Here is a 288,358-nt window from a genome sequence, read left to right as displayed (position 1 = left end):
GTGATTCTCCAGTTGCAGCATCGCTCTCTGTCACCTCATCAACTTTAAACATCTCTGGTAAGCTCCAAATACTTCCACAAACTTACTCAGAGCCAATAGAAATTAATCAGCACCTCACCTGAGAGTGGTTATGATCCCTTTAAATATCCCTTTAAATAAACAGCTGCTGAATGCATGTTAATTTGTGCGAGGTTAACACCGAGCGTTATTTCCAGCATTGAGGACGGAAATGGCAGTGTTGGTGTCAAATCAACATTGCACGCTGATGGCTGTCACAATCTGCCTACTCTACATACTTCTGGCGCACACTCCCAGCCCTGATGCTAACGCCCTCACCAAGTTGGCATCCAGCGTGGCCCGCACGCGGCTTGGACGCCATTTTAGCCCCAAAACAACACCCATTGCGCCCAACAGGTGCTACGCAATCAAATTATAGGCCACTGTCTTTTGGGATTCAGGACAAGGGGCCAACCGAGAGTGTATCGTTATTTATAGGGATCGCAGTGAGTGTGGGAATATTTGTAAGGATCCCTTGGGAGCGTGTCTGTATTTGACAGGGCTTCCCAGGCACATGATAATATTTACAGGGAATCCCCAGGAGTGTGTTAATATTTTCAGGGGGTCCCAGGAGTGTGGGAATATTTTAAAGGAGTTCCTGACAAAGAAAGGTTCAAAAACCACTGCTGCATGATACTGCATTTGTCACCGAAAGTAAAAGTTGCATTCTTGTACTCCACACCTTGACCCCATAATAAGAAAGTAGTAGCCTTTATATAAAACTGTGTCCTCCTCAATACAACAACAACTTGCATTTATATAGCACCTTTAATGTAGTAAAACATCCCAAGGTGATTAAATAATAATAACACAACCTTTACCCCTCTGTCCTCACTAACTATTGCCCCATTTCCAACCTCCCCTCCTCTCCAGTGTCCCTGTGTTGTTACCTCCCAGATCTAGGTCCATCTCTCCTTCAACTAATCAGATGTTTTCCCCTCCCAAAGGACTGGAAGGAACATAAGAAATAAGAGCAGGAGTAGGCCATTCAGCCCCTCGAGCCTGCTCTGTCATTCAATAAGATCATGGCTGATCATCGGCCTCAACTCCACTTTCCTGCCTGATCTCCATATCCCTTGATTTCTCATGACTCCAAAAATCTATCTAACTCAGCCTTGAATATATCCAGAGACTCAGCATCCACAGCCCTCTGGGGCAGAGAATTCTAAAGATTCACAGCCCTCTGGTTGAAGAAATTTGTCTCATTTCTGTCTTAAATGGCCTACCCCTTATCCTGAGACTGTGCCCCCTAGTTCTAGACACTCCAGCCAGGGGAAATAACCTCTCAGCATCTACCCCGTCAATCCCCTTCAGAATCTTGTATGTTTCAATGAGATCACCTCTCATTCTTCTAAATTCCAGAGAGTATAGGCAAGTCTTAAACTCTACAATCTTTCATCATTAGACAGTCCTCTCATCCCAGGAACCAATCTAGTGAACCTCCGTTGTACCGCCTCCAAGGCAAGTATACCCTTCCTTCGATAAGGAGACTAAAACTGTGCACAGTACTCCAGGTATGGTCTCACCAAGGCCCTGTACAATTGTACCAAGACTTCTTTACTCTTATACTCCAACCCCCTTGCAATAAAGGACAACATACCATTTGCCTTCCTTATTGCTCGCTGTACCTGCATGCTCGCTTTCTGTTTCTTGCACAAGGACACCCAAATCTCTCTGAACACCAACATTTAAAAGTTTCTTACCATTTAAAAAATATTCTGTTTTTCTATTCTTCTTACAAAATAACTTTACATTATACTCCATCTGCCACCTTACTGCCCACTCACTTAGTCTATCTGTATCCCTTTGCAGACATTTTGTGTTCTCACAGCTTACTGTCCCACCTAGCTTTGTATTGTCAGCAAACTTGGATACGTTACACTCATTCCTTCATCTAGGTCATTAATATAGATTGTAAATAGCTGAGGCCCCAGCACTGATCCTTTCAGCACCCCACTATTTACAGCCTGCCAACCTGAAAAAGGCCTGTTTATCCCTACTCTCTGTTTTCTGTCTGTCAATCAATCCTCTATCCATGCTATTACATTATCTCCAATCCCATGAGCCCTTATCTTGTGTAATAACTTTTTACGTGGCACCTTATCAAATGCCTTTTGGAAATTCAAGTATACTACATCCACTGATTCCCCTTTACCTACCCTGCTAGTTACATCCTCAAAAAACTCTAATAAATTTGTCAAACATGATTTCCCTTTCATAAAACCACGTTGACTCTGCCTAATCATGCTATGATTATCTAAGTGCCCTGATACCACTTCCTTAACAATGGATTCCAGCATTTTCCTGATGACTAATGTCAAGCTAACAGGCCTGTAGTTCCCTGTTTTCTCTCTCGCTTCTTTCTTGAATAGCAGTGTTACATTTGCTACCTTCCAATCCGCTGGGACCGTTCTAGAATCTAGAGAATTTTCATAGATCAAAACCAATGCACCAGCCACCTCTTTCAGCACCCTAACATGTAGGCCGTCCGGTCCAGGGGATTTATCGGCTTTGAATCCCATTAGTTTCTCTGGTACTTTTACTCTACTTATATTGGTTACATTAAGTTCCTCACCCTCATTAGACCCTTGGTTCCCCATCATTTTAGGTATGCTTTTTGCGTGAAGACAGATACAAAACATTTCCTTAACTCCCCATATTAATTTCTCCTGCCTCTGTCTCTCAGGGACCAATGTTTACTTTTGCTGCTACTCTTCTTTTTTACAGACTTGTAGAAATTCTTACAATCTGTTTTTATATTTCTTGCTAGTTTTCTCTCTCAGTCTATTTTTTCCCTTTTTATCAATTTTTTGGTCACCCTTTGCTGGTTTCTGAAACTCTCCCAATCCCAGGCTTACTACTATTCTTCGCAACATTATAAGCTTCTTCTTTCAATCCTTAACTTTGTTAGTTAGTCGCTTTTCCTGTGGAGTTTTTGTTTCTCAATGGAATGTATTTTTGTTGAGAATTATGAAATATTTATTTAAATGCTAGCCACTGCTTATCTATTGCTGTACCTTTTAATCTATTTTTCCAATCTATCTTAGCCAACTCGCCCTTCATACCTTTGTAGTTGGTTTTATTTAAGTTTAAGACTCTAGTTTCGGACTTAGGCATGTCACTCTCAAACGTAATGTGAAAATCTATCGTAATAAGATCACTCTGCCCCAGAGGATCCTTTACAATGAGATTGCTAATTAACCCTGTCTCATTACACAATACAAGATCTAAAACAGCCTGTTCCCAGGTTGGTTCCATGACATATTGTTCTAGGAATGGCCCAAATCAAAGTCGCAAATGACGTTCTCTGTAACTGTGATTGCTCCTCATCCTCTCTGTAGACTTTGACATAGTTGATCACACTATCCTGCCCCAAAGGCCCCCCCAGCTCAGTGGTATTAACTCCCCTGGTTCAACTCTGACCTATCCAATCATGGCCAGAGCATCTCCAATAATGGCAAGCTTTTGCTCACCCCTCCTAATATCTCTGTTTTTGATTGAGTCTTTGTTTTCCTTTATGCTTCTGTAAAATGCTGAGGGTGATTTTTCTACATTAGAGGCGCTATCTAAATGCAAGTTGTTGTTGTGTGCCCTACTCAGTTTTGTTTAATTTTGAAGAACTTAACTGGGAGGTTAGTTATAGCAGAGAAGCTTATAATTATCCCACTGCTTTGTAACTTAGTAAATCTGTGGAAAAGGGAGGCAGTGTTGTCACTCGGCTTTTAGGTCAATATACTTTAACATCGTACCAAGACACTTTCTGTGCATTACGTTACCTCAGATTTCTTCCACCACTTGTGATCTCTAACTGCCAATGCGTCATACTAGTGTTATACAGCACAAAATATTCCCTCCGAACGCAACTCTAGTTTGGAAGGACAAGAGCCAAGAATTTCTAATGGCACCATTGTGTGCAATGTTGCTAACATTTGACGTGCTGTATTAAAGGGGAATTGCTTTCCTCCGTCCCATCCACAGTACTGTGACATGAAATCCCTCCTCACCCCTACTCTCCTAATCGCATGGGTTGGGAGATCATTAAATCACGACACCGTACTCCTGCTGCACCACTTACTGCGCCAGTAAAACAAATATTACATTTGGCCCAAGCTTTTTTACAGCTTACACTCAGCAGAACAATTAAGAAGCCTAAGCAAAGAGCCAACTAGGGTCCACAGTAAAGGACACCAAGCTTGGCAATCATAGGAGAAAAGATCATTTACACAGTTTGTATTCTAAGCTATTACATACCAAATGGTATTGCAATTTTGTCTTCTTAGTATTGTCACAATGAAAATGTATTTTGAATACATTTAAGTTACAATAAATAAATAGAGATTGAATAGATAAACCCCTCTTGAACACAAGTCAATGAATTATTTGGATTTGAATCAAAATGGATGTTACAATTCTGCACCGGTTTATTTGCTCTTTTCCTGCTTCAAACCTTAAATTGAAGCCCACCTCTGAAAGATATTTTGCACAGAAAATAAGGGCACAATCCAGGATGGGATTATTGAAAAGTCATCTTTTTTTAAATTGATTGATGGGATGTGAGGGGTCGCTGACAGGGCCAGCATTTATTGCCCATCCCTAATTGCCCTTCTTGAACCACTGTAGTCTGTCGTAGACAAAGCTCACTTAATGTCATTCAGTAGTGAAGGACACCACCAAGCTCGCGAAATATAGGAGAAAAGATTGGAGATGCTGGGTCTGTTTTCTTTGGAACAGAGGAGGCTGAGGGGAGACCTGATTGAGGTGTATATAATTATGGGGGGCCTAGATAAACTGGATAGGAAGGACCTGTTTCCCTTGGCAGAGGGGTCAACAACCAGGGGGCATAGATTTTAAGTAATTGGGGGGAGGTTGAGAGAAGTATGAGGGAAATTTCTTCACCCAGAGGATGGTGGGGGTCTGGAACTCACTGCCTGAAAGGGTGGTAGAGGCAGAAAGCCTCACCACATTTAAAAAATACTTGGATGTGCAATTAAAGTGCCGTAACCTACAGGGCTACGGACCAAGAGCTAGAATGGGAGATTAGGCTGGATAGCTCTTGGTCGGCCGGCGCGGACACAAAGGGCCAAAATGTGCGGGAAGTGTATCCGCTTCCAGCTCCTGACGGTCCGCGTTGCGGAATTGGAGCTGAGGATGTATTCACTCTGGAGCATCCACGATGCTGAGAATGACGTGAGTAACACGTGTAGCGAGTTGGTCTTACCGCAGGTGAAGGGCCCACAGCCAGATAGGGAATGGAAGGCCAGCAGGAAGAGCAGTGCAAGGAAGGTAGTGCAGGGGTCCCCTGCGGTCATCCCCCTGCAAAACAGATACACCGCTTTGAGTACTGTTGAGGGGGATGACTCATCATGGGAGGACAGCAGCAGCCAAGTCCATGGCACCGTGGCTGGCTCTGCTGCACAGGAGGGCAGGAAAAAGTGTGGGAGAGCGATAGTGATAGGGGATTCAATTGTAAGGGGAATAGATAGGCGTTTCTGCGGCCGCAACCGAGACTCCAGGATGGTATGTTGCCTCCCTGGTGCAAGGGTCAAGGATGTCTTGGAGCGGGTGCAGGACATTCTGAAAAGGGAGGGTGAACAGCCAGTTGTTGTGGTGCACATTGGTACCAACGATATAGGTAAAAAAAGGGATGAGGTCCTACACGATGAATTTTAGGAGCTAAATTCAAAAGTAGGACCTCAAAAGTAGTAATCTTGGGATTGCTACCAGTGCCACGAGCTAGTCAGAGTAGGAATCGCAGGATAGCTCCGATGAATACGTGGCTTGAGGAGTGGTGCAGAATGGCGGGATTCAAATTCCTGGGACATTGGAACCGGTTCTGGGGGAGGTGGGACCAGTACAAACCGGACGGTCTGCACCTGGGCAGGACCGGAACCATTGTCCTAGGGGGAGTGTTTGCTAGTGCTGCTGAGGAGGAGTTAAACTAATATGGCAGGGGGATGGGAACCAGTGCAGGGAGGCAGAGGGAAACAAAATGGAGACAGAAAGGAGATGAGTAAAAATGAAGGGCAGAGAAACCCAAAGCAAAAAGCAAAAAGGGCCACTGTACAGCAAAATTCTAAAGGGTCAAAGTGTAATAAAAAGGCAAGATGAAAGCTCGGTGCCTCAATGCAAGGAGTATTCGGACCCCAGGAGAGGGCTCTGAGCTAGTTAGAGTGGGTGAGAGCTCAGATGAACAGGACCCCAAGAAAGAATGCAAAAGGCAGGAGGCAACAGAGCAGAGTAGCACTGGGGTAAGTGAAAACCACAAGGTGATAGGAAGGGACAATATGTATGAATATAAAGGGGCTGCAGGAGGGGTCAAAACTAAAAATCATGGTTTAAAAACTAGTATTAAAACACTCTACCTAAACGCACGCAGCATTCGAAATAAAGTAAATGAGTTGACAGCACAAATCATTAAAATGGGTATGATTTGGTGGCCATTACAGAAATGTGGTTGCAGGGTGGCCAAGACTGGGAATTAAACATACAGGGGTATCTTACAATTCGGAAAGATAGACAAGAAGGGAAAGGAGGTGGGGTAGCTCTGTTAATAAAGGATGATATCAGGGCAGTTGTGAGAGATGATATTGGCTCTAATGAACAAAATGTTGAATCATTGTGGGTGGAGATTAATGATAGTAAGGGGAAAAAGTCACGGTGGGGCGGACAATAATCAAGAGAATAATGGAGGCATGTGAAAAAGGAAAGGCAGTAATCATGGGGGATTTTAACCTACATATCGATTGGTCAATTCAAATCGCACGGGGTAGCCTTGAGGAGGAATTCATAGAATGCATACGGGATTGTTTCTTCGAACAATATGTTACAGAACCTACAAGGGAGCAAGCTATCTTAGATCTGGTCCTGTGTAATAAGACAGGAATAATAAACGATCTCCTAGTAAAAAATCCTCTCGGAATGAGCGATCACAGTATGGTTGAATTTATAATACAGATTGAGGGTGAGGAAGTAGTGTCTCAAACGAGCGTACTATGCTTAAACAAAGGGGACTACAGTGGGATGAGGGCAGAGTTGGCTAAAGTAGACTGGAAACACAGACTAAACGGTGGCACAATTGAGGAACAGTGGAAGACTTTTAAGGAGCTCTTTCATAGTGCTCAACAAAAATATATTCCAGTGAAAAAGAAGGGCGGTAAGAGAAGGGATAACCAGCCGTGGATAACCAAGGAAATAAAGGAGAGTATCAAATTAAAAACCAATACGTATAAGGTGGCCAAGGTTAGTGAGAAACTAGAAGATTGGGAAAATTTTAAACGACAGTAAAGAATGACTAAGAAAGCAATAAAGAAAGGAAAGATAGATTACGAAAGTAAACTTACGCAAAACATAAAAACAGATAGTAAAAGCTTTTACCGATATATAAAACGGAAAAGAGTGACTAAAGTAAATGTTGGTCCCTTAGAAGATGAGAAGGGGGATTTAATAATGGGAAATGTGGAATTGGCTGAGACCTTAAACAATTATTTTGCTTCGGTCTTCACAGTGGAAGACACAAAAACCATGCCAAAATTTGCTGGTCACAGGAATATGGGAAGGGAGGACCTTGAGATAATCACTATCACTAGTGGGGTAGTGCTGGACAGGCTAATGGGACTCAAGGTAGACAAGTCCCCTGGTCCTGATGAAATGCATCCCAGGGTATTAAAAGAGATGGCAGAAGTTATAGCAGATGCATTCGTTATAATCTACCAAAATTCTCTGGACTCTGGGAAGGGACCAGCGGATTGGAAAGCAGCTAATGTAATGCCTCTGTTTTAAAAAAAAAAAGGAGTAGACAAAAGGCAGGTAACTATAGGCCGGTTAGTTTAATATCTGCAGTGGGGAAAATGCTTGAAGCTATCATTAAGGAAGAAATAGCGGGACATTTAGATAGGAATAGTGCAATCAAGCAGACGCAACATGGATTCATGAAGGGGAAATCATGTTTAACTAATTTACTGGAATTCTTTGAGCATGGTGGATAGAGGTGTACCAATGGATGTGGTGTATTTAGATTTCCAAAAGGCATTCGATAAGGTGCCACACAAAAGGTTACTACAGAAGATAAAGGTACCCGGAGTCAGAGGAAATGTATTAGCATGGATCGAGAATTGGCTGGCTAACAGAAAGCAGAGAGTCGGGATAAATGGATCCTTTTTGGGTTGGAAATCGGTGGTTAGTGGTGTGCCACAAGGATCGGTGCTAGGACCACAACTGTTTACAATATACATAGATGACCTAGAAGAGGGGATAGAGTGTAGTGTGACAAAATTTGCAGATGACACAAAGATTAGTGGGAAAGCGGGTTGTGTAGAGGACACAGAGCGGCTGCAAAGAGATTTAGATAGGTTAAGCGAATGGGCTAAGGTTTGGCAGATGGAATACAATGTCGGAAAATGTGAGGTCATCCACCTTGGGAAAAAAAACAGTAAAAGGGAATATTATTTGAATGGGGAGAAATTACAACATGCTTTAGTTTATAGGTGCAGGTAATCAGGAAGGCAAATGGAATGTTGGCCTTCATTGCGAGAGGGATGGAGTACAAAAGCAGGGAGGTCCGGCTGCAACTGTACAGGGTATTGGTGAGGTCGCATCTGGAGTACTGCGTGCAGTTTTGGTCACTTAACTTAAGGAAGCATATACTAGCTTTGGATGGGGTACAGAGACGATTCACTAGGCTGATTCCGGAGATGAGGGGGTTACCTTATGATGATAGATTGAGTAGACTGGGTCTTTACTCGTTGGAGTTCAGAAGGATGAGGGGTGATCTTTTTGAAACATTTAAAATAATGAAAGGGATAGACAAGATAGAGGCAGAGAGGTTGTTTCCACAGGTCGGGGAGACTAGAACTGGGGGGCACAGCCTCAAAATACGGGGGAGCCAATTTAAAACCGAGTTGAGAAGGAATTTCTTCTCCCAGAGGGTTGTGAACCTGTGGAATTCTCTGCCCAAGGAAGCAGTTGAGGCGAGCTCATTGAATGTATTCAAGTCACAGATAGATAGATTTTTAACCAATAAGGTAATTAAGGGTTATGGGGAGCGGGCGGGTAAGTGGAGCTGAGTCCACGGCCAGATCAGCCGTGATCTTGTTGAATGGCGGAGCAGGCTCGAGGGGCGAGATGGCCTACTCCTGTTCCTAATTCTTATGTTCTTATGTTCCGTGCTGTAAATTTCTATGATTCTATGAAAAGATGAATCAGGAAGTACTGGTTCGTTGCTGCCAAGCTTGTAGACTATGCAAGGAAGGAAAGTCTGAGGGAGGCTTGTGAACTATAAGAAGAAGAGAAGTTTGAGGAAGTCTCGGAGTTTCAGATCTTTGGAAGAAATTAATTAGTTGGATTATACTAGTGCTTAACCCTTAAGTAACCTGGGACATTCTTTGCATCATACCAGTTGTTTGGAAATTAAAGATTAATTTTACTTTTCTTCATTCATGTAACCTGAAATGGGTCACAAACTTCAGGCTTTCAGGGTGCATGAACAGAGAGACCTGTGGGTATATGTGCACAAATCGTTGAAAGTGGCAGGGCAGGTTGAGAAAGTTGTTAAAAAGCATATGGATTCCTGGGCTTTATAAATAGAGGTATAGAGTACAAAAGCAAGGAACTCATAATGAACCTTTATAAAACACTGGTTCGGCCTCAACTGGAGTATTGTGTCCAATTCTTGGCACCGCACTTTAGGAAGGATGTGAAGGTATTAGCGAGGGTGCTGAAAAGATTTACAAGAATGGTTCCAGGGATGAGGGACTTCAGTTAAATGGATAGACTGGAGAAGCTGGGGTTGTTCTCCTTAGAGCAGAGCAGATTGAGATGAGATTTGATAGAGGTGTTCAAAATCATGAGGGCTCTGGACAGAGTAGATAGAGAGAAACTGTTCCCATTGGCGGAAGAGTCAAGAACCAGATGTCACAGATTTAAGGTGATTGACAGAAGAACCAAAGGCGACGTGAGGAAAAACTTTTTTACGCAGCGAGTGATTAGGATCTGGAATGCACTGCCTGAAAGGCTCGTGGAGGCAGACTCAATCGTGACTTTCAAAAGGAAGCTGGATAGGTACCTGAAGAAAAAAAATTACAGGGCTACGGGGAAAGGGCGGTAGAGTGGGACTAGCTGAAGTGCTCTTGCAGTATCCATTCTATGATTCCTACAATAATCCAGTTGACATGTGTCTACCTGAGAGTGGAAATAATTGTAATATCTTACAATTCAGTGAAATGTTAGATTAATTGAAACAAAAAATCAAGCTTAAGGTTTAGAAACTCCTGAACTTGGAGACTAAAAATGGTCACATTTGGACATACACACACAATGTGCAAATTAACGCAACAACCAATCAGAATAAAAAGCAGGGCTTCATGATATTATTACATAGTAACGGTAATTAAGACATTGCAAATTTAGCGACGGAACTCACTGCTAAATGACACTTAAATCAACTTCCTCTACAACAGATGACTTTTGAATAATCCCACCCTGCAGTGTTTGCTGGATTGTGCCTTCATTCCCTGTGGAAAATATAATTCAGAGGTGGGCTTTAACTCAGTGTTTGAAACAAGAAAACAGCAAAGTAAAACGGTGCAGAATTATAACAACCATTTTGATTGAAATAATTAATTGACATGTGTTAAGAGAGGAGTTTATCCATTCAATCTCTGCTTGGTTACTGCAATTTAAATGTGTCCCAAAAATACATTCTCGTTACGGCAAGACTAAGGAAACAAAGAACCGGTAGCTGATCAAAGGACATGGTAGTGTTTGGCTTTCTAAAAGCTCTCAAACACAGCCTGTGTAATTCGGAGGCGAGGAACGCTGTCTGTTTAATGATATGACCACTAAACCATTCAGGCTGTTACCAAGTTCATTTCCCTACTCATTCCTTGGAGATTGCTTGCTCGGAACCAGTTAATTTAAATTGAACATGGTACTCAGGATAAGAGAGACAGGCTGCCAAGCAGTGGAGGCCCCAGCAGGCCCAGCGGCCTGGGTCAGGGAGATGGACAAAAACGGATGTTCTGCACTTCAGGTTCCCATACCTTCATCTATCAGTGCCAGGAGGGGAGCCGTCAGCTTTCTCATAACCTAATTGTGGTTCCAGATATGCATTTCTCCTTTTTTTTCATAGGAGGGACGCGCTCCATATTCGTTAGGAGAGCACATCATTTCTATTCTCCCAGGTCAGTGTGGGAACAATTAAGTGTGGAGGGTGCAGCCAGTTTTCACTGTGCAGCGGACAGTTGATGAATGGGCGAGCAGGCAGCGAGTGACAATATGCAGACAAGTGATGTAATTTGCAAATGGATACAGCGAGACAAAGTCATGAACAGCAAGGATTTTATTTTTCCTTCAAAATAAACTGTGGAAAAAGGCACCCGCACACCCACAAAAAGAAATAGGATTTGGCTATTTTATAAATATCTGCGTAATTCCTCCAAAGTGCTTTTGGCTATTTGCTGTGCATTGTATTGTAAAGAGGAATTTTCATTAACCCCTCGAGCGCTGAAGCTTCTCCGCACCGTTACTCGCTTCCCAGGTTGGGAAGTTGCAGGTAAGCCACAGTTGACTGATCAATTGAAATGGAGCTGAGTTTGCAGTATGCTCTGCTGGGGCCGGCGCTCCCACTTTCTTTATGTGAGGTACCCTGTCTGGAATATAAAGCCTATGCTTATTTTAGAAATTGCAGAGGAGTTGTCTGCCCAAGAGTACATAATATCTTTATTAAAACTGCCTTTTCCTCTTGATCTCGTTACAGCTCTACGTCAAATTCAGTCAGAGGTGAGCTTGATTTAAATTGACCCAAATCCAAATGAACTATTTCAAAGGGGTGTTGACAACTGAGAATAGCATATTGACGGACACTGTCACTAGCTTGGTAAATACAGAGCTATGAGGTGACACATTGGATGTATGACATCCATCCTATCACTGGTTCTATTTGTCCAGATGCATTTTTGAATGTTTAACTACAGGGTTTCCACTCTTACCTATCCACTCATAGCCAGAGCTTCTCCATCAATGGCTTCTCTTCCAGCCCTTGCATCTTTACCTCAGGAGTCTCCCAAGGATCTATACTTGGCCCCCTCCTCGTCCTCATCTACATGCTGTCCTTTGGCAACATCAGCCCAAGTGGAGTCACTTCAGTTCATTCAAAGCTCTGCTGCCCATCCTATCCCGTACCAAGTCCTGCTCACCCATCACTCCTGTCCTTTGCCGACCTACATTGGCTCCCAACACTTGGGCTCCCAAAAATTCCCCAGCACTTCCAATTTTAAATTCCTATTGTCATGTTTAAATCCCTTCATGGCCTCACCCCTCCATATCCCTGTAACCTCCTCCAGCCCTACAATCCCCCTCATGGTGTCAGCTATGGCTCAGTGGGTAGAACACTCACCTCTGGGTCAGAAGGGTGTGGGTTCAAATCCCAGTCCAAGAGCGTAAGCACATAAATCTAGGCTGACACTCCAGTGCAGTACTGAGGGAGTGCTGCACTGTTGGAGCTGCCGTCTTTCAGATAAGACGGTAAACCGCGGCTCCGTCTGCCCTCTCAGGTGGACGTAAAAGATCCCGTGGCACTATTTTGAAGAAGGGCAGGGAGTTATCCCCCAGTGTCCTGGCCAATATTCATCCCTTAATCAACATAACAAAAAAAACAGATTATCTGGTCATTATCACATTGCTGTTTGTGGGAGCTTGCTGTGCGCAAATTGGCTGCCCCCCTTCCCACATTACAACAGTGACTACACTCCAAAACTACTTCATTGGCTGTAAAGTGCTTTGAGACGTCCAGTGATTGTGAAAGGCGCTATATAAATGCAAGTCATTTTCTTTTTCTTTTTCTTTTCATAACTGTTAAGCAAACCCACTCTCTTCGGCCCACCATTGGCAGCCGTGCCTTCAGCCATCTAAGCCCTAAGCTCTGGAATTCCCACCCAATTTGTTTCTGCCTATCCAACACCCTTCTTAAAACCCATCTGTTTGACCAAACGTTTAGTCACCCCACCTAATATCTGCTTCTTTGGCTTGGCCTCCACTTTTGTCTGATTATACCTCTGTGCCTGGCAGTCACCATTACTCTGCCTGGCAGTCTCCCCATTGCCATGGTCTTGGTTTATATAATAACTGCATTGGTGTATCTAGGGTTGATTCCCTCACATTAAAAACTAAGAACAAGTGAAAATTTGGGATCTGACACCCTTCGGGTAGTAAATCTTCAGGGGTGCTATCTTTGCCCTTTTTTCTCTTTCTTTCATCCTATGGAATTTTCTGTTTAAACACAGGGATCTACTGTATCTCAGAAATATCATGTGGGCAAATGATAAATTTAACTGGACAAACTTCCTAACACAGAAATGTGTCGCACATGTCTGCTTGTATTCTTATGACAGAGAGGTCAAGGTTGCTATGATCATTACAATATTTCATACATTTTCTATAGTGAGTCATTCATATAAATGTGTTTTTAGCAACGGCAATGTTTTTTTCTGATCTGGATTTGGATAATTCAAGATTGATTTTGAATTGTAGAACTAAAATTTGACCTCCAAAAGCACACTGGGGAATCATTGCTGGGCGAAAGGAGAAACCTAAAAATAAAGAAAGAGAGCCCAAGTTAAATTATTTGTGTTATTTTATTTGCTAGAATTAATTATATTCTTTACAGAATTGAATAGATATACAGATAAATACTTGATAAAATAGCTAAATTACAAATAAAATAAGCAGATAGATGCCAGATTAATTAACAGTACACGATAGATAGTATATATAGAATAGATAGATATAAATAACAGATTAATTAGATTGTGCATGATCTAAACATAGAATAGATAGATGATGGATGGATGAATAGAAAGCAAACAGACAATACATCAATGTTTTTATCGAGATGTATTTAGAATTAGAAGTCTCACTGAGAAATTACTTACAGCTTAAACATACCTGCCAAAAGGATTGAGGTATTAGCTTAAAAGGGGAAGTCTAACCTGTTCTGGCAGTGTTTGCTATTAAAAAAACTTTGTCAGATAAAAATGTATCCCTCCCCCTGTTTGAGTTTCTGTAATTATTCCTCCTTCCCCAAGCCCCTGATGTCCTGCTTTATTGCACTCATCTCCTCCGCTGACAGCCCCCTGCTCTTAAATCAATCTAACTACACAAAGGTTGCTGGTTGGTTGATTTGTAACTTTCTGAAACTGACCTGAAATTGACGAGATGATTGTTGGAAAAGGGGGAATTTCCACAGCATTTAAAGACAAACATATTTTCACTTGATTCACCCCATCACATACGATTTTCAATTTTTAGGCTATCAAGTCTGCTAATATTACCGGCTGCATACCTGAGCAATCTCACAGAACCAAGGTGGTTTAGATGCAGACAGTAAAAGCCCTATTACACATTATCTGCAGCCATCATTACTGGGAGCCCATATTGAACAGATTTATGGATAATGAAAAGGTAACTTACAGAAAGTCTTCACTGCAAATGAATCAAATGGACATTTTGTTTTAGCTCCTGTACAAGTATTCATAGGTCTTTCTTTTATCGCCATTTTTTTTTATTTTCATGATTCTTTGTGCTGAGCACAGTGAAGAATGTCAGTGCTGGAGATTGGAACAGTGTTCCACTTTGGGCACTCAGTGATAGCATCAAACAGCCCCAGGTCAGATTTAGCACAGCCAGATGCCAAGTTTAGCTCCCACCACTAATCCCAACAAGGAGTTTTAATCGCAACCTCAAAAGTACACTCTCCAGTGCACCTTTCTGCTCTGACACCGGTCATCCTTATTCCTTCGGTAAGGTTGACAATTTAGTGCCAGCGCATGACAAATTTTGAGTAGTTTCATGGTGTGGACTCGCATTCACTTGAGACTACCCAAACTCAATACCTGTGGGACACTTACAGCCAGCGGAGAGTGCAGACATTCGTCCCATCAGCCCGGTGAAATGCCTGCGTGATTAATCCACTGCACGGCCTAATCGCCATCGTTTCTACAGAAACCTGCCTTTTTCAAGTGACGTTGTTGTCCAATTATGAGTTTTGCCTACAGACTCAGTCCACGGGTTAGGAAGTTAGTTAGCTAGGCAGTTCAGGGGTGATGCCAGGAAGCACATCTTCACACAAAGGGGAGCGGAAATCTGGAACTCCTCCAGAAAGCTGTTGAGGCTGGGGGTCAGTTAACAATTTCAAAACTGAGATTGGTAGATTTTTGTTAGGTCAGGGTATTAAGAGATATGGACCCAAGGTGGGTATGTGGAGTTAAGATATAGATCAAGCCATGATCTAATTGAATGATGGAACAGGCTTGAAGGGCTGAATGGCTATGTGCCTATGTTCCTGGAACTCTGTGGTCCTCAGATTCCACGGAGGTTCTACTGGCTTCCCAATGTGACTTCATAATCCTCAGGTTGTCAACATTTTTGTCAGTTTCTGAATTGACTTGTAAAGGGGTAGGACTTCCTGTCAAGGGCAAACAATGGGCTGGGGCGGGGCCAGGAGTTTTATATTGAGTTCTGAAAATGAGTTAGTTGAATCCGAAACTAGGGTCTTAAATCTAAACTGTTGTGTATCTGTAAAGCATGTACTCCCATGTTCCACCACCAGGGAGCTCATCCCCTGAAGTCCCAAGGGATTCCAGCATCCCTTGGGAGCACTGTATATAAGCCGGCCCCAAAGGCCTGTTCCTCACTCTGGAGTGTCTTAGTAAAGAATGAGGTCACTGTTACTTTAACCTCCCTGTGCAGCCTCATCTGTGTTTGGAACACAATAACTGGCAACGAGAATACGAATCCAACGAAAAGATGCAGCAAACTGTGGGCATCCTGGAGAAGTTCTCGGAGGGTGAGAACTGGGAAGCCTATGACGAGCGGCTGGACCAGTACTTTGTAGCCAACGAGCTGGACGGAGAAGGAAGCGCTGCAAAAAGGAGAGCAGTCCTCCTCACAGTCTGCGGGGCACCGACCTATAGCCTCATGAAGAATCTTCTGGCTCCTGTGAAACCCACAGATAAGTCATATGAGGAGCTGTGTACACTGGTTCAGGAGCATCTTAACTCGAGGGAGAGCGTGCTGATGGCGAGGTATCGGTTCTACATGTGCCAGCAGTCTGAAGGTGAGGAAGTGGTGAGCTACGTTGCCGAGCTAAGGCGACTTGCAGGACAATGTGAGTTTGATGGCTACCTGGAGCAAATGCTCAGAGACTTTTTTGTACTGGGCATTGGCCACGAGACCATCCTACGAAAACTTTTGCCTGTAGAGACACCGACCCTCAGTAAGGCCATTGCAATAGCACAGGCGTTTATGTCCACCAGTGTTAACACCAAACAAATCTCTCAGCACACAAGTGCTAGCAATGTTCATAAATGAACTGGAACTGTGTTTGCGAGCAGAAATGTACAGGGCAGAACCCACGAGTCTGCAACTGCCAGCAGGCTTCAGGTGACCTAGATGGCTCAGAATCCCCAACAAAGGATGAATGCAAGGTCATTCACACCTTGTTGGTGTTGTTGAGGCTTCCATTCAACCTATTCATGCCGCTTCAAAGGGTATGTTTGCAAGAGCTGTGGAACAATAGGGGCACCTCCAACGAGCTTGCAAACGAGCTGCAAGCTCTGCAAAACCTGCTCACCACCACGTGGCAGAGGAAGATCAGTCCATTGTGGATCAAAGCAATTTCAAGCCTCAGAGAGAGGAGACAGATGCTGAAGTACATAGGGTGCACACATTCTCGACAAAATGTCCACCTTTAATGCTAAATGTAAAATTGAATGGCTTATCTGTAGCCATGGAACTGGACACTGGCGCTAGCCAATCCACCATGAGTAAAAAGATATTTGAGAGACTGTGGTGCAACAAGGCATTCAGACCAGCCCTGAGCCCCATCCACACACAACTGAGAACATACACCAAAGAGCTTATCACTGTCCTGGGCAGCACCATAGTTAAGGTCACCTACGAGGGCACGGTGCACAAACTGCCACTCTGGATTGTCCCGGGTGATGGCCCCACACTGCTTGGAAGGAGCTGGCTGGGCAAAATCCGCTGGAACTGGGATGACATCCGAGCGTTATCACATGTCGATGCGGCCCCATGTACCCAGGTTCTTAACAAATTTCCATCCCTTTTTGAGCCAGGCATTGGAAACTTTTCCGGGGCGAAGGTGCAGATCCACTTGGTCCCAGAGGCATGACCCATTCACCACAAGGTGCGAGCCGTACCTCGCATGAAGAGGGAGAGAGTGGAAATCGAGCTTGACAGACTGCAAAGCGAGGGCATCATCTCCCCAGTGGAATTTGATGAGTGGGCCAGCCCGATTGTTCCAAAAGTGATAGCACGGTCAGGAATTCCGGCGATTATAAAGTAACTATTAATCGTTTCTCGCTACAGGACCAATACCCGCTACCTAAGGCAGATGACCTATTTGCGATGCTGGCAAGAGGCACGACGTTCACCAGGCTCGACCTGACTTCGGCCTACATGACGCAGGAGCTGGAGGAGTCTTCGAAGGGCCTCACCTGCATCAACACACACAAGGGACTGTTCATCTACAACAGATGCCCGTATGGAATTTGGTCGGCTGCAGCGATCTTCCAGAGAAACATGGAGAGCCTACTCAAGTCGGTACCACACACAGTGGTCTTTCAGGATGACATATTGGTCACGGGTCGGGACACCGCCGAGCACCTACAAAACCTGGAGGAGGTCTTCCAGCGACTGGATCACGTAGGGCTGCGGCTGAAGAGGTCGAAATGCATCTTCATGGCAACAGAAGTGGAGTTTTTGGGGAGAAAGATCACGGCGGACGGATTCGGCCCATAGACCCCAAGACAGAGGCTATCAGGAATGCGCCCAGGCCACAGAACGTCACGGAGCTGTGGTCGTTCCTGGGACTCCTCAACTATTTTGGTAATTTCCTACCGGGGTTAAGCACTCTTTTAGAGCCCCTACATGTGTTATTGCGCAAAGGTGAGAACTGGGTATGGGGAAAAAACAAGTAATTGCTTTTGAGAAAGCCAGAAACATTTTATGCTCCAACAAGTTGCTTGTATTGTATAACCCATGTAACAGACTTGTGGTAGCATGTGACGCGTAGCAGTACAGAGTCGGGTGTGAATGACAACAAGCTAACATTGCGGGGAAGTTGCAACCTGTCGCCTATGCTTCCAGGAGCTTGTCTAAGGCCGAGAGGGCCGACAGCATGATTGAGAAAGAGGCATTAGCATGTGTGTCCGGGTAAAGAAAATGCATCAGTACCTGTTTGGCCTCAAATTTGAGCTGGAAACCGATTACAAGCCCCTCACATCCCTGTTCGCTGAAAACAAGGGGATAAATACTAGTGCCTCAGCCCGCATACAAAGGTGGGAACACACACCATCAGCGTATAACTATACCATCCGCCACAGGCCAGGCACCGAGAACTGTGCAGATGCTCTCAGTCGGCTACCATTGCCCACCACGGGGGTGGAAATGGCGCAGCCTGCAAACTTGTTGATGGTTGCACAGCCCGCAGACTTGTTGATGGTCATGGAAGCGTTTGAAAATGATAAATCACCTGTCACGGCCCGCCAGATTAGGACTTGGACCAGCCAAGATCCTTTGCTGTCCCTAGTAAAAAACTGTGTACTGCATGGGAGCTGGGCCAGCATCCCTGTTAAAATGCAAGAGCCAATCAAGCCATTCCAGTGGCGAAAGGACGAGCTGTCAAGTCAGGCAGACTGCCTGTTGTGGGGTAACCGTGTAGTGCTACCAAAAAAGGGCAGGGAAACGTTCATCTCGGATCTCTACAGCACACACCCGGGTATAGTAATGATGAAAACAATAGCCAGATCCCACATGGTGGCCCGGTATCAACTCTGACTTAGCGTCCTGTGTACGGCAATGCCGCGTGTGTGCTCAGTTGAGCAACGCGCCCAGAGAGGCATCACTAAGTTTGTGGTCCTGGCCCTCCAGACCATGGTCGAGGATCCATGTTGACTATGCGGGCCCATTTCTCGGTAAAATGTTCCTGGTGGTGGTGGATGCTTTTTCAAAATGGATTGAATGTGAAATAATGTCAGGAAGCACCGCCACCGCCACCATTGAAAGCCTGAGGGCATGTTTGCCACCCACGGCCTGCCTGACATACTGGTCAGTGACAACGAGCCATGTTTCACCAGTGCCAAATTTAAAGAATTCATGACCCGCAATGGGATCAAACATGTCACTCGGCCCCGTTTAAACCAGCCTCCAATGGGCAGGCAGAGCGGGCAGTGCAAACAATCAAACAAAGCCTTAAACGAGTCACAGAAGGCTCACTCCAAACCCGCCTGTCCCGAGTACTGCTCAGCTACCGCATAAGACCCCACTCGCTCACAGGAGTGCCCCCGGCTGAGCTACTCATGAAAAGGACACTTAAAACCAGACTCTCGCTGGTTCACCCCAACCTGCATGATCAGGTAGAGAGGAGGCGGCAGCAACAAAATGTAAATGATGGTCGCGCCACTGTGTCACAGGAAATTGATCTGAATGACCCTGTGTATGTGCTAAACTATGGACATGGTCCCAAGTGGATCGCAGGCACGGTGATAGCTAAAGAAGGGAATAGGGTGTTTGTAGTCAAACTAGACAATGGACAAATTTGCAGAAAGCACCTGGACCAAACGAGGCTGCGGTTCACACTGCCCTGAACAGCCCACAGCAGACACCACCTTTTTCGAGCCTACAACACACACCCAAAGGATCAACGACACCACGTCGGACCAGGAAATCGAACCCATCACGCCCAACAGCCCAGCAAGGCCAGGCTCACCTAGCAGTCCTGCAGGGCCAACAACACACCAGCCCAGCGAGGGCACAGCCAACACACCAGAACAGACATTTGTACCGAGGCGGTCCACCAGGGAAAGAAAGGCTCCCAACCGCCTCACCTTGTAAATAGTTTTCACTTTGACTTTGGGGGGGAAGTGATGTTGTGTATCTGTAAAGCATGAACTCCCATGTTCCACCACCAGAGAGCTCATCCCCTGAAGTCCCAAGGGATCCCAGCATCCCTTGGGAGCACTGTATATAAGCCGGCCCCTTAGGCCTGTTCCTCACTCTCGGGTGTCTTATTAAAGACTGAGGTCACTGTTACTTTAACCTCCCTATGTGCAGCCTCATCTGTGTTAGGAACACAATATAAACAAAGCAAACCACCTAGGTGTGAGGGGTGAGTTGGCTAAGGTGGATTGGGAAACTGCATTAAAAGGTATGACAGTAGATAAGCAATGGATAGCATTTAAAGAATGCATACAAAAACCCCACAGGAATCGTGGTCCAAACGTGGCTAACAAGAGAAGTTAAAAATAGTATTAGATCAAAGGAAGAGGCTTATAATGTTGTCAAAAAGAGTCACCATCATCATAGGTAGTCCCTCGGAATCGAGGAAGACTTGCTTCCACTCCTGAAGTGAATTCTTTGGTGGCTGAACAGTCCAATACGAGAGCCACAGACTCTGTCACATGTGGGACAGACATTCGCTGAGGGGAAGGGTTGGGTGAGACTGGTTTGCCGCACGCTCCTTCTGCTGCCTGCGCTTGACCTCTTCATGCTCTCGGCATTGAGATTCGAAGAGTTCAACGCCCTCCCGGATGCACTTTCTCCACCTAGGGCGGTCTTTGACCAGGGACTCCCAGGTGTCAGTGGTGATGTCACACTTTACCAGGGAGGCTTTGAGGGTGTCTTTGTAATGTTTCCGATGGCCATCTTTGGCTCATTTGCCGTGAAGGAGCCCTGCATAGAGCACTTGCTTAGGGAGTCTCGTGTCTGGCATGCGAACTATGTGGCCTGCCCAGCGAAGCTGATCGAGTGTGGTCAGTGCTTCAATGCTGGGGATGTTAGCCTGGGCGAGGACACTGATGTTGGTGCACCTGTCCTCCCAGGGGATTTGCAGGATCTTGCGGACACATCGTTGGTGATATATCTCCAGCGACTTGAGGTGTCTTCTGTACATCGTCCATGCCTTTGATCCATACAGGAGGGCGGGTATTACTACAGCCCTGTAGACCATGAGCTTGGTGGTAGATCGGAGGGCCTGGTCTTCGAACACCCTTTTCCTCAGACGGCCGAAGGCTGCACTGGCGCACTGGAGGCGGTGTTGAATCTCCACATTTGTCTGCCTTTGTTGATAAGAGGCTCCCGAGGTATGGGAAATGGTCCACGTTGTCGAGGGCCGCGCCATGAATCTCGATGACTGGGGGGGCAGTGCTGTGCGGCGAGGACAGGCTGGTGGAGGACCTTTGTCTACAGATGTTAAGCATGCTTTCATACGCCTCGGTGAATACATCGACTATATCCTGGAGTTCAGCCTCAGAATGTGTGTAGATGCAGGCGTCCACGTACTGCAGCTCAACGACAGAGGTTGGGGTGATCTTGGACCTGGCCTGGAGGCGGCATAGGATAAATAGCTTCCCACTGGTTCTGCAGTTTAGTTCCACTCCAGCGGGGAGCTTGTTGACTGTGAGATGGAGCAAGGAAGATTGAGAAAAAGGTTGGAGCGATGACGCAGCCTTGTTGACCCCGGTCCGGACGTGGATTGAGTCTGTAATGGATCCGTTGGTAAGGATCACAGCCTGCATGTCATCGTGGAGCAGGTGAAGGATGTTGACAAACTTTTGAGGGCATCCGAAACGGAGGAGGACGCTCCATAGACCCTCACAGTTGACAGTGTCAAAGGCCTTTGTAAGATCAAAAGGCTGAGGATTGGGAGGATTTTAGAATTCAGCAAAGGAGGACTAAGAAACTGATAAAGAAAGGAAAAATAGAATGAGAGTAAACTAGCGAGAGACATAAAAAGACCTTTAAAGCTTCTATAGGTATGTAAAAAGGAAAAGATTAGCAAAAGTAAATGTGGGTCCTTTACAGGCTGAGACAGGAGAAATTATAATGGGGAATAAGGAAAGGGCAGAGAAATTAAACAAATACTTTGTGTCTGTCTTCATGGAAGAAAAGACAAAAAACTTGCTGGAAACAGTGGAGAGCCAAGGGTCTGGCAAGAATGAGGAATTGAAAGAAATTAGTATCAGCAAAAAAATAGTACTGGAGAAATTAATGGGACTGAAAGCCAATAAATCCCCTGGACCTAATGGCCTACATCCTAGGGTTTTGAAAGAGGTAGCTATAGAAATAGTGGATGCATTGGTTTCATCTTCCAAAATTCCATAGATTCTAGAATGGTTCGCGCGGATTGGAAGGTAGCTAATGTAACCCCGCTGTTTAAGAAAGGAGGGAGAGAGAAAATAGACCAGTTAGCCTAACTTCAGTAGTAGGGAAAATATAAGAATCTATTATTAAGGACATGGTAACACGACACTTAGAAAATAATAAGATTGGGTAAGGTCAACATGAATTTATGAAAGGGAAATCAAGTTTGAACAATCTGTTCGAGTTTTTTGAGGTTGTAACTAGCAGAATAGATAAGGGGAAAAACAGTGGATGTGGTGTATTTGGATTTTCAGAAGGCATTCAATAAGGTGCCAAACAAGAGGTTATTAAACAAAATTAGGGCTCATGGGATTGGGGGGAATATGCTAGCATGGATTGAGGATTGGTTAACGGACAGAAAACAGAGAGTAGGAATAAATGGGTCATTTGTGGGTTGGCAGGCTGTAACTAGTGGGATACCGCAAGAATCAGTGCTTGGGCCCCAGCTATTCACAATCTATATCAATGATTAGGACGAGGGGACCAAATGTAATATGTCTAACTTTGATGATGATACAAAGCTAGGTGGGAATGTAAGTTGTGAGGAGGATGCAAAAAAGCTTCAAGGAGATATAGACAGGCTAAGTGAGTGGGCAAGAAAATGGCAAATGGAGTTTCTACGGACCCGGGAAGGCATCAGAAAAGCTGTTTTTCAGCATGCAATGCGCATGCGCTGAAAACCAGCTTTTCCAATCTGTCAAGTTTCTGGCTTGACAGATCGCACGCATCTTGGGAGCAAGGACATTCCCACGGCAGAGATTGGACTATTGGCCTCTTGCCCTGCGAATGTCCTTAACACTCTTGCGCCTGGTAAAAGCAGGCGCATAGCCTACTTTTACCAGCGTAAGAGTTTAAAAAATATCAAAAACATATTAAAATAACATTTTTAAATACGTATTTATGTTAAAAACCCTGCTCACTCAGGTAATTTAATTTTAAACCATAATTAAAACTTTTTTTTAAATCGGCAAATTTTTTTTTTCAAAATCATTTCTATCAACTTTAATTTCTATAGTGTATTTATGTGTGGTGTTTTTTTTTAAATATTTTATGTAGTGTTTGGGGGTGTTTCGGATTTACGAAACTCCTATTATTATGAAGAGAAAATACTTTCCCTTGATTGGGTGTCCAGGCCCACTTGACTCCTACGGACATCCCAACGTGAACGCATCCATTGCGCAAGAAGAGGAGGCCTCGAGTCCGGCATCTCTGGTGAGCGTTCGTCCAAAAGATAAATGCGCATCTTTTGTCCTATTTTTAGTCGAGCGCACGCGGGAAGAAGAAACCAGGATTTCTGGGCCATTATGTTTCTTATGTTCTTATGTAACCTAGATACTATCCAGGTGGCAGGTACGATTTGCACCACGTAAGTCCCAGATAATGATAATTTCAAACAAGAGAAATGCCAACCACCTTATCTTGACCTTCAACAGCAATCGCCACAAACACCTTGGGAGTCACCAATGACCTGGACCAGTCATATTAATACTGTGGTTGCTGAGAAGAAAAGTTGATGAAATTTTCCAGTTTGGGGCGAGAGCAGGAAGCGGCATCGACACAGCCATCAACGTACCAGAAACAGAGGTGGGGAAGAGACCTGAGTAGGACTGGAACAAAGAATGTTTTACATATCCCATGAAAAAGCGGGCCATTGTTAGGACCTATATGGGTTCCTATAGCAACACCTTTTATTTGGAGGAAGAGAGTGGAGTCAAAGAAGATGTTCTTCAATGTAAGAACAAGTTCAGCCATGCGGATGAGGGTAATGATGGATGGGCATTAATACCGTAGCTAGGGCACAGTAATCTTCCCAAATAAAACATTTAGGTGATAAGGGATGACATTAAAGGCAGGTTAGGTCTTCATCTCGTAGATGATCGTCACAGGGAAATAAAGTTACAAAGTCATCCTCGTGTTTCATGTTGTTCCAAACGTCCATTTGTTTCCTTTCTGATGCTGTTTTTTTATATAAGGACTCATACACACGGGTTCTTTCGCTCATTGGTACACATCCATTGACGTTTTCTAATGTCGCTGCCTTACTGAACAAGAAAAATTATGCACTTCCTTTTATGAACAATATATTCTATTAAGAAGCTGAAATGTTCAAAATATCAGCACATTTTTAGGAATTGGTTTTGAGGTTACCTTGATGACAAAGCTGTAAAAGCTAAAGGGGCAGACTCTTTCAACAGGTTAAAGAGTCAATTTATATTCAGTGAGCAACATATTGGCCCTGAATTCATGGCCCCTACAAGCACGTACGAGGAGCGCACTCGCCCCTAGGGACCCCGCAAGTTCCAGCTTTTGGCATGCACTGTGCATGCGCCTAAACCCGGAACTTGCGATCTGTCAAGAACGGAAACAAAGGGCATCCGCGGGCTGCCCAGTGAAGGCCCTTCAAATTCTTATGACTGATAAAGCAGGCGTAAGGCCTGCTTTTATTAGCGTAAGACTTTTAAAAGACAGAAAAAAAAAATGTTCAATAATTTAAACATTTAAAAACTTGTTAAATAAGGTATTTTGGACCCTTTAAAATATGTAAATTTATTTTTCAAAAAATTGCAATTTTGTTTTAAATAATTAATTAAATTCTATTTTGATTAATTTTTAATGTGATTTAAAACAATATTTATTTTAATTGTTTGTGTGTTTTTGTGAGTATTCCCATTCATACTTATGGTGATTCCGTACATACCGAACTCACCACAAGTATGAATGGGAATACTCCCATTCTGATTGGTTGGGTCGGCCCACGTGATCCCAGGGACGCGTGTGAAGCGCTTACTTCCCTGGAAAACGTGGGCCTCTATGCAGGCCTTCGCGTGGAGGCCCAGGACCGCAAGTCTTCGAGCCTTGTAAATTCGCAGAAATGTTTCACAAATTTCCGGGCCATAATTATCAATAACATTTTTTCACAATATATCCAGGAGATATTATGGGATATGGTATAATAAATTGAATTTCCCATTGTGGGTACTGTCTACAGTACCAATGCTTAAATAATCTTGTTTAAAATAAGATTGATCGTTTTCTTTTCCAATAAGGTTTATTGGAAGCAAGTGGGACCACTTGAGTTAACTTGGGTTGTATCGCCCATGGCCGTCTCCAGAGGTGGCCAGCTGCCGTGTTAGAGTCCCCATTGGCCGAGGTGAAGCCTTTTTTCATCAGAGTGTGGCAGAGACGAACAGGCCATGTTGGTAAATTCATAGTCAGGTGGCATGTGGACGGAGTGCTCCTGCTGCTTCGCTCACTCACAGGAGGTCAGAGTGGGAACAAAATCACCGCAGAGCATCCCAATAGCACGGTGGCAGTGGGAGAGGTGGAGCCGGCCACCGGACTGTCACACTGGGCGCTGCATATCACCGCACACTCGCGTCTGATGTCCAACGGCATTGATCAAAACTCCCGCTGTGCAAAAGTTAACCCTTTCCTTTTCAACTCATTAAAGAGTCAATCGCTTCATCGGTAATTTTGCTAGCCTGTGCATATCACCAACTGGAACACGGGCCGAGAGATAACACAGAACGTGTGTTAAAATAAGCCTGTAATTGCACATCTCCGATATCATATGTCTGTTGTCTTTAATTACAAACCATCTGCTTACCTGTGTACAGTCTACTTCCAGCAACATGACACCAACCTCCTATTGAGGAGACAAACTAAAACAAATTATGCTATCTGTATTATATAAAATAACAGATGGTTGAGGTGGATTACTAAGGTTTTATACAGTTCTGTGTTGGTCCTGGGCATTAATATAGCTATGCAGCTCTTATATTTATTGACCTATAACCACATCACGACCACATATACCTCGTTTTTAATGTGTCCCTGACCATCCATTATTCTGTGTTGTTCCCGCATCTGATTTTGTTTCTTTTTTTTACAAAATAATAATTCAATTAAAAAAAGAGCCTTGGATCTAATTTGTGATCGCAACCTCAATTTTTCTAGATGAACAAACATATTCTTTAGAATAAAGAGAGAGAGAGAAGGAGGGGGGAAGGGTGGCTAACCCAGCTCCCAGTCTACATGGCAGATAATTTTATTCACCTCCATACATCACTGCTCGGCGTATTAATAAGAGGGTGAGAAGAAGTGTGATGAATGACAGACAGCTACAGTGTCTCCTGTTTTATGAGTTTTACTGTACAGCTCGGAGAGCACTGGAGAGGTCCAAGAGCGAAGCGGCAGCCGAAGGAGATTTCAGCTGCTCAGTCTCAAAGGCAGAGAGCACTGAAAGAGAGAAAAAAAATCAACTTCAAGTAGTTTTTATTTATTGCAGTAAGTCTCCTTGTAAACATTTAAAGAGCGCGTGTGAAGTATGTGATATTGATTATTATACAGATGTCAAGATAAAACGAAAACTGCGTTTGTCAGCTGATTCTGCGTACAGGTATATAACACATAAAATAACATTTTGCAGAGTTGCACAGATGCCTGATATCTATTAGTAGGTATGAAATTGGTGACTCATTAAATGCAGATAATGTCTCTCAGAAAGCGATGTCTTATTTATTTTACATCATATTGCAGGTCACAGTCCCAAAGGCATTGAAAAGAAGACTTTTATTTATATAGCGCCTTTCACTACCACCAGAAGTCCCAAAGAGCTTTACAACAACAACAGCAACCTGTATTTATATAGCGCCTTTAACATAGTGAAACGTCCCAAGGCGCTTCACAGGAGTGAGACAAACAAATTGTCGCCGAGGCGCATAAGGAGAAATTGGGGCAAGTGACCAACAGCTTGGTCAAAGAGGTAGGTTTTAAGAAGGAGCATCTTAAAGGAGGAAAGAGAGACGGAGAGGTTTAGGCAGGGAGTTCCAGAGCTTAGGGCCTCGGCAACATAAGGCACGGCCACCAATGGTTGAGTGATTGTAATCAGGGATGCTCAAGAGGGCAGAATTAGAGGAGCGCTGATATCTCGGGGGATTGTGGGGGGGGGCGGGGTAGGAAGAGGTTTACAGCCAATGAAGTACAAGGAACAATTGAGCTAAATATCCAGTACGGCTATGGACCTGGAAACAGGTGGACTTTCTCAGACATTTTACGGCAGGGCAGCAGTACATTTAGTGGCCAATTATTTTTATTCGTTATTTTGTTTTTTTTGTTTTAATATTTCACTTAAACTTTATGTCCTGCAGCTTGACAATGAATCCCTCGGAGGGCTCTGGGTGCTGCCAGTTTAGAACGGTTTCTGCATTATCTTTCAGTTATGCAACTGAGATTTTTTTTGAATGTTTCCAGTGTAAAGTACGCTGTCGTTTCTTCTTTTCAGAATAAAATGCCGTAGCTTGCGAGCAGTCAGGAGAAGGCAGCTTGAGGTCCCAGATCCACCAGCCATACTCTATGATGATGAGTTTCATCACTCTTCAATGGAGTCACCAGGTAGAATGCCTTAGGGAGCGTCCATGATTGTTGTATTTTACGACAGAGTACAAAGATGACTGGGATTTTTTTCTTGTCATGTCCCCCCTTTTTTTTCCTTTTCCCAAAAGAATAGTGTAAAAACAAATGTAAATTGACGGAGAGACAGAGAGAGAATTAACCCCCTGCCGCCCAGAGTAAGCTTCATAGTCTGGAGAAACTGTTGACAATTATGGATGGCCTGTTACAATGATGAGTTTTGTCACAGCCTGGGGGGGGGGGGGGGACGTGGGAGGGCAATTAAGGGGAAACATACCACCATACCACCATACCCACAAGACATGGTCCAAGTCCAACTTCCGTCTCAAATGTTCAGTTAATTTGGAGTGGATTTGGGTTTGAATTGCATGTAATATGGTAGATTTTGCTGCGCTGCATGCAATCCAGACCTGGACTGACCAAAAATCTTGGCGCTGAGCCAGGGGTGAACACTGTACAAAACGGAACTGAAAATTAGAAGTGGCTATAATTGGTCCATTCCACCATGAAGATCCAAATTTGCCTCGATTTGTGTTCAGATGTGCATCTCTCATTTACAAAATTGTAAACTGAATGCAGGCGCTGAGACTATGTGTCAGTAGTGAAGGCTTGAATTGTGGTGGGGATTGGGATTGGTGTCGAGGACTGGGATGGTTGCTGAGACATATTGAACAGAATGCTGTTGGGCCTGCTGAAAATCGCACCTAACATGAGGAGAGCTTGTCAGCCGTCTACTTTACATAGAATTATGTATTGTAGGGGGACGTGATTGGGGCCCAGGGGAGGCATGAGTTCGGGGCCAGGGGCCCAGGGGTAGCACAGGCCAGCCCACACTGTGATATGTGTGCACACTAGGTCCGTGCAGCAGAGCTGGTCTTCAGTCATTTGGGGTAATCCTTGCCACTGGACCAAGACCTAGCTCTGTCAAGCTCGTGTGGTGGCTGGTGTGCAAAAAAAATCCACGCATAGGCATCTTCCACCCTTGAGGATGTAGTTCGGGTCCTTCATTGAAACACCTGTGAACTCTTCCTTTTTTTGACGTGGAAGCAAGTCATCCTCGTTTCGAGGGACTGCCTAAAACAGGCCACTTGGCCCAACTGGTCTATGCTGGCATACAACAGTTATGCGCAACAGACTGGTAGCACAGAGTGGGGTAGATTTTGACTTTGTATCCCGGGGGAAATAAAAACCGGGGGGGATGTAAAAAGGGCTGCCAAACAGCACAAAGTCAAAATCTACCCCACTCTGTGCTACCAGGCCATCCAATCTGACTGTGCACATGACTATTGTACTTTCAAACTGCACAGAGATCTGCAGATGCTTAAAAATTTGACTTATTTTAGCATGTTTTTAACCACGTGGTGTTTGGAGCAGATATTCATTGTTGTACGACGAGTAGCCGACTGAGCATCTGATGCCTTGAACTCAATAGCCCAACTCTTATTTGGGTAGCCCGAGACTACTGCGAATTTCGGCACCTCTTATTTTTCAGGATAAGTGTCAATTGCAGCTGGTCGGTTATTCCACACTGTTACTGACAACGGTGTCACATCAAAGGAACCAGTTAACAATGTTTGAAGGTGTTGAGAAGATTATTGGACACATCAAACACCTCCAGCTAATTCAGTGTTGTTTTTAACCAGCAAAAACATGTAACTGCAACACTGATACAATCCTCCACTTCAACTAAGTGACTAACTTCATTATTTAATTGAATAGCATCATGCTAATTATAACACTCAAGTGCCCCAATCTTGTTATGGGGTACGGTAGCATAGTGGTTATGTTCCCACCACGGCAGCTGAGGAATTTTAATTCAATTAATTAAATAAATCTGGAATTTTAAAAAGCTAGTATCTGTACCAGTAATGGTAGCCTTAAAACTACCGGATTGTCGTAAAAATCCATCTGATTCACTCATGTCCTTTAGGGAAGGAAATCTGCCGTCCTTATCCGGTCAGGCCTATACGTGACTCCAGACCCACAGCAATGTGGTTGACTCTTAACTGCCCTCTGAAATGCAGGCTCACCATCACCTTCTCAGAGGCACTTAGGGATGGACAATAAATGCTGGCCTGCTCACGATATCCACATCCCATGAATGATTTTTGAAAAACCTCAGGGTAGTGAGTTAAAAGTAAACTCCAATGGAAACATTGGTACACATTTCCCAAATTACATCAGTCTGTCTCTGTCTATTTGTTTCGATATCAATGTTACATTGGAACTGGGGATTGACATTTTGAGGTACTGCAGCACACTGCAATGAGCATGTGCATGCAGGTGTTGAAAACCGGTAGTATGGCATTGCATTCCTTCAGCATGGCTCACCGCATTCCTTTCCATTTACAATTACAGCTAAGTAAATTTATATCCAGCCATCAGCACCCCTTTTCATACACATACAAGGAAGAATTGACATCTCTTTGCATTGTTTCATCTACTTCATGTTGGGTTATGGTTTCCTGGGCACCAATAGCCCTCTGGAACCTAACCCATTCTTCTTGAGTTAGGCTAGACAGTGAGTGTTGGCAGACTATTCAACAATGGGAGTTGGGGGAGAATGCTACAGCCAGATCTGATCCTGTCATTTCCTGATGACCACATAAAATCGTGCAAAAATCATGCCCAATCTGCCATCCTTATCTGGTCTGGACTAAATGTGGCCAACAGACTCTTAACTGCCCTCTGAAATGGCCTAGCAAGCCATTCAGTTGTACAAAACCGCTGGAGAATCAATGATAATAAAACAGGATGGGCCACCCGCCATCGGCTTCGGACACGCCAATAGCACACCCAGCCCAGTCGACCCTACAAAGTCCTCCTCAGAAACATTTGGGAGAGCTGTCCCACAGACTAGTCAAGCTTAGCCAATGTCCCAGATTCCTCCATCACCATCCCTGGGTATGTCCTGTCCCACCTGCAGGACAGACCCACCCAAGGTGGAGGCACAGTGGTATGCGCGAGGGAGGGAGTGGCCCCGGGAATCCTCAACATTGACTCCGGACCCCATGAACTCTCATGGCTTCAGGTCAAGCATGGGCAAGGAAACCTCCTGCTGATTACCACCTACCACCCTCCCTCAGCTGATGAATCAGTAATTTTCCATGTTGAATACCACTTGGAAGAAGCACTGAAGGTAGCAAGTGCACAGAATGTACTCTGGGTGGGGGACTTCCATCATCAAGAGTGGCTCAGAAGCACCACTATTAACCAAGCTACCCAAGTTCTAGAGGACATAGCTGCCAGACTAGGACTGCGGCAGGTGATGAGAGAACCAACACGAGGGAAAACCCTACTTGACCTCGTCCTCACTAATCTACCTATCACAGATATATGTGCCCAGGACAGCATTGGTAGCAGTGACCACCGCACAGTCCTTGTGGAGATGAAATTCTGTCTTCACACTCAGGGCACCCTCCATCGTGTTATGTGGCACTACCACCGTGCTAAATGGGATAGATTCGAAACAATCTAGCAGCTCAAAACTGGGCATCTATGAGACATTGTGGGCCATCAGCAGCAGCAGAATTGTATTCCACCACAATCTGTAACCTCATGGACCGGCCTATCCCTCACTCTACCATTACCATCAAGCCAGGGGACCAACCCTGGTTCAACGAAGAGTGCAGAAGAGCATGCCAGGAGCAGCACCAGGCGTACCTAAAAGTGAGTTGCCAACCTGGGCAAGATGCAACACAGGACTACATGCATGCTAAACCATGGAAGCAGCATGCTATAGACAGAGGTAAGCGATCCCACAATCAACGGATCAGATCAAAGCTCTTCAGTCGTACCATATCCAGTCGTGAATGGTGATGGACAATTAAACAATTAACGGGAGGAGGAGGCTCCATGAATAGCCCCATCCTCAATGGTGGCAGAGCCCAGCATGCAAGTGCAAAAGACAAGGCTGAAGCGTTTACAACCATCTTCAGCCAGTAGTGCCAAATGGATGATCCCTATCGGCCTCCTCCTGAGGTCCCCACCATCACAGAAGCCAATCTCCAGCCAATTCGATTCACTCCATTGATGTCAAGAAAGGCTGAGTGCACTGGATACAGCAAGTGCTATGGGCCCCGACAACCTCCCGGCTGTCGTAATGAAGACTTGTGCTCCAGAACTAGCCGAGCCTCTAGCCAAGCTGTTCCAGTACAGCTACAACACTGGCATCTACCCGACAATGTGGAAAATTGCCCAGGTATGTCCTGTCCACAAAAAGCAGGACAAATCCAATCCGGCCAATTCCACCCCATCAGTCTACTCTCAATCATCAGCAATGTGATGGAAGGTGTCATCAACAGTGCTACCAAGTGGCACTTACTCACCAATAACCTGCTCACCGATGCTCAGTTTTTGTTCTGCCAGGACCACTCGGCTCCAGACCTCATTACAGCCTTGATCCAAACATGGACAAAAGAGCTGAATTCCAGGGTTCAGATGAGAGTGACTGCCCTTGACATCAAGGCAGCCTTTGACCGAGTGTGGTATCAAGGAGCCCGAGTAAAATTGAAGTCAGTGGGAATCAGTGGGAAAACTCTCCACTGGCTGGTGTCATACCAGCACAAAGGAAGATGGTTGTGGTGGTTAGAGGTCAATCATCCCAGCCCTAGCAGGAGTTCCTCGGCAGTGTCTTAAGCCTAACTATCTTCAGCTGCTTCATCAATGACCTTCCCTCCATCATAAAGTTAGAAGTGGGGATGTTCGCTGATGATTGCACAGTTTTGTTCAGTTCCATTTGCAACTCCTCAGATAATGAAGCAGTCCATGCCCGAATGCAGCAAGACCTGGATGACATTCAGGCTTGGGCTGATGTGTGGCGTGAATGTTACTTGCCACTTAAGTGCCAGTCACTGACTATCTCCAACAAGCGAGAGTCTAACCACCACTCCTTGACATTCAACGGCATTACAATCGTCAAATCCCCATCAACATCCTGGGGATTACCATTGACCAGAAACTTAACTGGACCAGCCACATAAATACTGTGGCTACCAGAGCAGGTCAGAGGTCTGTGGCAAGTGACTCGCCTCCTGACCCACCCAAAACCTTTCCACCCTCTACAAAGCACAATTCAGAAGTGTGGTGGAATACTCTCCACTTGTCTGGATGAGTGCAGCTCCAACAATACTCAAGAAACTCAATACCATCCAGCCTGCTTGATCAGCAACCCATCCACCACCTTCAACATTCACTTCCTCCACCACCGGCGCAACGTGGCTACAGTGTGTACCATCTACCAGATGCACTGTAGCAACTCGCTAAAGCTTCTTCGGCAGCACCTCCCAAACCCGCGACCTCTACCATCTAGAAGGACAAGGCTGCAGGCGCATGGGAACACCATCACCTGCAAGTTCCCCTCCAAGTTACACAGCAGCCTGACTTGGAAATATATCGTCATTCCTTCATCGTCACTGGGTTAAAATCCTGGAACTCCTTTCTTAACAATACTTTCACCACAAGGTGTGAGTACCTTCACCACAAGGACTGCAGCGGTTCAAGAAGGCAGTTTACCACCACCTTCTCAAGGGCAATTAGGGATGTGCAATAAATGCTGGCTTTGCCAGCGACGCCCACATCTCTTATGGAACTTATGATTTCCAGCATGGAAGGGATCTGCAATTCCATTAGAGCACTTGTGCATCCAACCATGATGCTTTGTCTGATGTGTCAGCTTCCATTGTAGCACAAGCAGAAGCAAAGTCTGAGTGCTGCCAGGCAAGCTCAGAGTCCTGCCATCGTGGCTGCGTTTATCAGTGTTGAAAGGGGCTTCCAGGGTGTCACAACAGTCCAGCAATCTGTCCTCCAACAGATTACTAGGAATGTTGAGACGCCGCCCCGGGGAGTAGCAGTAACTCCGTGGAACATGAACCTGTGGTCCTCTCTCAGGATGACAGCATTCCTACTCCCACCACTGCTACTGCACTAGTGCTCCACTACTGTCGCCCATGCCAGTGGTGCAGTCCTCAGATGGGCCTTCTAGGTCCAGAGCTGCTTAAAATCATCCTGTAAGGCCATCTGCAGTTTTCGCTGCGGAAAGTGTAGCACCAGCTTTCTGGCCATTTTTATGAACAATAGTTTAAATCCTTAAATCCAAAACCCCAAGAAAGAACTGTACTGTTTGGCAAGCTTGTAGGAGTGGCTTAGAGAATAGGATTGACTGGCAGGAGTTTCGAGCCAGGCTAACCTCACTAAGGTGCATTCATGTACAAACGGATATTTTACACTGACAGGCTGGGTGGAAGGGAACCCAGGCCGATTGACGTAATCACCATCTAACATGATTGCTGGGAACAATACCCCGAGAGATAACTCAGAGACACTATGCCCGCACATTCTGAGGCTGAACTCCAGGATATAATCAATGTATTCACCGAGGCATATGAAAGCATAGGCCTTACGCTTAACATCTGTAAGACAAAGGTCCTCCACCAGCCTGTCCCCACCACACAGCACTGCTCTCCAACCATCAAGATTCACGGCACGGCCCTCGACAACGTGGACCATTTCCCATTTCTCGGGAGCCTCATATCAGCAAAGGCAGACATTGATGCGGTGATTCAACATCGCCTCCAGTGTTCGAGTGCAGCCTTCGGCCTTCTGAGGAAAAGAGTGTTTGAAGGTCTGGCCCTCAAATCTACTGCCAAGCTCATGGTCTACAGGGCTGTAGTAATACCTGCCCTCATGTATGGATCTGAGGCATGGACAATGTATAGAAGACACCTCAAGTCGCTGGAGATATATCACCAACGATGACTCCGCAAGATTCTGCAGATCCCCTGGGAGGACAGGCGCACCATCATCAGTGTCCTCGTCTCGGCTAACATCCCCAGTATTGAAGCACTGACCACACTCGATCAGCTTCGCTGGGCAGGCCACATAGTTCGCATGCCAGATGCGAGACTCCCTAAGCAAATGCTTTATGCGGAGTTCCGTCGTAGTAAACGAGCCAAAGGTGGGCAGCGGAAGCGTTACAAAGACACTCTCAAAGCCTCCCTGGTAAAGTGCGACATTACCACTACACCTTGGAGACCCTGGCCGAAGACTGTCCAAGGTGGAGAAAGTGCATCCCCAGGAGGGCATCGAGTTCTTCGAGTCTCAACGCAAAGAGCGTGAAGAGGTCAAGCGCATACAACGGAAGGGGCGCACGGCAAACCAGTTCCACCCATCCCTTCCCTCGTCGAATGTCTGTCCCATCTGTGACAGGGTCTGTGGCTCTTGTATTGGACTGTTCAGCCACCAGAGAACTCACTTTGGGAGTGGAAGCAAGTCTTCCTCGATTCCAAGGGACTGCCTATGATGATGATGACATTATTAAAGCACAGTCACTACTCAGTCCCAACTGAAACTGGTGAAAGACGAGAGATGGCCATTGTCTTGCAGGAGATAAGTCAGTTAAGCAAGATCAGTTTGAGATCGAAACCCATTACCTGCTAATGGGGGGCTATCAACTCAGGAACCGACAGGCATCCAGTAATCAGCACCCATTGTCTTTCCAGGTGCAAGGCCTGGGAGGGGGAAAACAAAGTATCATTTTTCACAAAGATTTCAATGGTTACGAGCCACTCCAGGCCACAAAAGACAGCAACCTCCCACCAGCCATGCAGCAACAAGTGGGGTAGCACTTCGTAGGAGCACTAGGACAGGCAATGGTGCAGTGAAGATAGGCACTAATGTAATGCATAAGGGTGATTCGTTGACTTTGTTGTGCAATATTGGATGGATTTATGTATAAGGTTGGATTGGAATGTTTCTTTTGTGGTGGATTTTATTTCAGCATTGTGATCATATGGATGCTGTGATGGTCAGTAACAGAGGGAAGATAAGGTGTGGGACCAACATTGGCCGTAAGCTGCACAGCCACGCGGTCACACAGCGCTCCAGGGGTCCCACACAGCTGGCTCGCTGGTATTTCAATAGAAAAATCACGTATGCGTGGTATTTTAAATGGCCCGAAAAAACAATGACAGGCAACATTGTGTAGGACTATTGTTGAATGGGGAATTGGGTTTGCATTCACTAGTACTGCAGTTGGATGAGTCGATCATGGACAGCCCGGTCAAAAAAGAATTGTCTGGGTTGCCTCCCTTCCACTTCCACCTGATCATTAGATTGATTCCTGGAGTGAGACGATTGTCCTATGAGGAGAGATGAAGTATGCTAGGCTGATCCTCTCTGGACTTTAGAAGAATTAGAGGTGATCTCATTGAAATGGTTAAAATTCTTAAGGGGCTTGACAGGGTAGATGCTGGGAGGGTGTTTCCCCTGGCAGGGGAGTCCAGAACCAGGGGGTCACAGTCTCAGAATAAGGGGATATTTAGGACTGAGGTGAGGAGAAATCCCTGTCAACTCACCAACCTTTAACAACTCGAGAAAACTCCTAACACTTCCACAAACGTATAGAGAGACAGTAGAAATCAATCAGCAACTAACCTGTAAGTATCCCTTTAAATAGCATTGGTGGGGGTCCTTGCTGCTGCTGAATGCATGTTCAGCTATGTGAGGTTAAGAGAGCAAATTAGCTCCATTGTTGAGGATGAAAATAGCAGCGCTGATGACTATTGTATATGTAGGCACTCTGTTAATGACTCCACGAGGCAGGGGTATGGCATTTGAACTGTACAGACTGTAATCCTTTATTGCAGCTCCTAGAGTGAGGACACCAAGAGGTGAGCTCCCTTTTATACTGGGTTACCTGCAGTGTACAAGTGACTCTTATGTCTCCAGCAGCAGCACCCTCTGGTGTACAGGTAAGGTATATACAGGGTGAAGGTACATTCAGGACTGTTACAGTACATCAGTACATCATTGGCATGCATACATAACAACACGCCCCCCTAAGCCTTTTCCGAGTCCTTATTGCTATGACCTGGGGAGGTGATCAGTAGTGGGCTATGGGAGGTTGTGATGAGGGTTGTGTGGGTGCCAGGTGTGATCCCTGTGCTTGAGGCTGCCCTCATTCATTTCCCCCCCCTCACACACAGACCATGTGGGTGTCACTTTTGAAGGATTCCTCAGTGGTGGAGCAAGTGCAATGGTAGGGTACATACACTGTAGAGTGGTGGTGTTGGTGTTTGGTGGTGGGCAGGGCCACAGGACTGTGTGGGCTCCTTGTCCTCCATTGGTGGTGGGAGTCTGGTCATCCCAGGGTCCACCAGGAAAGCTGGAGGGTACTGGCCTCTCGCTCCTGGTGCTGGCCCTGGTGGCCAGGGGGTGTAGGGCCGATCTGGGGCAGGTTGCCAGTGGTGGTGGCTGTGCTGCCCATTGATCGCTGTCCCTGCAGACCCACTGGGTGTGTGTGAGCCCTTCCTGGGGCATCACATTTGTCCCAGAAGTCCAGGCCACATGGTCAGGTAGCCCGCTGGACCTGGGGGTCTCCCAGGGGGAGATACCTCCTGCATTGACATTGTACCTGTAGAACCCGGTGTCCTTGACCAGTCTACTTTTTACATGCATGACACATTGGCTCCGATCACAAATAGTCGATTCTACACTGTTATCTCTCTTCACATTATCACATTTAGCGCTTACAACACTTTCTTGTGTATTGGTATCTCCATACAGTGTTACATTTATCATATTAAAATTTCTAGCATCATCATTTAACGATACAAACTTGCTGTTAACATCACTTTCACAAGCATTCATTACATTTTTTTCATCAGTTAATCCGGCATCACAATTTAACGTTACATTTGCATACCTGCATTCGCTTATTGCACTTTTAACTTTAATGTCCTTGGCATCGCTGTCCTTGGATGATGTGGAATCTGTATGGGTGGAGCTACGGAATACTAAAGGGCAGAAAACGCTAGTGGGAGTTGTGTACAGACCATCAAACAGTAGTAATGAGGATGGGGACAGCATCAACCAAGAAATTAGGGATGCGTGCAATAAAGTTACAGCAGTTATCATGGGCGACTTTAATCTACATATTGACTGGGCTAACCAAACTGGTAGCAATGCGGTGGAGGAGGATTTCCTGGAGTGTATTAGGGATGGTTTTCTAGACCAATATGTCGAGGAACCAACTAGAGGGCTGGCCATCCTAGACTGGGTGATGTGTAATGAGAAAGGACTAATTAACAATCTTGTGCAAGGTCCCTTGGGGAAGAGTGACCATAATATGGTAGAATTCTTTATTAAGATGGAGAGTGACACAGTTAATTCAGAGACTAGGGTCCTGAACTTGGGGAAAGGTAACTTCGATGGTAAGAGACGTGAATTGGCTAGAATAGACTGGCGAGTGATACCTAAAGGGTTGACGGTGGATAGGCAATAGCAAACATTTAAAGATCACATGGATGAACTTCAACAATTGTACATCCCTGTCTGGAGTAAAAAATAAAACGGGGAAGGTGGCTCAACCATGGCTAACAAGTGAAATTAAGGATAGTGTTAAATCCAAGGAAGAGGCATATAAATTGGCCATCAAAAGCAGCAAACCTGAGGACTGGGAGAATTTTTAAGACAGCAGAGGAGGACAAAGGGTTTAATTAGGAGGGGGAAAATAGAGTATGAGAGGAAGCTTGCTGGGAACATAAAAACTGACTGCAAAAGCTTCTATAGATATGTGAAGAGAAAAAGATTAGTGAAAACAAACATAGGTCCTTTGCAGTCAGATTCAGGTGAATTTATAATATGGAACAAAGAAATAGTGGACCAGTTAAACAAATACTTTGGTTCTGCTTTCACGAAGGAAGACAGAAGTAACCTTTCGGAAATACTAGGGGACCAAGGGTCTAGTGAGAAGGAGGAACTGAAGGATATCCTTATAAAGTGGGAAATTGTTTTAGGGAAATTGATGGGATTGAAGGCCGATAAATCCCCGGGGCCTGATAGTCTGCATCCCGGAGTACTTAAGGAAGTGGCCCTAGAAATAGTGGATGCATTGGTGATCATTTTCCAACAGTTTATTGACTCTGGATCAGTTCCTATGGATGAGAGGGTAGCTAATGTAAAACCACTGTTTAAAAAAGGAGGGAGAGAGAAAACGGGTAATTATAGACCAGTTAGCCTGACGTCAGTAGTGGGGAAAATGTTGAAATCAATTATTAAAGATGAAATAGCAGCACATTTGGAAAGCAGTGACGGGGATCAGTCCAAGTCAGCATGGATTTATGATGTAAAATCATGCTTGACAAATCTTCTGGAATTTTTTGAGGATGTAACTAGTAGAGTGGACAAGAGAGAACCAGTGGATGTGGTGTATTTGGACTTTCAAAAGGCTTTTGACAAGGTCCCACATAAGAGATTGGTGTGCAAAATCAAAGCACATGGTATTGGGGGTAATGTACTGATGTGGATAGAGAACTGGTTGGCAGACAGGAAGCAGAGAGTCATGATATGGCAGGCAGTGACTAGTGGCGTGCCGCAGGGCTCAGTGCTGGGACCCCAGCTATTTACGATATACATGAATGATTTAGATGAAGGAATTGAGTGTAATATCTCCAAGTTTGCAGATGACACTAAACTGCGTGGCGGTGTGAGCTGCGAGGAGGACGCTAAAAGGCTGCAGCGTGACTTGGACAGGTTAGGTGAGTGGGCAAATGCCATGGCAGATGCAGTATAATGTGGATAAATGTGAGGTTATCCACTTTGGTGGCAAAAACACGAAGGCAGAATATTATCTGAATGGCAGCAAATTAGGAAAGAGGGAGGTGCAACAAGACCTGGGTGTCATGGTTCATCAGTCATTGAAAGTTGGCATGCAGGTACAGCAGGTCCCTTTAATTGCCTTGGGTTGCTGGTCGCCTTTAAGAAGACCTTCCAATCCGGTTTGCCGCTCGGGTGCCACATGTTGCTCCTCCAACGCTGCCCCTCGTGGTCTGGTCACAGCCATTTTGATTCTAGGTTCTTTGCCTCGTGGTGCGGCCGCCATCTTCTCGCTCTCCTCGAGGTCGGCTGTGGTGGTCTTTTTCTCCCCAGGTTCGGCCACGGATGTCGGGAATCCACTTTTTTCACTGATCTTCTTCTCTTGGAGTCCTGCCACGGCCCAGAAGGTGAGGTCTGGACATTCGGGTTGGGTGATCTCGCCACGGTGTTGTGCAATTGTCACCGCGCAGTCGAGCTGGACGCTAGGATTTCTAGGTGCTGCGATGGATCCAAGTTCGGGGCCGCATAGGATGTCCATCGCTGGGGCCCGGATCCCGTCATCGCTCCGACCGATTTGGACCTGCTTCATACAACTTCTTCCCAGCAGTATTGGACCATCGGCGGCAACAATCCACAAGCGGAGCTTGTTCATCGCATCATCCTGGGAGATCTGGACGTCCATGCTGCCAACGACTGGGATGGTGCCTTTTGTATAGGTGAGCAGCTTTGCCTGGATTGGAGACAGTTTTGTTCATTCGGCGGGATTGTTCCAAAGTGTTTCGAAGGTCATCTGGCTCATCAAAGACTGACTCGCCCCTGTGTCGATCTCCATCGAAGCTGGAACCCCGTTGATGTTCACTTCCATCTTCTACGGGGAACTCTCGGTGGAGCAGGTATAAACTCCATACTCTTCTTCCAGGGGTTGAGAGCTTCGTCTTTATCAGTGTCGGAGCCCGGGTGATCGGCCAACTCTTCAGTGACGCGGTGAGTAATGCTTTTTCTGCACATTCTCTGAAGGTGACCTTGCGTGTTGCAGCCTTTGCAGGTATAGTCTTTGTAGCTGCACTGGTGGGCCCTGTGGTTTCCTCCACAACGCCAGCACGGGACTAGCCGGTTGGCCCCATGTGGCGGACTCAAGGTTGCGGGACTCGGGGCAGCGTTTCTGCCTTTGAAAATCGCCATTCTGTTCACTGCGCTCGTCAGTTTGGAGTCCTGGGTGTGGGTCATCATTCGTTTGGAGTCGCAGACTGAAATCATGTAGGCCTGGCTCACTTTGATTGCCTTCTGCAGGGTGACTGTAATGTCCGCAGAGAGCAGTTTGTGGAGAAGGCCCTCGTGGCTGATTCCAATAACTAAAATGTCACTTAGTGTTTCGGTGAGGTGGTTACCAAAATCACACCGTGCAGCCAACCTTCTTAAATCTGCAGCATACTTAGCAATTTCTTGGCCATCGTGCTGCCGGTGAGTGTAAAACCGGTGCCTGACTGTGAGGATGCTCTCGTATTAAAGTTACGAGCTCCTCATAGCTCTTGGTTGTTGTCTTCGCTGGGGCTAGCTGGTCCCTGACGAGGTCGTGGATAGTGGGCCCACAACTGCTGAGCAGGATGGCCCTGCGCTTGTTCGTCAGTGTGGCCGGTGAGTCCTCATCCAGGTCGATGGCGGTGGAGAAGTGTTCTAACCTTTTCACAAAGGCGTCCCAATCTTCCCCATCGGTGAATTGTTGGAAGTTGCTGAGATTAGACATGTTGTGCGTGGAATTCGTAATCTCGTCACCGATTATTGTATATGTAGGCACTCTGTTAATGACTCCATGAGGCAGGGGTATGGCACTTAAACTGTGAAGACTGTAGTCCTTTATTGCAGCTCCTAGAGTGAGGACACCAAGAGGTGAGCTCCCTTTTATACTGGGTTACCTGCAGTGTACAGGTGATCCTTATGTCTCCAGCAGCAGCACTCTCTGGTGTACAGGTAAGGTATATACAGGGTGAAGGTACATTCAGGTCTAGTGTTGCAGTACATCAGTACATCATTGGCATGCATACATAACAGCGACAAATCAGCGTTGCACGCTGACTGACGTTACAGTTTGCCGACTCTACATACTCCCGGCGCACGCTCCTAACGCCTGCCCTACCGCACTCACCAAGATGGCATCTGACACGGCACGCCATAGAAGTGTGCGCCATGGTGGAGGTGCCATTTTTGTCACAAAATGGCACCTGTAGCGCCTAAAGATTGGGCATGACTTTCTAGCTTACTGTCTAGGATAAGGGGCCAACCAAAAGAAAAACTTTCATTTATTTAGTGCCTTTGATGATCTCAGGACATACCCAAACCACTTTACAGCCAATGAAGTGCTTTTTGAAGCGTAGTCACTGTTGTAATGTAGGAAATGAGGCAGCCAATTGCACACAGCAAGCTCCCACAAACAAAACAGCTCTGTGATAATGACCAGATAATCTGTTTTCTTTTAGTGATGTTGGTTGAGGGATAAATATTGGCCCGGTATTTACAGCGTGTCCCAGCAAGAGTGGTAATATTTGTAAGGAACCCTTGGGAGCATGTAAATATTTGCCAGGCCTTCCCAGGCATGTTTTAATATTTGCAGAGAATCCCCAATTCGCTGTGCAAAATAATTTATCCTCACCTGTGGTTCCTTTGCACCGTTGTGTGCGTTTTGCGGCATTGTTCACCTGACACCGATCAGGGTCGGAAACGCAGGATGATTTATCCACCCTCCCTGGGCCAGGACATGGAGGCCAATTGTAGCTCCACCAGACCTGTCCCAGTGGAGATCTGCGGGCTCAAAACCTGGAGCAGAATTCGGGCAGGCGGGGGAATAGATGAGCGGTTAACCTGCCCCAACCTCGGCAGCTAGAGATCCCAGCGATTTTAACTCCCGGGCTTCATCCAGAAGAGGCGGGAAGTGGCAGCTGACCGACCAGCAGGAGGGGACGTTTGGACGGCAGGTGACAGGAGGCCGGCAGTCTCGCCGGCACACGGGTAAATTGTGGAGATGCGCTTTCGGGACGGTCTCGCGGGAGGGTTCCCTGGGAAGGGCAGACCTCAACTTTCTTTATGGGGTCTGGAGAAACAATCCCGCTATTCCTGGCCCCACAAGGAAAACAAAACAACTCAACTTAAATGGACTCGTCTGGTCCTGGATCCTCGTTCCACTGCCGTCATCTGATGAGAAAGTCACAATGGCTTCGGCCCTCAGGCCAAGTGTCAGCTGTAGCTCAGTGAGCAGCACTCGCTAAGTGGGAGGGACAACGAGTGAGAAGGTGCGCTGGATGTTTGATTAATGTTGAGAGTTGGAGTGAGTTTGTAAAAAGTTTGTGGTGGTTTTTTGGATTGCTTTTTCCAGGTTTTAGGGCCTTTTTGGCCCATAAACAGGCCCTGCTTCTCAGAGGACAATGTTCCCTGGATGAATTTAATCAGGGGAGAAAATGTAGGGGGAAGGGAAAATAAAGGCCCTAGGATTTGGGCCGGGACCCCAGGAGGTTTGGAAAAGAAAACACAGTGGTGGTTCATTGTGAGGATAAGGAGGTACGGGCTTGGGATATTAAACAAGCGATACATGAGGACTGCGGCGAGGGAAGTTGCTTTGCCTGCCGACTGTAATGTAGCACCTGTGAGTATGCTCCCAGGTTTGTGGAGCTGTTGGAGCTCCCTGCTGTAGCTTCTGCCTGAAAGCCTGTGTACCCTGAGACCAGCCCAGGAAGAGGAGGAAGGGGCTTACTACATTTCACCATCCAGAGGGAGAGGAGGAGAGCAGAACATACAACAGCTTTAATACTTCTACAGAGAGTTGGAGAGAGGGGGAAATAACAACATCAACCTGTGTGGAAGGAGGGAGAGCCACGAACATTCTACAGGTGGGTGTACTGGTGCATTCCCCTAAAGACTTTGTTTTATCGGTGGGGGGAGGAAAGAAGAATAATTCGAGGGCCGGAACATCGCGGGGTGTGTGTGTGTGTGTGTGTGTGGAAGTGTGTGTGGGGGTCTTGCCAACAACTAGGCCCCACACACCACTGAAGCACCCCTCCCCCATTGCCTAGCCTGGGTCAGCTGGAGCTGCCTGGGTGAAGACTCGTTAAATAAACCAATCAACATCGTTGGGAGTGTGTGCCTGGGTGGCTCCAGCTGCCCCAGGTGAAGACACCTTCTCCCCCCACCCGAAGACCATCCATAAGACTTTGCCTTTTTCCATCTGGGGAGTACACCCCAGCAACACCCACCCATCACTGTGAGGGGAGACCTGCCCTCACAGCTTCCCTCTTTCCCACCCCCCGCTCTCTTTCTCTGTCACTCTCTCTGTCTCTCCCCTCTCTCTCTGAGAGCCCCTTTCCTCCTAATTAATAATTAAATTAAGACAACTGAGCAGAGGGAGCAAGGCCCCTCCCCAATCGTTAACTAGGGGAGAGGTGTGCCTCATTAAGAGCTCCCTCTGCTCAAACACCAACGAGGCCTATTTAATACCTTTCAGGCCTGTGACTTTGGGGTGGGTGTAGCACTTAAAGGGACCCCGTGATGGCGACCCCATCAACGCCGGTGGCAGGGCCAGCGAAGACGTACGCGCAGGCGGCGTCTGCATCCACGGCGCCTCCTGCTGCCCTGCCATCGTTCAGATTAATTACGAAAAAACACGGGGTCAAGAGCTACACTCACCCCACAATGAGCATTGAGGAGTGCATGCGGGCGATGGCTGGGGTAGTCGGCCCCTCGGCCATTGTCGCAGCCTCCAAAATGTCTGGGAAGGCTGTGTTCTTCCTGGGGTCGGAGCGGGCGGTGTCCCTGGCCCTTGAAAAGGGGCTCACGGTGGGCGGGACGTTCCTGCCAGTGGACCCCCTCGAGGCCACCGCGCAGAGGGTCATCCTTTCAAACGTCCCGCCCTTTGTTCCCGCTGAGCTCCTCCTCCCTCACCTACACCAACTGGGGGAGGTAATGTCAGGGATTAACCCCATACCGCTCGGCCTCAGGGAGAACAGCCTGCGCCACGTGTTCTCCTTCCACCACCAGCCCTTTGTCCGGCTGGCGCGGGAGGAGACGACAGAGGGCACTTTTAATGTGGTGCACGAGGGGACTGCCTACCGCGTCTTTTGGACGTCGGACGGCGTGCGGTGCCATGCCTGTAGGGAGGTGGGGCACGTTCGTAAGAACTGTCCCGCCTCCAAGGCTGCCAAACCATCAAAGGCGGCCAAGGCTGGTGCCGCCACCACCGCTCCCCCTAATTGCGTCCGCGTGCCGGGAGCCGTAGGTGCGCGGGCATCGTCAGAGGCCTTTGTTTTCATGGCCTCCGGCGGGGGGGAGGGAGAGCGTCCGGGCGGAGAGAAGGCGCGGAGGAAGACCAAACACCTCGAGGCGGGTCCCCTCAGTGCGCCAGACAGTCCAATCACGGCGCTCAGCCCAACCCTGTCACCGGCGAGCGCTGGGTGCCCTGAGCCCGTGCCCGAGCCCTCGACCAATAACGCAGAGGGGCTCGGGCGCGGGCAAGAAAAGAAAAAGGGGGGAGCGGAGCAGGAGGCCTCGGCAGACATGGAGGTCTCCCTGCCTCCGAGCCCCCCCAGGAAGAAAAGGAGGTGCCGCTCCAATGAGGCGGAGGGGGAATAATATCCCTCTGGGGAGGAGTCGGTGCCCGCCGCGTGTCCCGCATCCCCCACCAGCACCCCAAACTGCGCCGTAGGACTGAGGCGGGCGGGGCCGAAAAGGCCGAACCTGAACCCGACCAACCATTATCCAAGTTCCCCCAGGAGTTGCTCGATCCGGCAGAAAATGAAAATTTCAAAGATTTTAATGTACATCCACACGCTGGGCCGGGGGGTGGCAGCGGGGAGGGGGAAGAACACCAACCCTCGCCCCCTACTTTGGAGCTGAGGGAATTGGAGGACCTGGAACATTTCTTTGACCAGGTCTCTCCGTGTTCCCCGGTTCCTGGGGCGGAGGAGGAACCCCTTCCGCTGTCGCTTCCCGACCCAGCACCACAAATAAAAGAGCCCAGTGGGGACTCCTCTACCGGGATCGGGGCAGAGCCAGGGCCGGATGGAGCGGCCGGGCCATTTGCCGTACCTCGTGTGGTCGACGTGCCGCTGCTGGCGGCGACCTCCCGGAGGGGGACGGGGACTCAGTGGAGGACGCGGAAGAAGATCTGGAGTCCATCGCCAGTGAGGCGGTGGACCTCCTCGCGCCCGCCGCTGAGTCCCCCCTCATTCCTGTAAAGGAACTCCGGGACTTTTTGGTCCAGAGCCAGGGTCACCTCAACCGAGCCCATCTGGCCCTGGAAAAATGGTCCGAGCCGGTGCTGCTCATCGCGTCCGTCCGCGCTGCCGCTAAAACCATGGCCGCGGGCGGGCCCTTGTCAATGGCGCAAAGCCTTGAGCTGCGCCGGCTCAAAATGTTCCTCACTGGGTTGCTGAGGGAGTGGAGGTCAACAAACGACTCCACTTCCCCCCACAATAGGTTAAGTAGAGGTTGCACTTTTGTCATGAAGATAACCATAGCCAGCCTCAACATCAACGGCGGCAGAGAGGCACGCCGTAGATTTAACAATTTTTCGCTCCTGCGGGAGGGGAAATATGCGGTGTGCTTCCTGCAAGAAACCCACACCATTCCAGGAGACAAAGCCACGTGGCTCCTGGAATGGCAAGGAGAGGTCCGCATGAGCCACCTCACTACCACTTCTTGTGGGGTGGCCATCTTGCTGGCCCCGCATTTTCAGCAGGAGATCTTGGGGGTCGAGGAGCCCGTGCCAGGCCACTTGCTGCACGTCACGGTTCACCTGGGGGACGTGCCGCTCCATCTCGTGAACGTGTACGCCCCTCAGCCCGACCCGCAGCAAACGCGCTTCTTCGAAGAAGTGTCCGCTCTTCTTGGCTCCGTCGACGTCGGCGACTGCATTGTCCTCGGGGGGGATTTTAACTGCACCCTCGAGGCGAGGGACCGCTCCGGTGCCCCGCAGAGCATGACAGCGATGGGGAAGTTGAGGGACCTGGTCGGGTCCTTCGACTTGGTGGACGTCTTGCGAAATCTCCACCCCGACTCCAGCGCCTTTACTTGGGTGAGGCCTGGAGTAGGATGGTCCAGAGTCGACCGCCTTTACGTGTCTCGGGCGTACATTTCCTGCGTCCCGGTGGCCTCCATGCGGCCGGTGCCGTGTTCGGACCACCACCTGGTGTGGGCGGAGCTCGCTTCGCTCCGTGCGAGGACGGGGTCCGCGTACTGGCATTTTAACAACCAGCTGCTGGAGGACGTGCGGTTCCAGGACTCGTTCCGTCGATTCTGGTCCGACTGGAGAAGGAAGCAGGGGGGCTTCCCCTCCTTGAGGCTATGGTGGGACGTGGGCAAGGCTCACGTCCGCGTCTTCTGTCAAGAGTACGCGAGGGGGTCGACCAAGAGGCGGGCGGCAGGGTCGGGCGCCTAGATAAAGAGGTGCTCGACCTGGAGTCCCGTCTCGGTCAAGTCGTCCAGGACCCGGCCCTGCGGACGGTGTACGAAGCGAAGAAGGCCGCGCTGAAGGACCTGCAGTTTGTCGGGTCCCGAGGCGCGTTTGTGAGGTCGCGGATCCGGTTCCTGCAGGATCTGGACCGCGGCTCCCCCTTCTACTCGCTGGAAAAAAGACAGGGTGTCCGTAAGCAGCTCTTGACGCTGCTGGCCGACGACGGCTCTCTCGTCTCGGATCCGGAGGGCGTCATCAACAGGGCCCGAGACTATTACGGAGCTCTGATCTCTCCGGAGCCGTCCAGCGAGGAAGCGCGTAGAGTTTTGTGGGAGGATCTGCCGAAGGTCAGCCCGGAGGGCGCCGAAAATCTGGAAGCTCCGCTAAGCCTGGCGGAGCTGACCGGCGCCCTCGACCGGCTCTCGAGGGGAAAATCCCCGGGGCTGGATGGACTGACCGTGAAGTTCCACAGGGTGTTCTGGGACGTCCTGGGGGGCGACTACGCGCGGGTCCTGGGGGAAAGTCTGGCGACCGGGGAGATGCCCCTCTCTTGGCGCAGGGCAGTCATCATCCTGCTGCCAAAGAAGGGCGATCTCCGTCTCCTTAAGAACTGGCGCCCGGTCTCCCTCCTCAGCACGGACTACAAAATCTTTGCCAGGGTGATGTCTGCTCGCCTTGGCACCGTGCTGGACCACATGATCCACCCCGACCAGTCCTACACGGTCCCGGGCCGGACAATCCACGATAACATCCATCTGGTCCGGGACCTCATCCATCATTCCCAGGAGGCTGGTCTGTCGGTCGCCTTCCTATCTCTCGACCAAGAGAAGGCGTTCAACAGGGTGGATCGCGACTATCTGTTCGGAACTCTGCGCGCTTTCGGGTTCGGGACCCATTTCGTCGCCCGGATCCGACTTTTGTACGCCGCCGCAGAGTGTCTGATTAAGGTTAACAGGTCCTTGACGGCGCCCCTTCGCTTTGGGAGAGGGGTGCGCCAGGGATGCCCCATGTCTGGCCAGTTATATGCCATTTGCATGGAGCCTTTCCTGCGCCTCCTGCGGACGAGGTTGATGGGACTGGCTCTGCAAGGGCCGGGCGTGAAGGTCGTCCTCTCGGCTTACGCTGATGAAGTGCTCCTCACAGTAGAGGATCCCGCTGACCTGCAGAGGATGCGTGAGTGCCAGGAGATTTACTCGGCCGCATCCCCCACCAGGATTAACTGGGAGAAATGTTCCGGACTCCTGGTGGGTCAGTGGCAGGTGGACTCCCTGCCGGAGGAGCTCAGGCCTTTTGCCTGGAGCACGACTCATCTCCTCTATCTGGGAGTCTACCTTAGCCCCGACGAGGAAGCCTGGCCGGCGAACTGGCAAAATCTGGAGGCCAAGGTCGCCGCTCGCCTAGGGCGCTGGACAGGACTGCTCCGAGTGCTGTCCTACGTGGGGAGATCCCGTCCGAACTGACCCCCGTCCGGACGGAATTCCTCATCGGCGCCAAATTCGGAACCTCCCTCGGGAGCCGGCACCTCACAACTTGAGCCGCCTCGGGGAAATCCCCTCCGTGCCTTTCAGTTCTGCGCAGAGGGGTTTCCTGTACGGGCTGCTCCTGCACACTCTCAACTTTGCCATCCTCGCCTGCCGTCCGGACACGCCATGGCGTACCATCTTGCCGTCCGGAGGAGGCGGGGGTCCCTGATGGAGGGCACTCTACGCGGGAGTCCTCCCACTATTTATCGGGGACTTGGCCTGGAGGGTGGTGCACGGAGCAGTCCCGTGCAACAATTTTTTAAGCCGATTCACGGGCTCCCAGGCCGCCTGCAATTTCTGCGGTCTGGAAGAGTCCGTGTTCCATGTTTTTATTGAATGCATGAGGTTGCAGCCCCTGTTTTATTATTTAAAGGGGCTGCTCCTCAATTTCTGGCTGCACTTCAGTCCCACACTCCTGATCTTTGGGCACCCTGTGCAGAGGGGAGCGGGTAGGTCCGCGGGCCTCCTCGTAGGACTGCTCCTGGGCACGGCCAAGGGTGCGATCAGCCGGTCCAGGCAGCGGGCGTTCGAGGGGGTCGTTCAGCCTGACTGCCTGCCTCTCTTCCGCGCGTACATCCGGGCCAGGGTGTCCCTAGAGATGGAGCACACGGTGTCCACCGGTACGCTCACGGCCTTCCGCGAGAGGTGGGCACCGGAGGGACTGGAGTGCATCATCACCCCCGGCAACCAAATTTTAATTTGATTTTATGTTTTAAAAGTTAATTTGTTTTAATTGCCGTTGTTTTTAGTGTCCCCCTCCCCTTTTATAGGGGGCACTTGGAAAAAAATTTGATTTTAGTGCCCAAAAAACACCCCCAAAAAATACAAAAAAACCCACAAAAAAAGGGACCTTGAAAATGTTTGGTGTGTCCCACAGATCGGGGGGGCACGATTTAATGTTAGTTGTTTTTCTCCTAAAAGAGTTGTAGAGCTGTTTAATCGTGAGTGATTTAGCCAGTCACATGATGTTCACAAGACTCAATAAAACCCCAGCCAGTTGGGTTCAAGGTGTCCATGATGAGGCAGGTGGTTATGAGGTGGATGAACTGGTAATGTGTATTGTGATTGTTAAACCTTTGCTAATAAACCAACCAGTTCTTAATAGCAATGTGTTGCCTTGAATTCCTGAGCAAAGAACCCATGGAACAAATACATTACACTGACCAAAGCCCAATGTTGGGTTCGAGGTGATGGTCAGTAGCTGAGAGGGGGTGGAAAGACTTTTACTGAGTTTGAAGGTTGGTGATACGTTCTTGAATGTACCTCTGCTGTACTCTGAAGAGGTGATAGTCTCATTCTGAAACCTGTCAGTTTATATTGAAGACTTTGTGCTCATAAAAGAGTTAGAGTCGTGGGACATTAAAATTTCCTTGGCAATAAAGAAGAAATACTATCCAGGAACGCGGGTAGCAGATGCAACCTGTTATGTAAAGGTGCAGTTCCCAGAGGGGGTGATATCATTATCCTACAGCATGAAATTTGAGACAATGGAAGGAGTGCCATACTTCCAGATACTGCATGAGAACCAAGTGAAGGTTTGCTATTATTGTCTTGGACAATATAAGAATATAAGAACTAGGAGCAAGAGTAGGCCATTTGGCTCCTTGAGCCTGCTCCGCCATTCAGTAATATCATGGCTGATCTGATCATAGACTCAGCCCCACTTCCCTGCCCGCTCCCCATAACCCTTTATTCCCTTATCACTCAACAATCTGTCTATTTCCGCCTTAAATATATTCAATGACCCAGCCTCCACAACTCTCTGGGGCAGAGAATTCCATAGATTTACAACCCTCTGAGAGAAGAAATTCTCCTCATCTCAGTTTTAAATGGACGGACCCTTATTCTGAGACTATGTCCCCTAATTTTAGTTTCCCCTATGAGTGGAAATATCCTCTCTGCATCCACCTTGTTGAGTCCCCTCATTATCTTATATGTTTCCATAAGATCACCTCTCATTCTTCTGAACTCCAATGAGTATAGGCCCAACCTACTTAACCTATCTTCATAAATCAACCCCCTCATCTCCAGAATCAACCTAGTGAACCTTCTCTGAACAGCCTCCAATGCAAGTATATCCTTCCTTAAATACAGAGACCAAAACTGTACACAGTACTCTAGGTGTGGCCTCACTAATACCCTGTACAGTTGTAGCAGGACCTCTCTGCTTTTATACTCTATCCCCCTTGCAATAAAGGCCAACATTCCATGTGTCTTCCTGATTACTTGCTGTACCTGCATACTTTTTGTGTTTCATGCACAAGGACCCCCAGGTCCCTCTGTACTGCAGCACTTTGCAGATTTTTTCCATTTAAATTATAATTTGCTTGACTATTTTTTCTGCCAAAGTGGATAACCTCACATTTTCCCACATTATACTCCATCTGACAAATTTTTGTCCACTCGCTTAGCCTGTCTATAATCCCTTTGCAGATTTTTTGTGTCCTCCTCACAATTTGCTTTCCCACCCATCTTTGTACCATCAGCAAACTTGACTACATTACACTTGGTCCCTTCATCCAAATCATTAATATAGATTGTAATTAATTGAGACCCCAGCACTAATTCCTGCGGCACCCCACTAGTTACTGTTTGCCAACCAGAAAATGACCCATTTATCCCGATCTCTGTTTCTGTTAGTTAGCCAATCCTCTATCCATGTTAATATATTACCCCCAACCCTGTGAATTTTTATCTTGTGCTATAACCTTTAATGTGGCACCTTATCGAATGCCTTCTGGAAATCCAAATACACCACATCCACTGGTTCCCCCTTATCCACCCTGCTCGTTACATCCTCAAAGAACTCCAGCAAATTTGTCAAACATGATTTCCCTTTCATAAAACCATGCTGGCTCTGCTTGATTGAATTATGCTTTTCTAAATATCCTGCTACTGCTTCCTTAATAATGGACTCCAGCATTTTCCCAACGACAGATGTTAGGCTAACTGGTCTGTAGTTTCCTGCTTTTTGTCTGCCTCCTTTTTTAAACAGGGGCGTTATATTTGAGGTTTTCCAATCCGCTGGGACCTCCCCAGAATCCAGGGAATTTCGGTAGATTACAACCAATGCATTCACTGTCTCTGCAGCCAGTTCCCTTAAGACCCTAGGATGCAAGCCATCAGGTCCAGGGGACTTGTTCGCCATTGGTCCCATTATTTTACCGAGTACTACTTCTTTAGTTATAGTGATTGTATTACGTTCCTCCCTCCATATAGCCCCTTGATTATCCCCTATTGGGATGTTTTTAGTGTCTTCTACCGTGAAGACCAATGCAAAATATTTGTTCAACGTCTCTGCCATTTCCCTGCTCCCCATTATTAATTCCCCAGTCATATCCTCTAGGGATCCAACATTTATTTTAGCCACTCTTTTACTTATTATGTACCTGTAGAAACTCTTACTATCTGTTTTTATATTTCGTGTTAGTTTACTTTCATAATCTATCTTCCTTCTCTTTATTAATTTTTAGTCGTTCTTTGCTGGCTTTTAAAATTTTCCCAATCCTCTGGCCTCCCACTGGTCTTGGCTACATTGTATGCCCTTGTTTTCAATTTGATACCATCCCTTATTTCCTTAGGTAGGCACGGATGGTTATCCCTTCTCTTAGTCTTTCATTCTCATTGGGATATAATTTTGTTGAGAGTTATGAAATATCTCCTTAAATGTCTGCCACTGATCATCAACCGTACCATACTTTAATCTATTTTCCCAGTCCACTTTAACCAACTCTGTCTTCATACCTTTGTAGTCTCCTTTATTTAAGCTTAGGACACTGGTTTGAGATCCAATTTTCTCACCCTCCAGCTGAATTTGAAATTCAACCATGTTATGGTCACTCATTCCGAGAGGATCCTTTACTAGAAGATCGTTTATTAATCCTGTCTCATTACACAGTACCAGACCTGGTTGGTTCCGCAACATACTGTTCAAGGAAACTATCCTGGATACACTCTCTGAACTCTTCCTCAAGGCTACCCTGGCCAATTTACTTTGTCCAATAAATATCAAGGTCAAAATCGCCCAATTGTTGTTCCTTTTTTACAAGCCTCCTTTATTTCTTGATTTATAGTCCGTCCAACAGTGTAGCTAATGTTAGGGGGCCTAGAGACTATGCCCACCAGCGACTTTTTCACCTTATTATTCCTTATCTCCACCCAAACTGATTCAACATTTTGATCTTCTGAGCCAATATCGTTTCTCACTAACGCACTGATCTCATCCTTTATTAACAGTGCTACCCACCTCCTTTTTCTTTCTGTCTGTCCTTCTGAATTACCAAATACCGGAGCAGAGAACAAGATGGAGATGGTGGAAAACATACCAAGTACAGTGGAAAAGGACAAAGTCAGCGGGGGGTGGGGGAGGGGAGGGGAGGGCAGGGCAGCACGGCTCAATATGGCTCGCCTCTCCCTAAAGAATCGGGTGTCCATGGGGAAGCGGGAGCGGGGTGCAGGGTAAGTGTAAGTACTCCAAAAAAGATGGGGAGTTAGAAATATTGGGGAGCAGGAGGGGGCAAGACCACGAGAGGCAGTAGCCTTATAGAGGCAGCAGGACCGGAGCGGGGAGACAAAGACGCCAAAAGGGAGCAAGATGGGTGGAGTCAGGCCATTGTCCCAGAGAGAGAAGAAACGGGGGAGCAAGGGTCAGCGGTGGAGGTTAGGCCGAAGGGGTGGCATTGTTGGAGAAACCATGTTAGCAGGAAGACTCTCTAAGGGAGATTCTGTATCTGACGGGGAACAGGGACAGAAGAGCTCGAGAGTGAGGAGTCAGAGGGGTGAAGGATTGCAAAATTCATGGGAAACCCCCCCCCCCACCCCCAGTGTTTGGACTCATTGGAAAGGAAATGTAATTTGGAACTATCTACCAGAAAGTTTAAGATCCTAAAATGCACAAGGAAGAAACTACGAACTTTAATCGAATTTGGGATTTTACAAGGCAGGTTGAGTTTGTGTAGGCAAGGCTAAGAACTAAAGGAACTATCCTTCAAAGAAGCCAGTTTGAGTATTGAAGCTGTCTAGGGTATTGAAACTAAAGCAAGTTGTCTGGAGAATTGTGGATGCTCGAAAACCCTTCTCCCCAGGAGACATTAACATAGCAACAATTGATCCAGAGATAGCTAACCATCATCCTGATCTGGAAAACCATTCCAGCCCATACATAATAACAATGGCACATCCAGCCTGCATGAAAACCCCAAGCACAGGCAGACACTGCAAATATCAAAGCTAATATTTCCATCAAGAAACAGATTTAAAAGATCGACACATCCGAGATAGGTTAACATTTAATGAGCCCGCCAAACTATGACAAAGAAATATCAAGCCCGCCAAAATTAAACAAAGATTCCGGGCTGATTTGGCGTGAAGATTAGAACAGCTCCAAAGGTATAACTGGGCCCTGCTTTAACAAAGGACATGCAATGCAATGCTTATGTTTTTGCTTCTCTAGGGACGCTTAGCAGAAGGTATACACACATCAACATAGCATCATAAAGCATCAAGAAGGGAAAAAGACCACCACAGCTGCTCCAGTCTTGACGTCCTGCAATCAGAAAAGGAAGGAAGAACATCACCATCATGGCAGCAACCAACCACAGCTAACGTGGTACCACCAAAAGCACCGCGATCACCCAACTTCGAAACAAAACTCCGCAAGGAAGAAACCGAAGAATCGAAAGTTTCCACTCTACAATCTAGGCCTACCAACAGGTGAAAACATTATCTAAAAAGACTTTGAAACCTATTTCTAACGAAAGAAAACGGGTACTTACCCCATCAGTCCAAAACGCTCACTACCGCATCAGCGGACACCACCCAACTGAAGATTGCGCAGTAAGAAGTCTTCTACGACGTTTGGGGTATGCCAAGCAGAACCTACATAATCCAGTGAACCCCCGAAATTGCGAACCACTGCCAATTACCAGTAAAGGATCGGTGAGCATAGTCCCTATTTGCCCTGGAGTTTAACCTAGTCAGTGTTAGGTCGTAGGTGTATTATTCACTGTAAACCCTTTGAATGTGTGAAGAACTGTTCTTTTACTTGAGTGATTATAAGTTTGACATTGTATTTTCTTGCCTTTAATAAAATCGAAGTTCTTTTGCACCAAACCAGTGGTCTCTTGCACTTTATTACATCCCCCAAATAAATCCAGAGTCTAGAATCCAGGGAGTGGGAGGGATTCGAACCGCTCAGAAGGTCAGAGGTGAACCTGACCCCACACACCATCCCCTACAGGGGAATGGCGACATGGAATTGGGGGATGGGGGGACATCATGTGGAAAGGGAAAGGTTAGTGAGGGGTAGAAGGAGGGAGATGGGGCAGCTCCTGGGCCTAAACCTAATGTAAGAAAGAGGCTGAAATGGCAGGGAAGGTTCAATCAGGGTGAAAAAGAACCAGAAGCTGCAGGAGAAAGCAATAGCTGCCCAAAAGGTTGGGAAGGAGCATGAGAAGAGGGAAGGGTCAGAGATTAAATGATGGGGGGATTATCAGGCACACTTCCTTTATTAGGAGCCATAATTACATTAGTCTTGATTAATGTGAACAGACTGAGGGGGAGAAGAAATTGCAGCAGTTGTTGCAGTGTTTTAAAGGCACTGATCTGTTGTGTCTGCAAGAAACCTTTTGGGATGAAGATATCCTAGAAAGAGTTCAGAAGATTTGGTTATGATCAATTTTTAAAGTACAATAGATTAATATATGTTACAGGAGAAAAATTAAACTTCAGGTTTTGATGTTAATATGTGTTGGAGGAACGGCTGTGCAGAGTAGCGGGAAGAATTTGTATGATACAATAGAATGATCACGATGTAAATGCTTTTTATTATGGATGTAAACACTATAACTGTGTAAGACTTGCCACCAGGGGGCGCACCTGTTGGAGGCTCAAGGGTCACTTGCATACCTCGTGTAAGCGAGTATAAAAGGTTGTCTGCCATGCTGCTTTGGCACTCTGGAGTTTTATTAAAGAGACTAAAGTCACATCAGTTTAAGCTTACAGTACTTAGTCTTGATGAGTTATTCTAAACATAACAATTGGCGACGAATAACAGATCACAAACTTTCATGTGGTTATGGCTGCCGTTGGTATTCTTGAGCGATTTGTAGAGGATGATGATTGGGAAACCTTCGTTGAACATTTCGACCAGTACTTCGTGGCCAACGAGCTGGAGGCGGACGATAAAGCGATCAAACGCAAGGTGATTCTCCTCACCATTTGTGGGTCTACAACATACGGCTTCATCAAGCATCTGCTAGCACCGACGAAACCAATGGAAAAGACATATGCAGAGTTGTGTACGCTGGTTCAGAAACACCTCAAGCCGAAGGAGAGCATCTTAATGGCCAAGTATCGCTTCTTTACGCACCATCGCTCTGAGGACCAGGAGGTGGCGAGTTATGTCGCTGACCTAAGACGCCTTGCGAGACCTTTCGATTTTGCTGGATATTTGGGGGAAATGCTGCGGGACTTTTTCGTGCTTAGAATCGGCCACGAGTTCATTCTTCGCAAGCTGTTGTCTGCCGAATCCCCAGACCTGAACAAGGCCATCACGACGGCCCGGGCTTTCATGTCCACGAACGATAATACTAAACTGATATCTTCTCAGCATCGAAGCTCACCGGCAAGTACTGTCCATAAAATAACGCCGTTAGCAGGCAGAATTGTACATGGCAGGGCTTACACATCTGCAGCTGCAAGACCTAGGATGACTCAGAGTCCGCTGTGGGGCGTGAATGTGAATCCATTAACACCATGTTGCCGTTGCGAGGGGGTAATCATAGAAGCCATCAATGTCGATTCAAGCACCACGTGTGCAAAGGCTGCAAAACAATGGGGCACCCCCAGCGAATGAGCAAACGTGCTGCGACTCACCACGTGGCAGAGTCGGCAGAAGATGGTCGATCCGAAGTGGATCACGCACAACGATTAAGAGAGGCAACTCAACCCGAGGCCAAGGAACAAATGTATGGGGTACACACATTCACCACCAAGAGCCCTCCTATCATGCTGAAAGTCAAATTAAATGGCATTCCAGTTTCTATGGAATTGGACACGGGCGCGAGTCAGTCAATTACGAGCCAGAAGGCTTTTGAGAAACTGTGGAGCAACAAGGCACAAAGGCCCAAACTGAGACCGATTAATACAAAGCTGCGCACTTACACCAAAGAGCTCATACCAGTCATTGGCAGTGCGGCAGTGAAGGTATCGTACGATGGAGCTGTGCATGACTTATCCCTGTGGATTGTACCAGGTGATGGCTGTTCGGCAGAAGCTGGCTAAGAAAGCTTCAAAGGAACTGGGATGACTCCAAAGCACTATCTTTGATGGATGATGCCTCGTGCGCTCAAGTGCTGAGCAAATTTCCGTCGCTATTTGAACCAGGCAACAGCAACTTCACAGGCTCCAAGGTGCTGATCCATCTAGTCCCTGATGTATGGCCTGTTCATCATAAGGCTCAAGCGGTTCCATATATGATGAGGGAGAAAGTCAAGATCGAACTGGACAGACTTCAACAAGAGGGAATCATATCGGCAGTTCAGTTCAACGAGTGGGCTAGCCCAATTGTTCTGGTGTTGAAAAGCGCTGGCATGGTCAGAATCTGCAGAGACTACAAGGTAATGATCAACCGAGACTCGTTACAAGTCCAGTATCCACTACCCAAAGTGGATGACCTGTTCGCAACATTAGCAGGGGGGGGAAGTTGTTCACCAAATTAGATCTAACCTCTGCTTACAAGACACAGGAGCAGGTTGAATCTTCGAAAAGATTGACATGCATCAACACGCACAAAGGACTGTTTATATACCACAGATGCTCTTTTGGGATTCGCTCAGCTGCTGTCATTTTACGGAGGAACATGGAGAGTCTGCTGAAATCGGTTCCTCCTACTGTTGTGTTTGAAGACAACATCCTGATCACCGGTCATGACACCATCGAACACCATCACAACCTGGAAGAGGTTCTAAGCCGACTAGACAGAGTGGCTGAAACGCTCCAAGTTTGTTTTCCTGGCGCCAGAGGTCACATTTTTGGGGAGAAAGATTGCGACAGACGGCATCAGACCCACTGACTCAAAGACGGAGGCCATCAAGAATGCACCCAGACCACAGAATGTAATGGAGCTGCGTTCGTTCCTGGGACTCCTCAACTATTTTGGTAACTTTCTACCCGGGTTGAGAACTTTGCTGGAACCATTGCACATGTTGCTATGTAAGGTTGATGACTGGGTTTGGGGTAACTCTCAAGAGACAGCCTTTGAGAAGGCCAGAAACCTGCTATGTTCTAACAAGTTACTTGTATTGTATGACCTGTATAAACATTTAGTGCGGGGTCGGGTGTGTGTTACAGCAAATGGATCAGGCAAACTGCAACCGGTTGCATATGCATCTAAAAGTCTATCCAAGGCTGAAAGAGCCTACAGTATGGTCGAGAAAGAGACATTAGCATGCGTATAAGGGGTTAAGAAAATGCACCAATACCTATTTGGACTTCGGTTTGAGCTTGAAACCGACCACAAACCACTCATTTCGTTGTTTTCAGAAAGCAAAGGTATAAACATCAATGCTTCGTCCCACATCCAAAGATGGGCACTAACATTGTCCGCCTATGACTATATAATCCGCCACAGACCAGGCACGGAGAACTGTGCTGATGCCCTCAGTCGGCTACCATTGCCCACCACCGGGGTGGAAATGGCGCAACCCGCAGACTTGCTTCTGGTCATGGGTATTTTTGAGAGCGAGGGGTCACCCATCATGGCTCGCCAGATCAGGACCTGGACCAGCCAGGACCCTGTGCTATCACTAGTAAAAAGTTGGGTCCTCAATGGGAGCTGGTCGGCTGTTCCCGGGGAAATGCAAGATGAAATGAAGCCATTTCACCGACGTAAAGATGAAATGTCCATCCAGTCGGATTGTCTCTTATGGGGTAATCACGTGGTTTTGCCAAAAAAAGGCAGGGAAACATTTATACGTGACCTACACAGTTAGCACCCAGGCATAGTCATGATGAAGGCTATCACCAGGTCGCACGTTTGGTGGCCCGGCATTGACTCGGATTTGGAGCAATGCACCAAGGAAGACTCCACTGAATCTGTGGTCATGGCCCTCCAAACCGTGTCCAGGATCCACATAAATTTCGCTGGCCCTCTTCTAGGAAAGATGTTCTTAGTAGTAGTGGACGCTTACTCTAAATGGATTGAATGTGTAATCATGTCATCCTGCACGTCCATTGCCACCATTGAAAGCCTCCGGGCCATGTTCGCCACCCATGGCTTGCCCAACGTCTTTGTCAGTGACAATGGACCGTGTTTCACCAGCTCAGAATTCAACGAGTTTATGATCTGCAATGGCATCAAGCATGTCAGGTTTCCCCATTTAAGCCCACATCCAATGGTCAAGCAGAACGGGCAGTCCAAACTATCAAGCAGAGCTTGAAACACGTGACGGACGGCTCCCTGCAGACTCATTTATCTTGGGTTCTGCTCAGCTACCGGACGTGACCCTACTCGCTTACCAGCGTTCCCCAGGCAGATTGTTAATGAATAGAGCACTCAAAACCAGGCTCTCCTTAATCCACCCAGACCAGATCTTAATTATCATGTGGAAAACCGGCGTCACCGGCAAAACATGTATCACAATTGCATGGCTGTATCGCGTGACATTGATGTAAACGACCCTGTGTTTGTCCTTAATTAGGTCATGGTCCCAAATGGGTTGCTGGCACTGTTTTGGCCAAGGAGGGGATTAGAGTGTTTATTGTTAAACTATGGAATGGACAAACGTGCAGAAAGCATTTGGATCAGACCAAACTGCGATTCACTGACAACCAGGACCAACTTGAAGAGGACATCACCATCATCGATCCACTAACACACACCCAACCAGCAATCGACCTCACCGTCAATCAAGAGGATGAACCCACCATGCCCAACAGTCCAGTCAGACCAGCCGCACTGCAGTGCAGCAATGGCCCGACCAACTCACCCATGCCAGGGTTCGAACTCAGACAATCAACCAGGGAGCAAAGGGCCCCGGACCGCCTCAACTTGTAAATAACTTGTATCAAAGACTTTTGGGGGGAGTGATGTTATGTATGTAAACATTATAAGTGTGTAAGACTTGCCACCAGAGGGCGCACCTGTTGGAGGCCCAAGGGTCACCTGCACACCTCATGCAAGGAGTACTAAAGGTTGTCTACCATGCTGCTTTGGCACTCTGGAGTTTTATTAAAGAGACTAAGGTCACATCAGTTTAAGCTTACAGTACTCAGTCTTGTGGAGATATTCTAAACATAACACTTTTAATGTTGAATAAATTATATATTTTTTAAAGAGGGTAGCTCTCTCACCTCTGATTTGGGAGGTAGTGCGTTCAAGTCCCACTCCAGAGACTTGAGCACAAAAAAATCTAGGCTGACACTCCAGTGCAGTACTGAGGGAGTGCTGCACTGTCAGAGGTGCCATCATTCGGATGAGACGTTAAACCGAGGCCCCGTCTGCTCTCTCAGGTGGACATAAAAGATCCCATGGCACTATTTCGTAGAAGAGCAGGGGAGTTACCACGGTGTCCTGGCAAATATTTATCCCTCAATCAACAACAAAAAAACAGATTATCTGGTCATTATCACTTTGCTGTTTGTGGGAGCTTGCTGTGTGCAAATTGGCTGCTGCGTTTCCTACATTACAATAGTGACTACACTCAAAAACGTATTTCATTGGCTGTGAAGTGCTGTGGGATGTCCGGTGGTCATGATGGGAGCTATATAAATGCAAGTAGTGCAGTGGTTACTGGACTTGTAACCCAGAAGCCTAGACTAATAATCTAGCACAGTATGAGTTCAAAGCCCACCGTGGCAGATTGGTGATTTTAATTCAGTTTAAAAAAGAATCAATGCTGGTCATTTGTGTGGGTGGGGGAATGATTGTGGAAGGTGAAGCAAAGGTGGCAAGAAAGCTGATTCAGGTAGGGGTGGGTGAGTGAAGATGTAGGTCAAAATCACTGAAGATGAGAACTTGCTCGGTGCAGAGAGTGAGGGTGGACCTGAGAAAGAAAATTGCAGTGAGGAAAATCCCCAGGGGGCTTAGCCAGATGATAGCTGGAAGAGGATTTTGAAGCCGAGGTGATCAGGGGGGTAAGAAGAATAGGGGATAGGTGGGCTTGAATCAATGTTGTATCATCCCAAAGTCTATGCATTAATCTCAAGTGGCAAAAATTCAGTTCCCTCATAATCTTGTTAATGGGGAGAAATTCAGAGGGTTGCGCCTCCGGCTAACGGGTCGCAAACTACTTTCCCCTGGGCGCGGCACCGCTACCGCCTACTGCAAAATTCTGCAGGAGTTTAGCGGCTGCAGTAACCGTTAGCGCCCCGCTCCACTGCACCGCCGATGACAATATTCAACCCCTTGCGCAGCGATCCGTTTTTACCCCGGAGAGAAAAATTCGGGAGCGCCCCTGAAACTGCTGCGGGCAATGGGGCGATAATTAAGGGGGGAAGGTGGGGAATGTAAAAACGATTTGCTGGTCGCGGGCCTCCTTGCTCCTCTATCGTGGGGTCCGTGCCGTGATCTTGCAGCCCGGCTCTCCGCTTGTGTGCCGGGCCGTTGCCACGGCACCCCGCTCACTGGTTGTCCACAGATGGCCCGTTTCCCGCCCGCAGAGTTGGCAGCTTGGCCCTCCCCTTTAATGAAGGGGAGGGCCCTGTCTACGCGGCAACGCTAGGGGTCCCACCGCGTAGCGCTGCAAACTTCGCGGAGGCTTTGCGCCCCACTCCCGCCCCTCTGAGCAAGTGGAGCGCAATATTTTGCACACCACGTCCTCTCAGGGGCGGTAAGCCGAATACAGGTCGCGGGACGGGATTTCCGCGCCTGGCACAGGAACTCCCGCCTCGCGGCTGGTATGCAATTTCACGGCCAATGTCTCTGTCGATGTCTAAAGCACCCAGTCCTTAAAACATGGTGTGGCACAATTAGGCCGCGGGAAGTGGTTCAACTGGTGGTAATCCTGTCCCAAATTCCGGGGACAGGATTATTTAAAGAATCGCCTGCTCGGCACAACAGGGTTACCCATTCTGCAGAGGCCCATTGATGCTCTGGTGGGGCGAGCCAAAGGCCACTGGGCGGCAAGAACCTGAAGAGCCCAAAGAGCACACTATGGCTCCCATCCTGGCATGTTAGAGGTGATCCCTTCATGATGGGGCCTATTTTAGGCCCACAATTCCATCTATGCCTATGTCTGCAGCTGTAGGTTCTGCTGGGCCTACTATGCCACCAAACCGTGTGTTCAACATGACCAGGGATGGGCACAAGAAGAACCTGGCCTCGTCGTTTCCCCCCCCCACACCCCCAGATGAGGACCAAATGGGATGGGTTCAGTGCCAATCCCTGATCCCAGCAGGTCAGTGTTCCTGCCCAAATTCTAATCCCTTCCCCAGGGGACAGAATTTCTACCCTTGTATCTTAAAAATCAATGTAAATGGATGGAACAAAATTATCTCCCCTGAATGTACTAATTGGTGCCTCCTGCGGTCTCTTGCTCCAGAGGGTTGCTTATATATATAAAGTTTCCCCATGATTTTTGGAGGTCCAGGCCCTAACTCTGGGCTGGACATCTGTACTCCCAGGTGGGGCCCACTTGCACTCTTTAAGAGGCCGTCACACCTTCAACCACATGCTGGGTCCCATTAAGGAAGCAGAAACGTCTAGCATGAGGAAGTCCCCCCACCTTCGGACATGTCCCTTCCGCACCTGTGTCCTTGTGTCGATTTCTCTGCCTTCCCGCTGCAGTGCCATCAACCCAAGGCAAGACCCGAAGAGGAGTGGAGGTACATACTGGAGCATTGGCAGGAGCGGAACTGAAGGCAGAAAATGAATGAAAGGATCTGCTCCTGGCCACTTCTTTCTCTTCTATGTCCTGCTCCTGGTGGGTCTGTCTGTGATGGCTCTTTCCGAACCACTGTGAAGTACTTGTATATTTAATCTTCAGGGACCTTCTGCCCTTTTGATGTTAGCTCCTCATCCTTACGCTATATTATCACTGGACTTCCCTTTCAGGCAGCGGCAGAATTCTTTCGCAGAGCGGAATTACTGCCAAGAGCCTACTACCCTGCACGTGAAAAAATCTCCGACCCAAAGGGAAATGGGTCGGGGTCACGACGGGGTTGGAGCGGTGGGAAGAAGTTCCGGCCTGACACACTTCTGCCAATGAAGCCACCCTGGAGAAAAAAAAAACTGTTCTCAATGTCTCGGCTCACACTTGAAGCAGGGGCCCTTGGGGCAGGTACTCTTCTTTCGTGTGGTGGTAGCAAAGCAAATCAAAAGTCAATATGTAAGTTGGGTATCCAGGTCAAAACTTCTCTTGTAACAGTGTGGATATCTTGTAGGCTGCCTGTGAATTTCCTCTAAGGGCAGTGCTCAATGATCTGCTGATTCGGAGCTCCACAGTTGTATGATGGGGCTGCTTTAATCTTCCACCTATGGAGAAGGTGGCAATATCTACCATGACCAGTTCTGAGGCGGTTGATGGTTGTCCACTGTTTGCGGGGAAGGTTTGATCCTACAGGTTGTACTGTGGGGTCCTCTATAAGGAATCCATTCCGTGTGTTGCAGTTTTTCCAAGCATTTCGCCATCGATCATCAAGGCTGAGGGGAGATCGCTGAAGGGATTCGGCAACGGTCCAAAATTGCATACTAGATTTGCGACGGTTTGGTGGTTCAGGCATGTCTTTGCTGGTGTAGCGGTTGTATTCTCTGGAGACTGCACATTCGCGGCATAGGTGTGGTGGTGTGATGTTTGCAAACACAGGCAGCCAAGGTGTAGATGTCGTTAAAAACGTACCGGTGATAATTCTCATAGTAGACATCAGCGGATTTGACATGCAGACTTGATAGCCATGCCGGAGAGCAGTACTCTGCTGTAGAGTACACCAGGGCGAGTGCTGTCGTACGGAGGGTTTGAGTGCCTGCTCACCATGTGGATCCAGCAAGATTCTGGATCAAATTGACCCTACTCTTTCATTTCTTCCCAAGGTCCTGGAGATGTTGTCTATATGACAGGATGCGATCAAGCGTGATTCCTAAATAGGAGCGGTTTTTGGCATGGTACTAGAGGGTGCTAAGTGCCTGTGGAACTGGACCGAGAAACATAAGAACAAGAGTAGGCCATTCAGCCCCTTGAGCCTATTCTGCCATTCAATGAATTTTGGCTGATCTGTATCTTATCTTCATTTAAGAACATAAGAACATAAGAAATAGAATCAAGAATAGACCTTACGGCCCCTAGAGCCTGCTCTGCCATTCAATATCATGGCTGATCATCGAACCCAACTCCACTTTCCCGCCCGATCTCCATATCCCTTGATTCCCCTGTTTACCAGCCTTACTAGCATTGTTTCTATAACCCTTCTTACCCTTGCCCAACAAAAACCTTTCAAACCCAGTTTTGACATTTTCCATTGACCACCCAGCCTCAACAGCTTTTTGAGAGAGTTCCAGATTTGCACTTTGTGTGAAGAAGTGCTTCCTGACATCGCCCTTAAAAGGCCGAGCTCTAATTTTCAGGTTATGCACCCTTGATCTGAACTCTTCGCACCAGATGAAATAGTTTCTCTCTATCTACCCTCTCACACCTTTAAACACCTCGATTAGATCGCCCTTTACTCTTCTACATTCAAGGGGGTACCAGCCTAGTCGAGGCAATCTGCCTTCATAATGAAACCCTTTTAATCTTGGGAGAAGAAAAGCAGAAGGGAAAGTAGTTTGGAAAAAACAATGATGTGGCTGAGGATCGCTGGCAGAAATCCAATCGCAGACTTCAGCTGAAAAATTCCTGATTCTTGCTGTGACGGTGCCTACAGAACCTCTCGAGTGGATTACTGTCTTGTGACCCATGGCAGGCCGTACAGCATCCCTCTATGTCTAAGTGGCTGGTAGGTGATGAAATCAGGTAGAAAAGTGCCAGAGAGACTCTGTGCTCACTGCAACCCTGGAGCAAGTCCGAGTGCACTAGTTAGATGTGCCGTCATTAATTATACATTATTAGGCAACGGGCTGAGTCAAACGGAAGGTTCACAGTAGCTGGCCAGCGGTTTTAATTTATTTCTCCAGTTCTGTCACTGCTGAGAAATATTCCCAGAATGTTCTTAGCAAATTGAAAGATGTTTACCCCCAATTAAAAGTAAAATTCTTCACCCTGGCAATAGCTTGTGGGGGGAAAAAAAGCTCTGGAATAGGAGACTGGTTTTTGCCTTGTGCTCAAATGTATTTTTATTCATTCTTAGAATATGGGCATCCCTGGCAAGACCACCATTCATTGCCCATCCCTAGTTGCCCTAGAGAAGGTGGCGGTGAGCCTTATTCTTGAACCATTGCAGTCTATGTGGTGAAGGTGGTCCCACAGTGTTGTTAGGAAGGAGTTTCCAGAATTTTGACCCAGCAACGATGAAGGTATGCCCAAGTTGGGATGGTGTGCGACTTGGAAGAGAACTTGGTATTCCCGTGCATCTGCTGCCCATGTCCTTCTAGGCGGCAGAGGTTGTGGATTTGGGAGGTGCTGGCGAAGAAGCCTTGGGGACTTGCTGCAGTGCATCTTGTAGATGGTACACACTGCAGCTACGGTGCGCGTTGGCGGAGGGGCTTGATGTTTGGGATAGTATTTGAAGTGACGATTAAATTGGCTGCTTTATCCTAGAATGTGCCGAGTCTCTTGACTGTTATTGGAGCTGCACCCATCATGGTAAGTGGATAATATTCCATCACACTCTTGACTTGTGCCTTGTAGATGGTGGAAAGGCTTTGGGGAGTCAGGAGGTGAGACACTCGCCGTAGAATACCCAGCTTCTGACCTGCTCTTGTTGCCACGGTATTTATGTAGCTGGTCCAGTTAAGTTTCTAGTCAATGGTGACCCCCAGGATGTTGATGGTGGGGAATTTGGCAATGGTAATGCCATTGAATGTCAAGGGGAGGTGATTAGGTTCTCTCTTCTTGGAGATGGTCACTGCCTGGCACTTGTGTGACGCAAATGTTAATTGCCATTTATCAGCCCAAGTTTGGATGTTGTCCAGGTCTTGCTGCATGCGGGCACGGGCTGCTTCATTATCTGAAGAATTGCGAATGAAGCTGAACACTGTGCAATCATCAGCAAACATCCCTACTTATGACCCTGTGATGGAGAGAAGGTCATTGAGAAGTAGCAGAAGATAGTTGGGCCTAATCAGCTCACTCACCAGACACTGGAATCTCACTGAAACAAATCTTTTTTTCTCTGTAACCAGATGTACACTGGATGTCCACATATGCAAATTGTTTAAGGTGGGTGGTAATGCTTTCAAAGCAAAGTTCAAAATTAACCAGCCTGTTTCAATCAGCAAAACTACTACACTTTTGCCAGTAGATGGCAGCAGTTCCTTGCTTTCCCATGATGACATCGACCTATCTCCCAATTTTCTACAAATGAATTCCTCATTCAGTGCCAGGACTTACGATGTTTGGATACTTCTATAAAATTATTGGTACAATAAGATGTGAATCAAGTATGTTTAGAAGCGCTAAACTCACAACATCTACCCAATCCACAACCACAATATAATAGCTTCCTTACTCTTCGGGTTAAATTCTGCTTCTACCTTAGAAGGACTGAAACTGTTAAGAGGATCACTATCCTGGGTGAATGAATCTTTTATAGTTAACTTTCCTACACTCAGGGTCAGCCCACCAAATGGCCCTTGTTTGTTTTGCCTACTTCAAAAAAGTTGTAAGTCGGGTTTGGATGAAGGAGGCCCTTCGGCCTCCAGACCACCAGCTCCACTGTGCTCCACCATCATTCATTTCATGTGGAGCTTTTCAGGAAAGACTGTTCTTCAAAAAGTGCCGGCTACAGAAGATGTACTGAGTGGTTTCTACAGCAGCGAAGAAATTCTGTCGTATTGAATGCAGATAAATGAGGCAATCGTGACTTGTTCATAGGATCATAGAATGGTTCGGCACAGGAGGAGGCCATTTGGCCCATTGTGCCAGCTCTTTGAAAGAACGATCCAATTAGCCCCACTCCCCTGTCCTTTTCCCATAGCCCTACAGATTTTCCCCCTTCAAGTATTAATCCAATTCCCTTTTGAAAGGTACTATTGAATCTGCTTCCATCACCCTTGCAGGCAGAGCACAAAAACTGGCTGCATTAAAAAAATGTCTCCTCGTCTCCCCTCTGTTTCTTTTGCCAATCACCTTACTTGTTTCTCTATTATTTCAAGGTTTTGTTTATTTCGCAGGATGTTGACACCTGACGGGATAGCTCCGGCTGAGTCTCAGTCCTGAGGTCGGAAGAAATCATTTCCCTGGATAGCGGACAAGGAACTCAACTCGCTGCTCCGTGGATTGCAAACGTATACATGGGGCCTTACTGCTGGCGGATCCAGTAAGAACGGAAGAAACGTCGAAATCGCACCAGCAAGTGGATTTTGAAGAACAACGAGAGTTAGGATTTGAATCAGCAGCCACAGAGCTAGGAGACTGATTCTGTCCAATAACTTTCAAGTGACCCACCCGCCTTGGGGTGTTTTCACAGCGTTAAAAGGCATTCTATCAATGCAAGCCATTGAGGCAGTTGGTTCATGCAGCACTGCTACAGCAATAGTTCTAGACCAAAGACTTTTGGTGTACTTTGAACCCCGGTAGAGCTCCCATGTAGGTTTGCTTCCTTTTGCTGTTCCTTGGTGGCTAACCAGCTTCACTCAGCTTTCCCTTGTTTACAGCTAATAAACATACTTGGTTCTTGGGACTCTTGACCTCTTGGCACTCAAGTCTATTGCTGCTAAAATATGCCAGTGATTGTACAGGCGGCGATACAAGGACGGGCAGTATATGGGTGGGTGAGATACCAGGGTAATTATAGGTCAAACTGCCGTGATAAGCAGCAGCGACTGCTCGGTCCCAGCAACGCATAATACCTGCAAAGTGAAGACCTCATTATTCTGTGATTGCAATGGGAACCATTAACAATCTGACGTCTACTCTAATGAGAAAGAAAGACTTGCTTTTATATCGCACCATCCATGGCCTCAGGGCATCCCAAAGTGCTTTACAGCCAAAGAAGTCATTCTTTTGTAATGTAGGAAACGCAGCAGCCAATTTGCGCACAGCAAGCTCCCACAAACAGCAATGAGATACTGACCTCATAATCTGTTTTTAGTGATGTGGGTTGAGGGATAAATTGACCAGGACAGCGGGGTGAATTCCCTTTCAAAATAGTACCATGGGAGCTTTTACATCCACCTGAGAGGGCAGATGGGGTCTCAGTTTAACATCCCATCCGAAAGACGGCACCTCCGACAGTGCAGCACTCCCTCAGCGCTGCACTGGAGTGTCAGCCTGGATTACGTGCTCAAGTCTCCGGCGTGGGACTTGAACCCACGAACTTGTGACTCAGAGACGAGAGCGCTATCCACTGAGCCATGGCTAATGAGATAACAGGTGCACTTCAAATAGTAAGTGTTCGATGATGGATGGCTACGAGTGAGTTACAGGGAAATGACATAACTGAGAGGGTGCCCATGCTCATACCTGCTCTACTTGCCTTTGATGAAAGCTGTTCTGCTATGCGGTGAGTCAGTGGGAGCTGCCATGTGACGTACTCGGAAACGATGAGGGTAGTTGACCAACAAGTGGCTGGTGCAGAGAGAAAACAATAGGGGCGGCTGGGAGGGAATCACAAGGCAGCCACACAGCGGAAGAATGCATTGGCATCATAAACCCAAAGAGCAAAGCACTCTCTAAATTTTATTAGTGACCTCCAAGATTATTTTACACTCTACAGTTCTCTCCCAGTTTAAGCTTTACAATTCGTTCTACGATAGTGATAAGAGAATTGGCAGAACTGGGCTGGTCCAAGGTCATGATCCCATGGTATTAACAAGTGAGTTGTGATGCAAGAAATGCTTGATACATGGTCATGTAAAGAAAGACTTACATTTAAATAGCGCCTTTCACGACCACCGGACGTCTCAAAGCGCTTTACACCCAATGAAGTACTTTTGAAGTGTAGCCACTGTTGTTATGTGGGAAGCACGGCAGCTAACTTGTGCACAGCAAGCTCCCACAAACAGCAATGTGGTAATGACCAGATAATCTGTTTTTGTTATGTTGATTGAGGGATAAATATTGGCCCCAGGACACCGGGGATAACACCCCTGCTCTTCTTCAAAATAGTGCCATGGGATCTTTTATATCCACCTGAGGGGACAGACAGGGCCTCGGTTTAACATCTCATCCGAAAGACGGCACCTCTGACAGTGCAGCACTCCCTCAGCACTGCACTGGAGTGTCAGCCTAGATTTTATGTGCTCAAGTCCCTGGAGTGGGAATGCTGCCCATGTGCTACAAGGTTATTTTCTTCAGTAAGGAATTGCTAATCTGCATCGATTAGGTGCAATCTGTAGAGAATGTTTCGGGGGTAGGGGTTGAAATGAAGGTTACCGACTTTTATTGTGCAGAGCATCAGACAGGGCTCAATTTTGTTTCTTTTCTTTTCTTGATGACTTTGTGCTCATCAAGGTGAGACGTGCTGGGAAATGGAGCACCTTCCTATTTCAGATAGCCAGTGTGAGGTCAGGGTAGGTGCAGAGTGAAGGTCCCTCTGCTTTGCTCAGCCCAGCTTTGGAGACTACGCCACGCCTCACCTCCGCTGCTCCAGTGTGACCTTATTCCATCTCTCCCACCAGTCAACCTATTGCTCTCTCTGAGCAGCATTGCTCCTTTAGGTCCATTTTGACCCAAACTGAGGGTCATGCCGTACTGTGAGACCCCGTCTAGTGGGATCCTTCCAGAGGAGACTTTCACTCCATCAGTCTTGGTTGTATTTAAAGCCAGGGTACTAGAGTTGTACTCACCCACTGTCACCACCCAATCCTCCAGTGACCAACTTCATAAGGAAAATGAAACCATGCGAGTGAATGCAACATTATTAATTCAACAGAATGATCTCCAGTTTATATGTTGTATTTGAAAAAGAAACTTGAAAAGAAAGATTTTGCAGAGCCTACTAGACGGGGTCTCACAGTATGGCATGACCCCCAGTTTGGTTTAAAAATGGACCTAAAGGAGCAATGCTGCTCAGAGAGAGCAATAGGTTGACTGGTGGGAGAGATGGAATAAGGTCACACTGGAGCAGCGGAGGTGGGGAGAGGCGTAGACTCCAAAGCTGGGCTGAGCAAAGCAGAGGGACCTTCACTCTGCACCTACTCTGACCTCACACTGGCTATCTGAAATAGGAAGGTGCTCCATTTGGGAAAGAGCCATGGGGAATGGGATTAATGGGCCAGCTCTTTCAAAGAGCCGTCACAGGCACGATGGGCCGAATGGCCTCCTACTGTGCTGTAAGATGAGGCCACTCTGATTCTATGTACTTCAATAGGTTCGCTGGACTCCTGTCTAAACATTACTTTTAGAAATCGAGGAGAATTTCTCTAATTCTGTCGGTTGTTGCTCGGTGGGTAGCAGTTTTGTTTGTGAGTCAGGAGGTCATGGGTTCACATCCCATCCAGAGACTTGAGGACTAATTCTAGGCTGACATTCCAGTGCAGTATTGAGGGAGGGGCTGCACTGGAATGTCAGCCTAGAATTAGTCCTTTGGATGAGATGTTAAACTGAGGCCCCATCTGCCCTCTCAGATGGAGGTAAAAGATCCCACGGCACAATTTTGAAAAAGAGCAGGGGAGCTCTCCCTGGTGTCCAGGCCAATATTTAACCTTTAACCAACAGCACTAAAAACAGGTTATCTAGTCATTATCACCATGTTGATTGCTGTACACACATCGGCCACTGTAATTTCCTACGTTACAAGAGTGGCTACATTTCAAAAGTGGCTGTAAAGCGCATCGGGACATCCTGAGACTGTGAAAGGCGCTATACAAATGCAAGTCCTTTCTTTTAAGTATCAACACCACAGAGGGTGCCTGAGCTGTGCAGCATATTGGGCTGGAAGGTTGGTACCATTGTCGCTGAGAACCCCCAGATGATGAGCTTGTGATCTCAATCGCCCCATCGGGGCAACGTGTGCGTGGGTGATGAGCTGTTTGTTTTTAGTGAGGGGAGGGGAGAAATCGCCGGGGGCATCAAGTAGAGCTGCAGGCACTTATTTAATAGCGACCAAGTCAGGGGAAACACAAGCCTTGGCTCTCCTCTCATCTGGGGAATGTCATGCAGCGTTCCGCGAAAGGTTCAGGGAGATACAAATCAAATAAATATATTCAAAACGTAAGGAAATTCTCTCTGACTTTGAATATCTCAGTCTCCATATGCTGTGGTTCTGAGCAAATTCTAATTGATCATCCAATTGCCCTTTCGCCATGACCTGCTGTTAAATACAGCCTTTAATTGGTGGATTAGATCCTAATGGATTATACTTAATTCCAGGAGATATATACATATATATATATATATATATATATTTATGAAATTATTAAGTGTCAGCACGAAGCACAAATGAGCCCGTCATCACTCTACTTCCCCCCACATGGACTTCTCAGAACGTGTTGCTGAATAGTGATCAGGGCAGTAACCCCAGGTCATTTATCCTCTCCTATTAGCGTTCAACAAAGAGCCACATTAATAGGCTTGCCAGCAATGTTGAAGCCCATGGAATAAAATGGACAGTGGCAGCATGGATACGAAATTAGCTAAGTGGCAGGAAACAGAGAGTAGTGGTGAACAGCTGTTTTTCGGACTGGAGGATGATGCACAGTGAGGTTCCCCAAGGGTCGCTTCTAGGACCACTGCTTTTCTTGATATATATTAATAACTTGGACTTGGGTGTATTTCAAAATCTGCTGATGACACAAAACTTGGAAGTATCGCGAACAGTGAGGAGGATAGTGATAGACTTCAAGAGGGCAGAGAGGCTGGTGGAATGGGCGGACACGTGGCAGATGAAATTTAACGCAGGAAAGTGTGAAGTGACACATTTTGGTAGAAAGAATGAGGAGAGGAAATATAAACTGAAAGGGTACAGTCCTAAAGGGGTTGCATGAACAGAGAGACCTGGGGTTATATGTGCACAAATCGTTGAAGGTGGCAGGGCAGGTTGAGAAAGTAACTAAAAAGGCTTATGGGATCCTGGGCTTCATAAATAGAAGTATAGAGTACAAAAGCGTGGAAATGATGATGAACCTGTGTAAAACCCCCACAAAAATAATTAAAAATGACCTTTCTGAGGTTCTCTCCGGCAGTGCCGGCAGTGTGCGGTGCATGCTCTGACCAGTCATAGGACCTCCCCTCGTTGCGTATTAAAAGGTACCTACCACCTGAAGCAGGCTGCCACTTTGGGCCCTCGGCAGTAGGCCCCTGACAAAATGACGGCCGCACCAAGTTAAAATTCACCCCCCCCATCCACCCCCGAAGCTTTCACTATCTGCTTTTAATCCAGGTTCCATTGATGGAAGCACAGTGCGTGACAAGCCCACTGATTTGCAATTATCACAGGAACTGGACGGATTTGCGATCAGCGAAACCCAAATCATTGGACAAAATCCTGGAATAATAGCTACACTTCACTTATTCAGCTACCATAAACCAGAGGCTCCAGTTATAACAATTCTGGCCTCTTGTACATCCCCGATTTCCTTCGCTCCACCCTTGAGCTCTGGAATTCCCCCTCTAAACCTTTCCGTCTCTCTACCTCTCTCTCCTCCTTAAAGGTGCTCCATAAGACGTGCCTCTTCCTATCCTAAGATCTCCTTGTGTGACTCGGTGTCAAATTTTGTTTGATAACGCTCCTGTGAAATGCCTTGGGATGTTTTACTACGTCAAAGGTGCTATTTAAATGCAAGTTGTTGTATCGGAACTGCAGAATGCAATCTCCACAGTGCAGGTATAAATCCTGGAATTTGGCAGTAAAAGCAGAATTTACGTATTTGGTCACTAAACCAATAGCCCAGGGGTAAGTGTCATCACACAAACCAAAGAGAAACAACCTCCTCCAATCCTAGCTGAAGAAGGTTAGTGCAAGGGTATCAAACCTTTTGTCATAGTGCGTCAGTCCGTGGGGTCCTGTGTGCCCCATATAAACATTATCGATACTGCAGCGTTTTTGGCTGTGGGGAGCTATTGCTATTAATAGACCACCTTTACTGCTTAAAAGTTAATTTTGTGCGATTAAATACAAGTGAGACAGTCCCTCCGCCAAGCTAATGCATCAGCTAACTATTTTAATTTTCTGCTCAATTTCTCGATCTTTTTTTTTGCTTAGGCTGCTGGGTGTGTCTGTTTGAGTTCTGCAGGCTGAGGCTTTTGAAAGATCCCAGTACTGCTCCCTCATTGGCATATTTGAGATTTCGGGGGTTGGGGTGGGTAGTGAGGGCAATCAGACAAAATATTCTTCACTGGATGAGTGTCAAAAATATCGACCGACCTTTACCTGTCAGACGCTGACTGACCTGCTGTCCATGCCTGGATATTTCTGCTTGATTTCCCGCATACCTGTGTTTCCACCACCTCGGCCCCATCCACCCACCCGCCTCCTTGCACCTCCCTCCTCCCTCCCCCGCCTCCCTGCACCTCCCTCCTCCCTCCCCCGCCTCCCTGCACCTCCCTCCTCCCTCCCCCACCTCGCTGCACCTCCCTCACCCCCCGCCTCCCTGCACCTCCCTCACCCCCCCGCCTCCCTGCACCTCCCTCCTCCCTCCTCTGCCTCCCTGCACCTCCCTCACCCCCCCGCCTCCCTGCACCTCCCTCACCCCCCGCCTCCCTGCACCTCCCTCACCCCCCCGCCTCCCTGCACCTCCCTCCTCCCTCCTCTGCCTCCCTGCACCTCCCTCACCCCCCCGCCTCCCTGCACCTCCCTCACCCCCCCGCCTCCCTGCACCTCCCTCACCCCCCCGCCTCCCTGCACCTCCCTCATCCCCCCCGCCTCCCTGCACCTCCCTCACCCCCCGCCTCCCTGCACCTTCCTCCCCGCTCCCCAGCCTCCCCGCACCTCCCTCCCCCCACCTCCCCACACCTCCCTCCCCGCTCCCCTGCCTCCCCGCACCTCCTTCCTCCCCCACCCCCCACCCCACCCACACCTCTCCCTTTAATCCTTTTCCATTCCCGCTGGAATTTTATCGCCGTTCCAATTGAGAGGAGGATCTGCAGTTAATGTATTTGTTATTATGAATCGGGAGCTGCCCTACACAGCTTGTACTCTGTTAGTGATCACAATTCCTCATACAATACCAAAAGTGAATAAATAAATAAAAACCCACAATCAAATGACTGCAAAAACCACCAACCTCTGGTCCTTTAAACTCAATTTATTTTTCATTTTGGGGGAGAAAGATTTACACAGTGGATTAGTTTATATTTTCATTGAGAGAATTCGCTGACAAATAAAAGAATGACTGTCAACTGGAGAAATCCAGTCCTATTATTTATTACACACAGTGTCTCCAAAGGTTCACCGTGCTATTATTGCCTCAGCCCTGTTATGTCTTTTCATAACTAAGTTATTATATGTACAACTTACTTAAAATTACATAAAACGATTGAAAATTATGGGGTTGCTATTCCCTAGAACCCCTGGATACATGCTGCAGCAATATGAGCTACAATCAAGTCACCTTATAGGGTACATCCGCGGCTGCTGGGGGAGATGGCCTTTATATACATAAGAACATAACATAAGAAATAGGAGCAGGAGTAGGCTATATGGCCCCCTCAAGCCTGCTCCGCCATTTAATAAGATCATGGCTGATCCGATCATGGACTCAGGCCCACTTCCCTGCCCGCTCCCCATCCCCATTCTTGCTATTGAAGGAGTGCAGCGAAGGTTCACCAGACTGATCCCTGGAATGGCAGGACTGACATATGAAGAAAGACTGGATCGACTAGGCTTATATTCACTGGAATTTAGAAGAATGAGAGGGGATCTCATAGAAACATTTAAAATTCTGATGGGACTGGACAGGTTAGAAGCAGGAAGAATGTTCTCGATATTGTGGAAGTCCAGAACCAGGGGTCACAGTCTAAGGTTAAGGGGTAAGCCATTTAGGACCGAGATGAGGAGAAACTTCTTCACTCAGAGGATTGTGAACCTGTGGAATTCTCTACTGCAGAAAGTTGTTGAGGCCAGTTCATTAGATATATTCAAAAGGGAGTTAGATGTAGCCATTATGGCTAAAGGGATCAAGGGGTATGGAGAGAAAGCAGGACTGGGGTACTGAAGTTGCATGATCAGCCATGATCATATTGAATGGTGGTGCAGGCTCGAAGGGCCAAATGGCCTACTCCTGCACCTATTTTCTATCTTTCTATGTTTCTATGTAACCCCTTATTACCCTGTACAGTTTGTGAATTCACCACACAGCTGTGTACTGGGCCTCTGCTTCGGAACAGTAACACACAGAGAAAGACATGTAGAATTACATAGAATGTTACAGCAGACGAACAGGCTGTTCGGCTTAACTGGTCCATGCCGATGTTCATGCTCCCCACGAGCCTCCTCTCATCCTACTTCAACTCAATCGATCAACATACCTTTCTATTCCTTTCTCCCTCATGTGTTTGTCTACTTATCCCTTAAAGGCTATTCCCCTCAACTATTCCATGTGGTAGCGAGTTCCACATTCTAACCACGGGCACAATTTTTAAATGAATTGTAGCCTGATCTGATATCTCCACCAATCGATCTCCAGCCCCATTCTAATACCGTACCTGGGCGTGGGACCACCAGTCCAATTTTCCTCCAATCTTTGCCCCTTCTTCTCCTGCCGTCAGATGGTTATCTGAGGTTGGGGGGGGGGGGTTTGCCTCCCGTATACTTCCCGATTGTCGTTCCAATGGGATGTCAATCGGGATAGTTCTACAACAGTTTCACAGATTGTCACCCACTTGGTGACGTTGAAAATTAGCCCTCCCCATCTCCTGCTGGGTTACAGTTCCATACCTGCCGGCTGCTCTCTCCTGCCTTGCCCAAGGGGGCCATTTCTCATGCATGAATGTAGATGATGAGCAGTGACAGGCTACTTAAATATTGGGCAGCATCAAAGCCAGGCCCCATCCTGTCCTCATTCCAACAGGGAGCCACTCAACAGCGATCAGGAGTGGACTGATTCCCCCCCCCCCCACTCCCCGCACCTTTATCCTAGTGGTGCTGAGGCCAATTGTAGCATCACTTTCACACCCCTCCCCCCCGGACTGAGATCAGCTAACCCAATGCGGACTGGGGGGCTCAAACCATGGAATTAATTGCTCTGGCTTGCGAGGGCCACTGGGGGAGCTTGGATGTCTCACCGATGCCCTAATGGGCTCTGACAGACCAAATTAACCCAGTTGATTGGCACCCCATCTCAACCTTCAACATCCACTCTCTCCACCACCGGCGCACCGTGGCTGCAGTGTGTACCATCTAAAAGATGCACTGCAGCAACTCGCCTTAGGCATCTTCGGCAACTCCTCCCAAACCCACAACCTCTACCACCTAGAAGGACAAGGGGGCCTAGCAGGCGTGTGGGAACACCATCACCTCCAAGTTCCCCTCCAAATCACATACAAAACCGACTTGGAAATATATTGGCGGTTCCTTCAACGTCGCTGGGTCAAAATCCTGGAATTCCCTCCCTAACAGCATTGTGGGAGTACCTACACCACAGAGACTGCAGCGGCTCTAGAAGACGGCTCACCACCACCTTCTCAAGGGCAATTAGAGCCAGGCCATAAATGCTGGTCCCGCCAGCAACGCCCACATCCCAGGAGCGAATAAAACAAAGACTTAATCTCATTATATAAATATCTTGCGTTAACTTATGGGCAGTTCGGATCACTTAGTGTACGCTGCCGCAGTATAAAAGTCCATAAAATGCATCGTCAATGTAATATATAAGCTGCCACTTTCAGTGTTATATGCAAGGACCACAATTTGTTACAATGAGGTCTAGAATTTTATATATATTATATAAACAGATAAATGCTGGAAATACGCAGCAGGCCATGCATGATTTTTTTTATTGTTAACAATTATTTTTTCCCTTTCTGTTTATCATTCTCTAGCCTCTCCCCATTACGATCAGCTGGCTCCAAGTATCTCACTTCAGTACAGAAAGGAGGGAAGGTGGCAGTCTCTGAGCAACGTGATTCGGTGGCAGCGAGCAGGTAAATCAGTTGTCCCGCGGGGCGAGGTCCCTGCTGGTGTTCAGGACTGGACAACATGGCAAGAGAGCTGGCAGGTGCCTGAGACCCCCTGAGACCTGCCGGGAAAGAAAAAATAGTTGCTGTTGTTGTTCTTCATGTTCTTCTGCATGTCGTTAAAAATAAAACTAGGTGGGGACTCTGTTGAACTCATTTGAAAGGGTGCCCAGTTTAGAGTTGCAACCTGCTCATGCAACAATGCTTCTGCACAGTACTGACTGAAAAATGTTATCACAAACTTAATTTAAAAAAAAAATCTATATATATATGTACATATACATTTATAGATAGATATAACGAGAGAGCATTCAAAGCAATGGAAGGAAGCAACATAATTGGTGTATATCGAACAGTGCCGGTGGTGAGATCTGCTAATGGTGGCTTCCTCAGATTAAAGTTCTACACAGCATTAACAGGTGGCTACAAAGGAAGGGGGTCATTTTAACCTAAAATGGTGTTAAAACTTTAACTACAGTGGTCTTTGTAATGTAAAGTAAAATGGGCGGCCGTTCCGATCGCCTCAGTTTTGCGCCGGACCCGTTAGGTTAAAATTGCCCCATGAAGACTCTAGGCTGCATTTTATTTACGCCATATATCCATCTGCAATAGACTTGACTACTCCAACGCACTCCTGGCCGGCCTCCCACGTTCTACCCTCCGTAAACTTGAGATCATCCAAAGCTCGACTGCCCATGTCCTAACTCGCACCAAGTCCCGCTCACCCATCACCCCTGTGCTCCCTGACCCACATTGGCTCCCGGTTAAGCAACGCCACGACTTCAAAGTTCTTATCCTTATTGTCAAATCCCTCCATGGCCTCGCCCCTCCCTATCCCTGTAATCTCCTCTAGCCTTACAACCCTTCAAAATATCTGCGCTCCTCTAATTATGACCTCTTGAGCATCCCTGATTTTAGTCACTCCACCATTGGCTGTGCCTTCAGCTGCCAAGGCCCTAAGCTCTGGAATTCCCTCCCTAAATCTCTCCGCCTCTCTACCTCTCTCTCCTCCTTTAAGAGGTTTCTTGCAACCTACCTCAGTTTTGGTCATCTGCCCTAATTTGTCCTTTTGTAGCTAAGTGTCGAATTTTGTTTTATAACAGTCCTGTGAAACACCTTGGGATGCTTTACCAGGTTAAAGGTGCTATATAAGTTGTTGTTGATGCAGATCCTAGTGGTGATTCCTAGCACCACGCTACCAGAGACCAGTTCCTCTCAGTGTGAGATTATTTATCATGGAGGCAAGGGCCCAGGGGTAGCACAGGCCAGCCCACACTGCGATACGTGTGCGCACTAGGTCCGTGCAGCAGAGCAGGTCTCCAGTCATCTTGGATAATCCTTGCCACTGGACCAAGACCTAGCTCTGTCAAGCCTGTGTGGTGGCTAGTGTGCAATGGCCACCACACATTAAAAAAATCCATGCACAGATATCTTCCACCCTTCAATATATAGTTCGGGACCTGGAATATCAGGTCCTTCATTGAAACATCCTTGTTGGTGTGGAAACAAGTCATCATCGGTACAAGGGACCGCCTAAGAAGAAGGATTCATCTCCGGAACAAATCAATTTTTCCAATTTTCTCCCCTCTTGCCCGGAAGAGGCTGAACTCTCTGGCATGGTGTTCCTTGGACACTGGCAGCGCCCTGGCACCTCAGTGATATCCATAACCCTGAGGTCTGACCCCCGAGTCTGCACCGAGTTAGCCACTGGTCGTGCCGCTACAATTAGCCTTACCATCACTGGGCTACCAGCTGTCTCCTGGTCACTGTCCATTGACCCACCATCTCCCCTCCTGCTGAAAAGTAGACATCAAGTGATTTTTATGCATCCACATATCGAAATAACCCATTCCTGTGAATCATAGAATCATAGAATGGTTACAGCACAGGAGGAGGCCATTCGGCCTGTCGAGCCAGACCAGCTTTTTACCAGTGCACTTCAGCTCATCCCACTACCCAGCCCTTTCCCCGTAGCCCTGAAACTCCCTTTTGAAAGCCACAATTGAGTCTGCCTCCATCACCCTTTCAGGCAGTGCATTCCAGATTCCAACCACTCACTGCATAAAAAAGATTTTCCTCATGTCGCCTTTGGTTCTTTTGTCAATCACCTTAAATCTGTGCACTCTCGTTCTTGACCCTCCCGCCAATGGGAACAGTCTCCCTCTATTTACTCTGCCCTGACCCCTCATGATTTTGAGCACTTCCATCAAATCTCCTCTCAACCTTCTCTGCTCTAAGGAGAACAACCCCAGCTTCTCCATCCTATCTTTCCTTCCTAAAGTGAGCATCAGCTTGGAGGTGGGGTGATCGCAGTTGTCACTCTCGGCTGATATTCACACTCGCACACTTTCCAGCTGTTGGTGACTGAATGACGAGATCCTGAGCTATTTTCTCCCGACCAACCCCGAAAGCCTTTTATTTCTCTCCTAATTTCGGGTTTAACCTTGGTGTGGTCTCGGAACATATTAAAAAAAGCGAATTCCTACCTGCCGGCTGAATATTTTAGGTCTGGATTTTGTTCACTGAATGGATTATTTTCCAGATTACTCATTTCCCTCTGTTTACAGTCCATTCTCTGCATCATTTCCTGCATGCCTGGCTGTCAGAACTATTTCTGGACTTTCAATCAATTGCAGAAAAGTGAACTCAAATTCGGAATGTAAGGAGTACACTGGGCGCTCTCTCCATAAGGCTGTATTTGAGGGCAGAAAGTGCAGTGCAGCTTATGTTGGTCACCCAGTTTTTCCCCAATTGTTTTCTGAATGGCACAGGTTTACACTGGGCTCAGCATCACTGACCTAGCCGGAGTGGTCAGGGTCAAGTGTGAGCCGAGAAAGTGAATGTTGATGGTCTGATCTAATTTGGGAATGACACCATAATCAAACCCAACCCTATCATCACCCAGCCTTCCTGTGTATGCACTTAGAGGGTTTTTTAAAAGGAGTGGTGAGGGAGGTGGGAGAACAGTCGCAAATCATTCCAGGACTTTGGAAATTAATGAAAAGTTGGAGGTTGGATAGAATGGAGCAGATGAGTGTTTTTCTTTTGAAGAAGATTCTGCTCGTGGTGTTTTTGAGGTAGATAAGGACATTGCCCAAGGATAGAGACAGGCCAATGATTCTGGGAAAAAACAGGGTGCCTAAAGCCCTTGCCCATACTTTTATTAAGTCAGCAGCTGGGACAGAAGGTTTTGAGGAAGCAAAGGGTGAGATTAACGGGCAAGAGATGAGTGTACTGAGGAGAAATGTGGGGAAATGGACTGTAGAACACAGGAAAGGTGTGATCTCATTTGGGAGGAAAGCAGGAGGGAGGACTGGGGGTTGAGAGGATTGTATGAAGAGGAGATTGGATGTGGCATCTGTCAGTGATTTGGACACAAACAGTTTATTATTTCTTGTAACATAGAAACATAGAAACATTGAAAATAGGTGTAGGAGTAGGCCATTCGGCCCTTCGAGCCTGCACCGCCATTCAATGAGTTCATAGCTGAACATGCAACTTCAGTACCCCATTCCTGCTTTCTCGCCATACCCCTTGATTCCCCTAGTAGTAAGGACTACATCTAACTCCTTTTTGAATATATTTAGTGAATTGGCCTCAAAATCTTTCTGCAGTAGAGAATTCCACAGGTTCATCACTCTTTGGGTGAAGAAGTTTCTCCTCATCTCGGTCCTAAATGGCTTACCCCTTATCCTTAGACTGTACAAAAGCAAAATACTGGAAATCTAAAATAAAAACACAAAATGCTGGAAATACTCAGCATCTGTGGAGAGAGAAACAGAGTTAATGTTTCAGGTTGATGACCCTTCGTCAAAAGTGGAAAAAGTTAGAGATGTAACAGATTTTAAGCAAGTGTAGGGGCAGGGAAAGTGGGGGAGGAAAGAACAAAAAGGGAAGGTCTGTGATAGGATGGAAGGCAGGCGAGATCAAGAGACAAAAGGGATAATGGTGCGAGGCAAAAGGAGATGGCAATGGGACAAGTTAAGAAACAAAAGATGAGTCCAGATTGGGTGTAAATGGGAATGGCAGGATCATCAACAGCTGCCGTGGGAAAGAGAAAAACACAGAAAAAAAGATTTCTTGTACTATGCATCTAAGGTCAGGTTGAGCAGTGCAGAGAAGAGAGGTCAGGAGATATTTCGTTATGGAGAGAGATTTGGAGTATTATCAGGGAACATTCCACGACAACAACAATAAATCTTGCATTTTTATAGTGCCTTTAACATAGTAAAAAAGCATTTCTCAGGAGCGTTATCAAACAAAATTTGACACCGAGCCATATAAGGAGATATTAGGACAGGTAGCCAAAAGCTTGGTCAAAGAGGTAGGCTTTAAGGAGCATCTTAAAGAAGAGAGAGATAGAGAATCGCAGAATTTTAGGGAGGGAATTCCAGAGCTTCAAGCCTAGGCAGCTGAAGGCAAGGCCACCAATGGCAGGGCGATGAAAATCGGGGATGCACAAGAGGCCAGAATTGTAGGAGCGCAGAGATCTCGGAGGGTTGTAGAGCTGGAGAGGTTACGGAGATAGAGAGGGGCGAGGCCATGGAGGGATTTGAACACAAGACTTCAATAAAATATGTTAACTATAAACCCCAATGGGCTAAGAAAGTAACTCTTATTATGAGTTAATCAGGCTCTGAGCTCTATTGTGGGCTTCAAGTAGGATCAGGGAAAAAAATTGTTCATACAGGAGCATTGTAATTTCAGAGTTTATTATAACGAGAATCAATTGTATAAATTTCAAATAAATCTTCACATTGCATTTAAACATTTACTGCAATATTGCTATAGAAACTGACTATCTAATAAGAGTTTCTGCCAACTGAATACCTGCACAGTAGATGAGTAAATTACATTTTTGTGGCCTGGTAATTTATTTTTTTAACTTAACCAAAATTAACCCTTTGAGCTTTTAAACTATTCTCTCATTTAAGACTGCGAAACACATTCATTTCCCACACATTTCTAAAATCTAAGCATTTTAAAGTAGAAAGAAAGAAACATTTGCAGGTCAGCAAGTTTATCCAATGGGCAGCTGAGCCACACAGACCAGGCAGGTTCCAGGATCGATCCCCACCCTGGGCTGAGTTCACTGGTATCAGAAGGGGAGTCTAGAACTAGAAGTCACAGTCTCAGGACAAGGGGTTGGCCATTTAGAACTGAGATGAGGAGAAATTTCATCACTCAGAGGGTTGTGAATCTTTGTAATTCTCTACCCCAGAGGGCTGTGGAGGCTCAGTCATTGAGTATGTTCAAGACAGAGATCGATAAATTTGTGTATACTTCTTCTTTCGTATGGTAGTAACAAAGCAAATCAAATGCCAATATCTAAGTCAGATATCCAGGCCAAAGCTGCCAGTGCAACAGCGTGGGTATCTTGTAGGCGGCCTGCAAATTTCTTCCGAGGGCAGTGTTCAATGATGTGCTCCACAGTCGCATGATGGGGCTGCTTTAATCTTCTATCTCATCAGCATCATAGGCAGTCCCTCGAACGAGGATGACTTGCTTTCGCATGAGTTCACAGATGTTTCAATGAAGGACCCGATGTTCCAGTCCTGAACTCCAGTTGAGGGAGTGGAAAAAGCCTGTGCGTGGATTTTTTAATGTGTGGTGACCGTTGCACATCAACCACCACACGGGCTTGACAGAGCTAGGTCTTTATCCAGTGGCAGGATGACTAGAGACCTGATCTGCTGCACGGACCTAGTGCGCAGTGTGGGCTGGCCCGTGCTGCCCCTGTGCCCTCGGCTCTTCTGGGTCCCGTACCCTCAATCTTCTATCTATGGAGAAGGTGGCGGCATCTACCATGACCGGATCGGAGGCGCTTGATGGTTGTCCACTGTTTGCGAGGAAAGTTTGATCCTTTTGGATATTAAGGGAATCAAGGGATATGGGGATAGTGTGGGAAAGTGGAGTTGAGGTCGAAGATCAGCCATGATCTTATTGAATGATCGACGGGCCGAATGGTCTACTGCTGCTCCTATTTCTTATGTTCTTATGGTTGGGGGACTACAATTAGTCTCAGAGGCCCCGGGTTCGATGCCACTCCGATCTGTTTGCCCCTGCGCCATATTCTCTGAGTACATTATTTCAATAGTACTTTGAGCAATCGTGTTCTTGAAACAAAGCAGCACTTTGCCGTTTTCACAAGGGTTATGTGTACTGGTAATGCTCGATGCGCACGCATTAAGCCATTTAATTCCATGCGCAGTGACACTTTCACGTGAAAAGAATCGCAAATTTGTGGGTTATGTGAGGTTAGGATATACTCCTTGGTCGAAGTGATCTGTCGGTGCAGGGACCTGACTATTGCTGCACGGAGACCTTGAAACGCGGTTCTACAATGATTTCACAGCCTGCCTGACTTTAACTTAGCTGTCTGGGCCCACTGAGGGAAGGCAGCTCAAAGACTTCCTACACCTCACAGCTCACCTGGCTGTGTGTTGGCAAAAGCCCGAGAGCAGCTTGCTTATATCCACCCATTTCATTGAACGGTGTAAAGGTGGGAGAGGAAAGTTCAACAACTAAACTGAAAGTAAAAAAATATATATATTTAAAAATTCTCGGAATCTTTGCTTCCCTTTCATCTAGAGTTCAGACTTTTACAGCAAAAAATGTTTGATCGCAGGAATAATCTGCATATTTTGAAAACTTCAACAAGTAATGCCGCATCTTAAAGAGTTATAACCGCGCCCCCCACCCCAGTCTTTAAAGGATCACTGGAGTTTATCTCTGTCCTCGCAAACCAACACTCCAATCGCATTGGCCCTGAAATTCCAGTTGGAGGCTTCTGTCGAACGAGAATTTTTACGAAATGGCCTGCTGGTCCCGGAGGCACCTGGGATTCCGGTGGGGAGGCTTTCTCTTCCCGCGCTGCAAAGTGCGCTCCTGTCCTCCAGGTTCCCACGCCGACTGCACAACCAATCAGGTAAAGTATTCCACAGCATTCTCATTAATAGCAATGAGAACTCCGTATCTACGAGTTCTCATTGCTATTAATAAGAAAGAAAAAATGAACTTACTAAACACCATAAAAATAAATAAAAAGCACACCTCACATTGTTAAAGTTAATTGAAATTAAAGTTAATAAATGTCTTCGAAAAAAATATATTTTTCCGATTTTTAAAAAAGTTATATAATTAGGGTTAAAAATAAACTTACCTTGGTGGGCAGGGTTTTTAACATTAACATGTGTTTTTTAAGTTTTATTTTTATATGTTTTTTTTATGTTTTTAAACTCTTACGCTGGTAACAGTAGGCTATGTGCCTGCTTTTATCAGGGACAAGAGTTTTCAGGACATTCGCTGGGCAAGAGATGGGTAAATACCGCAATCTTGCCCATGAGAATGTCCTGGCTGTGGGGATACGGAAGATCTGTCAAGCCAGAGCTTGACGGATTGGAAAACCATCTTTTGCCATGCCTTCCCGGGTCCGTACACACTCCGTACGGACCAGGGGAGGCCGGGATTTCTGTCCCATTGTCATGGAGGCTCCTTCTTAACAAACTGTTTGCAGGTTACCTGACAAGGCGTTCGGGCGACCCCAGTCACTCCTCCCTGCGTCTGTCTCCAGCAGCTGAGACTATTCGTCAGCTGAGGAGAGCACACCAGTTTGGGTTGACGGAAGGGTTGATAGGGGAAGGGGCACGAGGAGCAGGGCATCTTCGGTGGCTGTTACTGATCTGGAGCTGAGAGCTAAAAGTGTGTTGGCGCTACCAAGAGGAACCAAAAGGGGGCGCTGTGAGCCAACAATTCGGCATCATTAGCACTAATCTGCCAGAGATGCAGATGCAGAGGCTTGACTGTATGTGTATGCATGTGTGGGAATGAACCAAAGGGAAAGATAGAGAGAGAATTCAAAAACTATACAGAGCGGTGTTTGTTAACGAGGCCAGTTCTCTCCTGCTCCCTTGAAGGGGCACAGTCTTACTGGTCCATTGATGCGACCCAACCTTCTGCTACCTAGCCCCCGTGGCCATTCTTCATGCCTGAGCCTAGATATGTGGTGAATATTGGCAGGTCATTCGTACCGTGGGGTGGGGGTAAATTCTATTGAAACCCGATCCTGCCCTCACCGACTGTCCAAATACGCACACTTGCAGCAGATGCCACCGGAAAGCAATCAGGATCAGATCGCCAGTTCACTTTTGTCCTCCTTGGCCCACTGAACTCAATGATAACCCCCGCGTCCCTGCTGCCCCACCTGAGGTCAGCTGCGATCATTCTTAACCTAAAGGGCTTCATATAATACATCAGGCCTTTCAAGCACCCTAATTATCCACCACAAATGTTTGCCCCAGTGACATTTTATGGCCCCGATATGTGACATTTTGAAGAGTTCAGGCAGTTTTCAGGAGTGATTATATTTAAATGATATCCCCTCCTTGTGCAGTCCCTTATCACGCATCCCAAGAAAGTGGCTGAGCGCGCGAAGGGGCTGACTTAACGAGTTCGATACTCAGCGATGATTTCATTATACGCCGCCTATTAACAGGCATCCATTTTATACAGGCCAGAGTGCAAATTGACAACGGAGAGGCTTCAACACAGCTTTTGAAAGGCACCTGCCAAAACGTAGATGGGTTTATATATATATTGGGAGTGACACATTGTGTGGAATTACAGGATACGCAAATCTCCTGTTCAGCCATTCAGATGTTGTTGCACTGGCCATTTTTATAGTCAGTGTGTAAACATCGTGGGACACAGGGATATAACTTCACAATATTTCACTTTCCCCATGCGAAGAAAGGATCTTTTGCAACAGATGTCAAGTATAGAGTTTTGATTTAAAAAATAGCACCCGTGATTTAAAACAAAAAGTACAGTCTGAGAAAGAACCAGGACTTGTGTTATAGATGGGGGCAAGGGGAGGAGAGGTGAATGTCAAACTGTTTACTGGTCCCTTAAATCAATGTGGATAGTGTTTCTTATCATTTGCCACTTCGATATTGGTTTGCAACCTCGGTACCCTGTTTGATGCTGAGCTGAGCCATATCCTATCTATCATCAAGACCCACCCTCAAAGCCTCCCTGGTAAAGTGCAACATCATCACTGACACCTGGGAGACCCTGGCCGAAGACCGCCCGAGGTGGAGAAAGTGCATCCGGGAGGGCGTTGAGCTCTTCGAGTCTCAACGCAAAGAGCGCGAAGAGGTCAAACGCAGGCAGCGGAAGGAGCCTGCGGCAAACCAGCCCCACCCACTCCTTCCCTCGACGAATGTCTGTCCCACCTGTAACAGGGTCTGTGGCTCTCATATCGGACTGTTCAGCCATCACTTTGGGAGTGGAAGCAAGTCCTCCTCGATTCCGAGGGACTGCCAATGACAATGATGATTACTCCCACTGTTGCCAAAACTCTTATCTGCACGCTGGTCGCCTGAAGTTTTTGCTTCTCCAGCGCCCTCCTTACCAACCGTCCGACACAAATAACAACTTGCCCGAACTCTGCTGTCCACGTTCCTGTCCCGCACCATGTCCCGCTCACCCATCATCCAAATCCTCGTCCTCATCCTTGAGCCTCGTCGTGAGCTCATGCCTTACCCCCGAAAGCTCCTCTGGTCCCAGTTCACATCCTTTGGTCCTCTTTTCCCCGCTCCTCTCCATCACTGGAGGCTCAGCCTTTCAGCCATCCCATTCTGGCACTTCTGAACAGCCTCCATAAATCCCCTCTGCCTTGCTCCCCCTTCCCCCTCGTCTCTCTGCCTTTAGAAGTCTCCGGGAAACCTACCTTTTTGACCACGTTTTCAGTCTTTTCCCTGCTGCATTGCGCCGTTTTCTCCTTTGGAAAGCACCTTGCGACCTTTACAAAGGCACTGTATAAATAACGAGAATTTGCATTTGTATAATAACCTTTAATATAATAAAACATTCCAAGGTGCTTCACATATGAGAAAATAGATTGAGCAGTAGTAGGAAATTAGAAGAGGTGGATAAAAGCACAGTCAAAAAGGCTTTGAGGATGCTTTAACATAAGGATGCTCGAGACTGTCACAATGTAGCATAGCACAAAGTTAGGAAAGATGGGAGAATTTCAGATATGCTTACTGTTTTCTATGTACAATCTCTCCCTCTCCACTCCTGAAGTTAGCTATTTTTTCCAGGTTAGATTGACTAGACTATCCATACTTCAAAGTGACCAGTCTTCATGTGTTGATCCTGGAGAGTCAGTACTGGTTGGCTATTTAATCATGGGGGTATCACCATTGAGTTTGACCTTATCTAACATCCACACTTTCCTGCAGGGGTGACTGGATAATGGACAGAAGCAGAGTCCTTCCTTGCCTGATGTTTCCCCTCCTTGTCCTGGGAATATTGAGACCTATTATAGTGCCCAAAATGCATGATCTGGCTCAGTAGTGGAACAGACGAGGGATTAAAGTGAGAACTTTCCTGCTGTGTGTCACTTACCTTGTAGGCATCAGGACACCCCAGTCTATATAAATTTGATCTGTTAGTCCTGTATCTTTTTTGAATGCGTGACAATGTGGTAGTTTGGTTACTGAGTCACCAGCACTATCTAGAAGCTGCGCAGCTGTGCCTATACAGTACAGATGTGCATGTCTGAAGAGTAAACGCTCTCACATTTATTGGATGGCTCACCTTGTTGCAGGTATATCACTGGGGAGGAACTGGTCCTGTTTACGTATCTAAACAGCCGAACATCTATCCGCACTGGGTTTTTTTTGTTGCAAACAGTCCACGTGAAGATCAGACAAAACGAGCAGGGAGGACCATTAAGCCCATCAAGTTCATGCACCGTTTACCATAGCTTGTGCTGCAGTTGGTGGGGATTTTAATTGCCGCATCTTGCACAACCTGCCATGGTACGACTCCGCCATGAGTTAGTGTCCATCGGAGCCCTCTAAGGAGGAGTCCGGCACTGTGCCATAATCACTTCACTCTCGAGCAAAGCTCTTTGGTTGCTAAAATCAAGTGTCGCCTTTAGATTTGTGCAAATTCTCACCTCATTAATTTGGTTCCAGAAACAGCGTGGGCCTTTTATTTTTGTGCATCGGATTATGCGGCGCAGAATCAGGTTTCGAAAGGCTCCTCCGATTGCTCACCCGGGTTGTTCCAGTGAGGGGGCTCTGAACCCGACAGGTGGGAAAGGTTGGCTGCATTTGCCGACCACGGCCTTTTGCCTAGTGTCACGCAGGGAGGTGGGAGGTGAGATTGGATAGCACCCACCCGGCGCTCTGCCTGTGGGTATTAGGCCAGGAGTCGATGGCTCCAGGAGACCAGGGGAAATAACTGCTGGAGAAGAATTTAAATAACAAAGAAATAGAGGAACAAGATTCTGCACCGATGTCGCATAAGGGAATTTTACATTTCCGCGTATGCTTCAGCAGCTTCACCTCCAAGACTGTATCGGACCTGCTGCTGCTGTAAAGTGCAAAGTAACTTCTGAGTATGATGCAATGGTTTTACTGCGCGGGGTCCTATTAATTGTACGAGGACAGAGGCAGAGAACGGCACCAAAACATATTGTGATTATGCAGAGAATAATAGGTACCTGGGGGTGAGTTACCAGCCTGTAACCCAATTAACAGGGTTGGATGACATCATAAATCATTGCAATGAAATCTGAGCAATTGATGAACACGATCGGAACCCTGAGATCAGGTTACAGCCTTTTAAAGATTTTTCTTTTAATTTATTTAGAAAATATATACATTATAGGTATGCTGTCAACAGTGGCTAAGTGGCTATGGGCTGATAGTGTTCTTCAGCATGCGCTGTTGGACGTTAATGAGCTCATGTGACTCCTAGAATGATATTAACAACTCTTTATGATGTAATTACACCATCATGTGACTGACAGAAGGGTATTACAAGGTTGCCTATTTAAAGTAGGTTGTAATTTTATTTGTTGCAGCGGCTGTATCATAATTGCTTCATTCGTTTACTGCATTGAAATAATATAGCAAATTGAAAAAAACGTGTGGTTCTATTCATCTCTTTAATGCCATATTTGTTGTTGAGCTTTGCTAGGTCAAGTGGGGACACTCTTCCAAGGGGGATGGCTGGTGAGTGACTATTCTTTGCATGTAAGCAAGCAAACGAGTGTCGGCTATTCACACCCAGGAGGCATCACTGCTGAGCCCCATCCTACCTTCACCTGATGCCCGCGCACGGGCTCTTTCCAATCGGGAACTGCCTGATTTTTTTCCCCCCTTTCCCTCCTTGGCCCAGAGTATCAGAGAGATTTCCTTTAGTTGCTTTTGAAATGTTGATGCTAAACTCGGCAGTGTATAAATGTTTCGCAAAAAAGTGTCCAAACACAGAGTAAAATCACAGGTAACATCCCAATCATGTGACTGAGCCGAGCTTTCACTGAGGAAGGCAATCCGGTCAATCCCTCTAAGGAATGAGAATTTTCCAATGGAAAACATTGCTCTTAAAGTAGAATTGTTCTCAAGAGGAATTTTGTATTCAGTGGGGATTACCATCAGCTACACCCACACACAAACCTGGGGTAACTTAACTCTTAATAGGAAGGTGCTTTCATATGGAGGAACCTGCCCTGCAACATTTTAAGAAGTCAGAATGGAAGAGCAATAGGTTAGAGAGGAGAGAGCTAGTTCCTAAGTAAACAGTTTATAGTGGAATTTCCAGCCTGAAAGGTGTTTGATTCATGTGCCGTCCAAGAGCTGCTCTGAGACTAGTGATAGACCCCAGGACCAGAGTGTGTTCTGTAAACAAACACTCTATTCCATTCTGATGTCACAGATCTAAGCTCTCATCCCTCCCGCTGTGAGAGTGATTGATTTCATGAGTTCACTCCTGTTGGCTTCCAGTATTCTGATAGGACGGTGTCAGTTTAACAACTCCTCCCACCCATCTCTCTCCTTCTCTCTCTCTCCTTTCTCACTCCTTGTGTTTTGTTCTCTCCTTCCATGCATTTTTTCTTTCTCCTTGACTTTTCCAAGTTGTGTGTGTGTGCGGTGTGTGTGTGTGTGTGTGTGTGTGTGTGTTTTTAAAAATATATAGATTCTTCTCTTTGTGAAGAAGGAGGGAAACGGACAGTCAAGTGAGTGAGAACAATTGTCATGGTGTGTTGGTCAGAATGTTTTTTTTAAAGCGTAATACATGACAGTGCTCAAACATTGCTGGCAATTGGGGCTGTAATTAACTGGCGCTGTAAATTCTAAGCTCTACAGGGCAGTCTACACGCGCGCACTGTACCTGACTCACATGAATGTGGGCTCTTGCCAGCAGTAGCCCCACTCCACTTGATTTATTTTGCCAGTAGCCAAACTCAGTTACAGAAACGGAGGCTTAGGCGCCTGCCAAAACATCAACAAACGATGACGGGAAAAAAAACGGAGATGATTTTTGTTAGTTAACTGCAGCTTTGAAACCCTGCTGGCAAAATCCGATGCAAATGGTTTAGTGGCTGTCCTGAACCGTGCAGACTAGCCTGAGTGTAAATAGTATTTAGTGACTGAATGTGCGTGGTGGGAATCGGTGCCAATATAAACCCTGAAATTGCAACAAAAATAAAAAGGAGGAAAGCAATGGAGAAAATTCCAATGCATTGTGCCAATATCTTCCGAAACTAATATTTCTACAATGTATTTACAGCTTTAAAACATTACCCAGAAAATTCACAATTTAGCTCTCAGTGCCAGTTCCACACTGCCACAAATTAGCCTATGTATATGCGTGTACAATGTGTTGTGATTGACTGGGTGACTATGTGCGATGTGAGCTGCTTGCCAGCGTTCACCTTCTTTGTTGCTGAAATTGAATTGAAGCACAGAAAAAAGAGCATCACACGGACCAAAAAACTTTTGAGATTATCAATAGCCACTGGCTTTATGTAGAACATGTGGCCAGTAGCTTGTGTGTTTATTATACTGGAAGGGAGAATATTTAATCAAGGCGGCGCTGCCAATGCAGCCCATTCCCATTTAAAATGAGAGGTGTCTCTTTATTTCTTAAAGCAAAAGGAAATGCACTGTATTAAACGGAGAATGGTTTCTGTAATAAACTGCAGCTTCACCATACTACAGTAAAGGACCAGTGTGTAACTGCCATCACCTCCAGGATGACAGCATAGAAAAAGAAAGCTGTTTGTAAGGTTTGCAAAGGTTTTCTGTGATTCTGTTTTAATTCATATATTGAGAACCAGTCAAATCCTGAAGTATTTTTTTTACGCTAATCATTAAGGGCGTGTTTTTATTTTGAATCGCCCTCTTTATTAGCAGTAATCGAACCGTCTGATGATAAGATGAAACTCTCAGATTTAAACCCATGACCATCTGGTAAGCAAGCATGCTAGCACTTGTGACACTAGCCACCACCTCACTGTCTTCCCTTCGCCCTTAAATAAATGCACACACAAACGCGTTGAAAATTAGAAACAAACATTTACTTAGAAAGATAATTTCTTCAATAAACTACTGCAAATGGTTGTAACTTTACAGCTGGTCCTGATTCTGAAACGGCAATGTTTAGACTGATGGTGTGTATTCTGACTGAGCGAATCATTGCACAATGTCATCGCTTTGCTCAGTAAAATCTGGGTGGTTTCATTGTTGATACGCAATGTTTGGGAACTTAAAAAAAATGGATTTCTGCAATAAAGTTTTAAAATATCGCCCCCCCCCAAAAAAAAAATTGCAGTAAGCAACTTCTCGACTGAATGAGTTACACATTGTGAGCTGATGCTAATGGTAGCCACTACACGAAAGGAAAATTAAAAAATGATTTCAGTAGTCCTCTTTTTAAAAGATCATTCTTTTATAATAAACTAACAAATATGTGATGGGTTAGCTGGTGCTGGTTTTGAACTGTGAAGATTGCACTGTATTGTGATTAAGTGAATGAGCATACAATGTAAGCCCTTGCCGGTAAAAGCTCCTATTTAGTATTTCTTTTAAAAGCTCATTGCATTTACTTAGAGTGATGATTGCCAATGTTGTTACAAGTAGCTATTTTCACTGCGTAGGTTAGTCTATGTGTCTATTGTCTCTGAATCTCACAATGTGAGCTCTGGATTTCTGGATGTCTGTGTGTGTGTGTGTGTGTGTGTGTGTGCACCCGCTTACAATTACATAATATCCAAATCGATCATTCTATGGGATAGGATGGCAGAGAATATAATTTTAACAAGTTGAGACAGACAATTTCTGCTTCCCTCCCCCTTCCCATTAAATGCCTTCCTTCCATGAGCATCTCATTGAGCAACATAGCAAAAGTCTAGAGAAAAATCAAATTACTTGAGTCAATTTTGCCAAATGAGTTTGGATGATGGACATTCAGAATTTGGACTTTGGATTTTCTGATTGTGACCAAGCGTTGGTCCAGCTGGAGCAAGTAAGCCTGCTCCTTGGTCCATATGTGCAAGCTCCTTCAAGTAACAACCCCTAATAAAATCAGGAGAATCGAGGCAGAATTGGAGAAGTAGTTATCTAACAAATAAATCAGAAAGACCGATTTTTGAACAGTTTGTGCCCATAATCTTTTGAAAGCTCCTCCCATCCCTAGAGCCATGAAATCATGAAGATGAGCCATTGGAAGATATTCATTTCTCTGGACCATGTCACGACCTTGTGACCCAGCCATTGAATCGCGGGGCTTTCCGTAGTGTGGGCCATTTGAAGGGTCACCTGGTTGTCGCTGCTATTGCTGTTGATGAAATGCTGATGCTGTGGTCAGCGCTGTATCCCAAAGTTGTCCACAGGATGCCGTGATATCAAATCCCACTCTGGCCTGTCTCCCAACAGGCATCCCCGAGCAGTACTTCTAATTGGTACTGGATGTGCATTCCAGCAAAAGTTTCATTTTTCAACTGTGAGGTTAGAAAGCATAAGTCTTGTAGCAGTTGTGGCAAGGAATATTAAAACCTGCAGGGATATAATGATAAAAATGAACATCAGTAAAAGATTTCAAGTTTTTTTTGTAGCATATATGTATTTTTTTTCTCCTTTTCTGCTGATGGCCAATCTTCAAGTGTGAGCTGCAGGACAGTGGGGGAAATCATAGGCCAAACCTGATCTTGAACGGTTTGTTTTAAATATGTATACATTATGACGTATATATATACACATTATGACAATATGCAAAGACCTTAACCCTTTGTGGGTTCCTATGATTGAGCTGATGGCGAAAAGTACTATAGTCTGTCATTGACAGACGGATAATTCAAAGCATTCCTCACACTGCTACTCACGGAAAATTGACCAGCGGTTGATTACAGGGAAAGCCAAAGATCCAGTGTGCGTTATACAAAGAATGCAGGTGAAATCCTGCAATAAACAGCAAGGAAAATTTGGCTGCAAGTAGCTGGCGCCAATCTCGTGCTGCACATGTCAATCTATGTGTACGTACTTTTATTCGAACTGAATGCCTGACAATGCGTTTTGTTGCCAGAAGTAACCTCCTTTAATTGGAGAAAAGATACAAACATTCAAGTCACAGCATATGTTAAAAACTGCTGCTTTACAACAGGACGAGCAAATGCGAATGTAAGCAGCTGTTGCCAGTCCTGCAGGGCACAGGTTAGATGCATGGCATCTTGCAATGTGTTTCCTTGCCAGTTTTTTTGTAGTCTATTTAATTGTAAAAGGAAAAGATGGGAAGGGGGAAAAAAAATCTTTAGTATTCAGTAAACCAAAAACAACCAAAAATACAGATGAAAGTAGCTGTTTCCAGTGTGTCAATATGCAGATTTGCTGTACTCCACTAGGATATGTGCATGTGGAACACCATCTCACATCGAACTATCTGTTTTGTTAATTGTATGTGGGGAGAGAAACATATATACCATGCACTTAATTTATTTTACAACTCCAGCTCTTAAACATCCAGCTGTATGTAGGCTAGCTGCTGTCGGTTAGGTAGTTTAGATTTGTGCTGCTTTGAATTCAATGCATAATAGAATTTATTGCAAATAAAATTCTCTGTCATGGTAAAGACCAATAATGATCCACAGCACATTTAAAAAAACACACACACACATATGAAAATATTATTGCAAGTGAGGTGCTTGATAGCAGTAATTGAAAAATCCTAGACACCCATCTAGAGGGCCTGATTACAGCTTTTATTATTTACTTCCCTCTTTACTTCCCTCACTCCCCTCATCCCTAGGGTTGCCAATCCTCCAGGGCTGTCCTGGAGTCTCCAGGAATTAAAGAGTAAATACCTGGACACTGCTGCGAGCAAAATCATGAAATAAAATTGTGTGTTTCTCTCATTTCCTTTGAACATTTTCATTTATTCGTTATAAAAATATTGGTGAGAGGGGGTGGGGGAGGCAGTTGGGGGAAAGTGATACGATAAAACCTCCAAGAATACGTCCCACCAGAGTTGGCAACCTCACTCATCCCGTGCCTGAGACCACAGCGAGTGGTCTCTACTCCCCGGTCCTCTGGCCGATGGAGCCATTGTAAGCAGGTGGCAGGTCCGCGGAGACACCTGGGGAATCACCCTCGCTCCACTTGAAGCCTCTCCCTGACCTAGCCGGCCAAGATTGGGAACTTGCCAGATGGCAACCCCCCACCCCCCCATCCCTTTTCTCTGTTGGTAAACCAGCTTGCAGGACCCCTGGGGTGGGTAGGAGGGGGGGCATCTACCAGCATTGATTTCTGGTTCAATCCCAGATCTTGGACTAGCTAATAACATGAAGTGCTACCAGACAGTCCAACACCCCGAGAGACAAGCAACGCTTTTTTAAAATCTTTCCCCAGCCACCCTTATGGTCAGCAAAAGCATCTTCTGCGGGCTTGTGATAAATTGGTATTGACGAGAAGCGGTGAGAGAGAGGGACTGTGCAAAAAAAAAACCTGTCCATTGCCTGGAGGAGCAAGAGAGTTAACAGGCACAGACCTTTGGGTGCTATTCAAATACTTTTCAAATAAATTGTCTTTCTTTTATATATATATAAATTCGCTGCAAGCAGCCACAACACAGAAAGCAGCAAAGTTAAATGATATCAGTACAAATGTCTGCTCGCAGTGCGAGCTTGGCGAGCGGAAGCCCCCTATTTAAAATCAACCCAATTCATTTAGTCAGAAAGATGATTGCAGAATGTTGTTATGAGTGGCTATTAGCAGTTTAGCACTGCTCAATTTAGCCTGCGTCTGTTAGTTTTTGATTTGTGAGAGGGAGATTATACTTATGCAATAAACTAACAAATATGCTCTGGTGTTAATCATTCTCACCTCTACTAACGAACTGCACGTCCCCAGTAAGACTGCATATATATATATATATATATATATGTGTGTGTCTGTGTGTCTCTCTTACTGCTGTTAATAATTTCTGCTATTGAGAATCAAACTCCTTCCGCAAATAATTCTGAAGTTTCCTTTGCTCTCCACCATAAATATTATTTTTTTACAAAAAGGTTCGCGTTATTTTTTAAAGAAGACTGTTTTACACAATGCCAGTGGGATTGTAGCTAAAGATATCCCTAATCAATAATGGGGTGTGGCTTTGTACATACAAAGTATTTTTGTGTCTAACTAGCAGTCGGCGGGCTCCCCCACCCTGCTGATCACAAACATAGACCAGCGGTGAAGACACGATCATATCTTACATATTCTGCCAAAACATCCTTCTCTTTCCCCCTCTCTCCCCATCATAATGAATAGCATGTGTGGTGTTTTACTGAATGCACGCCTGCATATATAGTCCAGTTAATCCGGAGGTGCGCCCCGCACCAGAGGCAGCTCAGTCTTGCTCCCATTCTTTCGATTGAAAATAAAACTCTTTATATATATATCATTGCAGAATCTGCTCCCAGTTCCCGCGCCCCTTTGGATTGATTTGTGCGCGTCTCTGGACTGCGGTTACACCAACCCTTGCACAGTTTGCGCGCTTTGCCGCTTGTTTAAGAATGTTTAAAAAAAATTCCCATTAAAAGCACTTTTTAAAAAAGTGGCCGACGTTCTATGTGTGCATATTTCGTCTGAATGAATGCTGGTACAATAGCAGTTGGGATGGACGGGGGGGGGGGGGGGGGGGAGGAGGAAGAAAAGCGAATCCAATACACGTTTGTGTGTTTTTAAAATAATAATATATCAAACATTGGAATAAGCGCTTGTTGCCAACTGTATAATTCTCAGATTAGCCCGTGTGTGTGCATTGTGCGTGAGTCAGTATCAGTACAATGCGCCCTCTTGCCAGTAGTAATGCAATGCAATGTATTTCCTTAGAAAAAGAAGCACTGCAAACATCGCAATGAGTAGCTGTTAGCAGCACTGTGCTTCTCAGGTTAACCGATGTGTGCGTGTGTGCATAATTGCAGATGAATGAATACCTTCGAGTACTCCTCAGCCGCCCCCCCCCCCTCCCTCCACCTCACTCTTTAAGTAGTTAAAACTTTATTTAAAATACAGGATTCCTTTAAACAAAAAGAATGCATTTCATTTGGCGAAAACGATTACTTTCATTTTTGTTTAAAAACTCGGAGCACCTTTTTCCTGCCAGCTTTTGCTGCCAGTTAAGTTCGGGACTCCAGCTCAACTTTCAAATTGCAATGCGGTGCATTGAAAGAAAGTTTGGAATCAATCAAATGCATTCTTTAAAAAAAATAATAATCGTGGGAAAAGGGGGGTGGGGGGTGAGGAGCAGTTAGCACCCTTCTTTATCAGGTCCGCTTGTGGGGGGGGGAGGGGGGGGGAAACCCACCTTTTCTCTCTCAAATATGCATACAACTCCCATTGCAAAAAAAAAGACACACACACACATTGCAAAGAAAGTTTGAGAAATAAAATGGTTGTAAAAAGATAAAATGCATTGGTTGTGTGAAAGGGTGAGGGTTGGGTGTGCAAAAAAAAGACACACACACACACACATTGCAAAGAAAGTTTGAGAAATAAAAATGGTTGTAAAAAGATAAAATGCATTTGTTGTGTTGAAAGGGGTTGAGGGTTGTGTTTGTGTGGAGAGGGGGGGGGGGGGTGTTGTAGCTGCAAATATCCTTGATCAGGTCTGCCAGTGTGTATGTATGTGTGTGTGTGTGTGTGTGTGAGTGAGTGGCTGTGAATGGAAGCTCTGCTCTAACAATGTGATGCCTTTGCCAGTAGTAGCCCCCATTGAGCTGGCGGCCAATTCACCGCCTTGACGTTCAAGTTCGTGGGCGCGTCACGTCCGCACTTGAACTTGAATGTGTGTGTGTGTGTGTGTGTTTGCTGCTGTAATGTGTGTGTGTGTGTGTAATGTGTGTGTGTGGTAGCAGCTCTCTCTCTCTCTCTCTCTCTGACGGCTATCCCACAATCCATCTCCATCCGCCATCTTTGCATTATTTCCAATTTATTTTCTGTCAGGGGCTCTGATGAAGATATTTTTCTCTGGAGTCTCCGGCTTTGCGCTCCAGATGTGACCGACTATGTCTCGCCGCAAGCAAGGCAACCCTCAGCATTTAAGTAAAAGGGAATTTTCGCGTAAGTAACAAACCCTGCAAAAATTCTACATTTGCAAAATAAAAAATATTAAATATAGATTATATATATATAAAAAATTAATATTTAAGCCTGATGTTAAATGTTAATTTTTTTTGGGGGGGAGCTGCTTTTATTTAAATAACAAATGCAAAAGACAAAAAAAAAATTTTTTTGAGGTGAATTGCACACTTTACCTCCAATGGTCAGCATGACAACAAAACATTCAGACTTTTAATTCTGCAGAGTTAGTTTTTAGATTATTTTACAAAATCGATTTGGCTTGAAATTGCACGCGTTTTCTCTGTTAAAATAAAAATAATTGCTCTTTTATTTGCAAATGCAATGTTTTAAACCCCTCGGAACAGTGCACGTGTATCTTTTTGTGTGTGTGTGTGTGTGTGTGTAACAACAGGACGCCGCTTTGCAAATTTATTTTAATTTTAGTTACATTTATTTTCTTTCTCTCTTTGCATTTTACTGAATAACCTCTTCCCCCCTCCACACCCCCCCCCCCAAAAACCCCATCACCCCATCATCTCCTCTCTAACACCCCCCCCTCCCTTAAAAAAAAAGTTTGTGCAATAGAGAGCTGGAGTTATTTCTTTGCATCGGTCATTGCACGAGGAGTCTTGGCTGTTTTTTAGTGTTTATTTTGTAGTTTTATGCTCTGGAGAAAAATATTTGAAAACTTGCAAGTGGCGCGTGGAGCGGTGCTGCCCGGGCGCGAGGCAGTGGATGGAACGCGGCGGGTCGCAACGTTACAAACGTGGCCAAATAAGGAGAAAGTCGGAATATTTATGTTTCTTATTCTGCTAAAATTTAAATAAATATATTCTTTCCCCCTCCCTGCAAATGCAAAAAAAAACAACCCCTGCATAAGCCCACTTGCACTGCGGAGACAGCCTTGCGAGGTAACCCCCTTCCAAACAAGCCAGCTTTCTCTTTCTTGTGTTGTGTGAGATTCAGATTTTATTTTTCCATCCTCCCTCCTCAAAAGAAATTATTATTTTTTTTGCAATTGAATTCTTCCTTGCAAACAACAAAAAAAAACTACGTTTGTTTGTATTTTTTTTTGCTTGTTGTTGTCCGTGCAAAGGTTGGAATATCATTTTTTGTTGTTGTTGGACATCAATTGCATTTTTTTGGGTGCAAACTGCAGAAATAAAAGGTAAATTGCGTTTAATACGATTGGGATTGTTGGAGAGGGTGGAATGCATCTTTGCTTGCAGATATTGGCTACTTTAAAAAAAATTAAAACGACAAAAAAAATGCTTGAATGCCAGGAATTTCTAAATGGGGTGGCTGGGGAGGGATAAATGCAAGGCATTTTTTTAATAAAAATCTATTTATTATTAAAATATATATAAAACAGACGCGCTTCTTGCTGCATGCTTCCGTCTTTATGGCGGAATAAAGCGCTTACTTTCTAATTTGAGATCTCTGTAACTCGCTGTAAAAGGTGAATTGCGATTCTTGGAATTTTTTTGACAACGTGATATTGTTTTCGGGGGCGACTAAAGGTGGAAGGATTTTTGTTTTGCAAACCATTCCGGTCTTGACCCAAATGAATGCTTTTTGTTCCAAAAAAAAATACAAAAATGATGCTAAATCGGATCGAACTTTCCCCCGCCCCCTCTGTAAGTTCCATTTATTTAAATGCACAATTGTTAGTTATGTTTTTAAATTCCCACCTCCCTTCCCCACAAGCTCGCTCTTCCTTGCCTCGCTGTCTCATCCCCAGGCTCGGGAATACCACCAGGAAACTCTCTCCCCCCCCCCACCCCCCCATCGCATACCTTTCTTCAGTGACACAGAAAGCCACACACCGGTGCAATTTACACCCCCCTTTTTTGTTTATTTTTTTTTGTTCAGCCTGCGGACACTGTCCGATTTTTAATGCCACTTCCGACTTGCAAAACTTGCCCCCTGAACACACACACACACACAGAAAGCCCCGCGCAGGGCTGGCCGAAGCTTGCGATGCACACACACACACACACACACACAGAGTGCAATGGGGTTGCTTTCTGTTTTACCCATTCAATCAATCTGTCTCCCCTTCCACAACCCCGCCGGGCCAGGCGATGTATGGAGTGTTGCGATTTAAAACATACAGCTTTTTCAATCTGCAATGTGTTTTTTTTGGGGGGGGGGGTAGTTGCACGAGTTTCCACTTTTTTTTTGCTGCTGCTGAAATTCGGCGATGTTGAAGTCCTGTGTGTGTTGTGTGTGTATGTGTGCACAGCTCGGGGCTCTGGCTGCAGGTTAATGAACGGCTGGCAGAGGCTTTAGACATTGAACTTGGGATTGCACCAGGTCTGAGTTAGACTCCTGCCTGCCTTTGTTTTGGAATAAAGGGTTGTGTGTGCTGTGGGGGTGGGGGTTGGGGGCAGAGAGAGAGAGAGAGAGAGAGAGTGTGTGTGTGTGCATGTGTGTGTGTCTGCAAGCTTGAAGTTCCCATCCAGCCGGATGGAGGATTTGCATGCAATGAGAAATGTTTTGTATTTTGCTTCCTAAATCCGCCTTTGCAACCAAACCTCCCCCAAAAAATCGCACCAAAGTAAAAAAATTGCATAAATAAAGGCGCCGCCGGTAGCGAGTCAGATTTAGAGGGAGAGTTGTAATTCTGGTAAACTTTGTCCAGGGCTTTTTGCAACTTACAGCGCGTGTGTCCCGCGCTGGCTAGCGGCAGTGGCGCGCGGCTGCCGCAAGGGGGCGCTCTAAGTCAACTCATCAATTCGCTACAGCACCAACAAAAATAAACCTGCTACAGTGACCAGAAGCAAAGCGGTACCATTACCTGTATTGCTATCAGGCAGACACAGGGCACACTTTGCATATATAAAGCATTTAGTGCACCGTTGCATGTTTTCCCAATGCAATATGCTATTTTATTTAAGAAAAAGGATATACCTTTTGCAATTTATATTTTATATACAGGATAAACACCAACTCCTGCTGCAACAACCATCAGTTTATTTTTTGCCCAAACTAAAATACTGTATTGATCTTCAGAGCAACTTGAATCATTGCAGACAGGGAAGATTGTAATTAAAATAATGGACTGAAACTTCCCCCTAAAACAATTTTTGATATTGTTTTTATTTGAATTAATTTAAAAGGTATACAGCGCCACATAATGAAAATGTAAACTGCACAGTCCTGTCTTTTAGAAAAGGATCTTTGGTGTAAGTGTGTGTGTGTGTGGTGGGGGGGGGGGAGAAAAATATGTCACATCTTCAAAAATATTCAGAACGCTGCAATGATGAGCTTTATTTCTAACCAAAGGTAGATAATCTGAGAGAGAGAAATGTGTTTGAAAGCAATAAATATATTACATTTTAAAACATCCGTTCAACTTTGACGGCAAGTGTTTACGACAAAAAAATAGATTGTTTATTTTGGTTCCTTTAAACTAGCAAAGCCCTGGCCAACGATAAGAAGAGAGCACTTCTACTCTTATAGGAGTGGAATGCTTCTCAGCTCCTATCCTTTCTTCATTGTTTTCGTGCTCGTAAAACCCAGAATAAAACAAAAAGTGCCTTAAGCAAGTTATTTAGAAATAAATTAAAGCAGAGGGGATACACTTCAGCAGTTGTACACACGTCAATGAGTAGGTTAGATGAATATCATCATTTTCTTGCTAAAGTGACAGCAGACGTGGGAATTGATTAATGATGGAACGATCACCGAGAGTATATTTGCCTTTTCTGAGTCTTCTGATATTAAATATTGCACATTTTATTACATGTATCGAATGCAGATTTTTCTTTGCTGTTGTGTTGGAGGAGCTGGTGTTATCTCCTCGCCGCACTGCTGGCTGTTTATGAAAAATATCTGCCGCTCATCCAGACTTGTATAGGCTTTTGTTTGCCCCTCATATTATTTAGTAAAAAATAAATACGACAGGTCTGTTTGCACAAATCTATTTGTGCTCTCCGCTTTGTTGGGACAGTTTTGCTGCTGATTAATATTCCTTGAGAACCCCGTTATGGTTTTTTTCAAATAATGCAACAAAAAGAAAAAAATTGTAGCACTGAAATAATGAGGCTTCTTGTAATCCTGTGACAGAGCAAGTTGTTAAACTTTGAGCGACTGTCTGTGCAGAGCACCAAAATGTTACGCGATTGTCGGTACAATAGCCAAGGAGCTGAAAGGAGGCAGATGAATCAGAACATTCCTATTCACGCTTTGTCTTCCCAATCTCTCCCTCTCCCCCTCTCCGTCTTTGTTGTTCCCCGCTTGTTAATTGTACCTATTAATGTAGAGACCTGTATCCAAAATTTCAACATGACGTCCTTACTTAGCGGTACAGACTTGACGAAACGACTTTGCCGGTTTATTTACAGGGACAAAAAAATAAATAAATAAAATTGGTGATCATTTTAAAATGGAAATGCAGCACTGTGTTCTCCAACTCAAAGGGCCCCAGAAACCAGTAGTTGTGACACTCTTATGTTAAAAATGTACTTCTTTGTATTAAGCTGTTTTTTTTTGGGAGGGGGGTGGGGAAAGGAAGGTTAAAATTGTACTCGATAACCCATCTCGCTCTGGGTACAATTGCACGTTGGCTGTCAGTAAATCCACACAGGTTCGTAATGCAGATTTGGGTGGGGGTGGGGGCGAGAACGCCACTCCTGCTCCCCATAACATCCCCCCCCACCACCCCCCCCCCCCAAATAAAGCCAACCATGGCTCTCCAGTGAATGACTGCCACATTTAACACAACAAGAATAAACCCCAAACCAGTATATCAATAAACATGACATGGATCTGAATTAGGCAGGGGCTGTCGCAGTAACATATATCCAGATTTATGATATTTCCTGGTGTTTGTATTAGAGAAGGCCCCATTCTGTTTACAGTTTTATTTCTGCAGAGTTGTGCCTGAGTATCTTCCATCCGAAACCCTGCATCTTGTTTCACTGACTGCTGAGCACAAGGTGCGAACAAACACAACAAAATAAAGAAAATGCCTTTGAGTGGTTGGCTGTTTTGGGCTTTTTCTTTCTCGTATCTTTATTTCACAATTGCAAAAAAAAATGTTTTGTTTGATTGAGCGTGTTTTGGTGGGGGGTGGGGGGGGGGCTGGTGTTATTGGCTCGTTAGAAGAGTTGGGACCTTGTGTCTGTTTTACTGTGCAATGTTAGAATTGCACGCAAACCCCAGGAATATATCTATATATGTATAGCCGAGAGACGTCCGGTTGTCGTGAAGGGCGCTATATAAATCCAATTTCTTTCTATATCGGGACGGTGTGGTAACATGAATTTTTTTGGCTAAACAGAGGCTCTCCTTTCTTCCTCTCCCTCTCTCTCCCTCTCTCCCTCCGTTCCCGCGCCGAGCAGAGACTGACCATGTGGAGACGGCGAGCACGGACGAAGAGGACGCGGCCATGGCCGGGCCGGGCAGCGGTGGCGGAGACCACGGGGACCGCGACCTGCTGACCTGCGGGAAATGCCAGGCGCACTTCCCCCTGGCCGACATCCTGGTCTTTATCGAGCACAAGAGGAAGCGGTGCAACGGCACGGGCATCTGCTTCGAGAAGGCCGTGGATAAACGCAGCCCCTCGCCCCCTCACCAGGAGCCCAAGAGAGTGTCTGAGCCCGTCGAAATCGGCATCCAAGTCACGCCCGAGGAGGACGACCGTCTGCTAACACCTACGAAAGGAATTTGCCCGAAGCTGGAGAGTCTTGCAGGAGGTAATGCGTCTAATACCACTCAATGAACTGATAATTGCTCTGTTTTTTTTGTTCCTCATTGCAGTTTAATGTGTGGGTATAGTCACCCAGTGATAGAATCCGCCCCCACCTCCCCACCCCATCTCTTTTGTCGAGAGATATAGTCAGTGTTTGCTTGAAACCTTCATGGGCTTTTCAGAACTTTCTACCATCAAAATGATCCTGAATCTGAGCAGAGTTTGATTACACGCCGTGACACAAACAAAGTGCGTCTCTTATTTGCGAGATGCCTTGATATACTCCCACCTCCAGTGTATGTAGCATACATCCAGAGAATTGTCACAAACACACACACACATACTCTATAAATAGCTAGGAGGAGGTACACTTGGCCCTTTGTGTGTTTTTATTTTAAGCATTTTCAGAGCTTGCTGGTTTTTGTCCATAATCTCATTGCTGTCACCACAGAGAGGGCTCCTGGGAGGCGTACACACTTTTGATTGTAACTCTTGGTGGAGAGATCACTTTAACCGAGCTTATATTAAAAAAAAGTGCCCTCAAACAATTGGTGCGACACGTGATGCCTGTGCTTTAAGGGTTAATAGGATGGCAATTGTGTGTTTTTTCAAAACGTGCCAATACTGATTCTTGCGTGTTGTAGAGTTGGGACTGGTTCTACAAAAGGAGAAAATTCATGTGTTGCAGCCAGAATCTAAAAGGGAAGATTGCCATTATGTTGATTAAAATATAAACTGGGTTTTCAGCTGCACCTTTCCTACCTCCCCCTCTGTTTCCCCCCCCCCCCCCCAAAAAAAAAAGCTTTGCCCAACTCCTGGGAGGAGAGCTTAACTTTTTTCAACAAAAAACAATATATATATATAGTCAAAATGAAAGTTAGACCTGAAGCTGAATGGTTGCTTTTCCGTGTTGACCCTGTTTTCATGTCCTGAATGGAAGCTGTGAGTCTCCCAGGTCGGGCCCTGTGGTACGGGGGCAGAGAACCGCGCGCAATCTAGACCGCGAGTCTAAATCCTACCTTCATGGACTCAATCAAAACCTGGTAATTTGTCAAGGGGTGGGGAATAAAGAAAATAAAAGGACTTCCCTCCCAGAGTGGCAGTGTGGATTGGCCAATGGAGGGAGACATGGCACTGCTGATCTGTGCTGATGCCATCTTAGATACCCATTACCCATTATTGAAAACCAGTGAGCTGCCCCGCTGTAGTGCCACCAGCGGAAGTCAAGTTTGGGAGGGGCCGAGTTGGTGACTTACCTGAGGTTATCGGGTCATGTGATCAGGAACGCTATGATTTCTTGCACTGCACGTGTGTGTGTGTGTATGTGTGCGTGTGCAAGAAATCTGTGCTGGCTTATCTTTCAGAATGCTACTTAACAGTAAAGCACAGAAGATTAAACACTCTACGTTGCTGTGGATTTGTCTACTTTTCATCCAGAGACTCCTCTGCCAGAATGCCATTTAAAACAAAATGTCGAATACTTTTGAAGTAGTTTTTTTTGTAAAGCCTCTATAGGAATAATAAGCAGCATTGCGAGTGTAGACATTTCTTCAGACTATTAGAGGCTTTTAAAAAAAAATTAAAAGGTTTAACGTAAATAGGAATGTTATGGATTTATTTTTTAAAGTTTACAGGATATGGTATGAATCAGAATGAACGATGGTGTGACATCATGTTTATTTGGGTGATTGTTACGGGGTGGGGAAAGATTTGAATGAATATTTTTATGTTCAGAGTTACAAATTTCTAAGTAATATTGGGAGGGGTGGGGTACCTGTGTTGTTCTCTTCATTTACCGCAATCAGCAAAGCGCCGTTGGTGTTTATTGGGGTCCGAAAACTAAAAATTGGTGAAATATGTGGTGTGAGGCTGTGCCTCAGACAAAGTGAAATGTTTGACACTTTCAGTATACCAATGCACCCCCTCCTGCCACACCTCTCACACACACACACAGTCTTTCACACACATCCTCATCTTCCCCCCCCCCCCACACACACAAATATCTTCGCCCCCCCCCACACATACATACACACACACACACACACACACACATCCTTGCCTCCCCCCCCACACACACATCCTTGCCTTCCCCCCCCACACACAAATATCCTCGCCACCCCCCCCCCCCACACACACAAATATCCTCGCCCCCTCCCCCCACACACAAATATCCTTGTTCCCCCCCCCCACACACACACACACACACACAAATATCCATGTCTCTCCCCCCCCACACACACACCCTCGCCTCCCCGGCCCCCCCCTCACTCACACACACACACACACACACAAATATCCTTGTCTCCCCCCCCCCCCCCCCACACACACACACACACACACACACACCCTCGCCTCCCCGCCCCCCCCCCACACACACACACACCCTCGCCTCCCCGCCCCCCCCCACACACACACACACCCTCGCCTCCCCGCCCCCCCCCCACACACACGCACACACACACACACCCTCGCCTCCCCGCCCCCCCCCCCCCCCCCACACACACACACACACACACACACACACACACACACACATACCCTGCCCTCCCCACCCCGCCACCTCCATCCCTAAGAAGCTGCTGGTGGGCCATTTTGCTCAGTTTAAGAGTGGGTGGGGTACCAAGCGGATTTAGTGTCTACGGGTGAGGGGCTTATCCAGAAATCCGAAAGTCATAATGAGAACAGAATGGCCTTCTTTGCTTCCCTTTGATGCGCTTGGCAGCCAGAGTACTCACAAGCCCCAGTGTTTTGTTTCTGATAGTTTGCCTCAGACTCACAGGGTGTCCTTTTTTTTAAAAAAAAAGCAACGCAGATTAGAAAGCAACAGTTTTTAAAAAAAAAATTGGTTTCAAGTTTTCCACTAATTAACATCATGCAAACATTTCTTAGCTTAAAAAAGAAACAAATCCGGGTGTTCGTATTTGAGACAGAAACAATCTGATAACCGCCAACAGCAATCCCAGGCTTTCACACGGGATGCGACTGTCTGGTTGTTAGTTTTTTTTAATGAAATAAATGATTTTGTGCCACACGATGAAGTGTTACATAACACGCTAATTATTGTGATGCTGCAGCTAATTCTGCCACTCCTCCCTCGCCCCTCTCCAAAGTGAAAGGGTCCCTTTTCTCTTTCACCGTTTCTCCACAATTTTCCATTGCCACGGATTATCGCCCCAGGGAAATAAACAGACGGACTTTGATTATCACGAGCTTGTCATATCAGAGCATCCCGGCATATCCGAATATCTAGACATCCACCTTTGAGAACAGTGACCGGCTTAGCAATTAGTCATTCAGCAGTAAATGAGGGACATCAACACAGCAAGGATACACTTTGCCCAAGGAAAGGCATTTTATATATTTTAAAATGTCGGCCATTGTTGGATGTCGGGTACCATTTGGCACTGAGTGCTTTACTGCGTCTATTTGTTTATAGCGAGGTAGAGGAAAATATTTTTGCAGAACTTTGGAAATATCGCTATGGAAATGTGCCAGCGTCTGCTGTGTGATGCAGTCTCTTATTGTTTGACTTGACTTGCAGTGCTCATGTTGTGCTTGCTTACACCGCGCTCTCACTGATGGAGCTACCTTCTTTGCGCTACTGCTGCACTTTCATAAACAGAATAAAATTGTTATTTGTAGAAATCTGCTGTGTTCCTGTGTGTGCCTTTTTCTGCATGCACACACAGACGCTCACACACACACAGACGCTGACACACAGGCACAGATGCTGACACACACATGCTCTCACACAGGCACAAATGCTCACACACAGACACACACACACACATGCTCTCACACAGGCATAGATGCTCACACACACACACACACATGCTCTCACACAGGCATAGATGCTCACACACACACACACACAGATGCTCTCATACAGGCACAGATGCTCACACACAGACACACACACACACATGCTCTCACACAGGCACAGATGCTCACACACAGACATGCTCTCACACAGGCATAGATGCTCACACACAGACACACACACACATGCTCTCACACAGGCATAGATGCTCACACACACACACACACACACACACAGATGCTCTCATACAGGCACAGATGCTCACACACACACACACAAACACACACACGCGCACAAACACACACACACGCAGACTGACGCGCAGACACAGACTCATGCATGCACACACACACGCAGACACAGGCATGCGTAGACTCACACTCACACACGTGCTCACAGGCACACACGCGTACTCGCGCACAGATGCACATGTACTCCCGCTTGCACTCGCGCACAGGCACACTCACGTGCAGACACACACACACTCACACAAACACACACACCAAGGCTCCAGTGCAGCTTCATGGTTTAGGAGCTGGCCTTGCCTGGTCACAGTTGGGAGCCTGTGCCTGTCACACCCCTGGTGTATACCAGAAGCAACTGATTCGTGCTATTTGTCTTCACAATTCACATTTCAGAACTGAATGTAAAACTTGGCCAAGTCAGGGCCCAGATGTGTATAAACAGCCAGAGCTCCACTCTCACAGTTACTGCTGTTATCCGAAGCCCCTTGGTTGCGTTACAGCTCTGCAGCTCAATTCCACCAGCCAGTGCAGTGGAACGTAGCCAGTCTTGAGTAAGCTTTGCTTGAATTCCCGGCCTCAACATCAAAGTTTATTTATACATGGTGGCCCTGATATATACACGCTGAGACAAAAAGGTGATAAAAGAGACCTATTTAAAGGGGACGTGTTTAGACACAGGGAAAAAACCATCTCTCTGTCTCTCTCTCTCTGTCCCTCCTTTTCTCTGTCTGTGCGTGTCTCTCTGTCTCTGTTGCTATCTCTGCCAATTTCTGTTTCTCTGTGTCTCTGTCACTATGAGTTTCCCTCTGTGTCTCTGTTGCTGTCTCCGTGCCAGTCTGCGTCTTTCTGTGTGTCTCTGTCTGCCTGTGTTTATCTCTCTGATGCTGTCTCCGTGCCAGTCTGCGTCTTTCTGTGTGTCTCTGTCTGTCTATCTCTCTTTCCTTCCCCCCTCTTATTCTGTCTCTTTGTCTCTGTGTCTGTCTCTCTGGTTCTCTTACTCTTTCTCTCTGTCTTGCTGTTTCACAGAGGTTGTTGCCTTCTTGTTCAAAGGGTTGTTTTTCATAAGCGTATTCCTGTGTCTGTTGCACAGGACGGAGTGGAGAGAACAAAATGTGGGGGGCTGCATGAAACATAAAGTGCTTTATAACTTGTTTGCCTGAAGAGACTGTTAATGATGAAGTTTACTTGAATTTGTTGTTACTTGTTGGATCGGGCAGCATGTTGCTGTTCGGTTTCAGTCACATGGCTTTCGGAGCACAGCTGGAGAAATGGCGCTATGTGTCCTCGTTTTCCTTTCCCCTTGGAAATGGAATGCATTTTCCCTCTCGGGATTCCCCCCCTTTCGTAAGCTCACTGGCTCAACTGCAGGGAATCGAATACGGCCAGAGTGATCTCCTGGACTAGTTTCGATTGCCTGGATGGATCGGAGAGGAATTTTCCCAGATTTATTTCCCCCCATTGGCCTGGGTTTTAAAAATCTTTTTTTGCCTCTCCCAGGAGATCTCATGGTTCCGGTTGGGGGTGGAGTGTAGAATGTTGCAGTGCAGGGGGTGTCACAGTTGTGTGAGGCGGACTGGTTGGGTCAGATGCTCTTTACCTGTCTGCCATTGTTCGTAGTAACCTTCAGGGCTGCTGACCGAGGGCCGTGCGGCTCTTTGTCGGCTGGTGTGGACGCGATGGGCCAAAGTGGCCTCCTTCTGCGCTGTAAATGTCTATGTTTCTATGTTTTTACTTTCCCAAGGGCACGGTTCCACTGATATATTTTGCTCAGGTGGTTTTCTTTATGCGTGAAGCTAGCCAAGTGAGGATTGGTAGGATATTCAACTGTGGAAGGCAGTGTGGGGCAGTGAGCCTCATCCTGATCCGACCTGATTCTGAAGTCAGTAGGCATACACTTAACAGCGGGGGTGGGAGGGTGTGTGGGGGGTGGGGGCGGTGTCGCTGGAAAGCGATGAGGAACGGAAATCCTGGCTGATTTCCTCCCCATCCTGGGACTCAGACTAATTTTTGTACCCTCCCCTCCCCCAGCACTGTTGCACCAGTTGTATTGTACCCAAGATGCGTTTTCCATGCCCCTTCATCCCCTTGCCGCTCCTGTGACTTCCTAATTTGTCGCCAGCGCCGTAGCTATTTCACAAATCGTAGCAAGCGTAGCGCACGCACGCACACACACACACACACACGCGCACACACACACACACACACACACACACAGAAAAAGATCTTTACCTCAAACTCATCTGAAAATGTCTGGGGTGATTAGGAACCCCAGGAATAGAATGATTAAACCAGGGGCCTGTGCTGGGACAGGGGACCTGGGACTAACGAAAAAGCACTTTGATCTCGCCTTGTGCTTTCATTAGCTTGAGGTACCAGTCCTGTATAAAACCTGCTGAATCGTTCACTGTTCTGTACAGCATGGGCTGACTGCGATGGATAAGTGCACAGATATGCTAATGTCAACCAGATTCCACGCAGCATCCATTTAATTACAATCCCTGCCCTCTGCTGTTAAATTCTCCAATTTCAAAATAATTTTTTCTTTGTCTTTGTTTTGAGGCCTGGAATGTAATACTAAGATCACATATTCATTTACTCTTCTGGTGGCCTTTTTGTTTAAGGCAGTTGGGACTAATTGCCTGGGAATTAAGACCGTTTTATTTATCATATATATGGGCTGGATTATAAGATATTTTATAAGATGTCGGACAGTTAAACCTTGGCATTGGTGAACTTCTGCAAAGCCTGTGGTACTCTACTTTCAAAAGCAGAGTCCCCTTTTGTGGTTCTCGTACAATAGGTGAATTTGAGCCGATCTGGCCTGGAGGGGTAAGTTCTGATTTTTTCCATTTTGCAGGAAACCTAATTCAGTATGTCTTTGCAGCAATGCAGTTTGTGTGAATTTTTGCCTTTGAAAGATTTTTTAAATAAAAGGCAACTTCCTTGAGTTTTGTCTTCCTCGCTCAAACCCCCCCCGCCAACCCGGGATCTCCTCATGGAGTGGGGATGGGCCGGGGCGGGGGGGGGGGTGGTCTCAGTAGGGTTCGGAGTTGGGTGGGGAGGGAAACGATCTGGATTACAGGGAAGGCACATGCTGCCTCAGCTCTCCCAGGGATGCAGAGGTTTGGCCTGTGGGCGGGTTTGATGGCAGCGGTGAACCAGAGAGTCGGGACCACCGAATGCCAGGGTAACAGATTCCTTTTACCAGTCTGACATTGGCCCTGGTGGAGTGAGCGACAGGAAGTGTGGGCCCCACTCTTTTGCACTGCTTTCTGCAGCACCTGTCGGGGAGTTTGGGATCAGGTTTGGCCTTCTCTGTAACCCAGTGAGTGTCAGGGAACACCACGGATGGTAAAGTGCTGACAAAAATAAAAGCTGCTTTTCTTTTCACTTACTCTTGGGACCAAGTCTGGCCACCCGAAACCCTTCCCCTACCTTAGCCTGCCCGAGATTGTGAACTCTCTGATTGTGAGGAAGCAAACCTAAATTTGTAAAGGGTGCAAGTATGCAGTGTATAGTCTTGATAAAGTGTAACATCCCCCCCCACCTTACCTGGGAGCCCCTGGCCAAAGACCGCCCAAAGTAGAGGAAGTGCAACCGGAAGGGCGCTGAGCACCTCGAGTCTCGTCGCCGAGAGCATGCAGAAACCAAGTGCAGGCAGCGGAAGGAGTGTGCGGCAAACCAGACTCCCCACCCACCCTTTCCTTCAACCACTGTCTGCCCCACCTGTTACAGAGACTGTAATTCCTGTATTGACTGTTCAGTCACCTGAGAACTCATTTTTAGAGTGGAAGCAAGTCTTCCTGACTTGATGAGGAGAAATTTCTTCTCAGAGGGCTGTAAATCTATGGAATTCTCTGCCCCAGAGAGCTGTGGAGGCTGAGTCATTGAATATATTTAAGGTGGAGTAAAGGGAGCGGGCAGGGAAGTGGAGTTGAGTCCAGGATCAGATGATCTTACTGAATGGCGGAGCAGGCTCGAGGGACCAAATGGCCTACTCCTGCTCCTTGTTCTTATGTTCCTCGATTTCGAGAGACTACCTATGATGATGGACAGTCTGTCCATATTTCTCCCTTCAAACCCTCTGACCCTTTTACCCGCCTGGTCTTATTGAATCCGTTCCTTACTACATTGCAGGGCAGTCTCTACTTTGGCGGAACAATAGCCGAGACTGATCGCTCATTGTTGGGAGGCTGGGGAAGATCTGTGGAGGCGAGGGATGACAAGTGCACAGCCGACAAGTGTATGCGCGCAGAGAATTTGGTCCGAAGGAGGCAGTCCGCTGCAAGAGGCAACATTTATATTGAGGGGCGGGCAGCACGGGTGCCTCTGGAGTTGCTGGCAGGAGCCACCTCTTCAAGTGTCAGTTTGTCTCCGTGGGTAGCGCTCGCATCACTGAGGCAGCTGGGCATGGCTTCAAGTCCCATTCCAGAGATCCGAGCACATAATCCAGGCTGACTCTTCGGTGCAGTGTTGAGGGAGTGCAACACTGTCGGAGGTGCCGTCTTTCGGACGAGCTGGCAGATCCAGGCCCCGTCTCTCTGGCTGGGTGGCTGCATAAGATCCCTTGCACTGTTGGAAGAAGAGTGGGGGCTTTCTCCCGGTATGCTGCCCAGTATTTATCCCTCAACCAACAGTAGATTATCTGGTCATTTATCTCATTGCTCTCTGTGGGACCTTGCTTAGTGTATGTTGGCTGTTGTGTTTGCCTGTGGAAACAGGATGGCTATACCTGTACTTAGAAAGTGATTAATTGGCTGCAAAACACTTTAGCACATCTTGTAGATGTGAAAGGCGCTCTATAAATGAACGTTTGTTCTCGGTAGCGCTGACCCATTCACTTGACCACGCAGCCACTGAAAGGGGCTGTCATTGACCGCGGTGTGGTAATACAAAGGGGCACCAGTAGCCTTTAGATTTCCCACTTAAACTGCTTTCTCTATTCCCCTCCATCCCCTGCCCCCCCCCACCCTCCTCCATAAAATACAACTGTGCATTAATGACCCACGGACTCTGGAAAGAGGGAAGGAGGTGCAGTCTGGCGCTTCCCGATATTTCCAGTGTTGGGGTATAAGATGTTGGCAATTTGGGATTAAACACCTCCACACATCACCACCTGACTGAACCCCAGAACAAAGCAAGTGCTTTGTTACAGGTCCGATGGTTCAACTTCCGACAGGCTCATTTGTTTAATCAGCAACTTTGATTCCCGAAATGAACTGAACCACAGCCGGCCTTGTCCATAGTTTGGTGAAGTTAAGATCTGATTTTTTATAATCACTTTTCCTTTTTCGTAACCCCCCCCTTCCTTCTCTTATGAATCGGAACTGTAATTTGGTGGAAGCCTCACACTATAGGGATTGTGAGCAGGTCAGTGTTTCAGGCTGGTGAAGACTAATTAGCCTTTTTGTGCTGTATGTCTGCCTGGGCTCAATACCAAAAGTGTTGGCGTGGGCTTATGTGTAAAACTGAGGCCGCTGCAGCCCAGGTAACTGCTCTTGGATTAATGAGACTCAAAGAAGCTTTGGATCAGGTCTCGTTACTTCGCCCACTGGTGGCTCGGTGGTAAAAGGCACTCGGTGGAATGGAATCCCGCGAAGGTTTCTGGGTTTGATCCCCGGGACTCAGTGGGAATTGGAGTGCTTCATTGTCCTCAGAGCTATAATTGCTTTTGGGGGAGTTGGGAGGCAAGGGGGTTAGGTGGGTGGGTGGGTGGAAGAATAAACCATAATTCCCGCTCCTGATGGCTACCTCTTATGTGAGCGTCAGAATGAGGATTGGTTTTAACTGTGTCACCTACCCCCCACCCGCACCCCCCTCCCCTCCCCGTGCCATGCGAACACTCGTTGTTTACAATCACCAGTTAAGTAAAGTGCTGACAGGCATGTGGTTGTAGGGAGGGCCCAGGTCAGTGTTGACTTCAAATGTATTTGTAGATCTGCGTGTGTGTGTGTTGAGATGTGTGTGTGTTGAGATGTGTGTGTGTTGAGATGTGTGTGTGTTGAGATGTGTGTGTGCTGAGATGTGTGTGTGGTATGTGTGTGTGTTATATGTGTGTGTGTGTTATATGTGTGTGTGTGTGTGTGTGTTTTGTGTGTGTGTGTGTGTTTTGTGTGTGTGTGTGTGTGCGCGAGTATTGCGTATTTTACTGGCCCTGGTAATGGGGAAGAGGATGCTCTTTGGAAACCTTGACCTGGAAGAAGCCCGTGTTTGATAGTTCTCGTTATGTTTGATGGTTCTTGTTGTGTTTGGGTTTGGTGCCCCCCACTTTGATCAGCGGTGTCCTGTCTTCCTGACGGGGAAACTAAGGACTTCATTTTGTTTTGACTTTTCAGTAGAATGGCGTTGGAAATCTAAAAAAATATATAGATTACGCATGCATTCTGCAGCTGGGAAAGAGATTTTCAAGAGGTCTTTAAGGATCAACTAGAAAATAAAAGGTATAGGGGGTGGGGGCGAGGGATGTGAAGCATGATTGAATAACAAATTGTGGGATTTATTTGACTGATCGCTACAATCAGACAGGATGTCCACATTGCCAGAAGACACTCTGATAATATACTGCGCCTGTTATCGCGTGCATTTGTAGCCCGCTGCTCCAGTCGAGGAAGCTCACTTGATTTGCCGAGTCTCCAGTTGACAGCCGGGTTGCTGGAGGGTCTCCGCCTGCTCTAGCGGTACGAGAGCAGCTCAGTCGCCATGAGACACGTGCGGCCCTTTGAGCTCCGTGGCGTAAATGCCGCCGCCTCCAGCGGACCGACAGCGTCGTGCACCCGTGGGCCTGCCGGTCTAGAGTTGCCTGTTGGGTTAAAATGGACGCCCACGGGGACCAGCTCCTAGCTGTTGAGTCTAAAAGTGGTGCGTGGAGCTTGCTCGCTCTCCCAGTATTCACCTGCGGAAATAATAGCCCCTTAAGGGTTTTTTCCCTTCTGTGTTGAAGGCAGGCTGCAGTCAGCTCTAAGACTACACTGGAGGAGCATCTCATTGGTGTTGCCTTACTTTTGTTGAGTGGTTGTGTTTGTTCCTTCAGAGCCTGGTAGACAGTGATAATGGACATCTTTATTTTAATTACATGGTTGCTGGCATTGCTTCCATTCCATTGCAACTTGTTAACTCCTCCCCCCGCCCCCACTGGTTGCCATTGCATGACTGGCAATACTGTGCATCCATGCCGGGTGCTGATTCAAATATATATACTTTTTATATATATTTTTTTTAAATATGCACCGTAAACTGTGATACGTCGATTTAATTGCAAGACTCGGGGGGGAGGGGGGGGGGGGTGGGGGGGGAGAGGGGTGGGGGGGAGGGGTGGGGGGGGGAGGGGGGGGGGGGGTGGGGGGGAGAGGGGTGGGGGGGGGAGGGGGGGGGGGTGGGGGGGGAGAGGGGTGGGGGGGGTGGAGGGGGAGAGTGGGGGGGGAGGGGTGGGGGGGTGCGGGTGGGGGGCGGCGGGGGGGAGTGGTGGGGGGCGGCGTGGGGGGGGGGAGGGGTGTGGGGGGGGGGCACTGCACCACAAACCCAAACCGCGCCATGGGAATGCAGCATCAGTGATGGTGACTCAGTGCTCTCTGTTCACGGTGTGAACAACCTAGCGGACACTCGTGCATGCTTCCAATCCACGCTCCATGAGACTGCAGCTGAGGGGGGGTCTAACCAGTGATCTATAAAGGTTTAGCATGACCTCCTTGCCTTCATCTGGGAATATTATACTTTCTGGACCAAAGACCTTTTTGTGAAGCCACCGTCAGTGTTTCCGTGGTTAGAACCCCAGCTGGAGTATTGTGCCCATTTCTGGGCACCCCAAAGTGGAGAGACTGGAGAAACTGGGGTTGTTCTCCTTAGAGCAGAGACGGTTAAGGGGAGATTTAATAGAGGTGATAAGGAGAAACTATTTCCTGCGGCAGAAGGGTCGGTAACCAGAGGGCACTGATTTAAGGTGATTGGCCAAAGAACCAGAGGCGAGTAACATGAGGAAACGTGTTTTTTATGCAGCGACTTGTTGTGCTCTGGATCGCGCTGCCTGGAAGAGCGATGGAAGCAGATTCAATAACGACATTCAAAAGGGAATTGGATAAATACTTGAAAGGGAAAATGTTATAGAGCTATGGGGAAAGAGCAGGGGTGTGGGACTATTTGGACAGCTCTTTCAAAGAGCCGGCACAGGCACGATGGGCCGAAATGGCCTTCTGTTCTGTGTGATTCTATGAAGAAGCGCTCCACCAAGTTGGCATGGCTAGTAAAAAGAAGACCGGAACACACTGTGTGAGAATGTATCCCTCACAGGGGTTCACGGGCTCCCAGGCCGCCTGTCATTTCTGCGGTCTGGAAGAGTCCGTGTTCCATGTTTTTATTGAATGTATGAGGTTGCAGCCCCTCTTCCAATATTTGAAGGGGCTGCTCCTCAAATTCTGGTTGCACTGCAGTCCCACACTCCTGATCTTTGGGCACCCTGTGCGGAGGGGAGCGGGCAGGTCGGAAGGCCTTCTCGTAGGACTGCTCCTGGGCACGGCCAAGGGGGCTATCAGCCGGTCCAGGCAACGGGCGGCCGAGGGGGTCGTTCAGCCCGACTGCCTGCGTTTCTTCTGCGGTTACATCCGAACCAGGGTGTCCCTGGAGTTGAAGCACGCGGTGTCCGCCGGTATGCTTGCGGCCTTCCGTGAGAGGTGGATGCCTGGGGGACTGGGGTGCATCATCACAAACGGGAACCAAATTTTAATTTGAACCACATCAAAAGTTTAATTTGTTTAAGTTTGTCGGTTTTAGTGCCCCCCGCCCCCTTTTACCCAGGAGGCACTGGTATAATTTATGTTTTGTGCCCTCAAAATAACCCAAACCCCCCCCCGCAAAAAAAAAACAGGGGGCACCTGAAAAGGTTTTGGAGTGTGACCACCCCCCCTTTAATCAGCGTTCACTTGATTGTTTTCTACAAAATAATTGTTTCCCTCACCGTATGCTCCAGAAATCTGTGTTAGTCTGGAACCATTGTCCCTACATTATATCACCAACAAAAAGGCTTGTTTGGTTTTCACACTACCGGTAAAAGTTTCAACCGTAATAAAGTCCTCAGTATCATCAAGGGCCTGGTTTTAAGAGGTGATGTAAAAGAACATTTTAAACTAAATTTCTTAAGCAGACTTGAGATTTTTTTTAAAGGGCCCATGTTGCAGGACAGCAGGGTTGAAAACCTGACCGCTAAACCCAAGAGACCTTTCTTCTTAAACTTCTGACTGTGCACTGTCACATCTCAGCCAGGAGCTGCGTTTAATCTTTAATATGGAAAGTTAGTTCCTTTCTTCCTTCCTTTACAAACCCCCTGGTCCCTAGCACCTGCCAGGTTGGTGCTTGTAATCTCTCGCTCGCGCTCCTGTAATAACTCTTTCCTGTCTGCTGCCACATGACTGGTGTAGCCGCTCTTTCGTCCCCTGGTTCTTGTGTTTCATCTACGGCTGTAATTAATATTGTCACTTCACTCATCAGAGTTAACATCTGAAACGTTTTGTAACTTGGCAAATTTACAATGTTCAACAGACTGTCCTTGTTCAGAAGGTTTGGAGTAAAAGTAGCATTTGTTTTTTAGTTTAACCACACCAGGCTTTCACCTTGTGCTTGATTCGGTAGCTGCCCCATCACTCACGGGCTGCTGTTTTATTTTTAACGGTACGGCGATGCTATTTTTGTTGTGGTGTCTGAATGATGACTTGACAACAAATTGCTCAGCGGCAGATTACGCGGTTATTGTTGCTGCATTGCGGGAGGATCCCCGATCGCTAATATTGTCCAAGAGCCCCCCCCCTGCCCCCCCCCCACACACACAGTATTGTCAGGCAAACCCTCCAACCACTTCAGTCAGGGTGCTGCGAAAACGAAGTTTTCCCTGCGGGCCGGCCAGTGCCAGCATGGATTGTCCCAATTAGATCGGGAGACAGGGACACGGGACAAGCGAGGCGAGGCTCATGGGTGGTGGCCAGGGCTTGAGCTGCAATGTTTTGTTTTGCTGATGTTGAAAATTCATGGAAAGCCTGAGGAACGTCATGGGACGCAAACGTAAGTGGAAACAACACCCTTTCTGCTACACACGGTCAAGCTTTGCTATTTCTATTTTTTTTTACATTTCTCAGACACACCATTCAAAACCTGGGCTGTCGAGTGCAAAACTAGATTGGCAAGTTCCACCTCTGTAAAAAAAAAACAGCACATAGGTCCTAATTTTCCCCAAGAAAAAATAAAGGCATACACTGACCTGTACAAACGTTTCATTTTGGTCCGTCAGTGCTAAAAAAAAATCTCAAGTTTTCTGCACACATACCCGATACCCCAGACGATCTCGGGGGTGGGATTAGCGTGTACACCTAAAACGCACAGCTCATGTGTTAAAAACATTTTAAAAACCGGCTGACTCATTGTGCATGCGCAGAAGAAAAAAAATGAAAAAAGCACCGCGCATGCGCACATCAAAAAAACTGCACATGCGCAGTAAAATAATATTTTTAAAAGTAAAAAAAAAATGCGTGCAGTTCTAACATCGAAGGAGTACCCTGTAATAGTAATCATAAGATTTATTTTATTTGTTTTATTTTTAAAGTTACATGAAGTTATAAAGTTACATAATGTTCCTTAAAGTTTATCTAAAATAGCGAGGGAGTCCATTGGGCCGGGGATAGGAGCGGGCCAGCGTGGATTTCTTTAACTGCAGGTAAAGGTTTTTCCCACGGTGTTTTTAGTGTGTGCGCCGATTTAAAAAATATCGCTAATCGGGAAACTTGGCCTTTGATGTCCCGAAATGGCGCGTATTGTAGTTTTCAACATCCACCAGCGGCAGAATGTATGGCACCAAACATTCTGCCGCTGGTAGTCGACCGGCAGCCCAACACTGGGGCATCTTTAAACTAAAAATGGCTGGGCGCCGTGCGAGGCAAAATTGGGGCCATTGTCTCTCAGTAGAACTCTCAGGCTGACTCAATTGGAATCCTGCTTGGGTAGCGTCTTGTTTGGTAATTTAGGTCCCACTTTTGACGCAAGAAGGCCAGAAAAATTTGCTGGCTGCGATAGCGATGGTAAAGAAAATCTGTCTGCGGTAATGGAAGATGTTTTTTGTGTAAAAAAAAAATAAGGAAAGGACTTGCATTTATATAGCACCTTTCACGATCTCCGGATGTCCCAAGAGCGCTTTACAGCCAATGAAGTACTTTGGAAGTGTGGTCACTGTTGCAATGTGGCAGCCAATTTGCGCACAGCAAGCTCCCACAAACAGCAATGTGATAATAACCAGCCACGGTTCCCGCCCCTGATCGCCATCCAGAAACCCCTCCTGGCAGTGTATACGTACGTGAACGTTGGGCAAGGAGGGAATCAATCTCACGTGTGACGTTCCCCACCCACCCACATGTCCCATGCACACCTAGCATGCCACCCGAACTGAAATCGGGTCATTCAGCAGATTAAGGGATCAAACCTGGGACTTTCCTGTTGGTGTGGCTCATCTGAATCAGCTTACGGGACCCATCGGGGCAGTGTGACAATCGGCCTTCAGTCGTCACTGTTGTAACGAGGCAGATACCTGCGCTGATCAATGGTGATGCGCAAAAGTTGAAATCTTAATTTAAAAAAATTTTACTTTCGTCCTTTAGTCAATGGAGTCGCCTTTTTACAACGGTTACAATTGTCTCGCAAGCAGTGTTGACACTTATTAAAGTAGGAGCCACTGTGTAGTTTAGTTGAACATTATGTTGAAATAGCCTCCAGCAAAAAAAAGTATTATAGGCCAATTAAATGTGCGCAGCCATCTTTGGAAAACAAACCCATACTGCTCAGCAATGAGACACGATGGGTTAAAACCCGCTTTGTGTGCTTGTAGGAAGGAAGGATTAATCTTTGATATGCTGATGTCAGGTATCAGAGAAGCGGCTCACTTTCTGTCGGTCGTTTTTCTTTCTTTTTTTTAAAAGGTGTCTTGGGGTGGGTTTTACGAGCTTGTAAAGATCTGTACAGTGGTCGCAAAGCTTCCTGTGCAGGAAGTTTTTTTTTCCCTCTTTGTACAGAGTTCGCTGAGATTTGGCTGAGAGCCAGATCACCTTCACTAAACCCAGGAGCCAGTCCGTGCCCTGATTTAGAACGGGGGAGGGGGAGGGGGGTGGCGGGAGGAGCGCACAAGTCCAAGGGCAGACGCGCTCCTTGCTAACCCTTTATCTGTTTGTTACTGATTAATTCTGCTGCTCGCTCAACACGTGCTTTGTCCTCAGCCTTCAGGTTCGGCCAAGCAAGGCTTTCTTTGTCGTGTACGGTTGCGTTCAGCAGAGTCGGGACAAGAACATTCCTTTGCCTTAGAGTTAAAGACTCTGCCGGAGTAGCAAATGCTGAGGCGAAGGAGTCATTGCAACAGGCTTGGAAGTCAGTCAGACCTGTTCCACACAATGGCAGGCGACCACTTCTACAGCTCCTGAGTCAGTGAAAAGTCTGATAACTAAAGGAAGAAAGGCAGCAAGCAGTCAGATCAGAACTCTTAAAACCTGTGCAGAAAGCAGTTCCTATTTTTTTTAAATAGGGTTTTGTATTTTGTCAGGAAACCCATACTGCCTGGGATGGCTACATAGGAGGAAATTGCAGCGGTTCATTTTACATTTTAAGTCTAATTTTAGTTCAAGGGAATTGGATAAAGGCTTATAAGGGGAAATAAATATGCAGGGCTGTGGGGAAAGAGCAGGGTAGTGGGACTAATTAGAAAGCTCTTTCACACTGCCGGCACAGGCACGATAGGCCGAATGGCCTCATTCTGTGCTTCTTCATTCAATGATTAAATTGTGTAGCGGTGTACATGGATTACATGACGTGCACGTCTGGCTTTGGCCGTGTTGTTAGAGAAGGACACTCTCTGCGCCTCCCTCCAGGAACAATCAGCAGGCGGGTTGCCCCCAGGCTACCTGAACACCACCCAGCGGCTGGGTAAAGGGCAACGTGGGCTGGAGACATTTGGCCAGGGCAGTCCGCTCCATCTCTCTCTCGGGTGGGGAATTAGACCCAAGGTGGAATTAGGGCCGATACTTAAAGAAAGGCTTGGATTTATATAGTGCCTTTCACGACCACTGGACGTCTCAATGCGCTTTACAGCCAATGAAGTAATTTTGGAGTGTCGTCACTGTTGTAATGTAGGAAACGTGGCAGCCAATTTGTGCACAGCAAGGTTCCACACACAGCAATGTGATAATGACCAGATCATCTGTTTTTGTTATATTGATTGAGGAATAAATATTGGCTAGGACACCAGGGATAACTTCCCTGCTCTTTGACATGGGATCTTTTACATCCACTTGAGAGAGCAGACAGGGCCTCAGTTTAATGTCTCATCCGAAAGACAGCACCTCTGACAATGCAGCATTCCCTCAGCACTGCACTGGAGTATCAGCCTAGATTTTTATGCTCAAGTTCCTCAAGTTCCAAGGGGCGTGAACCCACAACTTTCTGACTCAGAATCAAGAGTGATACCCACTGAGCCATAGCTGACACTTTGCGCGAACACGCTATAAACAAGCTTTGGGCTGTTAATTTGGGCAGCAGCCGTTTCTGAGTTGAGTACCGAACAGTGCCTCGGGAAGAGGGGAGGGTCGTGATTTGATGTCTTTGTTCTAAGTAACAAAGAATGGAACCTGGTGAAACTGGTTAGCTGTGCACTGGCTCCTGATGCAGCATGTTTCCACGTACAGGTACAACGTCCGAAATCCGGAATCCTCGGGACCGAGTCTGTTCTGGATTTAGTTTTTTTTCCGGATTTCAGACAAGAAAATCAATAGTCTGAAATCCTGAATCCTCAACCGAATCCGTGTCGGGTTTTGAGAGACGAGGTCCGAAATATGGCAAAACCCGAAATACGGCACGGATTTAGTTGAGGATTCCGGATTTCAGACTTTATTTTCTTGTCTGAATTCCGGAATCCTCGACCGAATCGGTGCCGGATTCCGGGTTTTGCCTCAAAAATGTCCAGTTTTCGGACAATAATTCCCGATTCCGGACGAATCCCGTCGGCTATGTGCAAAATGTCAGTTTTTTGGATTCGGAGTTCCGGATTTGGAACGTTGCACCTGTATCAGGCTGACCACATTGCCTCTTGTTCACCTGCCATTGCAACCTGGAGGCGCGTTAAAGAAAGGCCTTTGAGACGATTAACTCCATCACTTGAGGCTGGGGGATTAATTGAAAATGTCAAAACTGGGATTGATAGATTTTTGTTAGGCCATGGTATTTAGGGATATGGAACCAAGGCGGCTAGATGGAGTTGAGATACAGATCAGCCGTAAAGAAAGAAAGACTTGCATTTATATAGCGCCTTTCACAACCACCGGACGTCTCAAAGTGCTTTACAGCCAATGGAGTACTTTTGGAGTGCAGTCACTGTTGTAATGTGGGAAATGCGGCAGCCAACCTGCGCACAGCAAGCTCCCACAAACAGCAATGTGATAATGACCAGATAATCTGTTTTTGTTATGTTGATTGAGGGATAAATATTGGCCCCAGGACACCGGGATAACTCCCCTGCTCTTCTTCGAAATAGTGCCATGGGATTTTTTACGTCCACCTGAGAGGGCTGACAGGGCCTCGGTTCAACATCTCATCTAAAAGACGGAAAACCATGATATAACTGAATGGAGGGATAGGCCAGAGGGCCTGACTGGCCTCCCTGTGTTCCTAGTATTTGAAGCTGGCATCACCATTTCACCATCGGATTCAGCACAGTGTGGACATTTCTATTTAGTCTCTTCCCTCATTCGTCCGCTCATAAGAACATAAGAATTAGGAGCGGGAATAGGCCATTCGGCCCTTCGAGCCTGCTCTGCTATTCAATAAGATCATGGCTGATCTTCTACTTCAACTCCACTTTCCTGCACTGTCCCCATATCCCTTAATTCCCTTAATATTCAAAAATCTATCGATCTCAGTGTCAGCTGTGGCTCAGAGGGTAGCGCACATGCCTTCTGAGTCAGTAGGTTGTGGGTTTAAGTCCCACTCCAGGGACGTGAGCACAGAAAAACCTAGGCTTACACTGCCGTGCAGTGCTGAGGGAGTGCTGCACTGTCTTTCAGATGTGATATTAAATTGAGGCCCTGTCTGCTCTCTCAGGTGGATGTAAATGATCTTTTCTATTTCAAATGTACTCAACGATTGAGCCTCTGGGGTAGGGAATTCCAGAGATTCACCACCCTCTGAGTGAAGATATTTCTCCTCATCTCAGTCCTAAATGGCTGACCCCTTATTCTGAGACTGTGACCCCTGGTTCTAGACTCTCCAGCCCGGGGAAACATCCTCCCTGCATCCACGCTGTCAAGCCCTGTACGAATCTTGTATGTTTCAATGAGGTCACCTCTCATACTTCTAAACTTCCCCTCCCAGTCTGCTAAACCCGCACCCTGTTACAGTGCCGCAAGTCCCAGCAACCCCAAATGCCACTCCTCAGGGTAGATTTTCCCTCAGCGGACTTGGTGGGGAATATCGACTGGCCATTACACACCCTGCCCCATTGTTCTTTCTATTGAAGTTAAGGTGCATAACGGGAGGCCGATTTGTTACCGGCAATTTTCTCTCTCCGCCGCGAGGAGAAAATCTATCCCTTTCACCTGTGAGCCTAGAGAGGGACCACTGGCAAACTGTTTGATCATTGATTCTGTCCTCGCACAATGTCCAGGCATGGATGTGTTTTCCATCAGCGTGTATTGAATAGCGAGCAGCAGTTGGAACACTCGCTGATGCACCCCCCCCCCAGTCCTCCAGCTGGCCACGTGTGATTTTGGCAATTAGGCTCTTTCTGATCTTTACAGCTCAGCACCAAACAGTGGCCAACATGCAGCCACATTTACACTGAAGTGGAGCTGTATGCGGTAGACATTACGAGACACCGCTGCCTTGCTAGACCTGAGTGTTGGTCAGAGACATGGTTACAATACCATAGCCCGCTTCTGCACCCGCGCTTCTGTCTCATGAGGCCCCTCATCAGCGGCGTTGCCTCACAACCTCCGCTAATACATTCCAGCTTTCTTCCTTTTTACAACCAGTCCGTTAAGCACCGCTGCATTATCTGGTATTGAATGAAATGACAATTCACTCATCTTCATTTCCACTTAATCTTCAGAAAGGCTGAGCGATCACGCAGTAGGTTAAACTCCAAGAAAGAGGGTGTTATGCCCCTGTATGGCTGTACACAAGCAAGATAGTTAATAGTGCAGAAGTATCGACGGGTTGCTTTAACGTAACCTGGAGATAGGCTGGGAGAGCTGTTACAATAGGCCTCTACAATTGGACTAAGTCAAGAGTCATCGGCAGTCCCTCGAAATCGAGGAAGACTTGCTTCCACTCTAAAAGTGAGTTCTCAGGTGACTGTACAGTCAATACAGGATTTACAGTCTCTGTCGCAGGTGGGACAGATAGTGGTTGAAGGAAAGGGTGGGTGGGGAGTCTGGTTTGCCGCACGCTCCTTCCGCTGCCTGCGCTTGTTTTCTGCACGCTCTCGGCGACGAGACTTGAGATGCTCAGCGCCCTCCCAGATGCTCTTCCTCCACTTAGGGCGGTCTTTCGCCAGGGACTCCCAGGTGCCGGTGGGGATATTGTGCTTTATCAAGGAGGCTTTGAGGGTGGACTAAGAAGGGAAGTCTTTGCAGGTTCAGTCATCTTGGGGGTCCTTCTTTAACAAATCTCCAATTTACACTGGCAGGGAGTCCTGGTTGGAACGTGGGCCTGCGTGTGTAGACTAGGTCAGGCCAGGTTAGGGTAAGGTAAGGTACCCCAAACTCACGCTCTAGGTGGGCAAGGTGTCCGAGGGCAACTAGTGCCTGTGGAAACGTACCCTAGCAGGAGTCACTGCCAGTGCTGCCCTACGCTTGTCTCGCAGATGCAGAGCTGAGCACTAACTACCGATTTTCATTTTACATTCACTCATCAGCGAGGGGCATTTCCTCCACTTCTCGCTGTACCCAACTAGTTGTGTTGGCTCAGCAAGTCCGTCTGCAGCTGTCAGTCTGGCTGAGGTTCAAACCTCTGCCGATTGAACAGGGCCCTAATGCACTGTGCTGTGTGCTCTTACTCCTGCACTGTGAAAGGCTGCTGGATTAAGTGTATGGTTTTAAAATCTATGCACACGAGGCATATTTAAACAGCAGATTGATGTTCCTGCTTCTTGCCTCTGCAAATGCTAATCTGTGAATTGGTGATGAAAATGGGGTCAGTTTAACACCTCATTAATCAGTATCTACTCATGGATGGCCAGTGTTAATACAGGTCGAGGACTTCGAGCATTCCTAAACTCTCTGCTGTTGCAGAAAGTACAGGACGGTTTTCGGAATGAGTTAGCTTCCGCTTTGTGTTGTGTCCTCTGACGACCCGTGTTTCGGGGATCACCTTCCGATTTCCAAACCGTGCAGTGCAGCTGTCAATGCAGACTGGAACACCCAGCCAACCTCGCAGGGCTGGGGGTGGGTGTGTTCAGAGGAACAAGAACCAGTTTAACTGTCTTCGGACGGAGTCATTCTCAGTTTGTCTGGGCTGCCACTGGTGCAGAGTCCTCTTCACTTGTATCGTGGAGAAGATGCACAGTGCTGACAACGATGGCATTGACTTGAATTCATCATCATCATAGGCAGTCCCTCGGAATCGAGGAAGACTTGCTTCCATTCCTGAATTGAGTTCTTTGGTGGCTGAACAGTCCAATACGAAAGCCACAGACTCTGTCACAGGTGGGACAGATAGTCGTTGAGGGAAGGGGTGGGTGGGACTGGTTTGCTGCACTGCGCTTGATTTACATAAGAGCATAAGAATTAGGAACAGGAGTAGGCCATCTAGCCCCTCGAGCCTGCTCCGCTATTCAATAAGATCATGGCTGATCTGGCCCTGGGCTCAGCTCCACTTACCCGCCCGCTCCCCGTAACCCTTAATTCCCTTATTGGTTAAAAATTTCTGCATGCTCTCGGCGATGCTCTTCCTCCACTTAGGGCGGTCTTTAGCCAGGGACTCCCAGGTGTCGGTGGGGATGTTGCACTTTATCAGGGTTCCATGGCTGTCACCTGACTTGAATTATTTACCCAATGGCCACAGGTAGGATGGACCAATGGTGGACCATGTGGCAGCCATTAGGTTCTTCTACTTTGACACAGAAAGAAAGACTTGCATTTCTATAGTGCCTTTCACAGCCTCAGGGCATCCCCAAATGCTTTACAGCCAATGAAGTACTTTTGAAGTGTAGTCACTGTTGTAATGTGGGAAACGCGGCAGCCAGTTTGCACACAGCAAGCTCTCGCAAACAGCAATGTGATAATGACCAGGTAATCTGTTACACCTCTGGGCAAATGCAGCACCAGCATTTTTTTTGTGGGAAGGGAGGAGGGGGGGTGTCTGGTTTTATTACTTTTACATATTGTAGCAAAGGAGCTGCCGGAAGTTCAAAGTAACTGCAACATCAGGATTCCCCTGTATTACCGTCCACTGTTGTTGTCTGAATGTGTTTACATGCCCCAAGTATCTTTTATAAAAAGCTGTTGTTACAAATTTGGCAGTGGAAGACTTCTGCTGTGTGTTCTGTAACAATGTAAATCAGTAGATGGACTGAAAGTTGATCAGAGATTGACAAATCTCAGCAATAACTGAGGAGTTAACCACTGACACGTGGCAGGATGGGGGTGGTGGGGAGGGGAGGGGGGGGCACAGCTGGACTGCTCTTCTGTTTTTTTTGATACTTTTATTGAACTAGTTGATGTCCTGTGCAATTGTTCACATACATTGTGTATCTCTCTTCCTAAAAGGGTCTCCGCATTCTATCTTCCAAACCTCTTGCTATCTTTAGAGATTATCCTGTCTCTCTCTCGCTGGGAACATGGGGTTGTATGAGATCTTGTTTACTTTGCATGAGGGAATTGGTGGGTCCTGACCTAGGATGGGAAGGAATGGGAGCAGAGCCTGAGCTGGGATTGGCCAAGGGCTTGGGCAAAATGAGGAGTCGGGCGAGGGAAGGGTTTGGCTACTGGGAGATAGTCGGGGTTTGGAGTGGGGGGGATGGGCTCCTAGTAACCATCAATGGTTGTGTAATACATAGAGTAACCAGGTCTTCCCTGTGCTCGCTGACTTACATTGGTTCCCAGTTAAGCAAGGCCTCGATTTCAAAATTCTCATCGTTGTTTTCAAATCCCTCCATGGTCTCGCCCCTCCCTATCTCTGTAATCTCCTCCAGCCCCGCAACCCCCCCGAGATATGTGTTCCTCAAATTCTGCCCTCCCGAGCATCCCTGATTATAATCGCTCCACCATTGGTGGCCGTGCCTTCTGTTGCCTGGGACTCTAAGCTCGGGAATTCCCACCCTAAACCTCTCTTCCTCACTACCTCTCTCTCCTCCTTTAAGATGCTCGTTAAAACCTACCTCTTTGACCCAGTTTTTGGTCACCTGCCCTAATTTCTCCTCATGTGGCTCGGTGTCAAATTTTTTTGTCTCATAACACTCCTGTGAAGCACTTTGGGACATTTCACTACGTTAAAGGCGCTATATAAATACAAATTGTTGTTCAGGACACCAACTGAACTATTTACCAAATGAACTACTTATCTCAATATTACAAATTGCCTTACAAATACCAAACAGATGAATAAATAGAAAAATATTATAATGCAAATATGTAGTAAATGCACAGATAGATAAGTATGAGCAATATCAAATGGGTGAATGATTCCAACATTGTAAGTGTAAATAGACCAGGAGTAAACCGGGAGAGAGTGAATCAGAGGCATCTGGGAAATGAGTCCGGGAGAATGGGGAGTCCGGGCAGACAAGTTGGACGCACTCGGAGTGGACAAGAAGCTGGGGAATAGAGTGAGGCCAGTGGGTTATGCAAAGTGCAGTTTCATGTGGCTGAATAAGCAGGCGTGAACTGATTATGAGATATTTTGGGCATCTGTTATAAAATACTGATCCATATTGAATTAAAGCTAAATTGAAACGAGTGGCTATTTACTGACGTTTTGGAAGTGGTGTTGTGAGGGGCTAAATGTTCAGGTCCTGAGATGAGACGTATGGGCCAGAGCAGCTCAGTGTGCTACTGTTGCAGTACATCCACTGTGCCACTAGGGGTTGTGGGACTTCCCAACCTCACACTCACACACACACGTTGGTATGTCTCCTACTGGAAATCGTCTCTTCATTCATATATTCAGCTGAGTTTAAACTAAGTGGGAATTTCAGCTGCAGTTTTAACTTAAAATTGATGCTGCGTTCATGCCGTGGGAGGACGCATGGCTGTGCCTCATTTTTGTCCCGATGCCTTCATACATGAGGGTCACAGTGATGTCTGCGTGACGCAAGGCCACCTTTTTGCTCGTTGAAGGCAGGCTGTTTTATCAAAAAGACTAACCTTTAAAGGCTTGTAAAGCCCCCCGACCCCAAGTGTGTAAAGCCCCCCGACCCCAAGTGTGTAAAGCTCCCGACCCCAAGTGTGTAAAGCCCCCCCCCCGACACCAAGTGTGTAAAGCTCCCTGATCCCAAGTGTGTAAAGCCCCCCGACCCCAAGTGTGTAAAGCCCCCTGACCCCAAGTGTGTAAAGCCCCCTGACCCCAAGTGTGTAAAGCTCCCCGACCCCAAATGTGTAAAACATCTATGAGACAGGTGCCTGCCGATAGACTCATCTTATCAACTTTTAAAGAAACATCTTTAAAACAATGTACATAAAACTGTTGTACCATATAGGAAAAGGCTGTGGGGTGCAGCAGAGGCTAGAGCGATTTGAGTTGTTGAAGGTAACTCTATCTTGGTGAATATAATTGTGCTACAATTCACAGTATCCCTTTGTCTGGCTCCTGTTCTGTTGATTTTTGTTTTGAATGAAGAAATCTGGTGATGAGTGCTGGGCCAACTTGTCGGAATTTGATCGAAAGCCAGCGCTCATAACAGATACATTTTAAACAAACTATTTGTGTAAATAAATACAAATAAAATTCACAATTGTGGTTCTGTCGGGTAAACAACTTTCGGAAGTGGGACAAGTGCAGAACTTGACAAGCCAAGCATTTTAAGATCATGTTGTATCATATCGCTTTAAATGTCTGTGTGGTGATGTGCGTGTTGTTGTGACGGCTGTCCTGTTCTCAATCTGATTCATGCTGTCTACATCCAGCTCTGTAAACTGTTGGAGCCACCGCTCTCGTTTCAACTTCAACACAAGCCTCTTAATGGGCATCCCAGCGTGCCGACCAGGCCGCCCCCTTTATCCAGCCGTTTTCATACTGCGGATGCCTGGCAGGACTAACGAGGCGTTAATTGAGGCTTGAGCAAGTGCTTCCTTTAAGCCAGCACTCTGGTAGGCGGGAACATGCTGCATTGTCTCGTCAGAGGGCAGCTAATGTTTTCATGTCCTATCAGGCCAGCAGAGGAGAAACATTTACAAAGATAGAGAAGCGTTTATAGAGGGACTACGATTTTTGGGGTCAGGCCCGTCTGGCTCGTCTGATCTGACGATCAGCAAAGCCTGTGTTAGTGGACTGGATTGGATGTGGTGCTGGTGGAAGCGGTGGGGTGTTATAATCATAGGCGGTCCCTCGTATCGAGGATGACTTGCTTCCACGCCAGAAAGGGATGAATCCGTAGGTGTTTCAATGGAGGACCTAATATTCCAGGTCCTGAACTACATGTTGAAGGGTGGAAGATGCCTCTGCGTGGATTTTTTTAACGTGTGTTGCACACCAGCCACCACACGGGCTCGACAGAGCTAGGTCTTGGTCCAGTGGCAAGGATTAACCAAGACGACTGGAGACCTGCTCTGCTGCACCGACCTAACATACACACATACCGCAGTCTGTGCTGCCCCAGGGCCCTCGCCTCTTCTCGGCCCCGAACTCACGCCTCTCCTGGGCCCGATCACATCGCTCCACGATCTCTCGCTGCTCCTGCGCCCCCAACCTTGCCGCTCCTGCTGCACCTGCCCATGCTCCAATCAGCGACCTGGACCTTGGTGATGCCCAGTCCAGTCGCCCTTTTCACAGCCGCCGCTCTCCAGCACGCGCTGTACCTTGAAGTGGTATGCTCCTTTGAAAGCCGCGACCTGCTGATGGTCCTCGGAAGTCGGGGCCGGATGCCGAGTCGGGCCGCACGTATGTGCACCGTACGAGGGCACAGTGAATGAAGGGGATGTCAGCACTGGTGCGGCCAGTTGCCCAGGGGGAAGAAGGAGAGCACCGTTGGTCGATGTCAGTGGGTGCCGGGGCGAAATGGCAAAGTCAGGCCATTGCAGAAATGTACTCAATGGGTTTGATCTTGCGTGCTGAGATGTCCCAGCGCTGCTATTGTAGAAAACTGCAACAGCAGAAACAAATGACCCAGGCCGAGACTTACTGCCGGGCATTTCTTGCCGAAGTGGCTGCTCTCTGGGCAGCAGTGTTCTCACTGGCAGGTCTCAGTAAAAACGTCTGGCTTTTCCCTCGCTTCCTTCAGAGCAAATGGCTCTTTGTGCAAATGTATAAAATGCTGACTGACAGACAATAGTGCTCTGTGTGATTCCCAGTAATAGCAGTCAGTTCTACTGTGTGTTTACTGGTCCTGTTTCCCCAGTAAGCGTGTTGATCCTGCACCCATTCTGCAATACCCACGGAAACTGTACTTCCTTTTTTGTTTGTCTGTGGCTGCTTTGTAATAATAACTTGCAGAGATGGCAGAACACCAAGCCAGAGTTCGTAGGGCCTTGACCTGCAGCCCGCTCTCTTCAAAGAACCGACCTACCCGATGCCTGTAAAAGTTGTGCGCTAGAAAGCCCACTGGCTAAAAGCACAGCCTCAAAGTACAGGGTACCACTTAATGGAATAGGTAAAATACTGCCTCAGTGTACAAGGTAGCACTCATACTATGGTGTAGGTATAATGCTGTCTTACATTACAAGCTCTCAGGGAACTGAATAGGCAAAATGCTGACTTAGAGTACAGGATAACCTAAATGCTATGGGATAGGGAAATCACCATCAGTGTTCAGGATATTCCTGAATAAAACCAGGTAAAACCCTGTCTTAATATACATGGCAGGTCTGAATAGAATGGGTAAAATATTGTGTTAATGTACAGGGCATGACTGAATAGATTAGGTAAAACACTGTGAATATGTACAGGTCTGAATAGAATAGGAAAATACTGTGTTAATGTACAGGGCATGACTGAATAGAATGGGAAAATACTGTGTTAATGTAAAGGGCATGACTGAATAGAATGGGTAAAAAAACACTGTCTTAATGTTCAGGGCAGCACTGCATAGAATGGGTAAAACACTGTCTTAATGTACAGGGCAGGTCTGAATAGATTAGGTAAAACATTGTGTTAATGTACAGGGCAGGACTTAATAGAATGGGTAAAACACTGTGTTAATGTACAGGACAGCACTGCATAGAATGGGTAAAACACTGTCTTAATGTACAGGGCAGAACTTAATAGAATGGGTAAAACGCTGTCTTAATGTACAGGGCAGGTCTGAATAGATTAAGTAAAACACTGTGTTGATGTACAGGGCAAGAGTGAATAGAATGGGAACGCACTGCCTTAGTGTACGGGGCTGCTTGATGATAACAGTTCTAGCAGTGCCTGTCTGCCTCTCGTGAAACCATCCACCTCTTCATTTCCTTTTGTTTCTGTCAGAAATTGTAATGATGATTTCCTCTCCATGTTTGTGGCAAAATCGCTGCCGATTCACAAACTGCAGTTATAGGGAATTAGGAGCCGAAGGTATTGATTTCAAGCCTGTCATATCTGGGTATCGGCCGTGTTACATGCAGGTTTTTTTGTGTTATATATTGCACAGGCTGCAGGGGAAAGTGAAGAGAATCACTGCAGACTTCAGCAAGCTCGGTTTAAAGTGTTACACACGATTACTGCAGAAACATTGTCGATATTTCTTGGGCAATTCCTTAGAAAGCACGATCAGAAGATAACATCACTAACATTGGAAATAACATTAAAATAACATTTTAAATTGTAATTATACAGTTTGGGTATAGTCGTAGGACAGAGAATTACTTTGAAGAAAGAAATAGCAGGTAGTGTTGATTTTCATGTAACTGAAGGCATTTATAGAATATGTGCCGTTAAAAAGAAAAAGGGATTGCGGTTCATATGAGTGATCAAAATTAGCATTACTCAATAAAGCAAAATGCAAAAGTGGTTGTAACCTTGATGGGATTGTCTGAATAGCCTGCAAAATGCTCTTTCTGTGACTTGTGGCAATGCAGCTGGGGACTGCATAGGGTTAAATAAACTGACAGCCTGCTTTCTGCAGTACAAGATGATTTGTCGTGATTAGTTCAATTGCAGTAGGAGAAAGCGACGGCTAAAAGTACTTTGTAGCATCCTTAATTACGACATTTTTTTTGAAGACATGCATCTGAATGAGGAAGGAGCTATTGTTTGGTGTTTGCCGTGCACTGACTTCAGAGTATTCTCCTGGGCCCCATTTATTACAATCTAACAAGATACTATCTACTTTTGAAAATCTGTAAATATACTTCGGGATAAGACAGCTGTATTCATAATTCATAGATACTAAAGAGGAAAAACGCTGGGTTTGATTTTGTGCAGATAGTACAGGGAGATGAAGGGATAGAGGAGGATGAGGAGGATGTTTAACAAAGTGCTTTTTTTTAATGCATGAGCCTTCAAAAGGCTTCTATCTAAAAGTGTAGAACGTAAGTGAAGATTTCCTCCGTGCGCTAGTGGGATTGTAAGCCTGCTCCTTTAGAAATGCGTGCGCGACATCGCTACACCTGGCACACACACAGGAAATCTTCCCGTGTTATATACAGATAAATATAGCTCAGCTGTTTCTGTAACTTTCCTGTGTCAAATTTACATTTTTGCGTACGTATAATAACAAATTGTTTTCAATTTGTCCAGCCCCTATTTTCTTTGGCTGGTCATGGCTTTATTGTGTTTAAAAAAAAAATTAATATATATATATATATATATTTCTTTGCCTTGGGACTTCTTGCCAGCTATACAGCTGACAACCGCAAAACAGCCAAATCGATAACCGTTTGGAGAATTGCTACTTAGAATCTGTCGGCAGTGTGAGAAGGACCATTTATTATTAGTGCTTTTTAAACTCTTAGCAGCTGTGAAGATACGACAGGTTTAAAAGGGTTAAGAGAAGCACCCAAGAATGGGATCCGAACGCATTTAATCGCACGTCTAAATTTCTAATTGGGTACATCTCCCTTTCAAGATGAATAAATCTTCCCCCCCCCCCCCCCCTTCAAAAGCAAAAACCTAAAGCATCCGTTTTCTTGAGTGAGAAGTCTGAGATTTTAACCCTTGGATGCACAAACAAAATTTATCCAGGAGGAACAAAATCTCCTTTTGGATGTTGTTGGGCTGCAGTACGTTCTGAATTAGTTGTGTGAGGTAACTGCAAATGAGATGAAGGTGACTTGCCATAATTTTCCTCTACTTGAGAAGTGGAAATTGCCTCCTGATATCTGAGCTGAGAATTTAGCTTCGATGACAGAGCCTGCTTTGCAAGGCTGAAGTGTGTTAAAAGGCATGGCGGGGAATTGTTTTTTGTTGTTGATGATAGTTGCGAAATACAATCTCGGTAGGTTAACATAAAGGGTTTCTGTGCGCTGTATAAAATCGCTGGGCAGTTGCGGAGTTCTGCTAGAATAATACCAATTGAATCTTATTTGTATTAGTGTCAGTGGAAGAGTGATTTTGTTTCTTTGTGTTCTCCGGGAAGCTTTTGTCAGGGGGGTGGAAAATTGCTTAGCCTTCTGCGAGGACCAGCTGACCGTATCTTTTTAATAGTGCTGCTTGTCTCTCCATCTCTGGCGGAGGAGCCGGAGTTCAGGATTAAATGCAACGCTATTTTGAGAAATTAACAAACTGGTCAGCAGGTTCACGCAAAGTGTGATGACCTAATTTAATCTGACGGCGTGTGTTTTTTTTAAACAAAACAAGTTTAGACTGTAACCCCCGTGAGCACACGTGAACACCCATTGTTTTATCTCTGATCCCTGTTACCAGAGAAATAAAATTCTGTTGCCTGATGGTGCGTTGTTTCTTGATGTACCTTTGTGCCCGCGTGAGCGTTACATGGTCTTTCTGCTCAGGGCAGGAATCTAACATCGTGCACATTTCCGAACGCTATACTGCCTTTTATTTCACTTGTGAAAAAACTGCGACACTTGACATAACCAGGCTTGCACAGAAGTGAAATGATTATACTGAGCATGTATACTGTGCATGTGTGCAGATCTTCATTCCTCAACATGTTTTAACACGCCATATGCTACAATTCTTTTGTAAATGTATCCTCGCGCAGGGGAGATGTAGGTGAGAGCTTGGAAGGCCAGTGACATGTAAAATGTCCGAAGTCTAACACTGACTGCATTACACCTTTTGATGGCAAAAGACTTTTCTCTGCTTTGAAGACAGGGAACAAAGTTATAAATCTTCCAGGTTTCAGTTGTTGCCGTGAGGATTAAAATTTTTATCACGCATTATTGTGAGGCTGATCCACCGGTGTTAAGATAGTCCAGTGGATCAGTATATTTGACAGTGGGATACTGACACTAGAACTCCCAGTCACTGTATGAATATCTTGATGCTCGCTGTTTGCTCGTGGTGAATCCTACTATAAGACCTTTTATACTGAAGCCTGCTTGAATGCAAGTCCAGTTTGCCTGGCAAAAAATTCCATAGGTGTGGGAGACCCTCAGTTGCATTCCGCAGCTCTTTCTACCTCCCACTCCCTGGGCTGCCTAGCTACAGGTACAAGGATTCATCATTGCTCCTCGTCCCACAGAAAGGGGAAGACCAGGGAATGCTACATGAAGGCAGGGCAACCCCATCATCTATGGTGTACGGGGGGGGTGGGGACAGAGGGTGGGGAATGGGGTACAGGGACAGAGGGTGGGGACAGGGGGGTGGGGAATGGGGTATTGGACAGAGGGTGGGGAATGGGGTACAGGGAGAGAGGGTGGGGGCAGGGAGGTGGGGAATGGGGTACAGGGACAGAGGGTGGGAATGGAGTACAGGGACAGGGTGGGGTATGGGGTACAGGGGCAGAGGGTGGGGAATGGGGTACAGGGAGAGAGGGTGGGGAATGGGGTACAGGGAGAGAGGGTGGGGAATGGGGTACAGAGAGAGAGGGTGGGGAATGGGGTACAGGGAGAGAGGGTGGGAATGGGGTACAGGGACAGAGGGTGGGAATGGGGTACAGGGACAGAGGGTGGGGAATGGGGTACAGGGACAGAGGGTGGGAATGGGGTACAGGGACAGAGGGTGGGGAATGGGGTACAGGGACAGAGGGTGGGGAATGGGGTACAGGGACAGAGGGTGGGGAATAGGGTACAGGGACAGAGGGTGGGGAATGGGGTACAGGGACAGAGGGTGGGAATGGGGTACAGGGACAGAGGGTGGGAATGGGGTACAGGGACAGAGGGTGGGAATGGGGTACAGGGACAGAGGGTGGGAATGGGGTACAGGGACAGAGGGTGGGAATGGGGTACAGGGACAGAGGGTGGGAATGGGGTACAGGGACAGAGGGTGGGAATGGGGTACAGGGACAGGGTGGAGAATGGGGTACAGGGACACAGGGTGGGGACAGAGGGTGGGAATGGGGTACAGGGATAGAGGGTGGGGACAGAGCACAGGTACGGGGGTGGAGGGATGTGCCGAAATGGTGTGTGCAATAATGAGAGGCATTGTATTGCTGGTGATCTGATTGTTTTGGAAATTTAGAAAAGTTACAAGTCCCATACAACTCAGCATTGCTGTATTTTTCTTGTTTATTTTATTTCACTCTTTTGGCCTCTGATTTTTTGCTTGGGAACCGGCCAGGGCCATTCTGTAATCATGTAAGCAGCACAAGGAAATGTCCAGCAGTGTGCTGTGACTCACACATATCTACCTGGATAATACATTGTACATCTGAGCTCTTTCATTGGGTCAATGGAGGCTGGCATCTCAGCTTTCCCAGACACTGTGGCAAAAAATTCCGCTCCCCTTTCTTATTGGTTATGGGTGTTAGGATCTCGTTGGACGGATGACCTGTGACCACTCTGACCTCTCTGACCTCTCCTCCTTCCACGAAGTGGACCACTGACCATCCCAGTGCCTGCCCTCAGCCAGGCCTTGGTTTTGTCACCACCGCACTGAAGGGCGCTGTTCAGCACCGAGCTTAAACCTCGCACCCCGTCGTAAGCCACTAGGCCCATACAGCAGTGCCTGGTCTCCAGTCGTCTCGTAACCCCTTGCCACTGGACCAAGACCTTGCTCAGCTAAGCCCGTGTGGTAGCCGGTGTGCAATGGCCACCCCACGTTAAAATAATTCAGGCACAGGCATATTGAGGGAGTGCAGCGAAGGTTCACCAGACTGATTCCCGGGATGGCGGGACTGACATATCAATAAAAACTGGATCCAACTGGGCTTGTATTCACTGGAGTTCAGAAGAATGAGAGGGGATCTCATAGAAACGTTTAAAATTCTGATGGGTTTAGACAGGTTAGATGCAGGAAGAATGTTCCCAATGTTGGGGAAGTCCAGAACCAGGGGCCGCAGTCTAAGGATAAGGGGTAAGCCATTTAGGACCAAGATGAGGAGAAACTTCTTCACCCAGAGAGTGGTGAACCTGTGGAATTCTCTACCACAGAAAGTTGTTGAGACCAATTCACTAAATATATTCAAAAAGGAGTTAGATGCAGTCCTTACTACTAGGGGGATCAAGGGGTATTGCGAGAAAGCAGGAATGGGGTACTGAAGTTGCATGTTCAGCCATGAACTCATTGAATGGCGGTGCAGGCTCGAAGGGCCGAATGGCCTACTCCTGCACCTATTTTCTATGTTTCTATGTTTCCACCCTTCAAAGTGAAGGTCGGGTCCTGGACTGTCAGGATCCTCATGGATGATGATGGTGATGATGGACGGATGAAGCAAACGGCCTTCCTCATCCATAATTACCATGTGATCTTACATAGAATGTACGGCACAGAAACAGCCTATTCGGCCCAACTGATCCATGCCGCTGTTTAAGTTCCACACGAGCCCCCTCCCACTCCTCTTCATCTAACTCTATCAGCTTAACCTTTGGGGGAGCCCTCTATATTTATTTAAAAAAAATATATTTGAATTACATATCAGTGTAAATTGTTCTACATACACTAGTATGCATAAACTAACTTTAAATCGGATACGAGATGGGCTTACCATATACATATTGGTGCTCAACTAAGCTAGGCTAGGTGTTTAACTAAACTAGAGTTAGTGAGCTTTAACCATCAATCAAATGTCAGGGCGAACATTGTATGAATGACCAAGGACTGAACAGGCTGGGAGTGGGGTGGTAGGGGGGTTAACAAGAGAGCAAAGGTCATGGTTACAAGTGCAGTGTAAAATTATGCAGTCCAATCAATCTGAATACTACAGACGTAAATGTACTCATGTACGAATCCAGGTTGTGTGATCCATCACACCATCTACTGCTCCAACCCAACTGTGGTATGCCTTAGCTCCCTCAGTGTTACTTGGGACTGCATTAAAGGCTGCAATTAAATTGATTTGAATTTCCAGCCCTGTAACTCGCACTCAGTTACCTCTCTTGTTCTGTGTGTAGCTGGGACCGATAGCAGCTGTGGTGCCTTATCGAGGTGGATTAGGTGTTTGATCAATTGAAAGGGAAAATCGAGTTTGAATTTGAGAGAGAGAGAGTTCTGGTTCTGGTCAGAATCTCGATTTAAGAAAAAGAATATTGCAGATGCCGGGAAACCTGATAATTAAAAACACAAAGTGCTTCTGATTGGCAGCAGGTCGGTTAGGCTTTTGAAAGGGAAAAGGCAGCTTATTGCTTTGGGGTAGAATGGCTTGGAGTCCGAATGCTCTTCATATTTCAGACTCTCCACCATGTAGCCAATAAACCAATTCAGAAATGGAACTCTGTTAACATCAGTACCGTGGCAATGGTTAAAGAATCGATTCTGAACTCGTTAATATCAAGCTTCTCCACAAGACTGAGTGTCGATTAACTCGCTTTGGGGATGATGCTGAGCTGTAGGACTGATCCGGGGAGGGGGGGGGGCAGGATGGGGTGGGGGTCCACTCCATGCTCCAAACTGAATCTTTAGATCGCTAAAGGTATCTGAGCTTTCAACTGCAGTCTGGGATGTTGCATGGCCTCGCCCCTCCCTATCCCTGTAACCTCCTCCAGCCCTGCAACCCTCTGAGATCTCTGCACTCCTCCACTTCTGGCCTCTTGCGCATCCTCGATTTTAATCGCTTCACCATTGTTGGCCGTGCCATCAGCTGCCAAGGCCCTAAGTTCTGGAATTCCCTCCCTAAACCTCTCCGCCTCTCTCTCCTTTTAAGACGCTCCTTAAAACCTACTACCTCTTTGACCAAGCTTTTGGTCACCTGTCTCAATATCTCCTTTTGTGGCTCATTGTCGAATTACACTCCTGTGAAGCGCCGTAGGGACGTTTTACTATGTTAAGGACACTATATAAATGCAATTTGTTGTTGCTATGCTGCGAAAAAACACTTGTTTCATTCAAAACAGCAAATGGACAAACCTCTGCACGTCATTTCTCTGCTCCGACATTTTATAAATGATTGCTTTGTATCATCTTTGAATTTGTCATCTTAGATACTGAAACATAAATGTTGCATCTTCTGTTCACTGGTACATTCCTTTTATTAATGATTGCAAATTTTGCAGAAGGTACATCCAAAATTAAATGAATACTAGGCATGTGTTTACATCTTTGGGTCTGCAAACTGCAATGCACCTTCGGCCCTCTAAAGGGGCGGGTTGGATAACCATCCTGAAAAGGACGTGTCTATTGTTCCCAAGATGTGAGTTCCTGATTTATACCATACGCTTGACCAGGAAGCAGGCACGAGGTAGAATAGGGCGGGGAATTAAGAATTGGGAGTGGGGTATGGATAGAAATACATGGACTAATGCATTGCTCTGGTTATCCAAAGCAGATTGTGAGATGCAGCAATTGGGGAGATTTTTTTCTTCTCTTATCGCACAGTCGAGAGCTTGTCAGCCACATTGTTTCGTTATTCGATTATCGAGTTGCGAGCGGAATGCTTGGCTACATGAGATGGCCCTAAACCTTCCAGTGTTAATGGTACCTCCAAGCTCCTGCTCAATAGCACGGCAGTGTTGTATTGAATGGATACCAGCTCTTCCACGCAATGGCTTGCAGTTGGTGCCATTATTTGCAGCGACCCGCACGTACACCTGAAGGCCAAAGCTTCACGCTGCCATTTGTGCTCAGTTGCGAGTGGTGCAAGCAATAGAAGTGGAGCGTGGACCGAGGATTGTACCATGCCTGTAGCTGCTGTCCCACAGAGGGAATTCGCTGATTTAAAAAGAAAACATTTCTTTGATTTATGATATTCTGTATTCGGATGAAACATTAAACCGAGGCCCCGTTTGCCCTCTTGGGTGGACGTAAAAGATCCCATGCCACTATTTCGAAGAAGAGCAGCGGGAGTTCTCCCCTGTGTCCTGGCCAATGTTTATCCCTCAACCAACACCCGAAGATAGATGGTCTCTTTGCTGTTTGCGGGATCTTGCTGTGTGAAAATTGGCTGTCACATTTCCCACAATACAGCAGTAATTGCACTTCAAATTACCGAATTAACTTTGGGACATCCTGAGATCATGAAGGGCGCTATATAAATGCAAATCTATGATCTAATGCCCCCACATCCCTTTTTCAGTTGCGTTCCTGTATTTTTTAAGAGTTGTGAGGTTACCTGCTTCTGGTCTTTTCTATAAAATGTTGCGGGGGGGGGGGGGGTGCATGACAGCAGTGTCCTGTGGACTTTCCCCACCTCCCAAAAAAGAGAAAAGAGGGAAAGAGTGGTTAATGTTTGGGCTGTAGACCATTTGCCAGCACACACTTCTGATAAAGAGTCTTGTTCTCTCCATATACCTACCTTGTATCTCCAGCACTTTCTGTTCTAATTCGTGATTCCCAGCTTTTCCAGCCTTCTCGCTCTCTTGTTCTCGTAACTCCCGCTCTGATTCTCACACCTTCCTACCTGAGAAAAGTCCTGCTTACTTCACAAGACAGCACAGAAAAGAGCGGGCCTATTTTCAGGTAAAAATCAAAAGTACGAACACAGGTATTGCCTTTCTGTCAATGTACTTTGCTACAATTTTGATTTGGAAACCAATAGAAATAAGCCCAGCATAGTGCGAAGGGTCGTGCTCTGACCGAAACAGAAAGCGCTTCAAGTGCTTATTTATTTATCTTCTCACTTTTTTCACCCTTTAAAAATTAATCTCAAATCAAATGTTTAGCTTATGAAATCCGCTCATTTTCAATGCTGATCATTCCTTAAAGAAAGAAAGACTTGAATTTTTTTTTAGCACCTTTCATGACCTCAGGATGACCCAAAGCTCTTCGCAGACATTGAAGTACACTCGAAGTGTCTTCACTGTTGTAATGTAGGAAACGCGACAGCCAAGTTGCACACAGCAAATTCTGTCAGCCAGCCAGTCTCCAGCGCTGCTTTGTGAGGTATGCACTGTCTAGTACCATTCAGAGTTAGAAAGGTTTAATGTTGAAAGTAGTGGGCTTGGTTTCGGTCCCTTCCCCTCCCTTCCTTTCAGTGTTAATCCCGCCAGGATTTAGTCTGGAAGCATTTATTTGAGTTGCTTTGTCTGGCTTAGTTTCTCATGTTATACTTGTGGCAAAATATATCAACAATATTGTGCACAACAGGCTGGGTATGAAGTTCCAGCCTTGGAAGTGTGTCAGGTTTTACTATTGCAAGTGATGCACAGATCGTCTGCCAGATTTATAGTGACCGAGTGTTGGCTTTTTCTTCAAAATGATTCCATTTTGCTTTCTTTTAAAGTGTGCTGCTATCAAAGCTCCTCTTATATAAAAGGCAGAAAACGTCCTAACTTCTTGTTACAAAATCAGTCAAGGGGATTGGTGCCTATAACTACCGCAAGTGATCGTTTTTAAATACTGTCTCTCATTCCCCACCCCAGCACCACTCTGACAGGCATAGCTGTGCACTGTAGGTACCGAGTGAGAGAGAGAGAGAGTGAGAGAGTTGTCTACCATCACCTCTGTCTCCGATACTGTTTTGATCAGATTTGCACGGGGGGAAAAAAGCTGTGCGACTCTTCAACAAAATATAATGCAGTTTTTAAAACACACATGATTTGGAATGCTTAAGAGAAAAGAAGCAATTGCAAGAAATGTTGAATTAATAAAGAATGGATGATTTGCTATTGTGTTGAAGTGTGGCATTTAGAGAGGTGGATTGCTGCGCTGGGTGAGCAGAGTGAATCTGCACCAGAGTTCTTACTGAGGCCATTTTAAAGTTGGCTCCCGCTCACCTTTATACAGTGCTCTGGCTCTTAAACAAATCGTAACGGCATTGATATACGTTTGTATAAAATTCAATCCTTTCTTGCATTATAATTATCCAGGGAACAGAAACCGTTTTGGGAAAAATACCCCCCACCACCATCACCCCCTCCCCCCACCATCACCCCCGCCCCCCCCTAACCACCACCATCTCCCCGGGACACTTACTAGTACGTGATCACCTGTTCCGGTTAAAATCCTGCCTCTCTCTGCAGATGCAACTGTAAGATTGTCAAGGCGCACAGTGCTTGACAAAAGGCCGCATTGTTCTTTTCTAACACCAAACCCGAGCTGATGTCTACCACAAAAGACTTCATTCTCTCTCTCTCTCTCCCTCTCTGTTTTTTTTGTTGTTTTTTTTTCTTTGGTGCGTCCTGAAATGGAACGATGCCCAACTTGACGTACTTTTCCCGGGCACAGGTGAGAAATCTTTGCTGGTCCCAATATACTTTTCCCTTCGTAAACAAGGCTGTTTTTCCGTCTGCCTCTTTTGGCATCCCACTTCGACAGCATCGCGAGCCAAAAACTGCCTTGAGCCCTCCTCCCAAGTCCGTGTCATAGCGGCCTGCAAGGTGGACCTCTACCTGTCAACATGACTCGAGTCCGCTACTGCGATGTGTCTGTGATCAGCCCGGGAATCCCTTTTTTTCTGTTTACCCGCCTCACCCACATAGCAGAGCATTTCTAGGCAGTTTTTGGCATCATCCCGTCTTAACTATATAGTCAAGGAACTCTTGCTGGTGGGGACAGTTACAAGGGCAACCTTCGCACGCTCAAACTTACTGGCACAGTCTGCTGGCACAGAGCTGCAGTAATCCAGCAGCATACAGCTGATCCTGCTTTGAACTCCAGGCCTTCCTGCATTTCTTGTAGTTCAGAGATTTGACACCCATGCACTGTCTGCTGGCCTTTACGTTGCTAAATCCAGCTCCTTACCTCCACGGCAGAATTGCGGACCCACCAACACTGCTCTCTCCAGTGCTCCTCCCGACAGAAGTGCTTACTGCTGTGATTATAAGGCCCGGGCTCCGCCGTGGATAGTTCTGTTGAACATTGTACTTCCACTCTGCAAACACCGAAACACATCGGAGGGTAAAACTGGATGGGATTTTGCTCCTGGATTTTGCTGCATCCGCACGGAATTGCAGGTCGGAAATTCGCATGGAGTGGCCAGCATGACCTACAGGAATTTCCGTCCCATTAAAATTAGCGGGACTAAAATTCCTGCGGGCCTCCGCACTCGAATTTTTGATTGGTGCTCCCAGGGAAGCAAGCTCCGTGCTAGAGGAGCAGATGGCTCCCTCTCTAATGTAACTTTTTCACGGAGCGGGAAAAGGATTAATTCAGAGCATTGCTGGTCGTGTTTATATGAAGCTAAATTAGCGCAAACGTGGAGTGGTAACTGATAACATATTGATAACACATTTGTACTTCATTGGCTGTAAAATACTGTGGGACGTCCTGAGGTTGTCAAAGATGCTATACAAATGCAGGTCCTTTCTTTCTTACTACAGAATGTAATCTAATCAAAACCAGTTTGCTTTCCCTGGAACTGAAATCCAGAAAAATAGCCGTCAAAACTTCAAGTAGTTAAAGCTGAATTCTTACAGTTCAGAAATTGTGTGGTTGTGTTGTTTGTGTTTGTATATGTGTCTGTATGCGTGATATGTTATCGCATGGTCGTTCACAAAGATTACAAAATCAGTCCAGATGAAGGTGGCCCTTTTGGCCCAGTCTTTCAGAACACAGTGCTACCATCTTCTAGTTAAGGGATAGTGCAGCTGTACACCGTAAGCTGGTACCTGTATCAGACTGTATGATATTGGGGAAGGGGCACAAATCAATGTGAGGGGTTATTCAGAATTTTGTTCTCCATGTTTTTTTCCTGCCTGGGGATTTACTGACTTTTGTCGAATCAGGGCTGAGTCCTTATATTGGGCAGACTAGAAGTCAGACTACCTGGAGTTTTTGATACATTGGTTATCAGCTCTGAAAATGCACAGTGAATCAAGGTTTAATTTCTCTGCTCCCTCCATAGTTTATCGGTGTTTTATTTGTTTTATTTCTGGAGATGGAAGATAAAATCCTGAACCATCCCCCGCCCATCCCCCGCACTATTGGAATCAATTGCGGAGTTCATGCAAATTTCAACTGTTTCTGGCTCCACGCTCGAAACCGATTCTTTGGGGAAAATGGAGGTCGGGGGTGCACTTTCTCCGTATGAACGAGTCCAGGCTGAAAAGGGAATTGCAGCCACGTTTTAAAATAAAAATGATGTTCACCCAGCCCCGTGACGGCCCAGTGGGCTAATGCACTGCTTGGTGTGGTACTGAACCGTGCATGGCCTGGAAGCTCGTGGGTATAACCGCGGCTACCATCCTGAGTTAGGCCACCTCAGCAGCGATGGTCTTCGAGTTGGTCGCTGTGTCACTTGGGTGGGGGGGAGGGGAATCAACTTGGATCCCTGCTTCTGATTGGTGTATCCAGTTGGAAAGTGCCTGCCTCTCCAAGCTCGTGTGTGAATGTCGGATGGAAGGCTGCACCACGATACTCCCCATGGTTAAATGGCCGACACCTGCACACATGAGGGAGATACTACTTGGGGAAGGTGGGGGGGGGCGGGGGGTGGTGTGGAAGGGGAAGCTGCCGGGATCTGTTGTCACTGTAGCCCAGCACGAGTCAGGAATAGAGGGGAGAGGAAGGGACCAAAAAAATAACCATTTGAAGACTAGACTCAGTGATCCCTACAAAAACCTGAAAGTCTCTTCATTAGTACACGGCAGAATCAAACCTTTTTAAAAATTTGCTATCTTCTTTTCATTGTGTGTGTATGTGTGTGTGTTTTTTTTCTTTAAAAAGGCATTTAAACCCCCTCACAAATGCCAAGCTTTGGTTGTGCACTGCAGTTCCTCCCCCTTCCCAAATCTACCTCTTTCCATTTCCATTTTCTGCACACTTGCTCTTTGTTAATAATTCGGCAGTGCTCATTTGAATATTAAAAATTTCTTTAATCATCAAAGGCAGGAGCAGCTTCATGAATATTCATATTTTGACTGGATTCTAGTTCATTACCCTGCAGTAAAGCCAAACACTCATCAATCGCCTTCATTACGCCTGCTGCCGTTTTGATTGGCCGCCTGGTGTTGATCGATTCTTGATGAGTCGCTGTGTTTCTGTCAAAACTTACAACAACACAAGAGATTTTTTTTGTATATATGCCGCCTCCCCTCCAGTAAGAACATGGCCCTGTAAACTTGTCAAGTTTCTCCCTGCTGCTTGCCGCTGCTCTCTTTCCCCCCCCCCCACCCACCTTGCCACCCCGCAACCCAACCCAACGCACCCCCCTCCCCTTAAAAAGCAAATTCTCCCAGAAATTGATTCTGATGCTGAATATTTGTCAAGAGAGTTGACGTAGGTTTAATTTGCATAATGACTTTGTACTTCTGCATTAATAAAATTTGCATATGAAGCTCTGTTAATTACTTTTGATCATGCTTTTTGCATTCATGCATGGTAATTTTCATGACTTTTGAGAATTAATGTCTTGGCGTGGGGGAGGGAGAGAGATGAGGGTGATGCTACTGTCATGTCGCAGTTGAGGCTCGCTGCTTCCCCTGTCCGCCCATGGCTCCCAGTCACCAACCATTCCCAAAAACTCTCCGGACTACCCAGTTTATTTTAACTCTTGCGTGACCTGTCACACTCCTGATTTCTCGGGGGTTTTTTCAACAACAAAAAATACATTTTATTTTAGCTTGCTGCTAAAAGCAGGCGACATGTGCTGTTTAACTGGAGCTTTACATATCAGCATTTTCACCATGGCTACAGCTCCTGTTGATTGAATAATCTGCTGTCATTTTTTTTTAAAAATCCTGACTTTTTTTTTCTCATTTCGATGCTGTTTTGGTCCGTTTATACCTAACTGTGTGCACATTTGATTTATGCGCAAGCAAGAGGTGTGTGTGTGTGTGTGTGTGGGGGGAGGGGGGGGGCGGGGAGGGCGGGGGGGGGGGGGGGGAGAGAATTAAAAAAAACAAATCTCGCGAGTAGCTGTTAATCCTTCTCTGCCCTCGGTTGAAATGCAAGTGAAAGCTTATGCAAGCAGGCGCCTTTATTGTGCTGTAGGAGTCAGGTATGAATAGCCGGCCTGGTGAGCTACCCATTGTGTGCGGTAGACTGAGGTGCGAATCTCTGCTACCTCTAGTTTTGTTGTTTTAGTAAAGGAAGGGACGCCAGAAAGCTCGCAAAGTGTTCCACTTTGAACAGAAATCTTTCCTGCAGTGTGGAGATTGTCCCCAAAACCCTCCATGTCGCCGTCTCTCAATTCACTGTCGCTGTTACAGCTTTGAGCTGGTTCAGAAATGGCGACGGAGCTTGGCTGTGATTTTCCTGTCACCGCCCCCCCCCCCCCCCACCTGCCCCCTCCACAATCTCTGTCCCAGCACGCTTACTGCCTACTGCCACACGTGAAGAATGAGGTATCAGAAAGTACCCGGGAGACTGTGGAATCCTACTCCAACATGAGCAGGGATCAACCGGTGAGGGGGCAAAATAAGAGGGGTGCAACGCCGATCATCCTCTTGCATTTATATAGCACCTTTAGTGTGGTAAAAATGTCCCCAGGCGCAACACAGGAGCGTTATCAAACAAAATTTGACATAAAGAGATATTAGGACAGATGGCCAAAAGCTCGGTCGAAGAGGTAAGTTTTAAGGAACGTCTCAAAGGAGGAGGGAGAGGCAGAGAGAGACAAAGGTTTAGGCAGGGAATTCCATCGCTTAGTGCCCAAGCAGCTGAAGGCACGGCTACCAGTGGTGGGGCGATGGAAATTGGGGAATGCGCAAGAGGCCAGAATTGAAAGAGTGTAGAGATGTCGGAGAGTTGTAGGGCTGGAGGAGGTTGCGCATAGGGGTATGGAGGGGGCGGGGGGGGGGGGGGGTTGGGCTGGCGGGCGAGGCCATGGAGGGATTTGCAAAACAAGGATGAGGATTTTAAAATTGCTGCGTGTCATTTTAAACCGCAGGGTGAGGTGTGTTGACAGCACCTTTCAGGCCCAGGAAGGAGTCCGGATCAGCGTTTTAGGAAAATGTCTGAGTGCCAGGGTCTGAAGGCCAACCCTCCTCCACTGCATACAACAGTGCACCTGATCTGCCAAAAATAAAAGTACCGATGGCTTTTTTATTGTTAACCACAGAACAGAAATTCCTATTGAAATGCTGAAAGTTCGAACGTGCCGGATTCTTTTGAAACCATAGAAAGAACGAAAGAAAGCAAGCAAGAAAGGCGGGCAGAAAGAAAGACTTGGATTTATATAGCGCCTTTCAAGACCACAGGGACGTCTCAAAGCCAGTGAAGTACTTTTTGGAGTGTAGTCCCTGTTGTAATTTAAGTTTTAAGAATAAAATTTACTGTGTTGCCATTTTTAATGTGGGCGGGAAAAAAAAATCAAAGGAATCCTAAGTGAAGCAGATGTTTGGGGCCTGATGAGGAATGTGGGGGCATGGTTTGAGCTGTTTACTGTGATGGCATGTGACATGAGGATGTATACCCCACTGTATACACGCAGAGAGCTGCTCAATTGTTCCAATATGCACCATACAGGAACAGGAGTAGGCCATTCAGCCCCTCGAAACTGTTCCCCCGTTCAATGAGATCATGGCTGATCTGTGACCTAACTCCATATACCCGCCTTTGGCCCATATCCTTAATACCTTTGGTTAACAAAAATCTCCGATTTAAAATTAACAATTGACCGAGCATCAACTGCCGTTTGTGGAAGACAGTTTGAAAGTTCTACCACCCTTTGTGTGGAAGTGTTTCCTAACTTCGCTGCTGAAAGGTCTGGCTCTAATTTTTAGACTATGCCCCCTAGTCCCAGAGTCCCCAACCAGCGGGAAAATGTCTCTCTATTTACCCTATCTGTTCCCCTTAATATCTTGATCATTTCAATCAAATCACCCCCGAACCTAGTTTGTGTAATCTCTCATCGTAATTTAAACCCTTGGAGCCCAGGTATCATTCTGGTAAATCTAAGCTGCACTCACTTCAAGGCCAATATATCCTTAAGGTGTGGTGCCCGGAGCTGAACATAGCACTCCAGGTGTGGTCTAAACAGGGCTTTGTATAGCTGTAGCATAACTTCTACCCCCTTGTGAGATCCTTGTTGCATGTTGGATGCAGTGAGTATGCGCACTGCTTTTACTAGTTCACTAGATTGATTCCTGGGATGAGAGGGCTGTCTTATGATGAGAGATTGTGTAGAATGGGCCTGTACTCTCTGGAGTTTAGAATAATAAGAGATGATCTCATTGAAACATACAAGATTCTGAAGGGGATTGACAAGGTAGATGCTGAGAGGTTGTTTCCCCTGGCTGGAGAGTCTAGAACCCGGGGCACAGCCTCGGGATAAGAGGTAGGCCATTTAAGACAGAGGTGAGGAGGAATTTCTTCACTCAGAGGGTTGTGAATCTTTGGAATTCTCAAGAGGGATGTGGCTGCTGAGTCTCTGAATATATTCAAGGCTGAGATAGATAAATTTTTGGAGTCTAGGGGAATCAAGGGATATGGGGATCGAGTGGGAAAATGGAGTCGCGGTCAATGATCAGCCATGATCTTATTGAATGGCGGAGCAGGCTCGAAGGGCCGTATGGCCTACTCCTGCTCCTATTTCTTATGCTCTTAGTTACACTAGTGTATGCACCCTTTGAGTGCTCATACCTAACCCTGGTTGATTTTAATCCTCGCTAGCCCAGGGCCAGTCAGACCAATTGTAACATCCAGTTGCTGCCCACCTGAGATCAGTTAACTCAGCACAGACCGGGAAATTGAATCCGGAACCTTCTGAGTGCACGATGCTGGCTGGTGTCTTTCTCCACTCGGCTGTTCAGGGAGCTTGGCCTCACATTCTGCTAACGTTTTACCGCACATACAATACCTGTGGTTTGAATAGTCAGTTTGTAAAACCAAACCTATCGCGGTTGGTATTGATGAGTTTTTTTTGTTTTTTTGGCTAAAAGTATTTTGGCAAGCAGGTCTTAAAGGGTCGCGCAAAACTCCGTGAGGTGAGCTCGCCTCCGTCGGGCGGACCGCCTGCACTCTTCCTGATCCCATCTGCCGTGAACATTACTGTTTGTAAATTTATAGTTTTCCTTGTGTCATCAGCTGCTTCGATACTACATTCGTGCCGTGTTAGCGCCGCTGGTTCCCGGCCTCTGGGTTTCGCCACGCTGGTTGGCAACCCCATTGTCACCTTGCTGGATTGACTGAGGCTGGCTGCTGGGAAGACTCTTTATGTTCCTTTCTTCCTTTTTGCTGGCCGTGTGGCACCCACGTGCACAAGATCAACGTGCGCGCCGCTTCGGAGTTTGGGTGGAAGTTTGCGCGTTGATCCGCTGGTCATCGCCTTCCTTCCGTCCCTCCCAGGTATCTGCCAGACCAGTCAGCAGGCCACAACCTGTGGGCTTTCTGCCGTCTTTGAATAGCGTCGTGTTTGACCATCTCTGCCCATGGCCTGATTTCCCCAGGGTCACGCCCAGAGGAGGCTGTGCAGGTTCAGAAGTATCAAACAAACAAAAACAAGGAAGCAAAATTAGCAGCTGACCTGATTTTCCGCCCCCCCCCCCCCCCCCCCCCCCCCCACTTTTGAAGGTATCCACTCTCCTTTTATTTCTCCTTGCTTATTTATCCCCCTTTCCTCTGCCAGCCCAGTGCTCGCAACTACCTGCAAGAGGCTGGGCACGAGAGATGAGTGAAGGCTGCCCCATCCATTCTGTTTCTTCTTGCGCCCTCTCCAGCTTGCATTTACATAGCGCCTGTCACGTAGTAAAGCGTCCCAAGGCGTTATCAGGCAAAAAAAATTGACAGCGAGCCAAAGAAAGAGACATTGGGACAAGTGACCATAGCTTGGTCGAAGAGGTAGGTTTTAAGGCGAGACTTAAAGGAGGAGAGAGAGAGGTGGAGAGGTTTCGGAGGGGATTCAGAGTTTAGGGCCGAGGCAGCTGAAGACATGGCCGCCAATGGTAGCACGAAGAAAGTGGGGCTGCACAAGATCATGCTAGCACTGGCCTCCACTTAGAACCCCCTCCCCTCCCCTCCCCTCCCCTCCCAGCAATGCGACTGAGATTGGGCCTTGGTGAAGTGATGAATCGGATCTGAGTCCCATTGCAACAGCCCACAATCAAATTTTATTGCCTCAGCCTCGTTTTTTACATTTCAAATACAACATAAGAGAAGTTTGGTTTTGAAACCCAATCAGGGGAAACAACTAGATGAAGGAATTGCGAAATATATCACATGATGTAAGATTTCAATTATTTTGATTTTTTTTTAAATCACAAAATTTAAAATCCAGACAAATTTATTTTTTTCTTCGGCTGATTTTACGCTATTTACCATCGGCGCTATAGAGTGAAATTAAGCTTCAACAAAATGTAAATCCTGTGAAAATAAAGCATTATACAGAATGTAGCAATTCATCAGGAGAATTGATTGGTAAAGTATTTTTGCATGGCAAATTGTTCCTTACCACAGGGTGAAAATAGTTATCAAAGCTTTAATGGAATTAACAAATATAAATAAAGCTTAGAGAAATCATTTATATTAACACGCAGAATTTGTACTTTGAAGAAAATTAAATTTTTCATGCCCTGTTGGTTTTCTCCGGCTTACTCCGGCTCCGGGTCTTTCACAAAGAAGCCTAAGATTTGAACCTGCCGCAGAGGTGTTGATGTAGGTAATTTAGTCCCGGGAGTTGGGGCTTTTTGATAAATGCAGCAAATGAGAAGTGACGATTTGCACCAGGCCCCCGAGTTGCTGAGGGGTATTGATTAAAGCTCCACTAATCAATTATTACGGCAATTAAATAATCTGTCAATTATTGAAAGAAATAGTTGACTGTTCCGGTTAGGCGTGTAATCACCGTTTCTGCAGAGTAACAAACTGACATCGCGGTGAATGAGCCCCTGCTTTTCAGGCTTGCGTTTAATTCAGTTAGCCAGCTAAACAAAAATAAAATCGTAAATGTGTTTCTTGCGGCCTCGTCAACAGGCTCTCCGAGACCAGGATTCCGAATGACCAGATTAAATCAGTACCTAGACATAATCTCGTGCCTCCATAGTATCATTCTGCGTTCTTCCCTGGCTTTACGGCTGACCCGATTGAATGGATGTATCATCCCATTCCCTGCTTCTGCAGCCCCGTTCCCTAACTACACTGACTTGGAATTATAGAATCCTGCAGTACAGAGGGAAGCAATCTGCCTGGCCGTACCTGCCTTGGGTTCTCTGAAGGAGCTATCCACTTAGTTCCATTTCCCTGCTCCCTTTTGAATTTTTCTTCTTCAAATATTTATCCACTTCCTTTTTAAAAGCTCTTACAGATTCTGCTGCCACCGCAGTTTCTGGACGATCAGATCGAATGGGTCTGCAGCCTGAGTCCACAGACCAGTGATGTTAATATTAAAAGAACCCATTATGTGGAGGGAAATGGTGCATGGGTAGAGTTACCGGAAACAGTGATCTAACCGAGGGGTGCAAATCACTTCGCACACCAGGGTTTTTGAAGGTCAAGTGCTTTCAAATAATCGTCTGAATCCCCGGGATTGGATTATAGCCTTGAAGTGATTCTTGGTCTCTGTTTATTATATCTTGTTTTTTAATGTTGTGTGGAAGCCTTACTGGGCTTTTGGAGCATTGTTGTGGCACCGGGATCTGTGAATGTGAAAGTCTGCTGTTGGTGAGCTTCGTGCGATGACATTCACACCAGAGAATTAATGGCTGCACTGTCACTGCATATAATATATAATATATTAGCCTGCTCATCTCAGGGCTGTTCTGAGCCTTTGAGAGGTCTTAGACTGCTAACTATTTGCTGCACTGCCTTTTACTGACCATTTTGAACTGATTCTCAAAGTCCGCACAACAGCATTTTCATCAAATTCTGGCTGTCTCTTTAGCAAACTCCATATTATTGTGGCTCTGCCTGAAAGGGTGGTGGAAGTAGATTCAGTAGTAACTTTCAAAAAGGCATATACTTGAAAAGGAAATAATTTCAGAGCTATGAAAGAAAGAAACACTTGCATTTATATAGCGCCTTTCACGACCACCGGACGTCTTAAAGTGTTTTAAAGCCAATGAAGTACTTTTTGATGTGTAGTCACTGTTGTAATGTGGGAAACGCAGCAGCCAACTTGCGCACAGCAAGCTCCCACAAACAGCAATGTGATAATGACAGATGATCAGATTTTTTTGTTATGTTGATGGAAGGATACCGGGGAGAACTCGAAATAGTGCCACAGGATCTTTTGCGTCCACCTGAGAGGGCAGATAGGGCTTCGGTTTAACATCTCATCCGAAAGATGGCACCTCCAACAGTGCAGCACTCCCTCAGCACTGCAATGCAGTGTCAGCCTAGATTTATATGCTCAAGTCCCTGGAGTGGGACTTGAACCAACAACCTTCTGACTCAGAGGCGAGTGTGCTACCCACTGAGTCACGGCTGGCACTATGGGGAAAAGAGCGGGGGAGCAGGACTAACTGGTTAGCTCTTACAAAAAGCTGGCATAGGCACGATGGGTTGACTGGCCACCCTTCTGTGCTGTAAGATTCTGTGATTCCAAAGTGCCGGATTATAGCACTGGCGTGGCCTTTACTCCACAATAGTATGGGGAGGTGGGTGGAGTGGGGGCTCTCCTACCCCCTCGCTGGCCGAATGTTCAAGTGAGGCGTTAGTCTTCGGACAGCAAACTTTCTATAGGAGATTTGAGATGGCGATGGGCCAAGTCGTGGGGAAGCGGTGTAGTGAAGGGGGGCGGGCTGAGTTCTCCCTGAAATCTTAATGAACATTGACTGCTGAGCAACTGTCTACATGAGGGTGAAATAGATGGGGACAATCTGCTCTGGTCTTGCCTCTACTGAAACTCTTTTGCTGGAAAGATAATGCTGTATTTTCACCCTATAAATTATGCAATTGCCCTGATCACATTAGGAATCATTTGCCTGCTTCTTTATTACATACCGTGACTAAAACCATATCCTTTGCTGTTTCTATTTAGCTGATCTGCTTCTTGCAAAAATAAAATTCTCGTAAACAAAGGTGGTTTGAGTTGCTCTCGTCATGAGGGTGTGGTGGACGTATGTCCGGATGTGAGAATATCCGTGACAGAATCTTCTTTGCTGTCACACTTACTGTAAAACACCTCTGAGTGTCCGGGTGCCCAAGCAGTAGGCCGGGTGCAGGTTCAGTTCCCACTCCAGAGGCCTGAGCCCATAATCCAGGCTGGCACTCTCACTGAATGGGGGGGGGTGCCATCTTTTGGATGAGCCCAGACCCCCGTCTGCCCTCTGCGGTGGATGCAAAAAGATCCCGCGGCGCTATTTCGAAGACGAGCAGGTGGGGAGTTACCCCTCAGTGTCCTGGGCCAGTATTTATCCCTCAACCAACACGGCTAAAGCTGACTAATCTGTCGTTATCACACTGCTGTTTGTGGGGCTTGTTGTGTGCAAAGATGATGGTTGATGGTAAAACACCTAAATCTCGGTAGCCGGCACCGCTCTGATTAAAGTCGCCGGCAATCCTGATTTTAAAAAAGGACAACAAAAACAGGCCTGGAATAAACCAGCAGGCTTGATGGAATCCCTGTCGTTTCGCCGCGACTATTGATCTCTTATGATTTATCGTGTTGTCAGTTTCTATTGTCTCGTAAGTCTTATTGCAATCTTGCAAAGCAACTTTTACTGTATGTGCAAGAGTTGTTCTGTCTGTAGGTGTCTTTTGTTTTACTCCCCTCACCAAAGGATTTGAAATGAATAATCTGAACTAATAGCAGACTGGACCGGGGATTTGAAAGCGTGCGGTAATTAATTTAATTTTAACTGGCTTCGACCCCCGAGAGGTTCCTGTGGAAGAAGGAAAGTGCTGCTGATTGCAGAGTGTGCAGCTCTAGCCAGCACTGTCTCAGTTCCCACATAGGGGAGGCTGCAGGACAGCTTTTGCAGGGAAGTTCCCGAGATTTATTAGTGCACTACCGTATTAGTCAGGGAACAAAGAACACTTCTTTTTACTTAAGATCGACTTGAAAAATCACAGTATGTATTTCATTAAACAAAAAAAAAACCCCAACTGGCTTTGCGTACATTTCACTGTCTCCTTCCTCAAAAATAGTTTTTTGTTTTGTAGTTTTTTGTTTTAAGTTGTCGGCCCTTTCCAGTCGCTTGATCTTTCCTAAGGGGGAGCTGTCTAACAACGGGCAACTTCTGGATGCTTGCACGGAATGCAAGACCACCTCTGTGGGAGGGGGTTTGGGGGAGGGGGTGGGGGAGGGAGGCGTGGGTGAACCTTTTCACGAGGCGAAGGAGCCTGTTCATTGTGGCTGCAGTAAAGCCCCTCTGACAGCTCACCTGTGCAGCGAGGCAGGACCTCACCCGCTTCCGTCTGTTGAGGCAGTGCAGTGTCACAAGCTGCTGGCCTGCTCCTGACCAATTGTGCTTTGCCAAGGCTCCGTTGTTTTCAAGCTGCAATTTTGTGACGTTGTTTTCTGACTGACGTGTCTTCCTTAATGGGCTGGGGGTGCCCCCCCCCCCCCTCCCTCTCTCAGATTGACCACTGAGAATTTTGGCTATGAGGAAAAATTGGATAGGCTGGGTCTGTTTTCTTTGGAACAGAGGAGGCTGAGGGGAGACCTGATTGAGGTGTATAAAATTATGAGGGGCCTGAATAGAGTGGATAGGAAGGATCTGTTTCCCTTGGCAGAGGAGTTAACAACTAGGGGGCATAGATTTAAAGTAATTGGGGGAAGGTTTAGTGAGGGGAAATTTCTTCACCCAGAGGGTGGTGGGGATCTTGACCTCATTGCCTGAAAGGGTGGTAGAGGCAGAAACCCTCACCACATTTAAAATATACTTGGATGTGCACTTAAAGAGCCATGACCTACAGGGCTACGGACCAAGAGCTGGAAAGTGGGATTAGGCTGGATAGTTCTTAGTCGGCCGGCGCGGACATGATGGGTAGAAATGGCCTCCTTCCGTGCTGTAAATTTCTATCATTCTAACTCGTGAGAAGAGGATACAAAAAAAGAAGCATCGTTGTTCCCTGTACAGGCCGGCTGAGCGGCCACAGCCTTCCGACGGTCTGCAGCATGGCCGTCTCTCCCACTGGTGCTGTGTGTTTATGATTTACTGTACAGCTGCCCCAGATTGGACTGCTGGGAGCTACATGCAACGCAGCATTAGCCACTGGCTAACCATGACACCAATGGAATGCTCTTCCAATGACCGGTGTGAGGTAATTCTACTCTGCACTTGTAACTGTGACCTTTGCTCTCTTGTTAACCCTCTTCCATCCCACTCCCAGCCTGTTCAGTCATGTCCTTGGTCATTCATACAGTACACATCTCTGATTGATGGTTAAAGCTCACTAACCCTAGTTTAGTTGAGCACCAATATGTATATGATAAGCCCACCTCGGGCATGGTTTAAATTTAGTTGACACATATCAGTATATATAAAACAGTTTACACTGCTATGCAATTCCAAGTTAAGAAGATTTATAAGCAGATATGTTTTGTTTAAAGAAATATGGAGGGCTCCCCCAAAGGTTACACTGATAGGAATAGATGAAGTAGGGTGTGAGGAGGCTTGTTTGGTGCAAAACTCCGGCATACACCAGTTGGGCCGAATGGCCTGTTTCTGTGCTGTACATTCTAGATAATTGTATGTCTGTTCACAAGATAATTATGGATGAGGAAAGCCTGTACACTCTATGTAATTCTATTCAAGTTTATCCAATTAGTAGTAAAGCAGTACAGAGCAGGAAAGTCCTAGGCCTCAGGCTTTGCTGAGTGCTGAGGTAACTTAATCTTCATCATAGGCAGTCCCTCGGAATCGAGGAAGACTTGCTTCCACTCTTAAAATGAGTCCTTAGGTGGCTGAACAGTCCAGTACGAGAGCCACAGTCCCTGTCACAGGTGGAATAGATAGTCGTTGAGGGTAAGGAGGATGGAACAGGTTTGCCGCACACTCTTTCTGCTGCCTGCGCTTGATTTCTGCATGCTCTCGGCGATGAGACTCGAGGTGCTCAGCGCCCTCCCGGATGCTCTTCCTCCACTTAGGGCGGCCTTTGGCCAGGGACTCCCAGGTGTCAGTGGGGATGTTGAACTGAGGCACTGGTAAGTACAAGTGCAATTGGGGTCCGTGCTCTGAGCTATGATGAAGAGAGACTGAGGTCCAGCTCGCTCACCATCTACCATCTTGGGAGTCGCAGGATACTGCGGAAGGGAGGGGGAAAACTGGCCAGGGTTCCGGCTGCCAGCCACCATCCCTCCAGTGCCCCCTGCTGGAGACGCAGACGCAGGGGCCCAGTTGAAGGTGGATGGGACCGGATATGGCCACGATGCACGACGCAGTTGAATAGGTGGTGATACTGTCGGAGAAGGAGAAAATGGTGGGATGGGGGGACTCTCATTGGAAAATACAACAAAGAAGGAACCGATCTAAAAAGGATTTGGAGAACTGAAACATTGATATATTTATTTGATTACTTTCTTTATGTCTCTTCTTGAACTCTGAAAAGATTTGCAGATGCTGAACAGAATTTGCATCTGCAATAAAACCCTAAGTACAGGCTTGTTGGGAATAAGGTAATTGAAGTAAAATCTAGAAGAGGAAAATAAGTTATTTTCCCCCCCTTTTTAAAGAACTTGCCTTTGTTTTACGCCTTTCATGTCCTCAGGGCGTCCCAAAGTAATTCACAGCGAAGTAAGTAAAAGATTATTATTATTATTATTAATAAACCATTCTTCCTTTTCTCTAAACAGAACTTTGTTCTCAGTGTCGCAGGACTGAGGGTATGAATGTGCTGATGTATTTGTAACGCATCTGTGGGTCATGTTGTGTGCATTGGGGTAAATTATGGCTCGTCGCAAAGCTTTCCAGCTACTGAGAAGTTTTAAGATATTGCACCAGGGAACATGTGTTTACGGGCGTTCTGTCACGATAGCCCAATAAGTCACAAGCGTGAGTGACTCACTTACGATGGTGTCTCACCTAAGTGAAGAAACCCTTGTAATGCACGGCCAGTAGTGCGATATTGTGTTCCACCTGTGGGTGAGCTTTGAGCTGTATGCGGAGCGTGCCGCACGGTGCATTTCGCACCAGGGTTGGGTTCGTTAAACTTTGATTGTTTTCCCTGCGGTTAATCCGTTATATCCTGCTTCGCCCAGCGTGGATTCGCCGAGCCATGGGGACCAGGAAAGGTCCCAGCGCCAATCTCCAGCCCATGCTAAGCTCGCTGATCTTAGCTCTCTGAGCCAGCACAGCATTGAGCCTCAGTGCAATTGGCTTAAGGGGTGGAGTGGGGGAGCGGGTGAGGGGGGGGGAGGAATAGTGACAGGTTCCCATTCCTGGTGCTGGAATTAGGCATGCGCGCAAATTTGGGGGGTGAGGGGGTGAATTGGCAGGATTGGTTATGTCTGTGATGCCCCTTGGTTGAATAGCTTGTCGAGCCTACTCTGTGAAGCCTCATGTGTGGCCACTCGGATGAGGCCTTGTAAGATGAGTGATGGCTGTGAGCCTGTGCCTAACATGGTACAGCCGATGCCTTCGGGAGGGGAAGGGAGCAGAGGACAGAAAGAAAAAATGTTTCAAGGAATTGGCACGTGAAAGAAATTCCTTTATATTCCTAGTCTGTGGAATCAGCAACCCATTGAAAAGATCGGAAAATTAACCAGGGAGCAGAGATGTGGAATTAATCACAAATGCTGCGCGCCATATGGAGTAAATATAAATTGGATCAAGTGTGTAAAGTTATTTTGACTTGTCATTTTTCGGCAAATAACCTGTTGAGGAAATATTTAGAATAATGAGAATAGGATTATGTTTTTGAAGAAAAATTATTTGGATTAGTCTCGCTTTTTTCACAAGGAAAATGTTTTTTTTTAACCTTCCCGTTCAGTCGCTCATTAAAGAAAAACTTTAATCGACTGATTTTTATTTTTAACACCCTTTACCCCCCCCCGTGTATATGTTGGTTGTTTACTAGGACTCTGAACACACAACACGGAGCCCTCCAGGGACCAGCAATAAGCTGCTTTAAATGCAGATTAACAAAACCGTGTGGCTCCCTGCTACCAAAGCGGCGGAACAGAACACGTGCCGCGCTTCAAAAACCCGTCTAAATTTAGTATTAAATCAAAGTTCTCTGTTTTAAATCCGTGCAAGATGTTGCCATTTTAACTATGAAAGGGAAAGAGAAAGAGAGAGAGAGAGAGAGAGAGAGCGAGAGAGTGGGAAGCCTCTCTCTTTTTATTGCTGTCTTTAAATTGAGTTTGGTTGCCTCGCACAGCTGGTGCTCATTAAGATATGCACTATCAATAAAATAGCATGTGTAATTAATTTTTAATGCAGTATTGTAAGTAGCACTTTAAAGCAGTTCCAGTACATGGGGAATTTTTGATGACCAGTGAAGGAAGATGAAAGTGATTAGATCAGTTGTTAAAAATAGGAGATCTGACAGGAGTCGGGGATAAAGTTGGGACGCACGCAGGCGTGAATCTACTGCAGTTGGTGCCAAAAAAAAAAACCCTAAACTCAAAACGGGATTGGAGTGCAGTATCTGTTACTTCAGATCAAAACTCGCTGCCGTCTTGACTTTGGGGGAGCGTTGACCACCGGTATTGCATATTCCAAGGCTGTGTTGGCCTTGGAGGGACTACGGTGCACATTCACCAGAATGTTACTAGTTCTCCAAGGGTTAGGTTACGAGATTACATAAACTGGGCTTGCATTCTCATGAATATAGAAGGTTAAAGGGTGATTTGATTGAAGGTTTGTAGGATTTTGAAAGGCATTGATAGGGGAGATAGAGAGAAACTTTTTCTGCTGGTGGTGGGAGTCTAGGGCAATGGGACATGACCTTAAAATTCAGAGCCAGGACATTCAGGAGAGAAGTTAGGAAATGCTTCTTCACGCAAAGGAAGTTTGGAACTCTCTCCCACAAAAAGCAGTCCGGGGTAGCTCAATTAATAGTTTTAAACCTGAGATCAATAGATTTTTGCTAGCCGAGGGCAGAAAGGAATGTGGAGCCAAGGCAGGTGGATGGAGTTAGGATACAGATCGGCCATGTTCTCATTGAATGGCAGAACAGGCTCGAGGGACTAAATGGCCTTACTCCTGTTCCTGTGTATGAAATGAATTGGTGATAATCGTACCAATTGGTAGAAAGAACTTCAAAAAAAATGTCATAAATTATTCCATTAGGTGCATGGGTGAACTGTTTCTCAGTGCTGTAAACTGGGTGGGTGAGGCATCGAATGGTCTCGTTCTTCTCCATCCTCCGCCCCGAAAAAAATTAAACGTAGAGAAACAAACGAGCGCAGGAAGATTGGAAAGCAATCACTCAACATGCTGCAATCGAACACCCAGCTACGGGTTAGAGAATGGGATTGGGATAGCCCTGGGAGCTGATCACTGTCCCAGGCAGTCAGATGGTCATGTTGGAGATCTGGGTGAGGAGGGCATTAAAATGCAGCGTATGCTTAAAAACCACAAAAGCTGTGTGAGCTGTTGCCTGACGTTAATCTGTACGAGGTTTGTACAGCTGTTAGATTGGGTTTTAGTTTGTCTGATTGCTTTACTTCTGCAGCTAATCAATACCAAGCTGTGTGGCTTTCAGAAGTGTGCAAAACCAGCACATTTCAACAAAGACTTCAAAAATGTGTTTTAAAAGCACAACAAAATAATAAACAAAACAAAATATAACTTTGATCTCCATCCAAAGATTTTGATGGTGCACCTTTTTTGGGGAGGGGATGGGGTTTCATCAATAAAATTGTCAAAATAACAGGGCACCTCCACACAAGAAGGCTTCAAACTGTGTTTACACGGACTCGTACTGAGGACCGTCATTGGTCCATTGAAGGCTGGTCATTCCGGCACAGGGAACAAAGGATGGCAGGTGAGTGAGGCGCCCGATAAAGCGAGAGAAGACCAAACGCTTGCCCAGACCTATGGTGGTGGTTAGCGATACGCTTGTCACGGCTTCTAAAGTTCGAGAAGGAGGATGTCTTCTCTTGGGTTCATGACCTGTAGTGGATACGGCACCAAATGGCTTCTTTAAAAATGAATGAGCTCTAGAAACTAGGCCAAAGTACTTTAACTGTGGATTTTACATGCTAGGGTGGGAGTGGGTAGTGACCCCTCATTGCACCTTCTTAAAAATTCCACAGAGTTGAACTTATCCTGCAGCTGATGGATCTTTTAGACATTAAGAATTACACATTGGTCCATAATGCTGTATCTTTATTTTCTTTGAAGAATCTTTGAGGATCTGAACTGTACTATCTTATTTAGAATTTGCAGCACAGAAACCGTCCAATCAGCCCAACGGCTATGTGCTGGTGTTCATGCTCCACACGCGCGTCCTCCTCTACCCCTCTTCATCTCGCCCTATCAGCATGACCTTCTATCCCTTTCTCCCTCATGTACTTACCCAGCATCTGTGCTATTCGCCTCAACTACTCCCTGTGGTGGCGAGTTCCATATTCTAACCACTCTCTGGGTAAAGAAGTTTCTCCTGAATTCCCCACTGGATTTATTCATGACTATCTTGTATTTGTGGCTCTTGGACCACAAGTAGTGAATAGCTGGCTTCCAGGCGGGCTGTGAGTTTGATTCGGGGAGATGCCAAGCCCTGCCATCTCGCAGTTCACGTGGGGGCCAACATACAGCAGCTGCTGCCCGAAGCGCACAGCCCCATGAGGAGGAGCTTGACAAGAGACCGCCTTGGCCCTTTATTGGCCAGAAGGTGACCGAAAGTGTGGGAAAGATGGGGGGGCGGGGGCGGTTACGGGACAAAATCATGGCCTCGCCCCTCACACCATTGTGTTAGTGGGAGTGGGCTGAAGTATGCAGCAGACAGTGGCTCGATACAGGAGAACAAATTAATAAATAAATGAGAGGCTCTTATTAGGATCCTTAAATAGAATATCCTGCAAGATATTTTCACAAGCCCCTGCAGCAATAAACTCTGCATCTCCATATCCTTTTTTTTGGCGTGGAATTGGTTGAGACAGAATGACATTTTGTCGATAGATTATGGTATTGCACCCGTGTATGAATCCATTAGATTTTGGGGGTGGGGGGGGGGGTGTTGCAATTGCTGGAATATGTTGGGTAACCTGACCTTTTTATTCATGTCAAGTGTCACAGAATTCTGTGGCACAAAAATGAAAATGGGTCAGGATGAGAAATTTGATGTTTTTGCCCGCTTCCCCGTGCCGTTTCTAATTCAATATTGATAATCAACAGGGAGCAGGGATATGCGGAGAAATGGCGGCCCACAGCACACAAGCAGCTCGGGCCGGCTCTTAACCCTTTAAGAGCTGCATCGACACACTGCGTATAAAAGTAAGCCATCCCGCCTGATTATATACGCTTTGTCCTAAATTGCCTTTTTTGTTTAGGGGGTGGAAAGAGATTTTCTCTGTCCATTGTTTGCAGTGAGATTGTGAACACGTTCGTTCTACTGCTGTTTTCAATTTTGCTATAAATAGTCTTCTCCCATTAGAATTCAGTACTTTTACAGAATTCTAATAATAATGATCAGGACTGAAACACAAACCGATTAAAAAAAAAAATGGCTGGCAAGTTACTGCTTGTTGTTTGGTCTGTCTCGGAGAAAATAAAATAATAGTTTCTGGAACTTGATGACCATTCTGATTTTATCCCGCATCACCCAAGTTTGAGGTTTGTGGTGTCTTGCCCAGAATCTAGACTTGCTGCAGTATTTTAAGAATGTTTGAAAGATATTCCGCCTCCCCCCCCCCCCCGCCCCCCACTCCACAACTCCACACCCCAAAGGGAATTTTTTCAAAAAATTGTCCTGGCACAAATTATAATGTTTTGTTGTGCAATAAATTACCGGAGAGATGTTTTGGGCCTTTTGCATTATTCTGGTGGGGTTTTTTTTAACTTTAGGATAATTCAGTGTAAAAAGAGGAATTCCCTATCATGTGAGGTTTTCCTAACCCCATTACAGACTCATATATATCATCATCATCATAGGCAGTCCCTCGGAATCGAGGAAGACCTGCTTCCACTCTTAAAATGAGTCCTTAGGTGGCTGAACAGTCCAATACGAGAGCCACAGTCCCTGTCACAGGTGGGACAGATAGTCGTTGAGGGAAGCGGTGGGTGGGACAGATTTGCTGCACGCTCTTTCCGCTGCCTGCGCTTGCTCTCGGAGAATAGACTCGATGTGCTCAGCGCCCTCCCAGATGCACTTCCTCCACTTAGGGCGGTCTTTGGCCAGGGACTCCCAGGTGTCGGTAGGGACTTTATCAGGGAGACTTTGAGGGTGTCCTTGTAACATTTCCTCTGCCCTCCTTTGGCTCGTTTGCCATGAAGGAGTTCCGAGTAGAGCGCTTGCTTTGGGACTCTCGTGTCTGGCAAGTGGACAATGTGGCCTGCCCAAGTCATTCACTGATAACTGTACTCTCACATACATACGCTCACATTGATACGGTGGTTAAGAAGGCATACGGAATGCTTGCCTTTATTAGCCGAGGCATAGAATACAAGAGCAGTGGGGGTTATGCTTGAACTGTATAAAATACTGGTTAGGCCACAGCTGGAGTACTACGTGCAGTTCTGGTCACCGCATTACAGGAAGGATGTGATTGCACTGGAGAGGGTACAGAGGAGATTTTACGAGGATGTTGCCGGGAGTGGAGAATCTCACAGATTAGATGGGCTGGATTTGTTTTCATTAGAACAGAGGAGGCTGAGGGGAGACCTCATTGAGGTGCATAAAATTATGAGAGGCCTATAGAAAGGGCCTATTTCCCTTAGCAGAGGGGTCAACAACCAGGGGGCATAAATTTAAGTAATTTGTAGAAAGTTTAGAGGGGATTTGAGGGTAAATTTCTTCACGCCAAGTGCTGAGGGGGTCTGGAACTCACTGCCTGAAAGGGTGGTAGAGGCAGAAACCCTCACCACATTTAAAAAGTACTTGGATGTGCACCTGAATTGCCATAACCTACAGGGCTACGGACCAAGAGCTGGAAAGTGGTATTAGCCTCTTGATGGTTGGCATGGACATGATGGTACAATTCTATATGATACACGCATGGTGTCATTCCACTCAAATATCAACTGTGTACAAATGCTGGAATCAGAAGACCCTGTCAAGCCAGACGGAAGAAAGAGGGTAACTGGAGGTTCTGGGCTTCTCGCTAGCCGCTGCGGAGATTGCAGTGTTGAGGAAGCAAACCTCCAGAGCTGCCCATCCCCACCGCTTTTCCTCGTCTCCTATCCCAAGGCCTGAAACAGAACGAAAAAGATGCGGACATTTTGTTACCTGAGGACTCGTGTATATTTGGCAAAAGTACAGCCGACTGTGCGATGAAGGAACAGACTGCCGCATTTTGCACACATGACTCGTTTTTGAAACTGGGAAAGGGAGGGGGGGGGTGGGGGTTGGTGGGGGAGACAGACTTGTGGGCCTAACGGTATCTTTCCCTGTCTAAAAGAAGCAGTTTCAGGAATTCCCTGGACCTTCTGAGGTCTCTGAATCCCAGGTACACTGGGGACGAGACACACAGTGGCTTCGCTGAGTTGTATAATGGTGCGACAGGCAGTTTGAGAAACTCCCATCGAAAGACATGAGGTGGGGTGGGGGGGGGGGGGTGGGTGGTCACAGGCGGAGGAAATGAGACCCAGTTTTACAGATCTCCCCTCAGTAAAAGAAATGAATCAATCCCATTTTTCGCCTTTGTGCTGCTCTATCTAACGAACGCGAGGAAACAGCACAAGGTGCTGATAGTCGGGAGCAATTCAGCTCTCTATTGATTTTATGTCTGTGTCTCTATCTCCTGAAAGGGTGCACTGGCCCATTGTGTCAGATCAATGGGCACTTTGACTACCGCTGGTTAGAAGCTGGAAATCAAATGGTAAAATATGCAAATCATCAGGTAGAAATTAATCAGAATGCCCAGAAATGCAATCAAGTGCATGTAAGTGCATTCAATCGAGTAGGTTATGTTAACGTAGGGAGACAAAAAAAAGGACAACTTTAGCCTCTTCCATAAATAAGTGGAGGATGCAGTTAAGTGGGCGGTAGTCTTGTAACTTCAGCATTATTTTTTACCTACTGTCGAAGCCGCTCCTCACAGGAAATGAGGAGAGCTGTAATGCTGAGTGAAGGAGCAGAGGAGGAGGCTGCGAGGGTACTTGAGGAAAACCAAAGAAAGCGTTCCCCAACGGCTCTCGCTGTTTTATCTGTCGCCTTGCCGATTCCCCGCAGATCAGGAAGGTTGGGGATTGATGCCCCAGTCTGTGCCAAGTTACTTTGAGAGCACCACGGCTGGCCTTGTGTCCCCCCCCCCCGGGGGTCAGGAAGTGGGAAAATTGACCAGGGAGGCCCTGTGCAGCTGATCAATGTCCATCGACTCCTGCTGGAAATGCATGTGCCTAATGCTCGCTGTCTGGGTTCACACATCGCTACTTGGCCATGGTGTCGGACAGTGTGTGCCAGCCATGGCTCAGTGCGTAGCACTCTCGCATTGGAAGGAACTTGAGCACAAAATCTAGTGCTGAGGGAGTTGCTGCACTGTCGGAGGTGCAGTGTTTCGGATGAGACATTAAACCGAGGCCCCGTCTGCCCTCTCAGGTGGGCATAAAAGATCCCACAGCACTGTTTCGAAGAAGAGCAGTGGAGTTCTCCCCGGTGTCCTGGCCAATATTCATTCCTCAACCAAGATCACCAAAAACAGATTATCTGGTCATTATCACATTGCTGTGTGTGGGAGCTTGCTGTGTGCGCAAATTGGTGGCCGCATTTCCCACATTGCAACAGTGACCACACTTCAGAAATTGGCTGTAATTGAGATTTGGGACGTCGTGAAAGGCGCTATATAAATGCAAGTCCTTTTATGTGGAGCTGGACCAAGGAGGAGAACGTTGGTGAGAGGGTGAGAAGGAGAACTCAGTGCCTAGGCATACAAAACTCACCCCGGCCCAGGTCAGGTCACCAGGCCTTCCCCTCCTGCACCATAGTTTGTCAATGGGGACTTGCACCCGGGCGTTTCACAAAGTTTTCATTGAAGTTGTGCTGAACCTTGGTTGTTTTCATTTTTTGTTGTTGTTGAAAATTTTGACAGGAACCAGGCTCAGCTCCCAAGATTTCTTCGCTAGGAGGTGCTGGCAGGGAGCTGAAATCTGGAGTAAGCACTAGAGAGTTTGGCAAGGAAGCGGTGCGTTACAATATCTACAAGGTGTGATTTAAGCAGGAGCTAAATTTAACTGGAAAAGATGTGGCTTCTGCAACATACAGCACTCGAGCTCCCTTTATCATTCCAGGCCAAAGGCTGTGGCTCCGGGTCAGCTGCATTACTGGCCTGCCCAGTCTCTGAGATTTCACCGTGGCTAACATAATCGGTTGCCTTCAGCTGTCTAGGCCCAAAACTCTGGAATTCCTTCCCTAAACCTCTCCGGCTCCCTTTCTTCCTTTAAGATGCTCCTTAAAACTTAGCTATTTGGCCAATCTATTGGTCACCTGCCCTAATATGTAGCTCGGTGTCCAATTTTGTCTGATAACGCTCCTGTGAAGTGCCTTGGGACATTTTACTACATAAAAGGCGCTCTAAATGCAAATTGCTGCTGGTGTTGAAATTGTAAACCGGTTCTTTATAACTGGGTTTATAATTCCCTTACACACAGTGCTTGGAGGAAATTCCCCCTCACACAGACGTTTACGAGCTTGTGATGAAGATTGCCACCCCTGCTATGTGTTTTTAAACTTGCAATTACTGCTTCGTCCAGACTTTTGGACGGCAAGACAAGTTATTCTGTATTACGTCTGTGCTCTCTGAGTTAATGCTGTGAGTCACCAGAGCCAAGAGATCCATTGGATGGCCTGTGGGCTGTTTAATGTTCTGATCTCGGGATGGTCGGACTGTTCTACGAGTTGTCTTCACTCTGACTGCTGCATGCAGTTATCAAACCTCGCTCACAAGGTTAACACTCACAACACGCACTCTCCTGGGGGGGGGGGTGGGGGGGCGCGGATTTTGACTTTGGGTGATAGTGTAAAACAGAGATCGGATCGGATCGGCCGCTGTACCCCTCTCCCCGATTTTCATTTCAATCGGGGGAGAGAAGCATCACGGGTAGTGTTCCCGTTAAGCTGCGCGGCCGTGCAGCGGTCTGGAGGTCCCGCGCAAGCCACTTGGTGACTTTACAGTGGAGAAACCGTACACGCGCGGAAATCTGAACGGGCCGCACACCCCCTCCCCCCCCCCCCCCAAAAAATGAGAGTGAAGATTGATCACGGGCAGATGATCCGATTACGACCCATCTTACGCCATCAGCCAGGGCCAGAATTACCCTCCCGTCTCTTATCTGTTCAGTTTTGACCAGCCTTTTTATTCCGTTCCTTTCCGAAGAACCTAAAGCAGATTGAAGGATTTGAGACCCTCGGAGTCCTTCCCCCGCCCCTTCTTCAGTGGCCCGCTAATGTTTTGCAGCAGACCTCCAGCTGACTAGAAAGAATGACTTCTCTTTTTCTTTTTGTGTGTGTGTGTGTGTGTGTGTGTGTGTGATCCGGCCGATGTAATAGGAAAGAGTCGTGGGGGTGGGTGGAGGGGGGGTGGGTGGGGGGGGGGGAACGAGGTATCCATTTAAACCACCTCTGAGGCACAGATCAGCTGGAACCTTTCATGTTGTTTCTGCCACACCGGCTCGCTGTAGCCACGGGTGCCGAAGGAGACAGTAATCCTTTTGTCGGACAGCTCCGGTTAGAACCCGAGTACACGTCACTTCTCGTTATGCAATAAAGATCAAAGGAAGAAGAAAAAAGACACATTGGCAGCGATACTGCCCAAAAAAAGTCACTCTTAATAATAATAAAACAAGGTGACCAGGTAGAAAAAAAGCAAACTCCTTTGTAGTCATTGCGAGGCGGGATTTATTTTATAAACAGTACAATTATAACACTGTTTTTCATGTGTCAGAACCAGGAAGGTAAGATTATAATCAAACCCGATTCAAATAACTTGTCTTTCTGGTTCGCTGTATTTTCCAGTTGCAGCAGAAAGTGGGGTTTATTTATTTTTTTGCTTATCTCATAAAGTTTTCTTTAGCCCTGTTGACAAATATTAAAAACCCTGCCTGGATCACCGAAGCCATGAAGTGGCACTACGGGACGGTAGTGCATGAATAGTCAAAGGATGCGTTTGAAATTCCTTCCTCTGATACATGAAAGGAGGCAGGCCTGGTTGTGGATAACTGTGTTAATGGCTCGGTTAAATGAGCGGAATAAGGAACATGTTGTGCACTTGCACGCCAGCAGCCCAGATTTTCACAGCCCCCCGACATTCATTTTGCTCAGCAGACTACGACAGACTGCAGGATGGATTTGAAACTGCTGGAGCAGCGAAGCTTATACTATACGCTTATCTAAATATATAGAGTAACATGGCAACGGCTCAATATTCTTCCCATCTTACCATGCACAAGAATTGTTAGCCATGATGTCATTACAATATTTATAATCATCATCATCATAGGCGGTCCCTCGAACGAGGATGATTTGCTTCCACAAGAGTTCACAGATGTTTCAATGAAGGACCCGATGTTCCAGTCATGAACTCCAATTGAGGTGGTGGAAGATGCCTGTGCGTGGATTTTTTTAGCGTGTGGTGACCGTTGCACATCAGCCACCACACGGGCTTACAGCGTGGGCAGATACAGCAGGAGCGGCGAGGTTGGGGCGAAGGAGCAGCGAGAGATTGTAGAGCGATGTGATTGGGGCCCAGGAGAGGTGCGAGTTCGGGGCCCAGGGAAGGCGAGGGCCCAGGGGCAGCACGGGCCAACCCACAAACTGGGACCACAACTGTTTACAATATACATAGATGACCTGGAAGAGGGGACAGAGTGTAGTGTAACAAAATTTGCAGATGACACAAAGGTTAGTGGGAAAGCGGGTTGTGTAGAGGACACAGAGAGGCTGCAAAGAGATTTAGATAGGTTAAGCGAATGGGCTAAGGTTTGGCAGATGGAATACAATGTCGGAAAATGTGAGGTCATCCACCTTGGGGGGAAAAAAAACAGTAAAAGGGAATATTATTTGAATGCGGAGAAATTACAACATGCTGCGGTGCAGAGGGACCTTGGGGGTCCTTGTGCATGAATCCTAAAAAGTTAGTTTGCAGGTGCAGCAGGGAGGTCCTTCTGCAACTGTATAGGGTATTGGTGAGGCCGGACCTGGAGTACTGCGTGCAGGTTTGGTCACCTTACTTAAGGAAGGATATATTAGCTTTGGAGGGGTTACAAAGACGATTCACTAGGCTGATTCTGGAGATGAGGGGGTTACCTTATGATGATAGATTGAGTAGACTGGGTCTTTACTCGTTGGAGTTCAGAAGGATGAGGGGTGATCTTATAGAGACATTTAAAATAATGAAAGGGATAGACAAGATAGAGGCAGAGAGGTTGTTTCCACTGGCAGCCTCAAAATACGGGGGAGCCAATTTAAAACCGGGTTGAGAAGGAATTTCTTCTCCCAGAGTGTTGTGAATCTGTGGAATTCTCTGCCCAAGGAAGCAGTTGAGGCTAGCTCATTGAATGTATTCAAATCACAGATAGATAGATTTTTAACCAATAAGGGAATTAAGGGTTATGGGGAGCGGGCGGGTAAGTGGAGCTGAGTCCATGGCCAGATCAGCCATGATCTTTTTGAATGGCGGAGCAGGCTCGAGGGTCTAGATGGCCTACTCCTGTTCCTAATTCTTATGTTCTTATGTTCACACTGCGATATGTATGCGCACTAGGTCCATGCAGCAGAGCTGGTCTCCAGTTGTCTTGGTTAATCCTTGCTACTGGACCAAGACCTAGCTCTGTCAAGCCCGTGTGGTGGCTGGGATGCAACGGCCACCACACGTTAAAAAGATCCACGCACAGGCATCTTCCACGCTTCAAGATTGAGTTCAAAACCTGGAATTTTAGGTCCTTCATTGAAACACCTGTGAATTTTTTGACGTCATCCTTGATTCGAGGGACTGCCGATGATGATGACACGGGCTTGACAGAGCTAGACCTTTATCCAATGGCAAGGGTTGAACCACCAGGTCGACTGGAGACCTGCTCTGCTGCACGGATCCAGTGCACACACATATCGCAGTGTGGGCTGGCCCGTGATACCCCTGGGCCCTCGGCTCTTCTTGGCTCCGTACCCTCATTTGCCGCACCGTTGCCATTTATAATAGGTAACAACTAGATAAATAAAGCATAAAAAGAAAATCCCTTTTTTTCCTGAAGAAAAAGAAGTTTAAATGTTTTTCGACAAAGTATGTGATATTTGCAGGAGTGAGGGGACGGTCCACAGCTTTGAGCATGATTAGTTTCACTGATGAAATCTCAGAGTCTTGAAGCTTTAGTTCCTTAGGGTGGGAGGCCCATAAGTGAAGCTCCCTTTCTGCATTCATGCCTGGATCCCGAGCTTTCTTCTTTCCTGTACTCCTCCGACACTCCTCCCTGGTCACTCGTTTTCGAGCCAGAATGGTGTCCGCGGCTTCAAATCTTCGCCAAAGGTCTTCTGGCTCTCCAAATTTAGAGGTCTTCAAGATTATGACCAGGCGAGTAGTGACACACTTTTTCTCCTTGTCAGTCAGTCAGACGGTGAGGGCAAAACAAAAATTTCAAATACACGACAACAAAAAGAAATCGGGTGGTTGGTGGGGGGGGAATCTTTCCGGAGAGGGTGGTCAGAATCTGGAACTCTGCATTGCAAACTGTTGAAGCAGGAGTCCCATCAATGCTTTTAAAAGGGGAATTATTTGTTTGATAAAGGGGGGATATTAAGATGAGCAGGAGATTGGGATTAGACTGGTGGCTTGTGATGGACAACACTGGCGCAGGCTGAATCGCGTCTTTCTGAATGGGAGAACATTCTACGATTTGAATTTCAGGCTTTTTGTTTTAAAACAACGTCCTAAGGATAGAAGTGCGTCCTCTAAATAAATGAACACGCTGCACTAAAAGTACCTGAATTGTGCCATCGTGGTGAGTTCAGGTGAAGGGGTTTGTCCACCAGTGGAGATGCAGGTTTGGGGATCCTTTAATATCTTGTCTTCTGAGATTTTCATTCGGTCGTATGGTGTTTGAATTTTTTTTGTCATAACTTTGTATTTCCATTTAAAACTAAAAATGAAAGAATGGGATTGAGATTGTGAGAATGTGACAGAAAGAAAATTCCAAAAATAGAACAAGATTACATTATTTAAAAAAAAGACCAATGTTTTACAAATACAGAGCAAGAACTACAGCAAAATAACAGCACAATTAAGTGTAGTAGGAATAGATACGCAGATTAATAAACATCGACCTCAACAAGGCTGGAGAGGGAGAGGTAGGCCCCATCAGCACTGCTCCATCACTTGGCCTCAAGATGACCAGTTAAAATAGGCCATAAGAGAAAGAATTGCCGATTCTCAAATTTAATATGGCAGGGTGATGGTGGTTTTGGCAAACGTCCGGGGTATTAGGGAAGTGAAAAATTCTTTCAATTCTCCAAAATAAATGCCGTTGTTATTTTATGAGTGAAACTTTGGCCAGTGTTCTTCCCTTGTAAGCGGATAGTTGATTGGTATGGTTATGTGCTGTAATACTAGTACTAGTGTGCGAGAGAGAGAAAGAGGCTAATGAGCACTCACTGTCACTGGTCACTGCTGTGCAGAATGACTCATTAAATTTTTGCTACAAAAGGAAGGTGTTTGGCCTGTTGTACTGGTTCTGGTGTGAACTCCCTTGTTGGGGCAGACTACCCTAATTGCACTTTCCTGCTCTTTTAACATCTTCCTTTGAGTTTATTTAATTTAGTCCCGCCTCGCTTTTAGAATTCTCATCCTTGTATTCAAATCCGTCCATGGCCTCGCCCTATTCTAAACTCCGTGACCTCCTCCAGCCCTACAACTCTGAGATCTCTGCGCTCCTCCAATTCTGGCCTCTTGCGCATCCCTGATTTCCTTCGCCCCACCATTGGCGGCTGTGCCTTCAGCTGCATAGACCCTAAGCACCGGAATTCCTTCCCTAAACCTGAACGCCTCTTGAGCTCTCGCTCCTGCTTTAAACTCCTTAAAACCTGTATCTTTGACCAAACCCTTGGTCACCTGTTCCAATATCTCCCTATGTGGCTCGGTGTCAAATTGTGTCTGGTAACGCCTCTGTGAAGAATCTTGGGTCATTTTGCTACGCTAAAGGGCTATATAAATGCATGTTATTGTTCTTGACTCGGGTTGTATGCGGCAAAGCATTATGACGGAAACTCAGCTTTTTATTGGTTTGCCATAGCTCTCAATACATTATTACATTACAGCCTGCGCGTAACATGTAGCACCCTGTGACTGAAGCCCACTGATCTTTTAATCTTCAGAGTTTTATTCAGTCGTTGATTTGTTTTTGTTGTTAGTTTTCTGTGATAACATGCTTGTATTTCCATTTTTATTAATATAAAATAAAAGGAAATTTTCCCCTTGTTGCGAGAAGTTATGTCCTGTATGAAATTAAAGTAGCAATAGTTGATGTGACCTTATTTAAAAATGCACCGCTCTGGGAGATGGCAGTGAGTATGCACAGATTGTATGAAGGCGTCTCCTGGGTTTATGAGCATTCAAATTCTAGCTATCGCCTGCGTTCCCACCCCCCCACCCCAAATCATTTCAACTGTCCGGGAGGCTAAAATGCATGAAAAACAAAACGTGGAATGCAATTGTGATTGGGTTGGAGGATGTCCCTCTAGAGAGATGGCGAATACCAAAAATATTCATTGAGTTTGTTCAGAAATTGTTTTGCATTCTGCGGTTACTCAGGGGGATGTTCTATTTATAAAACACGTTTGGTTTCCTTCATTTGTTTTTTTTTAACGTATTAGCTCCGATTGTTGGCAGACCGTTCACCCAATCCCAAATTCTCTCCTCCTCAACGGAGACTAAAACATGTGCTTGGGTTGCCAACCCTCCAGGATTGCCCTGGAGTTTCCAGGAATGAATCTCCAGTACATTGCAGCGAGCAGCCCGGGGAGAAAAATCAGAGGGCTGTTTCGAAACAAAAAAATTGTGTTTGTTCCATCGTTTTCTTTGTTTATTGGTGACGGGGAAACGAGGCTGTTTGACTGACAGCCAAGAGTCATCCAGTCGAATAACGGAGAGTCCTATCATTTTCCAGTTGGTCTGGAAAGACGGGGCACCGCGAGGATGGGCGTGTCAAGCGACCAATGGCGGTTGGAGGAGGGAGGTCATGTGATGAAACCTCCAGGAATATGGCCAACTAGAGTTGGCAACCCCAGCACGCTCACAAAGAGGAGATTTGGGTTGGGGTGGGGGGAGGCGGAGGTTGGTGACTGGATAGTGACTTGGAGCTCTGGCACCAATGGCACCCTCACATGCTGCCCTCAGTCAGCAGAGTCAGTACAATCAGGGAATCAAACCTGGGGCCCTCTGACCTGCTTGTCCTAGTACCACACCGTACGGGGCAACATTCCCGCTGTGCTATCGAGGGAGCTGCACAAAGATGTCTTTGTTTTGAGGTTCAAATGGGAACGAATGTACTGTTCGTGCTGGGGGAGGGAAAGCGGGAAGGGCTTTGTATTTTGGATGCTGAATGAGATTGGGTTTTGGGTACAGTGTTGTACATTCAGCGGGCGCACTGTGTGATACGCCTTATGGGAGTGTTGTGGCAGAGGGTTGTATTTGACAAGTAGAAGTCAACTGATCACCAGTCACTTGCATGTTGAATCGGTGATCGAAGTCCTTAGATCCAGCAGTCTGTCAGCAGAATATCTTTGGTTCTTAGCTCCTTTTTGGTACAAGCTTCTTTGGCGACTGAGAGTCTTGTACAGTTTTGAGGCATGTCGGCAAAGAAAAGGATTAATATGAATAGAGCTGGGAATGACCATTACTTGTGGTGTTGATTGCCGGTGGGGCAGCATTTCTTTCAGAGCTGTGTTTGCTAACGGGACCTTTGAAAATTATATTTATTACAACCAGACACAGCTTCAGAAATGATGCACACCATGGAGTTGGCACACTTCCATTGTGATGGGGAAATGTACAGTCATTCCTTATTCCTGGTATCCATCCATGCTTTAGTAGCCAAAGCTAAATGGGCAGTACCTCAATTTTTTTAAACCTTTTTACTTTTTTATGTTTCTTTTCTCTCCATTCAATCCTAACATGACCTAGAATGTCCCCGTGTCTGTGACACAGAATTAGATAGAATGTACAGCACAGAAACGGGCCATTCGACCCAACTGGTCCATGCTCCGTAGCAACCTCCTCCCACCCCTCTTCATCTAACCCTGTCAGCATATCCATCTATTCCTATCTCCCTCATACGCTTATCGAGCTTCCTTTTAGATGCATCTCGGCGATTCGCCTCAACTACTCCATGTGGAAGCTTCTAACCTCTCTGGGTGATGGATTTTCTCCTGAATTCCCTATTTTAAAACCTTTCTACCTTTTTTTAATGTTTCTGTACTCACCATTTAACATTAAAATGACACAGAACCCCCCCCCCCCCCCGCCCTCTGTGTGTATGGCTGTGTGTGGATGCACACGCGGGGGGAGGGGAGAGGCGGGGGAAGGGGAGAGGTGGGGTGGGGGGATGGGGAGAGGAGGCGGGGTGGGAGAGGTGGGGTGGGGAGAAGGGGAGAGGCAGGGGGGGGGAAGGGGAGAGGCAGGGGGCAGGGGTGGGGGGAAGGGGATAGATGGGGGGGGGTGGGGGGGGCGCAAGGATAACACGTAGCTAAGAGTGTGTTATGAGGCACTAAACATTTCCGAGTTCAGATGGCATTAGAAACATAGAAAATAGGTGCAGGAGTAGGCCATCCGGCCCTTCGAGCCTGCACCACCATTCAATAAGATCATGGCTGATCATTCCCTCAGTACCCCTTTCCTGCTTTCTCTCCATACCCCTTGATCCCTTTAGCCGTAAGGGCCATATCTAACTCCCTCTTGAATATATCCAATGAACTGGAATCAACAACTCTCTGCGGCAGGGAATTCCACAGGTTAACAACTCTTGAGTGAAGAAGTTTCTCCTCATCTCGGTCCTAAATGGCTTACCCCTTATCCTTAGACTGTGACCCCTGGTTCTGGACTTCCCCAATATCGAGAACATTCTTCCTGCATCTAACCTGTCCAGTCCCGTCAGAATTTTATATGTTTCTATGAAATCCTCTCTCATTCTTCTAAACTCCAGTGAATACAGGCCCAGTCGATCCAGTCTCTCCTCATATGTCAGTCCTGCCATCCCGGGAATCAGTCTGGTGAACTTTCACTGCACTCCCTCAATAGCAAGAACGTCCTTCCTCAGATTAGGAGACCAAACCTGAACAGAATATTCCAGGTGAGGCCTCATCAAGGCCCTGTACAACTGCAGTAAGACTTCCCTGCTCCTCTACTCAAATCCCATAGTTATGAAGGCCAACATACCATTTGCCGCCTTCACCGCCTGCTGTACCTGTATGCCAGCTTTCAATGACTGATGTACCATGACACCCAGGTCTCGTTGCACCTCCCCTTTTCCTAATCTGCCGCCATTCAGATAATATTCTGCCTTCGTGTTATTGCCCCCAAAGTGGATAACCTCACATTTATCCACATTATACTGCATCTGCCATGCATTTGCCCACTCACCTAACCTGTCCAAGTCATCCTGCAGCCTCTTAGAGTCCTCCTCACAGCTCACATCGTCACCCAGCTTAGTGTCATCTGCAAACTTGGAGATATTACACTCAATTCCTTCATCTAAATCATTAATATGTATTGTAAAGAACTGGGGTCCCAGCACTGAACTCTGCGGCATCCTACTAGTCACTGCCTGCCATTCGGAAAAGGACCCGTTTATCCCGACTCTCTGCATTCTATCTGCCAACCAGTTCTCTATCCATGTCAATACATAACTCCCAATAACATGTGCTTTAATTTTGCACATCAATCTCTTGTGTGGGACCTTGTCAAAAGCCTTTTGAAAGTCCAAATACACCACATCCACTGGTTCTCCCTTGTCCACTCTACTAGTTACATCCTCAAAAAATTCCAGAAGATTTGTCAAGCATGATTTCCCCATCATAAATCCACGCTGACTTGGACCGATCCTGTCACTGCTTTTCAAATGCGCTGCTATTTCATCTTTAATAATTGATTCCAACATTTTCCCCACTACTGATGTCAGGCTAATCGGTCTATAATTACCCGTTTTCTCTCCCTCCTTTTTTAAAAAGTGATGTTATATTAGCTATCCTCTAGGAACTGATCCAGAGTCAATAGACTGTTCGAAAATGATCACCAATGCATCCACTATTTCTATGGCCACTTCCTTAAGTACTCTGGGATGCAGACTATCAGGCCTCGGGGATTTATCGGCCTTCAATCCCATCACTTCCCCTAACACAATTTCCCACCTAATAAGGATTTCCTTCAGTTCCTCCTTCTCACTAGACCCTCGGTCCCTTAGTATTTCCGGAAGGTTATTTGTGTCTTCCTTGGTGAAGACAGAAACAAAGTATTTGTTCAACTGGTCTGCCATTTCTTTGTTCCCCATTATAAATTCACCTGAATCTGACTGCAAGGGACCTACGTTTGTCTTCACTAATCTTTTTCTCTTCACATATCTACAGAAGCTTTTGCAGCAATGAGTCAGAACCCAGTTTAGTTGGCCTCTGGCCTTCGAGCTACGTCACTCCTGTGCGTGTTGTGCTTCTAAGCCACACTGAGGTGTGCTCACTCACACCTTGGTGAAAACCGTGGCCCAGTTGAGCAGGAAGGAGCCCACGACTGTGACATGCGGCTGCAAACGGCAACGCTGCTGTGTCACGTGACGCATGACTGATATAGGCTTGCATTCTGCCTTGCCGCGTTGTGTAATACCCTGCATTGAAACTTGCCTTGTAGATCCGTTCTAATTATCTGTTAACTGTTTTCTAACTCGCGCTTTTTGCACATTGCGTCCCAAATATAGACATTTTCAGCACAGGACTGACTGTGTGGCTGTTAACAGCAATCTTCTTGACACCCCCGGAATGTCTTGCTTTAACAAGCAGTGACAAAGCAGCACTTCACAATGATGCAAAGATGACATTGCTGCATAATTGGTTTAAAAATGAGAACGCAAATACAAGGTGACCTGCTGGAAGCCCTGTATCGTACTTTGGGGAATTTTCAGCTGCTTTAAATGGGGGTTAATTTATGTTCATAACCATGGTGTCTCCTGGTGGGCCCCACTGGTTAATGTAATTATTATTTGAGATATGATTTATAGGCCAGACCATGGGATTAAAACAATAGGGTCAATGTTTTTTTTTTAAATGCTGATGTAGCACAATCGCTGCAGCAACAGCATAAAGATACTGCCACTGTGAATTCGGTTTCTTAAAGATTCCTATTTTCATTTATTCTCCCGTTTATTTTTTCCCTCCTTTCCTGAAGGTGCTAACTGTTACTGGACTATAGTTCCACAGGTGCTGGCTGCCCCCTCAGTACCTCATCTTTGTCGCCAATCTTCATGTGTGAGCCTAGTCAACACCAACAACAACTTGCATCCAACGTAGTAAAACGTCCCAAGGCGTGTCACAGGCGCGTTGTCAAACAAGAAGATAGTAGGACAGGTGACTGAAAGCTTGGTCAAAGAGGTAGGTTTTAAGGAGCGCCTTAAAGGAGGAGAGAGAGAGAGAGGCGGAGAAGTTTAGGGAGGGAATGCCAGAGCTTAGGGCCCAGGCAGCTGAAGGCACGGCCGCCAGTGGTGGAGTGAAGGCGGTCTGGGATGCGCAAGACAGTGAGTGTCATCGACGTGGAGGGCCTTGATCCTCAAATCGACATCCAAACACACATGCGGTATCCGGCTGCGGCCGGATCAGCAACGATTGCGAGCCGAAGCCCTGACTCCGCTCAGCTAACTCGGCCACAAACTGTGGGATTGAAGCTGGTACCGGTATGAGTGAGTACCACACTGGGCGGGACGTGCACCCGCAGTCCCAGCTATCGGGGAGAGCGCTGTAACTAAGGCGAATGTGCCCGCGCGCCTCGTGTAAGCTGGATGCAGAAGCGGGCACTGCGAAGGCACCCAGGGAGCGATGATCCCGTCTCTGTGCTAATAATTGCACTTCCAGTTACTGAATGTTGCATTTACCTTTTTTCGTAACGTTGAGCTGTGCTGTGCTGGAGTGTGTGGGCCAATCACGGTATATTGTACTGTGTGACTGGTGCGTTAATGTCACAGATTCGTTGGTGATTTTTGGCAGTGGGTTCCCAGCAAGTGATCTGCTCTCCGAGCACCTTTGCAAAGCTGTCGCCTCATGTTTTTTTTATTTCCTTGCGGAAATATTCCTGGTGTATCTTGGAAAGCTAACACCAGATTAGCTGCATGTTACAGATGTGGAAAAAAATAAACATTGGTGACATTTGGTACAGATTAGAGATGCGATTTAATTTAAACATTTAGTTTTTCTATATATTATATATATACTGGGCGTTCCAGTTCAGTGCTGTGTACAAAATTTCAATCACTTTACTGGGGCAAAAAGAATCTGTCACAATCTGGGCAGCTGCATGGGATCTGATTAATTACTGTGCAAATCTTTTCTGAACTTGCTCTTATCTGGTAATTTATTGAGCGAGCAGTACGTTGGCTCTTCCCAGTGCAGTGCAGTCTGACTCTCACGAGTGAAAACATCTAAAAGTGGTGCAGACGTCACGTGAGTGCTCTTATCAGTCAGTAGCTGGTGGCCGTCCAGTTTGCATTGTGTTTTTTTTCCCCCCTAAAGAGATCCTTCACCCCGAAAGAATAAACCAAAACATTTTAGTGGCATTAAGCGTGGGTGTAGTCGTGCAAGAAGCACTGTGCAGTAACATTGCCGTGCCTGGGAGAGCCAGGCTCCTTTGTACTGGTTTCTTTTTTCACAGTGCTCACTTACTGTCACCATTGAAATACTCTCCCTGTGTTTGAGGTGATGCAGAATTGGGATTTGTCGCTTCCGCCTCGGTGGAATTATTTTGGTTGTTAGAATGAAGTCTAGTCTCTGAAGTGTAGTCGGGCTGTTCTTTTCTCATCCATACCTGAGAAGTGGTCGTCACCAGCAAGCTGAGTATTTATTGCCCATCCTTAATTTCCCTTGAGAAGGTGGCGCTTTAATACGTGGCATTTCAGAGGGCAGTTAAGAGTCAACCACATGGCTGTGGGTCTGGAGTCACATATCGGCCAGACCGGGTAAGGACGGCAGATTTCCTTCCCTGAAGGACATTGGTGAACCAGATGGGTTTTTATGACAATCTGGTAGTTTCACGGTCACCATTACTGACACTATTCCCGATTTTATTTAATTCACTGAATTTAAATTACCCCAGCTGCTGTGTTGGGATTTTAACTCACTTCTCCGGATCATTAGTCCAAGCCTCTGAATTACTCATCCACAAGTACCATAGCCACTATGCTACCGTACCCATAAATTTCTTGTAGGCTCTGCGATAATGCACAGTAAGTATTATAATTCCTTTGCAAATGTAGTCCTTTAGATGAACAATCGCAGTTGAGTGAATGCGCCACCTGGTTGTAATCCGCAGGCCAGGACTAATAATCGGGGAGAATGAGCGTTCAATCCATCCCACCCTGGCAATTTGAGAATTTGAATTCCGATTTTTTTTTAAATCTGGAAATAAAATGGGTAAAAGTGACCATGAAGCAGTCGGATTGTCGTTTTAAAAAAAAACCCCAACTGGCTCACTCATGTCCTCTTGCGCGAGAATAGCAGCAGTGATACATTAAAAAGATAAAAGTTGAAAATCCAATATAAAATTAGTAAGCAGGTGCTGTAGTATTGATTGAAAAGTTGTTCAAAGCACACTCTTCCATTTTATTTCCCCCCTGCCCCCCCCCCCCACCCCTGTACTTTATTGCTGTATATTTTGCTTGCACATTCCAGTGGAAACAGAATCCTAATTCTCCAAAGGAAAAAAAAATCCAGTATTTTCAAAGTGATTTATTCCCCCCCTCCCCCCACCACGACCCGTCGACATTGCTTTATACTATACTTAGTAAGATGAGTGTGACACACGGTCGAAGAATTGGTGTGGAGCAATGCCCATCTGGTTTTGATTTCATTTCAATCTGACAGAAACAGTTGCAGCCATTTTACTTTAGGCTGTGTCACTGCTGAAACTCTGGAGTACAGTCACTTTCCTTTTAACTGATTTTCTTTGTCTTCCACACATTGAAACGTATCGGCAGAGCTGCTATTATTTTTGTGTGTGTGTGTGTGTGTGTGTGTGTGTGAGAATAAAAAACAGATGCTCATTCCTTAAGCGCCTGCAGGTGATGAAGGGACTACCCAAAGATACCAGAGGGATTGTACATGATGTCGCCAGAGGTCAGCCGCGTCCCATTTCCACCACCAAAACGAGCCGCACTTCCCCAGGGGGAGGGGTGAGGGGGGCGGGGGGGGGGGCACTTCACGCTTAAAACGTTCCTTATTTTCCCGGCAAGGTTCCAGATGACCGTGAGGCGCAGGCATGCCAACCTCTTAAGATTTAGGAATGCACTGCCCGAGAGGGTGGAGGAAGCCGATTCAAGAGTAACTGTCAAAAGAGAATTGGATATAAAAGGGGAGAGAAAAAATTTAGAAAGGCTATGTTGGGGAAAGAGCTGGTGCGGGGGGTGGACTGGGACTTATTGGATAGCTGCTTCAAAGAGGCACGATGGACCAAATGTGTATTCTGTGATTAGCAAAATCTCATCCACAGCTTCACCAGAACTGAGGCAGCCCCCGCCGCCCCCCCACCCCCCCCCCCCAATCCCCTAAAAAAAAAAGGCCAGCAGCTCAATAATGGGACCTGCTCTGAAACATATTTCATGACCTCCAAGTTCCCCTTCAAGTCGCACACCATCCTGACTTGGAAATATATCGGCGTTCCCTCATCGTCGCTGGGTCAAAATCCTGGAACACCCTCCCTCCCTGACGGCACTGTGGGCGCACCTTCACCACATGGACTGCAGCAGTTCAAGAAGGCGGCTCACCACCACCTTCTCGAGGGCAATTAGGGATGGGTAATAAATGCTGGCCTCGCCAGCGACACCCACGTCCCATGAACAAATAATTAAAAAAAAAAACAAGCAGCCACATGGGCTTTTGTGATACCGTGCCGTCGCTACGCCTGGCATTTATTGGAGAGGGGTGGAGGAAAAAATCTTAAACGCCTGATAGCCTGAAGAGGAATGTTGACGGCACAAAGGAGTTTTCCGTCTGGGTTTGCAGATCTGGGCCACTGGGCGGCGAGAGTCCGGCATAGCGGAAGAGCGAACAAAGAAAAACAAAAAAAAGATGCATTTATATAGTGCCGTTGATGACCTCGGGGACCGCCTGAGGCACCTGGAGGAAGGAGTATCAATGGGCTTTTCAGCTGTGAACCTGACGATGGGTGACACCCACAACGCAGACTTGGATTTTTCCTTTCAGGTTCTGACCGGCCTGCTGTGCATTCGTTGCATGTGTTTTTAATATTTTTTGTTCCTCCCCGACCGTGACTGTGGAAATGTATTGAGTCGGAAATTCGTGTCGGCACACTTTCCACATCTTCCATTGTTTTGTAGACTGGATAACCAGTCCCCCCCCCCCCACCCCGGAGCCGGAGCTTCCATCCATCGTTAATACCTTGCCTCACAATTCGAAAGAGAGAGGTTTTGTGAAGCTTCAGAAGTACCAGGACTGGATTTTTAAATAAATCACTGAGAAACTTGGGCCTCAAGACGTGTTTGAATGTTGGCGTACACATGTATTCGTATGCTCTTCCTTTGCCTGCCCATTTTGGCAGAGGTGTGTTGACCCGTTGCTATTACAATCCTGCTCAAGCATCACCGTCTTATTGTTCCTTCTGAAAAAAATAGGGCCTCCTCCAGCCCTACAACCCTACGGGATTTCTACTCTCCTATCGTTCTGACCTCTTGCACATCCCTGATTTTCATCGCTCCACCATTGGTGGCCGTGTCTTCAGCCACTTAGGCCCTAAGCTCTGGACTTCCTTCACTCTCCGCCTCTATCTCTCTCTCTCTTCCTTTAAGACACTCTTTAAAACCTGCCTCCTTGGCCAACCTGTCCTACTGACTCCTCCTTGGGCCTGGTGTCAATTAATGTCTGATAATGCTCCTGTGAAGCACCTTGGGAGGTTTTATGGCGTTAAAGGCGCATATAAATGCAAGTTGTTGTCGTTAAAAAGGGAGGGAAGTTGTGTTGCAGTAATGCAGAGCCACGCAGGCAAAATTCATAGTGGTTGATAGATGGAAGGAGGAATTGTTGGTGTCAATCGAAGCAATGAACTCCAGTGGCAAATTGAAAATGGAAAAGCTCAGTAATGTGAGAGAGAGGGAAAAAAAACCTGGAGACTGCATATTCCGCAGAATTTATAAAAAGGCGTGAGAGTGTACTTGAAGGGTGTAGCAGTCTCTGGGTTCACATGACATCAATTCACTGCTTCAGCATTGCTCTGTGGTTTATGAGGTCATCTGAAGCTGTCTTGCAGCCTGGTAAACATGCTTGCAACCATTTTGTAGTTCTCTGGCTAATGCACCGGCTGCAAAAGAATCTCGGAGTTTTGCAGGTGACGCAGAATGCAGCTGGGGGCAAAAGGTGGTGGCTTCTCACGCTGGCAAACCACCCCCCCCACAGATACTGGGCGAAATAATGAGTCGCCCGAGCCCCACTTGGTGTTTGAGCGAGAAGCTGATGGTGGCAGTGTCGTGGGCTGTGGGGCCTGTTGATTTTGAAGCCTCACTTGGTGTTCTGGTGATGTGCTGGGCACCAGGTGCAGACAGAGTGTAGCAATATTTACACGTAGGGCTTTAAAAATAGCCGCAATGTCAAAAAGAGTTGCGATTTGGGGGGAGGGGGGGGGGGAGCGTCAGTGGTGGTCATAGGATCGTACAGCACAGAAGGAAGCCATTCGGCCCGTTGTGCGCAGTGGAGGATTCGTGGCCATTGAATCTGCGTTGTGCCATCGCTCTGGGCTCAGTCACCTTTCACTGTGTTAAAGCTGTTTTCACACAGTCAGTCATGCAGTACCTCCCCTCAGGTTTTTTTTACATTTCCTCTCCGGCTTGGGACCATTTTATCTTCAGTGGAGATTTTTTTTTTAAACTGCAAGGAAATCTGAATTAAGAACAGCAAATGCTGGAAATACACAGCAGAAAAGGGAAAAGCCAGCTTAATGTTGCCAGGATTTCTAATGAAGGATCTACATTGGAGACGGTAACCTGTCTCTTCTCCTTATAGCTGTTGATTGAATTGCTGTGTATTCCGAGCACTTTCTGTTATTTTGCTTTCTCTTCAGTTCTCAATTAACAGCCGTGGCTTTTCTAGAGTTGCCGTTGAATATAAAAAGATCAAAAATGCTGATCGATTACCAGCTTTGGAAACCTCCTCAGACATGAAACATGATTGTGGTTGCCGTGATTTAAAAAAAAATCATCAATGGTAAATGGCCGATTTAAAAGATTGAGTAATGAATGTTACTGTTCTGAGCTGCACCAGCTCCAACTGTGCGCACAACCTCGCAGCTCCCCACTTTCCCCGATGTGGGGGACTCCGGCCCAGAAATCTGGCCTTGCCAAGTGCGGGTTCCTCCTGGTTTGCGAAAGGTTAAATAACTGCAAACATTAATTGCTGTATGTGTGATTTTTTTTTTTAATAAGTTAAACAAATCCCACCTCGGTGGCTCCTGGAGTACTGCTGGACCACGGGTGGCTCCCAGACCTGATCCCTAGTCTGTGCTGAGTTAGCTGGTCTCCGCTGTTGCAACAGGACGATCAGACAGGTTCTCCCCTCATGGCCAGCCATCGACCCGGTTTGGAAGGTCTGTTGTGGGGTCATTTTACCGATAGTGTAAAACGGGCGATATTAGAAACATAGAAACATAGAAAATAGGTGCAGGAGTAGGCCATTCGGCCCTTCTAGCCTGCACCGCCATTCAATGAGTTCATGGCAATGAGTTGCACACTGCTCCCCATCTTTCTTTTGCGCTGACTTCAATGGAAAGGAGAAAAAAAAACAAATGGGAGCGGTGTATAACGTGCGGCCGATCGGCTCCGATACGGCCCGTTTTTACACCGTCGACAGAAGTTAAAATGACCCAGGCCTCGCTGTGTGTCACATGTTGGGGGCGGTACAGAATCAGGCTTGCCTGTGATTTCCCCTGTGTGCGAATAGCTCAGACAAAACGCTTGCCAAGTGGTCACCACGCCGAGGCACCGGAGGATAACCATGAAATCGTGCCCCAGCGTGAGACGGTGCCTACAGGAGAGGCGGGGAGGAAACAGCGTGGGGGCAGGAACGTGTTTCCCGCACCAGCTTTGGGAACTCCTCTGCTGGTCATTCCGAGAAAGAGAGGGAAAGAGAGAGAGAGAGTGTGGGAAAGAGAAACGACTCGAGAAGGCCTCCTTGTGTCTTGTCAGATATGGACATGTCCCAGTGACAGAGTTCGGTGCGGAGCTGTGTTGACTGTTTTAAAATCATTGTTAGACTGGAAGTGTAAACGCGTTTCTGTTTGACAGTTTCTTTTTTTAGCCGGGAATTTAAGCTGCCTGCTCGGAGATACACTATTGCACCCAGCTGAGCAAATAAGCAATCTCGCATCCCAGTTGGCAGGGCTTGTATACATGATAGACTGTGGCGAAAAGTATAATTTTTTTTCTCTCTCCTTCTTGAAAAATATTTTAAACTGTAACAGATGTGCGAGTAGGCATATGCATACCAGCTTCCCCCCTCGGAAAGGAGATAAGTTGCAGTGTTTTACAGGGCACCAGTCTGGAAAGGCACCTTTTTATTTAAAGGCCATTAATTGTAAGTGGGGCGACATACAAACAGGTACATTCATAGCTAGCTGCTCCTTCCAGGCACATTGGGGCTAATTTTGACTTTGGGCGATAGTCGCAAACGCTCGTTGAACACCTCTCCCGATTTTTCAAAACGAAAATCAGGAGAGGTGTTTGACTCGTGGACAACCTGATATCGCAGGTTTTACTCCCCTTCCCCCCCCCTCCCATGCGTAGAGTTTGCACACGCACGACTTGTTGAAGACAAGTGTTTATCTCTCTTTGCACTCCATCCTCTCCTTAAGGCATTGACTCCTTGTTGGGGAACATAGGAACAGGAGCAGGCCGCTGAGTCCCTCGAGCCTGTTCCGCCATTTAAGAACATAAGAAATAGGAGCAAGAGTAGGCCATTTGGCCCCTCCGCCATTTAATAAGATCATGGCTGATCTAATCTTGGGTTCAGTTCCACTAACCCTTGACTCCCTTACCGCTCAAAAATCTGTCTTCGCTCCACCTTAAATATATTCAATGACCCAGCCTCCACAGCTCTCTGGCGACAGTGAATTGGTTTGTGTGTGAGGGAGTTAGGTGGGGAAGAGGTGGTGGAAAAAGATTGAGTAAATTGGACAAGAATTGTTACGTCATATTTGTGGGTGAGCATGCTCAATGTTAGTTGGGCTGTACATGAATATATAATAGGATTATTGGGGTTATCGTTGGATGTTGTCATCTGATGAATGTTTATACTTTGACTGCAGGTGTGAATGTCTGCTTGTGTCCGTGTGTGTGTACATGGGCGATATACATGAGCAGCCTATCATTTCCCTAAATCCCCTGATTACACTAACCAACGTGGGCATTTTGCGACAAAATAAAATGTTTCAGTAAGCATTGTAATTAAGAAAGGCTGACGGAAGGATGACCTATTCTAATTATCGCGCCTCCTGCACTCTGTCGTGTAGGGACAGGTGCTGAAACGCAAAGTCACCAACTTATAAAATGGCCACCAGCTGATCGGACTAAGCAGTCGGGCAAAGCACGGGGTTACAAGGATAAAGGTTGTTTTTTAAAAGAAATCTCATTAACCAGGTGACTCCACTAAGCCAATGTGACTTTTTTTAATCAGCTGCCTTCTGATTTTGTACCTGTCTCCGCCACACTAACATTAACGGGCTTGTAGCCCACGTTCGGATAAGGCCCGTGAGGAAGCTTTGGCGTTCTGGTGTGACGGCAAGGATTTGGCAAGGTGCCGGAGATAATGGGCGTTAGGGTTAATTGGTTTCTTCAGCCAGAGTGGAGAGACCACCAGTTGATTCGGCCTCCAGACAACACAGAAACATCTCAGTCACTACCAGACATGAGGTCCCAGACCTGGGAGTTACCTGAGGCTGACCTTCTGTCCCTCTGTGTGCATGGGTGCCACCTGGGAAAAGAATAGGCAATAATGAGCGGGGAGCGGAGGGGTAAATGGGATGGGTGACAGCGAGTCCAGTTTGGACTCACCCCTATGGAACGCTAATGTGCCCCTTTGGTAGTTTGTAAGGGGAACTAAATCTTGTAGACCAGGCAGATCTCAGGTTCCCCTCCCCTCCTCCCCCCACACTCTGTCGCCTTAATGAGCTACTGACCTTATTTGGGAGGATAGTGCCCCGAGAAGGGAGAGGAAAGTGAGTTAGTGTTTCTGCTCCTGCTATCCTGTGACCATGCTCCCACCCCCCCAATCCCCCAGTGTATGGGCATCAGGTGAGGAAGGGATCAAGTTTGGTTGTGATGGTCACTGCAGTCAAATAGCCCGCTGACACTCAGTGCCGAGACACGCACATGGAGAAATAGCGCGTGGTCACCTGTGGAACTGGGACCTAAGCAGGGAACATGGGGAAATCTCCTTTTTCAAGCTTCAGTACATTATCTCTTTTTCTCTCTTTCTCTAGTTTCAATGTCTCATTTGAAGATTGCCTTTTTGAATAACTCCCTCCTCTCTCATTTCTTTACCAAGTCTTCACCTTGCTCCCCCAGCTACAGTCAGAGGGCAAAACTGTGGTATAGAATTTTGGCTTCAGCTGAATTATTCTTCGACTCCCAAAGACTTGGGAAAATTTGACCCCAACTTTATGGAGGAAAAGGCAGAGCCCCCTCCCCATCCCCTCTGTCTGAAGCAGGAGTTGACTCTGTCGAGCTGACTAGTCTGTTGGCTCCTGGCTCACGACTCCCAAACAGGCATGTTGAGGGAGCGATGGCAAGAATAACTGGTGCTGTGAGATGTCGAGACGTCAGTCACCATTAGCCTCGCTCTGCTCCAGTAAACGGTGACGGCCCCCATAAGAAATTGGGTGGCGTCCGGACAGGAGAGGAAAAAAAAACGGCGATTGGCTCCGGCTAGTTATTGGAGCCTGAGCTTGGTACCTGGCTGAGTCCGGGCCAGGTTCTGCTTGCCCTCTGCAGAACTAATACCAGATGAACCCTCAGATCTTTTGATTTAAAGAAGGCCCCGTGGCTTCAGGAAGATTACAATGCTGGTGGGGGGGATGGGGGGTGGTGGGGAGAGAACAAAATAGAAAAATCCAGGGAAATGGGGCCGACCAATTTTTCCCGAAATTTGATCAGTCACAAATCACCATTTTAATGCCTGTAGTTAAAACCTATCGAAAAGTCTAATACTGTATAAATTAAGAAATTCCACTACACTCCCAGATTCAGCTCCTTGGGGGACAAAAAGGTATTTTACATTCTCTTTAAATATATATGATGTAAAAACATAAAGTAGAACCTTAAATTTAGAAGCTTAGCCAGAAGCTCAACACTTAGCTGTGGCAGAACGCCACTGGTCATAAAAAAGAATGCACTGATTCTGTAACCCGAGACTCCTTTGCTTTAGCACAGTACAGAGCTCTGATTGAATAGTGAACTTAAATTGCACCTTACTGTACAGAGACAGGGGGAGAGCAGAGTGGTGGGGTGGGGTGGGGGAGAGTCTTCCCTCTCCAATCTGTCAGAATAAATAAACATTTCGGCAAGCATCTGATTAACCCTTTCACAGCCGAGGCTTACGGCCTGCCTTGTGTCAGGCGTGGCTCAGTGGGTAGAACACTCGCCTCTCCGAGTCAGAAGGTTGTGTGTCCGAGTCCTATGCCAGAGACTTGAGCGCAAAAATATAGGCTGACGCTGCCATGCCAGTGCATTGTTGAGGGGGTGCTGCACTGTTGTGGGTGCTGTCTTTAAGATGAGACATTAAAACCGAGCCCCTCTCAAGCTCACTGGTGAAGAATGACCCTGCGGGGTCAGGTGCTGGCAAGGCTGCCGAGCATCTCCGGAACTGTTCCCCGAGCATGTCATCATAGAAGCAGAGAGCGAGGAAAAAGAAAAATAGGGCATCACGGGCTGGATTTTCGGTTCTGCTCATTTCGGGGCGGTAATGGCGGCCTGGAGGTAAAGTTTGTGCCTCAGTCAGCAATATTCACCAGCTGTGTGTGGGATGGAGCACTAAGGGAGGCGTTACACACCTCCCTTAGGGCGCTAAGGCGGCTGAGCAAGCGAAAATCCCGAGCTAAACAGCCGGCCTCAGAACACTGTAAGAGAGGTTTGGGGGCAGGGGAAATCCTGGGAAAAAAAGCCCAACAAAAACATTACCAATAAATAACTCATGCCACCACAACATAAATTGCAACAAAAAAAAAATCAATCACACTTACCTGAGGACGACATTACTTACCTCACTGGGGCCGTTACATCTCGACTGCCCGCTTGCACAGGCGTTCCCAGCAGGGCGCTCGACGGAGCACTACAGATTGGACGGCGGCCAAAAATCCAGCCGCTATCGCAACCAGGGGCGTTGCACACCGGCTTGCCTCTTCCAGGCGATAATGCTCCTCGAAACCAGCACCAAAAGTCCTGGCGGAGCGCCGGAAGATGGCCGCCCGCCCGGAAGTGCTTCCCGCTGCCATTGCCTGCCCCTCCGGGGCGCTAACAGGGGCCAGTAATCCAGCCCAAGATGTTCAACAGAGAGGGTGCATCACCCTTTGTGACCAAACAGGGAGCCTTTCTAACCAGGCGCGGCTCTGTCTTCTGTTTTAGTCAGATTGACTCCCTCGAATCCCACAGTAACGTATTACACAGTGCACTGCCTTCAGTGTCAGAGGTCAGTTCTGCCAGGCGCCATTTCACCGTTCCGTTTCTACCCTGTGCTTTCAACCAAATCCGAACAGCAACAACTTGAATTCATATAGCGCCGTTTAACGTGATAAAACATCACAATGAGTGTTATCAAACAAAATTTGACAGAACGCAGCTACAACAATGCCTTTGGAGAGTAGTTGGCAGTCAGATACTGTGGCAACTGGCGTCCAGGTTGGGAAGTCCGCTTACTCTCCACTTAAACCACAGGTTTTTTTTTCTTTAATTCCACAGCACATACTCAATATTTGGCTGAGACAGTGAGCCACACATTTTTTTTTAATATTTAAAGGAAACAAAACAAAAAATGTTCTGAAGAGAGAGAGAGAGGAAAAAAAAATACCACTACAAGGGAGGGGAAAAAAAAGTTTGTCCAACTGAATGGTTTTCAGATGTGTGTTGGTCTTCTCGTTGCCACCACAGCAGCGTTTGTTTACTGACAGCCAACTCAGGGGTTGGGGCGATGGAAGTAATTTCCGCCCCCTTATAATGAAGCACCGGCTGGGACGCACAGCCAAATCCTCTGGTTTTCCGGGTGGCATATCCTGGCCCGTCGTTTAAGCTGCCGAGCGCAGTCGCCAAAAGTCCAGGGAAGATAAGCCATTTGTGCTCAACCTACCCCGGAAGAAAAGAAAAATCGCTGACTCCCTTCTCCTTTTGGATGTGTTTTGCAAATTGGCTGAACCCTCTCGGCCTCCACACCACATTTTACACAAACGTACACATGAGGATTTAGCCAAATTCTAATTTTCCAGGTTAACAGCCTCAGACATGATTCCTAGATTAGCTGAGCTAGCAGTTTGGCTAAAAACGCAAAGCAAAAAGAAATAAATGTTGGCCAAAGAGAAGAGGTGACGACATCGCACTTGGCTCCCAGTTGGCTGATGGCAGTTCGAGAAAGCCATGTGTGTGCGCCTTGGCCGTATTCCCTGTTTTTTTTTCCTGAAAGTGCAGACAGTAAAAGGCGACCAAGGGAGTTGCCACAACCTTACCACAAGAAAAACTTCAAGATTTCCCCAAGGAAACATAAAAGGGAGTGATTCTGCCTCAGTGAGAAGATAAAGGCAGCACTGTTCAAGCAGCCATTCCATTACTAAGACAGCAATTACACGGGTGCCTGGATTGTCTTGTCTGATGCTCAGAGTCGCCACAGAGCAGGTAGCAGTGGACAAAAGGAGCTGCATTGATGGCAAAAGAAAAGAAAATCGCCAAGAACTCCAGAAACAAGCTGCTTGATGCCCTTCAGGGGTTGCAAGCAGAATTCCGTGCTGCACTTTTTAAGGTGGCTCATTCAGATGAGGAGTGTCAGCTCTGAGGAATTGGGGCAGTCTTCTGCTTTTACCATCCAGTGTTAGCTTGAATTTCGGGCCCCATTTTCAGCTTTCGGGGTTTTTCGGCGAAAACGGTAGCGATATGTGAAAATTAACGTTTACATTGCGCTACCGTTTTTAGGCCGAACTTTCAGCCTTTGGGGTCTGCGGTAAAGGAGACGTTGCACAATTATTCGCGGCGCAAAACGTGAGTTTCGGCAACTTTAGTCCGTGGTCGTTTATGCTGCGATAGAGGCTGATGGCGCGGATACATGACCTCATCTCTCTCATTTGGAGGGAGGAGAGCATGCCGGGAGATCTCAGAGATGCACTGATCGTGACCATCTTTAAAAAAGGGGACAAGTCCGACTACGGCAACGACAGGGGAATCTCCCTGCTATCAGCCACTGGGAAGGTTGTCGCAGAGTTCTCCTCAACCGTCTTCTCCCTGTGGCGAGGAGTTCCTCCCGGAATCATGGCCCAGATTCCATCCCCTACGGGGCACAACGGACATGATGTTTGCAGCACGACAGCTAGAGGAAAAATGCAGGAACAGTGCCAGCCCTTATACATGGCCTTTTTCGATCTTACAAAGGCCTTTGACACTGTCAACCGTGAGGGTCTATGGAGCGTCCTCCTCCATTTTGGATGCCCCCAAAAGTTTGTCAACATCCTTCCCCTGCTCCATGACGACATGCAGGCTGTGATCCTTACTAACGGATCCATTACAGACCCAATCCATGTCCGGACCGGGGTCAAACAGGGCTGCGTCATCGCTCCAACCCTCTTCTCAATTTTCCTCGCTGCCATGCTCCGCCTCACAGTCAACAAGCTCCCTGCTGGAGTGGAACTAAACTACAGAACCAGTGGGAAGCTGTTTAACCTACGCCGCCTCCAGGCCAGGTCCAAGATCACCCCAACCTCTGTCATTGAACTGCAGTATGCGAACGATGCCTGCATCTGCGCACATTCTGAGGCTGAACTCCAGGATATAGTCGATGTATTCACCGAGGCATATGAAAGCATGGGCCTTACGTTTAACATCTGTAAGACAAAGGTCCTCCACCAACCTGTCCTCGCCGCACAGCACTGCCCCACAGTCATCAAGATTCACGACAACGTGGGCCACTTCCCATACCTCGGGAGCCTTTTATCAACAAAGTTGCCTCCAGTGCGCCAGTACAGCCTTTGGCCGCCTGAGGAAAAGAGTGTTCGAAGACCAAGCCCTCAAATCTACCACCAAGCTCATGGTCTATAGGGCTGTGTAGTAATACCCGCCCTCCTGTATGGCTCAGAGGCATGGACGATGTACAGAAGACACCTCAAGTCGCTGGAGATTTATCACCAACGATGTCTCCGCAAGATCCTGCAAATCCCCTGGGAGGACAGGCGCACCAACATCAGTGTCCTCGTCCAGGCTAACATCCCCAGTATTGAAGCACTGACCACACTTGATCAGCTTTGCTGGGCAGGACACTTAGTTCGCATGCCAGACACGAGATTCCCTCAGCATTTGCTCCATGCGGAGCTCCTTCATATCAAACGAGCCAAAGGTGGGCAGCGGAAACGTGACAAGGACACCCTCAAAGCCTCCCTGGTAAAGTGCGACATCACCACTGACACCTGGGAGTCCCTGGCCAAAGACCGCCCTAGGTGGAGAAAGTGCATCAGGGAGGGCTTTGAGCTCTTCGAATCTCAACGCCGCGTGCTTGAAAAGATCAGGTGCGGGCAGCGGAGGGAGCATGCGGCAAATCAGTCCCATCCCCCCCCCCCCGTTCCTTCAACGACTATCTGTCCCACCTGTGACAGGGTCTGTGGCTCTCGTATTGGACTGTTCAGCCACCAAAGGACTCACTTTAGGAGTGGAAGCAAGTCTTCCTCGATTCCGAGGGACTGCCTATGATGATGATGGTGGTGGGGGAGGCGGAATTGCAAACAACATTCACAAAACCCTTAGCTAGCAAATCGCTGGAAAATAATTAAAAAATAAAAACTTTAACTTGCCTTTTTTGCAGGTTTTCTAACTTACCGCTGCTGGCAGGGCTGCAGCGACAGGTTTGGACCTGTTGGTATTGTGGTGCAGTATACGGGTCGGGAGAGAGCCGAAAGTACGACTGTAACGCAATCCGCGTCGTTATACATCGGCGCGCCTCTCCCCGGCGGTACATCCGATCGCCGCCGCAAACAGGTACCCGAGGATCCCGCCCCGGGCTTTGCGACTGGGTTTTTGCCGCGGAGGGTCGAATCGCGGCCAAAACCCGGTCGCAAACCTGCCGAAAATCCAGCCCATGTGTGTCCCTAAGGTCAGTCAGCTTCAGAGCTGTCTCCATGCAGGGAAAAGCTCATTTTTCCTGCCAAAACAATTGGCTTCAGCCCCAACCTCAGAAGAGTGCGCACCGTTATTTTTTTTGACGACCTTCACCCAGCCACCCTCGTAGCTTTTCTAAATGAGATGGACAATTTAGTTCCAGTTAAGTGTTTTTTTTAAAGAAGCTGAAACAAGTGGTTGAAAATGTACTCATTAACTCAGAATACGCTGGAACCCATATTCTGTATACCTTTTGAGTCAGGAAAAGGGTGACATCAGGGAAATTTAAGGACGCTGTATTAACAAGAGTTTCAAAAACAGTGATTTCTGAAACGTTTATTTACTGGATTAAGGAGCGAGAAAGTGTTCCCTTCATCTTGGTGTAAAATGGTTTGCACAACAATTCGCTGGGAGCTGACCTTTTAAAACCAATTTTAAAAACATTGGGAAGATTGAAACCATCGTTGTGGCTAGCACATTTAGTGAGTTGGTCACACCGCAGGTAAGGGTTAGGACAGATAGTGAATGGGTGACCAAGAGACAAGGCAAGAGCAGGAAGGTAGTGCAGGAGTCCCCTGCAGTCATCTCCCTCCAAAACAGATATACCGTTTTGGATACTGTTAGAGGAGATGACTTACCAGGGGAAGGCACCAGCAGCCAGGTTCATGGCACTGTGGGTGGCTCTGCTGCACAGAAGGGTGCGGAAAAGAGTGGGAGAGCTCCATTGGGGGGTACTCTATTGTAAGGGGAATAGATAGGAGTTTCTGCGGCCGCAACCGAGACTCCAGGATGGTATGTTGCCTCCCTGGTGCAAGGGTCAAGGATGTCTCAGAGCCCCTGCAGAGCATTCTGGAGAGAGAGGGTGAACAGCCAGTTGTCGTGGTACATGTAGGTACCAACGATATAGGTAAGAAGAGGTCCTACAAACTGAATTTAGGGAGCTAGGAGTTAAATTAAAAAATAGGACCTCAAAGGTAGTAATCTCTGGATTGCTACCAGTGCCACATGCTAATCAGAGTAGAGGGAGCAGGATAGTTAGAATAAATACGTGGCTTGAGCAGTGGTGCAAGAGGGAGGGATTCAAATTTCTGGACATTGGAACCAGTTCTGGGGGAAGTGGGACCTGTACAAAAGGGACGGTCTGCACTTGGGCAGGACTGGAACTGATGTCCTGGGGGTAACATTTGCTCATGCAGTTCGGGAGTGTTTAAACTAATATGACAGGGGGATGGGAACCTATGCAGCGAGATAGGGCGAAGTAATATGGAGTCAGAAACAGATGGTAGAAAGGTAAAAAGCAATAGTGGAAGGCCGAGTAAACAAAGGCAAGAAACAAAAAGGGCCACACTACATCATAATTCTAAAAGGACAAAGGGTGTTAAAAAAACAAGCCTGAAGGCTTTGTGTCTTAATGCAAGGAGTATCCATAATAAGGTGGATGAATTAACTGTGCAAATAGATGTTAACAGATATGATGTGATTGGGATTACAGAGACGTGGCTCCAGGATGATCAGGGCTGGGAACTCAACATCCATGGGTATTCAACATTCAGGAAGGATAGAATAAAAGGAAAAGGAGGTGGGGTAGCATTGCTGGTTAAAGAGGAGATTAATGCAATAGTAAGGAAGGACATTAGCTGAGATGATGTGGAATCTATATGGGTAGAGCTGCAGAACACCAAAGGGCAAAAAACGTAAGTGGGAGTTGTGTACAGACCTCCAAACAGTAGTAGTGATGTTGGGGAGGGCATCAAACAGGAAATTAGGGGTGCATGCAATAAAGGTGCAGCAGTTATCATGGGTGATTTTAATATGCATATAGATTGGGCTAACCAAACTGGAAGCAATATGGTGGAGGAGGATTTCCTGGAGTGCATAAGGGATGGTTTTCTAGACTAATATGTCGAGGAACCAACTAGGGGGGAGGCCATCTTAGACTGGGTGTTGTGTAATGAAAGAGGATTAATTAGCAATCTTGTTGTGCGAGGCCCCTTGAGGAAGAGTGACCATAATACGGTGGAATTCTGCATTAGGATGGAGAATGAAACAGTTAATTCAGAGACCATGGTCCAGAACTTAAAGAAGGGTAACTTTGAAGGTATGAGGCGTGAATTGGCTAGGATAGATTGGCGAATGATACTTAAGGGGTTGACTGTGGATGGGCAATGGCAGACATTTAGAGACCGCATGGATGAACTACAACAATTGTACATCCCTGTCTGGCGTAAAAATAAAAAAGGGAAGGTGGCTCAACCGTGGCTATCAAGGGAAATCAGGGATAGTATTAAAGCCAAGGAAGTGGCATACAAATTGGCCAGAAATAGCAGTGAACCCGGGGACTGGGAGAAATTTAGAACTCAGCAGAGGAGGACAAAGGGTTTGATTAGGGCAGGGAAAATAGAGTACGAGAGGAAGCTTGCAGGGAACATTAAGACGGACTGCAAAAGTTTCTATAGATATGTAAAGAGAAAAAGGTTAGTAAAGACTAATGTAGGTCCCCTGCAGTCAGAATCGGGGAAGTCATAACGGGGAACAAAGAAATGGCAGACCAATTGAACAAGTACTTTGGTTCGGTATTCACTAAGGAGGACACAAACAACTTTCTGGATATAAAAGGGGTCAGAGGGTCTAGTAAGAAGAAGGAACTGAGGGAAATCCTTATTAGTCGGGAGATTGTGTTGGGGAAATTGATGGAATTGAAGGCCGATAAATCCCCAGGGCCTGATGGACTGCATCCCAGAGTACTTAAGGAGGTGGCCTTGGAAATAGCGGATGCATCGACAGTCATTTTCCAACATTCCATTGACTCTGGATCAGTTCCTATCGAGTGGAGGGTAGCCAATGTAACCCCACTTTTTAAAAAAGGAGGGAGAGAGAAAACAGGGAATTATAGACCGGTCAGCCTGACATCAGTAGTGGGTAAAATGATGGAATCAATTATTAAGGATGTCATAGCAGCGCATTTGGAAAGAGCTGACATGATAGGTCCAAGTCAGCATGGATTTGTGAAAGGGAAATCATGCTTGACAAATCTTCTGGAATTTTTTGACTATGTTTCCAGTAGAGTGGACAAGGGAGAACCAGTTGATGTGGTGTATTTGGACCTTCAGAAGGCTTTCGACAAGGTCCCACACAAGAGATTAATGTGCAAAGTTAAAGCACATGGGATTGGGGGTAGTGTGCTGTTGTGGATTGAGAACTAGTTGGCAGACAGGAAGCAAAGAGTAGGAGTAAATGGGTACTTTTCAGAATGGCAGGCAGTGACTAGTGGGATACCGCAAGATTCTGTGCTGGGGCCCCAGCTGTTTACATTGTACATTAATGATTTAGACGAGGGGATTAAATGTAATATCTCCAAATTTGCGGATGACAATAAGTTGGGTGGCAGTGTGAGCTGTGAGGAGGATGCTATGAGGCTGCAGAGTGACTTGGATAGGTTAGGTGAGTGGGCAAATGCATGGCAGATGAAGTATAATGTGGATAAATGTGAGGTTATCCACTTTGGTGGTAAAAACAGAGAGACAGACTATTATCTGAATAGTGATAGATTAGGAAAAGGGGAGGTGCAACGAGACCTGTGTGTCATGGTACATCAGTCATTGAAGGTTGGCATGCAGGTACAGCAGGCGGTTAAGAAAGCAAATGGCATGTTGGCCTTCATAGCGAGGGGATTTGAGTACAGGGGCAGGAAGGTGTTGCTACAGTTGTACAGGGCCTTGGTGCGGCCACACCTGGAGTATTGTGTACAGTTTTGGTCTCCTAACTTGAGGAAGGACATTCTTGCTATTGAGGGAGTGCAGCGAAGGTTCATCAGACTGATTCCCGGTTGGCGGGACTGACATATCAAGAAAGACTGGATCAACTGGGCTTGTATTCACTGGAGTTCAGAAGAATGAGAGGGGATCTCATAGAAATGTTTAAAATTCTGATGGGTTTAGACAGGTTAGATGCAGGAAGAATGTTCCCAATGTTGGGGAAGTCCAGAACCAGGGGTCACAGTCTAAGGATAAGGGGTAAGCCGTTTAGGACCGAGATGAGGAGAAACTTCTTCACCCAGAGAGTGGTGAACCTGTGGAATTCTCTACCACAGAAAGTTGTTGAGGCCAATTCACTAAATATATTCAAAAAGGAGTTAGATGTAGTCCTTACTACTAGGGGGATCAAGGGGTATGGCGAGATAGCAGGAATGGGGTACTGAAGTTGCATGTTCAGCCACGAACTCATTGAATGACGGTGCAGGCTCGAAGGGCCGAATGGCCTAATCCTGCACCTATTTTCTATGTTTCTATGTTTTCTGTGTCTTCAGCCACCGTCACAGACTCTGCCCCCATGCCACCGATTCCATTCCCCCCTTCCCCGGCCACTGCCTCACACTGAGCCAGACTGTTCGCGAACTCTGACCTCAAGCTGAACTTCCAGCCCCATCTTCTCTCCATCACAAGGACGGCTGACTTCCAGTTCAGTAACATCGCCCACCTCAGCCCATCAGTGGCTGAAACTCTCATCCTTGCCTTTGTCACATCCAGGCTCGAATATACCAAAGCTCTTCTGGCCAGCTTCCTGACTCCCACACTTCAGCTCACCCAGAAATCTCCTGCCTGCATCCCATCCCGCACTGAGTCCCGTTCACCCATTAGCCCTGTCCTCGCTCACCTGCAATGGCTCCCGGTCCCGCAATGTCTCCAATTTAAAATTCTCATCCTTGTGTTTAAATCCCTTCATGGCTTCGCCCTCCCCTCTATCTCTGTCGACCCCTCCAACCCTAACCCCATCCCCACCCCTCAAGCACTCCGCTTCTCTGACTCTGGCCTCGTGTACATCCCTCCCCTCCCTTCAGCCCACCATTGGCGGCCGTGCCTATAGCTGGCCAGTCACCGCGCCCTGGAGTCCTCATCCTAAACCTTTCCCGCCCTCGCCACCTCGCTCCTCCTTTCAGACCCTCCCGAAGACCCTCGCCATTCCCAGTGTGGGGCCTAGGTGGCTAAAGGCACGGACACCAAAGACGGGGCAAAGACTGACGGGAACATCCATAAGAGGCCGGAGTCGGAGAAACGGATAGTTTTGGGGGGGGTGCGAGGGATTGTGGTGCGAGAGTAGGTTAGAGAGCACGGGAGAGGTGAGGCTACTCCATGATATATAATAGATACACATTCCATTCACACTGGTACTTTTGCAGACAAGAACCATTGTTGTGCAGCGTCTATTGATTGGCTGAATGAGCATTTGGTCACTGTATATTAAGTTTTGTTTGTTTTTATCCACCATGGTAATTTCATGGTGAGCAACTGTAACCATGAGTGGCAGAGGAAGTAATCTGGATGTAATACCGCATGCTCGCAGGTCATGAAATTATCTCAGTAACAACTTCTGCGTGCTCATAAGTGGCTGGTTTAAAAAAAAGTGAGGCAGGAAGCTGTGGCTACTGCATATTGGTTCAGCTCAGGGTTATACAGAACTGTCTGGAGTTAATTAACTACCTGTCCTGCTTCACCAGAATTTTTTTTAAAGAAGAAAAAACAAGGCGAGTGGAAGAGACAAAATCACATTTGTCCCTGAGACAGGAATTAGAGAATTATTCCAATATTCCAATTAAACTCAGCACTGCCCTGAATACCAAGGGATATCAGATCAGTAGTGCAGCATCTCAGAACTGAATTAATGATTGCCTCGCTGATTGAGTTGACCTCTGCTGCGATATTCTTGCTAATTTCTTTGCTTTTGTTTTAGTGACGTTCCCTTAAATATGCCTACCAAGTAACTGTTGATGCAGATCGGGCCAGACTATAGCATTGTTGCTCCATGCTCAGGCACATAGGTTAGTTAGTGTAGGCTTTAAAAAAAAACTATCCCTTCACTTTCGAGTATCGCCACTTTTCCCTCCCCGCTCCGTCCTCCGTCCCTCCCTATTTCCGTAACCTCCTAAAACCCTCCAAGATCTCTGTGCTCCTCCAATGCTGGTCCACTGCGCATCCTCGATTTTATTCGCTCCACCATTGGCAGCCGTGCCTTCAGCTGCCTGGGCCCAAAGCTCTAGAATTCCCTCCATAAACCTCTCTACCTCTCTCCTCTCCTCCTTTAAGATGCTCCTTAAAACCTACCTCTTTGACCAAGCTTTTGGCCACCTGTCCTAGTATCTCCTTGTGTGGCTCGATGTCCAATTTTGTTTGATAACGTTCCTGTGAAGCGCCTCGGGACGTTTTACGACATTAAAGGCGCTACATAAATGCGGGTTGTTGTTGTTCCAGCAATCGGACAGCCTGACAAGCCACACGGACCGGCAGGGACCAGCTTCGATGGCCGGTGTGTGCTGAGTTAGCTGATGTTGGTGCGGTGGCTGGAGTGGGTGTCAGGGAATTGAAAATTGGTCACTGTTCCTGCTTCCTGATCACCTTTGAGCTTTGTTCTGTCCTCACCCATGCCCTTCCAGGCAGGGTCAGTGATTAGGAAGCAACTATTCAGCTGAATTTCTTTTATGCCTACCTAATCCAAAATATCTCCAATGATCAGAACTTTGCTGTAATAGTGTCAGCCGTGGCTCAGTGGGTAGCACTCTCGCCTTTGGGTCAGAAGACTGTGGGTTCAAGTCCCACTCCAGAAACTTGAGCACAAAAAAAATCTAGGTGGACACTCCAGTGTGGCGCTGAGGGTGCGCTGCACTGTCGGAGGTGACGTCTTTCGGATGAGATGTTAAACCGAGGCCCCGTCTACTCTCTCAAGTGGATGTAAAAGATCCCATGGCACATTTCGAAGAAGAGCAGGAGAGTTATCTCCGGTCAATATTTAGCCCTCAATCAACATAACAAAAAACACATTATCTGGTCGTTATGATTGGAGATGCTGGGTCTGTTTTCTTTGGAACAGAGGAGGTTGAGGGGAGACTTGATTGAGGTGTATAAAATTATGAGGGGCCTGGATAGAGTGTGTAGGAAGGACCTGTTTCCCTTGGCAGAGGGGTCAACAGCCAGAGGGTCAACAACCGGCCTAGAAATCGGCACGGTCCCGACCTGCAAGACCATCAGCAGGCCGGGGTCACTGCAGGGAGCAGTGCGTGCTGCTGCAGGAGGGTGACGGCTTCAAAGTCAGGTCACTCATTGCAGTGCGGGCAGGCACAGCAAGAGGGGCGAAGGAGTGGCAAGAGTCCGTAGAGGGAAGTGACCGGGGCCCAAGAGAGGCATGAATCTGGAGCCCTGAAGAGGCGAGGGCCCAGGGGCAGCACGGGCCACCCCACACTGCGATATGTGTGCATGCTCGGTCCGTGCAGCAGAGCTGGTCTCCAATTAGTCTTGGGTAATCCTTGCCACTGGACCAAGACCTAGCTCTGTCAAACCCGTGTGGTGGCTGGTGTGCAACGGCCACCCCACGTTAAAAAAATCCAAGCACAAGCATCTTACACCCTTCACGATGTAGTTCGGGATCTGGAATATTAGGTCCTTCATTGAAACCCCTGTGTACTCATCCCTTTTTGGCGTGGAAGCAAGTCTTCCTCGCTTTGAGGGACTGCCTGTGATGATGATGATAGATTTAAAGTAATTGGGGGGAGATAGACAGGAGATATGAGGGGAAATTTCTTTAGCCAGTGGTGGTGGGGATCTGGAACTCACTACCTGAAAGGGTGGTAGAGGCAGATTTAAAAAACACTTGGATGTGCACTTAAAGTGCTGTAACCTACAGGGCTATGAACCAAGAGCTGGATAGTTAGATTAGGCTGACAAGTTCTTAGTCGGCCGGCGTGAACACGATGGGCCGAAATGGCCTCCTTCCATGCTGTAAATTTCTATGATTCTATGATTATCACATTGCAGTTCGTGGGAGCTTGCTGTGCAGAAGATGGCTGCCGCGTTTCCCTCATTACAACAGTGACTCCAAAAATACTTCATTGGCTGTAAATCGCTTTGAGACGACCGGTGATCGTGAAAGGCGCTATATAACTCCAAATCTTTCTTTCTGTTTTCTTTATAATCCACCTTATTTGCCAAAAAAAAATGGCAAAATTGAGAGATGCACTCAGACTGCAAATGGCAGGGTATGTGGGGCAGAAGGAGCTGTGATTCCATCGCACCAGCTTCTCTGCTTGTTTGCCCTGTTGTAAAGTCCCCAACAGGATGGCTGGTTAATGTCGGCATTGCTGCCCTGCTTCAGTGAACTGGCACACCCTCCTACTCTTGGGTCTGTTTGAGAATAGGCCATTGACACGGAGCGAGGCACTTGTTATGTGCTTACGGCTCATTAAATCAGTGATTAACGGACCATTTTACAGGGAAAGGTCACTTTAGATCACCGGAGTGTTCCGAAGTAGGAACAAGTAAATAGTGAAAGTGAAATGGAGGCGGGAAAGAAGTGAGCCTATTAAACAGGAAACCTGGCCGAGGACCCACTCAGAAATGGAGGCCACACCTGCTGGTGCCAACTGATTTCCAGAGTTATGTCGGAGTTTTTATTTTGGGAGACGAGGAGTAATCGCTCTCTCTTACTGTTTGAGAAATAATTAAAGAGCTCAGCACATTTGAGTGGGTTCACAACCAAATAAACAGGCGCATAACCCGGATTAGAACCCAGAGGGGTCGGACCTCCCCCCCTCGCGCTACCTCCGCCTTTTGTAGAAAGCCGGAGCGGACTGGCTAGAATCGGTAGCGAGTCCCCCAACGGTGGTCAACGCTGCCCGGAGCGTTACGGTTCTGCAAAGTCGTCATGAACCGGAGCACCGTTCGGAGTCTTTCGGCCCATTGCCTCGTCGTCAGTTAAAGTGCCGCCACGATGGCTGGCAGTGAGCGGATTGGATCAGACCACACCTGGCAGGTGATGAGTCTTCCCCCACACTGCTGCAGGCAGTGGCTGCCGCGGTGTCACCAAGTTGCTTGCCGCTGGTGAAACACGCTGTGGTCGCGGTGCCGCCACCTTGTGCCTTGCGCCACGGACGCTTGAGAAAACTGAGGACGTTACCGGAGCCAGAACGGTCTGGATCACTGCATCCCAATCCCAGGCCTCGTATCTGCTTTTCTTCAAAAGGAAGACTTGGGTCTGTTTGAGAATAGGCCATTGACACGGAGCGAGGCACTTGTTATGTGCTGACGTGGATTGAGAACTGGTTGTCAGACAGGAAGCAAAGAGTAGGAGTAAATGGGTACTTTTCAGAATGGCAGGCAGTGACTAGTGGGGTACTGCAAGGTTCTGTGCTGGGGCCCCAGCTGTTTACACTGTACATTAATGATTTAGACGAGAGGATTAAATGTAGTATCTCCAAATTTGTGGATGACACTAAGTTGGGTAGCAGTGTGAGCTGCGAGGAGGATGCTATGAGGCTGCAGGGTGACTTGGATAGGTTAGGTGAGTGGGCAAATGCATGGCAGATGAAGTATAATGTGGATAAATGTGAGGTTATCCACTTTGGTGGTAAAAACAGAGAGACAGACTATTATCTGAATGGTGACAGATTAGGAAAAGGAGAGGTGCAACGAGACCTGTGTGTCATGGTACATCAGTCATTGAAGGTTGGCATGCAGGTACAGCAGGCGGTTAAGAAAGCAAATGGCATGTTGGCCTTCATAGCGAGGGGATTTGAGTACAGGGGCAGGGAGGTGTTGCTACAGTTGTACAGGGCCTTGGTGAGGCCACACCTGGAGTATTGTGTGCAGTTTTGGTCTCCTAACTTGAGGAAGGACATCCTTGCTATTGAGGGAGTGCAGCGAAGGTTCACCAGACTGATTCCCGGGATGGCGGGACTGACATATCAAGAAAGACTGGATCAACTGGGCTTGTATTCACTGGAGTTCAGAAGAATGAGAGGGGACCTCATAGAAACGTTTAAAATTCTGATGGGTTTAGACAGGTTAGATGCAGGAAGAATGTTCCCAATGCTAGGGAAGTCCAGAACCAGGGGTCACAGTCTAAGGATAAGTGGTAAGCCATTTAGGACCGAGATGAGGAGAAACTTCTTCACCCAGAGAGTGGTGAACCTGTGGAATTCTCGACCACAGAAAGTTGTTGAGGCCAATTCACTAAATATATTCAAAAGGGAGTTAGATGAAGTCCTTACTACTAGGGGGATCAAGGGGTATGGTGAGAAAGCAGGAAGGGGGTACTGAAGTTGCATGTTCAGCCATGAACTCATTGAATGGCGGTGCAGGCTAGAAGGGCCGAATGGCCTACTCCTGCACCTATTTTTCTATGTTTCTATGTCTAAGACTTACTCTTTCCTGCTTTGTGCAGTGCACAGCATAGCCTGCATTTAATCGTGTGGGACATCTCTAAAACTGGTGGTTTTCTTTACCCTCCTCAAGCATAGACGTTGCCTTTCATAATGTTTCAACATTTTTGGCGTAAGACTTCAGATACCTGGTTCTGTAACAGATCATTTAGGCATGGTTACTAGATTTAATCTACAAGTATACAATGTAAACTTAGTATAGTATTAAAGAAAATCCAATTGATTCTGACTTTGTACAGAAGGGGATTGCGAATAATAATTTTGTGTACCTTAATTTGACTTGCACATATTGCGTGTATAAGCCTAGAAATTAGTGATATAAGCATAAAATAAATGGATTAAAGTCTCCTTAAAAAACAGACATGTAAATGTCATACAAATGCGTTAAACTTTCGTACCCTAGAAAGAAAGAAAGACTCGCATTTATATAGCGCCTTTCATAGAAACATAGAAATTAGGTGCAGGAGCACGCCATTCAATAAGATCATGGCTGATCATTCAACCTCAGTGCCCCTTTCCTGCATTCTCTCCATACCCCTTGATCCCTTTGGCCGTAAGGGCCATATCTAACTCCCTTTTGAATATATCTAACGAACTAGCCTGAACAACTTTCTGCGGTGGAGAATTCCACAGGTTCACCACTCTCTGAGTGAAGAAGTTTCTCCTCATCTCGGTCCTAAATGGCCTACCCCTTATTCTTAGACTGTGACCCCTGGTTCTGGAACTCCCCAGCAACGGGAACATTCTTCCTGCCTCTAACCTGTCCAATCCCGTCAGAATTTTATATGTTTCAATCAGATACCCTCTCATTTTTCTAAACTCCAGTGGATACAAGCCCAGTTGATCCAATCTCTCCTCATATCTCAGTCCTGCCATCCCGGGAATCAGTCTGGTGAACCTTCACAACCTCAGGTCATCCCAAAGCGCTTCACAGCCAATGAAGAACTTTTTGAAGTATAGTCACTGTTGTAATGTAGGAAATGTGCCAGTCAATTTGCGCACAGCAAGGTTCCACCAACAACAATGTGATAATGACCAGATAACTGTTTTAGTGATGTTGGTTGAGGGATAAATATTGACCCCGTGCTCTTCTTCGAAAGAGTGCATTGGGTATCTTTTACATTCACCTGAGAGAGCAGACGAGGCCTCGGTTTTAATGTCTCATCCGAAAGAGTCACCCTCCGACAGTACAGTGCTTCCTCAGCACTGCACTGGGGTGCCAGCCTTAGATTTTGTGTTCAAGTCTATCGTAATCTCACAAACCCTAATTTCTGGGTTATATCATTGGCATTCCCTCAACATCGAGGAAGACTTGCTTCCTCTCTAAAAGAGAGCTCTCAGGTGATTGGAAAGTCAAATACGGGAATTACAGTCTCCGTCACAGGTGGGACACACAGTCGTTGAAGGAAAGGGTGGGCGGGGAGTCTGGTTTGCCGCACGCTCCTTCCGCTGCCTGCGCTTGGTTTCTGCATGCTCTCAGCTACGAGACTCGAGGTGCTCAGCGCCCTCCCGGATGCTCTTCCTCCACTTTGGGCAGTCTTTGGCCAGGGATTCCCAGGTGTCGGTGGGGATGTTGCACTTTATCAAGGAGGCTTTGAGGGTATCCTTGAAACGTTTCCTCTGCCCACCTGGGGATCGCTTGCCGTATAGGAGTTCCGAGTAGAGCGCTAGCTTTGGGAGTCTTGTGTCAGGTATGCGAACAATGTAGTCCACACAACGGAGCTGGTTGAGTGTGATCAGTGCATCAATGCTGGGGATGTTGGCCTGATCGAGAACACTGACATTGGTGCGTCTGTCCTCCCAGGGGATTTGCAGGATCTTGCGGAGACATCGTTGGTGGTATTTCTCCAGCGATTTGAGGTGTCTACTGTATATGGTCCACGTCTCTGAGCCATACAGGAGGGCGGGTATCACTACAGCCCTGTAGACCATAAGCTTGGTGCCAGATTTGAGGTCCTGGTCTTTGAACACTCTCTTCCTCAGGCGACTGAAGGCTGCACTGGCGCACTGGAGGCGGTATTGGACCTTGTCGTCGATGTCTGCCCTTGCTAATAGTAGGCTCCCGAGGTATGGAAAATGGTCCTCGTTGTCCAAGGCCACGCCGTGGCTTTTGATGACCGGGGGGCAGTGCTGTGTGGCGGGGTCAGGTTGGTGGAGGACCTTTGTCTTATGGATGTTTAGTGTAAGGCCCATGCTTTTATACCTCGGTGAAGATGTTGACGGTGGCTTGGAGTTCAGCCTCTGAACATGCGCAGACGCAAGCGTCGTCCGCGTACTGTAGTTCAATGACAGGATGGGACGGTCTTGGATCCAGCCTGGAGGTGACAAAGGTTGAACAGGATCCCACTGTTTCTATAGTTTAGTTCCACTCCAGCAGGGAACTTGTTGAGAGTGAGATGGAGCATTGCAGCGAGGAAGATCAAGAAGAGGATTGGCGCGATGACGCAGCCCTGCTTGACCCCGGTCCGGACGTGGATTGGGTCTGTGGTGGATCCATTGGTCAGGATCACAGCTTGCATGTCGTCGTGGGGCAGGCAGAGGATGGTGACAAACTTTTGGGGGCAGCCAAAATGGAGGAGGACGTTCCATAGTCCCTTGCGGTTAACAGTGTCAAAGGCTTACGACTTCTGGGTTATAATAACTAACTTGATTGCCTACAAGTGCACTACATAACCGCTTGTGTTCTTAATAATTTTCAGTGTTTAATAACTCTTTTCTGATAATGTCCAGATTCAGACTGAAGGCAGAAGAATTGTGCAGTTTAACAGTTTAAGCTAAGCTAATATGTGTGTGTGTGTGTGTGTGTGTGTGTTAGACAGGGCTAGTGCTGTGGAATGTTATTAGATTAGAGCCTTTCGAATGTTTTTAAACCACAGATTTTGACAGTGGAGCAGAGAGCTTGCCCAGTTAATCAAAACCGCCGTGTAAATAATTTAAAGGAATAATGGACACATATGTGTGCTGTCTTGCTGCATTTGAGGTTAGCTTGAATGATGGAGAGGTGAGACGCAAGGTTGAGTCTGTCAATCCTTTGCTGTGTCCTCATTTGCCAAGACACTGCACATCAAGTCCATTATGGCTATTTAAGCAGACCAAAATATGTTGAATTCCTAGATTTTGTTTTGCCCTTGGTTTCTTTCTTATTCAAATTATTTTTAAATTCCTTTCTCAGATAGCGGCCTCTGCACTTGATTTAATTATTTCAAATCACGGGATACTTATTTGCATGTAGTTTTGTTGAGATCAGAATGGGAGGTGAAAAAAACGGAAAGGCGCAGAAGGGAAATGTTGTTTTGACCAGAGAAACACGTCTGGTTTCTCTGCGGAACTGAGCGGACACGTAGCCGACAACAAGGATGAATCGTTTGGGGTTTTTTGAGTCCTGCAGATGAAGGAATTTGATGGACTTCTCTGAGCCGAGTCCTCCTCCTGACTAGGAGTCACGCTACCATTGCGTTAGAATAAAGCCCGCAGAAAAGAAACATGTCTCTCTCTCTTTCTCTCTCTTTCTCTCTTTCTCTTTTTCTCTATGTTTTTCTCTATTTTTCTTTCTCTTTCTCTATCTATCTTTCTCTCTCTCTCTGTCTTTCTCTCATCCTTAAAATTTGACTTCAGTAGATTAGGTTGCTGGAATGAAGGACCCCTGCTGTTTTACAGTACTGAGTGTGTACAGATTGTTTTATATTGCGAGCCGTGGATGGCTTGATTTCCTATTTTAAGGGGAACCAGATCATCGGAACAGGAATAGCCCATGCAACCCCTCGCGCCTGCTCCGCCATTGGCTAATATCATGGCTGATCGGTTCCTCAACTCCATTTATCTGCCTTTGTTCCACATCCGTCTGCTCTCTCAGGTGGACGCAAAAAGATCCCATGGCACTATTTCGACAGAGCAGGGGAGTTCTCAACAGTGACCTGACCAATATTTATCCCTTAACCAACATCACTGAAAACAGATTATCTGGTCATTATCACGTTGCTGTTTGTGGGAGCTTGCTGTGTGCACATTGGCTGCTGCATTTCCCTACATTATAACAGTGACTACACTTTAAAAAGTACTTCACTGTAAAGCGCTTTGGAATGTCCTGAGGTTGTGAAAGGCGCTCTAGAAATGCACATTTTTTTTATTTTATTCCTCTGATACACTCTTACACAATGAAAATCTATCGATCCCAGTCTTGAAGATCAAGCGTTGGCATAATAAATGAAATGTTTTAGAATTGGTTACTATTAGTTATTGTGAGCCATTAGTTGCCTTGGAGAACTTACGATAGAATTTTTGCAAAGATGTTTTATAGTTGGACCCCACGAAGAACGTTTCATAGAAACATACAAAATAGGTGCAGGAGTAGGCTATTCGGCCCTTTGAGCCTGCACCACCATTCAATATAATCATGACTGATCATGCACTTCAGTACCCCATTCCTGCTTTCTCTCCATACTCCTTGATCCCTTTCGCCGTAAGGGGCACATCTTAACTCCCTTTTGAATATATCTAACGAACTGGCCTCAACAACTTTCTGTGGTGGAGAATTCCACATGCCCACTCTCTGAGTGAAGAAGTTTCTCCTCATCTCGGTCCTAAATGGCTTATCCCTTATCCTGGTTCTGGATTTCGCCAACATCAGGAACATTCTTCTTGCATCTAACCTGTCCAATCCCGTCAGAATTTTATATGTTTCTATAAGATACCCTCTCATTCTTCTAAATTCCATTGACTGACGCTGGGTTGTGGCGGGAGTGCGTACAGTGGAGGGTTAAGTGCTTCCCACAAGTAGGCAAGAGAATTGGAGCGTATTACCTGCACACCTTGTGGCGTCTGGTCACAGTGCCGTTGGCAGGAGGATGTGGCTGGAGGGAGTGATGTAAAAGTTAAGAAAGATTAGATAAGGATTTGTAAGTTTGGCCTTTTCAGGAATGCTCGCACTACTCGGTTCCGTGTGCGCCCAGAGGAAACTTTGCCGAATTTTCCAACACTGGCTGCCGGGAAAACCCATTTTTTTAAAAATGGAGCCCTTACAGTACCTTGGCAATCGGGCAGGTTTACATTGGGGTTTCTATCAGGTGTGCAAGGCCTGCACATTGGAAACTGGCAGCACACTTGCCTCCCCTAAGGCTAATAAAGACTAAGGAAGGACTGGTATTTCCTTCAGTCATCACACCCCTGGGACACTGTCCTTAAACCCCTCTGTCCAGCCACAACTCTCCTCACTTTTTTAAAAGCCTCAAAAACCTACCTGTTCAATTAGGCCTTCAGTCATCTCTCCTGAACCTCCCCGCACATTTGTTATTCAATACCTCCTACTAATGCACCGTGGACCTTTTTGCAACATTAAAGGTATTTATTGTTTTGGAGCAGCTTATCTTGTCTCTCAGGAACTTCACCCGCAGTGAATTACTCTTGAAGTTCACCGACTGTCTTTATGTAGTCAAGTGTGGCAGCCATTTTGTGCACAGCAAGGTCTCAAACAACAATGAGATGAATGACCAGTTGATCTACTTTTGCCACTTGTCAATTGAGGGAGGGTTGCTGGGCATATACACTGGGAGAATTCACTGCTCTTTCTCACATGGAGGGATCTTTAACATCGCAATGAACCGCTGGACAGTTTCTTAAACGATAAGGAGATAAGGGGTTAGGGGGAGCGGGCAGGAAGTGGAGCTGAGTCCATGATCAGATCAGCCATGATCTTATTGAATGGCGGAGCAGGCTCGAGGGGCCGTATGACCTACTCCTGTTCCTATTATGTTCTTATGTAACAGATGTTTGTCTTCACCTGAGCCACTTAGTCTAATCTGACTCTCATGCTCGCTCTTAAATATTGCTCTTTTCAAGCAACAATCTCAATCTAACAAGTAGTTCTTACTACTAGGGGGATCAAGGGGTATGGCGAGAAGGCAGGAATGGGGTACTGAAGTTGCATGGCCTACTCCTGCACCTATTTTCTATGTTTCTATAAGAAATTATGGACTGTACTTAACAGTGATGCTATGTGGAGGAGAATTCCACATTCCAACCATTCTATGTCTAAATATCTTTCTTCTACCTTCCCTTTAATATTTGTTATTATTATATAAAATGTTTGCCCTTTGTTACCTCTCGCTGACCAGTGGAAACAGCCTACTACTATTTACCTTACCGTAATCCTTCATTATCCGGATCACTTCTATCGATTGACTCTCATTAACTTTCTCCTCCAGTGAAAGCAGCAGTGATTACTCAGCTCTCGCTTGATAACTGTAACCTCTGGCGACACCCCCAATGAACCTCCGAAACACGCACCCTCCACCACCTACAGCCAGCTGGAGAGAGATAGTCCCAGGGTGGTGTGTGTTACAAACACAGATTATTGGGCTGAACAGTCCTCTCACTCCAGTTGCGTTGCAGTTTCGTGTTTACACTGAAAGGTTTTTGCTTCACATCAGTGCAGAGTATGTGGTGTCATTCCGACGTGAAGTTGTGTGAGTTTCACCAGGTGAAGTGAGAGAAGCTGAAGGAGGTAGGCTTGGACAACCTGTACAACTTGTACGCCCACAACTAACGCAAAGCGACATATGAAGAGTTCCCGGGAGATCCAGTAGAACTCTGGTCTGCCAGTCCTTTATCGCTCTAAGCAACAACAACTTGCATTTATATAGCGCCTTCAGTGTAGTTAAATGTCCCAAGGCGCTTCACAGGAGTGATTATCATACAAAATTTGACACCGAGCCACAAAGGGAAATATTAGGGCAGGTCAAAGAGGTAGTTTTTACGGAGCATCTTAAAGGGGGAGAGAGAGGTTGAGGGAGGGAATCCCAGAGCTTAGGGCCTATGCACTGAAGGCACTGCCGTCAGTGGTGCAGCGATGAATATTGGGGATGCGCAAGAGGCCAGAATTGGAGGAGCGCAGAGATCTCTGAGGGTTGGAGGGCTGGAGGACGCACCATTCTCAAGCCGGCCGGTAAACTGCAGAATAATGAATTCCTGTAGATCACGCAAGATGGATGTAGTTTGTTTCTGTCTGAATCCTTCTATTTATCTTGCTCATTCACCATTGTTATTACTGTAGCCGTTTTTCTGTGTGTGTTTTTGCATTGTTGGTTACTGCACGGTTGGACAGCAGAGTGAGACCCCATTGAATAATGTCTCACGCCCTTCCTGGTGTTCCAAACAAAAACTCTGATTGGATTGTTGACAGTATACGGTGTGCTCCTTGTTATGTATAACCGATTTTTACCACAAGTCTGTACGGACTCAGTTGGGCTGTGCATTTAACAGGTCTATATGGCAAGAGTTGGCACTTTACTGCCCATAAATTCAGACCGCTTAACCCCACTGTCGAGTTTTCAATCTAATTTAAGGAACCTAAGGGTGAGGTGCAGTATATGACATTTACACTGGTTAGACTCCAGTGTTTAGTGAACTGTCGAGGCGTTAAACAGAGGCATTTAAGTTGAACAATGAATGGATTAGCATTTGTAAAGGTGAGAATGGGGTCATTAATCTGCTGCTTAAGGGTCCATTGTGTGCGCGGACAGCAAAACTCTATATATTTTAAAATGAAAATTCCCCCTCATGTGCTCACCTCTTTTAACCAAACAGGCCTCCTTAGAATTGAATGGAGACAAAGTGTGGTAGGCATTTTTTTAAAGTGCACTTAAAAGGGAGTGTGACTTTTAACACGGGGGTGTGTACACTTACTTTACTGGGGGTGAGGGGGGGTGGATGAAAATCATTGATTCAGATGTAGTCCTTACTACTAGGGGGATCAAGGAGTATGGCGAGAAAGCAGGAATGGGGTACTGAAGTTGCATGTTCAGCCATGAACTCATTGAATGGCGGTGCATGTTTCTATGTTTCTATTTTATTGTCAAGATATTGGTGGATTTCCTCTTTATCTGTTGAGGGTTTAAGCTACAAAGCTGCATTTCTGCTAGAGGTGAAGATTAATGCGGAAATAACAACATGTCTGTAAATGAAAATGAGGAACAGCTGCTTGTTGATTAGGAATGTGCTTTTGATAACAGGACTGCGCTGGTACGGTGAGCACACCGATAGAAAGCAGCTGTTTCCCAATTCCTCCCTCTGATAACTATATAAATCATTCAGTAAATATTGGAGATGAACTGATACCAAGTACCATTTATCTGGGATCTGACACACTCAGAACTGTTGTCTGTTTTGTTGGCTGGTATCGGTTGCAGTGGAGCATTGAGGATTATCTCCTCTTAAGATCAGTTTCCACTTGGACAGATTCCCCCTTTGCCATGGAGCCACAGAACTCACTTTCGCTTGTGACATTGCCAGGCTGAGGAAACGACACCGAGACTTGAGACAAAACGTAATTAGTAACGCGCAGTGTTTACGCCAGCTCTCTCGTAACGTGTGCTTGGCAGGATTTTAATAATAGGCACACTGCAGCCTCAGAGATAATACGTTTCTTTCATGCTGCATATCGTCAAACCACAAAGCTAAAAGTGCTCAGAAACGCTTCTTCCCAGAGTTATGAATAAACTAACTGTTTAAAATAAAGTTACATTTTTTTTCCGTCCATATATTTGATTGAATGCCAAATGTTTTTTTAAGGCTTAAAAGAAATAAAATCTCTTTACATTGTGAAGTGCCTGTCTCCTTGAAGGTTTAATGGCAATTTTCAGAGGTATGTAATATTTTTTCTGCTCTCTAGGCTGGTTGTCAACAAACAGTGACTTGTTCGATGAGATTGTCTCTGAATTCAAGTGCACAGGAATGCTATTCAGCTGAATCCCTCTGAGTTTGAGGGTGTTACACATGCCGTTCCCTTGTTGTACTGTTGGTGCAAACAATTAGACGAATTAGGGTGAAAATTGATGGGACTGGACCATCAGGTTATGTTAAAATCTAAAGCTGGCAACAGCCAACTGGTTATGCTAGACAGAGATGCCAACCCTTCAGGAATTGTACCGGAGTCTCCAGGAATGAAAGATTAATCTGGACTCTGTTACAAGCCACTCCGGAGGGAAAAAAAGCACCGGGACCTAGAATAGTCCAGCACAAGAAAGCGGTCATTAAAAAAAATCTATTTTTTTCCATTTTCTTCAAACACTTCTGTTTTATTCATTATAAAAATATTGACGATGGGAGGAAAATTGAAGCTGTTGACTGGGCAGGGAGGGAATCTCCAGGAATGCGTCCAATCAGTGTCGGCAACCCGAATGGAATAACACGCAGAAATTATTTCTGATGCCATGAAAGAAAGAAAGAAAGATTTGCATTTATATAGCGCCGTTCATGACCACTGGGCGTCTCAAAGTGCTTTACAGCCAATGAAGTACTTTTGGAGTGTGGTCACTGTTATAATGTGGGAAATGCGGCAGCCAATTTGCACACAGCAAGCTCCCACAAACAGCAATGTGATAATGACCAGATAATCTGTTTTAGTGATGTTGATTGAGGGATAAATATTGGCCATGACACCGGGGGTAACTCCTCTGCTCTTCTTCGAAACAGTTTAATGGGATCTTTTACGTCCACCTGAGAAAGCACCTGAGGGCCTCGGTTTAACGTCTCATCCGAAAGACTGAGTTTATGTTTCGAAAGAACTGGGTGAAATATTGGAAATTAAATTTGATATTTTGGATATCATAAAACTAGGCTCTTCAACAAAGGGCTGCCGCTCCGCCCGCATCTGTAGGCCCAATAGTTGTATTTTTATTTAATGGGTGATTTTCCAGGGAGCAACCTTTTCCCTATTTATATAAATACAGTTTGCTAAATGGTTTCTTGTTGTAAATCCATTCGTAAGGAATGATTCATCTTTAAAAGCTCAGAGCATCATGTAGTGAAGGAATCTCTTCTTGCCTCGAAAGTCCAGTAGATTTCGGAGCCAGATGTACGTATGAGCTGTTCTATGAACATTTAACCAACTATTCGATAACTTTAAATGACCGGTAATAACAATGAATAAAATGGTCACCCCCCCAAAAAAAATAAATACAGTGAGCGTCTTGATTGGCGTTGATGTTTAAGTGTCCATTCTCTTCCCCGCCCCCACCGCCATCATTATTACCAAACTCTTTCCATGAGGAAGAGAAGAGGGAGATGGAAATTGTTCGATTATTACCGCAATGAATGCAACGTCAGTAAGACGAGGTGTGAAATTAGAGCCTGCCAACAGCAAGTGGCAGATTTAAACTAATGAACTGCGGGCTAAATAACAGAGCTATCTTGCAGAATTGTCAGGTCAATTTAACACAGCTTGAGTCCCCAACCTCACTCACACAGAACATGTTAACTCAGACCCAGCCGCTGTCAAGCGACACAATAAAATGGATATCATTTAAAGATAATTCAATCTGCAATTTTTTTTTTCCGGATGCAGGCAGCATAGAATGTTTCTGTTGTGATGGGGTTGAGGGGGTGGGGGGCAGGGGATGGAGGGTGTAATTGCTAATGTTTTTTCAAGCAGTCAATACAAGCAGCATAAAGGGTAATACTGACCCAATGTCGGGCAGATTTGTACCCCTGCCGTGTCCATCTGAGACACCGACCGCAGGTGTAAACATGTCAGCTACTTTCTGCCCTCCAGTATACAGTGAGTAACCGGTCCTCGGTTTGCAGGCGTATGTCTTGTCAGCTGTGGCTCAGTGGGTAGCACTCTCGCCTCTGAGTCAGAAGGTAGTGGGTTCGAGCCCCACTCCAGGGACTTAAGCACAAAATCTCGGCTGATACTCCAGCACAGTACGGAGGGAGCGCTGCATTGTCGGAGGTGCCGTCTTTCGGATGAGACGTGGAACCCAGGACCTGTCTGCCCCTCACAGGTGGGTGTGAAAGATCCCACGGCACTATTTCGAAGCAGAGTAGGGGAGCTTCAACTGGAGCATTTGTTCCTTTCTCTATATCATTCAGACTGCCTCTTAAGAAGGGAGGGGATGAGGAAAGACATCAGCAAGGTTAGCCTCCTTCCCATGGTGGGCACAGTGTGCTCATCAGGAAAGTGAGTAAATAAATACATTTGAACCATGCACTAGAAAAGTGTTGAAAATACTACATTAGGAAATCCAGGAGAGAGACCAATAATTATCCACTGTGGGAAGGAGTAAGCAGCAAGTCACAAACGCATGTCCAGTTTGGTGGTGTGTATAATCCTGATGTACAAGCCTTAACTGCCTCCACCTTGCTCTGTGCCTTCAAATGCCTCCTCCAAAAAATATTCCTTCATCCGTGCCCCGGAACATCTTTTTGTTCCATTTCACCTTGGTGTTCCTCTAGTCATCTTGCACAGTGCCATTGGACATGAGGTTGTGTGAAGAGTGCTTTTGTCTATAGATCCACGACTTTATGTGCATGATATAAAAGAAAAAACTTGCATTGATAGTGCACCTTTCACGATCTCAGGACATCTGAAAGCACAATTACAGCCAATGAAGTACTTTTGAAGTGTAGTCACTGTTATAATGTAGGAAACGCGGCAGCCAATTTGCGCTCAGCAAGGTCCCACAAACAGTAATGTGATAATGACCAAGTAATCTGTTTTAGTGATGTAGATTGAGGGATAAATATTGTATAGGAGAACACCCATGCTCTTCTTCTAAATAGTGCCACGGGATCTTTTACATCCACCTGAGAGCTTAGCATCGCCAAAATTCGGCGCCCCCTTCAGTGCAGTGCTTCCTCAATATTGCACCAGAGTGTCAGCCGAGATTTTTGTGCTCACTTCTCTGGAGTGGGGACTTCAACCCACAACCTTCTGACTCAGAGGCGAGAGTGCTGCGCACTGAGCCAGGGCTGGCACCTCTGCGCAGAACAGCGGTCAAACCTTGGGGCCTTCCCTGGTCTGAATGGCTGCATTGGTTGGTTGCAGTCGCCTTCCGAGCCCATTGGAGGACGCCTGACCACTGTCTCGCCAGCCACCCCTTTATTAAATGGCAGACAGCAGCCCAGTTGCGAGCGTCCATTTGTGGGAGGGTGTGTGCAAACACAAAGCAGAACATGCGAACCATGCCAAATCATTTTTTTTTTTTTGCGATGAAATGGTGAGAGTGTTGACTTTGGAGCTGCTCAAGATATAAATCTGGCACGGGGTCGAGGCACACTTGGCCACGTAGTACTCTCCATGTCCTGCGTAGGAGCGAGCTGGCGTCAAATCAAGGTTGGGAGCAGCCGAATGGGAAAGCTAACTTTGCAATAAAACCTGAGTGAATTTACTTGAAGCTGGTGGAAGACTTGGATGCCGTAACGAGCATTTTATTATGGCCTTGCTAGCATTGATTTTGTTGGGTTATTAAGATCGCGGACAAGCGAGCGGAGGTTAACCAGCGGTGGCTGTAGCTTTGCCAGCTCCCCAGAAGCCAACTCGACTGATTAAAATTGCTTATAAACGCCGGTAAAATGAGATAGCAGAAGTCTTGCAGAAGGAGGCGAAAAAATTAACCTTGACTTCCTTAGAATATATATATATATATATATCTTTTTATTGTGTATCAATAACTCTTCATTTGACGTGTGCCGTGACTGGCTCACGACTTAATAAAAAAAAATTCTGTTGTTGTTTAATATTTTTTGACTTTAACTTAACCGAGAGGAAATGAAGTCTGAGAAGCAGTAAAACACACCTTCATTTACAGACTGAACCGGTCAGCGGAGTAGGAGTAGGGAAGAAGCTGCAACGGTGCACAAAAAAAATCCTGGGCAGCCAAAAAGGCAAAAGGAGGGTTGAAGGAAAAAAAAAAGTTCAAAAGCACATCATAGTGCCAGGAGTAGCTGATCTGGAGCAGCCTTCTACCGAAACGTTCCTGTGTGGCTTTAAGCCTCTTCCCGTGTACGCTGGCCTGTCAAAAAGCTGAGGACAGCCCCTCAGGAAAGGGGTGGGGGTGTTGGAAGAAACTGCAGCTGTAGTCTGTCTGTCAAGAAGGTTAAAGGTGAGCTAGACTACTCGCAAAATTTAATGCAAAGTGAGGCTCCCTCCAGAAGGACGAAGGCTATAGGAAAGCTACGTTGACAACAAAAAAAAACACACACATAAACACGCACACGCAGTGCTCTTCACCCACTTTACTGCTGGTGTTCAGACAGCCTGTCTGAATCCCCCGTCTGTCCTGGTGCTCGCTCCATGATCTTCTCCAGCTGGCTGGCCATTTTTTTCCTTTGCTCGCGAAAGCGGAGATTGCATCCGGGAGCCCTGTTGCTTTGTTAACCTAGTAAATCCCAACTTGCAGCTGCTTTCTCCCCCCATGCTAGCAAACTAGCTCTGGGCTAGTTGGGGAGTGGATCGCTTTGCAGTCCACACCGTTGGCCTGGTCAGCCTGCACCTTTTTCGTGTGGATGTGACTTTTTCACCGAGTTCATGTGGATGTGACTTTCAAAATAACCCGTGGTTTCTGGTGGGGCTCACCCTTCCAGGGTCACTTTGGGCTGTTGACTTGTACGTGAAGAGACGCACCGTAAGTTTTGCAATTTTGACAAAAGCCTTTAAAATTAGGTGAACATGCACCTCCTGTCAACTCTTTGCCATATCAAGGAGCCTTTGCTTAGTCTTCTGAGGGTTACTCGTGCTAAGCAGTTTGAGTCCTTGCGTGGAATATAATGAGTTTGAAGTATTGGTGAGGAGCAGTTATTAATTTGGAGCATTGAGTTGCCATAAGAACGTAAGAAATAGGAGCAGGAGTAGGCCATTCAGTCCCTCGAGCCTGCTCCGCCATTCAATAAGATCATGGCTGATCTGATCTTGGGCTCAGCTCCACTTCCCTGCCCACTCCCCATAACCCTTGACTCCTTTATCATTCAAAAATCTGTCTTTCTCCACCTTAAATATATTCAATGACCCAGCTTCCAGAGCTCTCTATGGTAGAGAATTCCACAGATTTATGACCCTCTGAAAGAAGAAATTCCTCCTCATCCCAGTTCTAATTGGGCGAACCCTTATTCTCAAGCTATGCCTCCTAGTTCTAGATTTCCCCCAAGAGGGGAAACATCCTCTCTGTATCTACCTTGTCGGGCCCCCTCAGTATCTTACATGTTTCAATGTACCAAGAGTAGTCTGACTTGCTGCATTGTGTGCGTGTTTTGGTTTTTGAAGTGTCATGCCTGGATTATGTGCTGGAACAGGACTTGAACCCACAACCTTCTGATTAGAAAGTGAGAGCGATACCAACTGAGCCAAACCGTTGTCTCAACTCTGTCCAGCAACAGGACACAACCTCCTTTATAAGCTCTGTTGTAACCCGTAGCAAATGAAAATCAAATCAGGAATGTGTAGTTCTGATAACTTTAGTTGGAATTCTGATGTGTTTACTTGGAAAATGCGCTCGCATTTTGCTAAAATTAAATCAGTGCTTGACTATCACTGGCCCTCAAAGTGTTGAGTGAGTTTCTAGTCAGCAGAAGATAAGTATGATTACTGGTGGCACATGGAGACTGGGCACCGACCGAGTGGTCACGATGCTGAGAATGATGTGAGTAGCACGTGTAGCGAGTTGATCTTACCGCAGGTGAATGGTCCACAGCCAACCAGGGAATGGAAGACCAGCAGGAAGAGCAGTGCAAGGAAGGTAGTGCAGGGGTCCCCTGTGGTCATCCCACTGCAAAACAGATACAGTGCTTTGGGTAATGTGGAGGGGGATGACTTATCAGGGGAGGGCAGCAGCAGCCAAGTTCATGGCACCGTGGCTGGCTCTGCTGCACAGGAGGGCAGGAAAAAGAGTGGGAGAGCGATAGTAATAGGGGATTCAATGGTAAGGGGAATAGAAAGGCGTTTCTGCGGCCGCAACCGAGACTCCAGGATGGTATGTTGCCTCCCTGGTGCAAGGGTCAAGGATGTCTCGGAGCGGGTGCAGAACATTCTGAAAAGGGAGGGTGAACAGCCAATTGTCGTGATGCACATTGGTACCAACTATATAGGTAAAACAATGGATGAGGTCCTACGAGACGAATTTAAGGAGCTAGGAGCTAAATTAAAACGTAGGACCTCAAAAGTAGTAATCTCAGGATTGCTACCAGTGCCACGTGCTAGTCAGAGTAGGAATTGCAGGATAGCTTAGATGAATACGTGGCTTGAGCAGTGGTGCAGCAGGGAGGGATTCAAATTCCTGGGGCATTGGAACCGGTTCTGGGGGAGGTGGGACCAGTACAAACCGGACGGTCTGCACCTGGGCAGGACAGGAACCAATGTCCTTGGGGGAGTTTGCTAGTGCTGTTGGGGAGGAGTTAAACTAATATGGCAGGGGGTTGGGAACCAATGCAGGGAGACAGAGGGAAACAAAATGGAGACAAAAGCAAAAGACAGAAAGGAGATGAGTAAAATTGAAGGGCAGAGAAACCCAAGGCGAAAAACAAAAAGGGCCACTGTACAGCAAAATTCTAAATGGTCAAAGTGTAATAAAAAGGCAAGCATGAAAGCTCGGTGCCTCAATGCAAGGAGTATTCGGAACCCAGGAGAGGGCTCTGAGCTAGTTAGAGTGGGTGAGAGCTCAGATGAACAGGACCCCAAGAAAGAATGCAAAAGGCAGGAGGCAACAGAGCAGAGTAGCACTGGGGTAAGTGTAAACCACAAGGTGATAGGAAGGGACAATATGTATGAATATAAAGGGGCTGCAGGAGGGGTCAAAACTAAAAATCATGGTTTAAAAACTAGTATTAAAACACTCTACCTAAACGCACGCAGCATTCGAAATAAAGTAAATGAGTTGACGGCACAAATCATTACAAATGGGTATGATTTGGTGCCCATTACAGAAACGTGGTTGTAGGGGGGCCAAGATTGGGAATTAAACTTACAGGGGTATCTGACAATTCGGAAAGATAGACAAGAAGGGAAAGGAGGTGGAGTAGCTCTGTTAATAAAGGATGATATCAGGGCAGTTGTGAGAGACGATATTGGCTCGAATGAACAAAATGTTGAATCATTGTGGGTGGAGATTAGAGATAGTAAGTAGAAAAAGTCACTGGTGGGCGTAGTTTATAGGCCCCCAAATAATAACTTCACGGTGGGGCGGACAATAATCAAGGGAATAATGGAGGCATGTGAAAAAAGAACGGCAGTAATCATGGGGGATTTTATCGATTGGTCAAATCAAATCGCACGGGGTAGCCTTGAGGAGGAATTCATAGAATGCATACGGGATTGTTTCTTAGAACAGTATGCTACAAGGGAGCAAGCTATCTTAGATCTGGTCTTGTGTAATGAGACAGGAATAATAAACGATCTCCAAGTAAAAGATCCTCTTGGAATGAATGATCACAGTATGGTTGAATTTGTAATACAGATTGAGGGTGAGGAAGTAGTGTCTCAAACGAGCGTACTGTGCTTAAACAAAGGGGACTACAGTGGGATGAGGGCAGAGTTGGCTAAAATAGACTGGAAACACAGACTAAACGGTGGCATAATTGAGGAACAGTGGAGGACTTTTAAGGAGCTCTTTCATAGTGCTCAACAAAAATATATTCCAGTGAAAAAGAAGGGCGGTAAGAGAAGGGATAACCAGCCGCGGATAACCAAGGAAATAAAGGAGAGTATCAAATTAAAAATCAATGCGTATAAGGTGGCCAAGGTTAGTGGGAAACTAGAAGATTGGGAAAATTTTAAACGACAGCAAAGAATGACTAAGAAAGCAATAAAGAAAGGAAAGATAGATTACGAAAGTAAACTTGCGCAAAACATAAAAACAGATAGTAAAAGTTTATACCGTTATATAAAACGGAAAAGAGTGACTAAAGTAAATGTTGGTCCCTTAGAAGATGAGAAGGGGGATTTAATAATGGGAAATGTGGAAATAGCTGAGACTTTAAACAATTATTTTGCTTCGGTCTTCACAGTGGAAGACACAAAAATCATGCCAAAAATTGCTGGTCACAGGAATGTGGGATGGGAGGACCTTGAGATAATTACTATCATTGGGGGTTAGTGCTGGATAGGCTAATGGGACTCAAGGTAGACAAGTCCCCTGGTCTGGATGAAATGCATCCCAGGGTATTAAGAGATGCGGAAGTTATAGCAGATGCCTTCGTTATAATCTACCAAAATTCTCCGGACTCTGGGGAGGTACCAGCGGATTGGAAAGCAGCTAATGTAACGCCTCTGTTTAAAAAAGGGGGCAGACAAAAGGCAGGTAACTATAGGCCAGTTAGTTTAACATCTGTCGTGGGGAAAATGCTTGAAGCTATCATGAAGGAAGAAATAGCGGGACATCTAGATAGGAATAGTGCAATCAAGCAGACGCAACATGGATTCATGAAGGGGAAATCATGTTTAACTAACTTACTGGAATTCTTTGAGGATATAACGAGCATGGTGGATAGAGGTGCACTGATGGATGTGGTGTATTTAGATTTCCAAAAGGCATTCGATAAGGTGCCACACAAAAGGTTACTGCAGAAGATAAAGGTACGCGGAGTCAGAGGAAATGTATTAGCATGGATAGAGAATTGGCTGGCTAACAGAAAGCAGAGAGTCGGGATAAATGGGTCCTTTTCGGGTTGGAAATCGGTGGTTAGTGGTGTGCCACAGGGATCGGTGCTGGGACCACAACTGTTTACAATATACATAGATGACCTGGAAGAGGGGATAGAGTGTAGTGTAACAAAATTTACAAAGATTAGTGGGAAAGCGGGTTGTGTCGAGGACACAAAGAGGCTGCAAAGAGATTTAGATAGGTTAAGCAAATGGGCGAAGGTTTGGCAGATGGAATACAATGTCGGAAAATGTGAGGTCATCCACCTTGGGAAAAAAAAAACAGTAAAAGGGAATATTATTTGAATGGGGAGAAATTACAACATGCTGCGGTGCAGAGGGACCTGGGGGTCCTTGTGCATGAATCCCAAAAAGTTAGTTTGCAGGTGCAGCAGGTAATCGGGAAGGCGAATGGAATGTTGGCCTTCATTACGAGAGGGATGGAGTACAAAAGCAGGGAGGTCCTGCTGCAACTGTATAGGGTATTGGTGAGGCCGCACCTGGAGTACTGCGTGCAGTTTTGGCCACCTTACTTAAGGAAGGATATACTAGCTTTGGAGCGGGTACAGAGACGATTCACCAGGCTCTTTCCGGAGATGAGAGGGTTACTTTATGATGATAGCTTGAGTAGACTGGGTCTTTACTCGTTGGAGTTCAGAAGGATGAGGGGTGATCTTATAGAAACATTTAAAATAATGAAAGGGATAGACAAGATAGAGGCAGAGAGGTTGTTTCCACTGGTAGGGGAGACTAGAACTAGGGGGCACAGCTTCAAAATACGGGAGAGCCAATTTAAAACAGAGTTGAGAAGGAATTTCTTCTCCCAGAGGGTTGTGAATCTGTGAAATTCTCTGCCCAAGGAAGCAGTTGAGGCTAGCTCATTGAATGTATTCAAATCACAGATAGATAGATTTTTAACCAATAAGGGAATTAAGGGTTACGGGGAGCGGGCAGGTAAGTGGAGCTGAGTCCACGGCCAGATCGGCCATGATCTTGTTGAATGGCGGAGCAGGCTCGAGGGGCTAGATGGCCTACTCCTGTTCCTAATTCTTATGTTCTTATGTTCTATTGCCTGAGGCAAAACAACAACAACTTGCATTTATATAGCATATTTAACATTGTAAAAAACGTCCCAAGACGCTTTACAGGAGCGTTAACAGACAAAATTTGACACCGACCGACATAAAGAGATGCAAAAGGACATAGGCAGGCTAAGTGAGCGGGCAAAAATTTGGCAGATGGAGTATAATGTTGGAAAGTGTGAGGTCATGCACTTTAGGAGAAAAAAAATCAAAGAGCAAGTTATTATTTAAATGGGGAAAGATTGCAAAGTGCTGCAGTACAGCGGGACCTGGGGGTACTTGTGCATGAAACACAGAAGGCTAGTATGCAGGTACAGCAAGTGATCATGAAGGCAAAAATGGTATCTTGGCTTTTATTGCAAAGGGGATGGAGTATAAAAGCAAGGAAGTCTTGCTGCAGCTATACAGGGTATTGGTGAGGCCACACCTAGAATACCGCATGCAGTTTTAGTTTCCATATTTACGAAAGGATATACTTGCTTTGGAGGCAGTTCAGAGAAGATTCACTCGGAGGATTCTGGGGATGAGGGGTTGACTTATGAGGAAAGATTGAGTAGGTTGGGCCGCTACTCATTGGAATTCAGAAGAATGAGAGGTAATCTTATCGAAATGTATAAGATTATGAGGGGGCTTGACAAGGTGGATGCAGAGAGGATGTTTCCATTGATAGGAAAGACTAGAACTAGAGGACATGATCTTAGAATAAGAGGCCGCCCATTTAAAACGGAGATGAGGAGAAATTTCTTCTGTCAGAGGATTGTGAATCTGTGGAATTCGCTGCCTCAGAGAGCTGTGGAAGCTGGAACATTGAATAAATTTAAGACATGAAATAGACAGTTTCTTAAACGATAAGGGGTTATGGGGAGCGGGCAGGGAAGTGGAGCTGAGTCCATGATCAGATCAGCCATGATATTGAATGGCGTAGCAGGCTCGAGGGGCCTTATGGCCTACTCGTGTTCCTATTTCTTATGTTCTTATGTGACAAAAAGCTTGGTCAAAGAGGTAGGTTTGAAGGAGCGACTTCCAAGAGGGATGATTTGTGATCGAAAATTTGCTTTACCAGTACGAAAATTCATGAAAACCTTCAAGTACTCAACGGACAATGTTTCCACAGAAAACGATACAGTGGGTGTTTACCAATTTTGAAAAATATAAGACTGGACTTGTGTTCGAATTTTCCAGAGAACTTGATCGAAAATCATAACAGTGTGCTCCAGAACCAAACAAATAGGAATTCTCGGCACACGTGATGACCATCTATTCAAACACAACAGGACACTGAGTAGCCAAGTCGACTGAGTCACATCTAATTGGTGCTATAAAACTACAAGCCATGCAGCGCTTAAAACCAGAGCTGCAGCTAAGATCACAAAGATAAGAACAGATAAGGGCGATCACTCAGCCCATCTAGCTCACCCATCCGCAGAAACCTACAATTTCACTAGCACGCCATCCACCTTCCCCTTGAACAACTCTGAAGAAATTTTGCCTTTACTGCCCTACCCAGAAGAACGTTTGAGATATTAATCACTTTGTGAAGCAATGCTCCTGAACTTGCCTTTTCATTAGTTTATTTCTGTGCCCCTTGTCCCACAGCCAAGGTTTTTTAAAACAAATTAGTGCAGTTTTACGTATTACTTTGTGTATATCTCTGTAAGGTCTCCCCTTTCAAGGCGAAAGGGCCCAGGTTTCACTAACGTTTTCTCATTGCTCATTCCTCTGACGCGAGGGATGAGCCATGTGGCCCTCCCCTGCACCACTTCCAGACCTTTTGTGCTTTGATGATAAGAACTGAGAGCAGCGATCAAGGTACAGCCTGACCAGAGCAATACACAGCTTCTGCAAAACGACCTTCGACTTGTGCTCTCCTGATTGGCAGCATGGCTCGGCATCCTGTTTGCTTTAATTACTACTTTGCAGTGACTGGGCATGGTCATAATTGAGTCTGCTGTCACTCCCAGATCTCTTTCGGTCTCTTCCCCTAGACAGCTCGCACCATTCATTGAGTAAGCGTGTTTGGCATTTTCTTTAAAAATCTGGATCACCTCCTACTTAATCTGTCTTGAATTTTATTTGCCAAAATGCCGTCTCATAGAAACATAGAAATTTACTGCGCAGAAGGAAGTCATTTCGGCCCATCGTGTCCACGCCCTTCGTCATCAGCCCTGAAAGTTACATATAAACCTATATAGTTCTTCCGACGACCCTTCCAATTTAGTGTCTGCTATACTGACCATCGTACATTGTGCTTCATTTATGTAGATCAGAAACAGGGGGCATAGCCTTAAAATTAGAACTAGGCTGTTCAGGGTTGTTGCCAAGAAGCACCCCTTCACACAGGGGATAGTGGAAAATTGAAACACTTTCACCCAAAACACTACTGAGGCTGGGCGTCAATTGAAAATTTCAAAATTGAAATTGATAGGCTTTTGCGAGGTAAGGGTGTTAAGGATTACGGAACCAAGCTGGGTAGATGGTGTTAAGATACAGATCAGCCATGATCTACCTGAATGGTGGAACAGGCTGAAAGGGCTGAATAGCCTATTCCTGGTCCCTATGTTCCTAGTAAGAGCCCCTGCTCTGATTCCTGGGCTACCACTCAATACATCTCCCCAGCCTAATAGTCGCTGCCTCCTCTCCGTGTTTTGGCCAATTCATGATTAACCCCCCACAACCCAAGTTTTATCTCGGATGCTCACTACCTTCAAACTGCCTTAAGCTGGTGTAACATTTACTCGAAGTCCAGGTACAGGGTATAATAGAGCTTTAGAACGTCTGCTGTAGGATATGATTTCTTCAGGAAAATTGTGAATGTTGGTTTGGCAGAATCTCCGCCCCCCCCCCCCCCCCTCTTCTAAAACTGTGGCTGCTGTTCACTAGGTTATTTACGTACTGTTTGTTTCCAATTGATTCCATTAACTTACCAGTTAACAAAGTAAAGTGAACAGGTCTGTCGTTGCCTGGATTTGTTTGGTCACTTTGATCTTGAAAATAGGAATCACCGCGGTGCTTGTTTGCAATCCAGTGGGACCTGCTCTGTATTCACTGAGTCCCTCTGGAGATTTATGCCGTGAGCTATTGAAATCACATGGCATTCATTTTAACAACACTTGGTCCACGCGATCTCCTGGACTGGTTTTGCTCGCCTGAGAGGATCGGGGAGGAATTTTCTGAACATTTTTTCCCTTATTGATCCTGGGTTTGTTAGCCTGTCCCAGAAGATTATATGGTTAGTGGGGGGGCGAGGGGGGTGGGGGGAGGGGGGTAGAGGCGAGGAGGTAGGAAGGAAGGAAATGTTTAGTCATGGTGTGGGGCAAGCTTAATGAACCAGCTGGTCTTTTTCTGCCCATCAATTTTGGATGTTCGTAAAAATGTTTCGTACTGTTGTACTTACGGTTCTCCAAAGTAGCCTCATGGCATCAAGTACTGCCTGTCTGTGATACTGCACAGACATTTCTATAATAAATAAAACAGCTCAAGCTGTCCACTGGAATCAAACAGGCTTGTTTGCTTCTGGACAAGGATTTATTTTTGGATCACGCTCACATCCCTGAACTGGGGATGACCTGGTGGAACCTTCGGGTCAAACCTTTATATCATAAGAACATAAGAAATAGGAACAGGAGTAGGCCATAAGGCCCCTCGAGCCTGCTCCGCCATTCAATAAGATCATGGCTGATCTGATCATGGACTCAGCTCCACGTCCCCGCCCGCTCCCCATAACCCCTCATCCCCCCATCGCTCAAGAAAATGTCTATTTCAGTCTTAAATTTATTTAATGTCCCAGCTTCCACAGCTTTCCACAGATTTACAACCCTCAGAAGAAATTTCTCCTCATCTCCATCTTAAATGGGCGGCCCCTTATTCTAAGATCATGCCCTCTAGTTCTAGTCTCCCCCATCAGTGGAAACATCCTCTCTGCTTCCACCTTGTCAAGCCCCCTCATAATCTTATACGTTTCTATAAGATCACCTCTCATTCTTCTGAATTCCAATGAGTAGAGGCCCAACCTACTCAACCTTTCCTCATAAGTCAACCCCCTCATCCCCGGGATCAACCTAGTGAACCGTCTCTGAACTGCTTCCAAAGCAAGTATATCCTTTCGTAAATATGGAAACCAAAAATGCACGCAGTATTCCAGGTGTGGCCTCACCAATACCCTGTATAGCTGTAGCAAGACTTCCCTGCTTTTATACTCCATCCCCTTTGTAATAAAGGCCACGATTCCATTGGCCTTCCTGATCACTTGCTGTACCTGCATACTATCCTTTTGTGTTTCATGCACAAGTACCCCCAGGTCCCGCTGTACTGCGGCACTTTGCAATCTTTCGCCATTTAAATAATAACTTGCTCTTTGATTTTTTTTCTGCCAAAGTGCATGACCTCACACTTTCCAACATTATACTCCATCTGCCAAATTCTTGCCCACTCACTTAGCCTGTCTATGTCCTCCTGCAGCCTCTTTATGTCCTCCTCACGCATTGCCCTTCCTCCCATCTTTGTATCGTCAGCAAACTTGGCTACGTTACACTCAGTCCCCTTCCAAGTTAGATTGTAAATAGTTGGAGTCCCAGCACTGATCCCTACGGCACCCCACTGGTTACTGGTTGCCAACCAGAGAATGAACCATTTATCCAGACTCTCTGTTTTCTGTTTGTCAGCCAATCCTCTATCCATGCTAATACATTACCCCCAACTTTTATCATCAACAACTTGCATTTAGATAGCGCCTTTAACGTAGTAAAACGTCCCAAAGCTCATCACGGAACGCTATCAAGTATTAGGACAGCTTGGTCAAAGAGGTAGGTTTTAAGGAGCGTCTTCAAGGAGGAGAGAGCAGTAGCGAGGCGGAGGGAATTCCAGAGCTTAAGGCCCAGGCATAGAAACATCGAAAATAGGTGCAGGAGTTAGCCATTCGGCCCTTCGAGTCTGCACCGCCATTCAATAAGATCATGGCTGATCATTCACATTAGTACCCCTTTCCTGCTTTCTCTCCATACCCCTTGATCCCTTTAGCCATAAGGGTCATATCTAACTCCCTCTTGAATATATCTAATGAGAGCGGGGGCGGCAAAGAGAGGCAGCTGAAGGCACGGCCACCAATCGTAGAGAAATTAAATTGGGGATAGAGGCCAGAATTGGAGGAGCGCAGACAAGAGTTATGGGGAACGGGCAAGAAAGTGGAGTTGAGGCCAAGATCAGATCGGCCATGATCTTATTGAATGGCGGAGCAGGCTCGAGGGGCCAAATGGCCAACTCCTGCTCCTATTTCTTACGTTCTTATTTTGGAGGGTTGTAAAACTGGAGGAGGTTACACAGATAGGGAGGGGCGAGGTCATGGAGGGATTTGAAAGAAAGGAGGAACTTGCATTTATATAGCGCCTTTCACGACCTGAAGACGTCCCAAATCGCTCGACAGCCAGTGGTGTTGAGTTGCATGCCGGTGTTTGGAACCAGCTTCTGGAGAGGGGAGCGATACCACTCCTGCTCACCTCACCGCTTCCCCCGAGCGAGCGGGTTAGCTATCGCCGGACCCAGTGCGCGTACTGCTGCTGGCAATACGGGAAGCACAGTATCCTCCATACGGCACCTCCCCCTTAATTGCAGAGTGTCAGGACCACAGGCAGCTGTGCAATTAAATGGTCTCCACGAACATGAATGGGGAAGTCTCGGTCTCCTACTGCAAATGCTTGATTTTCTGTCATAAAGACAGAAAATGCTGGAGCGTATTTTGCTCTTGATTTTCTGTTGTTTGGTTTGCTACTTTCACAAGGATGTAAAGGAAACAGTTGGTACTACTGAAACAATGAAACACTTCAAAAGGGGGAGGCGTGATTGTCCCAGGGGGGCGTTTCCTGGGACAAGCCTGCTCTGACAGTTCACCACTGAGCTGCTGTACTTAGCCACTAGGGAAACTTTGGTGCTGCAGCATTGGGAAACTTCCGTCATCGTAGTGTTGTATTTTTAGCATTGTTTCACTAGCCAGTGTTATTAGCCTCGACTTTGACACATTATGCTGTCAATGTCTAGGCTAATAACAATGGGCATTCAAATGCTAAATGTGTTCACGTCCTCCGCTGGATCCCTCATCCATGCTTTTATTACCTCCATTCGTGATTATTCCGATACGCTCCTGGCCGGCCTCCTCTCTTCCACCCTCCGTCAGCACATCCAAAACTCTCTGCTGCCCGTCTCCTAACTTTGCACCAAGCCCCGTTCTCTCATCACCCCTGTGCTCGTTGACCTGCATTGGCTCCCGGTCCAGCAACGTCTCAATTTAAAAAATTCTCATTCTCGTGTTCAAATCCCTCCATGGCCTCTCCCTCCTCCTCCCTATCTCTGTCACCTCTTCCAGCCCTACAAATCTCCCGAGATCTCTGTGTTCATCCAACTCTGGCCTCTTGTGCAACTCCGACTTCATTAGCCCCACCATTGGCGTCCGTGCTTTCAGCCGCATGGGCCCTTGGCTCTGGAATTCCTTCCCTAAACAAACCCCTCAGCTGGTCTACCTCTCAATCCTCTTGAGCTGCTCCTTAAAACCTACCTCTTTGACCAAGCTTTTGGTCACCTGTCCTAATATGTGGGCCGGTGTCAATTGTATTGTCTGATTACCCTCCTGTGAAGCGCCTTGGGACGTATTACTATGTTAAAGGCGCTATATAAATGAAAGCTGTGGTGAATTAAAAAAAATGTTTTAACAAAAGGCTAGCACCTTAAGTAATAGACAAAGGAACTGCTAACTTAGGACGTGTTAAGCGTTAGTGCATGCTGGGTAATTTTAAGGGCCTGGTTGGTACTGAGTGACTTTATCCCGTTTGCATTGAGCTCAGCTGCAATGTTTCTCCACCTTATGATCAGAAAGCCTGATATCCGTTCTCCAGGTTCAGGTGTAAAGAACGTCCGCCCACGGAAAGCGCCACTCGGCCGTGAGCACCCTTGCCCGCGGAACTGTACCCGACCGCGAAACACTGCCTTCAGAAAGAAGGGAAGAAAACTGGAGAAGAGAGAGAGAGAGAGAGAGGGATAAAAAGAAAAATTGCCAATGCACAGTAGGTTAGTCAGCACCTGATGGAGAAAGATTGATGTTTCGGATGAGGTACCCTCGTTAGATCTTTAGTTCTCAGTTTAATTTGTGCGTTTCTGGTGGCGTGTTTGTGAGAACTCTCCGCAATATCAGTGATGCCTCTAACTGCCGTTGGTTAGATCAGGAGACCAAGGTGCGAATAAGCAGGTGGAACTCAATCCCCGAAGGCAGAATTTTGTATGAAACACGCATTTTCTGCATGCAAATCTATTTGATTAGTAACGTTACTGTTGCAAGGGAAATGGGAGAAAAATTAGAGATTTCAGACTCTTATGCAATTAAGCGGGTATACAATTGACTGCTGTAGAATTAAGTGGGAGGTACTGACCTGGAATAGCAATTTCATTACCATTGTGCCTATACCGCGCGTGAGGCTGCAGTTACTAAAGGATCGTATAATGGAAATAAAGGGTGCTAAATTGATGCAGTGGATTATGGAGAGAGGGAAACGCTGACTGTAATATTACATTTGAATTGTGTTAATTGAATAATACCTGAGTATCAAGGAACTTTCTGCTGGACTGAATTGCACTTTGCGCTTTTTCATGGCAGAGATTAGCACGTGACAAAAAAAATCGGCAAAAATTAATGTGAAAATAAGTGATTAGGACTGTGAACATCGAAAGAAAAATATTAATTTAATCCTGTCCTTTTTCATTGATTTTTGATGGATAAGGGTATTAAGGGATATGGAACCCATAAATGGAGTTAAGATACAGATCAGCCGTGATCTCATTGAATGGTGGAACAGTTTTGAGTTGCTGAACGGCCTATGTTCTATTGACAGGGAGAGACTGAACCTCAGCATTGTGCTTTGTTGTGTAAAGGCCCTTTCCTCCTTGATCCAAGGCAGCCACAATGATTCTACTTATCTTAGTGATAAGGAGCCACCCATTTAAAACTCTGCCCCAGAGAGCTGTGGAGGCTGGGTCATTGAATATATTTAAGGTGGAGATGGACAGATTTTTGAGCGCTAAGAGAATAAAGGGTTATGGGGAGCGGGCAGGGAAGTGGAGCTGAGCCCATGATCAGATCAGCCATGATCTTACTAAATGGCGGAGTAGGCTTAAGGGAACAAATGGCCCACTCCTGCTCCTATTTCTTACGTTCTTAAATGAGATTCATAAGGGCATCAAAAATAGTGGGTTTGTGATCTTAACTCTAATATGGAGCCCCAACAATGGCTTCTCAGGTACATATAAGTTGTCCATTTTACTTCAGAATATACATATACTTATTATTAAAGGTGTATCACCAGTAATCCTTTGCTGCTTGGCATATTGGCCAGCATGATTTGACACTGGAGACCTTCACAGCCAACCCGATCCTATCTCCTCCTGATCTGCGTACACATACATACACACACTAAATATCACTAGATGACAATTAGGAGTGGGAGCCCGAGCCCATTCTCCCCTCCCTACCCACCCAGGGTCGCGACAGGCCAATCACAGCACCCCCTATGCTAGCTAAAATAGAATAAAATTGTCCCAATTAATACTGTCTCCTTCCCAGCATTTGCTGAAGTAGAGTGAGAGGAGGCTCGTGTGGAGCATAAACCCTGGCACAGACCAGTTGGGCCGAATGGCCTGTTTCTGTGCTGCAAATGCTATGATGCACCACCCTGGGATGGCAAATGGTGGGCGCAGGAGGAGATTTTCCATGGAGTTCATCTGTGTTGCGGCAGTATGAGTTTCATCCTGTTTTTCCACGGTGGCAGAAAAGAGGAGGTGGTTTGTATTTAAAGAGGACAATATGTATGAAGTCAGAGACTGCATCCCAAGTGTACTCTTGTGCCTTTTCTAACAGCGTGTGTAACGTAGAGGTTAGATGGGGTCTGCCGCGGAACACACATTTGGTCAGCTGCACGATATCCACTTGCAGATTTTCTAAGAACTTCGAGTCACAGCTGGTGCTACAGTACAGATCACGTAAAACTAATCAGAAATCTCTGTCGATTTAAATTCCCTCCCTCCCCTCCCCCTTAAATAGAGGAAGGTAAACCACATTCAATTGCTGTGTGTTGTAATTGCAATAATTTAATTTAGCTATTTAACCTGTAATTCAGCAATATTTATTAAAGCGCTGTTCGCAGAATGAGGCCATTAAGAGCAAATGATGAATACATTTAAATTAAAATTAACAGTTCTAAGAGCTAGTTGACCTCCATTTTGTAATGGTTTTATTAGACTGGTCACACTAATTATAGCCAATGATTCACTCTAAAACGAAAACATTTTTGCAGTGCAATTCTCTCTGTTTATTTGAGAGCATTTTCCACTGAAAAAGACGGTCTTTATTATTTTTGAAACAAAATGAAATTTTGCTTCTGTTCGCTAGTTACATAAATTGTCCTTATTTGTGTGTGCACACATTCCCGGGATGTAAGTGTCACTGAACAGCGTTCGGTGTTATAAATGAGACCGCATATTTTTTGTTGGGGGCGGGGGAATTGTTAAGGGTTTGCATTGGATTGTTAATCAAAACCCAAAGACACAGGTCTGGCCCCCGTCGTCAAGGGGAAAATAGGGGGTGAGTTGGAAAAGTCCATCAGACAACATCCCTCTACTGACCATCCCAAGAGGAGCGCTCCCTGAGGCATGTCCACCTTCTTTGCTGGAATGTTCTGTCGGGAGAAGCGGTGTCCTGAACAGTTATCCCTCAACCAGCATCACTGAAAAAACACATTGTCTGCACATTATCACATTGCTGTTTGTGGGAGCTAGCTGTGCCCAAATTGTCCGCCATGTCTACCACATTGCAACAGTGACTACACTCCAAAAGTACTTTCATATAATCTCGCAGCACAGAAGAAGGCCATGCGGCCCTTTGTGCCAGTGCCGGCTGTTTGAATGAATCAAAGAATCAAATATTTACAGCACGGAAGGAGGCCATTTTGGCCCATTGTGTCCGCCCTGGCCAACAAAGAGCTATCCAGCCTGATCCTACTTTCCAGCTCTTGATCCGTAGACCTGTAAATTACGACACTTTAAGTGCACATCCAAGTACTTTTCAAATGTGGTGAGGCTTTATGCCTCTACCAGCCTTTCAGGCAGTGAGTTCCAGACCCCCACCACCCTCTGGGTGAAGGAATTTGCCCTCGTATCTCCTCCATACCTCCCCGCAATTACTTTAAATCTATGTCCCCTGGTTGTTGACCCCTCTGCCAAGGGAAACGGGTCCTTCCCATCCACTCTACCCAGGCCCCTGATAATTTTATACACCTCAATCAGGTCTCCCTGAACGAGCTTTGCAATTAGTCTCACTCCCCTGTTCTTTCCCCATAGCCCTACAAATTTTATCCCCTTCAAATATTTATCCAATTCCCTTTTGAAATTTACTATTGAATCTGCTTCCACCACCCTTTCAGGCAGTGCATTCCAGATCATATTTTATCCCGTGTAGCAGGCTATCTTTTGCACCTTGTCAACTACAGTTGATGGGTAGACGTGCGGCTTCGTGCTCGTCCAGTCGAAGCTGTGGTGAATTGGAAGGTGCCGGTTTTCTTCCTCCTACATTACGAAGTGTTTTCGATCCGCCTGACAGTCAGCTGAGCAATGAGAAGCTGGCCCCGCTCAAGGCTGGCAGGTTTCAATCCCAGCCAACCTTTTGGGTGTTTTCCCACCCACAGTGTCATACTCCGCTCTGCGTACCACTCCAAGTACACAATACTCTCTGGCTGCGGCTGTATATCATTATTGTAAAGAAGAAAAAAAACGCTGTTGGAATGAATTCCATTTTGTAGGAGATTTAGGTGTTACACGGAGTGAAGCCACTGCCTCTCCCTCGCTGATCCAGTTGGTAACTGAGCCACGCAGACCAGAAGCTCCGAGGCCTGTTTCCCATTTCGTGCTGAGCTAGCTGAGTAGAGGTGTTACATTTGGCTTCAACACCGCCCCCTCTGAACTGGGAAGGGGAAAATCAGCCATTGTTTCCACTCCTGACTGACTATCAATCACACCTGCTGAGAAGATGCTGGTTGAGGGCAGGATTGGGCTCAGCTATAAACCCTGCCTGTGCCCTCCCCCCTCCCAACCCCACCCGCACTTTGCTGCCATTCAATTTCTGGAAGAATATGAAGAACTGCTGCTATGGGTGGGGGGGGGGGGGGGGAGAGGGGGGCGTTAATCAGAGGGCTGCTGACACCCCTGGAATCTGACCCCAACAAGAGTCAGTCCCTCCAACAGAAGAGGGAAGAAAAATGTTAGTTTTCAGCAGCAATAAAAACCACCCTTCACCTTTGTGATGTGGGTACAAGACTCCTGGAAGTTTGCTTCTGAGAGCCCAATATGAAAGAAATACGTGCATTGATGCATCACCTTTCATGGCCTCAGGATGCCCCAAAGCGCTTTACAACCAATTTTTGAAGCACTGTTGTAATGTAGGAATGACGTTTTGGGCAATCTGGAGCAGGCTGCTAGTGAATAACTAAACTGCCCATATAATTCAGCGTTAGTTGGACTTTCTCCAAGAGGCCATAAAGGTGGCTGGTGTGAGCAATCAAAATGTCACACTGGTGCAGTATGAGTGCTTTTCTGAGTGTGCGGTTAATACTGAATGGTAATTCCAGGGGGTGAGCTTGTGAAATGTCAGCTAATTTTGAAGTCCTGTTACATTATCCAGAGCAACGAGCTGCTGGCTATTGACTCCCAGTAACCTGTGGTATGGCAGTGGCTCCAAGATCCCAGACAATATTATTAGTGGTGAGGGTTCTACTGAATGGCTTAAAGCATTTCGTATGGACTGAAGCTTAAACTTGGGAGGAGTGCGAGCCAAATGGAATCCTAAGCCGGACCAGATTTGAGAAATCCTGAAGTTGGGCTAAGGCTGAGTAATTCACCTGCTATACGCAGTAAGTGCTGGTCTGCAGCACGTTGTGTGATAGCTGTTGTACTGCTCACTGGTAGTTTTGGTGGTTAGTGGTAGTTTGGCTGGAACCCCCATTCCCCCATCTCTCTCTCTCCTACACAGTCTGCTCTCAGGTAATCTGGCCGGACACTGCCCTGGCCGAGCTTGCGCAAAGACCTTTGGAACTTGGAACGTGGAGCCTTGTGGTCGAGAACAAGCTGCCGTATAGCTTTTACGTCGAATCATTTTATTTTTAAAAAGAATTACATAACTGAGGAAAATTAAATTAACATTGCACCTTCGCAAGGTGTACTTGATGAGGAATCATTTTTTTTTAAATCTTAAATGATTAAGTTTAAAAAGTGTGTGGAAAGAAGCGATAGAAGGACGTGGTCCTTGAGAGGACATTCAAGTCAACCAGTGTTGTCCAGTAGAAGATGCTGACTCGCCACGTGCTCTCGTTTTAGTAGAAAAACCTTAATACACTCACACAATACTAGTAAATCTAACGAAAGAAACACTTGCATTTACATAGCGCCTTTCGTGACCTCAGGACATCCCAAAGCGCTTTGCAGCCAATTAAGTACTTTTGGAGTGTAGTCACAGTTGTAATGTGGGAAATGCAAGCCAATTTGCGCACAGCAAGCTCCCACAAACAGCAATGTGATCATGACCAGATAATCTGTTTTTTTTCGTGATGCTGATTGAGGGATAAATATTGGCCCAGACTAGCAATCCAAAGGTTCTGAAACGAGGAAGATGCTGCAGTTCTGTGTCCTTGCTCGATAGAGTTACGTAGCTCTCCTGCCCAGCTGAGCTGCTCATTTTTTTTTTTCTGTTGCAGTCTCTTAAGTAAATGAGTACAGCTCTCCTGGATAATGTGCTTATTAATCCATATTCAACTCACAATTGTGGTGTCACGTTCAAAGCCATTAATGATTTAATAAGCAACTCACTGGATCAAAAAAAAATACTAAAACAAACTGACACTGAAAGCGTTGTAAGATCTGCCCTTTTTGCAGTTGATCTCTGTTTCTTCTTCGTCGTTGCTGGTTTTATTTGTGTCGTTTGTAATGTCGACAGTACAGTACTATAATAGCAAAGTGCATGTCCACAGCAGTTTTCCTCACTCACTGCTCATTAAAGCAGATGCATTGACAGAAATTGTGTGATAATGCCATCTACTTGACCCATCGTTTTTATTTGGATTTGCTTATTACTTGCCCGGCCATATCTACGCTGTCTGCAGAGCCTAGAGTGAGGGGAGGATTAAGGTGACGGCTCAGCCCACAGGCCATGTCCATGGTCCCTGCAAGTGCTACTCATGAGTTGATTTACTGTGGTGTTGTCCAATACATTAGACACTAGCCACATGTGGCTAATTGAGAATCCAGATGTGGCTAATTGCATTTCTGATTAGTAAGTTAAAAAAAAAATGTGTAATAGACTGTTGTTGGGCATGTGAGCGCAATACTCACACTCGCACGGTGTATGCATGTGTACTTTAACCTTTTTGTCCGTTTGTTGGTAAAACGAAAAGCAGAGTGTGCGATTCTTACTTGATTGCTGTGCTTGCTTTACTTCCTAGGGCACTGAATGGTGGCAGATAGTTGTTCAGTAAATATACACGTGACGTACATGTACATCATGTCATGTACATGACTTAATTTTTTTTTAAATTCGTTGCCAATCTTTCCAATTCTTTGTCAGATCACAAACGCCAGAGGTCACCTTGCACACATCAAGGATCACCCTGCGCCAATGCTCTTAGCCAAAAGGCCTAGAGCCACTGCACCGTTCCTGGAAGTACTGCAATACCAGGTTCGTGCCATGGAGGTGGATGGGTCAAGCCCCCCACACACCTCCGTGGAGGTGGATGGGTCAAGCCACCCCACCCACACGCTTAATGTCTCGGGATGTGGGCGTCACTGGCAAACTGACATGTATTGCCCACCTCGAGTTGTCCCTGAAGAGGTGGTGGTGGGCCATCTTTTAAGTAACGGTTTGCTACAACTGAGAGGCTTGCTAGGCCACTTAAGAGGACAGTTAAGAGTGAACCACTTTGGTGTGGGACTGGAATCACGTAGGCCAGATCAGGTAAGGACGGCAGCTTCATGGTCACTTTTACTGATACAGGTTGAACCTCTCTTATCCAGGACTCCCTTATCCGGCACCACCCCTCGTCTGGCACCATTGGACTAGTGATCCAGAGGCCTGGACTAACAATCCAGAAAACACAAGTTCAAATCCCACCTTGGTAGTTTGAGAATTTGAATTTTTTTTTTAAAATCTGGAAATAAAAAGCGGCTTCAGGTTGCACCTTCCTTATCGGGCACCCTTGGGACCGGGACTGTGCCGAATGAGGGATTTTACCGGATGAGGGGAGGTCATCTGCTGCGGGGGGCGGGGGGGGGGAGCTCGGCCAGTCAAAATCCTTCCTTCTCCAGTCTCAGACGCACCGACTCTTCGGGGCCTGCTTGGGCTGCAATCCTCCTCTGACCTCGGGCCACGACACCCCTCCAGCTGAACATATCATTTATACACACATTAAACCCATGGGCATGTTCAGCGTTCTTCAGACCGAGGAGGAGTCGGCAATGCTGCGCTTAAATGAAGCCTAGGGTTAGATGCCAGGGCCACAGCTTTGTCGTCCCATCTCCAACCCAAGCTTCCCCACGAGCACAGCTTCCTTATTGGGAGCACGAGACCCCGAGAATCATTTCTTTAGGATTTCAGTGAAATGCAGTGGTGGACCTGTGAACTTAAAAAAAATTATGTCCATTTGAACTGTGAAAAACACACAAGTTAGGAAGGAACTAGATAAAGACTTGAAGATGATGAAAAGGTACCGGGGAATTGCAGAGAAGTGGAATTACAGTTAGTGCATCTGACTTGGAGCTAGCAAAGGGCACCTACTTCTGTGCTGAAGTTTTTTTCCGAATTCTGTGATTTTTGCCCTGCCAAAGTTGTTTATGCCTAGAGAGAGAATTGGAGTATAAACTACGGGGCTGGGTACAGGGTACAGGGCACGGGGTTGGGTACAGAACCACGGGGCTAAGTACACGTCACGGGACTGAGTACACATCACGGTGCTAGGTACAGAGCACTGGGATTGGGTACAGGGCACTGGGATTGGGTACAGGGCACTGGGATTGGGTACAGGGCACTGGGATTGGGTACAGGGCACTGGGATTGGGTACAGGGCACTGGGATTGGGTACAGGGCACTGGGATTGGGTACAGGGCACGGGGCTGGGTACAGGGCACGGGGCTGGGTACAGGGCACGGGGCTGGGTACAGGGCACAGAGCTGGGTGCAGGGTTGGGTACAGGGCACGGGATTGGGTACAGGGCACTGGGATTGGGTACAGGGCACTGGGCTGGGTACAGGGCACTGGGCTGGGTACAGGGCACAGGGCTGGGTACAGGGCACGGGGCTGGGTACAGGGCACAGAGCTGGGTACAGGGCACGGGGCTGGGTACAGGGCACTGGACTGGGTATCGCCCACTCGCAATGGTTGCGGTAGGAGCAGTTTGAGATTCAGAAGCGAGTGTCGCCCATGAAGCATATATGGCACAACATGATGGCGCTATAGGCTTGCGTGAGATCCCCCCTCCCCGTTGCATCTTGGTACGAATGCCGGTGCCAACATTGTGTGTAATGCAGCATCATAGAAGTTTACAGCCTAGCAGGAGGATGTTCATCCCATCGTGTCTGTGCAGGAACAATCCAGAACTAATCCCACTGCGCCGTACTCTCCCGACAGCCCTTTCTCTACTTTGAATATTTATCTAGTGTCCCCGTCAAAGATGGGATGGTCTCTGCCTCTTGCACCCCCATTGGCCAAGCCATCATCATCATAGGCAGTCCCTCGAATCGAGGATGACAGGCTTCCATGTCAAAAAGTTCACAGGTGTTTCAATGAAGGACCTAAAATTCCAGGTCCGAACTAAATCTTGAAGGGTGGAAGATGCCTGTGCTTGGATTTTTTTTAACGTGTGGTGACTGTTGCACACCAGCCACCACCCGGGCTTGACAGAGCTAGGTCTTGGCCCAGTAGCAAGGATTAACCAAGACGACTGGAGACCAGCTCTGCTGCACAGACCTAGTGTGCACACATATCGCAGTATGGGCAGCCCCTGGGCCCTCGCATCTTCTGGGCCCCGAACTCACGCCTCTCCTGGGCCCCAATCTCTCTTTACAATCTCTCGCCGCTCCTTCGCCCCGACCTCGCCGTTCCTTTGCTCCGACCTCGCTGCTCCTGCTTTTCCTGCCCACGCTCCCAATCACCGACCTGGACCTTCATGACATCCCTTTTCACTGCCGTTGCTCTCCTGCTTCAGCACTTGCTGCTCCCTGGAGTGGTACACCGCCACACTGCTCCTTCCGCTCCCCAGCTTGCTCCGATGGTGCTCCCCGGCCTGCTCCGATGGTGCTCCCCAGCCGAGGGCCGCGCAGACTGCTGGGCCAAGCATTCCATGCTTCAAGAACTCTCTGCGTAGAGAAATTTCTCCTACCCATTCTCCTCACTTTTACAGTGACCATTTAAAACTGATGACTCCTTGTAACTGAGGAACAATGTACATTGCCAGCTTTGATATCACACCAGTGACTTTATGTACAAATTTATATGGAACTACTTGATGGTCTGGAAAACTTTAGAAAACACAACACAGATAAAGTCGTTGAGAAAGACCACAGAAGGAGCCACCTCACAGGAACACGGCTGTGACACTATACTTCGGTTGGGTTGAGTCGGTTTGGTTGTTCATATCTGGCTTCACACCCGCATTGTTTTATGGTGACTGTACATCAACTGAGCTGTTTAATGGAAGGTGAAATAAATCATATTAAAAAATCCCAAAATGTTAATAACCTGTTGCTAGTCTGATGGACTCTTTCATTGTAGGCTGGTGAAAGAAAGCTAATCACTCAGTAGCTAGCCCGTGCCTTTTAATTATTGCGGCACTGACATTTTTATAGACTGTGGCACATATCCCGTGCAGCTGATAGCCCTAATGTGCACGATCATAGCGCCTGCTCAGCCCAGAACTGAGTGCTGACGTTTGTTTTTTCAATTCATTTCCAGCTTACGCTGGAGTTAAGTAATGTAACTTCTCCGCTCGTTCCCCCTGCTGTCAAAGGTAGGAGCCTACTCCTGGATTCCCCGACCGTGCGGATCTCTCCCTCCCTCTCTCTCGCTCTCTCTCTCTCTCTCTCTCTCTCTCTCTCTCTCTCTCGCTCTCGGTTGTCCTGTCTCAGTCAGGATGGCCCCGACATTGGCAGCGCGTTTCGAAGTCAGTATAAATCGGCCGCTCCCAACGGATCTACAGAATAACTCTGGCTCCCGCCTCAAGTGCAGCTCGGGCTGAGAGGCACGAGGAATTCCTGGAGCAGAGTTAAGAATGCAAGATAAGCCAGGGTGGGCCAACCTGGCGATGGAAGCTCTAGTACATTAATTCTCCAACTGTGGATCTGACATGGGCGGGGAAAAGGTGGTGTGGGGGGGATTTAAGAATGGGTCCGGGGAACCACTTCCTTTCATCAAGTTTCCCCTACATCCTAGACAGTCAGTTTCTAAATCATGACGTAATTGTCTTCCAATCAGAAGGGTTTCCTTTCAATGGCGGGCGCACCTTATAATTCACTGGACAGTAATCCACCTTCGACAGCTTTGAACAGAGACCTCTTGTGATGTCAGTGGGGAATGTGCTGCCGGAGATGGCCAATTCTTTCCTTAAATAATACATTAAACATGTTGAAAATTGAGATTTATATATAAAATTAAATCTAATAAATTGCTCTTAATACAGATGTTTTAACTTCAGAAAAACAAAATTAAAGATTTAATGAGCTGCTTATAAAGTGCTTAGCTGCTTTGCCCCTTCAATGTAGAAGAGAGTCACTGGGTGTAGCTTCCTCTGCTCATTGTGCCACGTTCAACACCTTCCCATTGCCGTCGCGTCCTGAGGAGAATACCGAGAGTGGGCACTCTTCAAAGGTGACGCGAGCTGTTGTCTAGCGACTGATTAGTCAATCTAACCAATACAAAGTAGAGTATATATTTTTTTAAATCCATACCTCAGTCACCAGAACACCCTGTGGATTGGCAGTTCCCTTTTTATTGTTATGTGTGATTTATACTGTCACGGTTGTGATGAAGTCCCTTGTGTGTACGTGTAAAGAAAAAAAAATTGGCCCCTTTCTTCGGGAACAAAAGATTGAGTCCTTTTTAAACAAGGTGTTCTTATTAACGAGGTTTCGATTGACTGTAATGAAGTAATATTTATACTGTAACTGTTTAAAAAAAATAAGGTTCAGACGAGAGTACACACATAAGGAATTTAATGGGACGGCACGACACAGAACCATAAATTATACAGGGAAAAATAAATGGCCGTTGGCCCAGATATCCTGTGTAGATTGAACTGTGATTAACCCTAACTTTACTGAATGAATGGGAACTTGTCCCATTGGCACGTTGAACATTATGTCTATTGATTTGGAGAGCTGAAGTGCACATGGTGTGTTATAGTTTTAGCTGCCGTTATATTAACCCACTGTTGATGCAGTCTCCGCGGAAACAGACGCTTATTGCATGGGATTTATCAAGACCAACATAAACCGGTTAGGATAAAGTGTTGCTATCTGTCTGTAACCAACTCCCCCCACACCCCCACAATCTTCAGCCGTGCACCTTGGATAGTGATCAGTAGTGGCTGACCCTTCACCTCCCTAGCCCAGGGGGGTAAAGGTCAATTGCACCGTCCCTCCCATCGCAGATCTGTTTTTTTTAACAGCTTCGCGGGTTGATTTCCCAAACACATGCTCCTGGAGCGAAGCCCTTCCTTGCTGGGAATCGTAGGCACAAGGGTTCGTACTGGGGGAAAAAAATCATCTCTTTAGTGTAACTGGAAATGCGTTGGACATAATAAAGCATGCCTCTGTACAGCATAGACTGATCGTATTTGTGTGTATGAAATACAGGCTGATGGATTGGCACAGGTGGATCAATGCATGATACAGGTTTCCAAGTCAGATTACTGGAAAAACTACTGCTTTACTTTCAGTGGCAGGTGTAGAACAGATTACAGACAATACTGACTTTAACCTTTTATTAAATCACCAACCTTTTAAATGATTTATTCCCTGCCCTCCCACATAAAATTGTGACTATTTATTTTGTACCACTCTATCGGAAAAAAAAGGATGTCTTGCAATTTCTTTTCTTTCCCAGCAGTCATTCAGTTTCACATGTCCACCAATGTGACACCTCCCATAGTCTATCCGAATGGGCTGCCTCTAATATAACTCGTAGTCATTCAATGTCGCTGTGAAATGCAGTGTGACATCTCCCCGGGGAGCTCAACAGATCATTTCAATAATTGAAAGGGCACATGGAGCTGCCATATGACAGCTTTCCTGTTGAGTTCAATTAACCCTATCTTTACTTTTCAAGACTGGGGTATTGTTTGAAGCATTTCTTTAATTTAATCCCAGCCCAGTGCATCGTATGCAATTCTATAATTGACATGTGCTTCTGCAAAACACAAGAAACTGTCTGACTTACAAAGGCCAGACCCAGTAGATCATTCCAGGAACTTGAGCGCAAAAAATCTAGTCTGACACTCCAGTGCAGTGCTGAGGGAGTGCTGCACTGTCGGAAGTGCCGTCTTTCAGATGAGATGTTAAACCGAGACTTTGTCTGCTCTCTCAGGTGGATATAAAAGATCCCAGGGCATTATTTTGAAAAAGAGCAGGGGAGTTATCCCCGATGACCTGGCCAATATTTATCCCTCAATCAATACCACTAAAACAGATTATCTGGTCATTATCACATTGCTGTTTGTGGGAGCTTGATGTGCGCAAATTAGCTGCTGTGTTTCCCACATTACAACAACAACAAGTGTATTTATATTGTGCCCTTAACCTGGTGAACCGTCTCAAGACACTTCACGGGAGTATTATGAGCTAAAAAAAAAAATTGACACCGAGCCGCATAAGTAGAAATTAGGGCAGGTGACCAAAAGCTTGGTCAAAGAGGTATGTTTTAAGGAGCGTCTTGAAGGAGGAAATAGAGGCGGAGAGGTTTAGGCAGGTAATTACAGGGCTTGGGGCCCAGGCAACAGAAAGCACGGTCACCAATGGTTGAGCGATTATAATCAGGGATGCTCAAGAGGGCAGAATTAGAGGAGTGCAGACATCTCGGGGGATTGTGGGGCTGGAGGAGATTACAGAGATAGGGAGGGGCGAGGCCATGGAGGGATTTCAAAATACGAATTTTGAAATCGAGGCGTTGCTTAACCGGAAGCCAATGTATGTCGGCGAGCACAGGGATGATGGGTGAGCGGAACTTGATGCAAGTTAGGATACGGGCAACTGAATTTTGGATCACCTCTAGTTTATGTAGTGTAGAATGTTGCAGGCCAGCCAGGAGTGCGTTGGAATAATCAAGTCTAGAGGTAACAAAGGCATGGTGACTACACTTCAAATAGTACTTCACTGGCTGTAAAGCGTTTTGAGATGTCCGGTGGTCGTGCTATACAAATGCAAGTCTTTCTTTCTATCATCATCATCATAGGCAGTCCCTCGGAATCGAGGAAGACTTGTTTCCACTCTTAGAATGAGTCCTTAAGTGGCTGAACAGTCCAATACGAGAGCCACAGTCCCTGCCACAGGTGGGACAGACAGTTGTTGAGGGTAAGGGAGGTTGGGACAGGTTTGCCGTGCGTTCTTTCTGCTATATACGCACACACCCCCCCTCCTTCCCTCTCTCAAGTTCTATAAGGCAGAGCCCTCATACTGCACTTGAATGCAATGATCCACCAGAGCACAGCACAAAGAGGGATATTAGGCAGTAAGGATCACGCACTGTGCGGCACCCACAAATATTCCCCCATGTGCTCTGCCCTGACAGTCCTTTACCTCAAAATGCAGTAAAAAGAAAATCTGTCCACTGCCTCTCACTCACCGTCACACATGCACTCAAACATTCTTCAGTTCCATATGTTCTGTCCTTTTTAGACTCTCAGTGCAAACTCTGTCTCACACTGCAATGCTCCTGTACTCCCTGTCCCAACCCCCACCCTCACTCTCTCATGCACGCTACCGCTCACAGATAGAGCCGCATGTTTACTCTCGTTCTCCTTCTGGCTTTCGATGGGATTTCCTCCGGCAACGACTTCTAGCCCTTTTTCCAGCTGCCGTCGGGGACAGAGAGGGGATTTCCAGCACAGGCACGATGGACCAAATGGCCTTCTGCGCTGCATCATTCGATGTTTGGTGGGACGATACCACCCACCGGAATTGCGGCCTCTATTGCCGAGGTTTTGTGCTCGAGACTCTGGAATGGGACTTGAACCCACGACCGTCTGGCTCAGAGGCAACTGTGCTACTCACTGAACCACGGCTCGTTGGCATTGTGATTAGTGGAACGTTCAGAGATGTAGCAGGGTTTGAGCGAGCTCGGGTCTTTTTTTTTATTCATTCATCGGATGTGGGCATTGCCCGCAAGGCCATCCCTTAGTGTCCTTGAGAAGGTGGTGGTGAGCTGCCTTGTTGAACTACGGCAGCCCGTGAGGCGAAGGTGCTCCCACAATGCTGTTAGGGAGGGAGTTCCAGGATTTTGACCCAGCGACGATGAAGGAACGGCGGTATATTTCCAAGTCAGGATGGTGTGCGACTTGGAGGGGAACTTGGAGGTGGTGGTGTTCCCATGAATAAGTCTGGATAAGTAAAACGGCACATGCGGGTTTTAGAGGTTGCCAGGAAGGACACCTTCAGCCACAGACGGCATCTTTAATCTGTTGTAAAGATGCAAAAGTTTGCTACGGATTTGATTACATGATGGACAGAAGGGAGCCTTGCCCAGTGCACATAAATCTCCTGGAGCTTTCCAGCACTGCACAAGTGAACTGCAACCAATAAAAATGATAAAGCACCTAGCACTTCAAAACCTTTTCCAGAGTTGAAGGAAAATATGTTCACTTTCACATGCTTCAGATAATTCTTGATTAACCATTTCACCAACCCATGGTGTTCCCCACCCAACAGCGGGCACACAGTTTTGGCAGTTGCAAAGTTCAGCTTTCCGTAGGGTTGGGGAATCTTTCCAAAATTTTGATGAATTAAAAAGGCAGTTTGCAGAATTTTTTTCTTCAGAGCTTCAACTTTATTTGAAGTGTTTGTGCAAATTGTTGTTTGTTTACAATAGCATGAATTGCCTTGACATGCATCACCGCCTCACCCGTGATGAACATTATTGGGGCAACACTTGCACGCAGCATTTCCAGCCAGCCCCCCCGTCCCATTAAGAAAAAAGTTTGCAAAACATTTTTTTCCCTGGTTAAAAAGTCAGCATGGCTCAGCACTGCTAATTTCAGTTATTCCAAATATGTCAGAATTAATCACAGTTGTTAACCTGCCTCTTGCATTCTGTGCAGATTTCCTTTCCCTTTCCAAAATACAAAGTTCCTGTTTGGCTCTTCATCTCTTTTGGCAGGAGAGGGCATATTATTAGGTTGAATACCAATTTTGAGGTTTTGCTTTGCAATACAGACTCGCTGGCTTAGATTCTGTCCCAGGTGTAAGAACCGCATTTATACAGCACCTTTCATAATCACCGGACGTCCCAAAGCGCTCGACAGCCAATGACGTACTTTTGAAGTGTAGCCACTGTTGTAATGTAGGAAACGCGGCAACCAATTTGCGCACAGCAAGCTCCCACAAACAGCAATGTGATGATAACCAGATAATCTTCTTTTCACTGATCTTGGTTGAGGGGTAAATGTTGGTCCGGACACCGGGGAGAACTTCCTGCTCTTTTTCGAAGTAGTGCCCTGGGATCTTTTACGTCCAGCCAACCAGCCAAGAGAGCAGAAGGGTAAAACGTCAAGTGCTGGAAATGGAACATAACACCAAAAAATGCTCTGGATGGGACACCAGAACTATGAGCTTGTCTTGTCTGAAATCTCTGCGTGCTTCCAGCATTTCCTGGGTTTTTACTACGGAATAAATAAAGAAATCCCCGCAAACTGTTCACCGAACTGCAACTCTCTGAGAAACATAGCAACAGGAGTAGACCATTCAGCCCCTCAAGCCTGTCCCACCATTCAATTAATCTGTATCTTAATTCCATCTACACCCCTTCCCCCACGGGTCCGTTACCCTCAATGCACTTACCTAACGAGGGTATTCTAGCATTCATTCGCAGAATACGATGCAGAACGTTTTGCATTGATTGAAATTTTTTTTTAAATGTTGAAGGTGGAAAAGGTTATATGCAGATTTGCCACTTGCCGTTTTCTCAATGCAGTTCCTAAGTTGAAGCACACAAACGAATTAACTGCTCGCGTGCTCATTGATTATTCAATACAATCAGTGCATCATTCTTACAGTGAAGAGCTCCTCAGTTTAAATATAGCTCCAGAGTAATGTAAACACTGCAGCTTCCAAACATTGTAGTATTTACACCATTTGCCGGTTTCTCAATTTATTTCACATAGTTACTGCGGTGAGCTAGTTCTGTGAGTTTTGTCCATTGCCCGCTAAACTATAGATAATAAAAAAGCACATTTCAATCTTCTGGGGGGAAAAAATTATTTTGTAATCATTTCCCTTTGATCAAGTTGCCTTGTTTTAAGTAGGTTGCTCTCTGGGAAACCTTAGAGCGACCACGACTGTTGGACCCAAAGGAGCTACAATTTTGGAGAACACTGACTACTCCAGGGGCGACCTAGTAAATCTCAAACACTTGCATGGGAATCTTCCAGAAGAATCAAAGACAACAAGGAGACTTAACTTTTCATTCTGAGGGCGCAGGCAGTGTGACCCCAGGATGCTTACGAAGAATTAAATCATTTCATATTACACAGAAAAAAATGAGAATTATTAGATTTTCCAGTCAGGAGTGGGAGGGTGGAGAATAATGCTGATGAGGAAGAAGGGAAAGATAAGGAGTGCCATTGTATTAGCGATGAGGAGATTTTAACCCAATGCCTCAGCTAGGTTGAAGATTTGGGTGAGTACTGAGGAAAAATATCAAAAGGTTCAGTAAAGGTAATTAGTGAAAAGCTCGCTTTGGGTGTATCGAGCACAATTTAGAGACGACATAATCTGCAGGGCTTGTTTTTAGTTGTGTCTTTATACTAAATGATTGAAATTTAGATCAATTTTACTTCGATGCCTTATTTTACTGAAACCTTTTAGCCTTGTTGCCAAATTAAGTTTATCAAGTGATTAAGTCATGGTAGGACAGCTCGGACACGTATTATGCTCCTCCTGTACTATGTGAGAAGTCAGGGACGCTTCTGGTGTCCCTGACGACTACGTGAGCGGGAAGTGTATCGGGCTGCAGTTCCTGACAGACCGCATTGCGATGCTGGAGCTGCGGGTGGATTCACTCTGGAGCATGCACGATGCTGAGAATGACGTGAATAGCACATTTAGTGAGTTGGTCTTACCGCAGGAAAAGGTTACACAGCCAGATAGGGGATGGGAGACCAACAGGAAGAGCAGTGCAAGGAAGGTAGTGCAGGGGTCCCCTGTGGTCATCCCCCTGCAAAACAGATACACCGCTTTGGGTATTGTTGAGGGGGATGACTCACCAGGGGAGGGCAGCAGCAGCCAAGTTCATGGCACCGTGGGAGGCTCTGCTGCACAGGAGGGCAGGAAAAAGAGTGGGAGAGCGATAGTGATAGGGGATTCAATTGTAAGGGGACTAGAGAGACGTTTCTGCGGCAGCAGCCGAGACTCCAGGATGGTATATTGCCTCCCTGATGTAAGGGTCAAGGATGTCTTGGAGCGGGTGCAGGGCACTCTGAAAAGGGAGGGTGACAGCCAGTTGTCGTGGTGCATATAGGTACCAACGATATAGGTAAAAAATGGGATGAGGTCCAACAAGATGAATTAGGGAGCTAGGAGCTAAATTAAAAAGTAGGACCTCAAAAGTAGTAATCTCAGGATTGCTACCAGTGCCACGTGCTAGTCAGAGTAGGAATCACAGAATAGCTCGGATGAATACGTGGCTTGAGGAATGGTGCAGCAGGGAGGGATTCAAATTCCTGGGGCATTGGAACCGGTTCTCGGGGAGGTGGGACCAGTACAAACCGGACGGTCTGCACCTGGGCAGGACCGGAACCAATGTCCTAGGGTGAGTGTTTGCTTGTGCTGTTGGGGAGGAGTTAAACTAATATGGCAGGGGGATGGGAACCTATGCAGGGAGACAGAGGGAAGTAGAATAGGGGCAGAAGCAAAAGATAGAAAGAAGAAAAGTAAAAGTGTAGGGCAGAGAAACCTAAGGCAAAAAGCAAAAAGGGCCACATTACAGCAAAATTTTAAAGGAGCAAAGTGTGTTAGAAAGACAAGCCTGAAGGCTCTGTGCCTCAGTGCGAGGAGTATTCTGAATAAGGTGGACAAATTAACTGCGCAGATAGCAGTTAACGGATATGATGTAATTGGCATCACGGAGACATGGTTCCAGGGTGACCAAGGCTGGGATTCATTTAGGAAGGATAGACAGAAAGGAAAAGGAGGCGGGGTGGCATTGCTGGTTAAAGAGGAAATTAATGCAACAGTAAGAAAGGACATTAGCTTGGATGATGTGGAATCGGTATGGGTGGAGCTGCGGAATACCAAGGGGCAGAAAACGCAAGTGGGAGTTGTGTACAGACCACCAAACAGTAGTAGTAAGGTTGGGGACAGCATCAAACAAGAAATTAGGGATGCATGCAGTAAAGGTACAGCAGTTATCATGGGTGACTTTAATCTACATATTGATTGGGCTAACCAAACTGGTAGCAATGCGGTGGAGGAGGATTTCCTGGAGTGTATTAGGGATGGTTTTCTCGACCAGTATGTCGAGGAGCCAACCAGGGAACTGGCCATCCTAGACTGGGTGATGTGTAATGAGAAAGGACTAATTAGCAATCTTGTTGTGCGAGATCCCTTGGGGAAGAGTGACCATAACATGGTAGAATTCTTTATTAGGATGGAGAGTGACACAGTTAATTCGGAAACTAGGGTCCTGAACTTAAGGAAAGGTAACTTCGATGGTTTGAGGTGTGAATTGGCTAGAGTAGACTGGCAAATGATTCTTAAAGGGTTGACGGTGGATAGGCAATGGCAAACATTCAAAGATCACATGGATGAACTTCAGCAATTGTACATCCCTATCTGGAGTAAAAATAAAACGGGGAAGCTGGCTCAACCGTGGCTAATAAGGGAAATTAAGGATAATGTTAAATCCAAGGAAGAGGCATATAAATTGGCCAAAAAAAGCAGCAAACCTGAGGTCTGGGAGAAATTTAGAATTCAGCAGAGGAGGACAAAGGGTTTAATTAAGAGGTGGGGAATAGAGTACGAGAAGAAGCTTGCCGGGAACATAAAAACTGACTGCAAAAGCTTCTATAGATATTTGAAGAGATAAAGATTAGTGAAGACAAACGTAGGTCCCTTGCAGTCGGATTGAGGTGAATTTATAATGGGGAACAAAGAAATGGAAGACCAATTGAACAAATACTTTGGTTCTGTCTTCACGAAGGAAGACACAAATAACCTTCCGGAGGTACTAGGGGACCGAGGGTCTAGTGAGAAGGAGGAACTGAAGGATATCCTTATTAGGTGGGAAATTGTGTTGGGGAAATTGATGGGATTGAAGGCTGATAAATCCCCGGGGCCTTATTGTCTGCATCCCAGAGTACTTAAGGAAGTGGCCCTAGAAATAGTGGATGCATTGGTGATCATTCTTCAACAGTCTATCGACTCTGGATCAGTTCCTATGGACTGGAGAGTAGCTAATGTAACAGCAGTTTTTACAAAAGGAGGGAGAGAGAAAATGGGTAATTATAGACCGGTTAGCCTGACATCAGTAGTGCGGAAAATGGTGGAATCAATTATTAAGGATGAATTAGCAGCGCATTTGGAAAGCAGTGACAGGATCGGTCCAAGTCAGCATGGATTTATGAAGGGGAAATCATGCTTGACAAATCTTCTGGAATTTTTTGAGGATGTAACTAGCAGGGTGGACAAGGGAGAACCAGTGGATGTGGTGTATTAGGACTTTCAAAAGGCTTTTGACAAGGTCCCACATAAGAGATTGGTGTGCAAAATCAAAGCACATGGTATTGGGGTAATGTACTGACGTGGGTAGAGAACTGGTTGGCAGACAGGAAGCAGAGAGTCGGGATAAACGGGTCCTTTTCGGAATGGGAGGCAGTGACTAGTGGAGTGCCGCAGGGTTCAGTGCTGGGACCCCAGCCCTTTACAATATACATTAATGATTTGGATGAAGGAATTGAGTGTAATATCTCCAAGTTTGCAGTAGACACTAAACAGGGTGGCGGTGTGAGCTGTGAGGAGGATGCTAAGAGACTGCAGGGTGATTTGGACAGGTTAGGTGAGTGGGCAAATGCATGGCAGATGCAGTTATATTTTGGATAAATGTGTGGTTATCCACTTTGGGGGCAAAAACACAAAGACAGAATATTATCTGAATGGTGGCAGATTAAGAAAAGGGGAGATGCAACGAGACCTGGATGTCATGGTTCATCAGTCATTGAAAGTTCATGCAGGTACAGCAGCGGTGAAGAAGGCAAATGGTATATTGGCCTTCATAGCTAGGGGATTTGAGTATAGGAGCAGGGAGGTCTTACTGCAGTTGTACTGGGCCTTAGTGAGGCCTCACCTGGAATATTGTGTTCAATTTTGGTCTCCTAATCTGAGGAAAGATGTTCTTGCTATTGAGGGAATACAGCAAAGGTTCACCAGACTATCATATGAGGAGAGACTGGATCAACTGGGCCTTTATTCACTGGAGTTTAGAAGGATGAGAGGGGATCTCATAGAAACATACAAGATTCTGACGGGACGGGACAGGTTAGATGCAGGTAGATTGTTCCCGATGTTGGGGAAGTCCAGAACCAGGAGACATTGTCTTAAGATAAGGAGTAGGCCATTTAGGACTGAGATGAGGAGAAACTTCTTCACTCAGAGAGTTGTTAACCTGTGGAATTCCCTGCCGCAGAGAGTTGTTGATGCCAGTTCATTGGATATATTCAAGAGGGAGTGAGATATGGCCCTTACGGCTAAAGGGATCAAGGGGTATGGAGAAAAAGTAGGAAAGGGGTACTGAGGTAATGATCAGCCATGATCTTAACGAATGGTGGTGTAGGCTCGAAGGGCCAAATGGCCTACTCCTGCACCTATTTTCTGTGTTTCTATGTTTCTAAAAATGATTTAATTTAAAATCAAATTTAAAAAAGAAAGTACGATCTGAAAGAGTACTGGACCCGTGATTGGTTCCTTTCGCTAATGGTGGCAACACACGGAGCGAAGTGGGAAGGCCCACTTTTATACTCAAGGCTGACTTTCCGCCAACAGTAAAAAATCCCCTACCGTGTGTTGTACCTGCAGCTGCTATAATATTACACTTAGTGGGGTGGCAATGCTGTCACAGCCTGCGGACTCCCCAGAGTAAAGGTACCAGGCCTCCCTAGCGACAAGCCTCAGCCAGTCCGGCAAGATTACTCTTTAACCACGGCCACTGGTTTACACCGAATGATTCGCTTAGATGTTCCACTTGCCTTTATTTTCAATTCGACAGTGATTCATTTTTATATAGCATAGCATTTACAGCACAGAAACGGGCCCATTCAGCCCAACTGGTCAATGCCGGTGGTTATGTTCCATACGAGCCTTCTCCCACCCTACTTCATCCCACCCTATTTCATCTCGAGGGGCCGTATGGCCTACTCCTGCTCCTATTTCTTATGTTCTTATCTCACCTTACCAGCAGCAAATGATAGGATGGAGACGGTGTTAATCGAACCAGTTTTGTTCTATTTTGAATGGGTTTCCAAAAGGCATTCGATAAGGTGCCACACAAAAGGTTACTGCAGAAGATAAAGGTACGCAGAGTGAGAGGAAATGTATTAGCATGGATAGAGAATTGGCTGTCTAACAGAAAGCAGAGAGTCGGGATAAATGGGTCCTTTTCAGGTTGGAAATTGGTGGTTAGTGGTGTGCCACAGGGATCGGTGCTGGGACCACAACTGTTTACAATATACATAGATGACCTGGAAGAGGGGACAGAGTGTATGTACATACATACATAAGAACATGTTCGTATGTTCTTATGTATGTTCTTATGTTCTTATTTTCTTATGTAGTGTAACAAAATTTGCAGATGACACAAAGATTAGTGGGAAAGCGGGTTGTGTAGAGGACACAGAGAGGCTGCAAAGAGATTTAGATAGGTTTGGCAGATGGAATATAATGTCGGAAAATGTGAGGTCATCCACCTTGGAAAAAAAACAGTAAAAGGGAATATTATTTGAATGGGGCGAAATTACAACATGCTACGGTGCAGAGGGACCTGGGGGTCCTTGTGCATGAATCCCAAAAAGTTAGTTTGCACGTGCAGCAGGTAATCAGGAAGGCGAATGGAATGTTGGCCTTCATTGCGAGAGGGATGGAGTACAAAAGCAGGAAGGTCCTGCTGCAACTGTATAGGGTATTGGTGAGGCCGCACCTGGAGTACAGCGTGCAGTTTTGGTCACCTTACTTAAGGAAGGATATACTAGCTTTGGAGGGGGTACAGAGACGATTCACTAGGCTGATTCCAGAGAGGAGAGGGTTACCTTATGATGATAGATTGAGTAGACTGGGTCTTTACTCGTTGGAGTTCAGAAGGATGAGGGGTGATCTTATAGAAACATTTAAAATCATGAAAGGGATAGACAAGATAGAGGCAGAAGGGTTGTTTCTACTGGTCGAGGAGACGAGAACTAGGGGGCACACCCTCAAAATACGAGGGAGCCAATTTAAAACCGAGTTGAGAAGGAATTTCTTCTCCCAGAGGGTTGTGAATCTGTGGAATTCTCTGCCCAAGGAAGCAGTTGAGGCTAGCTCATTGAATATATTCAAATCACAGATAGATAGATTTTTAACCAATAAGGGAATTAAGGGTTACGGGGAGCGGGCGGGTAAGTGGAGCTGAGTCCACGGCCAGATCGGCCATGATCTTGTTGAATGGTGGAGCAGGCTCGAGGGGCTAGATGGCCTACTCCTGTTCCTAATTCTTACGTTCTTATGTTACCATTGGAATTTCAACACCCCCCATCAGGAAATGTAGGCTAATTATTTTTTTCGATTACCGTTTGTTCATGGAATGTGAGCGACACTGGCAAAGGCCCCATTTCTTGCCCATCCCTACTTACCTTGAAAGAAAAGAAAGACTTTGATTTATATAGTGCCTGTCACAATCCCAGGATGTCCTAAAGTGCTTTACAGCCAATGAAGTACTTTTGGAATGTAGTCACTGTTGTAATGTGGGAAACGCAGCAGCCAATTTGCACACAAGCAAGCTCCCACAAACAGCAACGTGATAATGACCAGATAATCTATTTTAGTGATGTTGATTGAGGGATACGTATTGGCTAGGACACCAGGGATAACTCCCCTGTTCTTCTTCGAAATAGTACCATGGGATATTTTACGCCCACCAGAGAGAGCAGACGGGGCCTCGGTTTAACGTCTCATCCGAAAGATGGCACCTTCAACAGTGCAGCACTCCCTCAGCACTGCACTGGAGTGTCAGCCTAGATTTATGCGCTCAAATCCCTGGAGTGGGCCTTGAACCCACAACCTTCTGACTCAGAAGGTGAGTGTGCTACCCACCGAGCCACAGCTGACACTGGATGTTGAGTGATCAATTTCTGGACCATATTAATAACCAGGCGTAACCGTGAGACACTGCAGAAGCTGGAACAGCATCACTGGCACTCCTTATAGCTCGGGATCCATGAATCTGTGAGGCGAATCCTGGCGTTTGCACTGCCTGACCTGCGATGCTGGAGTCCGAACTGAACAAGCGACCGAGTCAAAGTGGAGAAAGAGCAACGTGTCAAAGGGATTTTCCATCTACCAATTACCCAGTCGTTATCTAAAGATTTGCAGTTTCACTAGACGGAGGTTTGGGTCAGAGGCAGGGGCTGATGCTACTCTCTTCACTCTATACCGAGCCTCTCACCTCCCAATACCATCCCCTAATGAACGCAAGTTACAGATTGACAAATCTGCTGGGAGGTTTTAAAAATAAAACCAGAGAACGCTGCCAGTGCCAAGCAGGTCAGTCAACAGCTGGAAAGAGAAAAGACTAATTAGTGTTCCGGGCGGACATTTTCCCCTTAGGAAAACATTTTAGGGAGGATTATAGATACAGTATCACTCAATCAGTGTTTGCACTGCACCATTACTGGGACATTCACAGGCCAAGTTAGTGTACACTTTTTAAAAAAGGAGCACTGAGAATTATCAGAACAGTCTTCCACAGGATTCTCTTCATCTTTTCTTCCTTCCATCCTTCCTTCCCTCCTTCCCTCCCTCACTACCTACCTTCCTTCCCTCCTTTTCTCCTCCCCTCCTTCATTCCCTCCCACCGTTTTTCCTTCCGACGGGTTGGTGGGGTGGGGGGAGGGGTGCAGGCGGTAATGGATAGGCCACTTGTTACAGACCCCGCCCGATTTTGCTTACCAGTGAAGTATATATATAAAGGGTGCCTGCCGAGTGGCCCATCCAATACTGCCCGCTTTGCACTCCTGTCCAAGTTGAATTCCCCCCCCGTGCAAGGTTAATTTGACTTTAGGCGGACTGAACAACACTAATCTTTTTGGAGTTTTATAGAGAATCAACTGGAAATGTCACAAGCCCATGCAGCTCTCAGTCTACAGAACTTGTCTGCTGGTTGTTTTTACTGGATGAAGATCATTTACTAGTCTGGGCTTGTGTGTGATCGGTGTTAGTACAATCCCTCCCGAGGGCTATTGAAGTATTATGAGGTTTATATAAAACCCGGTTTGTTTTTAATGGAAAGTCCGCAGATATTCAAATGTTGTTACTGAACCTGCCAAGATTAGAAAATTGCAAGTTGAGTTCAGGGATTTCAGATTATTATCATTTATTTGCCAGTATCGTGAGGTTTTGCTAGCATGGTATTCAGGAAATGAGTTGAAATATTTTGAATCTGCCAGTGAAATGGGGAAAGTTGGCGGTATTTGTTATGGACTGTATGTGGAACTCGGGGGTCGTACTAGGAGGGTTCTAGACAATCAGTCGTGGCATAATTAATACACTCTCGCACGCACGTTCTCACGCATGCCCTCACACGCATGCTCTCGCACACGGATGCTCTCACACGCATGCTCTCCCACACGGACGCTCTTACACGCATGCTCCTGCACGCACGCTCTCACGTGCACACGCTCTCTCACACACACACACGCTCTCGTGTGCACACTCTCACACGCACACGCTCTCACGTGCACACTCTCACACACGCGCCCACACACACACTCACACACACTGTTACAACAGTATCCTTTTAGCTCCAGGGCCCAGAATCTAATTCCAGCCAAGCAGAGGGGATTATGCAGTGGCGAATTTCAAGGCAGGTTTATATCAGGAAGCAATTGCCATGCCAGTGCTTGCCTTGGCACAAGATGAAGCCCAGTGCTGAAACGGACATCGCTATGGTAAATAAAAACACTGTCGATGTATGCAAATCTTCAAAAACCCCTTTTTTTTGCCATTTTATCCTTTTGGTTTTATGGTCAGCCTATTGAGTCTGTATCTGTGTCAGTTTTTTGAGATTTGTTTGGCTTAAGTGCCTGTGATTATTCAGCCTATTTGCCTTGATTAGCTCCACCATGACCAACCCCCGGTCTCATTTATTCTGGTTCCTCATTCATGCGTCCCAGCCCCAATGGCAACTCACTCTGGCCTGAACAACGGAGCCCTCAAAATGTCAGCGGGGGTGGGGAACCATTTTTCAAAGTCCTGAGCCCAACATTAGTGAACGAGACACTGTTTAAATCCCCCCGCCACTCCCGGAAATGTCCCCATCTCAGCCTAGCTGTACCACGGGAGGTGACGTACGATAGCCGGGTGCCTCCTCCGACAGCGCAGAGGGCTGTTGTGTTCAGCGGCACCACCGGCCTAGGGCTTGAGATGCAGCTTCTTAGCTGCTTGTGCTGCTTGGCCCGAGGTGTCGGGCTGGTTGGGGAGGGATTTGTGTGGAGAAAATAGAGGGATCCATATCACGGTGAAAGTATTCGAATCGCTGTGCTTGTTTGGGGGTTTGTAACACCACCCCCCTCCTCCTCTCCGTCTTCCAGCTTAGCTTTTGTTTAAATAGGTTATTCGGAAAGTTTCCTAATAGATACATCGACATTGTATGCGATCTCCTTTCCTTCGCCCCAAAAAATGCAGAGTTGCTAATGGTTTTTATAGCATCTGTCACGGAGTAATGAACATTTTTCAAGAGCCACTTTTAAATTGTAAATTTGCAAAGGCCTTGCACCTATTCCCTTGAGTTGTGTTGTAGTGTACAAGTTTATTAACGGCGCCAAGAATTTCTTGGATCCATTCCATTTCAGGCAACAACAAAAAAAAGCTCCCTTGCTTTTAAATGCTAAAGTGACACTAAGCCTCCGATCTGTTACTTAAAGGTGGTTTACGAGTGTGTTTCATTTTCAGTGTGAAACCAGATTGCAAAGTAAAGGTTTCTCGAGCAGAACTTTTTATCCTTTGATTTTTTTTTTAAATATTCCGTTCCCTCACCCAACCCCCCCAAAAAAAATCCCCCAGCCCAAGCAGAACCAAACTTATTGATTGCAGTTGCGATAAAGCGAAAACTGTACGCGTCTTTTAGTTCATAGTGGCTCGGATCTCTCGACACAGGAGGGCTGCGGTTTGTCGTGAGCCGTTACAGCCTGCCCACTGCTAGCGGTCCGGTCTCCCCCACAAACACTGGGCCACTTGGATGAGGCACTGGAGGGGCTGCTGGCACCAATCTGACCTTGTTCCAGCTAACTAATCGGTCGGTGCGTTCAGGGGGGAAAATAAAGGATGGGGGGTGGGGGGGAATTAATTTTTTTTTAAACGTAGTTAGCAGAAAAACATTCCTGACGTGCCTGGGCAGAGATGAGCCCCACAGTTGGGTTCCTGTCCCCGTTCAAATGAGCGCCATTGAGACCGACGTCAGTCTAACTCAATGTGGCCTTTATCTAAAATCAGCGAGAGATAACCCTTGCTGTAGTTTAAAGAGGAAGTCAGCAGTAGCTGTTAGACTTTCGGAAGACATCCAAAGTCATCATTTGTGTATATAAAGAGCTGTGCCTAAATAAACACTTTCTATAAGTCTGGGGAGGTTGCATCAGAAACGCAGTTTGAGAACACATGTTACTTCATTATAATATAAAAATAAATAAACACTTGGCAAGCCCGCGCTGAAAAGGCTTTTTTTGTTGCTCTTGCTTCCCTTGGCACGTGCGATGTTAGAAAACGGATGGTAAGAACTGTTAGGATGTGAGTGTGAACTTCTCTGACGGCGCTTTCGCTCTGCTCTTTCCAAGCAGCCCTTTGCCAGCACAGTGTGAGCAGTGTCCAAAGCAAGCACAACATTCCTTCCAGTAACAGCACACGCTGGCTGACTAGGTTTTAAAAACGGGGCTTCCGTTTGCACATGCTTCCTCTTTCTCTCATTATCTTTCTCTATCTTTCTTTCTCTCTCATTATTTCCCTCTCTCTTTCTCTCTCACTGTCTTTCTCATTATCTCTCTCTTGCTATATCCCTCCTTCTCTAATTATCTTTCTCTCTCATTATTTCTCTCTCTCTCTCTTTCTCCTTCTCTCTCACTGTCTTTCTCATTATTCTCTCACTATATCCCTCCTTCTCTCATCTTTCTCTCATTATTTCTCTCTCTTCTCTTTCTCTCTCACTGTCTTTCTCATTATCTCTCTCTCTCACTATATCCCTCCTTCTCTCACTATCTTTCTCGTATTATCTCTCTCACTATTACTCACCGTCTTTCTCCCTCCTTGCTATATCTCTCTGTGCCTCTTTCTCTCTTTCTCACTATCTCTCTACCACTCGCTCGCTTTACCTTGCACACTCCTGCTTTCTCTGTCTCTCTTGTCAACACTTAAAATCCTAAAGGAAAGAGAATTCTTGGACACGGGTGATGAAACTTGAAGTGGAGATTTGTTTTTTCTATTCCATTAGGAAACTCAAACGTTCTGAAGTTTAAGAAGATGTATCATGTTCATATTTCTCATACCTATGCCATATGAAAACTACTTTGAATCACTCAGAGCCAATATGTTTATAATTCTCTAACAATTCATTTCAGTAAGATACCACATTTCATTTTGAATTTAAAAAAAAATGAATGCACCAGTGATGTAATATTAACCGGGCTGCATTTAGTTTCGTTTTGTCATATAAATGTCACATTCTGGCAATTAAAATTAAGTTGCGATTACTCTAGATCTCTGAGGTGTTAGTTTGAGATGTTGTTTAAAGTGGCGTCTCTTGTTCTGACTGTTTGCTTGACAGACAGCAATACTGCGGAGCAACAAAGGCCGAGAGGCATATTGTATTCTTGCAGGCTCTAAAGAAAAGATGTACTTAGTTTTTCAAATGAATTGTGAATCTTCCGGAGCGATGTGTAGTCTGGGTATTGGCCACCTAGTGACGATTGTCGGATGAGGACAGGATGTAGGCTTGTTTTTTTCTCAGTGGGTGTCAATATCTACAATATTTCCGCCTTTCGAGCAAGATGTTAAACTGAGGCCCCATCTGTCCTCTCAGATGGAGGTAAAAGATCCCATGGCACTATTTCGAAGAAGAGCAAGGGAGTTATCCCCAGTGTCAATATTTATCCCTCAATCAACATCACTAGAACAGTTTATCTGATCACATCACATTGCTCTTTGTGGGAGCTTGCTGTGCACAAATTGACTGCCGCGTCTCCTACCATGATTGCACCTCAAGACGTATTTCATCAGCTGTAAAACGCTTTGGGGCGTCCTGAGGTTGTGAAAGGCGCTACAGAAATGCAAGTCTTTCTTTACCAGTGTACAGGACATGTCTGGCTATGGAAATAAGAAGCCTAATTTTATTACTGTAAAGTGCCTTTTGAGTGTCTACTGATGTAAAAGGGGGAAAGTTACGCTGCAATGCGTGGGGGGTGGGCCTGCTGCTGAGAACAGTGAGCTTGCAATTCTCACCCCTCAGTGAGAACTTTGCCACATGGGATTCGAAGATGTCAGTTATTTGAGCAGGCCTCAGTGCTCCTTGGTTAAGGAAGACGGTGGGGAGGAGGGGGAAGGGGGTAATTGTGTGGGGCCCCTGCTCCCAACCGCTGTCCAGTGACTTCTGCTGGAACCTGGGCGTGAGTCAGTGTCAGGAGGGCGGGCAGCATCGAGCTGGGCTGTGATAATCTGGTCTTTGCCCTGTGAGTTTTGAACGCGGATGTGTTCCTCCGTAAGACGCAGGCCTCTTCATAAACATGAGGGCGTTGGGAGCAGCTTCCCGACTGTCTCTCTCGCTTGTGCGACAGACTGCCGTAAAAACTAAAATGGCGCGCAAGACGATAGCTTTCAAACTGCACTGATGGTCCCGCTGTGAAAACCAGACATCCGCTCCCACGGGCCGAACCTGCTGAGCTGGGAGGGCTCGTGTACAGTGGGATGAGTTTCCCTTTCATAGTCTGGCTGGGCCCTTCTTTTCCCCCACCATCTCCCGCCTCATTCGGAAAACCATCCTAGACTTCGCGTGCGGAAAGACACCGAGATCTGTGAACGCGCATCAGGTTTTGGGAAGCCTTTGCGGAATTACTGTGGCACGTGCAGCTTTGAGTTAGGGCTGTCCCACTTTCTGCAGTGGCTTTTTACCCGAATCCCACCTCGCTCCAGAATCGCAGTTTTACGATATTTTTGATATATTTTTTTAACTGCATTCTGTTAACAAAATATTCCCCCCGTGCATTGTGTAAAATCCCAGGCATTTTTTTTTAAAAACCTGATATAATTCATTTGTAGTCGCACCAGGGAAAAAAACAAACCGTGGCCCCATACCGTCACTGCCCACAGTGGAATTTTTTGGCTCCCTTATCATACCAACATTCCCGGCTCAACAGAGCTTTTCAAGCCCACCGTCAGATCGGATGCATCCTGGGTGGTGCTGTTACCACCACTTACAGATATTGGTAAATGCCGTAAGACTGTCCCATGGCTTGAAGTGGATGCCAAGACCCATCCTTACTCTGCCACTCCTTTCCCCACCATCTACCCTCTCTTGCCACCCTAACCACCGCCTGATTTATCCGAGCTCCCCTGCCACTCTTTTCTACCTTGCACTGTAGACCTCCACCTAGGTTTCTCGGTAAATAAACCAGACTGGTTATAGCTTGTGTCACTCTGTCCAGTTTGATCCCGCAATGCGTGCCTGCTGGGAAGCGTTGACCCTACAAATCTGGAGAACTATTTTAAGTGCGGTCGTACAAGTGGTGGATGCCGGAAAAATAATTTGCCACAATTTAGTGGACGTGAACCTCGGGGAATGTAAAGTGCAGAGAATAGGATTCCTATTACTGAGTGCACAGTGTAGTTAACCCTATTGCACGAATGTCAGGCGGTCTGCTTCGTATAGCCCATGTAAAGCTGTAACCTTGGGTGAGAATCATTCCCATAGCAAATGTTCTTATTTTCCCCTTCCCTTCCACCCCAACCCAGTGCCATACTCAAAACTGTAAGGGGCTTTTGAATAGACGTTCTGAGATTGAGCATTAAAACCGTCGAATTTGCTCTTGGCTGCGACTTTGGAAATTGAGGATAGCTTTAAAATATTAAAAGACTTTGAGTAGGTGAGTCCTGTCATTTTCCTGTCTGTGTGTAGGCCCTGGCTGCTGCTTAGTTGCAGCTTTTTAACGTTTTTATTATTTTGTTTCGGTTTTGTATCATTAATTTCCTCCGCCACCAAAAACAAAAAGGTGATGCCTGTAGGCTGCCTTTGCTGCCCGTTGGCTGAATTCAGACGCAGCACTTATTAATGCATTCCCCCCCCACCCCCCCCCAATCCAGCTCGGCTCTGGGGCTGAAAATTTAGCTTTGTGGTGCTGCTTGGGGCTTAGCGAAATAGCGCGCACACTGAACCGATACTGTCTCCTTAGCTGTTTCAACAGGGTAGGCTAGAAAAAAAATTAAAATCTTCCTAGCTCCATTCATTCTCCGCAGGAATAGCAGCAGGTTTTTGGATTAATATATCACACTGGGGGATTTAAAAATTCTATCTTGTAAACCGCAGTCACCCACTTTACATTCTAACTCTTGCCTTATTCAAATAAGGTGTGATTGAGTTTTCTGTTTGACTCTGCTTTCTGTGCATCAAATTTGTATTGTAGGGAATAGGAACGATTCTTGTGGCAAAACCCACTTTTTAAACCCACCTTTGATCGCACAGCCCCTGTCGCCCGAGTGTCACAGTGGGCAGCGGGCAAGTGAAGCTAAGACTGCTGGGATTTGTCAGACCAGCGACCGTGGAAACCTGCCTCCTGCGCCCCCCCCCCCCACCCCCCGTGTCTTAGCACCTGCCCCCGGCATAATCACACCTAGTAACCGGTAGCAACGAGACCTCGGCGTGGCTCCCCTCCGTGACGGCAAATCGTGGCTCCATCGCTTCTACCTCCCCCGTGCGGCGTGTGTGGCGGGGTCTCCGTCTCCGTGACATCGAGGCCGAGTTGCGTTGGCTCGCACGGGCAGTGGCCGTGGCCGCGCTTTGCTCGTTAGATCAACATGGCACTCGGGCCACTCCCGCAAGACCGCAAGCCTGTGATACACAAGGCCCTTCAAGTAACGGGAGGTCATTTTCAACATCATAGGCGACCCCTCGAACGGGGATCACTTGCTTCCACTCCAAAAGGGATGAGTTCGCAGTCGCTTCAGTGGAGGACCTGATATTCCAGTCCTGAAGATTCGGTGTTGCTTCGCCCAGTTTCTGCCCTTCTCTCGCTTGAAGGTGGACTTTTGCTGAAGTTCAGCTCCACGAGCAATGGGTTACCTCCTGCAAATGGCCATTCTCTTGCATGAGTCTATACAGTGGATATTGGAAGCTTAATTAACTCCAAGATGGGGGGTGGGGGGGGCAGAATCAAAAGAAAAACTTGCATTCCTATGTCGCCTTTCATGACCTCAGCGCGACCAAAACGCTTTACAGCCAGTGAAATAGCTCTGAAGTGTAGTGACTTTGTAATGTAGGAAACGCTATGTGTGCGTACTAGGTCCGTGCAGCAGAGCAAGTCTCTAGTCGTCCTGGTTTATCCTTGCCACTGGCTAAAGGCCGAGCTCTGTCAACCCACACGTTAAAAGAAATCCACGCACAGAAATGAGCCAGGTTCTGCCATGGGTTGGTGGGGCGGGATCCGCTCCACTGGATCAGTGTTTCTCAAACTTTTTTGGGTTGAAGGGCCCCTTTTCAAATGGATTAGTAATCGCAGGACCGCCCCCCCCAACCATATCTAAATTCAAGAGTGGGGGAGTGGGGCTAATTGGATAGTTCTATCAAAGAGCTGACACAGGCATGCTGGGCTGAGTGGCCCCCTTGTGTGCTGTATCCATCTATGATTCTATGATAACAAGAGGTACTTGTCATGCCTTCTTGGATGTGAGCTTGAAAGGGTTAATGGTTGAACTTTGCACGCTACAAGGTATGTTTCCAGTTTATTTGGAGAGAGGGGCGGGACCAATAAAAGCAGTGCTGTCTGTTTTTTTTTTAAAGAGGCCGCTGCAACCTACGGAGGTTAAGGTGTCAGAACCGTTTGGATCTACAATTGTGTTGGTCGGAAGCCATGCATGGGTTCAGATGGGTGGAGGAGGAGGGTGGGGGGAAGTATCTAGGTCATCAAGAAGGCAACACTGCACGTCTGGTAGGAAGTCCCAGCCGAAAACCTTCAGTGCGCGAGTGTTACGCATAGGAGCGGCAAGGCAAATGAATAACAAGGTTGTCCAGATAAGGTGGACATGCCCTTTATCACAGCCTTTATCTAGACGAACTAGCCATGAGTTCCTCAAGAGTTGTACAAATTCACAAGGAGGAAGCCTTGAGACATTTTCGCATCGTTTAGTGGGCCCTTGCCTTACTGATACGGTTGGCCTCGTTCGCATCAGCTAAATGGCTCTTTTAATACGATTGCTCAAAAAAGGCAAAAGTCAAATCAACGTAAGAAGAACTGAGCTGGAGTGAAAAGATCTGCCAGCGAGATTTAGACTAGAGACACACCCCACCATTTTTTAGCCTGCGGCGGCCCGGCCCGGAAATCGACACGGTCTCGGCCTGCAAGACCATCAGCAGGCCGGGGCCATTGGAGGGAGCAGATTGCGGCAGCATACCACTGCAGGGAGCAGCGCGTGCTGCTGCAGGAGGGTGATGGCTACGAAGCCAGGTCGCTGAGTGCTGTGCGGGCAGACACAGCAGGAGGGGCGAAGGAGCAGCAAAAGTCCGTAGAGGGAAGTGACCGGGGCCCAGGAGAGGCGTGAATCTGGAGCCCAGAAGAGGCGAAGGCCCAGGGGCTGCACGGGCCAGCTCACATTGCGATATGTGCGCGCTCGGTCTGTGCAGCAGAGCTGGTCTCCAGTTAGTCTTGGGTAATCCTTGCCACTGGACCAAGCCCTAGCTCTGTCAAGCCCATGTGGTGGCTGGTGTGCAACGGCCACCCCACGTTAAAAAAATCCAAGCACAGGCATCTTCCACCCTTCACGATGTAGTTTGGTATCTGGAAAATTAGGTCCTTCATTGAAACACCTGTGAACTCATTCCTTTTTGGCGTGGAAGCAAGTCATCCTCGCTGCGAGGGACTGCCTATGATGATGATTTTTAGCCTTTGGAATGACCAATGTCACAGAAACACTACAGTTTTCTTCGTAGGGCTACAAGTTGCACAGCTTTCAAATGCATGTCTTTCTCTGCATCTACCACAACCAAGCAAAGAGAGGCGTAGAAAGAGGCAGGATTGCAATTTCCCAACGAATGCGATGAGGGTGGACATGAAGGGCCAGTGCCACTTCCACACGGCTCTCTCGGCGGGCTGGCGGTAACAACAACAACTTGCATTTATACAGCGCCTTTAACAGAGTAAAATGTCCCAAGGCGCTTCACGGGAGCGCTATCAAACAAAGTTTAAGAAGTGCAGTGGTATTAGATTTATAGAGTTTTTTTCTGTCATAAGGGATCAGAATATCCTTGTTTCGTCGCTGTAAGTTCATCTGAAATATAGCGGATCCCTCGGCCTAAGCTGCACAGTCTAGATTGAAGGTTACTCAATTTGCACATCACTCAGATAGGCACTCTGATCAGGAGAGGGTTTTGGACTTGGCAGAGAGTCCAGAGAGGCCACCTCCGCCACACCCCCTCCACCAATCCGAGGCCATCCCTTGAAGAAATACTAGCATTAAAGTTCAGTAGTAGCCAAGGTTTGGGGTAGAAGGTAACCACAGAGCCAGTATATCCGGACAACAATCTGCACACTAAGATTAGGCAAGGCACACCAAGGGGTTTATTCCATGATACTGCACCCCTGGCAGGAAGTGGTGCTTGAAAGGGAGGGTTCGAGTTAGAGACGGGCCTACAATATTGTGGTCCGATTCTCTGACCAAGGCTACCTGCCAGTGCAGATCCACACTAGAAGTGACGAATCAGTGAATTATCCTCACAAATCCTCCCGCCCACCCCCCCCCGCAACCCCTCCCATAAAATATTAACTTGTACAAATAAGGCCAGCCTGTAATATTACTTCAAGTCAGACCAGAACAATCCATTTAAATTGAAAAGTAAGTTTAAAATAGATATTGGGATTTTGTTTTTAACTTGAAATGTTTGGAATAATATAAGATACATTAGCAGAATGAGACGTCAGCAGCAGAGGTGTTAAAAATGGTCTAGATAGGCTGAAAGGCCTTTTCCGATTGGCTGTTCGTTGTGTCAGACTGGGATGTGGTAATTGTCACATTCTTGCCAATCTCACATGGCAAGCCCGCATCAATTAGTACGTAGTGATACTCTGATAATTTCATGGCAACAAAACCAGCCTCATTTAGGGCAGCACGACTGTGGGCTCTGTTGCTGACAGCAGTAACCGCTGGGTTTGGATATGCCGCTGTTTTTAGTAATTGAGCGGCAGATCAGAATCTGAGGTCCTGCTCCCAGTGAAGCTCGGATATCCTTTTTGAATCGGACTCAAAAATTTCTATTTACCAAGTTTATCGTAGGGATCTATACACTAAGTAAGTGACTTTTAAGATTCTTTAGTATAGGACTTCTCTTCATTACCCAACCCCCACCAAATTTCCTGTCCCTCCCCCCTCCCCCCGAATATGACTAGACAGTATAAAGGAGTGTTTGATTGTCCATGTCGGTCCTGTCAAAACCCAATGTGGACTTTCCAACACGGGTCAATGGATGATGATTATAAGTCTCAACCGTTGCCCATTTTTAACCTTTTTCCCACAGGTGCTTATTTTACAAATTGAAAGAACTAACATTTATATAGTGCCTTTCACGACCTGGGGAAGTCCCAAGCGTATACAACCAATGAAATCTTTTTTTGAATTGTAGTCACTGTTGTAATGTAGGGAACCGCAGCAGCCAATTTGCATACAGCAAGCTCCCACAAACGGCAATGTGATAATGACCAGATAATTAGTTTTTTTTTTGTTATGTTGATTGAGGGATAAATATTGGCCAGGATACCGGGGAGAACTCCCCTGCTCTTCTACGAAATAATGGCGTACGGACCGGGGGGGGAGGGGGGTGCAGGGGCGGGGGCTTGGTTTAATGTCTCATTCTCACTGCTGCCTGAGCAGATCAGCTCACTCAGGCCAGGGATCAATCTTGGTCTCTCTGGCTCAGTACCGCAACAGACTGTTCATTTACCCATTTGATGGTAGCTGTGTTTTGAGGCAGTGGATCCGATAGAATAGAATTGTTGTTCCAAGTGCGATTTTTTTTTTTATAATGAGTGGCAAAAGGTTGGCAGATGCCAGATTCTAGAGCTGAACCACTGCGTTGGACCATTTCTGCAACATCTTCTGTGTCAGTGGCAAATTTTGAGCTGTAAATCCATCCCGTGGCTGGCAGTTTGGGCTAATTGGTTGACATTTTCTAGCTTCTGGCTATTTAAATCAACCCCTGGAACTTGTACAGGCTTTGCGGGAACACAGCAGCTGCATTTTTGATTATTACGTCTTTTTTTTTTGTCCTTTTCCGAGGTAGGATATTAGTGACCAGTGCAAATTCAGCTCTGTAAGCTGAGGGGTAAGGCAACCATTGTTGTGGAGGACTGTGCAGGAGCTGCTGTGGGGTTTTTTCATATGGAAATGCAGAATAATGGGGTGATTAAATAGAGCTGTATATAAAAGTACATCTGACATTAGAATTAGCATAATACTATGTAGCCTAAGGCTGAGGACTTTATTTGCCATCTGTGACTGAGCAAAATCCCCCCGGGGGCGGCTAAAATATTCTGAATAAACTCAACCCAAAGCCTTATTGAAAGTAAAATACCATTTCTGGCACATCATATTGATTTTGCTTAATTGCGGTGCAGCTTCGAACATTTAGTTACTGATGACTTTTGTACTGCCTGACAGGCCGCCGAGTATCTTTCCGACTTGAGAGGGTGGGTTTACACAAGCTAGCTTTTGCCCCACTATTGACGGAGCGACCTAATCCCTCACACCCTCGCCCTCGGTATCTTCCCTCTGGGTTGTAACCACACGGGATTATTGTTCTTCAGTTTATTTTGTTGCTGTTGTTGTTGTTGTTGTTGCCGCCAACTTGGGGATGGAGGAATGAAAAATGTTCAACGTAAAGGAATGGCACTCGCTTTGCCACTTGTTTTAGAGGGAAATTCAGGAAGCTCTTCTGGTATGCAAAGCCAAAAACGCCCTTTAAAACTTGTCCAGCGATGCAGCAAAGTAGGATTGGGGACAATCTAATCTTTTTTGGTGCATTCATTCATTTTGCCAGACCCCACCCTACTGAAAACCACGTTGAAAGAACATCAAAATTAGGAGAAGGAGTAGGCCATTCGGCCCTTCAAGTCATTCATTAAGATCCTGCCCGATCCCTTTATTCCTTGATTTCCCGAGAGTCCAAAAATCTATCGATCTCAGCCTTGAATATACTTTGACGACGCAGCACCCATAGCTCTCTGGGGCAGAGAATTCCAAAGATTCACAACCCTCTGAGTGAAGAAATTCCTCATCATCTCAGTCTTAAATGGCCGACCCCTTATCCTGAGACGATACTCCCTAGTTCTAGACTCTCCAGCCAGGGGAAACAACCTCTCAGCATCTACCATGTCAATCCTCCTTAGAATTTTACATGTTTCAATGAGATCACCTCTCATTCTAAACTCTGGAGAGTATAGGTCTAATCTATTCAACCTCTTCTCATAGGACAACCCTCTCATTTCAGGCTGATTGTGCTTTAGTCCTGCTGGGGTGCATTGCATCCTTTTTATTAGAGGTTGCCAGGAGGCACCGAGGCAACAAGTATCCGCTGGCTGTTCCACCATAGAGCCATCACATCCCAGCCTGTTTGCCCTCGTCACCTGACATTCACTGTTGCGTTTTTTTCCCCAATAAAGTTGAAAGCCCAGGCTGATTGCCACGCCCTCTTCCCGAGGCCGGGCATCCTGAGACCAATGGTCACACCCCCAGCTCTGATCAGCTGTGTCATCGCTAATACAAACTCGGAGCGGGCTAAGAATGTAAGAAATAGGAGGAGGAGTAGGCCATTCGGCCCTTCAAGCCTGCTCCTGCTCCTATTTCTAATGGTCCTAGCCTCCTAAGAAGCTGCTCGGGCCAGTTAATATCCCGCCCGCCCTTGGGCCGTGGGAGACAGTCGGCGATTTTAACCGCCAGGCCCGATCTAAATGGTGTGCAGTGCAGATACCCTCACCACCTTTAAGAGATGGTTGGATGGGCACTTAAACTGCAGTAACCTGCAGGGTTACGGACCTTTTGTTGGACGGCGCAGATATAATGGTTAGTACTGCAGGGAATCGAATACGGCCAGGGTGAACTCCTGGACTAGTTTCGATTGCCTGGATGGGTCGGAGAGGAATTTTCCCAGATTTTTTCTCCCTAAGTTGGCCTGGGTTTTTAATCTAGTTTTCTGCCTCTCCAGGAGATCACGTGGCTCCAGTTGGGTTGGAGTGTAGAATGTTTCAATATAAGGGGTGTCGCAGTTGTGTGAGGCGGACTGGTTGGGCTCGGTGCTCTTTGCCTTTCTGTCATTGTTCATAGGTTTATATGTAACCTTTAGGGCTGCTGACCAAGGGCCGTGCGGCTCTTTGTCAGCCGACGTGGACACGATGGGCCGAGATGGCCTCCTGCTGCGCTGTAAATTTCTATGTTTCTAAATGCCACCAGTCCACTCCCTGCTCGGAATGAACAGAATGAAGGAACAAGAGCAGCTGCTGCCTCCCATGCCTTCATCAGCTGTGGCACAGTGGGTAGTACTCTTGCCTCTGAGTCAGAAGGTTGTGTGTTCAAGTCCCACTCCAAGTATTTGAGCACATAAATCTAGGCTGACACTCCAGTGCAGTGCTTGAGGGAGTGCTGCACTGTCGGAGGTGCCGTCTTTCGGATGAGACGTTAAACCGAAGCCCCGTCTGCTCTCTCAGGTGGACGTAAAAGATCCCATGGCACTATTTCGAAGAAGAGCAGGGGGAGTTATCCCTGGTGTCGTGGCCAATATTTATCCCTCAATCAACATAACAAAAAACAGATTATCTGGTCATTATCACAGTGCTGTTTGTGGAAGCTTGCTGTGCGCAAATTGGCTGCCGCATTTCCCACATTACAACAGTGACTACACTCCAAAAAGTACTTCATTGGCTGTAAAGTGCTTTGAGACATCCGGCAATTGTGAAAGGCGCTATATAAATGCAAGTCTTTTCTTTTACCCGAAGAGCAGGCGACTCGGCATGCAGCCATGAGGGAGACGAGATAAGGCTCATGCAGTCTCATCCTTGCCTGCACTCAACATGAGGGCCGTCCCTCCACAGGACTCCTTGCTGCGCTCCCTGTACTGCAAAGCCCCATATCCTGCAGGGGCCCAAGGTCGGCAGTCAGATTAATTTTCTCGTAGTATATATTCAATTAGCCTACTGATTTAGGGGGGGAAAAACCTCCAACGTACAGCTTGCCCCCCCCCCCAGATTTTCCCTTCCCCTGTGAATGCACAGGGTTTTGCATCCATTATTTGTCCCATTGAGCTTCAACTCGCATCATTAGGCTTCTCCTGTTTAATGTGCACATTTTGGCTGTACGGTTGGTTTGAAGTCATATGTGGGACCTTCAAACTGGCTGTATTTTAATTTGTGCATCAGAGGAAACAGCTGTACTGGGCACTGATAACGTGAGCAGCCAATGCTGATTTTGTTGCTGCATTCCCTCCCCCCCCCCCCCCCCAAAGGCACTGGCTCTTGCTGGGGCAAATCCTCGCAGGTAAAAGATCTCCTGCTCTCACCCAATACCCATAATGTCCACCACCTGTGGGGGGGGGTAACTGGATAACAATCAGGAAGGGGATCCCGGGCCAACTTTCGGACCTCCAGCTCTGCACGCTGACTGTACCTGCAAGGCCGCTGTTGGAACTCTTCAACATTTTAAAACCTGTGGGGAGGAAAGACAGCAGTTTGGGCAACACCACCAACCTGTCTCAATTATCAGTTGATGGCGACTTCTCGTGTCCTAGTACATGGGGTACAGTAGTGTGTAGTGCTGGGGTACTTGTGGATGAAACACAAAAGGATAGTATGCAGGTACAGCAAGTATCTTGGCCTTTATTGCAAAGGGGATGGAGTATAAAAGCAGGGAAGTTTTGCTACAGCTATACAAGGTATTGGTGAGGCCACACCTGGAATACAGCGTGCAGTTTTGGTTTCCATATTTATGCAAGGATATACTTGCTTTGGAGGCAGTTCAGAGAAGGTTCACTAGGTTGATTCCGGGGATGAGGGGGTTGACTTATGAGGAAAGGTTGAGTAGGTTGGGCCTCTGCTCATTGGAATTTAGAAGAATGAGAGGTGATCTTATCGAAACGTATAAGATTATGAGGGGGCTTGACAGGGTGGATGCAGAGAGGATGTTTCCACCGATGGGGGAGACTAGAACCAGAGGGCATGATCTTAGAATAAGGGGCCGCCCATTTAAAACAGAGATGAGGAGAAATTTCTTCTCTGAGGGTTGTAAATCTGTGGAATTTGCTGCCTCAGAGAGCTGTGGAAGCTGGGACATTGAATAAATTTAAGACCGAAATAGACAGTTTCTTATACGATAAGGGGATAAGGGGTTAGGGAGAGCGGGCAGGGAAGTGGAGCTGAGTCCATGATCAGATCAGCCATGATCTTATTGAATGGCGGAGCAGACTCGAGGGGCCATATGGCCCGAGTTCAAATGTTATTTGCTCTAATCAAGCGCTGATGATGTGAGTTTTGGCTTTTAATAAATGAGGTGTCTATTGAGCAGTCCATGAGGGCCCCAGATCATTTTACCCCTGCTCCCCTGTCTGCCCAGAGTTAGTTGGTCTCGGGTCTGAAAGTGTGAGTGCCGAGATATCTGGTGAGGACGGAATCGGGGGCAGCTGTGATGCTCCAAGAAACCTCCAGACACCCATTGACTGGGTACCAAAGGCAGCCAGCGCCTACATTGAGTCAGTGTCTTTAAGAAATGAGTTTGAAAAAAGATGTAGCTTTGACATTTGTAACTCAAAAAATGTTTAATTCTCAACCCCAAGCTGACGTTCATTTGTCTAGATTTAGTCATGTCAGGACAGAAAAGGAAATGGGTCAAGGAATCAGTTTGTACATCACTCAGATGAGCAGTCTGATCAAGGGAGGATTTTGGACTTGGCAGTGGGCCCTGAGAGGGCACCTAACCCCCCACAACTTTCTGTTCTTCTTTCCCCTGCCCCATCCCAGCCCACACTTTGAAGAAATACTTGCATTAAAATAAAGTAGTAGCCAAGGGGTAAAAGGTAACCACTGTGTATATCCGGACAGTATGCTCTGCATACTAAAGCTCCACCCACTGCGTGTGAGACCAGAGGAAATTATACAGAGCTCACTGTGGTTTGGCTTAAATATCCAGAGAATTGGTCGTGTCATTTTTCTTTGTAAGTGCATTTCTGGAGGGCATTGATTAACCAGTAAAACAAAGACATATTCCACTGTCCAGAATTTCTTGCATCTTTTGAAGAAGGAGAAATTAAAAAGTTGTCATTGTCCGTTACTGAGAGTGCAGTGCAGTTTGGTAACGCTACTCGGTCCCTCTGCTTTTTAATTGGGTCACTTGCCATTTAAATTTCACTGTTGTGAATAATGTCTATTAAGTCACTACCATCTTGTTTGCTTCCAGAGAAGAATTGTTTGCATTAAACTAAAAAGAATTGCAAATGGTGGAAATCTGAAATCAAAACCAAAATACATGGCAGGTCCAACAGCCTCTGCAGTGCAGGTGGATTTATTATTTACACCCTTTATTTCAAAATTCTCATTCTTGTTTTCAAACCCCTCCATGGCCTCGCCCCTTCCTACCTCTGTAATCTCCTCCAGCCCCACAACCTCTGAGATGTCTGCGCTTCTCTAATTCTGCCCTCTTGAGCATCCCTGATTATAATCACTCAACCATCGGTGGCCGTGCCTTCTGTTGCCTGGGCCCCAAGCTCTGGAACTCCCTGCCTAAACCTCTCCGCCTCTCTACCTCTCCTTCCTCCTTCAAGACGCTCCTTAAAACTTACCTCTTTGACCAAGCTTTTGGTTACCTGCCCTAATTTCTCGTAATGCGGCTCGGTGCTAATTTTTAAAAATCTCATAATACTCCTGTGAAGCGCCGTGGGACGTTTCACTACGTTGAAGGCGCTATATAAATACAAGTTGTTGTTGTTGACACAGCAGCTTACCACTTCTGGGGGATGTCCCAGAACATTTCACCATCAATGAAGTTTTTTGAAGTATAGTCACAGTTGTTACGTTGGCAAATGCAGCAGCCAGTTCTGTGCGCAAACAGTAAATGAGGTAAATGGCCTGTGTTTGCTGTGTGGTTCGGTGAGGAAAGTTGACATGGCGAACTTCCTCAATTAGGACCACGGTTCCACCTGAGCAGGTAGAAAGGGGGCGGGGGAGGGGGGTGGTTAACACCTCACGTGAAAGATGACACCTCTCACGCCTTAGTACTCCTTCAAAGCTGCACCAAAGTCTCAGCTGAGATTATTAGGCACTGGTGACCCGGAGCGACGTTGGAACTCGCGACCTCCTTGACTTGGAGGTGAAAGTGCTACCAAGTGAACGACGCCGACACCAGGAGAAAAAGAATTGGGTTTCTGCTAAGAGTCGAATTGAGTAAGCACTGACATAGTCCCACTCTGAAGTTACAATATTTTATTGTGTTTCAGGTCAGCAGGCTGACCTTTAGTTTAATAGACAAATGAGACAAATTTACTAGTGCTCCATTGCCACTTTTTTCTGTTTTATAAATCCCACAAGACCCAACACTCTCAACATCACTTCATTCAGCACTGCATACATACATTATCATTTGTTTGCTCTGCCCCATTAATGATTCCCTTCTGTATTTGCTAACCTATATAATGTGGCTATGAGACTGTGTCTGTGTAATGTCAATTACCACTTAGTTGCTAAATGTATGCTCTGCATAGCTCCATTAAAATTAAAATACTGTCTGTACATTGGCTCGTGGGATTAGGCAGGAGGTTTGTGTAGATTTACTACGGTGGGAGCTAATGGAAAACATAACTGTTAACAATCTGAGGTTTTTCAATTAGCCATTCTCTGATTGATTTTTATGAAATCTCATCGGCTGATAACTATGCATCGTTGAACTAACCGCAGCACACGCTGGGATATCAACAATTTTTTAATCTAAAAAAATATATAAAATCACATTTATACCTAGCAAGGTAAAAAAAAAATGGCAAGTTCAGAAGGAATAATGCATCTGCCGTATTTTGCTTTTCTGTTACTGAAGGAATATAAAGCCTTTTGTAAGTGTTCCCGACAATAGTGTTCTTTTACTTCATGTTTCATAAACCCTGTTCCAAAATTGAATTATTCCTGACTTGAGACGGGGCTTTGCAATTTTACTTTTGCCAATTGAGTCTTATTGTAGTCGCGTCAAGTGTTGGATTTGGAGATCTGTCCAATCTTACAGGAATTTGTTTTAACACAATAGCTGGGTCACTGGTTCATGGTAACTGAATAAGTCCAGTTCCATCTTTGTATACAAGAGATTTTCACCGTTAGTTTGTGGTTGCATTCTATATTTTGCCTGTTTTCCCCTTGAAAACCATTGGGCTCGATAATTGCACATGATTTAAGCGAGCTTCCCTCTGTGACATAAAGGTCGCTGTAGTTAACAGTTTATTTCTGGATTATCCACTATTTTTCTCCAGTTGGCATGCATCAAAGCTACTGCACTACAGAGAGTCCAAAGTTAAAACTTCATCAAAGTAGTTGAAAGAATTTCCTGGCAGATCTGAGCAAACCAAACCAGCGCCCCCTTCAGGAGATCCGACAGACTTGGATCTGTAAACCTCCCTTCTACAGAACAACGATCAGAATATGTCAAAGTAATAGTGAATCAGGATTTAAAAGGTGGAATTTTATTTAACAGGCTTCGCTTATATCAAGATAAATGCATTGGTGAAGGGTATCTCGATGAATAACCAAAGTGTATCGAGAGTTATCTGTGAAAGAAATATGGGACACAGTTGGTCCTTCACTGATTCTCCATCTATCATTGCCTGACGTCAATCTGTCAACATAAAGGGAGCCAAATACGTTGCCCTTTGAAGGTCTTGCCTTATAGGGTAACCCGTCTCAATTATGAATAACGAGCCTGAATACAGAGAGTGAGAGAGAGAGATCATGTCTTGGCTTGTTTGCTGAATTCAACTCAGTGTATTTTATCAAATCGCCACAGGACCGCTGGAGGACAGCGGGATCTTTCCATGCCAGGCAATAGAGGTGACAGGTGGAGGGGGATGGTTGGCCGAGGTTTAGTGGTGGCGAGAACTGCATTCGGTCCCAGCCGTGAGCATCATTCGCGACATTAGGCTGAAGAGACACGGGAGGGAGACGTGGCACCTGAAGAAGATCATGGCCACCCTTTGATCAAAATACTCTTAAATACTTTGTCGTGAACAGAGTTCAATTAAAAGCGCACTCGTTTGCAGTTTATTTCTTGCATATTTCTCAAAAGGCTGAGATTCAAAATCTGTCAGCAAATAAGTTAATCTTTAACTGCTAATAGCTTTTTCTCCCCCTGCGCTTCAACTAATTCAAAAAGAAAATTCTGGGTGCTCGTGGCAGCATCAGGGAGCTGGTTTGAAGGGAGAGTTGAGACCACACAGTGCGGGTTAGCTGAATTAACATCACTATTCCGGGTTAATGACAATCTCTTCCCGATGGTTTTTAATGACTTGCTCTCTTACTGATGGTCCAGCTCTCTTCCACTGCGGGGTTTACTTGCTCTGCCGGGTCAGAACTCCAATGATACCATAAAATGTCACCCGTTTAAACCAAAAATGTGCACAAAGAAAATTGCATTAAGGTTGCTGATAATTCTTTGTGAACTGGTACACCTAATATATCGTACTTAGTGCGATGGATTGGCTTTCACCCATATCCAAAATGTAATTGCTTTGTATAGCCCGTGAGGGGCAATGATTTCTGTATTATAGAACACAATGATTAACTGATACAGGAATCCCAGTGGCTCAGCCTGTCTTTGAGCCATACAAACCAGTGGGGTTTGCAGGCTCAATCTGTGGTCTGTGGTGTTAGTTGACCAGGGGAGTGGTAGGGCATTAAGATTGATCGCATTGCCTTTGGTTTGTGGGGGGGGGGGGGGGTGAATGGCCACAATTTCCGCTCCTGATTTGGTGGGCAGCAACCCCTTTACGTAGGTGTGCCTGCGTTTAGGGAGGTCCTGCATGGTCATCTGGCCTGCCAGCATTCACTGTCAAGGATCACAGGTGAGTAAAGGTCACTTGACCAATGTATCCAGGAAGAGCCAGGATCCCAGGGAGGTAGTCAACACCGTCAAGGCAGGAGGGGGCGAAATCGGAGAGAAAATAGGAAAAATCCAACTGGTTAGATGTCAAGTGGCCTCTTGGCTAGGTGTTTTCGAACCAGACTGTTCGCAACCTTGGTTGTCATATTTGACCCTGAAATAAGCTTCCGACCACATATCCGCAGCATAACTAACTCCGCCTATTTCCACCTCCGTAACATCGCCCGTCTCCGCCCTTGCCTCAGAACACCTGCTGCTGAAACCCTCATCCATGCCTTTGTTACACCTAGACTTGACTATTCCAACGCATTCCTGGCTGGACTCGCACATTCTACTGTAGAGGTGATCCAAAACTTGGCTGCCTATGTCCTAACTCACACCAAGTCCTGCTCACCCATCACCCCTGTGCTCGCTGACCTACATTGGCTCCCGGTTAAGCAACGTCTTGATTTCAAAATTCTCATCTTTATTTTCAAAATCCTTTATGGCCTCACCCCTCCCAATCTCTGTAATCTCCTCCAGCCCTACAACCCCTGAGATATCTGCGCTCGCTAATTCTGCCCTCCTGAGGATCCCTGATTGTAATCGCTCAACCATTGGTGGCTGTGCCTTCTGTTGCCTGGGCCCCAAGCCCTGGAATTACCTGCCTAAACCTCTCTGCCTCTCCTTCCTCCTCCAAGACGCCCCTTAAAACATATCTCTTTGACCACTGTGCTAATTTTTACTTATAAGGCTCAGTATCAAATTTATATCGCATAATACTCCTGTAAAGTGCCTTGGGACATTTCACTATGTTAATGGTGCTATACAAATACAAGTTGTTGTTGTAAATGTGGCCTTTTCTTTATTGGTATAAACCGCTTCAAGGACCTCTTATTCTACTACTTACAAATGTAAATATTCAAGAAAAGAACCAGCATTTTGAAATTAAAAAGCATATACCTATTCATCGAATACCTACTGGGAGAGTGCAGCAACCGTTTTATTCACAATCACCGTCGACACTTTTAAGGACCAGTAAAACACTATTAAACCATTGCTTAGATCAAGTCCACTGACTCACCTTCTCAATCCCTTCTCTCTCCAGGAATGTATCTGGTTGCCAGTCAAACCCATCTCTACAATCTGTTCACTCCAGTTGCCTTTCCCTGGTGATTTATTTCACCTTAATTTAAAATAGGATTCAGAAACATGTAAAAATTAGGAGTGATTAGAGAATTGGTGCAAGTGGTAATGAACCTAGGGAAGAAGTTATGAGGGAAAATTTTAAAAAAATGCTACGGGTTCAGGAGACCGCTAGATGTATTTCTTGAGAAGTTCGAGGATGGAGGGGTATGGTGAGAGGGTGGAAAATAGGGAGTGTGGTGAATTCAGTCAAAAAACTGGTAAGCTTGATTAGCCGAATGGTCTTTTCTAGTTCTTGTGGCTTGATGCCACAGGCATCTCAAAGCGCTTTACAGCCAATGAAATATTTTTGGAGTCTAGTCACTGTTGTAATGTAGGAAATGCAGCAGCCAATTTGCACACAGCAAGCTCCCACAAACAGCAATGTGATAATGACCAGATAATCTGTTTTAGTGATAAATATTGGCCAGGACATTGGGGATATCCCCCCCCCTGCTCTTCTTCGAAATAGTGCCATGCGATCTTTTACTCCCACCTGAGAGAGAGCAGACACAGTCTCAGTTTAAGATCTCATCCAAAAGACAGCACCTCCAACAGTGCAGTACTCCCATGTCAGTCTAGATTTTAATGTGCTCAAGTCTCTGGAGTGGGATTTGAACCCACAATCTTGTGACTTAGAGGTAAGTGGGCTATCTACTGAGCCACAGCTGAGACTTAAGTGACCAGAGGTTCACAGTGCATTGGCATTGTTTTTCTCCAACGAGCTGCCTGATCTGTACCGAGCTATTGCCGGTGCTGTGCTGAAGCGATCTGCGAGAACATAGTTGGAAATGTTCAAATGCACCTTTGTGGAATTGCTGGCGGGTAGCCGTGACAGCGTTTTCTAGGGTCAACGAGAAGATATGAAAACTCAATTCATTTAGAGAATGCCGATTACATTGTAAGTTCACCTCTGGAACACTACTAATGAAAAAGCCATGTGTGAGGTGGATGTGTATATTTTCAGGTGGGGGCCCTTGCTTGTTTCTGAAGAGACTGTATATTTTACTTACTTCTTTCTCTTGGCTACGCTTCAGTCTGAACCTGTCAAAAGCTGTTGCCTAGTCAAATGGCTGAATTTCAGCAATGTGAGGAGATCAATTCCCAGGTCAACAAAATAAATGTTCATTGTTCTACGTTTTGTTTTAACAGCTATACAATGTATATGCTGTAAGGTGGTTGGGGGGGTGGGGGAGGCAAGGGTTGTTCTTGAGCTGGCAATTTTCTCATCTGCCTATCATTCCAAATAACTTGGAGGGGGTTAAGCCCTGTCAGTAAAAGATAAAGAATTAGGCTATCATATTAACACAATGTACTGGGACAGCCTTAATGAAAAAACACTAATAGCATTCTTCATTGAGTAGTGCAGCAGTGAACAGGTCATTAAAGTTTTCCTCATCAGGAACCATATGGAAATGGCTGTAGAGATCTCCAGTAAATTTTTAGAAGTATAATTGAACAGCTGTCTCTGATTAATTGATTAATTCAAAGCCAGGGAAAGCAGGTAAAACCAAGGTGAAGGATGCGACTGCTCATTAAATGGATAGAATACCACTCCGGGGACCTCTTTACAGGTCCTATGTTGTGAGGATGCACTCGGTCGACAATGTTAATGTCGGGCTGGTAGCTCCTGTGACTGGAGCTCGAGAGGACTGAGGTCTGCTCAGATAACATGCTTTCATTCAGAAGCTGATTACAGACCGTTTTCACGGGGCAGCTGTGCATTTTCAGCAGCCTATTGTGAGATGTTTCTATTGTGCCATGCATTGTAGCTTTGAGTTTATTTATTTTCCCTTAAAATAAGGCAATTTATCCGGGCAACCGCATACACAATTTGCGTCACAACGCACGTTTCGGGAGTAAAACCTGAGAGATTATAAGCTCGCTGCTGTTCTGAAGCGCCTCACTGTCACCCAGAAGGGCCAGCCTTTGGGTCACGTTCGGGATTCCTTTTATCAGTTTGTCAACAGGAGAGGAGGATGGAAGTTCTCCCCTGGACTAGTCACACGCAACGCCTTGTGACCTGACCAAGGGAACTTTCTGTTTATTGCAGCTGCGGTGTTGAGGGTCATGAGAAGCGGGCGGTGAAGTGGAGTTGAGGCCAAGATCTTATTGAATGGCCGCAGCAAGCTCGAGCAGCCAAATGGCCCCCTCCTGCTCCTATTTCTTATGTTCTTATAAGTGCAGACTGGACCATGTTAGCTCAGGAGCGTAATATGAGCATAAGGTCCGATAACAGGCTTGGTGTGTGGTTGGAGGGGGTTAAAATTAGAGGGAGGCAGCAGAGTTATAATAGCAACAGGAACTATTCCATCAGGAAACTGCTTCATTCCTGCTTGTTGCCCAAGTACTGACTGACTAAGATATTTTGCTGCAGTGTATCAATGGCTGCAATTAATTGAGCTGTGAGAATGCAGCTGATTCGGTAAGGACTGACTGGTCTAAACAGTTGACCTCTGTGACTGTTAGAGGTCTCTGGTTTATATTCATTTGCCAGCAGAGATAATGCTACATGATTCAGTCCAATCTTTGTTTGCTAATTATTGAAAAATAGCTTTTGGATGTCTGTGTATTATAATTGATTCTGTCACAACATTAGATTAAACTAATAGAAAATTGACTTTCATTGAAATGTAAAAGTGATGAGAGCAGCTACACACACCATCCTACCATCTCTCCCTCCCTCTCCTACACTCCCATTGTGTTAAAGCCAAGACACATCCAACTACTCTAACTCAAGCCTTCTGACGACTTCAACACTGGAATTCCTTACTTGCGTCAATCGTCCCTCCCTCTAGAATGATACCGCACAGAAGGAGGCCATTCGGCCCATCGTGCCTCTGCCGACTCTTTGGTAGAACTATCCAATTCGTTCCATAGCCCAGCATTTTTTTTATTCGCTTTTGAAAGTTACCATTGAATCTGCTTCCACCGCCCTTTCAGGCAGTGCCATTCCAGATCATCATAACTCACCACATAATTAAAAAAAAATCTTCTCCTCACCTCTCCCCTTTACAGGCTTCAAAGCCCAAGCTTGCTGTCCCAGAACTGCGATGTTATGATTTATCCTTTCTTTTGTTCCTACTTGTTTCAGCAGCTTGGCGGGGCCCCTCGCACTACCCCCCTAGGTCTTTACATAAGAAGAACGTGCAGTATCGCTGATTTTCGTATTCCTGTACCTGGGGCTATCGAGTCACCTGGGCACACGGAGTTAAGGGAACTATGGGCAGCGAGGAGCACACTCCCCGAACTGAGCCCGGACAATTTTTGTTTTCCCATCCATTTATTTAAAGGGCCGGAAAATCAGGGAGATTCCCCACTGGCAATATGATCTTCTCTACTGCGACTTTATCTGCATTCCCTTCACATACCAGTGGTCCAGTAGCTGTAGATGCAGGAACAGGAAGATCCACTCAAGTAAGATAATGTTGTCTTCCACTGATTCTGGTCTTGAGACTGCTATCCTAACTCGCACCAAGTCTCGTTCATCTATCACCCCATGTGTTCGCTAGCCTACATTGGCTCTCGTTCTGGAAATGTCTTGGATTTTAAATTCTCATCCAGTTGTTCAAATCGCTCCATGGCTTCGCCCCTCCCTTTCTCTGTCACCTCCTCCAGCCCCACAACCCTCCAAAATCTCTGTGCACCTCCAATTCTGGCCTCTTGCGCATCCCCGCTTTCCATCGGCCTACCATTGGTAGCCGTGCCTTCAGCTGCCTAGGCCCTAAACTCTGAAATTGCCTCCATAAACCTCTCCACCTCTCCTCCTTTAAGAACATAAAAAATAGGAACACGAGTAGGCCATATGGCCCCTCGAGCCTGCTCCACCATTCAATAAGTGGCTGATCTGATCATGGACTCAGCTCCACTTTCCCGCCCGCTCCCCATAACCCCTTATCCCCTTATCATTTAAGAAACTATCTATTTCGGTCTTCAATTTATTCAATGTCCCAACTTCCATAGCTCTCTGAGGCAGCGAATTCCACAGATTTACAATCCTCTGAGAGAAGAAATTTCTCCTCATCTCCATCTTAAATGGGCGGCCCCTTATTCTAAGATCATGCCCTCTAGTTCTAGTCTCCCCCATCAGTGGAAACATCCTCTCTTCATCCACCTTGTCAAGCCCCCTCATAATCTTATATGTTTCGATAAGATCACCTCTCATTCTTCTGAATTCCAATGAGTAGAAGCCCAACCTACTCGACCTTTCCTCATGTCAACCCCCTCATTCCCGGAATCAACCTTGTGAAACTTCTCTGAACTGCCTCCAAAGCAAGTATATCCTTTCGTAAATATGGAAACCAAAACTGCACGCAGTATTCCAGGTGTGGCCTCACCAATACCTTATATAGCTGTAGCAAGACTTCCCTGCTTTTATACTCTAACCCCTTTACAATAAAGGCCAAGATTCCATTGGCCTTCCTGATCACTTGCTGTACCTGCATACTATCCTTTTGTGTTTCATGCACAAGTACCCCCAGGTTCCGCTGTACTGCAGCACTTTGCAATCTTTCTCCATTTAAATAATAACTTGCTCTTCGATTTTTTTCTGCCAAAGTGCATGACTTCACACTTTCCAACATTATACTCCATCTGCCAAATTCTTGCCCACTCACTTAGCTGTCTATGTCCTTTTGCAGATTTTTTTGTGTCCTCCTCACACATTGCTTTTTCTCCCATCTTTGTATCGTCAGCAAACTTGGCTACGTTACACTCGGTCCCTTCTTCCAAGTTATTGATATCGATTGTAAATAGTTGGGGTCCCAGCACTGATCTCTGTGGCACCCACTAGTTACTGGTTGCCAACCAGAGAATGAACCATTTATCCCGACTCTCTGTTTTCTGTTAGTTAGCCAATCCTCTATATATTACCCCCAACCCCATGAACTTTTATCTTGTGCAGTAACCTTTTATGTGGCAGCTTGTCAAATGCCTTCTGGAAGTCCAAATACACCACATCCACTGGTTCCCCTTTATCCACCCTGTTCGTTACATCCTCAAAGAATTCCAGCAAATTTGTCAAACATGACTTCCCCTTCATAAATCCATGCTGACTCTGCCTGACCGAATTTTGCTTTCCAAATGTCCTCCTTAAAACCGACCTCTGTGACCAAGTCACCATTACAACAGTGACTATACTCCAAAAGTACTTAATTGGCTGTAAAGCACTTTGAGATGTTCAGTGGTTGTGAAAGGTGCTATATAAATGCAAGGCTTCCCTTTTTTTCTTTTTCTGTGTCTCGGTGTCAGATTTTGCCTGATAATACTCCTGTGAAGCGCCGTTGGGACGTTTTACTACATTAAAAGTGCTGTATAAATGCAAGTTGTCGGTGATAATATTTTAACAAAATGCATTTTTCTGTTTTCTTGCAGGTAAAGATGAGCCTTCAAGCTACATTTGCACAACATGCAAGCAGCCTTTTACAAGCGCTTGGTTCCTGCTCCAACATGCACAGAATACTCACGGATTCCGCATTTACTTGGAGACGCACCCATCGAGCAGCCCCCTTACTCCGCGGATTGGCCTTCCACCCCCCTTGGGCCCAGACCACATCTCACAGTCCCCACTTACTACTTTCCTGGGCGAGAACAATCCTTTCAACCTGCTGCGGATGACCGGACCACTCCTCCAGGAGCACCCGGGCTTTGGCGATGGCCGCCTCCCCAACACTCCCCCCATTTTCAGCCCGCCGCCTCGCCATCATCTAGACCCACACCGTCTGGACCGCCTTAGTGCTGATGAAATGGGCTTGGTATCTCAGCATCATAGTGCCTTTGACAGAGTAATGCGCTTGAACCACCCGCTGGGTATAGAATCCCAGACCATGGACTTCTCCAGGAGGCTCCGAGAGCTGGCGGGGAACAACAACTCCACCCCGCCCTTGTCGCCCAGCCGGCACAATCCTATGCATCGCTTGCTTCAGCCCTTCCAGCCCAGCCCCAAGTCGCCGTTTCTGAGCACTCCGCCACTGCCTCCCATGCCCCCCAGCAGCACAACCCCTCCTCAGTCGCAGGCCAAGAGCAAATCCTGCGAGTTCTGCGGGAAAACCTTCAAGTTTCAGAGCAATCTGATTGTCCACCGGCGGAGCCACACAGGGGAGAAACCCTATAAGTGCCAGCTCTGCGACCACGCCTGCTCCCAGGCCAGCAAGCTGAAGCGCCACATGAAAACGCACATACACAAGTCAGCCTCCATCACGGGCCGGTCAGACGACGGACTGTCCGCCACAAGCTCCCCCGAGCCCGGCACCAGTGAGCACGCCGGCGGGGAAGGCTGCGGCCTGAAATCAAACGTGGCCAACTTCAACGCCGGCCTGGTGAATGAGAACGAGGAGGAGGAGGAGGAGGAGGAGGAGGAAGAGGAGGAGGAATTGGAAAACGAAAGCCGGCCCGAGTCCAGTTTCAGTATGGACTCCGAGCTGAGTCGCAACCGAGAGAACGGTTTCAAACTGCCAGTGAACGAAAAGCACTGTGTACTGGGCAAAGTCATGGAAAACGTAGGCCTCCGGGCAATCCAACATTACAGTGACGTGCTTACTGACAAGCAGAAGCGTAATATCTTCTCGAAACGATCTTCTGACGGTCAGAGAGACACTGGAGACGAAGACTCTGTCGCAGGCGAACTGGATCGGCCGGAAGAAGGCACAGTGAACGGAAGAGGCTTTGGTCCCGGTGAGCCTTTCCCGATCATGTTGCCTCGGAAGCCTCCTCCCATCACCAGCCCCTCTCTGTCGATCGCCTCCGCCAAACGAATTAAAATGGAGAAAGACCTAGACTTGTCCTCGGCTCCTTTAATCCCCTCCGAGAATGTTTACTCTCAGTGGCTGGTGGGCTACGCAGCATCAAGGCACTTCATGAAAGACCCGTTCCTGGGCTTCGGCGACTCCAGACAATCCCCCTTTGCCACTTCTTCCGAGCACTCGTCGGAGAACGGCAGCCTGAGGTTCTCCACCCCGCCCGGGGACATGCTGGACGGGGGTCTCTCAGGCCGCAGCGGCACGGCCAGCAGTGGCAGCACCCCCCACATGGGAGGGCCGGGCCCGGGGAGGCCCAGCTCCAAGGAAGGGCGCCGGAGCGACACTTGCGAGTATTGCGGCAAAGTGTTCAAAAACTGCAGCAACTTGACAGTGCACCGCAGGAGCCACACCGGCGAACGGCCTTACAAATGCGAGCTCTGCAACTATGCATGCGCCCAGAGCAGCAAGCTGACACGCCACATGAAAACGCACGGCCAGATCGGCAAGGAGGTTTACAGGTGCGACATTTGTCAAATGCCCTTCAGCGTTTACAGCACCCTTGAGAAACACATGAAAAAATGGCACGGAGAACACTTGCTGACAAGCGACGTAAAAATCGAACAAGCAGAAAGAAGCTAAAGCTCCTTGAAGTAAAAAGAGACTTGGTTTTAAAAAAAAAACACACACACACAAAAAAATTCAATTGTAAAGCTTAATTAATTGCCAACTGAGAAAGTCGGCCCCGAGTGCCTCCTGTGGCACTTAAATATTTTCAAGGTATAATTTGTATCTGAGAAGCTCAATCAAACCTGAGGGTGATGTAGAGGCAGTAAATAATGTTGAGCCTTTTCAACTGTGCAATAATTTCTGTATTTATTATTTTTTTAAAATATTTTTTCAAGCATCATGTGCAGGTACTTTTTTTTTCTTTTACTTTTTTTTTCGTTGTTTGAAATTTCTTTTTTTTTGGGTATCCCTTTTGATTTTACCCGCTTTTTAAAAAAAAAAACCTGAGATTACTTGCATTTTGAGGTGCAGATCTGTAGAAATAACCCTTTTTTCGGGCCGCTGCTTGTGTGGAATTGAATAGTTAAGCTACTCAACACAGTAATTTCTTGAATAGAAGCCGCGTTTTTTCATTCTTTTATTTTTTTTAGGGGGGGTGGTGCTGGTGGGGAGGACGGATTGGAATTGCACAAAAAAATTTTGTTTTATAAATTTTTTAAGAAAAGAAAAAAAGCCACAGCGGATCACAATCCTAATCGTAGCACTTAACAGGTTTTCATCGCAAGCTGGGTTCGAAAGGTAGCACTGATCTCGCCAGCCTCTGGTGTCTGGAACTGCCGTTGTCGGTTTTTGTTAAAGACGCCTGACTTAAAGACTTAAAGTTTATAACGCTTTAAAAAAAATAATAGAAGAAGCAGGCAAATGAGAGAGGCAGTTTACTATCTGGTACCCAGTTGTACCAGCCAGAAACTTTAACCTAAGCAATAATGGACTTGTAGTTGTGTTATTAATTAGTGAATAAAATGCACAGCATAGTAAATCTGAGCAAAGACGAAAGTGCATTATTGCCAACACCTACGGAAACATCTGTGCTCGATTGTGAGCGATATGCATTATTGTAGAAATTCACTGGTATTTTGCCAATAGGAGTAGATGGTCTTTGGCCATTGTGTTAAATAGCTAAATTTGTACCTGAGATATTTCCTTTTTTTGAACCCGCACCTTAACATATTTGTTTTTTTAATTATAGAAACTGCGACTTCTGAACAAGAAACTATGGGAAATCTATGGTCCAAAAGGGTTATGGTATACATTAGGGAACAACTGAGATTAAAAGTGTCAGTGTTGCTTAGCATAGCATTCACAATGCTGGCACTATAAAAAAAATGTTAATGTCAGTTGACGGTTTTTATACTGCCATTCAATTTGACATGAGTGCCTTGAATATTTGATCTTCCTAATGAGTCTCTGAGACAAATGCAAAACCATTTTTTGTGAAGTAAAAAAAAAGTACTGATTTGAAGAAGAGCGAAAAAAAATCACACCACAATGAGGAAAATGTACGTCATATTAGATTCTAGAGTTCTACACGCACCAACAATCCAGCACTGGTAAACAAAAACAAACAAAATAAATCAGCGGACCTTCACGCCAGCCGCTACAAAGTTGGTGAAGACGAGACAACATCCTTTCCCCCCCCCATCCCCTCCCACTTGCCCCTCCTACCCATCTAATCAACTTCGGAAAACCAGTCTGCCAGTCTGTGCTCATCAATTGACGCTGCAGGACGCTGCTTAAACTGTGGGAACCCCACTGTAGCAAGGCTCAAACGTTTTTAAAAAAAAAAGATGCCTCCAGAGTCCCGACAAGAACGTAAAGACAGTTACTCATCAGGAACAATGGCTACTCCTTTTTTTTTGTTCTGAACAGAATTTAGTGCACTCAGTCTCGAATAAGTTTACAGTATTGAATATATACAAGGGTGGAAAAAAAACAACAAAAAAAATTGTGTGTGCGTGCGTGTGTTTGTTGAATGATCAAGAGGTTTTTTTTTTCCGAAGTTTGCTTAGTAAATACATGGATGCCATTATGGCCATGTGTATATTGGTTCTCTGATTCAACTGGTGACGGGGTTTAATATATATATTACAGTTTCTTGATCACTGTAAAAGTGTACCAGTATTTGTAATAATGGAGAATGCCTGGGCATTTTACAAAATGGAGAAAAAAAAACAAAAAAATTTTTTTTTTTCAAAAATGGAAATTGTTGCAGTAAATTTGTGGGTCTAAAATTGTACTTGTCACTGTAATTGTAAAGTCTAATTGACTATCAGTTTTAGTAGACTTTTTTGCCTTGGGTGTTTTATCTTTTTTCAAAAATTGTATAGAACTTGTATTGGGAAGAACGATTACTGCTACCATATGTAGACAAGAAAAAAAATAGTAGAAAAGTGCATATTCATGTAATTGCTTTGCTTAAATCACATTCCTGACCTGTACTTTTTCCCCTTCTCTGTTTCTCTGGAATGGTTACTTGGTATTGGTTCATAATAGTGTAGGCACTTGCTGTATTTATACAGGAGCTTGTATTTTTTAACTGTTTGCTTGTCCTTTTAAAGGTACAACAAAAAGAAGTACCTTTTTTTTGGTAGTGGATTAGAAAAAGAACACACAGGCTGCCATAATATATTTTTTTAATTTTGGCAGGATAAAAATAGTGCAAAAATAATTTGTATGTTCTGAAATCTTATTGTACAGGAGAAAATAAAAAGGTTGTGTAACGACCTTTTGTTAAAAAAAAAACAAAAAGGAATTAGGAAATGCATTGCTGGTCACTGATGATTCGATTTTCAGTTGTACAGTTTCTCCCCCCCCACCTCCCCGCCCGGATTCCCTGTTGGATATGCACGGTTTACAGTTTTGCCAATCTGTTTCGAGTTTTTTTTTTCCTTTGTGACTTGCTGCCCTCACTCTCCCTGTTCACACGGACTCTGTTCCAATCTGTGGTGATCAGAGTTAGATCAATGTAAATCCGACTGAATGAAGACTAAAACGTGTTGCATCTCGCGCAGCTTTACGGATCATTCAGTACGCGGCGTTGAAGAGAGCAGACGAGTTATGTCGTGTACATGCTGAGCAGGTGTATGCTGACAGGGATGAGAAGTTTCATTATTTTGGGCACATTTCTGCCTTTTCTTTTGTTTTGTAAAATAGTTGCCCAGTTTTTCTTGAAGAAAAATGAATGGTTAAATTAAACAGTGATTTGTGCAGTAAGTAGTTACCACTAGATGTCACTAATGCGCCCAGTTATTAGTGTGCTAGAGACCACTAGTGGTAAAGAATAGATGCTGCATTTCTTCACAGTGGAACTACCTTCAATAGTTCCATATTTTTATTGTCTCCTCTCTTGTCCCTGATGCATCCACATTGCGCGCATGGCACTGTTTTGTTCAACGTTTCCATGGGGATTTGGGTTTCGGGCCTCCTTGATCTGCTGCTGTGTAAAACTGATGAGGCAGGTACAAGTATGTGTTGATCTAAACTGCCGTTTGGTTTCTTGTGTTAACAGGATCATTCACTCCTTATTTCACATTCCACGGGTTCCTCAACATATGTAATGATAATAGGTAAGAGGTGGGATGAAACCATTTGTATTTTGACGCTTTGAAATTTGCACTAAGGTGGGGGGGCGGAGGGGATGGGACAGAATAAACCATTCTGGACGAACAATCTGAACAACCTTTAACTATCAAGGTCTGAAACATTAGCATTCCACTACTTAAAGACATGTGCAGCATTCATTGACCTCCACGTATTTTAAGTTGCGTATCAGCTTATGGGCTAAGTGACTTGAAGTATCCAGTTGTTAGTGAGTTTGATATTCAGGCATTCCAGTGCATTTTCTGTAAATAAAATGTAGCATGAAAGCTTTAGAGACTCCATTGCATATCTGTTAATCTGCAACTATTGCTGTTTGGGATAGGTTGTGTCAACTGTTGACAGTTACATATTTTTTTATTGATTTTCATTTATACAAGGCGACAAGTGACCATTTGCCTCAGTTTTCTAAAGCTCCAGTAGACAGTGTTCTCGATGATGCCTTTGTTTCTCCTGCAACGTTCTACCTAACTCAGTTAGTTCAGTGAGGTGGAAGGAAGGCCAGCATCGTTCCAAGCTAGGGCAGTGTTTCAATCCAAGAGATGCACCTCCCTTGGGTTGGGCAACAGAAACAACGGTGCCAAATTTGACCCGTGTGAAATTCTCATTGGTCAAACCAAAACAGAATGTTGAATTAATCATGTCAATAAAGTACAATCCATAGAGCCAGCCCCTTCTTCAGCGTAGAGTTGAAAGCCCTTCTCAAGGCTTCTGTCAGTCTCACTGGCCTGTCGGCCTCAGTTTTCCGAGCAGGCGCTGGTGGCAAAGAACTTGGCAAAATCACGCCCCTGTTACATCTTCCTTACAAAGCACACAGACGGCGGAAAGAGCACTGTGGCTAATTCTGCAAATGACACATCTGCCATCTCTGCAGTAAAAGAGTGGACCGGAAAGTGGACTTAAGAATAATACATTGACATCAAATGGTAAATATGATTAGTTTCCAAATAGACGTGTCATTATTTTGGAGTTACATCTGTTGACAATTGCATATTTTTAAATTGATTTTTACCTTTATTTTTTATACAAGGCGACAAGTGACCATTTGCCCCCAGTTTCTAATGTTCTAGTAGACAGTGTTCTCGGTGATGCTTTTGTTTCCCCCGCAACGTTCTACCTTCCACAGGTAGTTCAATGAGGTGGAAGGTAGGTCAACAGCATTCCAAGCCAGAGCTGAGTTTGTGCCCCAACAATTCAAGGAAAGGACCTCCCTTGGTTTGGGCAACAGAAACAAAGGTGCCAACTTTGACCCGTGTGAAATTCTCATTGGCCAAACAGGAAAAAAAAAAGGTTGAATTAATCATGTCAGTAAAGCACAATCCATGGAGTCAACCCCTTCCAACCAGTGTAAGGTGACAATGGGCCCTCACTGTACTCTTGTCCTCCAAGTGGTGCTTTACACAGGACAGTTTTCATTTTTAAGTAAATAACTATATGTGGAAATAGGCAACAATACAAGAGTATGTAGGAAAGAGAGGTATCTCTTGTTTAGAGAAGGTTTAGAACCACTAACGGGAGGTAGGGAACTGAATTTAATGTTGTGTTACAGCAATGTTATACAGCTCTTTTCAGCCCACAAAGAGAGAAGGAGGCAATCATCTTGGTGGTGACTAAGGGTCGACATATTGACAGACACCGCAAGACTCCAGTGGACACAGAACTAGATGAAGCTAGATTATTTTCCTAAGTTGTCACATTTCATCTCTGAGAAGCCATTACAGTATGGAAAGAAGCACCTTCTGCTGAAAGTGCCAGCATTACTTGGTGCCGGGGATTAATGAACTCTAAACTGAGCCAGTGTAACAATTACGCAATAGGTTCAAGTAGAGAACAAGTAGTATCTGCTTTCCTAAAGTTGACAAACTTAAAAAAAGTACTGGACATGGTAGTTTCTTGTACCGATATCCCGCCTATGACCAGTTCCCACTAGGTCAGTTTAGGATTCATTGATTGCTCCTTTATGTAGTGGTGTTTAATTCTCTGACATTGGTGCCCGTCACTATTTAGTGCTCGGGCTGTGCTGCTTTAGCAGCTTCTGGCATTGTGTGCCACTTCGCAAGATTCAACACCCTAAGCTGCCCTTTACCACAGACCAGTCAACATTGTGTACTTTTCTGGATGTAGATTTGTGAGAAAAAAAATCTGACAAAACATTCAAAGGTTAAGAGCTCATGTTTCATCCCACCTCTGTTAAACACAGTCCACAGGTTGTTTTATCATGACCAAAACACTTTAATGGTGCTGTTGTATTTTTAAGAATTGTACTTAAAATGCAAAGCAAATCAATGCTACTTGGGTTGGACCTATTTGTAACAGCAAGGCAAAATATTTTATTAGCTTTTTTTCTATTTCTGTATTTAGAGCTTTTTATTGTAACTTGAAATTTGGTCTTATACTACAAGTTTGAACTATTTATTATTGCTTGTGTTGTGCTCTGTTTAAAACAGACGCACTTTATCCTTTTTTTATGTTGAAGTGCTGACCAGAGGTCACATCAGCTTGGCTTTGTGAAATATTTATTGTTCTGTTCTCTGTACAAAATCAAGCCCTTTCCTAAGCCACACTGTTTTCAGCTTGTGTCTACCATTTCATTCATACACTCATCCAAAATGTTTGTCCCATTTTCAAGTGAAAGAAATAAATCAGAAGTTATCTTTACAATCTTCAAACCTTTACCTTTCTGCCTATTTTATTTCCCTTTTCAGTATCTGGGTTTAACGATACACGTTTAGCAGTTAGCACCTGCATGACTGATGGTATCACAGGTCAAGTCGAGCACAATCCAGGCTGAGTGAGATAATAAAACCGCCAATAGCGTTAGAAATGACAATGGAACATACGTACGATTCACTTTGTGACACCTGGTTGAGCCCCAGAGGCTCACCCGTCCCGTTAAGTGGGTCAGTAATGATTAGATTTTTTGTTAATAGGTTATCAGTTAGTACGTGACCAAAGGCACAAAGTGACATACCATTGGGGATTAACCATTACACCCAGTTCTTTTTTTTAACCATATTTTAATAAAGGACCTTTCAAGCCCAATTCATACCTATTGAGCAGCATTCCATCCTTGCACAAAAATATCTTTTGGTACTTTTTTCACTCACAAATGAAACAATTTTTTTCACCCTTTGCTCTCCCTTTATTTTCGGTAGACAGTTGTCCCGTTGCTTTTTTTACAATTGCTCTTATTTCATTATCCTTAAGTTGAGTAATAAAAAAATTGCCTGCTCATATTTATTTAAAAAATGGACTCCTCTGTGTCAACGAGTTGTAATGGTTCCTTTATTTAAAGAATGATTAAACTGATCATTTTAATTAAGATATTTTTCAAATCTGGATCCATGCTCAGCTTGGCAGAAAGCAGTGGAGCCTTTGAAGATAACTCCCTTCTGGAAGGGATGTTTTTTTTGTTGAATTTTCCTATCTACTGATTAGAATGCATCCATGATAGATCACTTTCTGAAACAAAACCTAAAAATGGGATTTAATTTCACAATGTCTGCAATAACGACATAGAATTGGGGTCACATAATGTAATGCAAAGCTGAGCAAAGTCTCAGACAGTGGGCGCATTATGGAAGGCGGACGGCTTTATTGAAAAGGAAAGTTATGCAACAGAATTGCTTTGAGTTAAGTGCCATAACCTACATAGCAAAATGAATAGAAGCAACGATGGGCCTCCATGAGCTGGAGGAAACCCAAATACAGTAGAGGTACAATCCAACATGTACAGTGGCCAAAGAAACAATGAAGAAAATTAATATGTAAATGGCTTGAGCAAGAAAAGGAGTACCATGCGAATTTTTCAGAATGGGGAAAAGCCATTAGGCCTAACAAGCCCTTCCCATATCACTCAAATCCTCCATTTTCCAGAAACATATATCTTATACCCATTTATACTGACCGTGGCAATGCCCATCCTTGAGAACTTGCTCCACAACTCTACCCACCTTGGTCCCACCAGCCTTCCCACTTTTCACTCCTAATATTACAGCTTACGGCCCCTGGTATTAGTGAGCAATTTCCTTGGATCAACTTTTAACAATCCCTTTCATTATATTGAAATCTTGCATTAGATCACCTGAAAGTCTTTTGCTCACGATAAAATGAGCTCAATTTCCATAACCGTTCCCGTCATAAGTTCCTGATCCTGGGAATTATCCGTGTTGTTCAAATGGTTTGCAATATGCAGGACTTCTGAAGAATGCTTCCTGATAACAACTGGAATCTTAGAATGAAGTATATATATTGGCTATTAATGGTCACAGTGTAACATCCAGTGGTATTCCATAGATTGCAGCCAGCATAGACAAGTTGCAAGCGTGGAAGGTGGGCCTGTCATACAGGTGCAACATATAGTGGGTATAGAGAAACATCGCTGGAGAAGAGCTCTAAATTGTGACCTGAGAGTGCTTGGTATGTTATTGGGTACAAAGGGAGAATTTGGCATTTTGTGGCAACTGTAGTCCCTCAAGCACACAAAATAGAGAAAGTTTGAGTATACTGCATTGAATATATACCTAATAATAAAAATGTGATTTTCTAGTAAAATTATCTCTTCCTGCATAGCATGCACATCACTAGTACTTTTTATCATAACTGTTTGGCTTAACCTTCCTGTCACATGCACAATAAGCAAGACTGAACCAGCTGATTAAAAATAAGCAAGTCTACCTACTAACCACTAACTTTCAATGACAGGCTCAACAGATAAAACAACAGTGAGACAAGACTTGCACATTAAGACGTCCAAATGCCTACATCATCAAAAAGGTCACAGGAGACTGAAAAAGTGCACAATAAAATTTCCCAGCTCCTACTATTGAAACTGTCCTGTCTAATAAAAGATGCACAAAAGAATGCTGCAAGTTACAATGTCAAGGTTCAAATAATGTTACAAACAGATTTATTCTCATCGTTTCTGCTTTCATTGGAACGTTTTAATAGTCTTCTAGCACACTGCCAATATTACAACTTGTGGTAAATTTTTACTTCTGTCTTGCAGTTCTCATAAATGGATTTAAAATCCCTTCTGGTTGGTATCTTGGTGTAATAATGATTGTGTTCATTTTCACTGCTGAAATCTACAATAAATCAATGCACCAGCTAGATTGCCCTGAGTGGACTTGAATAGAGCCAACTTGTCTCAGACCTAAACAACGTTGGAATCAAACACATTCTTGAAAACTTGACTTGTCTTCAAGGATTTTTGTTTCTTTTTTTAATAGAGGAAGGACTACAGAAGAAAATTTATACAAGGCCAAAACCATCCACATGCCTTGAGTAATGTTTCAAAGCCAGTAATTCTCAGCACGAAGTTTGTTCAATGCTTCCTGCTCATCTCATCTCATTACATAAATTCTTCCTCTCTATAAAGTGAAATCAATTCTTTTGTCATCTGCTTTAATAACACACATACTGCTCCAGTAAACAAGGGGAGCATTCACTGTTAAGCATTCTGTCCATTCTCAGCCTATGGGCATGACCTTTAGTAAGTTTCTAATTAAAATATTTTAGAAAAAGCATTTATGGACATGTTGGCCATTTATGGAAATTTGCTTAAGTTACAAGATGGTAATGATTGCCTCCACCTGAAAATGATCTTACATTGCCTTATTCTGGAACGTCTGAGGAAGGTCTAGAGCGCATTAAGTGGAATGTGTAGGCTGTTTGTTTTGATGGTGGTATTCACTGGTGTATCGTGGCATATCTTTCCACATTCATCCCTTGTCACATCCATGGCATTAGGCAGAGGTTTGTTCAATGCTTATACTTGCCAAACCTTGGGTAAGGAAAAGCCTTTAATCTTGGGATCCCACAGGTCCTAGTTCATCTCTTATAATCACTGCCCCTTTACCAGTCACCTCAAGAGGTCAATGTTAAAACGCCCAACTTAGACAGTTGGACTTTGAAGTGAAGGAGAAAGGAGAGGCTAAGACGTATTGCTTGTAAGATAAGGGAGTCCCATTCAAGGGGCTAAAGACATTGTATGAGCACCAGAGATAAACCACCTGTAATTAACATGAGGCTAGCAAACATTAGGATGTTTCCTTTGCGTAAGTATATACATTTTTTTGATGAATTATTGTTTACTAATTAAAACAATTATGCATTCTATAGAACGTGCTCTTGCAGTGGTCATTTGAATATTATGGGGAATTCCATGCACAAATTGTTTATGAAAAGGAC

General features: G+C 46.3%; 1 protein-coding gene across 6 annotated transcripts; it reads left to right on the top strand.

Moving 5' to 3' along the window:
* Nucleotides 1-96,659: 96,659 nt before the first annotated feature.
* On the top strand, nt 96,660-284,803 carry LOC139263451 (B-cell lymphoma/leukemia 11B-like). 6 transcript variants are annotated; one of them, XM_070879560.1, is made up of 4 exons: nt 96,660-96,781; nt 102,130-102,483; nt 276,639-278,520; nt 279,759-284,803. In XM_070879560.1, exons 1-4 carry the CDS (start codon nt 96,727-96,729, stop codon nt 279,772-279,774), a joined length of 2,307 nt encoding a protein of 768 aa, XP_070735661.1. In that variant the 5' UTR covers nt 96,660-96,726; the 3' UTR covers nt 279,775-284,803. The 6 variants fall into 6 exon arrangements, with proteins under 6 accessions (XP_070735661.1, XP_070735657.1, XP_070735656.1 ...); XM_070879556.1 differs by having other exon boundaries at nt 276,639-278,652; XM_070879555.1 differs by lacking the exon at nt 279,759-284,803 and having other exon boundaries at nt 276,639-278,903.
* Nucleotides 284,804-288,358: the final 3,555 nt, after the last annotated feature.

The sequence above is a fragment of the Pristiophorus japonicus genome, chromosome 4, assembly GCF_044704955.1.
Source record: "Pristiophorus japonicus isolate sPriJap1 chromosome 4, sPriJap1.hap1, whole genome shotgun sequence".
Classification (NCBI taxonomy): Eukaryota; Metazoa; Chordata; class Chondrichthyes; family Pristiophoridae; genus Pristiophorus; species Pristiophorus japonicus.
The sequence above is the reverse complement of the archived record's forward strand: the minus strand, read 5'-3'. Positions and strand labels throughout refer to the sequence as shown.

What these genes read in the sequence shown, in the direction of transcription:
- LOC139263451 (XM_070879556.1), top strand. Translation starts at nt 96,727, where the DNA reads ATGTCTCGCCGCAAGCAAGGCAACCCTCAGCATTTAAGTAAAAGGGAA. An exon ending in AAGTAAAAGGGAATTTTCGC is followed by an intron (nt 96,782 to 102,129) that starts GTAAGTAACAAA and finishes CGCGCCGAGCAG; the next exon opens with AGACTGACCATGTGGAGACG. An exon ending in GCTGGAGAGTCTTGCAGGAG is followed by an intron (nt 102,484 to 276,638) that starts GTAATGCGTCTA and finishes GTTTTCTTGCAG; the next exon opens with GTAAAGATGAGCCTTCAAGC.